Below are 210,056 nucleotides of genomic sequence, written 5' to 3'. Positions count from 1 at the left end.
ATATGTAGAAATTAAATATTATTTCCACTATTTAGCATTAATTTTAAAAAATATCTGAGATACTATACAATCTTTTCATCATCCATATTGTTAAGTAATTAAGCACTCATTTATTAACGTATGTTATTGTGTTTATCTATACTCTCAATATTATTTTGTCAAATACAAATTTCAAATATATATAAAACTAATACTATTTGTTACCAAAAACATTTTTTTTCCTAAAACTATTTCACCACATATATTTTTATTAAAAAATGTTACTATAAAATACAAATAAACACAACATCAGCTAAATTATCTCGATACAATGAAATTTAAATTCGTACAATAAACAATTTTTTTTTTATATTTTATTTTAAAAAACTCTCATAATAATTTCCAAATAGGAATGAAGCTCCTCAATGGTAACAACAAATATCATTTAGAGAGAGAGAGAGAGAGAGAGTTAGTATGTCTTAAATATTCCCAATTAGCATTAATTAATGAAATATTCCCAACCCAATGCTTTCCAAAATTGCCCTTTTCCCACAAATCTCAAAAAGGATTTAAATCAATCAATTAATTAATTAATTTAAAGGACCCCCTCCCCAATATACAATTGCAGCAAAATAGAGGGACTAGATTGTAAATAAATAAACCCAACCATGGTTAGGCATTGAGGTGACAGGTAACTTCTTCTTCATTTTCCCATTTGTTGGCACCTCAACTCAACTCAACACAATCCTTCCCTTTTTCTTACAGACCCATTCTCTCCCTCTCTCTCTAACCTTCTTTCTCCTTTCTTTCTTATCTGACCAAAAAGGTGGAACTGGCAACTCTGAAAACCCTACACTCCAACGTCAAATTACAAGGCGAGCAGCGGAGGAAACTGTAAGTTAATTTGTTTTTGGTCGATTCCAAATCGTCTGTTCTCTGTGATTTCCATTTCATATTTCTAATTTGTTTCTGACTCGTCGGACAATTCAAATTAATGGCAACTGTGCGTGATTTTATCATCTCCTCTCTCTGTATTTTGTTTTGTTTCTGAATCAATCCAATCCATTCCTTTTTAATTTGCTTTATTATGAGCTTACAAGAAAAAAATTAATCTCAACCCTCTTTTTGTTCCTTGGTTTTTTTTTTTTTTTCCCAAAGGTTTATTGTGATCGTCTCTCTCTCTGTCTCGCTCTCTCTCTCTCTATATATATATATATAGACAGAGAGAGTTTTAAACCTAAATCATCTTTGCTTCTCCAAGGATTTAGATCGATGGTTCTGTTAGGGTTTCTATTTTTACTGTTTTAGATCTGCTGTAAGTACCTACTCTCTCTCTCTCTCTATATATATATATGTATGTATATATCTTTTCCACCGATTTCTGATTTTCGATCCCAATTGATTTTTGTTAATTTATTTTAGGGTTGAAAAAAAGAAAATTGCAGATAGATAGATATAAATGGATGAATTATTTGGTGAGTGATGATGTATTTCTCAGATTCAGATCTCTTGGCTTTAGAGGATCATCATCATCATCGATAAGCTTATTATCCACCTGAGAATAAAATGGGCATCTTTGAGGAGATTGGCTTTTCAGACAATCTTGATTTCCTATCCTGCCCCTCCGGCAAGGCGGCCGATGCCGCCGCCGATCCCCCGCCGGCCGGGCAGGTCGACGAGGATTACAGCGACGACGAGGAGATGGACGAGGACGAGCTCGAACGCCGAATGTGGCGCGACCGGATGCTCCTCCGTCGACTCAAGGAGAAGAAGAAGTCCAAGGAGGGCGGCGGCAGCGCGGCGTCGACGGAGGACACCGCGAAGCAAGAGCAAGCTCGCCGGAAAAAGATGTCGCGGGCGCAAGACGGGATTTTGAAGTACATGTTGAAGATGATGGAGGTCTGTAAAGCTCAAGGCTTCGTCTACGGGATCATACCGGAGAAGGGGAAGCCGGTGACCGGAGCCTCCGACAATCTCCGCGCGTGGTGGAAGGAGAAAGTGAGGTTCGATCGCAACGGCCCCGCCGCGATCGCCAAGTACCAAACTGAGCATTCCGTACCCGGGAAACCCGAGCAGACGAACAACGATGTCTCGACACCTCACACACTCCAAGAGCTTCAGGACACGACGCTCGGGTCGTTGCTCTCGGCGCTTATGCAGCACTGCGACCCGCCGCAGCGGCGGTTCCCGTTGGAGAAGGGCGTCCCGCCGCCGTGGTGGCCGACGGGGGCGGAGGAGTGGTGGGATCAGCTCGGGCTGCCAAAGGGCCAAGGCCCGCCGCCATACAAGAAGCCTCATGATCTAAAGAAGGCGTGGAAGGTCGGCGTTTTGACGGCGGTGATTAAACATATGTTACCCGATATTGCGAAGATCCGGAAGCTCGTCCGCCAGTCGAAGTGCCTGCAGGATAAGATGACGGCGAAGGAGAGCGCGACTTGGCTATCGGTTATTAATCAAGAGGAGGCTTTGTCGAGAAAGCTTTTTCCCGATAGCTTCCTGCCGACGACCTTCGGGGGCGGATCGGATTTTCTTAGCGACACAAACGACTATGACGTCGAAGGAGCCGAAGACAATGGGATTACTGATTCGGACTTTAAGCCTGCCGGTAAAAATCTTTTCAGCTTCGGGATTTCTGCAGGTAAAGATAAGCCGGTAATTCGTCCGGTTAAGGGAGAGGTCTTCGATTTGGATCCGGACTTTGGTACGCCGAAGAGGAAATCAGCCTCGCCTGAGGCGGAGAAAAAACTGTACACTTGCGAGTTTCCTCAATGCCCTCATAGCGACTGTGCCATGGGATTCACCGATCGATCCTGGAGAAATAATCATCAGAATAACTGTCAGTTCCGGCCAGTATGTCTAGTCGAGAACAACATTGTGAAACAAGCTGTCAAGCCGGCGACTCTGATGCCTTTGAACGATGCTCCAATCGATGTGTCTGAACTTGGAATCCCGGAGGATGGTCAGAGAATGATCAACGAGCTTATGGCTTTCTACGACAACAATGTTCAGGACAACAATGCCGTGAATTTCGACAGTCTTGTCGGTCAGAACCCGACAATGCAGCTTCAACAAGACAACTTCTTGGCTACTGCTCCCAACACATTTCAAGAAAACAGAATTCCTATGAGCAGCAACAACTCCGCATTCCCGGTGGCTGATTTCCAGTACGATCAGTGCAACAACGGCGACAGCATTGCCGACTTCAGATTCAACTCACCATTCAATTTCACACCAATGGACGACTACTCATCTTTCGATCCCCTGCACAAGCAAGAAGTCCCTCTGTGGTACATGTGATGATCCCGACCTCATAGGTTTCTTCTCACTGTATAAGGCTGTAGTAAGCCATGGAAGCGTCCCGAGCTTCCGACATCTCTCTAGCTACACACTTTCTTAATATATATATATATATATATACATATAAACATATAAGTAAGCATTGTGCATAAGTGTAGATAGGTATTTGTGTGGTTGTGTGTGCTTATGAACCCTTTATGAGTGCTATATATTATGTGATACCCTAAGCATATTTGGTTAGATGATGAAGATACAATCTTCTACTACTACTTTTGCTACTTCTACTACATGTTTGTGATATGCACATCTAAACTTTGAACTAGTAAAGTTTGTTTATGTAAGCTTTCTTGTCTTGTCCAAATTTCTTGGTGTGCTGAATATCTAAGGTTCCCATCACTTTCTTGATGCATATCATAGAAACATATTTGGTGAGTAGGATTTTAAGTAAGCAAAGAAAGATATTTGTTTCTAGGTAGGTAAAAGGGCAATCATGATATGGATAACAATTTGCTAATAAGGCCTAATTACTTGCCCCCATAGAACAAATCAAGTCTATCCCTAAATTAGAGCCTGGAATAAAACAAAAGAGTAGTTCAAATTTGGTAGAGCTGTAAGTGAGAGCAATCAAGAATGGGATTAAAGAAGATTAATTCTGGTTTTGCCAAATTTGTGTCCAAAACCATGCATCATTTCATGAAAGCAAATCTTGCTGTCTCCTCCAATTTAGGTTTCAAAGAATCAGAGGCCACATGAATTTCTTGGAGCAATCTCGACGCTTGGTAGATATAAATTGATCTATTTCAGTCAGAATTAAAGATAGTCCATAGAGCTAAATGCCGAATTTCCATTTGAGGATTTGATAGCATAAATATTTAGGAATATCATGAATGTCCCCAAACATATACATGATTCTATTTTACCAGAAAGAAAGAAAGAAAAAACAACAATGTAAGCAGTTTACATTCTACTATCCATTTCAATCAATCTAGGATGCAGTTTTCAGTCATTTTGCAGGTCGTTGAAAACACAGAAAAGGGTTAACAGAGTGAAGAATGTTCGGGCAACTTATACCGAGTCTGAGAAAAACCGTGATCAATTAGAGATATGCGTAAATTCTACAGTTAATGACATTTAGTGAAAAAGAGCAATCTTTCATTGCTTATACAGAAATCTGGATATCCATCCATCAAAGAAGTTCTGGGAAGAACTGAACAATCAATTTGTTACTACTACAGTAAACAGCTGCAACCAAACAATATCGAACAATAGTAATACAGACGAGCTGACAAACCTTGGATACCGGCAGAGATACAGGAAAATGATCATGGCTCAGAAATCTCGTGTCATTTGATAGTTTTGGTTGCTTAGAATACTCTGTCGCTGTGGAACAAATTCTAAAACAACTGGCATTGAGTTACCTCTAGCTTGCTGGCTGTTCTCAATAAATGGTTTTATCAACTTCTGTCAATATTGTAGCTTTTCACATGTCGAGAATGGGAAGTAATCAGGGAGATAAGTTTTGCATAACTTTTGGAATGGGTAAACCGGAAAAGAAAGTATAACTGGGAAAGGACAAAAAAAACATAATGCAAACTAGGGAAAGATAAGTACTCATCAGTGCGTGAAAAATGCATATTACAATGATATATAATTATGGTACTAAGAGGATTTTTAACATATTTTTGAATTGATGACTTTCATGTCACACACACACACATATATACATATATGATGATGATCAACGAATGAAGGTTTGGGATGCCAAAGCAGAATTAAGAAAATGCGGCACAGTGTAAATATGGAATCAAATTTCGTTGCCATTCCATTATCTAAACCAACAGCTAAAGATGGAAAATGAAAAAAAGGGATACAAAAGTGAACATTCAAAGTTAACTTTACCTAAATAAAGCCAGATGGAAACTCCCCAACAATCCCATCTATTAGGTTTTCTAAATTTTCTGAACCAAAGAACATTAAGCCGAAAAATACAGTTGACAAGTTCACTCAGTAATTTTACCAATGCACATTGCTTTTCACAGTTGCACAACTTTCTAACTTTGGATGGTCGATAGCCATTATTTCCACATACTTTTGGACTAAATTCAGTGCACCCCGATAAATGGCTTGCCAAATAGGAGTATAAGACAACTAGCAAGCAAATTAGATTGTGCCAAAAAAGTAAGATAACAACCTTACACAATAAATAAATTATAACAAAGCCAAAACAAAATAAGAATGAAAAAAAAAAAAAAAAAAGAAGTTAACTCACGTGTCATAGTTGCTCCCTAATATAAGCCATCGATCTCAACATTGAACCCAAAGTATCTCTTGAAACTTGGAATTTCACCTCTGCTTCTCCACTTGTAGTTTTAGGGTCCTGGAGCTGCAGACCGAAACAGTGTTTCATTTCAATAAGAATAATTGTAGGTCTAGCAGTATTGAGTTAAAAGCAACACAAAAAATAGATAGGAAACATTTGTATTACTTTCTTTGGTCATGAAAATTTTGAGCACAATCAAAGTAGCACACAGATTGTGATGTCCTATTAACTAAGAAACACAAAGAGATATACTGCTTTTCCAACTGGAATTTCCTATCACTTGCTACCAAGTCATATTAGTATTATACCCTCCAGCTTTCACATGCTTCTCTCTCCATGCATGCCAAATGTCAAACTTGGGGCCAACATGATCAAATAAAGAGCAGCCCCTATATAGTTTTGGATGAATGATAGTCCCAAAACTCTTAGATATAAAATATATATATATATAACGTGGCTACAAAATCAGATATAACACCTTTAGATTGATAACAGCAACTCTGTTAGCCGGAATTGAGAGCTGCTGACTTATATAAGCCATGGATTTCAACATTGGCTCCAGTGTGGCTCGTGTAACTCTAAACTGCACCTCGGATTCTCCTGAAGGAGTCTTGCCATAATCTTGGAGCTGCCTTGGGCAAAGGATACTGTAAAATTAGTGGAGTAGCAGAAGAGAACACATACACAGGCGCGCCAGTCTTGCAATTTCCAAAGTTATTATAACAAAAAGAAGACATCATTCCATATTTTCAGAAAAGCAAATGTTGGTTATATAGCAAAATGCATACCTTCAAATTGATAACAGCCACTTCACTTGGCCAATTTTTATTTTCTATAACCCATGTCATGGATTTAAAACATGTGAGCACAACCTACAAGAGGAAAACGAGCATTTAAAGAACAATGGATTTAAAAGTTACTGCCACCTGAACCATACTTTTCATTGCAATCATTTGACATAGTGCTATAGCTAGATGTTACAATATATACCGTATTATCAGCCAAGGAACCATCACGGTTTATGGCTATTGGCGCCATAGTTGGATGGCTTGAATCAGAAACTGGGTTTCCTGCATCATTGAGATTGAAACAATTTGATGCAGCTTCTTGACAAGGCCACAAGGATGGTGCTGTATCAGGAAATGACAAAGAAGCTTTCTTGCTACTCTGGTCCGGAAAACTTCCACTTCCCTGAGAACTAGAGGGTTTAATTGTGGCTACGTTTTTCTTAACCATAGAAATCTTCCTTGCACCATCACGTAGAGTTTCCATGGCTACCTGATATGTCTCATTAGAAATAGCTCCTTCATCTGCAAACTTTATAGCTTCCCAACAAAGACTGTTGAAACGTACAATCAGAGATTCCACAGATGCCATATGCATCTCCTGCTCATCTGGAAGGCCACCTCTTGCATTCCGAGTCCACCTCTTTAGTATATAATGTGATGGAATGGTCAATACATTTGTCACAGTAAATACTGTCAATATATGTCTGCACAGAACACCCGAGTACTCAAACATCTGGCAACTACAACGAGCATTCATCTCAGAAAAATCCAATGTGACAATGTATGCCTTGTGATCGTGTTCATATTTTGCAACCCTAAATTTATTAGCGCTACCACTGCCATCTATCTTATTGGCCGTGTAAACAAAAGTTTCAACCAATTCTTCCTGAAACTTCATAAAAACCTTCTTTGTATATAAATTAGCTGCCTGCTGTTCCATTGGTGATGGTGTCTTCAGTACTGGCGTGGTACTTAATGTATCGTAATCTGCATCTACCTCTCTTTCTACAGATTTCTCCAATGCCCGTTCATACTGCTTAAAGAACATAGGTAGTGTTGTCTGCTGGTTCACATACCCATCCAAGAAGGAGCATACTCCGTAGTTGGATGAAAGAGCTGCAAAAAAAGTGTCACGAAAATAAACAGGAGCCCACTGCCTCCTGGCATTGTATACAGCTTGCAGCCACTCATTTTTCCACAGATCATATTTATCATTTATAGACCTCCATGATGATTCAAAATCTTCAATTGTCTCAGAGAAGTTGATGCAGCCATAAAGCTCTCCATACAAAGTTGAGTGAACATTATAAATGTGAGAAAGCCTTTCATGACCTTCCCTTAATATGTGCCATTTACAAATGCAGTGGCGAGTTTCTGGGAGCACCCGATGGACAGCTGCTTTGATGGCCCTATCTTGGTCGGTGGTGATGGAAACAGGAGGTCGGTTATTCATAGCAGAGAGCCAAGTTGTGAAGACCCAAGTGAAGGAAGCCTCTGACTCATCAAAAAGCAGTGCACAGCCAAATAAAACCATTTGACCATGATTATTAACCCCAGTAAAGGGTGCGAATGGAACCTGAAACTGATTGGGTCTATACATGGTGTCAAAAGTTACTGCATCACCAAAATGGCTATAAGCAATCCTTGATCTTGCATCAGCCCAGAAAACATTGTTTATGTGATTGTCATCGCCAAGCTGTATGGCATAAAAGAAACCAGGGTTTTCAGCTTGCATCTTCTGAAAATAGGTCAGAAGATTCTGTGCATCTTTTCCAAGAGATCCTCTTCGGCTAGAAGGCTGAAGAAAATGAAGTGGCATCACAGGGGCAGTGTTCACAGTTGCACGATTTGCCTCTGCAGATGATAAATTCCTAACAACAGGAATCTTTTCTGCAGGAGAGACATTTCTTAGTGTACAATTTGCCTCTTTAAGAGAAGTGTTACCAACAAGGGGATTTGGATCATACAATACATTGTTCCCTTCCACAGAAACCATAATATCATTTTGATTATCAACTATCTGTTGAGCACTCTTTGTAGCTCCAGCAAAATGCCTACGGGTTCGGAGGTAATGCACCTTGCTCGGGTTCATAATAGAGTGATTATGATCCTCAACAAACTTTGTGACAACCCATCTGTCTGGATCCTTTCTCTCAATATGTAGCATAGCACTGCAGCTTTCAATATTCTTCCTCTTGAAAACCTCTCTGGAACACGCAAACTCCCAAGAAACGATTGGACCGTCAGGATTGGTGCGACTGTATTGACCAGCATGAATGCTGAAACCCACTCGCCGTCCATATGCATCATAAAATTTCTTGGCAGATTCTTCAGATTCAAACTCCATACCAACATAAGGTTTCTCATTCCCATCATCAGCTTGATTGTTTTCTCCTTCAACAGGATTGCCACTTTGATTTTCATTCCCATCCTCACTACGTTGTGTACAAGAAACCCCATCTCTTTGCCTTTTCTCTATTTCTACCTTAATCACTTCAGTGTCCATCTTGTCTGGTAAAATGATTTCAAGACCAGAATTTCTCTTAAAACTCCACACGCAAAAGTAGATAAGAACCACGAGCTTGCATTAGAGGCTCAATTCTGCAACAAACGGCATAAAACATAATAACGCATCAATAATTCCATTGCTCGGGATCAACACCAATGAACATGTCCCTAAAAATAAGCAAACACCACTATGATTAAATCCTGAGCTGCAATAACAACCTCATGTATTGTTTCCATAAATGCCATCGAACGTGCAAGTTCGAGTCATCAATTAATGTAAGTAAAAGTAAACTATACACATAATAATGCACCATCGAATCTATTGCACGGGAGAAACAAGAAATCTCTCATGGCTCAAAAGAGGATTCAGAACTCATCGTTAAAGCAAACTGAAGATACACTTTCATCAAATTATGAGCTGGAAACTAAACAACCTTGTGTGAATTGTGATTGTTTCCTTAAAAGCCATCAGTTCAATAAATGAAACCAAAACTAAACAATTCAACATGTGGCATATTTCCTGCAAGAAATCAAAAGCCCACAAAAAACATCCATACTGAATATTTCAATCACCGTAGATAAAACCCTTCATTCAATTAGTAAATTCTTAAGCATAATTTTGGCCCTTAATCCACAGAATGTTGTCTACACCATTCACATTCATTTACCAAACTATTCACCCAATACCAAAACCACTCTCAAGTCTCACCTAACAGGCTAACACCCAACGAATTAAATAAAAATAAAATAAAACAATAGTAATATTTTGCAATTTCTCTATACAAATCCTAAGATCACACGCAGTACAGAAATTAACATGAACCGTAACCTCCAATAATCGTCGAAACCTACAAATTTATCAAACGACAGCGTAATCAACGGTAAATAAGAAACACCTTTTGGTTTCATTTTTCATAATGTAGAATACATAAAAATTCTCGCCTCTGATAATAGCATCACTGCAATTCCAGCAGGGCAGTGGCCCAGATTGGTGTCAGTCACTGAATTAGGTGGATTTAGTGCGTGATTTTGGAGGGAGCAGCGTCGTCTCGTCCCGGACCAGTTCAACGGAGTGAGGAGACTGACTGGCCAAGGCTTTGGCTCCTCCTTCCATTTTACTCTCGAGCTTTGTATTGTTGTGTTGTGTATTTAAGCCTTTGTGATTTAATAATAGTACAATTATTGATATGAATTTAGACGCAGTGATTTATATTTTCAATTAATTTTTTTTTTATTTTCTAATTTATGGTATTTTTTATTAAATATATTTTTTTCTTACCAATTATCAAATTAAAGTAATAAAAATTAAACTCCAATCATAAATCAAACAAAATATAAAATCATGTGTACTCTAATTTAGAATTTATTTATTTATTTATTTATGAATGTGACGGCTGGTGTTACTTGAGTTGAATTATAAAATGTAACAATACAAAATATAAAAATAAATAAAACATAAAGACATTATATCAATATTAATATAATATAATTTTAATAAGGGTGTGATTTCCTAAAAAAAATAAAAACAAATAAATAAAATTATATATACTTTTAAAATTTAAAATATTATATATTTTTATTACTTTTATATTTTTTAAAATAATTTTTTATATTTTACATAAAAATAAAATTATTTTTTAAATTATATAGATTTTAGGCGGTGTAAAAAAAATTGGGCTTGGACCTTAATGTAGACTCCACCCAAACTCATTAATTAAATATTGGTCCAAGAAAATAATATTTTTATAATAAAAAAAAAATTATTTTATAAATTCATATTTTTCATTACTAATAATATTATTGACAAAATTTATTAAATTTTATTTTTAATTTTTACGTAGCTAACGATCATATGTCTTTAATTTTCGCTATAAATATATATTTTTTTTTTAATATATGATATAATTTAATACTTGTGTGTTCAATCAATTATGGTACAATGATATGATTAGTTATTTGTAATTATTGAATATAATGTTCTATTGGGTGAATAAGGCAGCAAAATCAAATATTTTTACTATATTTTTGTTTTGTCTAGATTTAAGAGAAAAATACAATAAATTAGTAGAATGTATATTACTCAATTTTTTTTATTTTTTTATTTTTTTTAAAAAAAGGTGAATAATCCATATAAATTTCAAATATTTGATATTCTAATTGAACTAAACTATTCCAATATTTGAATTGAAAATTTTAATTTACACATAATATTTAACTATTTTCAGAATCAAATTAAATCCAAAGAAAATACATTAAAAAAAAATAAAAAATAAAACCGAGCATTTTATATAATTTTTAAAATGGATAACCAAGAAAAAAAAATAAAAATGGAATAAATCAAACTAAGCAAATATCAAATAGTACATAAAATAAGAATAATTTGTTTGGAGATTTGGATTTTAAATATACTGTTCATTTCATTTTTTTTCAAAAATATTAAATCAAACATTTATTTTTCGTTTTTTATATTATACTAAAAAAATAATTTTACATTCAAACCGTCGTACAACTACTCAAATTCAAAAGTTTTTACTATTCAAATCCCCGTTTTCTGAAAAATATAATTACAAATAATAATAAGTATTTAATTTAATCTATGTAACTTTCTAATTGTAAACAATTTATGATTTATCTAAGCATTTCCAAACATGCACAAATCAATAATCATACTACCAAAAACTAAAAATAAATAAAACCATGCCCAAATTTTGCAATTGCAAAGTCTAAATTCAAGTTTTCTTTAAAAATAAAAAATAAAAAATCTAAAAACCAAATAAAAACCTAAAAAAACTCCATAGTCATAGCCAAACATGGTTCGTCTAGTTTTAAGGAGAGTTTAAACTTACTACTCAATGCCTTCTACTTCCTTCACATGTTGCTGCCTGTCGACGCCGCCGTCGACGTCGACGCCGACGCCGGAGATGACAAAGACGGCGAAGACGAAGCATCCGCAGCGGCAACGGGGGCAACGGCATTGGCCTCGCCGTCGCCGTTAAAGAACATCTCGGTATCATTCATCGACCCATCGAACATGAAATCGATGTTATCATCGAACCCCTTGTAGTCGAACACACCGCCGGACCCATTTCCCATAGAAATGTCCGGAATCGTAAAGTTGTTGAACCCGACGTCTAGGCAGATATCGTCCCACGGCGCGGCAACTTGCGCTTCGACGGGGCCCGTTGTGGCTTGCACGTTCGTCGGATCGACCGCTACAATGGGTTGCGTATCGATCGAATCGATTGTGTCGTTCATTGCTTCCGGGTTAATGAGATCTTCCATCGCGACGACAATTGCAGAGTCCTCTGGAACTGATGATTCTAAAATGGCAGCGTCCGGATTTTCGAATTCTTGACAGACGGGTAATACATTCCCCGGGGGCATCGACTCGGTTTCCGGTGCGTCGACTTCTTGTCTTTCCTCATTTGGCGCGAAAGTATTCGCCGTTTGGGTGTACCTATTGATGTCGAAGTTTGTTATCGCATTCGGGCCTCGGAATTCCAATGCCGCTCGATCGTACGCTTCCGCGGCCTCCTCTTGCGTACCTACGGAACAATATATATAAATCGACAGACTGTTTACTTGTGTTTTCAACTTTGTTTTCGATAATTCGATCTCTAAGAAACATCGCACTCATTATTTACTAAAATATATCTAAGTGTGACCATAATTATTTCAAAAAAAGATATATGAATATTATATTATTCTAAATAAAATACATACCCTTTATGGTAAAAATTGGGTCAAAATTCAAAGGAGTAGTAGTCATGTGTGTTTAGGGAATATTTTACATTTTTATAAAGTTTACTTTTTACTAGAGATGCAGAGATTGTCTTAAATATTAAAATAATGTCACAACACAGTCAGCAATGTGCCACGTCATTTTTTTGTTTATTTATTTTGATTATTTAATTATTTCCTAAATAAACTATTTGGGCTAGATTTCAAACACACCCCAGATCTCCACACCCAATTAGGTGAGCTTTATTTTATTTATATATTATATTTACAAGGATATAATTAATTAATAATGCCATGATTTTCAATAATAATAATGATAAAAAATGTAATTTTGAATTATACTATCAAAATATTATCTTAAAATATTAAATTTCAATTCAAGAAAATTAAAAAATTGAATTGTAACGGATGTATGTAAATGGAGTACGTAGTGTATGTGTTTAAGTATAAGTAGTTATTCCATAAATGTAATTTTGAATTATACTACAAAAATATTTTCTATAAGAAAATATTAATTTTTAATTCAAAAAAAATTAAAAAAAATGAGTTGTAACGGATGTATATATAAACATGAAAGTAAATCGAGAATACGTACTGTATGTGCCTAAATATAAGTATTTATTTCCGTGGATGCGCCCAATCCGCGCCTCCCACCGCCCGTTATGATGGTGCCTGTCAAAATTCAACCAAGTAATTATTGTTATAGGTTCGTCGTAATTATTTTTTCAGTTCGAAAGAAAACGACAAATTATATTTATAAAAAGATGCTCGGTTTGGTCGTCGATACGTTACACTTTCTTATTTAATAAAAATTTAAATTTTGTCAGAGCCCCACAGAAAAAAAAATGGACCCACCCGGATTTTCCGCGAAAAAGTGTAAATAGGACTCACGTGACAGACTTCGAATCAAATTTATACATCGAAAGTTGAAACAACAACAGTAAACTATCGCCGTTTCTGTTCGCCGGAGACGGCCATCAGTCGGAAAATTTTATTACCTTGCCACGCCGCGATACTTAGAAACCCCTCTCGAAAATCCACTGCTCCTTCTTCGCAGAAAAGCCAGATACTCTTCATTAGACATTTTTTTCATTTCTTCGAGCTCTTTAACATATCTTCCGACCTAAATTTATCAGAATATCATCAATGCATTCAATTAATTAAAAATAAACAATCTAAATCGACGAATAATAAGTGACAAATTTAAAATTCGACTACCTACGCTACACAATAAATTTTCAAGCAATTAATCAACACACATTGCACATTTGAAACAAATATATCTAAAATTACGATACATTTTATAGAATTTCATAATTGTATATTCTATTAATAAGAAATACCGGAAAATTGAGCGAAGCGTCGCGACCCCAATGCTTAAGCGCAGCCAAATCATATGTGCGCGCGGCGTCGTCTTCGGTGTCGTAAGCTCCTATTAATAAACAAGTAATAACACAAAATAATCATATTGTTCGACAAAAATTTCATTCAAAATAATAAAAATAAAAATTGCAATAATCACATAAAAATACCTAAATAGACTGATGATGTGTGTAGAAGCAATGCGTCGTTCCCGACCGTTGGATCATATCAAATCGGCAAAGCAAAAAAAACAGGGGTCAGAAAATAAAAAAATATATATATAAAAATTAACAGCTCCGCAAATATTCATTAGTTTATGCTCCCACTGCAGATCTGAATTTTAATAAATAATTTTCAATAAATAAATAAATTAAGGAAAAAAAAAAAAGAAATAGAAAAATGACTTTGTTTTCCTCGCTTGCTATTAACAGAATTCCAGGAATTTTTGTCCCAGAGATGTGCCTCGAACCGGCCGGTCCACCTGTGCCTGCAGGACGCCATTGATGAACCTTCAATTCTTCTCAATTTATTAATTATCGAATAATCAGAATTACAATAATTATTGACAATAATAAAAATAAAAATAATCTGTGCATGCAATGCTACGACGGCGATGAAGAAGACGAAGATGGAGTGTATTTTAATTTGTAAATTACTTTTTGGAATTTAGAAATTAGAAATGATTTATTTATTTATTTATTTATTAATTAATATATGTGTGTGTATACCTTGTGACGCCTCTGAACATGGAGCTTCGGGATTTGGCAGGGAGGGCGACGGGGAGAGGATCTTTGGTCCGGGACTTCCTGGCCATTGGAGGGGCGGATTCGATGCAGGAAGAAGCTGAGGGAGGAGAAGGAGAAGAAGAAGGAGGTCTCTTCTTATTCCTCGTCTTCGTTGTTGCTAATTGCTTTTTGTCCTTTTCCATGATTGAACTCAGACACTGAGATTTATGTGTACATATATATATATATATAGATATATATATAGAGAGAGAGAGAGAGAGGAGAGAGAAAGAGAAGTATTGAATGTGGGTGGGTTGGTGAGGAATCGAAAAAAACAGAAGAGGGAAGAAGAAGCTAAAGCTGTATTTGCTTTGCTGGTGAACTGAATTAAAGTGGTTTACCAAAATATTTAAGAGAGAGAGAGAGAGAGAGAGAGAGGAAGAAGACGATATATAGAGGGAGACGCCATTAACAGGCGCAGGGAAAGCTTGGAATGGGGTGAATTTATAAATAAGAGGGACTTTAGGGACTTATGAATAAATAAGGGGATAGAAGTAGTGATATTTTGACATTAAATATATATATATATTGAGAAAATTTTATTATATAATTCACGAGTTAAATATATATGAATATAGATATAGATATGAATTCGGTTTTAATTATATATATATATTATGGGAGAGTTCGATAATTTTGTAATGAAATTTATTTAGAGGAATTTTTATTGTTATTTATCAAAAAAATATTATAGGAATATTCGTTGTCGCGATTGTAATATATGAAATTTATTTATTTGAATGTTTTGATATATATTATTTAAATTTTTATTTTTAAAAAAAATTTCACATCTAATACTATTTATTCTCTTTCAAAATCGTTCAATCGGAGCAATTGTTAATTTTATTGAAAATTTTATATTATTTAATCTTTTAAAAATATCACAATTGAATTTATAAATAAGAGAACTTTTAGGGACTTTGAATAAAAATGGGATATAAATAGTGATATTTTGGCATTAAATAAATATATATAAATAAATTTTATGGTATAATCCACCGGTTAAATATATACAAGTATATATGTATGAGTTGATTCAATTTCTTTTTATATTATCGGAGGATTTTTAAAAATCAATTTTTTTATTATTATTTATTGAAAATTATTATAGAGATATTCGATGTCGTGATTGTAATATTTGGAGTTTATTTTCAATGTATATTATTTAACTTTTTATTTAGCAAAAAAAATAAAAAAATATCACATCTAATATTTATTTTCATTCAAAATTATTTTATTTTATTTTTCTAAACTTTTATATTATTTAATCTTTTAAAAAATATTTCAGTTGAATTTATAAATACGAGGATTTTAAGAGACTTCTGAATAAAAAAGAGATAGTGATATTTTGACAATAAATATATATGTAGGTAAATTTTATTACATAATTCACCGGTTACACATACCCGAATATAAATATAGATGAGTCGGTTTTAATTTTTTTTTATATTATGGGAAAGTTCGGCAATCTTGTAATAAAATTTATTTAAAGAAATTTTTTATCTTTATCTATCGAAAAATATTACAAGGATATTGATTCTTGTGACCGTAATATATGGAATTTGAATGTTTATATTCATTGTATAATTTTTATTTTTATTTTTAAAATATCACACTAATACTGTTTATTCATGTTACATTTATGTGAATATAGATATAGATATGCGTTGGTTTAAAACTTTTTTATATTATGGGATAGTTAGGCGATTTTGTAATAAAATTTATTTAGAGAATTTTATTTTTTTGTTATTTATCGAAAAATATTATGGGAATATTCGTTCTCGTGACTGTAATATGTGGAATCTGTTTTCTGAACATTTTGATGTACTGCTTCTGTCAGGCTCTGAGGATCTTATTCATTTTTGCGTATTGATCTTTGAATATTAATTATTATATGAAAACGTAGTACAAATTAAGAGAAAATGACAAAAATATTTCTACTAGTGTCTTATAATACTATTATAATGACATTTGTGCCAAAAATTATATAAATATAAAGATATTTATAATGTTATAATGACGCAAAAGGTAAATGGAACTTTTAGAATCGGACGGAGGGAGTATATTGTTTGGTTATTTTTATTTTATAAAAATATCACATTAGATACTATTTATTTCCGTTTGAAATCTTTCCATGTGGAAATTGTTTATTTTATTTTATTTTATTTTTTCTAAACTTTTATATTATTTAATCTCTTAAAAAACATCACAATTGAATTTATAAATAAAAGGGTCTTTTAGGAGCTAATGATAAAAATAGAAAAAAAAGGAAAAAAAAAATGAAAAAGAAAATATTATGAAAAAGTTCGGCAATTTCATAATAAAATCAATTGATTAAGGGTGTGTTTGTTTGGGAGTTTGGATTTTGAGTTGGGATTCGAATAGTAAAAGTTTTAAATTTGAATAGTTGTATGATGTGATAAAAATATGTGTTGATGTGATGTTTTGAATGTAAATTAATTTTTAGTATAATATAAAAAATGAAAAATAGGTATTTAATTTGACGTTTTTGGGAGAAAAAAAAATTGGATAAATAGTGTAAATCCAATCTAATCCCCCAAACAAACACACCCTAAGATTATTTTATCATTATCTATAGGAAAAATATTACAGGAATATTGGTTCTCGTGATTGTAAAATACGAAGTTTGTTTGTTTGAATGTTTCGAAGTTTAGTGATTTTTTTTTTATTCTGTTATTCAACTATGTACTTAAATATTTGGATATTAATTTTAATAAAAATGTATAATAATTATTTATTTTTGCTCATTATATTAAAAAAATGCTATAAATTTATGTAATTTTTATTGAAAATAGAAATGTGAATATTTTTTATATCAATAAAAAAAATAATATAAATTTAAATGACGGAAGTCTATTTATTAATATTCAAAATAGGTCCATCAACATCAACAATTGTTGTTTTTTTATATTTTTTATATACTTCGGATTTTAGTAAAATGTTTTAATTGAAGTAGTTATTTAATATGATATAAATAAATATTTATGTGATATATTTTAATTGAAATTAATATTTTAATATAATGTAAAATAAAAACTAAAATATTTAATTTAATATTTTAAAAAAAAAATCCTTATAAATAGTAAATACTTGTAAAATCCTTATATTTCGAGTATGCTTTGAGTAAATTTTCGATCGAATATAATAATTTGCAAAGTAAGTCTGACAAGATAAATCATACTAGACGAACTACGTGTGTGACATATAATATACATCGAGAATTTGATTATTTATTTAAATAGTGAATTAGATATGATATAAAAATATATTTCTACTTAAAAGCATCAAGTATGTAATAAGAAGAAAAATAAAAAAAAAAAAAAGAAATCATAGAATTATTTTTTTCTTTAAAAGAATCTATTGCATCTAAAAATCACTTCTAATATATAAAATAAACAATTAAGTTGAATAACTATTTTACTTTAAAATAATACTCCCTCCGTCCAGATGCAAGATTGTCGTTTATTTTTTGCATATAAATTTTTTAATATTAGTATTCTAATGGGTTATAATGAAAAGGACGAAAATGCTAATATTAGTATTGTGTAATATAAAAGTAATGACATTTGTGTAATATAAAAATAATGACATTTGTGTAATATAGTGTAAGTTGAAAAGATATTTATTATGTTAGGTAGGCAGTACAATTACTAAATTAGAAAATTGTAACCTTATGTTACGACGGACGAAAATGAAAAATGACAACCTTCCAACGAGACGGAAATAGTACTAAAAATTAAAATTAGGAACTTCAAACCAAACACAACCCTAGTAATTTCATAGAAAAATACTTACATTTTATTTTCATTCAAAATATAATATAATAATATATATATATTCTTTTTAATATTTTTACAATTATGCCTTACATATGAAAAAATAAATAAATAAAAAATAACTCAAAATATCAAAATATAAACACACTCATAATAATTATATATTTATTAAGATTAAAATAACATGTATAATAATACAGTACTCCCTCAATTTGCTTCTTAACGTTCTTATTTACCTTTTTCATCATTGTATTTAATATTAAAAATATTATTATATTTGTATAATTTTTTTTGTACAAATGTCATTTTATTAGTATTATATATGGAAACATTTTTGCAATTTTTTTTTAAAAAGTTGTACTAAATTTTGATATAATAATTAATATTTAAAGATTAAATGAGATCTTTAGAACCGAACGAAAGTAATATAATATTTCAGATATATTATAAAATATTCAACAAATTATTACAATCAGAAATACGACTTGAAATTTAGGAAAGTATGCTAAGAGGGGAATGATTCTATATATAGTGTCTGAATATATATGCACACACATGTGTTTCATGCTAATTGTTTCAATTCAATTTATTTAAAAATATTTAACAAAAATGAAAAATAAAATGAAGTTTTCGATTATTTTATTTATTTTGTAAAATTTTATATAATTCTAATGAAACATAGTTTGTGTTCATTAGGTGTTTTTGGTTTACATAAATTTTTTTATAAATATTATTTTAAAAAAATACAATATATACATTAATACAGTATATAATACTCTTTCGATCCTAAAATAGATAATCTATTTGTTATGGTTACGATTATTTATGTAGTGGAAGTTAACAAGGTAATAATACTAAGTTATAATATTATTTTTATAAAAGTGATATTGTTGGTATATTTATAATATGAATTAAATTAAAATATGTATTTAAATATTTTTAACATTATATTTAAATATATTGTTGATAATATGAAATTTATTTTAAATAAAATATTAATTTGAATTTTGATTGAAATAGTATTTTGATGTGATATTTTATAAAATAAAATATTACATATTTTTATCAAAAATTGCAATATTAATTTCAATGTAAAATCACAAAAGAACGAATCTAAATATACATTTATTTTAAGGATATCATATTTGAAATTTATTTTGTTATTAATTTTTAAAAATTGAAAGTATTAAAAAAAATATATTTTAAAAAATAAATAAATTTGGTTCATTGGATTCAATAAAATTTTGCATGCAACACCTGGCCTCTGCCTCCTGCCATCTCTACCAAATGGCACATTCATTCTTTCTCTATCTCTATATGTATAAATTGAGAGAGAAGGTAAAAAAACACAAATGTCATTTTGTATTTGTAGTAGTAAATTATTGAATAAATAATCAATTCTTAGTGATGTTTTAGATTAAATACTTTAAATTCAAAGTAACTTTAGTACTCATTCAAAAATAATAATAATTCAACATAACATATTTACCATTCAAAAAAAAAAAAAATGTAATATTTACTTCAATTTATATATTGTATTACTTCAGTTCATTAGTATATTCGGTTAACTACACAAAATTTCCTCCATATATAAAATATAAATAATAGAATATTTTATATGAAATCGTGAAAAAATATGTAACAAATAAATCAAAAATCTTGAGGTGTGTTTCTTTTGTAAAAATTTTAAAAAAAATTTAGGAAAAAAAAAAAAAAACCACTAATAAAGCTTTACTTTTGGCTAATGAGTAACACAACACTAAAAAACAATTACATTAAATATTATACCTGTATGCATATACACCTTCTTCAACTTCAATTTTTCTGACCAACAAACAAACAGACAAATACATACAGCATTTTTCAAGAGAGAGAAGACAATCCACTCACTGTCATCTCTCCATGCAACTTTCACAATCATAATTCATAACAAACATGTTTTTGTGTGTGTGTGTGTTATAAATTCAAAAAAATCTTTGCTTACCATTGCACAGCTCAAGAGAGAGAAACTAACCATAAACAGGTTCTTGATCTTGAAGCTTACTGTCGTTCCAATTTCTACAGCAGTGCTGAAGAAGCAAAAGGGAGCAACAATGGGCTGCAGAGAAGCAAGCTGCCCGATCGAATTCTGCTGCTGTTGACTACCCGCTCGATGTGGATGTTTTCCATGTGCTGGTATGCCTTGTACTCTCCTGCGTCGTAGTGGGATGGCACGGCTTTGGAGCTGCTGTCTTTGCAAGATCCTCTCTCGAAGATCTTGATGCAACTCTTGATATCTAGTTGAGGACCGGAGCTTTCTGGGCGTGAAGTGGGAGCGAATGAGAATTGGGACGGCTCGCTGAATCCTTGAATGGAGCTAGCACCGTTGGAAGTCTGTCCAGAATCATAGAACCCGCATGGCTGTAGTCGAACAACAAACAACAAATCAACATTTATGGAGATATCAACAGTGGAGAAATGGGGTCAGATATATATATCATCAGGTTTTTCAATATACGCCGAAAATGGTATATTTTGTCTCTCAGATGATTCCATTTCAATATTAGCTCTGCTAATACAGAGGCACACAAACATGTATGTATATATATATATATATAGGTACAAAAACAGCAAATTTGAGACCAGATTAATCAGGACAGTAAAGAATGTCAGAAGATTTCTCTATGGAATTTCATACTACTTATTTAACATACGGTGAGGTCTGATGGCAGATATATTTCATGGGAGGATAATAGCCACAAATTTGACCTCAGATCAAAATTTCTACAAAAAAAAAATAGGATCAGGATTTTTATTTAGTGGATAAATTGGGACAACTATGTTATCTTGCCTCAATGTGCCTCATAACCATCAAGCTTTCATAGTTTGGCGTCGTATGATAGCGTATGATAGCATAGAGCTTCATAGGGTTCAATTCCAATAGTACGTCAGATCATCATTAATAGAAAAAGTACACATAAAATAAGGAAGTTTAAGGAAATGAACCTGATCCAGATGAGGGCCGGTACCATGCTCATAACTACACGAGGTACTTGGGCTTTCTTTAACTAGAGACGAAGCCCCCAATGGTAAGGTGCCTGCAGCTGAAGTGCAGAGTGGGTCTTCTGGTGCAGAGAAGTCGGAACTATCAAAGGTTGACAAGGACACACACTCATCAAAATATGCCATGGCTTCTTCACTGAGACATTTCGACATCCGCTTTCTCTCATTGCTTGTCTATCAAAAATATCGTTAAAAGATATCTTCAGGTTGAGTTCCAGTAAAGGAGCAGTAATATGCATAACCAAGAATGTCCACCCGAGTCTACTTCCATAAAATGTTTTGTACATTAAACAGGAATAAAGGCCAAATTACTTGAGAAGCAATTTTTGCTTTTTTTTTTCAAGAATTTGAATTATACTTAACTGGCAAGGGATACCCGCCCTTTTGATGTAGAAATAAATTTTTCTCGACACAAGATGCCATGGGGATTGGATTCTTTAGTATCCATAATCTTCTTTCAGTATGATAAAATTTCACGCATTTATAAACTTAGCTCTCCTCTTCTGTGGACTATCCTTCCATTTAACATGGTGATATTTTCATTCCATGTCATGACCTTGAGAAGAGTTTTAGAATCTGCTTCTCAAACTTCCAATACACTAATTTTCGAGATTTTTAATTTAGAGTGGCAGTAAATCCACAGAATGGTAGCCAAGCAAGAATGTATAACACCATAAATATCGTGCAAAGCCCTGGCAAACTGCTCTGTTCCACAACCAGAAATGGCACATTTACGATCTTAGCAGCTAGTAACAAAGTTATTGTAGCAATCTATCTGAAACCTTGTAACTACGAAGTCATCATGTATAATATTTCAGATAATATATATCCAAAGGCACAATAAATAACGAATGAGATATCTTACCCTTCTCCCTCGACGTGACCTCTGCATACCAGATGAGTTGGGATGGGGAACTATCTCCTTGAGCATTCTACCCAACTCCTGCCCACGATGCTCTTCAACGGCAAGATCTGCTCTAAGTTTTCTTGCACGCTCTTCAGACTTCACCAATATAATTTAATAAATTGTATGATCTACTAAAAGAGTTATAGTGAGACTTGATGATATAAGAAATTGGAGGTCTCCAAATATTCACCTCTTCTAGTTTCATGGCATACTCCCTCCTGATGTCCGTGACAAAATCAACAGCCTCAGAATCCACAAAACCTGAAAGCATATTGGCAACATTTGTAGCTGAAACTGTGCTGCCATTATTTCTTTGAAAAGCCTGAATTGAAGTAGTTGCAGGAAGCAGTCAAAGATATATAAACAGAAGTATTATACTCCATCAATCTTAGCATGGTAGCTGTCATATTGAAGCACATTGCAGAACTGTATAATGATTAAAACATATTTGAATCACAATTCCTTAAAAAATTAAGGCATAAATATTAACTTGAAAGACTCTATGAGAGGAACCCAGCCTAGTGAGAAGGGTTTAATTTATAACTGTGAGTAAAGAGGTTTCCATTCCTAACATATATCTTTATTCCCTTAGGGTAGTCACCGATCATCAAATGTTAGCAAAATTTTACTATTGTCAAGGCAATCAAAAGGAATAGAGATCACCCACATGATATCCGTTGTTTGCCTACATAAGTGCACCATTAAGGAATCATTATGTACTAATTTGATACAGTAATTATTATAACGGAATGAACTCACGATTTCGGATTGCGTCAATGCTTAATGACAGACACAAGAAGCTCAAGAAAACCTTTGTGGAATCACAATGTAACTAATTTCCACCAAAACAATGTTTTGTTTCACAAGTGAACAAAACGAAGCTGTGTAGCATTTTAGAATAGGGCTCACAAGTTAAATTTTGAGACAGCATGAGCATTCATATTCTTTCAGGCTTGGAATGATTAACAGTATAATAATGACTAGAAAGAACATGAACACTTACCCTCTCAAGATCATTTTGTATATCTGTTATAGCTCGTCTCACTTCAGATTGAACAGTTTCATATATTTGATTGGGTGGTACACCTCCAACCCATTTCTCCCCCATTGACTGTGTAAGAACCAAAAAATATATATATTCAACCAAACAAAATGAGTAGGATAAAAGTAAAGTAAAAAAGTCAGGTTGGCATAAATCTAATGATTCAGCAGACTGTTGCTAAGTAACCGTGCAAATTTTTTAACTACAAATTCAGTGCTTACATTGAAATCTTCGGGTACAGGTTTAATAGTTTTCTCTTCATCTTCTGATAATGAACTTACTGAAACCCCGTCCTCCAAATTTGGAATTTGCCAACAACACTGCAAAAATATACACACCTTTGTGTGAAATTAAAGTCATGGGCATGGCGACAAGTAGTTGAATGCATAAAAACCAGAGGAAGCATACTCACACTAGAACCATCTTCCGAACCCACAAATGCTTCAGCATTTTGTGAATTAGTTCTGATTATCCCATTACTATTCTTCTTTATTGTGTTTCTGCTTGTATGCATGGTGGATGTGAGAATATCCTGCTCTTTTTTGTTCTGCCATGAAAGAAAATACCAAAGAACTTGGGGTGTGTTTGGTACAGATAAATTGGGTTTGTTTTCATTTCTCTACCGTACAAAGAAATGAAAGATGAGAATTCGACATAGTGTTTATTTAACGTTTTTTTTTTTCTACTATTCAATTGTTGGTTATTATCTATAAAAATATAATATTTCCTCTCACAAAACATAACATTCAAAAAATTGTTAAAAGTAAAAATAAAAATCACAAACTAAACAAATCAATAATATTTCTCAAGAGATTTTCACTCCAATGAAATCCTTTTTTAGTTAATTCATTGTTTCCTTATACTCAATTCACCCTCTCTTTTTTCACTCATCTAAAACATAATACAGCATCTTGAACGTTTTCCAAATTGTATTAGTACATTTCTTCGTTGAATTTTATATTTTACTAAATAAAAAAATCAATTCTCATTCTCTATCTCTGCCATCATATTCTCAATTATTATTTCTATGCAATTACATTCTTTGTACCAATGCAGTTCATTAAAGGATTTTGATATGTTTTTGAATCTAGTTTGTCACTTAGCTGAGGTTTTACTCGGTATATGCAGTATTGGGCTTTGGATTTCATATTGGGTTGAGCCCGCCTATTATCTTAGTTTATTTGAATAGACGTAGATATATACAATCTAGGTTAAACCGTAACTCTTGTAATATGTAACTTAGCCGCCTTAATCCGTGTGGGTGAACCATGCAAATGTCTGTTTATTATTCGAGCATTAGTCCTAATTATCAATCCTAATCATTAATATTAATCCGTTACATCAGGATTACGACTTTTTCTACTGTAATACATGAAAAAATAACATGACCAAATCTACCAGCTCACCATCTTTATTTTTCCTAATTTGTTCGTTCAAATTGCATCAATAAAATCCGTATTCAGAATTCAAATGTATCTGGCCATACAAACATATATATATATATATACATATTATTGATGAATTGAGATTTGATCTGAATTCTGAAATTTAAACTTCCCTGACACACAATTGTGATAAGACTGGAACTAAGGGATAATCATCAGATTAAGGAGAATGGAACGGTACCTCGAGAGCTCTTGTACAAGGATCTCTAGACACGGACCGCCCTCGAACTCTCGAGAGGCTGCGGCCGATCCCGTTCGTGTTATTGCCACTCCGCGTGATCGAACGACCTCGCCGTTCTCTATCGGAGTTGCTACTTCCATTGGCGATTCTGGTAGCTCTATCCGCCAATTGCTTGGCATTACTGGAAAGAGCTTGGCCTGTCCTCCCCCCATCTTCACCGCCCGTCGGCGAATGAGATGGAACCCAAAAAAGGGGGTTATCTCTGCTGTTGGAAAATTCGGTGGAACTCAGAGTGTCGGTATCAAGTTGAGCGTGAGTTTTCCGAGAAACAGCGCTGACACTGTGGGAGCGCCGCCGCGGATGCGGTTTGGGGTCGGCGGCGGCGGCGGCTCTCCTTGAGGTGGACCTGAAGGCGGATGTAGCCATGGATGGAAATCTTTGGACTGACAGTAAATCCATATATATTTATTATCACTTTACCTTATTGTCAATATTATATTAACAATAATAAAAGAATTTTTTTCTGGATCAGTATAAAAAAGGATAATTATGTGATAAAAATAAAAAAAAAATATGAATAATTTTTTACAGTCATATGATTATTTATAAAATTAAAATTATTATCGATCAACTTGCAAAAACTAAAAAGCAGCACCGGAACGGAGGGAGTACTATTTTTATTATACTGTCTTCTTGTTTTTATGGCGCGGAAACTACCGGAGAGTACCAACGGGCTACGCGTCCGGCCGAGTGAAATACCATGCAAATTAAGTTCGACGAAACATCAGATATTTAAACTCATTACTTCACCATTATAAGTTTAACACCTATGTCACCCTGTCATTCATTACTGAACATGTATTGTCTCTTCGTTTATACAAAATGTCATTTACTTCGTCTCATTAATATAATATTCCCTCCGTCCCATGTAATCTGGATATATTACCGTAAATACGAGAATTTAGGTAAAGTATAATTAGTAAGTAATTAAGAAGTGTATTAGTAAAAATAATTATTATTTAGTAAAAATAATTATAGATTAAGAGTAAATAGTTTAATTAAAATTAAGAAAATTATAAATTTTAAATTTTAAAATGCGATTAATGCATAATTATATTTCCAAAAATAGAAAGGACAAGTTATGTGGGACGGACGGAAATAAAAAATAGAGACAAATTATGTGGAACGGAGGGAGTATTGATAATTTGTTCCATTGTTTTTACTTTTTTTACTTTTTTTTATTTTTAATTTTGGTTTAACTTTGAATAAAAATTTATCATACCTTATTGGAAGACTCGTAGGTGATTCGGCGCCCTAAACAATCAACACGGCCGTGTTGAATACAAAGTTGTAAAAATGGTCTGGAACATGACTATGTTTAGAGTATAAATATGGTCATGTTTAATGCAGATAATCAATATAGCCACGTAATTTACTCCTTAAGCTACCGTAAATAATTTGATAATTTAAAAAATAAAAATAAATTTAAGCTTTGATATGTTTTCGGTGGTTTGTTTGAAGAGTTAAAATTTAAATTGTAAAAAAATTGAATGATAATAGTTGTATGATATATTATAAATAAATATTGATGCTATGTTTTAAATGTAAATTTAAGTTTTAATACTTCATCCGTCTCATATATATGTTCCGCTTGTTTTTTTTAAAAAGTTTTAGAAATATTAATATTATATTGAAATACAGTAAAAATAAATAATGATATTTGTGTAAAAAAAAAATAAAAATATTTTATTATGAAATTGACCGAAATGAAAAAATGGATAGGACATTGTAATTTAAATAATATATTTTTATTAATTTTTTTAATTTATTCATAATTTTATAAAGTATATTTAAGGGAGTGTTTGACAAATAACTTTTTGAAGAGCTCTTTTATTGAACAACTTTTAGCTATTTGACCAGTTAAAAAACTAATGTGTTTGAAATAGCTTTTTGACAAAAAAAAAAAAACTAATTTATGAAAAGCTAATTTACCCAGCGAAATAGTTTTTTCTGTAATTTTTTTTATTCCTTGTATGTCCTTAAAAATTTATTATACATTTTACGCAACTAAATATATTTTGATTACTTATTAATTATATTAAAACATTTTATTATATTATAGTTTTACTTTTATAAATTTAAAATATTTTTTTTTATATAAATTTGTTTTTAATTGTAAAATATATAAATTTATTAAAATCAACATAAAATAAAAAATAAAAATATTAATAATTTATTTTTTTTTATTAAAATTACATTATATAAATTTTATACTAAAAATAAATTAAATAAATTAAATTTATTGAAAATTATAAATATAATAAACTAATCGATAGTTAACATAATAAATATATACACGAAAAATTTATTATTTTATATTTTACATCATTTTCAATAAAAAAAATTATTTATATATTTTAATAAAAATATATTATTTTTTAAATCTAACTGTAATAAAAATAAATACTTTTATAACACTTTTACAATTTTCAATAACTAATAACAAAAAAAATTAAACATTCTAGATTAAAAAAAAAACATAATTGAATATATTAGAAATAAGAATAAAATAGAAATGTCCTCAATACGTATAAACAGCTAATATCAAACAGTTGTTTTACCAAATATTTTAATACAAATAACTAATCGAATCAGCTAGTCAAACTAGCTAACTGAATCAGTTCACTGCTAATTGAATCAGCTATAAGCTAATTGCAATTTTAAATTATCTAAACTAATTTTAGATATATTTATTAAATTTTATGTATAATTATATTTGTATTTTTTTAGAAAAATTAAATTAAATTTAAATGTAGTAATACTATTTTACAAATTATTTTTATTAAAAAAATATATTTAAAAAATTAAATATCTACTATATAATTAAAATTTATATTTTTAAAATATGATATTTTCAATTATAAATTTTAAATTTAATTAAAATAAAAATATAAAGTAATAATTAAAATACAATTATATTTAACTTTCATATAAATAAATTATATATATTTTATTTTATCTTATTTATTTAATTTATTATTATTATAACTAAAATTATAATTTAAATAGTAAAATATGTTTTGCCTTTTTTCGCACCCTGAAATAAATACTCCCTCCTTTTCATAAGAATCGAACCATTTGATAATTTTGAATATATATAAAAAATATTTATTTTTTTAAAGAAATAGATAATTTTAATTTATATTTATTAAATATATTTTAATTTAATAATTTTTATAAAAATAAAAAAATATCAATCATAATGGAATGGAGAAAATATATTTTTTTTTAAAAAGCAAAAGCGAAAGAGAACTTTATGAAAAAATCAATCTAAACGACTTACAATTGTACACCGTCAACATTAGAGAATGCGCACGTGGAAATCACGTGCGGACAAGTCGAGGGATTGGCGCGCAAGAACCCCTCGAAATAAGCGACATTTCCGATTTTAGGGTTTTTCATTTTCACTCTCAGAGTATTTATCGAAATCTCCCAAAACCCTTCCATGGCGTCCAAGTAGAGTAGAACAACATTTCTCCCCACGTTCACCCACTATGGCTTTCGCCGCCGGACTCCGCTTGCTCCGTTTCCACCCTCATTCCCTCTCATTCTCCCTCACCCCACCGGCCCGCGTACTGCTTGCCAGGCGCGTTTCGGAGCTCCGGTTTCTGTCCTCCGCGGCTTCTAGCGGGCGTGGGAAGCTCTCTGCGGTCCGAGCTTCTGCAAAGCGCGGTGAGGAACTGGAGGAGAATGGAAGTGCGGCTTCTGTAAAGGATGGAGGGGGAAATGGCGCGGTAGGCGGGGACGGTAGGGTAGTCGTCTCTGAGCTGCACAAGGAGGCCACCGAGGCTTACATGGCGTACGCGATGTCCGTGCTTATGGGTCGAGCTTTGCCTGATGTCAGGGATGGGCTCAAGCCAGTCCACCGCAGGATTCTGTGAGCTGTTTTGTTATTTATTTGTTTTGGTGTAATGTTGGAATTCAATTTGCTAAAACGTGTCGGGATTTCAGATTTTGAGATGGGATAGGATCAAGTTAAAGGTTCTTTTGTGGTGTTTATCATGTGTTTAGGTTTCTGCACGAGGTTAGTGCGTTAAAGTTGGACATGGCCCTGTTCTTGAGAACACAACTTTTCTGTTTACGGACATATATTTAGTGTTTTGAGAGTGTTTTTGATGATTTGAATAGAATATGTAAATATGAAAAGATGTGAGGTGTTACTAATGATTAGGTCGCCTGATTGAACATGGGATTAATTGTTAGTTTTAGGTGTAGGCCACAGGGTAAAGTCGGCATGAAAAGAAATTGAATTTAAATTATGAATTTTCATATTTACATTAATCTATATATATATTTATATATTAGGTGTTTTAAGATGTGTTTTGAGTGAGTAAAAAGAAAAGGAAATGCAGCTGAAATTTCAATTGAATAGATTGTGTTGTTGATGTTATAAGAATGGATTCAAACATAGGTTCTGGCTCGAGAATTATAGTAAATTTCCATCTTTTTGGAGAGATGTGATAGATATTTCACATGCTTTTATCGGTTTAAGAACAAATTAATTATGATACTATATTTCTTGTTCAAACTTAGATGACCTGGCAGAGAACATGATTGTTTTTTCAAACGCCCGAAGTTTCTATATTTCCACCATGTGACTTATGTGTTCATTAAGGGTGTGTTTGTTTGAAGGATTTTGTTGGATTTCTACTATTCATTCCATTTTTCCCCCCAAAAACATCAAATCAAACACCTATTTTTCATTTTTTATATTATACTAAAAATCAATTCTACATTCAAAATATCACATCAACCCCTATTTATATCACATCATACAACTATTCAAATTCAAAATTTTTACTATTCAAATCCCAACTCAAAATTCAAACCCTCAAACAAACACACCCTAAATGTGCTCCGGGTTATTCTTATGTACAAAATTATGTTGCTGCTAGTTTGCTGATACTATTATTTTCTATTGATGTCAAATAGATATGCAATGCATGAGTTAGGCCTGTCATCAAAGAAACCTTACAAGAAATGTGCACGAGTAGTTGGTGAGGTTGTCTCTTATTCATATTAAATACTTGCTTGTGCTTTTGTCTCTCTGATTTTATGAATTGCATCTTTGACTCTTTGTTACATACTGTAACTTGATCATTATACATGGGTTATACTAAGTGAAATTTCTTTCTTTTTTTTTTTTCATTTGATTAAATGCAGGTACTTGGTAAGTTCCATCCACATGGAGACAATGCTGTCTATGATTCATTGGTTCGAATGGCTCAGGTACTCTCTGTTCTATAATCATTTCAATCGCAAGATTCAACCGAGAATCATCTATCAGATGTTTTGGCATGGCCTTTCACCAAATTTAAAACTAACTTTCATTGCTAATCAATCAGTACAATTTTATGGTAACTGATAATTTTGTATTGTGGAAAGTATAACATAGAACTTCCTAATGATAGAATCATTATTATTCTGAGGTAACTGCTGCCTTGCTTCTTGTATTCAGCAACTGGGTTTGGTCAAGCTAATGGTGACTGTTTAGCTAACCTGGAAATTAAACTTGCCTTATTTCTCAATTCTTTCAGATTTCAAAACACGATCTTCTAGCCTACCTCAATGAACAAGAATTGAAACTAATTATAATATTAAGGAACACATTTGGCATCTAGGCATAGAGGTTATACCTTTTTTTGGAGAAAAATCTTTCTTTGATTTGTATTTAATGTTTCTAGGATTTCTCCTTGCGTGCACCCCTAATTCGAGGCCATGGAAATTTTGGCTCCATGGATGCGGATCCTCCTGCAGCAATGCGTTACACAGAGTGTAGGCTGGAGGTATGACAATTTTATTTCATGGCTTTTCTGATCTTCATTGCTAAGCTACATTAATATGTTACTGGATTCATGTTGTCTTCTTGTTTATTCAGGGGCTCACAGAGGCAATGTTATTGGCAGATCTAGAACAAGATACTGTGAGCGGCCCTCCTTCTTTTTCAGACACCTTTTTAATATCGTTGTTTGGAAATGTCAAATAAGAAAGTTGCATATTGCAGGTTGACTTTGCTCCTAACTTTGACAACTCACAAAAAGAACCATCTTTACTCCCTGCTCGCATCCCAAACTTGCTGTTGAATGGTTCTTCAGGGATTGCAGTGTGTATCCCATCTTTAGCATGCTTGAAATACTAATTCTGATTCCTCAACATTTATTGCATGATTTTTTTTTTACCATCTATGCATACATTATATGTTTGTGTTTGGAACTACAGGTTGGAATGGCCACTAATATTCCTCCACATAATCTAGGAGAGTTGGTAGATGCTCTCTCTGTGTTGATTCACAATCCTGAAGCAACGGTATCACTTTTACTAGTCGAGTATACTTCTTTAATACTTTACTACTACTTATGAATGAACTATAAACTAATTCTTGAACTACTTGTATGAGTTTCCTCCTAAGTCCTTAGAACTTTGTTTCGTCCACTTCTGCAATTTCTTCTTTATTATTTTGTCTGTGTAATAGCATTTTCTGCATGCCTTTTATCCACTGTGTCTGTTATCCTTTTAATGTCCAGAAACAGCTTTAACATCATCATGCTCTTTGCTATATTTGATATTGGCACAAAGTAGTGCATTCTTAATTTCTTACTATCCTTAGGTAAAGTAACCTGCATAATGTTTTTTTGGGTGAATCTTTAACTAATTTAGCTAACAGCTAGGATGGTTTTTCATCCTTGGTAAACCAAAAGATAAGGAACTGGGAAAAAAATGTAAAAATAAAAAAATCTCTGCATGAACCTAACAGGTCCAAAGAAATGAGCTTTGCATTGGTAGACTTCCTAAAGGGTATACATGAGCAGGTTCCCTTTCCCTATTAAAGTTTTAAACTTTCTAAATGAGTGGGCAGTGCAAAGAGATCATTTAATACTACTTTCTGTAGGTTGACTGTAAAATTAAGAAATTCTAAATTAAGAAGGCAAACATCTCTACTTTTATTTCCAATATACTGGCTTTAGTTAAACTTATTAAAACTGCTCCACTTTTGGTATGAAGCTGTCTGTTTTAAGCATAATATTTTTTTCTATATGGATTTTATCAAGTTATTTTGTGCTGTAGGAGTCCGTGCATGCAATAAATTGATTAAGAAATGTATGGCTTGATTTTTGTGGTTGAAGTTATTATTATTAAAACTTGTTTTGTGATCTAAATATTCAAAGTAAGCTAGATTGCAGCCTTTATGAGAGCATGGATATCTTACACATATCTTATCCTGTACATAATGTATTTTCTCAGCTGCAAGAACTGCTAGAGTACATGCCTGGACCTGACTTTCCAACTGGAGGCATTGTGATGGGCAATGTTGGGTAAGTTGTTATTCATTCCCACTGTTTTTCAAGGAATCAACTGCTTGACAAGCATTAAAAATATTGGCATGTATTTTATTCATTGCAAGATGAGTTTACTATATGATCAACCATTATTGGATGCATTTTTCTTGTTAATTACTTCAAAGCTAAAGTAAGAATCAATGATTAAGTTTGTCAAGTAGAAAGTAAAAACTGTCAACTATTGAAAATGTCAAACCATTGGTTTTGTAAGAAGGATATGCCAGTTTAATGGATGGTTCTATGGTTTGAAACCGCATGTATTTAGAACATGCCTGTCCTAAAGAAATTTGATCTCTGCTGAATTTTCTTTCCCTAAGTTCAAGTTCTTATACATGATGATTGTGGGTGGACTGGTGGAGTAGCCATCATAACGAATTTTCAGTTTAAAGAGCTGTCAATTACATTTTGTCTTGCCAATTGTTGTCAATAACCCTGCCTTCATATTTTTCTCTACCCATGCTACTGAATTTCAGTATCTTTGCTAATAATCTAGCATCATGTTAGCATGTTAGCACACTTGCCCATTTAGGCTCTTCTTTTCAGGAACTGCATGTATTTCGTATTCAAGATATTTAAAATAAATGCTGGTCTAAATGAATCAAGTGCTTGACAAGCATTAAAAATATTGGCATGTATATTATTCATTGCAAGATGAGTTTACTATAGAATCTTTGTTTTGAAGTTGAGGCAACTGGTGCTGTAGGTGCTGTAGAGCTCAGCCAGCTCCTCAACCACCGGTTGTGTATACTTGCTTGGGGTGAAGTGGTGGCTCTCTTTGGGCTAGTAAATCCATTGAGTTTGCATTTTAGTGCATAAGCTCTTGTTATTATTGTAGGTGTCCTTAGGTTATTACGGGAGCCTGCATTTCGGAAGGGGCATCCAGAAACTTATTACCTTTTTGGCCTTTGACATGAACAATATTTCTTGGATTCAATTATTTGTCACTTAATATTTTATCACTCACTTCGTCATCCAATTGTGTGCTCAAATGTTTGGGCACGAGTTTTAATAAAAGTGTTTAATGATTGTTACTTTTTGCTATTTATAGTAAAAAATACGAAAAACTTATGGACTTTTTTGCTGAAACGGGAAACAAAAATATTTTTTCGATGACAACTCAAATAGATTTGGATGACGGAAGGAGTATTTTCTATGATTATTATTGGCCGGAATCTTCTGGAAAAGTCCTCTTCATTTAGGTTGACCATTCGAACCTTCTATTTGACGCTGCTTGCTCTTTAAATAAAATTATTGCAGAAAGTTTAAATCATACGCAATGACATCTTAAACTGAGCACAACCTGCTCATTTTCACAATTTGAATTGCCTTGTGATGTGAAATGTTCTAAACATCCTTTGCCTTGTTCAAGCATTTTAGAGGCATATCGAACTGGACGGGGACGGGTAGTGATAAGAGGGAAAACTGATATCGAGTTACTTGATTCCAAAAGCAAGCGCTCAGCAATTATCATCAAAGAGGTTTCACCTTTAACTTTTGACTATTCAATTATAAACAACTCTCTTTGTCTTTCCTATTGAGTCAGGATTAGCACAATCATTTACTTTTAAGCCTGAATTTATTTTGCAATGTAACAGATTCCATATCAGACTAATAAAGCATCCCTTGTTGAGAAAATTGCTGAACTGGTTGAGAATAAGGTATCTTCTCAAGGGCATGTCAAAATTGTCTTTTATTAAGCTTTAAGTCATACATACAAAATATTATACTCCGTTTCTGTTTGAGTTTACTCCAGAGTTTGGAAGGAATTAGTGACATACGCGATGAAAGTGACAGATCTGGAATGCGGATAGTCATTGAGGTAATTTTGTCCTAAAATTTTCTTGAATTTTGTTTCCATTGCTAAACAAATCAAGTCTGACTTAAATTGCTGGTTCTAAATTATATTTTTGGCTTTTGTATATTTTGGGTTGATTACTTCTCCATATTTCCTTGCTGTAAGTTTTTCTTATATTTTCCAGCTTAAAAGGGGATCGGATCCATCCATTGTCTTGAATAATCTATATCGGCTAACAGCACTTCAGTCTACATTTAGCTGCAATATGGTGGGGTAAGTGATTTCAAACTACATATATATAACAATTTGTGAAAAATAGGAATTTTTCTTTCTTTTTTAATTTGAAAGTTAATATTAATGTTATAATTCGTATATGTTTAGTGTTTTCAATTTATCATATATGATCTTTTATTTAATTATGGGTTGACTATGAATTTTTTATGATGCAATTTTTTTGACTAATTAATAGCTTTCCTAGGATTTGAACAATACTTTGGGGTGTTTGGACTTGTGGGTACTTATTGTTTTGTATTTAATGGTGGTACAATAAATCAGCTTTCTGCTTTCACAGTTCAAGTGTTATTTTCGAGAACTCATTATGTGTTAGATTTTGGGTATATATATATATTCTCTGAAACATCCCAGTTTAGGCTAAAAATGAAGGGTTTAATCAGTTATCAGTGGAGACCAATGTTGGATTGGGAACAAACAATTCTATTTTGTGGTTTTTGACGCAATGTATGCTTGAGAATATCTGAAGTTATATAGTCTGGTACTATAGAATATTCATATAAATTACATGTCCTATTCAAAGATGTATGCCAAAGTTTTGAATTGCATTGATGGAAACACGCTTCTTCTTTTTGTCTGTTGCTGTTGATGGTTGATGTTTTCAATTGCAACCAATCAGCCCTTTGTAAGGAGTAGGAGATTTTTCCATTTCATCATTCCTTGACTCTTTTCTCCCTTCTAGGATTCTTAATGGCCAACCAAAGCTAATGGGATTAAAAGAATTGCTTCAGGTGATAATATCATCCCATCCCTGCTGATATCTATAATTGGATATATAATTGATTGCTTTGTTATTATAAATTGAGTTCTTAGATAAACATGGTATGTGTTCTTTACTGCTGAACCACAATTAAATGCCATGTGGTTCAGCAATTGGACCATTGATTTCACGCATTGAGTTGGTGATGAGATATGTGAGAGTTAGGGTTTGTTTGATTGTAGTTTGAAATTTATTTGAAATGTAGTGTTGATTTGAATTTTGGTTTAAATAGTATATTGATGTGATATTTTGTTCGATGAAATTGTATATTTTTAGGGTGTGTTTGTTTGGGGGTTTGGATTTTGAGTTGAGATTTGAATAGTAAAAATTTTGAATTTGAATAGTTGTACGATATAATATAAATAGGTGTTGATGTGATGTTTTGAATGTAAAATTGATTTTTAGTATAATATAAAAAATGAAAAATAGGTGTTTGATTTGATGATTTTGGGGGGAAAAAATGGAATGAATAGTGTATTTAAAATCCAATCCCCAAACAAACACACCCTTAATGGAAAACGTGTAGGATGTATAGTATTGATTTGGATTTGAAGCGGTAAAAAGAACACTCTTAGAAATTATATAATTTTTATAAGAATATATATATATATGTTCATAACCTTTGGCAGTACTATCAACAGAAATATTGTTGTAAACTACTAGGTTGAAATTTTATTTGTGTCAATAACAAATTTCCCTTTGTTCATACCTTCTCATTTTGCAGGCATTTTTGGACTTCAGATGCTCTGTGGTTGAAAGGCGTGCAAAATTTAAACTTTCACAAGCACAGGACCGCTATCATATTGTTGAGGTAGCCACATTACTCAAAAGTCATTGTGTTCCATGATCTATCTTATATTTTTAAAGTTAAAAGTCATCCATTTTGATTTTTTTTTTCTCTTTTGATTCATTTTCTTATGTAAGTGCGTTCACCTTTGAATACTAATTTGATATATAATTAATTAACATAATCGTCAAAAGTGTAGTATTTTATATATTATTAAATTTAATGATACTATATATGTACTACACATTTCGATGGTGAAGGGTGGCAATTGGACATAAAATGAGTTTATTCATAAGGCCATACAAACAGTCAAACATGATACACCAACCAATGAAGGATTACTAGTGTTGTCCCAACCTGAATTTTTTAGTTTGGCATTTCGCCCATTGAAACAATCTGAATTTTAGGGTTTGTTCATTTGGAATCCCCACCTCTATTTATTATTTCAAGAATGTCTGCCTACTTTTGATTGAAAACTGACTTGTTTTCTTTATTTTCTTCTTTTGCACTATGGGGCCAAAGGGTATAATAACAGGACTTGATAATCTAGACAGAGTTATTGACATAATCAGAAAAGCTCCTAGTCATGTGTCAGCAAATGCTAATCTCCGAAAAGGTAAGAGTTAATTTTAAATATTATTTCCTTTTATGGAATACAATTAGCCCACATCTGTGCCTAGGATTTGAAATTAATCTGTTAGGAATGAGGTGTTGAGCATCAATCGTTGAATACTTCAATGGACTTTATGATTCTGTAGAGCTCAACTTCTCAACAATAAGACAATGAATATAACAAAAGCTAGTGGCTATTCCTGCACTTGGCTATGAATTATCCCTAATAAATTTCTCATGTATTAAAGTTTATTCTCTGTTATAGAGTTCAACCTTTCTGACAAGCAATCAGAAGCTATCCTGGATATAAGTCTTAGGAAGCTAACATCACTTGAGGTATTTCATTATTTTTTGGGCATCCATATGTACTTCATGTTTCAGGGTTTTCCTGTCGTACTGACTAGTCTTTATTTGTCAGAAAAACAAGTTTGTTAGTGAAGGAAAATCTTTGTCGGAACAAATTTCCAAGCTTCGGCAGCTCCTTGCAAGTAAACAGCTAATTCTTGAGGTAGTTTTGTTGTGGAGCTTCATTTACATCTCAATTAGGCACCTGTTTCAATAGTGTTCTCTTTCATTGTAATATTGATTACATTCACAATAGTAATTAAAAATTTTCAAGTACAAACTTTTTGGCTCATCTTTTCTTTATACAGCTGCTTGCATTTGTTAGATATTTCCTATAGTGGAAAGCAATATAGCTTATTTTTCTTATATTTTTGGTTTTGGAAGTTAACTTTGAGTGATTCCGTCAAGGCCAAGTCACATGCTTTCACGTTCCCTGTCTTTTCCAGTGTTTCATTTTTAGTCTTTCTGTAATTTAATCTTATTTAATTTTCTTGTTTTCATTGTCGCACTTGGTCATTGTGCTTGGCATCTAACCAAATAGCTCATGCCATTTGAAGCAATGTTTACTGTCTTTATCGGTATTTATCGTTTTCTTATTTGTGATGTAATACGTAGTTGATAGAAGAAGAAGCATTTGAAATAAAAAACAAGTTTTCCACTCCAAGGCGATCAATGCTGGAGGAAACTGATAATGGCCAAGTTGAAGACATAGATGTTATCCCCAATGAAGAGATGCTGTTGGTATGCGATTTGTTATTTATTAATTCCCAGAAGCGAAAAAGTATCTGACTATCTGCAGTATTGTTGCTAATGTATGTTAAACTTTCAGGCAGTTAGTGAAAAAGGCTATCTAAAAAGAATGAGACCAGATACATTCAATATTCAACACCGTGGAACCATTGGAAAATCAGTGGGAAAATTGAGAGTCAATGACACAATGTCTGATTTCATTGTATGCCGTACGCACGATCATGTCTTGTACTTCAGGTATTCAATTGCTCTTTCAGCTAATTTGATCTACTTCGTAAACAATTGGCAACGAATGTCAATGTGTACACTGTCCTGCTTTTATTTTACAAAATTCAGCACTTAAAAGAAGACAGAAAGCAGGGATTTTATTGTTGTGGCATAAACTCAGCCATTTGCATAGCCTCGTCTACTTTTATGCAAAAGATATATGCTTTTAGTCTGTTTCATAATTGGGCATTATAGAAGAATACAAGCAATTTCTGAATTATGAGGAACATCCGGGAAAAAATACTTCTTGTTATCCTTGGGAGTTATGTAATTCCTTCATTTAATTTAATAGCTTGGAAGTATTCCTGAATTGTAAGTTTAAGGATTGCTTTTGGTTTTGAGAGGGTGCAAGAAATGCATTTGATTAGATGGCTAGAGGCAAAAGATAATCGGGATTTTACTGGAAGGGGAATTCTTTTTCGATATTAGTTCCTATTTTAGTTTGAGCTTGATGTCAATGTGGGGGACATGGGTGCAAAATCATATATCCAATCAGATGATTTTATTTTATTTTATTTTAAAATAATTTTTGCACAATAGAATATTTGCATTCATGAGATATTAACTTGTTACTCTTCTTGTATTTCTGTTTCAGTGACAAGGGAGCAGTCTACTCAGCTCGCGCTTTTAAAATTCCTGAATGCAGCAGGAGTGCTGCTGGCACACCTTTAGTCCAAGTACTGACACACCTTTGACCAAAGTTCTTAGCATGTAATCTTCTGAGATTATTTATTGAATTTAATGACTATTGAATTTTTCTTGGATCCAGATTTTGTCTCTATCTGATGGCGAGAGAATTACTTCAATTATTCCAGTTAGTGAATTTGAAGAAGACCAGTACCTAATAATGCTAACAGTGAAGGGATATATCAAGAAAGTATCTTTGAACTTTTTCTCTTCAATTAGATCAACTGGAAAAATAGCAATTCAACTGGTCTGTCCATTCCCTTTGTTCCTTAAGACATTATATGATGCATATAAATAGCCTAATCAATATATTCAATTGACAGGTTCCAGGTGATGAGCTGAAATGGGTGAGGTGTTGTACAAATGATGAATATATAGCCATGGCCTCACAGAAGGGGATGGTTATTTTGTCACCTTGCGAGAATGTAAGTTAGTCTTTTCACCATTGCTTCTCTTCTTCCCGACAATGAATTTGCATGGGTTTAATGCTTGTTCTAGGCGTTATTGTTGGGCGCAAGAGTTAGAAACTGCCTCCAAAAAGTTTCATACAATCTATCCATTGGTTCCAAAATTGGATATGGCGTATTGTTCACCTGGGCACTAAATGTGTTTCAGACCATAGAGTGGAATTTTTTCATTTACTGAAATAATCTCTCCGTTGCTGCTTTCTTGTTTGTTTAGATTAGAGCACTTGGAAGGAGTGCCAGAGGTAGAATCGCCATGAATCTAAAAGAAGGGGTTAAAATGGCAAGCATGGACATAATACCTGCATCTTTTGGCAAAAAGTTGGAGAAAAGCTCGGACGAACAGCAGGCTAAGTAAATTTTGAAGAATTATAATACTTTAACATATTGTATGGTGCTTAGGCATCCAATAATTTTTGCTGGTTTGCTTTGTGCAGTGGCAGGGGCAGCACTGGACCTTGTCTCCTTTTCATAACCGAGAACGGCTATGGCAAGCGAGTTCCTCTTGATAGCTTCCGGATGTCAGTGCTAAATAGAGTTGGCCTGATAGGTTGCAAGGTTGGTGCTATTGATCATAACTAGGAAACAAACACTGAGAATCGGTTGATGGGTTCACATTTGATTATAGAACTATATTGTAGAGTATTTTCGTCTACTTCATGAAAATCATTTTCGGTGATGCAGTTTTCGCCAGAGGATCGTCTGGCAGCTGTGTTTGTGGTTGGTTTTTCTGTAGGAGGTACTGTTTCCTCTAACTTTAGGCTATTTTTTTAATTATTATAGCAACTAAATTGTTGTAATTAACATTAACCATCTGTCTAAACAGAAGATGGCGAAAGTGACGAGCAAGTTGTGCTTGTCAGCCAAAGTGGAACAGTGAATAGGATTAAAGTACGGGACATCTCCATTCAATCGCGCTATGCAAGGTATTATTCTATCGCGATGAGAATACATGTTCTCTGCATTATTATATTCAGTTTACCATCTAAGGATTGATTCACCCCTTATATGACAATTGTTTTTTAATACGCATCGCATCCATGTCACTATTTGTTTGCGCGACAAGTACAATTCTAGCTAAGGTTGGGAACCTCTTCATTTTTGCTGAAAAGGAATTGCCTAATTTGCAGAGGTGTGATACTGATGCGCCTCGATCACGCTGGGAAAATCCAATCGGCTTCCTTGATATCAGCAACCGAGAAGGAACTCGAGGAGCTTCAGGAGGCTGCAGCATAGCCAAGCCAAGGAAAGGACTGAAACTCGAATACCTTCCTTAAATTTATTGTAAGATCCAAAACCCCTTTCACAATTTGCAGTAGTTTCTAGTAGTCAGTCAGTCAGTCGGATAACCTTAACCTTTTGCACATACGACGAGGAATCGGGTGGGCGGATAGGCCATTTTTATTTTATTTTTCTGTAATCTCTCTTCTTGTGATGGCTTTTTGCTGCAAATGTATTTTTTGTAGAGAATTGAACTATACGTACGGTGACATTTTCGTTTTTTTCTATGTTTTATTTTTTAAGACCAAAATGTTCACCATCCATGGATGTGACATTTAATATATATATTGAACTTAAAAATAGATTTAAGTAAAATATAGGAGTTACTTGAACGTAAACAACAATCCCTCATAACTTGTATACCAAGCAACTTCAAGATATGGTACAATTGGGAGACAACACAATAAACCTCAGTTGGTCGATCTTCAATCTTGATGATGTCCTGAACAAAAAGACCGGAATATACACCTGTTTGGCGATAGAAGAGACGAATACATTGCATGACTAGAAGCATACTTCACAACTACTTACAAGGAAAAAATAGTTTGCCCTCAACTGAACCAGCAACAAAGCTAAGCATGTTCTTCGAGGAAATTAACTTCAAAAAATTCACCTTACAAAACTGTTAGTGACACAGCAGCCGAGCGCAGCTGCACGCCGTCGTGCTCCCATTTATTCTGGGGTGCTGAAGCTCCAGCAACAATTGCCTACCCAAATATCAAATTTTATTTAATAAAGGGGCTCAAGAAGGCATGCATTCGTATAAATAAATCTATCACCTTTCCACTATTCACAGCTGCTACGAGGGCCACATGCTGTTCGTCTCGACCAAATTCGTAGTAATAATAATTCCTGAAATTTAAAATGAATCACAACAAAAAAAAAGAAGCAACATTTAGGTACATTGGACACGATAGGATAATCTCCAACTTTAGATAAATATCAGGCTTAGTTTTGAAATTTCCACATCAGACATGATCTAAGGGAGTGCAAAGATGAAAATTCCAAACCAGGAAGAACATTTTCGCACGATTGGTTATATCATAAACTTTCCATGTGATAATAATAACAATACCTATAACCTTCTTCTTCCTTAACTTTGATATTGCGGGCAGAATACAAGGTTGCTCCGCCTGAATACATGATTTTAATATATAAATTATAAGTTCGTGCACAATAAACAAACCACTGCTGGAAGCATTTTTCTACGAGAATGAAATAATAAAATACCTGGAACAAATATTTTTGTTGCTTCTTTGAGTGAACCCAAGTCAGCAATATCTTTGGCCTGCACGAATCATAACACGTGCTTTCTTAAGATCTCAATCACTTGCTGTTTGGCCTCACAAGATTGTATTGAGAACATCGATATATTTTGCTTTTTAGAAGGACTCATCCACTATAGGCAATTAGTTGCTAGTTAGTGATGCAATATGAGATTGTGTGCTGCATTATCATCCAAGAAGGTAACTTTCTACACGATTCTAATCAGCTAGGCATGTACAGGGTGAAAGGGGAATATTCAAAATGTTACAAAAGTGGTTTTGACATGCTGTGTTGGAAATAAATGTAATTATTGTTTCAAGACTGAAAGAAGAAGAAAAAAAATATTCAAATGAACTCAATTCATATTAATCAGCAGCAACAACAACACTTTAGATAACCAACTGAATTTTTATAAAACAAACAGATTAAACTATGACAGGAACCCTAAGTGGATTACATTGTCAAACCTCTAAGAAGGTGATCTTAAGCTGGTTAGTGGGCCGAACGATAACACTTACAACTTCAGACCTGTAAGTCATTGCAACCATGCAACATCAGGAAGTCAAGTCTTGAAGAATGTACAAATACAAAGTAATGTTGAAATTTGCTCGAAACCTTGTAGCAAACTACGAAATGCTCTTGCTAGACAAATCACGAACTCAAAATATTCTAAGTCCGCTGGAAGATTTGGTGATTTACCGAAAACAATAGAAACAGCCTTTCATAATGGCATGAAATGGCTAAAATTCCATAACTCCTAATACATAAATGTTCGACTCTAATTTCTACTCTACAATGGATACTGTTCTTCAGAGTTCAGTCAATAAAAGCCCAGCATTTTTGTTAGCATAGAGTTTCAAAATTATTAAATGTGGTTTACATTTTTGTTTCTCCTGTTTTTCCTAAAGTAGCTGTAAATTTGCATACACCACACCCTTCACTAACTAATTAAAAATACATTAGACAAAAGGGACACTAGAAGATCAATTTGCGGGAGTATTGAAATTCATACCCATCTGGAGATGCAAATCGAGCCGCGTAAGTCTTTGGCTTAACTTTATCTCCATATAGAGACAAACCAGCATTAAAGTCCTACAAATACAAGCATTACTAGTATACCTTTTCGACAAACATAAGTTCAAATACTGAACTGGTCACAGCTTTAATAGATCTGAGACATGATTCCAATAATGATTAAAATGATGAATATAGACATACTGAATAATGGGGTTCAACATATTTTCTTTGTAGTTCAGCTGATCTTTTTTATTTTTTATGTCACTTCAACTGATTTTCGGCCAATTTTTATTTTCAACAAATTTAAGCTATCGTTTTCATAGTTTTTTGCGCTTCAATATATGGTACAAACACATTAACTTGATACAATATTCTAACTTTTAAAAGCTCTTGCATATCGATCACCATAAAATTAAAAACACTATGGCAACATATAAGGATTGATTAGGCCCTAGTACTCCATCTCTATGTTAGCTCAACTATTGGATTCGAACATCATGCAGCCGCCGTTAATCAAACACTTCGATTATACGGCGTGGTAATGATAATTCAAACTAGTTGAAATTATCCCCGTGCTTGTGAGCATTCAACATGTCTCAAACACTGATTTTGGCTGATATATTACAGTACTTTTATGTCAGAAGAGTACACTCCTTCCACATGATGAAACACATGAGCAAAGACCAAATGGAACTAACTAACTGCAAATCAAATTCACAATTTGATTTATAGAAACATAGAATGAAACAGAAACCGCAGGCTCTCCACGATATCAAATAATAAAATGAAACCGACGCAAACACGCGGAAATGAGCAACAACAACGAACATTTTAAGAACAAATACGTACCTCAGGCTCCATGATATCTTCAAAATTGGGCGGAACACGAATTGCGAAGCCGTTGCCGTAGTACTGAAACCAAGACTTGGTATTAGCGATGCTCGAAAGAAAAGAGTTCGACGATGCTGGTGGTGCAGCAGCTGCTTCTGCTAGCGCGGCTGCTGATGAAGACATTACAAGCGGGGAAGTGGTAGAGATTGTCAAAATTAAACTTCTCCTCGACACGAGAATCCTAGCGGGGTCTAAAATTGAATCAAAAAACACCGGAAAGATATTGTTCCGGCGAGTCTCAATGATCGCCGGCGGCGGCACAGGCGAAAGAGAGAGTAGGGTTCCGGACATGGCCACCGCGATTAGTTAAAAATAAATGTGCGGTGGCGCGTGGCCGTGGCGGTTATTTAATTAAGTGGCTGAAAAGCCCACACTCAATCTGTTTATTTATTTATTTATTTACTTTCGTCGTTTATTTAAATTTTTTTTCTTTTATTTTAAATAATTTTTTTATATTTTAAAAATATTATATATTTTAATTATATTATATTATATTAACAAATATTTTTATTAATATATTTTTTAATTATATTAATCTTATATTTTCAGTCTTATATAACATAAGATATTATTTTACGAGACAAAACGAATATATAATTAGATCAATATATTTATTTATCTATAATAAATATTTTTTAATTTATATTATTTAATGTTATATTATTTCCTTCCTTTTTTATTATTAATTATTATATCACTACTATTATAATAATATTTATAAAAAAAATTATATAGATATAAAAATATTTTTTTAATGTTAAATAAAACTTTAACGTCACAAGGGAGTATGTACTTATAAAAATATAATAATTATTTATATATTTAATATAATACTCCAGCTTTTTTTAATTAATTCATTTCTATAATATAATCATTAAATTTTGGATTTCGTTTAAATAGAATTATATAATTTTGAAATGTAATTAAAAAAAATAATAAAATGCAAAACATTTGTAAAAAAACTAAAATTTGATATTATATTCTAAAGTTTTTAAAAATTTAAAATAATGAAAAAAAAAACATAATTTAATATAATATTTTTAAAAAAATTATATTTAATATATATTATTGAATAATACAAAAAAAAAAAAAAAAAAATCAAAACTATATGTATATCTAAGCCCCGATGGACATATGCTTACTCCTTTTAACAGTAATATTTTTTCAATAAACCCCTTTTGACCAAATCTTTCTCAATATACTTTTTTCCAATTACTTTTCATTTTAAATTTCTTCTTCATTCCTAGTCTCAAATATAATTGAAAATAACCATTAAAAATTACAATTATATTTTTGTATTCATAAAACAAAAATCATACAAAATAACACTCACTTCATTTTAAATTTCCTCTTTATATATATATATATATATATTTTATTTTTTTTTTTGTACTAAAAATTGTATATTAATTGTAAGTTCCATATTCCAATAATACTTTTTGTGATTTTATTTACCCTAAGCCCATCGGCCCAACATGTGAAAGGAAGTTACCATTTTGTCCCTACAGTTATTCAAATGCTACCAATGGCAATTTCGGCAAACAGTATCTCAACGGCTCTTTCCAGCTATGTAGCCGTTACGTGTTCCGAAAAGGAAACAAATCCGCACGCAAATCGTCTCCAAAACCCTAATCGCTGCGCATATAAACCTTACCGATTCGCCCAAATTGTCATCAGTCTGCAACGATCTCTCTATTCTCCTCTATTCCGGGCTTTCCAAGAATCTCCGCTCGGAAATTTGTTGTTCTCGTTGAATATTGCAGTTTCAATTATTGGTTTGATTAGTTCGATTTGATTTCATCTTGTTCTTCTTTTTTGCAGGTTTTAGCTTCGATTGTTTGCTCGATCTGTCTAACGTTTGTTGTTTTTGCAGTGAATTCGTGCATATTTTGATAATCGGTTTGATTTGTAGATATTTGTTAGGGTTTATTATACGCTTTCCTGCTTTTCTGTTTCTTTTTGTGTTTCTTTTTCTGTGGTAACGTAATGGACAGGGGAATGATTAATTCGTCAGCCTCTTCACGAAAGCCTCGATCACCGCTTCAGGAACAGATCCTGCGTAGAAAAAGTTCACGAGAAAATGTAAGTCTATCTGTTATTGCAAATTGATTTTATTAGAGATTTGGTGTTCTATTGACTATATAGAGATCTCTTCTGAGTTTGGAGTTATCAATGACATCTTGTTTGTACAAATCCTCTGTAAAATGATGCATTTGTCATGTATTTCATAAGAACAGAACAAGGAAAATGGTAAAAGATGTTTGTATGATAAATTAATTCAAATTTAACCATGAATTCATATGCAAAGAGATGTTAATTATAATAGAGACTTTCATATTTAGTATGTTGCATAATTCCAACACTCTTTTCCTCAATTTTATTACCGATTCTTGTTTCTTACATTTAATTGCATTGATTCGTCTGCAGTTGGATCGGTTCATCCCAAACAGGTCGGCCATGGATTTCGATTACGCACATTACATGCTTACGGAAGGCAATAAAGGTAAGGAAAATCCATCTACAATGCCATCATCTCCGTCGAGCCAGGCGTACAGGAAGCTGCTCGCCGAAACCCTCAACATGAACCGAACAAGGATTCTGGCTTTCAAGAACAAGCCACCAACCCCAATCGATCCCATCCCGACCGAGATTTTGTACCCTTCTGAGCAAAACGCTAAACCTGCCAAAGCTCGTCGGCACATCCCACAGGTTGGTTCAAGCAACTTAATTACTATCTTTCGAAACAATGACTTTAAAAGGTTTTAAAATGTTGCTGAATATGTTGTGTCGTTTATGCAGACCTCAGAGAGGACATTAGATGCCCCCGACCTCGTCGACGACTACTATTTGAATTTATTAGATTGGGGCAGTAGCAATGTTCTCTCCATTGCTCTTGGAGGGACTGTGTATTTGTGGGATGCTACCGACGGGAACACATCCGAACTCACGACAGTCGACGAAGAAAATGGCCCGGTGACAAGCGTTCGATGGGCTCCCGACGGCAGGCACATAGCCGTGGGCCTCAACAATTCAGAAATCCAGCTATGGGACTCCACCAGCAACCGGCTGCTCCGAACATTGCGAGGCTGCCACACGGCGCGAGTCGGCGCATTGGACTGGAACAACCACGTACTCACCACCGGAGGAATGGACGGCCTGATCGTGAACAACGACGTAAGAATAAGGGACCATGTTGTCGAAACGTACAGAGGCCATCAGCAAGAAGTGTGCGGGATCAAATGGTCGGCGTCGGGGCGGCAATTGGCGAGCGGCGGCAACGACAATGTGCTGCATATTTGGGACAAATCAATGGCGGGCAACGGCGGGCAGTGGTTGCACAGGCTGGAGGATCATAGAGCGGCGGTAAAGGCGCTGGCTTGGTGTCCTTTTCAGGCGAATGTGCTGGCCTCCGGCGGCGGCGGCGGCGATCGGTGTATAAAGTTCTGGAATAGCATCACGGGGGCTTGCTTGAACTCTGTGGACACAGGGTCGCAGGTGTGTGCACTGGTGTGGAATAAGAATGAGAGGGAGATATTGAGCTCTCATGGATTTACTCAGAATCAGTTGACGCTGTGGAAGTATCCATCCATGGTGAAAATGGCGGAGCTCACGGGGCATACTTCTAGGGTTCTTTTCATGGCCCAGGTAAGTTAAAAATTGAATTTTTGATTAATTAATCACAAGAAGAGGGATTGGATTGGACTAATTGATTTGGATTGGATTTTTGCAGAGCCCGGATGGGTGTACTGTTGCATCTGCTGCAGGGGATGAAACATTGAGGTTTTGGAATGTGTTTGGGGCACCAAATGAAGTGGCGAACAAGACGAAAACAGCAGCAGCAGCAGCAGCAGTTTCTTCAGAGCCTTTTGCTAATGTGAATCGTATCAGATGATGGATTGACTGACTGAGAGAGAGAGAGAAGTGGCGATTGTTCATTCATTCATTCTTCTTCCTATCGAAGAAGAAAGAAGACAGACGACAAGCCCAGGTAAGCAGCATCCATCATCAATGGCGAATTTGGGATAAAATGGGTGGTGTGGTGTGATTATTTGTTGTTTCTTGGATGGGTTTTTCAGGTTCTTTGCTCTTGTTTGATCTTGTTCTTGTGGCTATGGTAAATGCTGATCATATTGAATCAATCAATCCATGGCGATTCGATGATGGAACAGAATAGAATAGAATAGAATAGGAGATGCAGTGACTACTGATTGGTTGATGGGAGAGAATCACTCACTGGCTGATTGATGACTGTGGTTGGAATTTGAAATATAATATATATATATATATATGTCTCTCAATCTGTCTATTATCTATTTAAAATTTTGTATTCAACATTTATGTTAATACTGTTATTCCAAATTATCAAAATATTTTTAAAAATAATGAATTGGTGGGTTTGGTAGATATATTACGTCAATTGCATACATAAGCAATAGTTAAAGTTATTTGTTTGTGTATTATTATACATATAAATGAAACAACTGTTGAATTATTAAATCGTCTTATACATACATATACGAAAAAATAAAGAAAGAATTCTCAGTATATTTCAAATAAAAATAAATTATTTTTCTCATAAAATAGAATATTTTAAATCACTTCCAAATATAAAAATTAAATAATAAAAATTATCAACCTAACGCACGTAGAGGCTCATTATAAATATAAATTTTTCTAATTTTAAAAAATTTGAAAAATAAAAAATTGATATTTAAAAAGATATTTTTGTAAAAAAAATAAATAATCGTTGACTTTTAATTCATAAAATTAATTGAAAAATAAGTCGTGGAAAATTGGGGGGAGAAGGCCCCCCGTCCTACCCCAAACCTACTCCACTCCTATTCCTTGAAATTATTTTGATAGTGAATAAAATGTACTGATAAAAAATATTTTTGTCTTTGTGATAATTATATAATAATAATGAAAGCGGAAAAATAGTTATAGATATAATTTATGAAAATAAAACTATTATTTTGACATAAATAAAAATAGTAAACAAGATTATATTGGGACGGATAGAGTATATATATATTATTTTCGTTTAATTGTTTTAAAATACTCCATTCTAAAATTGTTGACCCCATAATTAGTAAATATGATTATATCTTTTATGGAGGTTTATTGACATTGATTATATTCTTGTATAAATATAATAATTATTTTTTTTAAAAAAAAAATATAACAACCCGTTATTTTAATCACTTGATAAGTACTACTTCATATATATATTTAATTTTTTGGAATAAATATTATTTTACTCACATGATATGTAAAATTATTGTAAGGATGTTAATCTAAATAAAATATAAATATGAGCATATTTATAATATATAATGGGATACTATATAATAAATATTTTGTATTTGAAAAATAATTATAATAAAATATATACTAACTAAATAGATTGACAAAGAATTATGTATATATGAGAGTTTTGTGTAAGGAATATAAGCATGTATTATTATTATTTTATCGGAATATTATTATTATTATTATCATTTTGATAGCATTTAAAGGTAGTGTCTGATTAATTTTTATAAATCTATAATACTCCCTCCGTCCACAAAATAAGTATACAATGTGATGTAAAATAGGGGTATTTGCGGAAAAAATTGGGTATTTAATGAGATGGTTACTTTGTAATTGGACGTCCCAAAATAGAAACATGTATACTTTCTAACTGGACGGGGGAATATATTTTTATCATGAAATATAAAAAAAATATTATAGCTAATGATAATTTTGTTGATTCTTATGTATTTTTATTAATTTTGTTACATATATTGTATATTATATATTTTATTTCTGGAGATGTATTTTTATCAATTTTATTACATATATATTTTGAATTTTACATTATTTTATTTGGAAATAAAGTATGTATGGTGGATTTTGAATGTTATTTAAAATAATATAGATAAATATTAATTTGATATTTTAATTATAAAATTATATTTCATATAATATGAAAATATATATGTTTAATCTAATCAAACTTAATAGTAAAAATGTTAGGACACAATTCAAGTAAATATATACTTCATTCGTCCAACCTAATTTGTCCTATTTGGTTTAGATATAAAATTTTAGGTTATGTATAATTTGTGAGCGATTTAAAAAAATAAATATGATTTAATAAAAATAATTTAAAATTAAAATTAAAATAACTAAATAATTTAATTAAAATTATAAATTATTAATTTTAAAATATGATTAAAATATATAATTATATTTTCAAAAAATAAAAAATTATATAAAAAGAATAAAAATAAAAATAATAGACAAATTAAATTGGATAAAATAATATTTCATAAAACTTTTCGAAATGGTGAATTATGTAAGTAGAGAGCATTAAATTTATATTATCTTCAGATATAGATACAAATACATCCATAAATATTTTGGTATATATTATTATTTCAAAATATTATAGCAGATGTGAGTTATTAATTACACAACGCTGCGGGTAATAAAAGCCCTGTTCAGAAGTCAAATCCCAACCACAAAACGCCACGTGCCCCAATCCCAGCCGTCCATCTCCGCTCACTTCTAGAACACTCCACGCACGAAATTCAAACCCCTACAGCTACGACTTCCAACACAAATGAGCTTTCCCATTCGACAAATGCCAAAATAATACAACACCCACACCCACACGTACACAGCCAAAAACAATCGACGATCCAATTCGATCAAATTTTCGATTGAATTTTACCGCGGGGATTCGATCTCACACAATTTCTACCTCTAAATTCCATCTCGAGATCATTACATCAGGATCGGGATTTCATGCCGATCCGAAAAGATCCCATTCCTGTTTTTTAATGTTCTTCTGGGTTGTCGCCATCCCTCTCGACTCCTTCTGCTCGTCCTTTTTCTTTCTCTCCAAACTCCATTGCAATCTTCGCCCCGTTTCTGTATTTATTTACATACATATATATATATATATATAATAATATGTCTTTGACCTTTGAATTTTCTCCGCATTTCGCAATGCCGAATGGGCATCCTTTTTCAATCGAATCAGACCCAACTACTCGCCGGCTCGAAGAAACTTTGCAGCTCCCTGTTCTTCGGATTCGTCTCCTCTGCTCGAAAACTTCCTCTGTACAGTAAGTTCTTCACCATCAGCTTAAATCCGAGCTGCTGTAAGCCTTTCGATCGAGATCCTTAATTTCGTGTATTTATTGCGGAAATTTTAGCTGTAGAGATTTTCGGTAGCTGAGGTAATTGGATTTTGTGAAGCAATTTGGTGCTGGCTGTGAGTCCGGGGTGTGGATTTAGCTTTGGTGTAGTTTCTAGGGTTTGGAATTTGGGGATAATTGAAAATTTGGGGGTTTTTTATTTTTCCTGATCGAAGGTTCGCTTGTGAATTTGATGAATTGTTTCTAACTGGGAGATGGTGGAGCTGATTTGATTGATCGGAGGATATTTGATCTTCATCATCAGCTCATGAACTTTTGAGATTTGATTGATTCCCTGATTTTTAACATACATCGCTGTTCATCTGCAATTCAAACCTCCCCGGCGATGGATCCCAATTCCCTGATTGAAATCAGTGAAACTTCCCACCAATTTTCCGGCCGGAATTCGTCAGCACAGCGGACGGCATCGTCGTCGTACTACACGGTGCATTCAAGGACTTCGAGCACTCACTCCATCGGCTTAAGTGAGCAAGGTTCGATCCATGTCCGGCACGGATCGAGGGGTGCGGATTTCATTGACCAGGGCTCGCGGCGGGTGCGCCATGGCTCGAGAGGTGCTGATCAGGAAGGGCTCAGCACCTCCTACAAAGAGATCAGCGACGACGATGCCAGGCTGATATATGTGAACGATCCCGACCGGACTAATGAGAAGTTTGAATTCGCCGGAAATTCGATCAGGACCGGAAAGTATTCAATTCTTACATTCCTGCCGCGGAATCTTTACGAGCAGTTCCATCGAGTCGCATACATATACTTTCTCGTGATCGCGATCCTCAATCAGCTCCCTCAGCTGGCTGTGTTCGGTCGGGGAGCCTCGATTCTGCCGTTGGCATTCGTGTTGTTGGTCACTGCCGTTAAGGATGCGTTCGAGGATTATCGGCGTCAGCGAGCAGACAAGATCGAGAACAACCGATTGGCTTGGGTTTTGGTGAACGATCGCTTTCGAGAAATGAAATGGAAGGATATACGCGTCGGCGAGATCATTAAAGTCTCTGCGACGGAATCGATTCCTTGCGACATGGTGCTTCTCTCGACGAGCGACGCCACCGGAGTTGCTTACGTACAGACGACAAATTTGGACGGAGAATCGAATTTGAAGACGCGTTATGCTAAACAAGAGACGCAAATTAAGGATCCGGCGAACGAGAGGATCACCGGAGTGATCAAGTGCGAGAGGCCCAACCGGAACATTTATGGCTTCCACGCGAATATGGATGTCGACGGGAAGCGTATATCGCTCGGTCCATCGAACATAATTCTACGCGGCTGTGAGCTGAAGAACACCGATTGGGCGATCGGTATTGCGGTCTATGCCGGGAGAGAAACGAAAGCGATGCTCAACAACTCGGGAGCTCCGTCGAAAAGGAGTCGTCTCGAGACGCGGATGAATCGGGAGATCATCTTCCTTTCGGTGTTCCTTGTTGTGCTGTGTACGATCGTGTCGATATGCCATGGTATTTGGCTGAGGAACCACGACAACGAGTTGGATCTGATGCAGTTTTACCGGAAGAAGGATTATTCGAAGGACGAAGACGAAGATTATAACTATTACGGATGGGGCATGGAGATATTCCTCGTGTTTCTCATGTCCGTCATCGTCTTCCAAATTATGATTCCAATATCGTTGTACATTTCGATGGAGCTCGTTCGTGTAGGTCAAGCTTTTTTCATGATTCGGGATACTCGGTTATACGATGAGTCGTCGAACTCGAGGTTTCAGTGTCGAGCACTGAACATAAACGAAGATTTGGGGCAGATTAAGTATGTGTTCTCCGATAAAACCGGGACACTCACCGAGAACAAGATGGAGTTTCAATGTGCTAGCATCGGTGGTGTCGATTACAGCAACAGCGAGGATTTAGGCGACGATGGACGGACCGGATGCTCGGTTCAAGGTACTGCAGTTGCAATCTCTTACCGAATCCTATGTTGTGTCGATCTTTTATTTATACGTCGTATTTCTTGTTAGGCGAAGGGTGCGTTCTGAAGCCGAAAACGAAGGTGAAAGTTGACCGTAATCTTCTCGGCATATTGAAAAGAAATGACACTGTTAAAGATCGTCATGCTCGTGATTTCTTCATCGCACTTGCAGCTTGCAACACTATCGTGCCGATAAATGTGGAGACTTCTGACCCTTCTGTTAAGTTGATCGATTATCAAGGGGAATCTCCCGACGAACAAGCTTTAGTTTATGCAGCTGCAGCTTACGGGTTTATGCTCGTCGAAAGAACTTCAGGTCACATAGTCATCGATGTCCATGGGGAACGACAAAGGTAAATTGTTATTGTTGCTTTCTCGAGCTCGTTATTTTGTTCGATGTTGTAATCGACCGTTGTCGTCGTAATCTTGTGAACTCCAGCGATTATTAAGGCTGTTTGAAATACCGACTGGACAGTGCAGGTTCAGCGTCTTGGGACTGCACGAGTTCGACAGTGATCGGAAGAGGATGTCGGTAATATTAGGATGCCCCGACAAGACGGTGAAGGTTTACGTGAAAGGTGCAGATACGACCATGTTTAGCGTCGTCGATAGTTCGCTGAATCCGAGCATGGTCGAAGCGACTGAATCTCATCTCCAGGCATACTCGTCGAAGGGCTTGAGAACGCTCGTTGTCGGGATGCGGGATCTGACCGCGTCCGAATTCGAGCAGTGGCAATCTGCTTATGAGACTGCAAGCAATGCTCTGATGGGGCGGGCAGGATTGCTCCGAAAAGTCGCAATCAACGTCGAGCATAGTCTCGGCTTGTTGGGTGCGTCGGGGATCGAGGACAAGTTGCAGCAGGGCGTTCCCGAGGCGATTGAGTCATTACGGACTGCGGGTATCAAGGTGTGGGTTTTGACCGGGGACAAACAGGAGACGGCAATCTCAATCGGGTACTCGTCGAGGCTGCTGACGAGCGGCATGACGCAAATAGTAGTGAACAACAACTCGAAGGAGACGTGTAGAAAGAGCTTGCAAGATAATATCGGAATGTGTAAAAAGCTCATCTGCGATGCTCGTGGCGTTGCCATGGCTGAAATCGCGTTGATCATCGACGGAACGAGCCTCGTTCATATACTGGACACTGAACTTGAAGAAGAGGTGATTCTTCTTTAATCGCTTTTGTCGAAAGTATCGTATCTTATCTTATCGATGAATTCATGCTCGTCTGTTTGCAGCTTTTCGAACTGGCGAGCAAATGCACAGTGGTGTTGTGTTGTCGAGTAGCTCCCTTGCAGAAGGCCGGAATCGTCGCCTTGATTAAGAGCAGAACAGACGTGATGACTCTCGCAATTGGCGATGGTACGACGAATCGAGAACCCTTTTCTTGGTTAAAACTGTCGATGAATTTTCGAACCTTTCATTGTCCGATTTGCAGGTGCGAACGATGTTTCGATGATCCAAATGGCTGATGTCGGCATCGGAATCAGCGGGCAAGAAGGTCGACAAGCTGTGATGGCATCCGATTTCGCGATGGGCCAGTTTCGATTCTTAGTCCCGTTGCTATTAGTTCACGGCCATTGGAATTACCAGCGAATGAGCTACATGATCTTGTACAACTTCTATCGAAACGCCGTGTTTGTTCTCATCTTGTTCTGGTAAGATTTTTACTTTGTCGTCGTACCGTTTATCGATGTTGAATTAACGTCGCTGCTGTTCTCAGGTACGTGCTCTACACGAGTTTTACGTTGACGACTGCGATCACCGACTGGAGCAGCGTACTCTACTCCGTAATCTACACCTCTGTTCCGACGATAGCTATCGGGATTCTCGACAAGGATTTGAGTCGAACGTTTCTGATGAATCGCCCTCAGCTCTACCGAGCGGGGCAACGGGACGAAAGCTACAACGGGAAGCTTTTCTGGGTGACGATGCTGGACACGTTGTGGCAAAGCGTTGCCGCCTTCTTCGGCCCGCTGCTCGCCTATTGGGGAAGCGACGTCGGCGGATCGAGCCTCGGCGACCTGTGGACACTCGCGGCCGTGTTGATGGTCAACGTGCATCTCGCGATGGACGTGAATCGATGGTACTGGGTAACCCACGCCGCCGTTTGGGGATCGATAATCGCTACGTTCGTCTGCATCATGGCCATCGACGCTCTTCCTTTCCTTCCCGGTTTCTGGTACAAACTGCTTAACCTTACCGTTACCCTTTCGATGAAAAACGAAACATTGAAATCGACGACTGATGTTCGACTGTTCGATTCGTTCGTCGTCGCTGCAGGGCATTCTTTCATGTAGCTGATACTGCCCTGTTCTGGATTTGCCTGCTCGGCGTCGTCGTCGGGGCGCTCGTTCCTCGTTTCGTTGTCAAGGTTTTCGGGCAGTGGCTGCGACCCAACGATATCCAGCTCGCCCGGGAGATGGAGAAGTTTAAAAATTCGTCGTCGGATTCGGATTCGGGACAGCAGCAAGTAGAGATGAGCAGGATCTTTGATCGTCGATGGAGCTGAGGAAACAGAAAATGGTGAAGATGACGATGGCTGTTCGATCTAATCTGATGATATTTTTTTCGATTTGGATTTTGGATTTGAATTTTTGTGTAGCTTTCTGGGGAGTGTTGTTTTTGTTTGTTAACTCTGCAGAAGGGCTTTAGTTAGTTAGTTCAGTCAGTTATAGGTTCTGCAATTTTTCCACACACAACTATATGTAATTGTACATTATTATAATCATTTATGACCCAAAAAAAAATGAGAAAACTCTGAATTTCGCTTTTTGTTATAGTCAATTTTAATTTATACTCCATCTCTATTCTATCCGGTTAGAAAGTATACGGTATTTCTATTTTGGACGTCCAGTTACAAACTAAAAAAGTAAGGGCAAAAATATCGATCCCAGAAAGACTAAAAGAAAATCATGTAGTATTTATTTATATCAGAATTATTATAATGAATTAAAATATAATACTCTCTCTATTCTACTTAATTGGGTTTCATATTTTTCAATATTTTTTTTAAAAAAATATAATTATATATTTAATTACATTTTAAAATTTATAATTTATAATTTTTTTATTTTAATTAAATTATTTCAGTATATTAATATTAATTTATAATTATTTTTATTTAATGTGCGTACCTAAGCTAAACAGGACCATTTAGGTTGGGCGGAAAAAAATAAGTATACAAAAATTATTTATCAGTTATCATTTGAATATAATATTTTTTAAATTTTATATCATTTCGAAGATACTTTCTTTTTTTTTTTCTTCTAACTATTTTTATTACTTTTGTCTATATATTTAAAAGTATTTGTTTTATAAAAACAATTACACTAATATTTATCTACTTTTAATTTTTATATAAATTATAAATATAATATTTATTTATTTATATATATATATAATAAAAATATTAATTTTTGTATTCATTTTTATTAACTAATAAAATATATTTGTTTTTTAATATGCCTTAAACAATTTAAAAAAATTACTTTAAGTATTATACTTAATAAAAATTTAATGTTAGAAACAAGATAAAATTTCGAATAAGCAAATTAAATAGACACAAACAACCACAGACAAATATATATTAAAAGAATATATTGTTTAACATAATATATATTTTATATTTTTAATGATTTTTTTTTAAAAAAAATAAAATAAAAAAAATACTACTGCTATTTTTAATGAATTACTGTATATGTCAATGGTTCGATTCTGGTGATTCACAGGACAAAGTGATATTTGCGTTCTCACATTCTCTCTCCCACTCGACACTCCGCCGCCGCTCTGTCGTCTCCATTCCTTATCAACAGCAACGACGATCCTGCGATAGGTACGATCCGAATCTAACTAGTTAGTTCCATTTTTAGATTTGATTGTACACTCTATTGTTTTGATTGTGTATATGTAATTCGAATTCGTCAATCAATTGTGTTCAAGGTTTTGGTATTGATGGACTGTAGACTTCTTTCCTTCAGTGGCAGCAGTAGGTTGTTTGCTGCCGCAAAAATTACTCGCCCACGGCTGTCCTCTTACCCACAGAAAAGTGAGTTCCGAAATATATGCTGATGATTTTCCCATGACACCTCGCATTTTGACTTTCATTATCGTTTCTGAAAGATTTGATTCGATTTTCTGTGATGGGGTCTCTGTAGAGGTGTATTAGGCGGCTTTTGGTTGAAATGAATTCGAGCTGTTTGTTTTCTGAACTTGCGTCTACTACCGACTAGGGAAAACAAAAAAGTTAAATACGAGTGATTCCAAATGCTATAGGATCGTGTATATTTGATTTTCTAATATATTTTTTGTAGAATAATGAACAATGCACGTTATGAGCTTTTGTTGACTGAATATTTAAATACCGATTCCCACAGCAGGAAAATTGGTTGTATATTGAGATGCTTATCAATTTTGTATGCTTAAGTGTTTTGCTGATTTGATTTAGGGTATAGTGAAATAACACCCTTTTATATTTGATGAATTTGTTAAATTTTTGTTTCCGGATCCTCATTTCATTGTTATGCAATTTATTTTTTTGTAGGATCATTTTGTTGTCCAGCAAGTTGTTCAATGAAATCCTATAAGTTGTCAGATCTTAGTGCTACTGAGGTTGATAGCCTAAAAGCTCGGCCTCGAATTGATTTTTCTTCTATTTTTGGTGTGGTGAGTTTTTATCCACTTGCGGTTTAATAGTGCAAAATACGAGCGTTTTGATACCTTGACTCATGAAGTGAATTAAGTATCATCATAGGAAGCTTTTCAGTTGTTGAGCACTTAATTTTTAAACAACTCTCAGGTTCAACCTATTGTTGATGACATAAGGAGCAGAGGCGATGCTGCTGTCAAGGAGTATGTTTGTCTTTGACCTAAACTTCCTGTTCTGCATCATATTGTAATTAGTTTTAGAAAGAGGAAAGTGTTTAAGCTTTCAAGTGGTTAAGTGAATTAGATGAACACTGTCTGATTATGGAGTCTGAAGCTGATGAGGATCTTTGAAGTATGATGGCTTGAGTTGTCAAAACTGGGAACAATTTATTACTTGTTTATGAATTTGCGTTAGGAACAGGATACATTGAATTGTTGAAATTCCCACACTTCACTTTTGGATGTATTGTTGCGCGCTGTCGATCGAGCTCCCTTACACTTACATATCTTATTTGGTTAATAGCTATTTCAATAAAGTTAGCCATTTTGAATAATTTCTTGATTATACTTGGTGTACAACCAAAATTGTCTTTTAACTAGGATGATTTATTTCTTTAATTCTTGACTTCCTTTTTAGGTATCATGATTTCTACAATAGAATCCGCTGACTATATTGGTCTTGAATGATGTTCAATTGCTCCTCAATTTGTACATTCATTAATTATTTTTTCTTGTTTTCTTTCATTGAAACAGCTACACATTTCGGTTTGACAAAGTGAAACTAGACAACGTAGTTGAGAATGTTGATGATCTTCCTGATCCAGTGGTATATTCTTGTACAAAATGTACTAAGTTGTTGTCATAGGATTGTGTTGATTTACAATTTTGTGGAAAGTTTACTTAATAATTGACTTCTCGTCTCGCAACTTCTATCTAATTGGTGTTGAATGATTAGCTTGATCCAGCTGTTCAAAAAGCATTTGATGTGGCTTATGGAAACATATTTGCTTTTCATGCTGCTCAAAAGCCAGTTGAGAAAATTGTTGAGAACATGGAAGTAAGCAGTAACATTGTGTGTTGTAGTTTCAATAGCTGGATGCTTGGTTCATTTGTACTGACTCCCATTTTGATTCTCAGGGTGTCAGGTGTAAAAGAGTGGCACGAAGTATCGCATCAGTGGGTCTGTATGTTCCTGGAGGCACTGCTGTTTTACCATCAACTGCGCTGATGCTTTCAGTTGTATGTTCACTTTATCAATTGCATCAGATGTTTTCGTGGGTTATTATACTTCCATTTCAATTTATTCATACTTAACTGATTTATGTTATTCTTAATCAGCCTGCCCAGATTGCTGGGTGCAAAACAATTGTACTTGCAACACCCCCTGGTCCGGATGGCAGCATCTGCAAGGTACTTGATCCTGTCTTGAGTCTTGATATAGTATATAGACTGATTTTCATTGTATGGTTATAGGAAGTTCTTTATTGCGCAAAGAAAGCTGGTGTTACTCATATTCTTAAAGTAGGCGGTGCACAGGTCAGAACACTGTATACTATCAGTACTTTGATGTGAGGATACTCATTCCAGTGCCACTAAAAGTTGACGTGCCATGTGTAGGCTATTGCAGCTATGGCCTGGGGAACTGAGTCTTGCCCGAAGGTACACAGTCGTGCATAATTTGCCCTCTTGCGCTGTCTCTACCTAACTTTTTGTTTCTGGTACTACAGGTTGAAAAGATATATGGACCTGGAAATCAGTATGTCACTGCTGCAAAAATGATTCTCCAGGTTTTTATATATCACTGTAAATTCTTAGTTTAAAAAGTTTTTCTTGTAAGCCTTAGAATTTAATACTATATTCTGCTTGTTCTCAATAGAACAGCGAAGCTATGATTTCAATAGACATGCCAGCTGGACCATCAGAAGTGCTTGTCATTGCCGATAAATATGCAAGTCCTGTTCACATAGCAGCAGATTTGCTTTCGCAGGTTTGTTTTTGGGGGGATTCTTGCTTCTTGTTTACAAGTTAACTTCATAAGGTGCCTTATTTGAAAGTATTACATAAGTCAACTGAAGCATAAGATTATGGGGGTGGCAAGCTGTTACATATATAACCCCTTGGCTCTTGTTTGGATGTAAAAGAAGAGTTACGAAGTTCAAAATTTACGCTCTATATCAACAATATCTGTTTTAAATTTATGAAATTAGCAAAAGCTTGCTTTTTCTTCAATCTGTTGTTTGGTTATCTTGTCTCCTTGTGAAAAACATTTGTTTCCCAATTTCAGGCTGAGCATGGCCCTGATAGCCAAGTTGTTCTTGTGGTTGCTGGAGAGGGAGTGAATGTTAATGCAATTGAGGATGAAATTAACAAGCAGTGCAACAGCCTTCCTCGAGGAACCTTCGCTTCAAAAGCACTAAGTCACAGCTTTATTGTTTATGCCCATGATATGCTTGAGGTTTGCATGTTCTTTGAATTTCCATTTTATGAAGGAAATTTACTAAAATGTTTTTTCAAAAGTGAAAATTGCGCACTGGCTTTTTTCTCGTGGCTTTTAGCTTTATTGTTGGGTACAGTTTGCTGTTACAGAAAGGCAACAAGTTCACTCATGACTCATTATGTGTTATGAGAACCAGCGATATACAAGTGTCAAGGACTGGGGCTGTCATAGTCTTGTCTATCAGCATTTTCAACTATGTTATTTCTCACCCCTGTATGGGCCTATTGGGTTATAGCGGCTATCACATGAAGCCTCAACAATTTGTTTTGTAACATGAAAAGTCGTGTTTTTTGCATTTGCCTGTTGTCCTAATACTGTTATCGCCTGACTTGCAATTCTCAGGCTATAAAGTTTTCCAACCTGTATGCACCTGAGCATTTAATCGTTAATGTGAAAGATGCTGAGAAGTGGGAGAGCCTCATTGAAAATGCCGGTAAAAACAGAGATTTATGTAAAATACATGTTCTATCTGGACACCGTAAATATAGTTGATCTTTTACTTTTGGAAGACTGTTTTCTGCATTTTGAAAATTTCTTTTTCTGTTATCTATAAGTGCTTTGATATGAATTATGAAACAGAGCAGGATGTACATCTATGATGGAATCACCAGCCTGCAAAACAATAATCTACTTATAATTCACTCACCAAGTTTCTAGCACAATATTAAATTTGACCTAAATTCATGCAGGTTCTGTATTTTTGGGTCCATGGACTCCTGAAAGTGTTGGAGATTATGCCAGTGGCACCAATCATGTTCTTCCAACCTATGGTTTTGCCCGGATGTATAGTGGAGTGTCTCTCGATTCGTTCCTGAAATTCATCACAGTCCAGTCATTGACGGAAGAGGGGTTAAGGAATCTTGGCCCGTACGTTGCTACTATGGCTGACGTTGAGGGTCTTGATGCCCACAAGAGAGCAGTAACTCTCAGGCTGCAGGACATTGAAGCTCGACTGGCATCTAACCCAAGATAAGTGCATTTTATTCAGGATGTCTTAACCTATAACTATTTCAAAAGTGGCTGTAGTTGTACACATTTGTTTTTGGAGATTGAATTGTGATTCCATGTTATATTTTTATTTACATTTCAATAATAGAAGTGAATTCTCTGGACAAATTTCTTTTGATATCACCTTATCTTTGGATCTGCAATAGTAGCATGGGATTCATTATCGCCTACAATTCTAATCCCATTCTTACACAGCTATAACTTACAAAACCTAAGCTAAGACTGACATGAGACAATTCATGTCCTATCCAAAACATTACATACTGCTGCTGCAAATTATATGCACAGCAGAACTCTACTTATGGTGTTGAATGCAGTGGGGACTCTTGAACGCTGCTAGTTGAATGTAGTGGGGAATCTCGGATCCACGTATCCTGAACCTGAGCTGCAAACTGCAAGTTCCACAATATATCCTCCACGGAAGGCCTCTCCGATGGCTGCTTTGATAGACACCGTATACAGAGCTCAATGAGAGTCTTGACTGAGTCATCCGAGCACTCTTTGTGTACAGATGGATCAACTATGCTCCTCCTGGCTATGGCATCTGCTGTAAGGCTCACTGCTAGCTGTGGGATGAACAAAGCAGTCGTATCAATAGAAGATGATATAACTGTAGTGTTGCATGTTTTGGGAATACACTTACTATGTCCTTTGAGATATGGACATCATTGGAAGAGATTATCGCCCTTCCTACAATCATTTCAAGTAGAATTACTCCGAAGTCATAGATGTCATTTTTCTCCTCGCAGCTCAACCTGTGGATTGAAGACAGTACGGCCCTCTCATGAGTTATTGGCAAATGAAAATGAAACTGATAGAGAAGAAAACACTTACATGGAATGAAAATTGTCCTTTGATCCATGGGAGGAACCTTCAACTTCATCCTAAGGAATGTATATAGAACAGGAGAGGTGAGGAATCTTCTTTGCCGATGGATGGTGTTGAAAGAAACAATGTAGCAAGTATATGTAACTGAACAAGGTAAAGGACTTCTGTTCTTACCCATCTCCTATTTTCTGTTAGCAGAGTTAAATTGTATTTGCTGATCTTCACATACAGATCGTTGTCCAGCAGGATGTCTGTTATCTTCAGACAGTTCGAGTATACACCGGGTACTATTCCCGTATGAAGAAACTGGATCCCTCGCGCAACTCCAATGCCTGCTGCTATTCTTTGTGTCCAGGTAAACTTATGTCCTGATTGTCCATCTGTTGAACTATATATTGATCAAAATCAAGTTTTTAACAGAAAACTAACGGCACCCTCATACAAGTTACTATATTACTCGGTGTGCCTCAGATGTATGCTAGTGTGTCTTCAGTCTTACCTGATATGTATCTTCTGAGTGTCCCATTCGGCACATACTCAAACACAAGATAAATCCTGTTGATAGAGTCGTCTTGACAGAACTCAATGCAATGGCCAATTACACCAACCAAGTGGCAATGTCTGAGTTTTGCAACCAGCTCAAGTTGGGGTGTGCAGGTATGAATACCTTGTCTTTTCTTAAGTTTCAAGCATCTTATGGCAACGATAGTTCCATCAGTGAGCAATCCTTTGTACACCTGATTCGATAGACAATGGATGACTTGATGATGGATTGAAATAATTTGTTTGGACTAAGCTCAAGCTGATACAAAGAGAGATCTCTTGTGGTGAGCTGAACATACCTGTCCATAAGACCCTTCCCCAATAAAGTTTGATGAGCTGAAGTTACTGGTGGCCTCCTTGAGCTCTTCCTGAACAAACGTTCTGTATGGTGGCATCCCAAGTGCTCCCAACTTCTTCACTTCAGAAATGTACCCTGTTCATGCTCGGAAGTGAAACATTCAAGAATGAGTCCAAGATTGCAATTCCACTACAAAGTGACTGTGGATTGAACTATACTACTTGTTATGCAAGCTCTAGTTACAAAAAGGTTTGCTCAAAACCTCATTTAGATTGAGGGAGCATGACATGCATTCTCCACTCTCCATCTTAAATGGTTTTGGTTTTGAAAATGTAGTAGAACTTCGCTCAAGCAGATTTTGAATAAAGTGCAGCACAAAGATGAAGATGAAGAACAGACAATGCATGCATACTTACTTGCATCCTTGAGCAGCTGAAGTGTGTATGCTGGGGAGACCTTATCCACTGTCAATCTTGTGTGAGGTACTTCGTTTACATTCTGATATTTTTTGTCAAGTTCCTTCTTCACAAACAGGAATGCAAGGCCAAACAGCACAGCTACCCCGGCTAAGCTTCCGACAATACTCGATGCCAGAACTGTTCTGCCGTATGGCTTTCTCTCATGCTGCTTGTGAGGTGTGATTCCCACAGCCAGAGCCTCATTATGACAAAATGGCAAAGGATGCTGATGCGGGTACCGGTAACTGCCGGATAAACAGTTCCCATCATACATAACAATCTTATCTTTTGCATTGTGATGCAGGCAATCAGGCAAATCTCCTGTGAGCCTGTTTTCGGATAGGTTTGCGAATGTGAGGCGTGCATTGCAGGACATGTTCTGCAGGAGCTTTCCTGTGAATTTATTCCCACTGATGTCCAGATAAGTGAGTGAGGGCAGTGTAAGAAAGGATGGTGGCAATGGCCCAACAAGTTGGTTCTGGGAAATATCCAGCCGCTGAAGCTGATAACACAGGTTCAATTCATCAGACACTCCCGAGTGGAACCTGTTCTTCCTTAGGGTTAATGAAAGCAACTTTGTAGGCAGTCTGGGGAATTGGGCTCCAAGATTGTTGTTGCCCAGATCAAGAACTTGCAGGTTTGTCAAGTTCTGCAATCCAGGGAGCTGTCCTGATAAATTGTTTCCAGACAGGACCAGGGCCCTGAGGGTCTCCATTCTAGACAATGCTTTTGGGAATGAACCAGTGAAGGAGTTGTTCTTGAGGCTAAGAACCCTAAGTTCAGGGAAGAACCCTATCCACTCAGGTAGACTACCAGCGAAGCCATTGTAATCCAAAATCAGGGTCTGTAGATTTCTCATGTTTGAAATTTCTCTGGGGATTGGACCATTGAAGGAGTTTGAACTGAGGTTGAGTATTTCCAGGGAAGATAAGCCCCCAATTTCCCGGGGCAAAGGTCCCTTCAGGCCCATGGATACCAAAGACAGCACTTTTAAGTTGGGCAAAGCAGCAAGATTTGAAAAGAGGGCAGAAGTGGAAAAATCTTGTGGCAAATGAGGAAACCATTGGTTACCAGTGAGATGAAGCTGAGTGATGGCATCTTCATAGCAGGCTAGAGTGAGAATTTGTGTGGGCTCAGAGTTGCAAAAGTCTTGATTCTCACTCCACCTGCTCTGGTTCTCAGGGTACTCCAGCTGCTGCTTGATTCTCACCAAGGTTTGGGATTGTGAAAACTCCAGCTGGTTTGAGCCATGGGGCAGCAGAAAAAGGAGTAGCATGAGCAAGAAGGGGAGGGATGGGATTCTTGGATCAGCCATTGATGAATGATGATGATCTTCAATGAAGCTTGAAACTGAATCTATATCAATTTCATCATATCAAGGTAAATGACTGTATACCATTACTTCCCTGTGGTTTTGGGTTGGCTTGGGGATGGTAACCCCCCTGCCACCTGCCAAGTATTTGTCTTGTTTTGGTGTACTGCGTAACAGTCTAGTCTAGTCTTGTGAAGATATGCCTGTCTGTCTCGGTGTCTCTGTGTGTGTCTTTGATGCCATTAAGGTAGAAAGAAATAAGGAAATAAGGACAAGACAAAGTGAAGGGCATCCAAAGAATCAATGAAATAGGCATATGATTGACATTAATGAAGTGAAGTTATTAGCGATTTAGGACTTGGGACTCTTGTTGATTATTATTATTATTATTAGTATTAGAAATTAGGAATTTTGCAATTTAGGTTATGAGTTATGAAAGAAACCACCTGTAAGAGAGTAAGTCAATCAGTTAGTCTTGATTGGTGGAGTAAGTGCAAATAAGGATTTGGGTGGCAAACTTCTATGCTGAATTTTAGGGTTTATAACATTTTTGTATATTATAATGTTTTCCGAGAATTTTTGTTTATAAGAAAGTTGTACAAAAATATGGTTGAAAATACTATTTTGTAAATCAAATAGTAAGATTTAGTAATTAGTAATCCTAGTGTGTCTATCAGCTCCTGTCCTGCTTAGATTACATGGTGAATTAGAATGAGAGGGGAATAATAAGCTAACTGGCAAAAACCAAATTAATGAAAAAGAAACAACTATTACAATAGCAATAGCAATAGCAAAGAAGCATACATTCCATTCCTTTCAAGAAAAAATACGACAAACTGTGGGGCCACAAAATCTGATGTTTTTTTATTTGTATTGTTGTTGTATAAATGAATGATAATACTAATAATGATTGATTGGGGAATGGGGAGGGTTAGGTTAGGGGAAGAATGTGTCCAAAACAATAATGGGTTCACGTGATTTCATTATGGTTAGAAAAGCCAATCTGTGAGTCAGCACTAAAAGTTGGAAACTGCACAAGTCATAAATAAATGACTGCACTTGTCAGCGTCACACGGTCACGGATGTGCCTAACAAATTGGCCTGCTCTGCGCCTCGCATTTGGCCGGTGACCTTAAGGTTACATCACTCTCACTCTCACTCTCACTCTGTTTATGATCACTTCTTGGATTTAAAAAATAAATAAATTAATAGGTAAGTAAATTCAAGACTCTCCCTCCCCTCCCCCTTTCAAATGACAAACATAACTCTCTACTCTTCCCATCCACCCTGAAAAGGGCCATCCAATTAAAATGTTTTAGACACTTAGTTTAGACTAGTTTTTAAATTTTGGAAAAAGTAATTAGATGGCAACCAAACACACCCTTTGAGTGCTGAGTTTTCAATGTAGCAAAAGTAAGAGTAAGTCTCAACGCCAATACATATACATATATACAGATACTACTCTTCAAGAACATGCCTGTTTCTCCGGGCGCCAAAAGCAATTCTCTGTACAACAATGGCGAAGAAGAAGGAAATGGATTAGAAACAGAAGGTAGTAGAAACAACAACGACCGAAAGCTTAATTTCTTAACTGAGAATATCTTAGAATAAGCTTTCAGTCCTGTAAGGAATCGAATGTACGTCGGCCTCGTCGATCCGTTCGTCGGAATCGACCTTATCTGTGGGACGAGATACTCAGCCACCTGAATGTCATGACAACATTACTTAAGGAGAGACTTGATCACATCATACATCGACTGCGGTTATCATAAAAGAAGATCGACGCACCACATCAGCTGGCTCGGCCAGAACATTAATGAAAAACTTCGCCTGCAACCGGAATAAATGGCTTTATAATGTGCATGTTTTCGACAGCTTGGAGAAACTGAGCATGTAGAAGATGGGAAGAAAATGGTACCTGTTTTGTGCTTGCGCCGGACATGAGAAGATCCGTTGTGACCATTCCCGGCTGCCGTAGAATGAGAAACACAATATATTAATCAGAAGGAAGCATTTGATTTCTTTCGATGCCATATGTGCAGAGATATGAATTTACGGCGTGATTGATGAGATTTCAAACATTGTCGTGGATTTAAGATGCGTACCGAAAGATTGTGCACGACGACATTGTTGACATCCTGCATCTTCAATTCTGCCTGTCGAGAGAAACAAAGTCACACAAATGGAAAAAATTCGACCCCAATCCATCAAATTGTTTCGATACTTTCAGCCCGAACAATCGATTTACGAGACACTGCATTCAAGGGATCATCCACCCGACGATCTAAAAAGAAACACAGCTAGACTATATATGGTAGAGAAATGATTTGGATAGCAATCTTACAAAGAGATTTTCAAAAAAAATTCACCTGCAATGACTTGGTTAGATGCACGACGCTACGTTTGGTTGCTCCATAAGCAGCGAACCTGCGGAGAAGATAGATGCGCACAATTTATCAATCAATATAGCTATAAAGAAGATAATAGACGAAGAATAACACCTTGGGGTAGGTCTTCCATCCGAGCCAGCACCATCGATGTTGAAAATATGTCCGCCTCGAGGTTGCGACTGCATCATCTTTATGGCCTGAAACAATCTTGCATTAGTCTGCCAATGTTTCGCTCGATCCACAAGAAACAACCCTCAGAACTTGCCTTACCTCTCGACAGCATATCATCAAACCAATCGTGTTCGTAGAGACAACTTCGCTGCTTAGAAAACCGAGTGCGCTCACTAACTGTATCATCGTTTAGAGGAAACAAAGAGGGAAGATATATCGAGAGCTCACATTAAATCTTCGTCGGATGCATCCATTAATGGTCTGTAACTATAGGCATTAGATCCTGCATTGTTTATCTGCATCATTCTGAAGGTGGAGTAAGAGAGACCAGAAATCGGAATACTAACTACCAATCTTCTAACTCGAGCTAACAAATTAATGTTGGGTCAAGTTTCAGGTTAACTCGAAGATAATCTGCACAAGCATAAGAAAGAGAAGTACCCATATATCTACGTATTTAAGATTTTCCTGCGCAAACGCGACTAATTTCTTAACATCTTCCCCTTCTCTCACATCACATTTAGTACCCTGCATTAGGAAGAACTGTCGTATAAGTACATGAATGACATAAAAACACATCCAATCATATGCAGCTCAGCGAAATAACCATATCGAAAAATCAGAGCCATGTTCACGAGAAGAACAAAAATACAAATACGTACGATGGGAAGAATGCACAATCCAAGAATCAGAGGTTTTCGAATCGAATGTGTTGTCAAGTGCAGAGCATATCAATTACTAGCCATGTTTGTCAATGGGATGAAATCATCCATAGGATAAATTATCGAAAATTCAATCCAATTCCACCGTTCTATGTAACCATGTACTAAGTAGACCACAAAACTTCAAGCTACTGAGGTGATTACCTAAAATGGTGCTAAAAATCCAGCTATATCGACAAGTGTGGTATACAAGGCCATAACCAACTAAACAAGTTCAAATCGAATAGAGATCAAACCATCAAAATGTTTCTTTCGATTCCCCATCCAAACTTATAATTCTATTACAAGTAAAAGGAACTTTAAGAAGCAAAAATGCGATGATAATACGTAAAACATGCTAAAGTTTCAAGGGAGGTACCCACACATGCTGCTTCCCCGACTCCTTTTTCAAATTTTCAAGTGCCGAGTTCACTCGTTCTTCTGTAAATCAGCAGTATACCAAATTAGCCATTGCAAAAGCTCAGCAATCATATAAAATGAGCCGATTATTCAACAAAGAACAATCCATATAAACTCTTTACCCGAACGGGAGCATATAATGACATTATCTCCAGCCTTCAGAAACTCCTTTGCAAGTGCATAACCAATACCTGCGAAGAATCGGTGCAGCCTGAGTTCGAATGACTGCGAAACTAGCTACTGGATCACATTTTCGACTAACAATTCAGATGAACAGTAAAGAAAAGAACTATGAATCTATTGTTGCAGAGTTTTCTTCTCAAGTTTTATCATCATCCTATCAGCAGAGAGGTATCTTTCTTCAAATTTCATTATCCAAATCATGAAGATTGAAATAGCAATCGGTATTAGGTTGTGTCCGTGCGATAAACGAAAGAATTCTAAACGGAAGCTTCTGGTTAGAATCTTAATCAGAACAGAGTCTTCATGTTCAACAGCGAATGCTTCGAAACCAGAATCAAGGATAAAATTCCAAATGGCACTTCTTCCCGTCGCATCCGTTCGACACTTTAATGCCACGAATTCGTCGAGCATCAAGTAAAATGGAACTGTTCGCCATTGAAATAAAAATGAAAGCGAACAACAGCTGCAGTTTGAACCCCAAAATTAAAATAAACCTAACCTTTCGTAGAACCAGTAATCAAAACGTTATATGGGGGAACCATTGGCTCCGATCTGTGGACCTCCGAGGACGAAGAAGAAGAAGATTCGGAAGAAGCAGCTCTTGTTCGCAAAAGGAACTCCTGAGCGCCAAATTTACATCTTAAGGATGTCTTGCACTTTACGAAACAACTGGCCGAGTATCCTTCGAAGCGCAGTCTCCGTACTGGATAGGCGGCGCGAAACGAGAAAATAGGCGCGCAGGATACCGAATTCGCCATTACCATTCCAGACGAGAAATCCAGAGACGAATGGACGCAGAAATTTTTGGATTTAGGATTATGACATGAATAATTATTGAAATAGAATTTTAAATATAATATTTATTCCATTCGAATAATTTATTTTAATCTAAAAATAAATTGGTACTTAGAAAATAAATAATACTGTATGATAACATTATGAAACATTTATTAAAGAAGAAAAAAATATCCGACCGAGAAGGAGTGGTGTAAAACAATGAAAATTAAAAATTAAATTTAATACTCTTTTTTTTTTGCTTAAATTTATTTTTACTAATTTTTTTAATTATCATCTAAATTTATTGTAAATATTTATTTATTTTTTTAAAATTTGTATTCGATCAAAATGAGTACTTGAATGAATGATCGATGGAGTATTTTTTCTAAAAAAAATAAATAATAAAAAATATTGAAAAATCGACAAATAAACAAGCAGACAATTTTATTTCTCGAATTACAGCCACATGAAAACATTGCGAAACTACTCGAAGAAATCAGCGCCGGCGGAGACCATAATCGGACTTCTCACACTGTATTTCCCCGTCCGATCGATCCACGTCACCGATCCAGGCCTGTGTTGCTCATCAAGGCTCGCCACAAATCTCACACTCAAACTATACTTCACCTTCTCGTACTTCCGCCGGAAAACCAGCGTCGCCGGCCGGACACTTACGGTGGTGTTCGCCGGCGCCTCTACGCGTACACTGTAAGTAGCGGCGCCGGCGCCGACGTTCGTTACCGTCCTCTGAAACCTCCTAGTCAGCGTCCGCCCCTCCTCCGGCGGCTGAAACACGGCGACGAACGACGGGTAATTGAGATCCGACGACGGAGTCGAGCAATTGTAATTCGATCTTAGGATCGTCCGAGTCTGATTCGCCGTGAAATTCATCGCGCAGACGAGGTCGACGAAGTCCTTCGGCGTGTTGTCGTACACCAGACCCGGATCCATCGCCCGATTCGGATCCACCTGACCCGACCCGATTCCTAGAGGAGAGGCGTACAGAGGCGAACCGTCCTCCTCCCTGATTGGGTGCCCGGCGTTGTCCAACTGCCCGGCGGTGGTCATCATCGCCGATTGGATCGCCGACGGGCTCCAGTCGGGGTGCGCCGCCTTCAGAAGGGCGGCGACGCCGGAAACGTGCGGACAGGCCATGGAAGTCCCCCACAGGAGCGTGTAGTTACTAAACAGGCTCGTTTCATTAATGGCCGCCGCCGCCACTCCCGGGCTGTTTCCGGCGAGGATCAGCACTCCCGGCGCCGTCACGTCGGGCTTCAGGATCCCTTCATAGCTCCTGGCAGGTCCCCTGGATGAAAACTCCGCCAGGGCCGGAGCCGGCTTCCGGCCAGGACCGACGATCGTCTGCCGGAATTCGATCGTTGCCGTCGGCGACGAACCCTTCGTCGCGTAATCGATCACCTCCTGGCCCTCCGACAGGCTGACGACGGTCGCCGGATGCGGAAACATCGTCGTCCTGAAAATCTTCGGATCCTCGCCGATGACGATCGCCGCCTTGGCTTTCGAACGCGCCACGTTTAACAACGTGCTGTCGAGAAACACCGATCCGGGCTCGGTTTTGCACACGATGATCGCTTCCTCGGTGAGCTCCGACAATGTCGAATCGCATGCGGACAATGTCTCGTTGTAGACAACCGGCAAGTTCTTAATCGAAGCTTGCCGGGGAAAAAGAGTCCATCCGGTAAAGGATTTTCCGTTTCCGAGAGTTAATTTCCCGGCGAACCACCGGTCGATTGTTCCGGCGGCGACGATTACCGCCCACGGGATCCCCTTGTCCCGGATAGTCCGGGTTCCGGGGCCCCGATTACCTGCTGAAAAGCAAACGATGATACCTCTCTGTCGAGCGCCGAAACTGGCGATCGACAGGGAGTTCTGATAAAGATTGAAATCGTCGAATCCAGCGCCGATGGAGATCGACAAAATGTCGACTCCGTCGGCGACGGCCTGATCGATTCCGGCGAGGGTATCAGCGGCTCCGCTGCCGCCGACGCTCCACAAGACCTTATACACGGCCAGCCTGGCGCGTGGTGCGACGCCTCTCGCCGTGCCTCCGGCGTAACCGAAGTACGACACGCCGGAGACGAAGTTTCCGGCGGCGGTGGAGGCGACGTGAGTGCCGTGGCCGTCGATATCTCTGGCGGAGTTCATCGGAATCGTAATATTCGGATCCGCCGCCAGAATCCCCTGGTTGAAGTACCTAGCTCCGATCAATTTCCGGTTGCAGTGCGACGAATTGAATTGTTCTCCGGCCTGGCAGATCCCCTTCCACCGGGCGGGGACTTTTCCGATCCCGTCGTCGCGGAAGCTCAGGCTCTCCGGCCAAATTCCGGAATCAACGACGCCGATGATGACGTCCTTGCCGTACTTCGACGCCGGCCATATTCCGGCGGCGGTGCTGAGGGAGAGGAAATCGACGGAGCGGGTAGTTTCGGTCGACACGGGCGTGTTCTTGTAAGCAGAGATGAAGCCTGGGGCCGTGTTGAGCGCTTCCAGTTCGTGTTCTGAGAGTAAGGCGCTGAAGCCATGGAAGGCGTTCTGGTAGACGTAGATAAGCTTTTGTTTGAGAGTGTGGTCGGAGTCCGATGATGTCTGGGCAGAGAGGAGGAGGGAAGAGTACCAGTGACGGTGGGAGGAGAAGACCATGGGCATTAGGGATCTGTCCATGTGGACAATGTACACTGATCTCTCTGCGCAGACCAGTTGAAGACGATGATCGGACAAGATGAGAAATCCCCATAGCGGCAGTAGAATCATCCTGGGAAAAATTTTCATCTTTGAATTGAACCTGATTCTTCAATGATCAGATTGTGTGTCGGTTTGGGGGATTTTTGTAGTGATTAGAATGGTCAAGATTGGTGGATTGGGAAAATTTATGCAATTATTGCAAAAAACTGCTTTTTTTTTTTTAAAGCTGTCGGAGTCGGGCCACTGCATGAACGCCGCCGCCATCCACTCTAGTGGAAAGCATTAGCACCGTTGTTCGATTTGACTCTAATGAAAATTTTAAATTAAAATAGCATTTAATTTGAAAAAATAAATAAATATTTGATTAGATATTTTTTAAAAATAAATAAATAAATAATTTTTTGGCTTCGTTTGTATTGATATCGAGCTGCAACTTCACGTCAATATTTATGTAAAATTCTATTATTTATTAAATTTTATTTTCCAATCAACATCAAATCAAATTTATTTTTTTTTTTTCTACTTTTTATTTTATATTAAAAATAATTATACAATGTACTACATGTTATCATTTACATCTACCACTCTCCACTCTCATAAATATTGCATTGATTTCCTACATTTTTTGTGTCTTTTCTGCTTCATTTTTTTTTTTTTTTTTTTCTTTCTTTCAAAAGTCTTATGTTTTAATTTTTGTTGTCAAATAAATTAATTAGAATGGCTCACCTAAAAACACTAGGCGAAAAAAATCTGTGTTAACGAACTCTTAATCATTTACTAGATCGGATGGACTTATGATCTGCACAATTATTAAATATGATCAAGAATGCTTGTTTATGCATGGTACGGTCTATTTAGAAGATAGGCCAGGCAAGCCCCAAGGTTGCTATGCAATTAATGATCAATTCTTATATATAAAAATAAATAAATATTTCCTCAGACCCACCAAGTTTGACTACTCCAAGTCCAAGATCAACAGACACTAGACTCAACTGCACAAGATATTGGGTAAATAATTGGAATACCACAAAGCACAGCACACAGCTTGTCCGAAATCACCAAACCCCTATGAAGTTTTCCCATTCGAAACCTCTCATTCTGATTCTGCCATGGTTTCTTCTACTTCGTGTTCATGTTCATGTTCTTGCTGCTACTGCAGAGGTAGAGGGAGAGAGGTCAGTGTACATTGTCCACATGGACAAGTCCCACATGCCCATGGTCTTCTCCACGCGCCGCCACTGGTACAACTCATTGATGGCCTCTCACGCGCCGCCGCAACGCAACCCCATCTACGTCTACGACAACGCCTTCCACGGCTTCAGCGCCCTGCTATCGGAAAACCAGCTCCGATCCATGTCCGCCACGCCGGGATTCGTCTCAGCCTATCGAGACACCGTCAGAATATCCGCTGACACCACGCGCTCCGTCGACTTCCTCTCCCTCAGCACCGCCGCCGGAATATGGCCAGCGTCGCAGTACGGCGAGGACGTCATCATCGGCGTCATCGACTCCGGAATTTGGCCGGAGAGCCCGAGCTTCCGCGACGACGGGATCGGAAAAATCCCCGCCCGGTGGAAGGGGATCTGCCAGGCCGGAGAGCAATTCAATTCGTCGCACTGCAACCGGAAATTGATCGGAGCTAGGTACTTCAACCAGGGGATTCTGGCGGCGGATCCGAATATTACGATTCCGATGAACTCCGCCAGAGATATCGACGGCCACGGCACTCACGTCGCCTCCACCGCCGCCGGGAGCTTCGTCTCCGGCGTGTCGTACTTCGGCTACGCCGGAGGCACGGCGAGAGGAGTTGCGCCGCGTGCCAGGATTGCAGTGTATAAGGTTTTATGGAGTGTCGGCGGCGGCGGCGGATCGGATCTTCTCGCCGGAATCGACCAAGCCGTCGCCGACGGAGTCGACATCCTTTCGATTTCCCTGACGACAGGCCCCGACAACATTAACCTTTACGAGAATCACCTTTCGATCGCCAGTTTCGGTGCCCGGGAGAAAGGCGTCGTTGTGTGCTTCTCTGCCGGGAACCGTGGGCCGAGCTCCGGAACAATCCGGGAGAAGGGAATCCCGTGGGCGATGATCGTGGCCGCATCGACCATCGACCGTTGGTTCGCCGGAATCTTGACTCTCGGCAACGGAAAATCCATCACCGGTTGGACTCTTTATCCAGGAAAAGTTTCAGTTCAAAAACTACCGATTGTTTACAATAAGACATTATCCGTTTGCGATTCGATCCTGTCGGAATTGACCTCCGACGTAATAATCGTATGCAATCTTACCCTCAACCCGTTCCTCAACAGCATACTATTCAATCTCCCGCTCTCCCGAGCTCGGGCGGCAATCATCATCGGCGAAGACGCCACCGTTTTTGAATCCACGTCGTTCCCATTCCCGGGGACGGTTATCACCCCAGCCGAGGGGCAGGAGTTGCTCGATTACGTATCAAGCACCGCTGCCCCCCGTGCTAGTATTAGTTTCAAGCAAACAATTCTCGGTCCAAAGCCGAGGCCGGCTCCGGCCTTGGCACAATTCTCGTCCCGGGGCCCAGCCCGGAGCTACGAAGGGATATTAAAGCCCGACATTACGGCGCCGGGGGTGCTGATCCTCGCGGCATTCAGCCCCGTCGTGTCCGGGCCGAGTTTCGGCAACAACACTCGACTATTTAGTAACTACACTCTCTTGTGGGGGACTTCCATGGCCTGTCCCCATATATCGGGTGTCGCCGCCCTTTTAAAGGCGGCGCATCCCGACTGGACCCCGTCGGCGATCCAATCTGCGATAATGACGACTGCCAATCCTCTCAACAACGTAAAACAACTGATCAGGGAGACCGATGGCATGCTCGCCTCGCCCCTCGCCATCGGATCAGGCCAAGTCGATCCGAACCGCGCGCTAAATCCGGGCCTTGTTTACGACAACTCGCCGCAGGACTTCGTGAACCTCGTTTGCGCATTGAACTTCACGGCGAACCAAACCCGGACGCTCATCCGGTCGAACTACAATTGCTCGACGCCGTCGCACGACCTTAATTATCCGTCATTCGTTGCCCTGTTCCAGCCGCCAGACAGGGGGCGGACGGTGACGAGAAGATTCGAGAGGGTCGTTACGAATGTCGGGGACGGCGCCGCCACTTATACGGTGAGCGTGGAGGCGCCGGCGAACACGACGGTGAGGATCAGTCCGGCGAGGTTAGTTTTCCGGCGGAAGTACGAGACGGTGAAGTATAGGTTGAGTGTGAGGTTTGTGGCGAGTCTCGATGAGCAAAATAGGCCTGGATGGGTGACGTGGAATGATGAGACAGGGAAATATAGTGTCAGAAGCCCTCTTATGGTCTCCGCCGGCGCTGATTTCTTTGAGTAGTTTTAAATTCCGGCGTGGAATTGTAATGCCGGTTGTCGGTGGTGAAGTATCAGGCGCGGCTTAAGGAAACGGGAAATAAATTAGTGCCTGATCATGTTGTAATTTACTTACAAATGATTAACATTATGAATCTGGTTAATAGTCAATTATAATCATAAACGAAGAAAATCATTAAAAAAATTGTAAATTAAAAGAAATAACTTTAGTATGAGAAACTTGGTTATAGCAGGGTTGAAGCGAACATATTGCTCCATACCTCATGTCACGGGTTAATATTTTTGTCAAGTTCTTTGCCATAATTCGTCTCAGGGTGCACGAGCTCCTATTTTGTATGACTGATTGATGGGATATGTCATGGTGGAAATATGTGTTTCGCATACTTCTCATATACTGTATGAGATGATTTGGGTTTCAACGCAGGCGTAACCTAGCCGTCGGATATATCAGCTTCCAGGCACGTTACATATAGTATCAGAGTGGACCTCTATGTTGGTGACGAACAAAGCGAACAAATGAGACATTGTTCGGGTGAGGAGCATGTATGTGACACGTTAAGGATAAGCATGTTCTAACTGAGTTAGACATTCCAAATGGGAGTACTTCTAGAGTGGGGGAGTACGCTTGAAGTTGTTGATGAGCCAAGGTGGCTGAGCTTTGTTCGTAAGGGAAAAACCACATTAAAGATCTTCGAGCGAAATATGCACATGCTGCAACAAAGAATGTCCCGGATGATGTGCGGAGACGAGAGGCAGAATGTGAGTTGCATGTGGCTTGGTTATGGTAAACCTCGTTGGTTGTTGGCGAGCACAAAGAATGTAGATTTGCAGGAAAGGGTCGACAGACTGACGTCTGGAGGCATGCTGACAGGTGCAAGAAACAACATCGGTGTACTTGAGTAGCGTCGCATGAGGACGTTTGCAACTTGAAGTGGGGGAGTATTGTTACAGGTTCACATTTTTGCCCCAGGTTCTCGGTGATAATCCGTCCCTTGTGATTGATGACATTTGTCTCGGTGCATATTCCGCATACTTTTTCCATATTGTATAGTATATTCCGGGCATGTTGCGCACATGAGATAACTACTCTGGGCCTCAGCGCGGGCGTGGCCTAGGCGCCGAGTATGTTAGCTTTCGGGCATGTTACACTCATCTAAAAATGTTGGCTTAAATTTTTGGTACGAATTTAATACTCTTTTCGCCATACTTCAAATGAGTTATGTGCAGTTTTGTAGTATATTAAAACCTAAAATTATTTTATTAATTAGTGAAAATGTGAAAAATATTTTGAAAATTTTGAAGTAATTGCATGTATAATATAATATTTGCAATTTAAGTAAAAAAAGTTAAAAAATATCGTAATTACTTTTATTAAAATAGAAAAAAAAAATAGTTTGAAGATAAACATGGTAAAAGTATAGGTTTAATACAAAGGAAGTATGAATCTATTTTATTATATTTTACATTCTTTGTACATGAATTCAATTTTTTTTATTTTTTTTTATAATATAAGAATTAGCTGGTGTTACTTACCTATGAGTTCGGATTCATTTTGGATAAACGTCTAATCAAATTTAATAGAATGCAAATTAGATCTGATAGCATTCTTTCCACTTTGTTTCATCAGGATGATATCAGAGCACTTTATAGTTGATCTTCAAATCAATTTGGATTCCAAGATGGATTTTTTTTTTTGTAAAATTGATTGATATTATTAATTTTTAATTTTTTATGACAAAAAAATACAAAAAATTATCCAACTTTTTACTAAATATAATAACAGAAAAACAAAATAAAAAAATACTTTGTATAATAAAATAGCATCAAAGAATATAAAGCACAAATACACACATATATATATATATACTCTTCGTTAAAATTACAACATAATCAGGCACTTATTTATCTTCCCTTTCTTAAGCCGCGCCCGATACTTTTTCCGACAAGACAGCCGGCGTTACATTACAATTCCCCATCGGAATCCTAAACTACTCAAAGAATTCAGCGCCGGCGGAGACCATAAGAGGACTTCTTACACTGTACTTCCCTGTCTGATCAGTCCACGTCACCGATCCAGGCCTGTGTTGCTCATCAAGACTCGCCACAAATCTCACACTCAAACTATACTTCACCTTCTCATACTTCCGCCGGAAAATTAACCTCGCCGGACTGATCCTCACTGTCGTATTCCCCGGCGCCTCCACGCTCGCTGTATAAGTGGCGGCGCCGTCCCCGACATTCGTCACAATCCTCTCAAATCGCCTCGTCACCGTCCGCCCCTCGTCGGGAGGCCGGAAAACCGCGACGAACGACGGGTAGTTGAGGTCAGGCGACGGTGCCGAGCAATTGTAGCTCGACCGGATGAGTGTCCGGGTTTGGTTCGCCGTGAAGTTCAATGCGCAAACGAGGTTCACGAAGTCCTGCGGCGTGTTGTCGTAAACAAGGCCCGGACTTAGCGCGCGGTTCGGATCAACTAATCCCGATCCGATGGCAAGCGGCGAGGCAAGCGTGCCGTCGGTCTCCCTGATCGGTTGCTTTACGTTGTTGAGAGGATCGGCGGTCGTCATTATCGCGGATTGGATCGCCGATGGGGTCCAGTCGGGATGCGCCGCCTTTAAAAGGGCAGCGACACCCGATATATGGGGACAGGCCATGGAAGTCCCCCACAAGAGAGTGTAGTTACTAAATAGTCGAGTGTTGTTGCCGATACTCGGCCCGGACACAACAGGGCTGAATGCCGCGAGGATCAGCACCCCTGGCGCCGTAATGTCGGGCTTTAATATCCCTTCGTAGCTCCGGGCCGGGCCCCGGGACGAGAATTGCGCCAAGGCCGGAGCCGGCCTCGGCTTTGGACCGAGAATTGTTTGCTTGAAACTAATACTCCCCCGGGGGGCAGCGGTGCTCGATATATAGTCGAGCACCTCCTGTCCCTCGGCTGGGGTGATTACCGTTCCCGGGAAAGGGAACGACGTGGATTCGAAAACGGTGGCGTCTTCGCCGACAATGATCGCCGCCCGGGCGCGGGAGAGCGGGAGATTGAATAGTATGCTGTCGATGAACGGGTTGAGGGTCAGATTGCATACGATTATTACGTCGGAGGTTAGCTCCGACAGGATCGAATTGCAAACGGATAATGTCTCGTTGTAGACAATTGGCAGTTTTTGAACCGAAACTTTTCCTGGATAAAGAGTCCACCCAGTGATGGATTTTCCGTTGCCGAGAGTCAAGATTCCGGCAAACCAACGATCGATGGTCGATGCGGCCACGATTATCGCCCACGGGATTCCCTTCTCCCGGATTGTCCTAACGCTCGGCCCCCGATTCCCACCGGAAAAGCACACGACGACGCCTTTCTCCCGGGCGCCGAAGCTGGCGATCGAAAGAGGATTCTCGTAAAGGTTAATGTTGCTGGGGCCTGTCGTCAGGGAAATCGAAAGAATGTCGACGCCATCGGTGACGGCCTGGTCGATTCCGGCTAGAAGATCAGCCACGCCGCCATTGCCGACATTCCACAAGACCTTATACACTGCCAGTCTGGCGCGCGGCGCGACGCCTCTCGCTACGCCTCCGGCGTAGCCGAAGTACGAAACGCCGGAGACAAAGCTCCCGGCGGCGGTGGAGGCGACGTGAGTGCCGTGGCCGTCGATATCCCTGGCGGAGTTCATCGGAATCGTAATATTTGGATCCGCCGCCAGAACTCCTCGGTTGAAGTACCTAGCTCCGATCAATTTCCGGTTGCAGTGCGACGAATTGAATTGTTCTCCGGCCTGGCAGATCCCCTTCCACCGGGCGGGGACTTTTCCGATCCTGTCGTCGCGGAAGCTCGGGCTCTCCGGCCAAATTCCGGTGTCGATGACGCCGATGATGACGTCCTCGCCGTACTGCGACGCCGGCCATATTCCGGCGGCGGTGCTGAGGGAGAGGAAGTCGACGGAGCGCGTGGTGTCAGCGGAGATTCTGACGGTATCTCGATAGGCGGAGACGAATCCCGGCGTGGCGGACATGGATTGGAGCTGGTTTTCCGACAGCAGGGCACTGAAGCCGTGGAAGGCATTGTCGTAGACGTAGATGGGGTTGCGTTGCGGCGGCGCGTGAGAGGCCATCAATGAGTTGTACCAGTGGCGGCGCGTGGAGAAAACCATGGGCATGTGGGACTTGTCCATGTGGACAATGTACACTGATTTCTCTGTCTCTGCACATATCAACCGATGATTGGACAGTGAAAGAAGAAGAAGAAGAAGATACATGGCGGGTGCTGGAATCTTGAAAAACTCCATTAATCTACCATGAATGTAATCAGTGATTATTGTGAATGAATCCTGAATATTATTGGATTTCATATATAGATTTGGGGTATTGATTTGGATGGATGGATGGATGGATGGATAAGAGAATGGTCAAAATTGGTGGACTCTTGCAGAGACAGAGTGAGAGAGATGGAGAGAGAGAGAGAGAGAGAGAGACAGAGACAGAGACAGATATTGGTTTTCCACGTTGTCATGGTGCCTGCATTATTGCATTTGTATGTATGTATTCAAGCGGCGTTCGGATCGGTCTAAATTTACTCAGTTTAACCGATTTATCCAATCAAAATTAAATACATATGTATTTATTTGTTTATATTTTTTATTTTGTTAAAAATCCAATTTTAATTAATTTACCAAATATTTGCACAATAGTCTTTATCATTTCCCTCCAAATTCTTTCATTCATTTTTCTATGTTTTGCAAATCGATTTTACCCTCAAACCCCAATCTTTCTCTATTTTGCGTTCTCCAAATCGACTCACCTTCTGACCTAGTCCTTCCTTCCGCCGCCAAGAGAACTACAACAGGTAATTTTTTTTTTATATTTTGTTTTTCTTTTTCACTTTTCTCGTTTTTTCTTCCCACTCTCGGGTTTTTTTATCTTTTTATTTTTATTACACTGTATCTATACACCTTAACACAACACAATTATTTTATTTAATTTGCATACAATCTCTTCAGATGGGATAGAAAAATAATCAATAATAATTTTTAAAATTTGTGAAATATTTTAGTAAGTGTTCGATGAATGTCCGCAGAGGATTTGAAATGTAGGTCTTGTATTTGATTTTTAATAAAGTCTATATAATTTTGAAGTTAAGACTTTACTTTTCTCTAAATTTCTATAGTAGTATTATTTCAGTCGAATTTGTTCACCCATCTACTCTATGGATTATTATTGATTTATATTGGCATTTTGTGCCAAAGTGGATAAGTTGATTTTTTTAGTTTTTTATTATGATAAATTATTAGTCTTTTTAAATGATGTTCGCTGAATTTTTAAATGATGTTTGTTTGAATTTTTAAATTACAGATAATGGAGATTGATAAGTCAGACATGAATAAATCTTCTTCTCTTCACGTAGATTGAACTTTACGAATATAAAAAATGATGATCAACCATATAATCATCATATTTCTATTGAAGAAAAACCTCAAATTGGAAAAGAATTTGACAATGAAGAAGACGTTTAGTTTTACTTAGCATATGCCAGGAGATAGGTTTTTGGCATAAAAAGACATAAAATGCATAGAGATCGAACAAGAAGGATAAAATTTAGAATGTTTTCTTGCAGTGCCGAAAGTACAAGGGGGAAGATAAAAGAAATAATAATATAAGAGCTCCTCGGGCAATAACAAGATTCGGGTGTAAGGAAATGATGAGAATTCAATTGAAAGATAATGAGAAATACGAAGTGTTTGAGTTTATTTCTCAATACACTTATCAGCTCACTAGTCCTCAGAAGACTCATTTTTTCATGTCGCATAGGAGGATAGACGAGGTCCATGCTGCGCAATTTGAAATAGCCCAACATGTGGGACTTGCTCCAAAACTATCACATGATTTAATGGTTAAGGAAGCCGGTAGTCGGGATAACTTGGGATTTACAAGGCAAGACATTAAAAATTACTTGCGATCGAAGATGACAAAGTACATGGAGGTGGGAGATATTGGAGGGGTGTTAGAACATTTGCAAGGAATGCAAAGTAGAGACTCAAATTTCTCGTATTCTATTCAAGTGGATGAAGATGGTATGATTACAAACATATTTTGGGCTGACGGGAGAATGCGAGCAGATTATATTGATTTTGGAGATGTAGTTTCTTTCGACACTACATATAGAAATATTAGGGAAAATCGTCCGTTGGCCTTATTTGTTGGTGTTAATCACCACAAACAAACAGTGGTTTTTTACGCAGCACTTTTATACGACGAGACTATTCCCTCATTTCAGTGGTTATTTGACGCATTCGCCAGCACTATGTACTAAAATTACAATTGTGTATAAACAACCACAAAAAGAAAGAAAGGAAGACGACGCGCATACATATTGCATTTGTAGATAGGAAGAAATCATATATATATATATATATCTAAACCTTGTAAAATTAAATTCCAGTTGCAAAAGAGCAGCGTTAAATTTCTTCACAGAAAACAGAGAAAGAAAAGAAAATTACCTTTTCGTCAAGAACAACAATGTTATGGCGAACATACTTATAAAATTGGTGGCAGACGGCGACGCGGGCGAGCTTCTCGGTGCTAATGTTGGCTGCTGGCACCAACGAGAGTTTGCCGGGGTCGGCATCGGGGTACTGCAGGAAAACAAGATTGGATATAGCCAAACCTAGAGCGGCATCACCTACAAATTCGAGTCGCTGATAGGATGAAGAGTCTGTATAGGATGGATGCATCAAGGCATCTTCGAGACGCCTCATGTCACGAAATTGGTATTTGATTAATCTCTCCACCGCCGCCACGGACGCCTCGAAATTCTGAACATCATCCGGCTCCCCAGACGGAAGCGCAGAAAACCCTACCGGCGCTGCGTCCATGGAATGCAAGCAAGATGCCGGTGATCGATCGGCGATGTGAACACGAAAGCAACAATTCAATCTCAGGGTTAGGGCCTCAAGACACGTAACACTACACAAGAGTCAAAGACAACACAAGTCTAGTTCGAGTAAACACGGCTTGGGATCATCGGTCCAAATTTACCCAGTTTTCTTGAGGCGGAAGGACTGGGTCGAAAGGTGAAGTCGATTTGAAGAATGCAGAATAGAGAAAGATTGAAGTCTTATGGTAAAATTAATTTGCAGAACAGAGAAAAATGAATGAAAGAATTGAAAGGAAAATTATAGGGACTATTATGCAAATATTTGATAAATTAATTAGATTTTGATTTTTAACAAAATAAAAAAATATAAACAAATAAATACACCCGTATTTAATTTTGATCGGGTGAACCGGTTAAACTGGATAAATTTAGACGGATGAACCCAACCCTTAAGGGGGGGTTAACTAGGACATGTAATCAACACCCTACACAACATAAAATCAAAGTTATTTATCTATTATTTGAGATTTATTCATAAGGATTCGAAAAGTAACAATGGCACATTTTTTTTAAAAAAAAGAAAAAAAAAAAAAAACACATAATATTGATGGTGCTTATCAAGTGGGATCCACCATGCGAGCTGCCAACGAAACGTCGATTTGCGTCGGCATAGATTAAATCTTGAAAAATTTTGTACTTTAATAATTAAAAATAGAGTTTATTAAAACTTGATTGGAAAAAAGTTTTGAGTTATTTTAAAAATATATATATTCATATTACTACCTCTCTGTCTAATTTCTATTGTCTTGATGTATATTGGTACGATTTTTTTAGATAATTATCTTTTTTTTATGAATGATAGAGATTAAAAATATTAAATAAATTAAAGATAAAAAAATAAAATTTGTGTTTAAAAAAAATAATAGGATCTAGTTATTGTACCTTGTAGTTTGTAGAATATTAGTTTGTAAATTAATGGAGTATTATTATTCAACAAAAAAATAAAATAAATAAGAGTGTATTTATTTTGACTTTGGTTTGATTTTCTTTTTTTAGGTAAAATATAAAATAATATACAAATAATAAATATATATTAAATATTTTTTTTAAAAGAGACAAACTCTAATTTTTCTTAAGAAAATGATATTCCTGTTGATCTTGTAATTTTAGTCTTGCCTCTACTTTTTAATTTTTTAATTTTCGTCTGTCATTTTAGTTTAATATTTTCTTTTTTAAAAAATATTATATATTTTAATTTTAATTTCATTTTTTAATTAATTTTATTTTTTAATTATCTTTATTTTAAATTCAATTTCTATGGTAAAAAAATAGTACTCCTTCCGTCCCAAACACCATGCAAATTAATTATATTTTAATCTTTGTCTACACTTTATCACATCACATCACCCAAATAAAAAAATAAAATATATGAAATAGAAGAAATATTTTATACTATTATATTTATTGTTTTAGAAAAGTATTTAAATTTATTAATTATTTTAATACAAATATATAATTATTTATATTATATTATAATTATTTTTATTAATATATTTTTAATTTAATATATTTATTAATTATTTTATTTTTAAAATATTGTACTTATTTACAAATGTGAAACTAAGAGAGAGAATATTAAAAATTATTTAAAAATTATTTGCGGGTTGGTTGGAGATGTCCTAAACCCCAAACCCCAGCACTAAACTGAGTCTCGTCGAAGCAAAACGGAATCTCCAATCCTTAAACCCTAGCGCAACCTCTTGCACATCTCCATGGCGAAGGCTCTTACAAAGGTGATCCATCACTCTTCTACGCACTCTTTCTGTCGTTATTCCATTGTAATTATTTTTTTATTTATTTTTGATCCAGTCTGCGCGCCGGGTTCTTCCGTATCTGACGCATTCCTGCCGATGGATTGAGCCGAACTTGGAGCATTCACCTTGCCTGATGAAATCGGTAAATTCTAACCTTTTAATTTGATCAAAATGGAGATCGAATATTGGTGCATTGCTTAGTTCGCTGTAGGAGCTTTTATGTGTGTTGTATGGAAATTTAGGAAAGAGGCGAACAAGTGATCATCCTTGCAGCTCTATACAATCTAAAGCGTCTTTGTGTCTGTCAGTTACCATGTCAATGATATTCCTGATTCTGTCACAAGTATGAAAATTGCATATCAGTGCAGGGAAGTTCTCTTATGTCTACTTAGGAAGATTTATTGATTGCCTCATTGTTTTCTAGGGATACTGATGCTAATGAGTTCATGTGGTGTAGGTGGGAGTGTAGTGATTTATGTGCTATTTTTGTTTTTATTGATTGTTCTTCCAAAATGTGTATATATACCAATTTAAGGTGAAACTGTTGAATATTTATCAATTCATGATCATTGTTTTTTTTTTGGTTTTCAATGGCTAATTATATGTCAAAACTGGTTTCCTTTATTTTCACTTCATACTTATTGCCTTGTAGGACGTCAGCTCACCAAACATCAACTACGTCAGGTTATTTAGTGTACAAAAGAACCCTCCTGCTCGAGCCCAACAAATGGTGCGCTATTGTTCTGCAAGTCTTGGTTTTATTTTGACTCTGCTTTTCTATAATCTGCATTGTGACTGTGGTTCTTTAAAGTTCAACGTCATATGACACAGGAAACATACATGTTTGTTGTCAGATATACTGCATGCAGTATAGTTGTCTGTATTCTGTCTATTCAGTACTGTCATATCTTCCAATTCAGCTAGCCTGCACTACATCTTATGCTATCACACGGACGTATCCTTAAACTTCTATGTATGCAGGGGGCACTGAAAGTAGCAAGGACGAGCCCTGGGTTTGTGTATGAGCCATATATTCCCCGCGAAAAAATCCCTTTCTGGCGTAGGTGAGCAGTGACATTTATGTTGTGTGTGTGTTATTTATTTCAATAGTGTCGCATGTTGGACCGTGTTGAAGCTCGTACTGTCTTGATATTTCGAAATTTGCATATTGACAAATTATCTTTGATGGTTCATTAAAGAAAACATACAAGTTACTCTGACTTTGTTTGATTGTAGCTGCTGCATTGTAATGATTTGTTGCCTTTTAAAAAATGTTTGTGGTGAATAGAGGTTAGGCATCCACCTATCCCAATATATTAATTTAACACAACCTGCATCCATCAATAGAATTTGCTGTTACGATGGGGATAAAAGCAGGTTTAATCCACCGAAATCTTCACTGGCATGTTTTAATGTTGTCTCTATGAGTTATCCTAAGAAACATGCAAGAGATACAATCCTTAATGCAAGTTTTCTCTTTTGTATTGGTTGTAGTGCATTAATTCAATTTTGCATGGCAGGCAATTGAAGTTGAGGACAATATGACTTGTCAATTATATAAGTCAGCTTTAGGTTGGATGAAAATTCTCGAATTCTCGAAAATATTTGATATGTAAATGATGATGTTCACTGTAGGCAGGTAAAACTGTGGAAGTAGGAAATGAACCTCCAACATATAGTCAGAAGTTGCACCGCCCTTTAGAGCTGATACCAATTATCCTAAGTAGGTAGTTTTATTGATGCTTTTGTTCTAGGGTCAAGATCTCGAGATAATATATATTATCTTATGTTCTTCAGGTTCATGATTTTGTTAGAGACAACATACTCATGTGAAAGTATGTCAATCATCTTATGCAAATGTTTTTCTGGAAACCTTGGCTAACTTATTATGTTGGTATCAGATGGTTTACTAGATCTGGTTGGAAAAGAACAAAAGAAGATATCTTTCTAGAGGTACTTAATTTATGATTAAGATAAAACTTGAAACTAATTCAGATGTGGTGTTTTTGTTTTGGTTTATGCTCTGCTGTTTGATTGTTGGAAGGTGATTGATCATGAAAGCCCATTGAGTATTTCATCTACTGCTGTTAAGCATTGGCTATAACCACTTTCTTTTCTATTTATGCGTCACCTGAAACATAAGGGGACTTCTGATTGCATTCTGGAATATATATATATATATATATATTTGTTTCATCACAACTACCAAACAAATTTAGTTGAATATTCATCTCCATGAATGTTCCAAGATATTTGCATTTCTTTTCATTTGTTGTTTTCTTTTTGTTCTCCAGATAAAGACTTAACAAGTGTTTTTTAAATTGTGTTTCTTTGGCACGATCTTATTTGCAGCTAAAGAGTGCTTATGCTATTGCAAAATTGAGAAAATCTGGGTACTCGAAACAAAAGTTCTATCAAGAAGCTGCTAATCTATACAAAGAGGTCTTCTTTTGCTAGTATGAATTATGTTAGATTCTTGTCTTGTGTACCTTGAACTTGAATTTTAATTTCTGATTTTTCCCCTTGTCCAATCATTCAGATAAACACCCTAATGGCAAATGGAGACATAAGATTGTTGAGGAAACACACAACAGAGTTGATGTGTTCTGTACGTTTCACTGGCACAAGCATTTGATATAGCGTCATGTTTGCTTGAACATTGTTTTAAGAAGTCACCATCTTGCTGCTTGCAAATTACTTTGCACGTGGCTGTTGGTTGCTTGCATAAGTAAATCTCATTGATCACATTTTTATTAATCCAATTTTCAAAACAGGCTTTGAAGAATGAAATCAAGAATCGAGAGAAAGTCTGGAGTCATGTTTACTGGGAACTAATTATGCCGCTTGTTAAAATACGCACTCTGCGGGCACGACTGGCAAGTACCTATATAAGATAAATAGAAGTACTTTGGCCTGTTTTTATTGTGTATTTAGAAGCAATCATTTTCGTAGAAAAGAAAATCTTTATTAAAAGTGAGGGCCAGATATTACATAGAGAATTGATCAAGTTCGATCCTCCAAGATTGGTATGTACTAGGAATGAATCTTCAAAATAGATTGTATCATTATATGTATCAATTCTTGGGTTTGCTGAACTTGACGGTGAGTTCATAGAATAATCAAGTCTTCATTATTCATGACTGTTTCGGAATCCATGTCTTTTGCAGATTGGTGTAGATAAAAAGGACCTCAATAAAGTGTTTGTTCAACTTACTATGGAGTTTGTTAGCAATCAGGTAATGTATTTTGAGAAATTTCTTGCAATTACAGGTGTTCCTGTCTGTAATTGGCACCCAAATGCCCGTTGCATAGCGTTTTTTTTTACTCAATCATTTTTACAAGGTTAACCACTTTGAGGATGTAGTAGCTGTAATAAAAACCAGTTAGTACTGAATAATAATATTTAAAATGGAATGTTGATCAATGAATATTGAAGCTTTCATTGATAGGATATGTAAAAGCTTTTCATGTATACGTTATGTTCTTGCAGAAGTTCGAAGCATATGACTCAAATGGAGCTGTTGTTTCCGGTGACAAAAACAAGGAGGTAGGCTGTATTTCTGCAATCCCTACTGATGTTATTCCTCATTGGCCTATCGAAATTCATTTGACTAGTTTAAGGCACATATCGTTTTTGAATAAGCTTCTCAATACGGCTTTGGTAAGCCTACCCTAGTCCCTAGATACCTGATATGCATTTCCAATAAATGTGACCTTGTAAATCATGTAAATCATATGCTATATAATGGCATACATTCACCTGTTCTCCCTTATGAACCATATAGAAACCTGCAACAACAAATTTACCGGTCAAAATTTTACTGTCCTTTTCTGGCATCTGAAAATTGTCAGAGTTATTAGGTTCTACACAACAAACATCATCAAATTAGGCTCTGTCCAACTTATATATATATATATATATATTGATAAAGATGTTTTGTTGTTCTCCAATATATATTTATGACACTAGAGCTGTTATTACCAGGTGCTCGTTCGCGATATATGGGTTTTTGAGAAATCTCTATTCCACCAAGATGCATATTGGCGTCTGTGTGGAAGAATCAAAGTGTAACTCGCAGGACTCCGTTTTGTGAGGTTCTTTTTGATATTTTTTATCAATAAAAATACGCCGCATTTTGTAGGGAACAAGTGTTGGAGGGTGGAATGGAAGGGGGAAGTTTTGCCGCGAAATTCATTTAGTTTCTTCATAATGTGGCGATCGATCTAAGCGCCACTCGGACACATTTGTAGGACAATCCAATGTAAGTAATGGATTTGGCTTGAATCTCATTCATCCATTTCTGTTTTCCTTCTTACTTTCCACATTGGTTTTTCTTCATATTATTTGGAGACATTTACATGCACTTTTTATACCTAACTTTTGAAATTTTTGAATTGAAGTTTTCAAAATTTAGATATATGATAAGGCATATTGAGGCATGAATTTGTTGCTGAATGCTGAAAATCATTTTGTTTTTTTACATACATTAAACAATGTATTGATTTATATTCCCATTGTAGACTGCCTTAATATCTTTGAGTTTATATATATATATATTTATTTTCGTCCGACTCTAAGGATTCTATTTACGTTTTAAGTGTTATTTTTTAATATTATTTATTATATAAAAATATAGTACATGACATATATTTTTTATATTAAGTACAATAACAAAAGGTAAATGAGAGCCGGACGGAGGGTGTATAATTTATATGTTCTATGGTGTGTTTGTTTGGGGGATTGGATTTTTTAAATACACTATTCATCCCATTTTTTTCCTCCAAAAAATATCAAATCAAACACTTATTTTTTTTTTATATTATACTAAAAAATCAATTTTACATTCAAAACATCACATCAATACCTATTTATATCACATCATACAATTATTCAAATTTAAAATTTTTACTATCTAAATTTTAACTCAAAATTCAAACTCCCAAACAAATAGAGTCTTAAACAGAATATATACATATGCATGTATATTTCTTCTATTTTTTTAACAAATGTTAAAATCCCTTTTCACCTTGAACAATATTACATACTGAAGTATATTTATTTAAGATATTTTGTCAAACAATATTTTTATTAAAGATGTTCTAAAATTCAACAAGCTAAAACAAGTTCAGTTGCATTTTTACACTATTCATTACAAATTAAATAAACAAAGAGAAAAAGTTATACATGGTTTTAATTTTTAAAAATATAATATTTTAAATAAAAATGTTAATATTCAACTATTATGTTATAAGCAAGAATAATTAAGTATTCATTTAATCGTTAAAATAAGTTAATTATATTTGATTCTGAAAGCCATACGTCTCAATTTATATTAAAATGAACAAGCAATAGTAGACCGTTACTTTTAAGGTGTGTTTGTTTGGGGTTTGGATTTTGAGTTGGGATGTCAATGTAAAAATTGATGTGATATTTTGAATGTAAAATTAATTTTTAGTATAATATAAAAAATAAAAAATAGGTGTTTAATTTGATGTTTTTGAAAAAAAAAAAATTAGATGAATAGGGTAAATTCATTCTAATTCCCCAAACAAACTTTGTTTTTAATTTTAAATACAAATGGATACTCTCTCAGTCTCATATATTGTGTCACTATTAATATAAATATCAGAATTTATGAAGAATAAAATTAGTAAATAATTTAAAAGTATATTAGTAAAATTAAATACAATATAATATAAATACTATAAATTAATATTAAGATAATCAATTAATTTAATAAAAATTATAAATTATAAAATTTAAAATATAATTAAAATATATAATATTGTTTATTTTGAAAAAAAGTAAGTATGAAACGGATAAAAATAAAAAATATGATATTATATGTGGGACGAAATAAATATTATTCAACTTCAATAATATACTTACATTTACATTGACAATTGATTTTTTTTTATTTTTTTAATCTTACAGCACCCGACTACGCTTTGGGTTCGATTTGTGTCCAGTTCTGGTTTGAACCGTAACAGTCGGTTCGAAGACCGGAAAACCGGCGGTTCCAAACCGAATGGGCAAGTCTAACTGGGGATCGGAACAAGTCGAATTACAATTTTACCCTCGTAACATTCCAAGGCTAGTCAGTCTGCTCACTTCCCCTTCTTTCCCGCTACGCTGAAACCCTAATCTCCCGTAATTCCCCGCACATTCATCTTACGGCAATCATCGTTACCTCTCTTGCTTCGTTTATGCAAACCCCCGAATTTTGTTGAGATGAAACCCACATTTCTTTGAAGAAATCCGCTATTTCGACTCAGTAATTTTGATCTATATGTCCGTTTCCGCTTCCATTTTTGTGTGATTAGATTATCTGCAAGAAGCTTGAATCGATTTCTGAGACACGGTGATCGATGAACACCCCTATAATTGGTGAGCCTTCTTCTTCATTTTTTCGGTATGTATGGTAATATTATCGCAGCGTTTCTTCCTTCTTGGGATGTTAATTGTTCTTCGAGTTACGACTCCGTGGAAGTTCCATTTATCGGCTATGTATGGATTTTGTGTAGACCCACTGCAGGGAGATTTCCCAGAGGTGATAGAGGAGTACTTGGAGTATGGAGTAATGAAGTGCATAGCCTTCAATCGCCGCGGAACCCTTGTTGCTGGTACGATTTTGTGTTGACTCCATATTTTACTTAATAATCTTGCCCGGATTGAATCTGTAATTGGCCCAAGTTTATGTGATGGAATAAAGAATGTTTGCAAGACTTTACATATTTTGTTTTTCCAACATGTCTTTACGAACAAAGTGAATCCTGAGTATTCCCACTTCCCTTGAGCCGGCAATGGTGGTGGAGGAGTTGGAAGTTTCTAAAAAAACAACTTGAATTAGCATTATAATGAAGTGACAATGAATTCACTTGCAAACTATATATGTTGTGCAGAGTACCTGGCAGTATGTCCTTCATATACAATGAAATTACTTGCTAATATTTTTGGGGGTAGTGATATGTTTGATCATGCTAACCTGGTTCGACTTACATGTAATGTAACATTGTTGTGATAATTTAAATTTGTTTAATATATTAATACCTGGCCAGCGGGGTGCTCTGATGGAAGCTGTGTAATATGGGATTTTGAGACCAGAGGCATCTCCAAAGAACTGAGGGATAAGGACTGTATTGCTGCCATTACCAGTGTCTGTTGGTCAAAGTATGGGCATCGAATACTTGTTTCTGCTGCAGATAAATCGCTGACACTCTGGGATGTTGCCAAAGGGGAAAAAATAGCAAGATTAACTCTGCAACAAACACCATTGCAAGCTCGTCTGCATCCTGGTTCTGCAACTCCATCTATTTGCTTAGCTTGTCCACTGTCATCTGCACCTATGATTGTGGACCTGAATACTGCAAGCACAACAGTTCTTCCTGTGTCACCGACTGATAATGGAAATGGTGCTGGCCCTCCACCATCACGTAACAAATTTTCAGATGGATCTGCTCCTTTCACACCTACAGCTGCATGCTTCAACAAGTGTGGAGATTTGGTGTATGTTGGAAATTCTAAAGGGGAAATTCTTATTATTGATCATAATAGTGTCAAAGTACGTGCTATTTTTTCTATTCCCGGTAATGCTGTGATTAAGAACATTGTATTCAGCAGGAATGGGCAATATCTTCTCACAAATTCAAATGATAGGATTATCCGAATCTATGAAAATCTTCTGCCATTGAAAAATGTGCTTAATGCCCTCGATAATTTAAACCAAGAAGAAGATGAGAAGGATGAGATTGAAAAGTTAAAGGCTATTGGATCAAAGAGTTTAGCTCTATTTCGGGAGTTTCAGGACTCAATTACAAAAGTTCACTGGAAAGCACCTTGTTTTAGTGGTGATGGTGAGTGGGTTGTTGGAGGTTCTGCAAGCAAAGGAGAGCATAAGATCTATATTTGGGATAAGGCTGGTCATCTTGTGAAAATACTTGAAGGCCCAAAAGAGGCATTAATGGATCTAGCATGGCACCCTGTTCGTCCCATAGTACTATCTGTATCCTTGACTGGCTTGGTTTACATTTGGGCAAAAGATTATACTGAGAATTGGAGTGCATTTGCGCCAGACTTTAAGGAGCTGGAGGAAAACGAAGAGTATGTTGAACGGGAAGATGAATTCGATTTAATGCCTGAAACTGAAAAGGTGAATAACAGGATTGTTGCACATATTTTTATTTTCTTTCCTGTCCTTTTTCCTTTTAATGTGTGATATGTTTATGTCGTCTCAGGTGAAGGATTCACTTATCAATGAAGATGAGGAAGTTGATATTACAGATGTGGAGAAAGATTCGGCTTTCAGTGATTCAGACTCGTCACATGGTGAATTACGCTTCTTGCCTGCTGATCCTCTTCCAGATGCACCTGAGCAGGAGGATGACCGACATGTAATTGTTTCACGGCAGGGGTATGGAAGCCAGTCTGAGTCGCCTCTTTCAGAGGAGGCAGGGCAGAATGGTCATCTAAATAACCATGAATCCAGTCCTGCTGAAGGTATACCAAAATCCAAACTTGGCTGCATGGTTCGAAATTATGTGTTACCCAAATTTTAAGTTTGTGCCCATAATTATGTCAAAGTTTTCTGCTTTGGCTGCATGGTTCAAAATATAAAATTTTATTTTTACCTTACTGAAGCAATTGCAACTTTGCTGCAGAAGATACAGGGGTTGTGACTGTGAAAAGAAAGAGGAAGCCTTCAGAGAAGGTACTCAACACTCAGGCATCCAAGGCTCTGAAGTCATCAACAGTGATGGAAAACAATTAATCATTGCTAGGAACTAAAAGATAATCCATTGTTCCCCAAGTAGATGAATTATTGTTTTATTTGAAATTTATGTGCTGTGGGAGAAAAATTGCTTGCGTTGCATCTTGGATGTGACTCATTGCCTTTAACAGCAGGTGTAACCGTAGAAATTCTGGGATTTTTTTTTCCCTATAATTCATGTCATCAGTTGCTAATCAATGAAGTAAGTTTGTTAGGAAATAAAAAAATTGTATGAAGTATTGAAGTTTTTCTAGAGATTCTTTCTGCATAATTATTCTATCGTATCACTTTCGGAAAGGGAGGTCAAGCTATATTATAAATAATGGAGCCTAACATTTTATTCGTGAGATCATAGGAGTTTGCTATACTATTGTTGCCCTTGGTTATTTTAGGGGTGGCCTGCAAAAGTTGGCACGGAAAATGGGAATAACATTACAGAGGAATAAAGGTGGCGTGACCTAACTCTTTATTAATGGGGCACTTAAATGTGTCTGTTCGTTTCTTTCCTTTCATTTAAGTTAACCTCACACACAACAGATTATCGATCTCTGACTTTACATGTTTTTCATGTAGGAAAAGCAAGTTGAGCAGGTGTCATCCAAGAGCACAGAGGGGCAGCTTGATGGGGTATGGATTCTGCACACTGTAATATATGTAATACAACTTTAACTTATACCACAGACTCTTCGTCATATCTAAATTTGAATGTGTTGTGGTTATGTAAATTATTTTACGATTATCTGATACTGAGTGATATTGCATGCAAGATTTAATTTAGCATCGATGCTTCGTTGGGGGGGAATCGTGGCCTGAGTCGGTTGGGTGTCACACAAGTCATCAATATATTCGGAACCATGAGCATTGTTCTTATCTTCTAATTAATACTTAATTTATGGTTACATCTTCTAATATATCGGATCAGGAAACTACCAGTTATGGCTGTATTATGATGCTTTACTGCAGCTTCCACTTTTGATCGGCTGCGTTGAGGATGTAATTGTTTGGCGACCGAACCTGTTGAAGTTATATGTACATCAGCGATAGTTAAGGAAACCTTAGATTTTATGTTTCCCTGATGTAAACTGGTATGTGGTGTAAGCAGTGAGCGCAATAATAACAAGCACTGCAGCTCCCATATTCACGACCGATTTCCTTTCATTTAACATGTTAAGTCCATTTACTGCTTTCTTTCCTTTCTTCATTGCTGAAGCTCCATCTGTATGGGCTTTACGCTTCCCATTTGATTCTGTGTGTTTTACTTCTTTCGCAGATGGTGCACCATCCTTCAACTCGGCTTTCTCTGTAGTTCCTTCCTCTGGTAACTCTTCACTTCTCTTCGAAGTCTTCTCTATTTCATCCTTTTTTATTGCCTCACGAATTTCATAATCTCGTGGAAGTACTCGCCCGGCATCTCTAAACGGAGTACCTCTTCTTCCATCTCGCGGGTCACCAGGCTGATCCCTTTTTATCCCATCCTCACCTGCGGCGTGTTCAAAGTTTTTCTCATCATTAAGCTGGCTTGCTTCAACTGCTGGAGGTGGAGGCTGATTGTGTTCGTCTCTGTCTCTGTCTCTGTCTTCGACTTCGTCTTTGTCCTTCCCCTGTGGAGCTAAGGGCTGCTTAGGAACTTCAGCCGGAGTAGCTATTGCAGGCGAAGGTGCATCCTTAGGTTTGTCAACGATCTTTTTCCCGATTGTTATAATCAGGCTCTCTCCTTGGAAGTTGGCACGAATTTTTCTCATGTCGCAGTTTGCAGGAACTGGATAATCCTCCTGGAAGCGGATTCTCCGGGCTCTAGTCACCGGGCGTTCACCTTGAACCTTGACAAAATTATTGCCTTCTGTGGAGACCTTCAGTTGCTCCTTAACAAAACCTGCCCAGAAAACCGAAAAACAGCACAGCGAATATCATCCAAAGCTCATTCTCACATCCAAGGTTCGATGATTTAACTTACCGGGAAGATCAATGGTGAGGATATGGCTTTCGGCGTCTTCTCGCCACTTTCCTGTGGGCTTGATATCTTCGTACACCAGACGCACTGCAGCGCGTCTGGGAGTGGCTCCACCGCCGCCGCCGTGTTGCCGCCGAGCTGCCATTCTAATTCTTGGACTTGATCAAGATATGTCTGTGTAGATATGGTATGGTATGGCCACATTTTATTCACACCACAATTCATTTGTATGTGCATTTTTGTGTGTTTCTTATGAGTGAGTCTATCCCAAGATGGTTGCTTGGAGGATTTGTGTTTTGCCTTTAGCCTCATTGCCTTCATGGGTAACCTTTGTAAAGTTCTTTGTTTGCCTTACACATTAAATGAATGAAAAAACAGTTTAAATAAAAAATAAAAATGCAATCTTGGCGGTAATACAGTGGATGAATTACTGTAAAATACTAAAAAGTTAAATCCACTGTAAATTAAAAATAAAAGTGAAAAATATAATATGGGTGAGGAGGGAGAAAGAAAAAAGTAGCATTTAATGGAGGAGTGAGAAGATGATCATCCAACCACGTTCGCACCGAATCTCCATCCGCATTTTCTACTGCTGCACTCACTCTGCAACTGTAACTTTACTTGCTTTATTGTCGTCGTTATATTCCCACCGAATTTTTGCTATATTGAGCAGCTGTGTGTTGACAGGTTGCCACAGCCTTGCTGAAAAATGAGGTGGCTGTGGGTTATGGGTGTGGCGGTGCTCTGGAGTTGCGGGGCAGCTCTTGGGGGAGACGAGTACGTGAAGTACAAGGACCCGAAGCTGCCGGTTAGCGCGAGAGTGAAGGATCTCCTTGGACGAATGTCGCTGGAGGAGAAGATTGGGCAGATGGTGCAGATTGATAGGCTTGCTGCTACGCCTGATATCATGAGGGATCACTTCATTGGTAATGATTTGAGTTCATGGCGGTTGTTTTTGGTTTTGCTACTGAGGTTGGAGTCCTAGGGTTATATGGACGCACCTTTTTGTGGATTTTGCGTCTGTGTTTTATTTGCGATTGTGAGTTGGAATTGGAATTGGTTCCTTTGTGAATTTAACATTACTTATTGCGCTTTGCTGTTGAGGATCTTAGTTTGAGGATGAAACTGCAAGATATCTTTTTAGCATTGTGAAAATGATGCTTTTTTTTTTGGAAAATGCATGTTCCTTTTATTTATCTATGTGTTTTCTTTTCATTTTTCTGGTTTAATGAGCAGACAATGTGAAATACAAAGAACCTGATTCGAGTCTAGGATAAACTAATGAAATCTATGGTTCTGTGCTGAAGGTTGGTTTGAAGTTTAGAAAAATATTAGGATGCAAAGGGTAATGGTAGTACTGCTTTACCTTGTGAGTTCTCATAGCCTGCTCTTCGTTAGTGTTTCGAATTCTCGTGTCGACACATAAACATTCATTTTACAAAGTTCTGGAAATGTGGTGCTAAGTAGATGGTGTTTACTGCTGGGTGCAAGTAAGTGAAGCATCTGCTTTTTTCCTGATGCAGGGAGTTTATTGAGCGGTGGTGGAAGTACGCCGCGGCCACAAGCTACTGCTTCTGATTGGGTTAACATGGTGAATGAGTTCCAGAAGGGGTCCCTGTCAACACGTCTAGGGATCCCCATGATCTATGGCATTGATGCTGTTCATGGACACAATAATGTGTATAATGCCACAGTATTCCCCCACAACATTGGCTTAGGTGCTACTAGGTACATTTCTTGATTTTTTATTTTTGTCTTTTACCTGAAAACATAATGATTTGTTGGGGGAATCAATTAAACACTTCTTCTGTTATGTAATTTGCATGCCGGTGCTTTTTTATGTTAAACTTGTATTCTTATGAAGAACTAATTATTTTCATTTGATTTTATGTTGCTTGATAGATTCTCTATTCAACTATGCCAAGTTTTATAGCTCTTAGAGCAAATTTCTAAAGCTTCTTTGTATGTGTCCCCCATACTCTGGGTTCTTTATAATCCACTTCATCAAAAAAAAGTTTTCATTTTAGTTAAAAATCATATTATTTTTTTTGAACATTTTTTACTATGAAAAACAAACAGTATGCACTCACATTACCAAAAGTTTGAGCACTGGTTTATATGACGGAGGGATTATTATTATTTTAAGTGTTTTACTGTGAAAAATTGCCCCATAGAATGAGTAGTATAATACTTCACAAAACTATGTTTGTAAGGTCACAGTATTTTTGGAATTATTAGTGTTTTTCATATCCTGTGCGACAGAGATCCCGAACTGTTGCAAAGGATAGGCGATGCAACTGCTATTGAAGTCAGAGCTACAGGAATTCCCTATGTATTTGCTCCTTGCATTGCAGTATGTCACTACTAGATCCTCCCTACTGATTTACATTTCAAAATTGTTCTGAATTTTAGATGTTACTCCCTCAGCACTCATGTATCTGCATTTAGTTAGTTGGGTACATTCTGTTGTTGATATGCATATAGGTATGCCGAGATCCAAGATGGGGTAGATGCTATGAAAGTTACAGTGAGGATCCCAAGGTCGTTGAAGAGATGACGGACATTATATATGGGTTGCAAGGTGAAATTCCAAATGGTTCGCGGAAAGGTGTTCCTTATGCTATTGGCAAGTATGTATGCAGCATGTTATTTCATATAAATGCCGAATTAGAGAATATGTTTCAAATTTGTAATTGACTGCTGTCTATTTGACATGAAGCTATGAGCCAAAGACATTTGATTCTGACTATTAAATTAATCAAACCATTGTTTTTAAATGCTTGTCCTGTGATGAGATCTGTAAAATCTGCAAGCCATAACAAGAAGAAGATGCATGATTGTTCAAATTATAGTTGGAGATTCGTCGGGAATAATTTCTCCCTGTGAATTCCAAACTTTATTTAATATAATGATTCCACGGAAACTTTTCATAAACTTGCTGGAGCTTTCTGAGCGTAAGATGCATTGTTGCTGATAACTTCTTTACCCTTTTTCTCAGGAATAAGGTAGCAGCTTGTGCGAAACACTTTGTTGGTGATGGGGGGACGACAAAGGGCATTAATGAAAACAACACCGTGACTGACATGCACGGCTTGCTTAGCATTCACATGCCAGCTTATTATGACTCTATCATTAAGGGTGTGTCAACAATCATGGTTTCTTATTCCAGCTGGAATGGAAAAAAGATGCATGCCAACCATGATTTGATCACTGGATTTCTGAAAGAAAGGCTCAAGTTCAAGGTATGGCTGGAAATGATATCGTTTCACTTAGTTGTTATGCTTGTTCAACCCATATGCCATTCGTAATTCTTTAGGATGTAATATTTTATCTTTGCTAGTAAGTATACAGTTTAGCATGAAAACTTGTAATAAGCTTTGTGTAATTTCTAATATTTGTGATCAACAAACAGGGTTTTGTAATCTCAGACTGGCAAGGAATCGACAGGATCACATCTCCACCACATTCCAACTATACTTACTCTGTTCAAGCCAGTGTTCTAGCTGGAGTTGACATGGTGTTGTATACCTTTTGAGAGATAGAAACCCCTTCCGATAAAATTCAATTGGTTTGGCAACTTTCATCAAATTGAATCTGATCACTCGTGAACCACATTTTGTTTTGCAACAGGTTATGTTACCATTCAACTTCACTGAGTTCATAAATGCACTCACTTTCCTGGTAGACAATGAAGTCATTCCTGTGACCCGTGTTAATGATGCTGTCGAAAGAATTTTGCTGGTCAAGTTCAACTTGGGTCTCTTCGAACATCCTCTTGCAGATCTTAGTCTTGTCAATGAGGTTGGAAGCCAGGTAGGTCCGACATTTCCCTGTTCTGAATCAAGTAATTTGATCGCTTTGTTCAGCTATATCATGTTTAATCGACAACACTATACGAACTTCTTTAAGATCTTGGTATGTTGACAGGAACACAGAAATTTGGCTAGGGAAGCCGTGAGAAAATCCCTCGTTCTGTTAAAAAATGGAAAAAATTCAAGCGATCCACTGCTTCCCTTGCCCAAAAAAGCATCGAAAATTCTAGTTGCTGGTACACACGCGGATAACTTGGGTTATCAGTGTGGCGGATGGACGATAACATGGCAGGGATTCAGTGGAAACAACGATACAAGAGGTGAGTTATATACTTCCTGTTGTGTGTCGACCTCCGAGCATTGATTGATGATACTATTGTTATCAATTTACTTACGAAATGCCCGGTGTTGTTATTTACTGAGTGAGCTTGCTGTTCGTTGCAGGAACAACCATCCTCGATGCTATTAAATCGACAGTTGATAAGGACACAGAAGTTGTCTACCGCGACATTCCCGACAGCGAATTCGTCAAATCCAGCCACTTCGATTACGCCATTGTTGTTATCGGTGAGTTTCCGTACACGGAAACTGCAGGGGACAGCCAAACTCTCACAATGGCTGATCCAGGGCCCGACATCATCAACAGCGTCTGCGGAGCCATCAAATGCGTCGTCGTCATTGTTTCTGGCAGACCGATCGTGATCGAACCATATGTGTCAAGAATCGATGCTCTTGTGGCTGCCTGGTTACCAGGCAGCGAAGGCCTCGGCGTGGCAGACGTGCTGTTCGGTGACTACGGCTTCAGCGGCAAACTTCCAAGGACTTGGTTCAAAACGGTGGATCAACTCCCGATGAACGTTGGCGATTCGCATTACGATCCACTCTTCCCATTCGGATTCGGACTCACTACCAAGTCCACAGTAGCAAGGTAAATCCACAGGTCGACATTTCTTTAGAAGCACCATCGACAATCGATTGCCTAGTTTTTAACTTTTCTGGACGGCGTTGCTGTTTCTTCCTGCAGATCGGTATCGAATGGTGTCCAAAGGATGCCGTGCTTATCCATCGCTATGATCCTTGTTCTACTCGCGGGCTTGTTTTTTCAAGGTAATAAATTGATCGATGATTTGGAGTTGTAGATGGATAGATGAATTGATGAAATTTCGAGAGAAGAGAAGAGAAGATGATCGTATTTTTGGAAACGCATGCAAAAGATAGCGAGCGATGGTGTATGTAGTTGTAGTAGTAGTAGTAGTATTCGTCGTCGCTCAATCTCCTTAATTGCGCCATTGTAATGTCGAGTTTACCGTTGACACAACGGTCGAATATTTGGATGCTACGGACTACAAGTTACCCGATACAATAGCAATGGCACGGCTCTTGCTGGTTAAAGGTTTGTTTCGTTCTATCGATCTTTTTTTAATATAAATGCACAAAATATTTCGTATATTTTAGGTTATAATTCTATTATATGTATATATGCAACGTATTTTTATGTATTTAAATTCAAATATATATGTATACACCTTGTTGTAACTCATTGATTTTTTATTTGGGAGGCCTACAACCACTGTACTTTATTCAATTCTTAAGAAAAAAGATTTATCGAATTTTACTTGTGTTATTAAATGGTTTTCAATTTTTTTTTTTGCATTATTTATATATATAAAAAAATCTTTAAATTATCATAATTTAAAATATATATTTTTATTTAAAATATCACTATCATATATTTATTTGTTACTTAAAATAAGATAAAATTATGCTAATTGCGAACTTCAACACAAACTAGTCACTTGTGTGTTATGGGTAAAACTATACTAATGCCCCAAGCGATACAATTCTAAAAAAAATAGTACAACTATATAAATAATAATATATATTTTTTTTATCGTTATAATTCTAAACAATTTACACATCGGTCATCGTTTTTATGCTATGCTAAAATAAATAAGTTATAATGATAATAATAACGATTTGTATTTATTTATATATATTTTCTTTTTTTTAAAAAAGGGGCAAACCGAAAGTCTATTGGTAAAATTGAGATTATGTAACTTATAGAGGGTCTCTGCGTAAATTTGCGGAGAAATGGACAAGTCTCACCTTCTTATTGGTAGGATATATTTACATTTTCATCTAAAAGAAAAATTAAAAATTAAAAAATTGGAAATTACGAGAGATTCCTCCTCCCCACAAAATAATTTAAACCTCCCCAAAACCTAAGTGTGAAATTCGTTAAGAACCCTACATTTCTTTTCCCCCTTCTGTCGCCATAAAATCTTTGCAGCACAGGACAGCACAGCACGGCTCGCTCTGTGACTCCGCCTGTGTCTCCGTCGGTATCTCTCCATTATCCTCGCAGGTGATGCGTTCTGTTTTATTTTGCCCTCTTTTGCGTTTTAATTTGATTTAAATTTCGCCACACCTGAATCTTGTCCGAAATTCGTAATTTTTGTGTTTTAATTGCTGGTTATTAGGTTCTCTGTGTGGAATATGTGGTGTTCGTTTTTGTTTGCTTCACATATTGGGCGTTTTGTTTATCTAGGTTTTAACGGGATGTCCAATTCAGATTCAATTGATTTGCGGTTTAAGTTTTTCTTTTATGTAATGGGTTTTGGTTTGTTGGCCGAGCTGACCATGGAAACTTAAAAAGTTGTTTCATGGAGCTGCAATCTTAGAAGATGGGAGTGAGTAAGTTTGTGAGCTGTTGGTTACTTCTCGCTTTGTCGTGGTTCTGTAGGTTTTACAAGGTTTATGCACGTCGCTTATTGTTAGGTTTGTGGAATATAGGTGAAATGCTTGACTTTTGATAATTCTGTGCTTTGAGCTTTTTAAGCATAGTCATGATAAGAGTTCTCCTTCAACCAGCATGATGTTAAGTCATTGTATGGGGTGGTAGATGTTTGCTGATTCGTCGAATGTCTCTCCGTTCTAATGGTATATATCTAAACATGATGGTATATATTTTCAGGTGTTAATAACCCTTGGCAATCTAAGTTGTAGGTTTTCATCTGGGAGTGAATGCTTTTCTGTATGCATCATATCATAGAGCTTTATAGGAAACCCTTTAGAATTCACTTTATAAATGTAATTACAGCTTGGTAGATTCAGTTATTTAAAGGCTCTTGATTGTCACAGCTGGATTTTCCTGATTTCATTATTAGTTGGGCGTTTCTTGAGATTGTATAGCATATAGAGGTTATCTTCGTGAAGGTAATCTTTTGAGCCTACCTGTTTCTGCTTTTTGTTTGCCTTCCAATCGTCTCCATCTAATGAAGACTGATACAGAAGTACATATATGTGCTTGTGTGTGTGGTGTAAGTTTTTTGCGCCAATATTTGAACTATTTGTATCATATTGTGTGAAGGAAAGAACATGATGGTTGAATGTTAACTTGCACTGTTTGAAACTTTGGATTTTATCGTTATATAGTTCATGTTTATTCAATTTCATTATGTGCATGCGAGTTCATGATTTTTCAGTTTGTACTGGTGCAGATTTCATGGCTGAACTTAATCAGAACTATGAACTTGAACAAGCTCAAGAACATGAATATCAACCTGAACAAGAAGCTCATGAACATGAATATCAGCCTGAACATGAACAAGCTCATGAACTTGAATACCAACCTGAAAATGAACATGACGATGAGCATGAGCAAGAACTTGTGCAAGAACAGAAACATGAAAATGAAAACGAAAATGAAAATGAACATGAACATGTAAATGAACATGAGGAACACAGTGAACCAAAAGATGGAATACTGGAGAACTCACACCCTGATGAAAAACAGGACCATGCAGATGAGCCAGTTTCCGGAGGAGGTGAGAAATGGCCAGGGTGGCCTGGAGAGAGTGTTTTCAGGATGTTGGTGCCTGCAACAAAAGTTGGTAGCATAATTGGGCGTAAAGGAGAGTATATCAAGAAAACATGTGAAGAGACAAGAGCACGGATTAAGATTCTTGATGGACCTCCTGGAACAAGAGAAAGGGCTGTAAGTAAAATCTGTGATTTGTTGAACATCCTGGCATTGCTGGTTATTGGAAAGCTATTTATACTTTCATTTATACACCAATTTTCGATATTCCCTGGGAAAAACAGCAAAGTTTTTTCTGCTGCTTCACATTTTTGTCATAATGTAGTTTTGTTATAAATTCATTAGTACCTTAAAATGATAGAATTTTTTGTTTGCCCATCAGAAGCACACTTTCAGGTCATTTACTTCTCCAGTTGCACACAGAATTTTATTTTTTTATAATGATTGGTTGCAAGCATACTATATGTTAATATATTGTCAATCAAATATCATAATGTGAATCCTAGATTATTGTGCAGCCTATATTTAGAGCACATTTTGCAAAAGCATGCTTTGTCTAGTGCCACATGCTTTATGAAGTTAGTTTCTGATGATATACTTCTCCAAAATAGGTTATGGTGTCTGCCAAGGAAGATCCTGATGCTTCTCTTCCTCCTGCTGTTGACGGTCTTCTAAGAGTTCACAGACGTGTTGTGGATGGACTCGAGAATGACTCATCTCATCCTCCGCCTGCAGGGGGAAAAGTCTCCACAAGATTGCTTGTCCCAGCTGCTCAAGCAGGAAGTTTGATTGGGAAGCAAGGGGCAACTGTCAAATCCATTCAAGAAGAGTCTAATTGCATTGTCAGAGTTCTTGGATCAGGTTCTTCCTTTAAACTCATAGAAATATGGCCATTAAAGCTCGGTTATGTCTCAGGCTCAGCATGAGATATTTCTGATGATATCTATTTCAGAAATATTATATGTTACTGAGCCTGGGTTACAAAGTTATTTAGTAATATGTTTAGATATAGATATTGTGTTCTTATCTGATTGAATCTTCATGAATATGGAAAAATTCTGATCTGCTTGCATTTCATCTTTCTTAATTGGTTGAACGCAACAGCACACTGTTTTATTTAAACATTTAAGTAAAGGTTCTTTCATTTGAATGTGGTAAGAATTGATTACTGATTATACTTTTCTCTATATTTTCAATGTAAAATATTACATGCAGTGTTAGTTTGTACTATACAGACTGTCTCTTAGTTCATAAAAAATATATATATTAGAATGTCCATGTTCTGAATTCATGTGGCCAAATGTAGTTAGAATTGCTGGTTTGTCTGTTCTTCTGAATGTTTTTGCCGCATATCATATAATGCAAACTAGCAGATGAGAATCTTTAACCAAAATGCTGTGAGTTTTGGGAGGTAATGATAATTAAAAAAAAAAACTGTAATATGAGATTAAAAAAAAAAAGCATAGGACTTGTTTGTCTCCAATGTCTTGTTTCACAGTGTTCAGATCTTGTAACTAATTTTTCATTCGAGTCAAAGTAGATGGTGGGTTACTTGTAAAATGATAACTAAGTACTAACTACTGGCCATCTATTAATTGCGCAAGGACTAAAGTGAAGCTTTTAAATGGACAGAGGCAACTTGTGGAGTGTTTATTTTCCCAATCACAAACTAAAGTGAACCTTGCATGTGTGGTAGGATTACTAGTATTTAAAGTTTTGCTACACAGGCTTGGTAAACATATGCTGGTTAACCTAGTATTGGCAGTAGCTGCCTTAATTAGGTTGAAGAGTATAAAGGATCTCTTAAAACTAAGAAAAAGATGCATACTTGGATTCTGGGATGAAGCCTGTATTTTTGCCTGGATGTCTTTACAATGGGGCATTTCCTTGTAATTACTTCCCTTATCCATTGAAAATTGATGAAGCAAGCTTTGCTCATGTTTGATATAGCCTATGAGTTTTGCTTTGTAGCTTAATTTTGTTTGTCCTTTTCGTTAGCGCTGTGTTTGTATTTTCTGCTCATCGTATCTCTTGGTTTATATCTTCCATCTTAGCTTTTGTTAACAAGATAGAAATCGTAAATTAGCATGCATCTGAACAGTTTTATTAGTCCAGTCAGTCATCTTGGGTTAACTTTTTCTGCTGAAATCACAAACTAGCATGCATCTGAACTATTTTATATGTCATTTGGCCCTATTTGGTGTAAGCTGTAGCAAGTCATACCATGGGATTACATTTTATTTATCACCTTTCATAATTTTTAAGGAGCATTAGGTAAGTGTATCATTGCCCTGGTCATGGTACTCGTTAGATTATCAGATTGTATCTTTGCAAAAATATGTCGTAGATATATACAAATGCTTGTAAATGCTACTTAACTTTATTAATTTTTATCACATGTCCAATTGTTGGCAAAATTACTGCAGAGGAGCTACCAGTTTTTGCCCTTCATGATGATAGAGTTGTAGAGGTAGTTGGGGAACCTACAGGCATACTTAAAGCTATTGAATTGATTGCTTCCCATCTGAGAAAATTTTTGGTCGATCGAAGCATAATATCAGTAATTGAAATGCAAGTAAGCCTCCTGTTCATGGGATTCATTTGGAGTTGAAATCCATTATTTAATCATAGATCTTACGATTTAGGAGCTTATATCTTATGTTGTTGTCAGATGCAAATGCCAAATCAGCAGATGGAACACATGCCTCCATCCCAGCACTGGGGCCCTCCACCTCCTCAGCCTTACCCGCAAAGTGCACATGGAGGTCCCGGATATGGAGCTAGCCCTCACTTCATGCCTCCTCCTAGGCAGTTCGACAATTATTATCCTCCTGCTGACATGCCACATCCGCCCGAAAAACCACCTCATCAAGGGATATCTGCCTATGGGAGAGAAGCAGCAATGCCGGTGCATTCATCGACCAGCCAAGCAGCAACTTCAGTGATCACTCAGGTTCATCATTCCCGGTCAATTTTATTTTATTTATTTATCGATTATTGTGTTAATGGAAGTGCCGTTCAACATCAGCTCCATAAAAAATTAAGTTATATTGAAATAAGGTGATGGTAAGATTTTAAGATTTCAAGCCATCATGATTTCACAAAGTGTTACAATCAGAAACATATTTGCATGAAATCATTACAAGAAAAAGCTCTGCCAGTACATGTAATTGGAGCTCAACTAATTTCAGGTCACCCAGCAAATGCAAATTCCACTCTCGTATGCTGATGCTGTGATTGGCACACAAGGTGCTAGTATTAGTTATATTCGACGAGTCAGTGGCGCCACTGTTACCATTCAAGAAACAAGGGGGGTTCCTGGAGAGATGACTGTCGAGATCAGTGGAACTGCTTCTCAAGTCCAAACTGCCCAACAACTGATTCAGGTACCCTTTTAAATCCCCCATTTACGACTATCTAATTCTTGCAGTGCACACATTTATATGCCCATTTTCCTATTGTAAGTCACCTCATAGAATTTGTATTTCTGCTTCTTTGGATGCATAGCAATGTTCACATGGATTAAAGGGACTTCATTTTGCTAATTGATATCCTCAGATCTTTTCTTTTCTGGGATTGAATGTTAGATAGAGCTCATGATAGTTGAAATTGATTTACTCCCTATATATTGTATTACGATAGAAATTCGATGGTTTGTTTATTGCAATGATTCTTTTCGGTTGGCAGAATTTCATGGCTGAAGCAGCAGGCACAGCTCAGGCACCCCACGCCCCACCAGCAGATCCGGCATACAATTCCTATGGAGGTCATGGTTCGGTATACACATCTACCCCTTCAAATCCTAACCAGGCAGGCGGTTATGGCTCTGTTTATGGCACCAACTATGGTTACTAAATCAGGTGCTCTTTTTTTTTGTTTAATTTTGTTAAGACTTGCTTGTTGTCTTGAGAATACCCCGCTAATAACGTACTTGCTATGTTTCTATTTTTGGGAAATTTGAAAGACAAATTGGAGAAGGATAGGTATGTTATAGGCAGAGCAGGTAGATGTGATGTGAAAACAGCAAGTCAAGTCAAGAAGCATATGTTGTTACTGTTTCTTGTTCTTGTTCTTGTTCTTTTATTTCTTTCTTTGTTCTCTTCCCCATTTTAGAGATATCTACACACACTTTGGATTTAAATTTGGATTCATCAGTGTTTCCTGTATTACTTACTGTATTTTGCTGCTTTTGTTAAAGTAAATGACCATGGCCATGACCCCACCTTGTTCTTCCCTTACTCTACTTATTATTGTGCTAATGTTGTATATAATATATATATATATATATATATAAAGTATTGCCATCATTTATTGCTTAGATTTGTAAAGGAAAACCTTTTAACAAATTTGTTCTTATAGGTGATCTTTTTTTATTGAAAACTAGTTACAGTTCTCAATGTAAAACAATTTTTATTTATTTTGATTATATAAGATGTATATGTATATATAGTAGTAAAGGAAAAACTTTCTAACAAAATTGTTTTCATAGGTGATCTTTTTATTGAAAATTAGTTACACCATTGTGTTATGAATGTAAGATTTCTCAGTTAGTTCCACATATTTGAAGCAGAAAAACAATATAAATTTGTACTGATTCAACTATAGACTCTATTGTTTTCAGTATCACATTAATCATTGCCATATATAATTGTAAACACCAAGTAAAGATTGTGTAATCTTCCATTCCATACATTTCTCAAGCATTCCTAAATGAGTTACCCAATATACACTAACTTAAACGGAAGAGGGTTATTATGCAGTTTGGGATCAAATCGCTATGGTGCTGATTTTCACGGACTAAGCACGGCAAATGAAAAATGATGTTTTAGCACTATTTATCGAGCGTTTATAATAGTCTTTGTAGTTATATAGTTCTATGCGTTGAGTTCATAATAGTCTTTATGTGTTGTGTTGATAATAGTCTTTGTAGTTATATAATCAGTAACCGAAGCACTGCAAAATCAAGCCAAAATACATCTCCAGATATCTAAGACGAGTGTGTACTAGAGCTGCAAATAACACATCCCCCTTCGACCATGACCATCCCGTCTCACGACTCGTGTTACCTGCAGCTAAACAGCTCGCTCAAATAGATCATCGATAGCACCGCAACTTGACAAGAATCCCAAATCAATATGATACAATGCCATTCATTCAGCCCGGCTGCCAATCGATCCACACTCCGTGTCCCAACACTCGCAACAAGTCGGTCAAAAATAAAACAATCTGGCATAATTATTTCAAGAGATGGTTCCTTCATTACACCGCATAAAAATCTGAGAGCTGAATAAGACGAACGGATGGACAGACGGATATTAGACAAATGCATGCGAAACTTAAATTATCGATCGAATAGAACAACACTCACATCAACAAACTCAAGTAACCATGTATTCTTTCAACAACAAACACCTCTAAGAAATATCTGCACAAGAAAGGGAAGGCTTAGCTTAATTTTCGTCGAGTCGAGACTAACCAGAACCGAGCATTCATATCGGCGCTGCACATGTTGTCCTAAAGTGGCCCGTCTGATTGCAACGGCTACAATGTACAACTCTCTTCACCCGTCCCCGATCTTCCGCTCGAACGCGCTTCTTCCTCGGCCGCCCTGGGGGGCGTAGTGATTTCGGAGGATTGATGATCATTTCGATAGCTTTTCCGGCATCGGGATCTCCTTCCGACAGTTCTTTCCACAGTGTCTTGTCCGGAATAGGATGTATCGTCTGCGAGTACGTCTTTCGATAAGTGGCGACGGTAAAACAGCTCTCGGTGAATCGATGAACGTTCTGCCTGCAAGAGAGCAGCGCGGCGACGGCGTGCGCACACGGCAAACCGTACAGCTGCCATCCCCGACAGAGGCAGCACCGGTTCCTGATGTCGACGATATTTGTCCCTTCGTGGGATATCACCTCGAACTCGGCCTCATTGGCGCGTAGAACCTGGTACGTACGTGCCCGCTCAAGAGCCTCGGCGACTCGTCGCTCGGCGGACGGGACGAGAATGGACGTCCACTGCATGCTCGTCTCCCGGCGCTCGTTGAACCAAGTCATCAGCTGCCTTCGAATGCATTCCATCATCTGGATTATCGGGAGACCCGAGGCTTCCAAAATCCAAGTGTTGAGCGACTCAACAATGTTGGCCGTCAAATGCCCGAACCTCGTCCCTTCGAAATAAGCCGTTGCCCATAAACGCGGCGGAACGCGCCGAATCCAGTACGCCGCATCTTGAGATATCTCTTCGATCTCCAGGATTTTGGCTTCAAATTCTATGACGGTGAGGGCATGAGCGGCATCCCACAAAAGGTTAACGAGCATCGCGTTGCTAAACTCTTTGCGAAAGCTTTCGCTCAAATGCCGCATGCAGAAACCATGGAAGGCTGTGGGGAAATTGGCATCGACGCCATCGACGATGCCTTTCTGCCTATCCGACAATATGGTGAGCCTCGGCATGTTCTCCGTATTCACCTCTAAAAGGTTATGAAGCTCCGAGAGGAACCACATCCAGTTATCGTCGTTTTCCTCATCAACGACGCCAAAGGCCAAAGGGAAAAGCCCGCCATCTGCATCGAACCCCGTGGCTAGAAGCAACGTGCCGAGGTATTTACTCTTCAAAAACGTTCGGTCCAGCCCGAGAAGAGGGCGGCAAGCATTTAGAAACCCGTAAATGCTCGCCTGGAACGAAATGAATAGCCGTTGGAAGCAGTGGTCGGCAGGGTTTCCGTAAACCGACGCAATACTTCCGGGGTTAGTCCGTTGTACTTGCTCGCAGTATTGCGGGAGAAGACGATAGCCTTCTTCGAATGATCCGCGCATTGCAGCCATAATTCTTTCCTTTCCACGCCAGGCTTGTTTGTACGAAAGGGTGATGCCATGAACTCTGTGAATTTCTTCTAAAATCTCCTTCGGCTTGTAATTGGGATTCTCCCGGAGGCGCTGCTCGACAGAATTGGCGACCCATTGAACAGAGGCCTGCTGATGCCCAAGATGCGAGATCCCGCCGCAGGTATGGCTGTCGTTGATCGTCCTGATTGTGAAAAGAGGGCTACCGGGAAGCTTTGCAGCGTGGATGCGCCAGGGGCATCCTTCACTTGCGCACTTGGCAGTAAACCGAGTTTTATCCGATTTTATAGTCTGCATTTCAAAGTGGAGAGCAATAGCCGTATCTCTCAGAGCCCTCCGGCAGGCTTTCACGTCCGGGAATTCTTGGCCGACGTGAAGCTCGTAGTTGGAGCTCGCTGCAAGAGTGCGCTGTTGAATAACCGGAGAAGTCACCACCAAAGCCTGGTGAAGATTCATATCGTGCATAGAGTCCATAGTCATATCCTCGTGCTGGATCACTGCCAATTCCATATTCTCGTCGAGTTCGTGTGAATCAGTCAGCTCATTGTGATCGGACATCTCTAAGCCGCTGCTGCCTCCATGTAAATGCACGTCTTGGACTTCATGCTCGGGCTTTTCCTCAATTGATAAGCCATTCTCTTGCTCATATTCATTCCCATCATCCTCATGCTCGTCGTGAATCTGACCCATCCTGGCTTCCTGATCGTGCGCCGGTCCCATACCTAGACCGTGGTTTTGACCCATAGCCATGCTCTGATTGTGGTTTAGCACCACCGGCTGGTTATGACCAAGCGATCCGCCGCCAGCGCTGCCGCTGCCGCCATTGTTCTGTCCTCCGAGCATCACCTCGTGGTTTGCCATTCTTTACACTACTAAACCTGCAACAATCAGGACAAGTCTATAATGAATGAATTCAACTCCCAACACAATTACACAAAGAACACATCAAGTCCAACAACACACAATGAATGAATTCAATCCCAACACAAGCTTAATTAATACACACACACACAAAGTAACAACAACAACAAAATCTCAATTCAGAATCACAACCAAAATCAAAATCATTCACAGCTCATAAATCAGTAAGCACTACACCACACACAAAGAACAGATACATCCCTAATCATCAACACAAAACCAAGAATTACACAAGGAAGCAGAAACCACACAATTAAATGAAATCAAATCAGATCAAATTAAATTAAAATCCAATCCGATCAATCACAAAATAAAAAAGAACAGTAAACCCCAACAATACCCGCAGAGTGCAGGAAAACCAATCAAATCTTCTTCTGGTTCTCACATCAAGATTGATTTTGTCGAAATCGATCCAGCCCCGGAGATGGACGATAACCGGAAAAGGTTGGGGTTCCAGGGAATGGAACGGGGGACAAGAACAAGACGCAGAATAGAATTTGAAAATGGCGGGGAAAGGGCAGGGGGGAGATGGAGGAGAGAATTGGGAAATCGGAGAAAGAATGGAAGGAGAAGGAAGGGCAGAAAAGGGTTGTGGAGAGGGTCGAGAGGCGCAACCAATGGTGTGGGAGATGGGTATTTAGGTCAACTCCAGCCCTTCTTTTTCCCTGCCCATTTTGGACTTTACCCTATTACCCCTTTTTTCCTATTTCTATTTATTTATTTATTTATTTTCTTGTTTATAAATATATATATATATATATATTTTTATTATTTTTTTTTGTTAATGAAAGAGTTTATGATTATATTTATATTTTTATTATATATATATTTTTTTTCTAGAAGGTTCTGTAGATATTAATGTATAATGATACATAATTATATACTCATTGCATAATTTTATTTATTATTGTTAGACAAAATATGGGTAACAGTTTTCATTTTAAATTTTGTGTTTGAATATATTTATTATTTTTTTATATATATAATGTATGATCGGATAAACTTTTGTCGAACATAATACGCTACAGATTAGGCTTAATTAAAACTATAGAATTAAGTTTTTAATAAAAATATTTTATTTATATGATTTTTGAATAAAATATAGATATTGAGTGTAATATACTTTTAAAAAAAATTATTATAAATTATGGAAAAAGTATTAAAAATACAAAGAAATGCGCCCTAAGTTCGACTAAATCCCCGTTGTAGTTGTAACAATTTATTGGATTTATATATATATGAGATTATTCTAAACAAAATATTACTTTTTTTTTTTAATAAAAATATAGTAAAACTTCCTGCATAATATTTAAAAAACCAATAATAAAGATTACTTTACTCAAACAATATCATAGTAGCCAAAAATAAATTTTTAATTTTTAATAATTAACAACAAAATTTACATTATTCCTAAAAAAAAAAAAAAAAAAAAAAAAAACACTAGCAGTTACTCAAAATTCATTGGTAATAAATATGCCAATGGATCATAAAACATGATTTAACATATAACCTTGCTTAAAATTTTACAATACTTAGATTTAATATGATCAATCTAACATATGAATATTGATTTGGAACTGAAATAAATTGTTTAGATTTAGATTTAAATTGTATATAGGTATATATCTTTTTTCCATTTAGAGTGAGTAACATAATGTTAACTTTATATATAATCCATTATTTGAATAATTAAAAATAATTTAAGTAGAGGATGGTTCAAAACCAAACTCAATACCACCATTGTCATCCTTAATGTACAATCACTCAAATTAGTATGGCTGATTTCAGAATTATCCAACAACATGTAATATTTATTTGTAAAATTTTCAAAACCCGACACCTGAGGGGTGAACTTGTTTTCTTAATATTAGAAGTTTAAATCCAATATTTTTACATTTTGTCCGTCACTCTGTACTTATGATTTTATTTATTGATATAGTTTACAGATTATTACATTTGACTTAATTAAACATTTACAATTATAAATTCAACTAAATATTGTACCAATTTATAGTGATAAAATATTTATCAGGTATTAGTACTTTATATTTTAATTGAATATTTTAAATCATTGCAAGATATAATAATTTGATAATAATAAACTAATGTTCCTATAAAAAGTTAAAAATTATATAATTAAATTTGTGTTCATGTAAATATTTTATGGAAAGGAATAATAACTTTTGAATATACTTATATAAAATGGTGAAATAAAGCACATAAAATATTGAATTTTATAAGGTTTGAATTTGATTTTGGAAAAACAAAAAAAATTAGTCTTGTAATAATTAAATAAAAATATGTTTTTATTTGATAGTTTTAGTAGATTTCCTTTTTTACAAATCCAAACTTTAATTAAATCGAGGAATTTGCTCTGAACATGTATATGAATTCAGGTCTCATTACGTTTGATCGCCTTGAATTTCTCCAAGAAAGAATCCCACAGGCGACAAGATATGAAAATTTCACCAGTCACATTATATGAAAATCGATTTCAGAATCGAACTTTTTTCTCATCTTTTTTGTTCCTTTGTTTTTTAATTTCAGACTTTAACATCAGAAGAATAAGAATTGCAATGGACAACATTGGATGATCATTGGAAGAAGAGATAATCGATCGATCACAGCTGCTGCTGCTTCTTTTCGCCTTTGTTGTTCATTAGCGAGTTGAAGTTTTCCGACTTCTCCAGCACAATCTCGATCTGATCAAAGAAAACAAGAATCAAATACATTCTGCAGATGTCCATGCAAGCTAGGACCATTTATTGGAATAGTGTACTCACCCGGGCTTTTTGAATAATGCGACCCTTGGTCTCGTCCTTCATGCCAACCGTTGAGGTCAAGATGCCTGTTTGAATTTTAATGGCGAGAACATTAATAATCTATCGAGTAAATTAGATTGAAGTGCATTTTCCGAAGGATAATTATATATATATGTGTGTGTGTGTGTCTGTGTAATGTTCTTAAATCTTACTCTTCTCGCTGACAAATCCATTGTTCTTCAAGATCTCAGCTATCGTGACCACTGTTGTGATGGCTGCAAAAAATGAATGTTTGTCTTAATTAGTGTAAGGGACCAAACTAGAAAGACAATGGTTAAGATGCTACACATAAACACACAAATATATATATATATATAGATGTGTATGTGTTTATGTATGAGTACCCATGCCCAAGGCTGAAAGCTGAATCTCTTTGTGCTGTTGCAAGTATCTCTGCACACACACACATATATATATACATACAATCAACCAAAAGGCCGAGCGTTAGACATACAATAATGGGCATATATATATAGAAGGGCGAATCTGATGCTGATTAAATTCAATATTTTATCAATGTGTTGCTGATAAAAACTGTATAAGCACCGGATCCACTGCCACATATATAAATATACATATATATACATATATATATATAGAGAGAGAGAGAGAGAGAGGATAATGGCATGAAAGTGTAACCTTGGCAAGATTGACATAGAAGAAGAGGGGCTTCTTGGTGTTGGACACTTGGATTCTGTTCTTCTTCTGAGCATCATCTCCATTTGATTGTTTATCCACTGCTGCTGCTGCTGCTGCTGTTGTTGTAATCTGATCGACAGCCACAGCCGATGCTGTCTCTGCTGCTGCCATTGCTGCACCACAAAAAAGAATACACGCACACACAGTATTTTTTTTTCTAGTGAAGTTTGTATACTATGTATAGAGCAGAGATTGGATTGAATAAATGGTGCAGCTGCTATGTAGCAGCATCTTTTGACACAATCAAATAAACATTTTTTCTAGGTAAAATTGTCATTTTCTCACCAAAGAACAAATGAGAACAATGTGTGGTCAAGAAAAAATCTTTTAAATCAATTCCAACCAAGATTTGTCATTGGCGCACAATAGACACATAAAAATGGCCATACCAATGATTAACAAACACTCGCAGCTGTTAATAGCCATTACTATCAATGCTAATAATAAGCTTGACATTTCTCAACATCTTACTGTTTCTTTCCTAGGCATTTGTAGAATCAAAGTGGGTCGGGGAGGATACTGCAAGCAAACAGATATGGTCGAACTATGCCTGCAGCATATAATATTAGCTGCTTCAAAGTAGGATTAGGAAAGGGCTTTAATTCTTCCACACCTGCTCAGTGTTCCGAGCTAGATGCATTCGGTTGTTGATCCTGAGGAGTGGTTTCTATGTTTTCATCGTTTAGATCGTCCACATACGCCTGAGAGCTGACCACCTGTCCCGTTAAGTCCTTGTGCTTTAAATTGCCTGCCCGAAATGCCAAAGACCATGAGCAAATTTGATAGCAAGAGGTAAAATTAAATGATCCAAGTTCCAATTACAGGCTAGAAGCATTTTTTTTGTCGGAACAGGCTAGAAGCTTTCTTTTAGTAAGAGGAAATTGGAGTGTAAGATCCTTGGCTCATAAAAGGCTTAATTACCCATCCAGAATGAGAATCCACTTGGTGCTGTGCAGAGCAGAGCCTTGACATGAAACAGAAATCGTTCCAGAGATCGTTTTGTGGAGGGAATTTTTCCAGTTATAACAGTTTTCTTTGAGCCCTAAAATGAAACAATGATTTTATTATCTGAGGTCCATGTTACCATCAAGCTGAAAAGCATATCCAGTTTTTAATATGATTCTTGACTCAAGGAGATCACCTTTGCTTCAGAACAGAGTGTCTGTATGGTTCTTGTCGCTTTTTGCAGCTCCTTAATCTGAGCGATCCCACAAAAGGCGCATTAGAACAAAATTTCCGTCACTGTTATGTGGAACTATTCAGAGATTCTCACCAGGTGAAGTATCAGGTCTTTGTGCATAGGAAACTCAGCCTGTAAGAAATCAAAGACTGTGGAGAAAGAACTTGTGTTAATGGAATGATCAAGCATCAATTTTTCTGATGGCTAATACTGTTTGTCAGATTATTCATTTACGAAGAATGTTAAAATAAATTAACTAATATATATATAGTAACATCTCAAACTTGATCTGAAATTTGACAGTTTCAGGCAGGTGGAAATCAACATCCAAGCTGAACAACCATTTTAGTCTCGAAGATGAATCAGTTCTGTGCTCGTATTCATCCATGTATATGCATAATGGTACCTGTTGTCCAAGTATTTAACCTCACCTGTGATCTATAAACTCACATTTTCAATCTGAATATATACCATGTCCACATCATGCAAGTTCACAGAATAAGAAATAAGTGGTGTAGGTTAACAAAGGCTTTACAAGTAATCATATTAAGTGGAGAGAATGAATAATTATGCAGTCTACAAGTCAAGATTGTTTTTGAGGTCATCTTTCAAAATATTCGTTGCAGAGAATCATTATGGGCCTGCAGGTCCCCGTTAATTTTCAGTCATCCAGTTCATGCACAAAGTTAATTTTTACCTTTAAGGAAGCAGTCAATGTACTTTCCACCATACTTGACAGCCATTGCATGAACACTCACCTAATTACCAATCTAACATGTCAACATGTATTTACCTTAGGCTTAAATTAGTATTCGAAGTGATTAAAATATCACCTTGTCATTGTTCCGACACATGTTAACCAGGGTAACGACCACACTCACTGACTGCAGTAATTTGTTGAGGAGCTTCTGCACATTTTCCACTTTAGCACCGCCTCTTGGCTTCTCTACAAGAGCAATTTCCCTAACCTGACCAGAAACATACGCAATTATGAGTATTTTCTGAATTCTAGAAGAAATAACTATTCAATGCAGAACACAGCATTACCAGCAACTTACCAAATTATTGAGTGTTGAAATGTTTTCTTCATGCTGCATGGAAAATGTTGAAGTTCGTTATTTAAGCTACCGTACAAAATATCAAACAAGAACATTACATTCTAGGGAAGATATTTCAAACATTTGACTATAACTTGTTGTATATTTTAGCATATAAAAAGATAATTTAGATGTCTGCAGTTCATTATCATATTTTTCTCTTAAACAAATAAACAGAAAATAATGTACTATCACAATATCCATTGCATCACATAAGTCTCGCATCAAAAAATGAACAAGCTGCTAACTTACCAAAACTCGATACCAGACAGTCATTGTCGCGGAGCTGAGGATAGGAAATGTCTGATTATCATTGTCTGATGATATTTCGGATGAAGATACCTAAAGCATAGGAAAGGGATTCACCAGATAAAACAATGTCAGATACAAAATGAACTGGTAAAAACTTGTGAAGCTGATTATATCAAAACATAGTTTTACATCTATATATCTACAATGTAAAAAAAGTACAGATGAATTGTAGAAATTCTAACCAGTGCTTAGAAAATGATATTATATGAAATTAAATAAATAAATAAATAAAAATCAAGCTTCTAGGTTAAATATTTTCAACTGCTAAACAGTCTGAGAAATCACATACGTGGAAACTTATGCAAGTCTCTCCACCAGCTATAGTATTCCATAAGGTCAATTTAGCACATTTAAATAGCACTGTTTGCATATTATGAGACCTCATTTCCTACTGGGGAAGTTGTCTTGGAATCTCCTAGAATTACATTTACAGTCATCAAAGAGAATAGTCTTATGTTCTTGAGGGCTACGAACTTTCCCCTTCAATGTTGTCCATTCACATCATTATATGCACAATTAAACTCCCATCCTCAACATTTTGTTGACATTAATTGTAAATGCATATTGATGCAACATGATTTTAAGAAATTGTGCAGCAGAAAAGGCATCAATGTACCGTAACAAAAAAGAGAGATTTTTTAATAAGCATTTAAGGAGGAGCATTCACATAATACTTTGGTACTTTCTACAGAAGCTGCACACCTGAGATAAAATAGAGCAAGCAAGCTCATTTAGCAAGTCAGGGGATGCCTTGAAATTTCCCAAGTAAATGCGGAGTATCTTCTGGATCATTTCACCCTGCAGTGGCCAGTAATATAGGTGCTGTTCTATCAATCATTTAACATAAATATCTCAAATTTCAGTAGAATCCACTATTTTTGAGACACAAGAATGAAACTCACGTTGGCTTTCAGACTACTTCCACAATCATCTCTATTGCATTTGGTCATCAAAAGTTTCCTAGCACAGTTTCCCAGTTTGTTGCAAAGAAAGGGAACAATTTCCTTGCAAAACCCAGTGGAAGTATCCACTCCATTTTCATATGATGTCATGCTGAGGAGAGTGGAAATAGATGTAATCAAGAACTCCAAAGCTAGCAAGACTTCTGATGCCAGCATGAATGAGAACTTTATAACTGCCAAAAGGAACAGTCAAGCATATAAACTCAATCTCATTCTTTAGGTTTTTATATCTTTTGGTTGAGTTTTCAATAACAAACAAGAAATTGGACGCATACCAACATCAAAGACTCCTCCTAGAAACATATAAGCACCAGCATACAAATAGTCTATATTTCCTGGTGAAGGAATTAGTTGCATTCCTTCAAAAAAGTTCTCAACCATTTCTATTGGTTGGAAAGCCTGGAGAACATCCAATAAGATGGACTTTTCCTTCAAAAGATCAGGCATAGTTAGCATCTGCAAATACAAAAAAAAAAAAAAAAAGGGGAGACCGTAATTGTCAGTTTTTTAACATAGAACAAATTGATCTTTAACAAAATGTGAAAAGTAGCTTCTAAATGTAGTTTAGTAGCAAAAACTGAGGGAAAATTTATAATAGAACCTTGCCAAAGCAGAGAATTGATTCCTTGAAAACAGAAATACAAGTCAAAGTTGGCGATGCAACAATATTCATGTTGATTATCTCAGGGTTTGCAGCCAAACGAGAATGAGTTATCCAGTGCTCTTGACAAGGTTCAGCACCTGCAGTTAAGTTTTTTAAGAGGAAATAACTGAAACTCACCAACTTTGAGTCTTAGGCAACAAAAAGTGTAGTCACTAACCTTCTCTGAGTGTTAATGCAGCCCGTTCAAAGCTTTGCCTAAGATACGGTAACAAAGGCCTCATCTTGCTTAAAAACCTGTTTACTTTCATCTGCTTGCATCCAGCAGGAACATTCAACCGCCTTCCAAAATTTTGTTTTCTTGTGGGACTGATGTTGTCCAGCTTTTTGTGAAGGTCACGAAGGATATATAGATGAAGAGGTAACTAGGGGAAAAATAGTAAAATGAAGATCAGTATAGAGGGGGGAAAGTTCAAAAATAAAAATAAAAATATCCAAGGCACAAGTTATAGTTTCAACCATTTACAAACACTTAAGTTTTAGATTAGATAGATAATCTCTTAGAATCTTCAACGAAAATCCGTGTGATGTCATTTCACAATTAATCTTAGAAATTCAAGCACCTCAGCATACCTTTTGGTTAGCCTTTTTTCAAAATAAGAGTAAAGTAATTTTTATTGATAATAAAGTAAGCATCGATACGAAGGAACCCTAGCCTATTTGCATAAAGAAAATTAGTTATTAGACTATTGATAAGAAATAGCAAATTAATATAGAGGTAGCTTTCAAGAACTTGTAATGCGAATTCAATGGATGCAGCAAATATACATGTACAAAAAATTCGCGGTTGGCTCAGACTGATTACCACTTTCACTATAATTCAAAACATGGAGGGTCAAAGTCATTTCCCCCACAAACATGCAGTAAATAACTAGAAAAAACAAGTGCTCACAATAAAAACTACATAAGAGGTGTGAGTAGGATAATATAGGTATCCTTACATGCTTAAATTTTCCAGTTAAATGTAACATTTACTCTACACAAATTGTTTCCTAGTAAAGTAGTATGTGACTGTTGTCAATCTAAGCATTTATGCATGGATATGTACTTCTAAGTAGAGAACGAGAACAAAAGGTAGTAAGTTACCTCAGCAGATGGATCAGAACAGCAAGAACATTGATTCTTCTGAATACAAGACAGAACAAAAGAATCATGAGAAGTGATCCTAATAACAATTGGTTCACACCAAGAACAAAAATACATTTGAATACATTCTCCAAACATATTTTCTCATTTAAACTCAATATTAAGAATAGGTAAACAATCCAAAAAATAGTTGTCTCGGCTTACTATCTTTGCCAAGTTACCAGTTCCCAAGAACATTTCAAATAAAACCACAACAGGGAAACGTTGATTCTCTTCACAAAAAAGTAGGGCCCTAATGATGTAATTTAGGACTAAACAAACTACAACAATGGAAACTCGAACTTAAGAAGTCCCTGAGTTAGGACAACAAACTTCACTTTTTTTTGATAACTTCACTAAACTTCACTTTTGAGAATATGGTTATGGCACTTGTTAGTTTCAATTGGTTAGGATGATCAATTGACTGAATCAAATCAACAATAGAGCAAATTAAAACAAAAACATACATGAGATCTTTAACACATTTCATAGCAATCATAGCTCTCCAAATGGTCAACAACTCAGTCATGCCTCACCAAATAATTTTTCTCCTCACAATATTTTCTGCACCCTGTAATGACAACTCTCCAAAACTACTTCAATTGAATAACTTGTTAGGACTTCTTGAGTCAATAAGGATCGAAAGTTTCTCCCAATTGTGTCCCTTAAACACCAAAACTCTAGACAACCAGACCTCCTAATGTAAACTTCACAGATTACATGCAGCAGAATCCTATTAATGATTGTCATTACACTAGCTCGAAGTTAAGTATAGAAAAACCATTTACAACCAATTTTCGGTAGATCCCATTGTTGAAATAATGAAATCTGTTTACTTACCAACTAAGAAATTTCTAATCGAAGAAAACTAAAAACCATATGGCCCTTACTACACTATGAAACTTTTGTATGATGCTATCTGAATACAATACATCAGTGATGCTTACAGATTAATAGTATAATAGTGCGTACCTCTGGAACTGCGAGTAGGGATAAGCAATCAAGTGAAAGAGGCCTGAATTTGTACTTTTGTGCTTCCAAACACTTTGTAAGAGCAGATATTTCAACATCATGCACCAGGCAAGAGTTATCAACATGATTTCCTGCTGATTCAGAGTGTGTTGTATTTGAGGACATTACACACAAATCTTCTTTGTGAGCATCTTGGCTGGAAATAGCACCTGCTTTCCTCCAAATGTCAACCAGCGTTGGCTGCCTGAGTTTTTCACCAATATCTTCATTGGATGATGGTGTTAAGGACTTCTTGTTAGTTTTCTTCTTTCTTGGGAAGACACTTCCACCCCCTTTAAGATGCTGATTCATCTTTTCCAAGTTCCCCATATGATCAAGATCAATTACTGTTGAAGGCTCCAAATGAGGATAGAGCTCCGGGAGAAGCACTTGGTGCAGTTTCAGACAATTGTCTAATAAACTCTCAAGAAATCTACATTATCAAATCTTAGTTAAGGCCGTATACATGTTTCAAGTTTTAATTGCATACTTTCAAAAGGTAATAACTAGTTGCGGTACATATATGTCCAGAAAATGACATTATAATAGATATCAAAATAAGCTTCAACTTCCAAGAAGTAATTGTAGATATAGCGAGATAGTCAAATGAGGTGGCTGATTTTTTTCAGAAACTTATCTATCTGGCTTTAATTTGTCACTCTTTCCAACTGTTTTTTCTAAGATCCATCTATCTATTGTTTCTATCTATCAATCGAAATATATCTACTTTCCAGAAAAAAATGCAAGATAATCAAATAAACAATTACAAGAATAGATCAAATAAGAAAATTTTCAAACAATCTAAATAAATATCCTTATGGTGATTGTATAGGGAGTTTTTGGTTATTACTCATAATAGAGTTTTAGGGATAAAGTTTTGGAATAACATACACAAGGTTTCTCAGTCTCTTTATTAGTTTCAGAATTACTTCTTTCCTTGTCGATTGACTGATGGCATCACATTCCTCAAATACTTGAGTGGCGAAGGCATTTAACTGCAAGCCATGGAATTAGTAAGGAAACGAAGTCCAAGAAAAACAGGTATTATTTGTATCAGACGTAAGATACCAGCTCCCTGATCCAATTGGCAGCATAATAAAGAGAAAGGATGAGAATCTGTTTTTGCTTTGCTGTCAATGACTGCCACAATGGTTCAGAGAATAGCTGGCATGACAAGATAGATCAAAAGTCAGGATAATATTGCAGGCAAAGGCTGGACCATGTTTTCTACACCAAATGCAAGGCAAAAGGTAGCAAAAAGAAATAAATTAACATGAAGCCCATGTTTGATTTTCCTATTAGATAGTAACACAAACTTTTGAATTCAGAGGTAGGTTCTTAAAACCCACATACTTAACTTCAAGATAATGCGTACAGAAGTTGGCATAATTAAGAACATTATAGAACTTAAATCATAAAAAGCAAGACCATTTAAGCTGGTTTCGTTAGAAGAGAACAATATGACTTAAGCTGGTTTGAAGGAAAGCAATATTTTCTAAGAAAACTGCCAGCATTAGCTAATAACCAACCTTGGAAGAAGGAAGGTGAAAGGGGCAACCAAGAAGGGCATCAATGCCTTCAAGAGATCCTTGGTTGGCTGCTCTCTCAACCTGACAAACATTAGCTTGAAACAGTAATAATTGTCCATCAAAATAAAATTTATTTTTATACCAGAAGGTGCACTTACAACAGAGAGTAAAAGAAACTTTGACGGAAGAACTTGCAGTGACGAAGTTGATCTGCAAAAAAAATGTATTTGATAGGGTACAAAGGCTTGAAATCTGATGAAATCTATATGAATCACATTACCATGACCTTCAGTTCATATCTTGTGCTAAAACGTGGAATAAAACATTGTTTTTGAATGTATGATGAGAAATCTAGAAGCTATGCATAAATGCAAGGGTATTAAAGAAAATTCTAAACTAAATGCATGTGTAAATAATTTCAAGATCAAATAAATGTTGGAGCTCATGTGATCATGTATAGACGCCATTCAATAATTCAAACCTAAATTTAATGTTAATGGGAGAGGACTTCGAAAGCACAAACCCAACTGATTTGGCTAGATTGGGCTCTTGTTGAGATATATAATTGATATATAGTTCTCCCAAAAATGTAAAATGATATCAGAGTTAAATTCTCTATGGGTACATTCTTGTAAGATGGAGATCCCCTACAACGCCACCTAGTACCATTACCAATGGCATGCTGTGCGCCACCACTCTAACCTCCATCGATGTCATCAGAACTATTTTAGTGACAGCCTCTGGGAGCATTTTATTTTCAAATTTGGTAAAGTTTTTTGTTTGGCCTTCAATCATCCATCCAGGTATTCAACTCTCATCGAGTTGCCTCTAAATATTTATCATGGAGATGGAATGTTGTTACTGTCATGGTCAAGGTCATATTATTCAGAATTGTCCTATTCGATCATCTAGTTGCCTCTAAATATTTATCATGGAGATTGTTACTGTCATGGCCAAGGTCATATTATTCAGAATTGTCCTATTCAAGTAGGGCGTCAGAGCTCCTGCTTGTTTCCGGTCTTTCTTGGTAAACTCAAGTTGGCTTCTACATCACCACCTTGAGTTTAGGGGATGTTGGAGAGATATATATATATATATATAAATATATATTCCATAACTATTCAATGTTTTTATATACCATATTAGGTGGGTATTATTGTTGTTATATATTAGATTAGGTGGTAATTATTTGCATATATCCATTTTTTACCTTGCTAATAAACCAAACACAAAAACTCACCAATTCCATGATTTAGGATAGTGTTTGGCATATAAAATATCTCTAATTATATTGGCAACTTAGACCAGGAGAAACTCGATTTTCCAAAGTTGATTCCCATTTTCAAGTCAGTGGATAGCTCCTTGGATCAGTTGAATTCCCCTAAAACCAAAGAATATGAATATCAAAATGGAAGAGATAGCAAGTAGATAAGTTGCTACCTACGGCATGAGGAACATTGGTATTAGCTTCCACCATGAAAAAGAAAATAAAAACTATATTGAATGAGGAATGCAATTTGTGGAGTTGGCTCCTCTATTGTGTGGGTACCGGTCGAGGATTAATGGGAATCGATCTCTCGATGAGTTTAGATTTAACCCAATGTAGAGGTAAAATGAAAAGGAAGTCGCAAGGTGCAATGGAAGGAGGAAAATAGGAAATAAAAGTGAAAGAAAAACTAGACTTACCCAGATGAAGGGAGAACAAGTGGTAAAATGTTTAAACATATAGGAGATATGTCTCCATCAAGGTTCATCCACAACTCTCCTGCATCAAGAATATGATGCATCAGATACATTTAGCTAATGAAGTATATAATATGCAAAGCCCATACTTCATGTATTTTCTACCTTCCAGGCCAAATGACAAATCTTGGCCAACTAAATTTCCATTATCAAGGTCAGATAAGTATACAGGCTCAAATTCTCCCAATTGTTTGCCAACCCTATAAGGCAAAAATCCATTGAAAATATGACTAACAAGATCTATGGAACAATGCCATATGATAGCATAACAGAACTTAACGTCCATGCTCAAGCTTTTAGACAATTGAACTCTAATACTTACGCAAAACACAAAAAGAATATGTAAGAGAAAATGGAATCATATACACCAAATGCAGAAAACAAACATCTAATAATTAAGTTAAATGAAAAAGGACGTGCAACTAAAAATATTAAAAGCTAATCCTCAAGTTGGGTATAATATTAATCAGATTGAAAGATTACCTGTTAATACCCTTATTTTTATGGCAAAACATGACAATTGCGGGGAAAAAAAATAAAGATGGCAAAATGATAAACAGTGTCTTGATTATATTGAAAGAAGTTTAGTGAACATAGTAATAATAATATCTAACATGGCATCTATATGTCTAAATAGAGCGAGTATATGAGTGTGTGAAATTATTTGCTCCAATGAGATAAAGAAGTGGAAACTTTTGCTTACAAACTGCACAACTACTGTTGCCTTCCTAAACTACATAATTTTGATTTTATTAATAGGGTAAACCTATGTTGCATATGAGGATGGTATTGGAGTTGCAGAAAATGGAATAAAAATGAAATTTTCGCTTAACACTGTATAGGACGTAATAAAAGATATATGTTTAAGTAGAATATAGAAACATAACATTGGTGATGTGACATACCAGGCCATAATAATTGGATGAAGTGTCACTCGTTGCAATGCTGAAACAAGCTCTTCATAAAACAGCATTAAAGGTAAAGGTTGTCTGCAAGAGTTAAAGGATAATTCCAAGAGCTCCATAGCTTCCTCATAATTTGACCTCTGCAAAGAATTCATCGTATAAGTGTAGGGGCGATCAATTTTACATAACTTCCTTTCAAAATTTTCAATAAGAAATCATAAAGACAAGAAAGAAATGCATATCTTCAAGATAAATCTCCTTTTTCATTCAATAAAAAATAAGAAGACAATCAAAAACCTTGTTGGAAGAGTGTCACTTTTTGGAGAAGTGTTGTTTGTGGTAACTGGTAAGGATGGTATCAACTATCAAGTATCAACCATTGGTTTATTTGGCATTCTATCCTTCATGTAGCATTTCATTTGGCATTTGGGCTTCAATGCGTAAATCTCAACTTCAGTCTCAAGGGAAAACTTTCGTGTTGGGTCTCTGTAACTACTTTTGATTGCCTGCTCTAAGTCTGGATTTATCGAAGATTTTGAGCACTGGAAAGAGAACACTTGAATTTGGGATATCAAACTTTGTTGCCAACTTTTCAATCGAGAAAATGATTTGTGGAGAGATTTTGAGTAACTAATTTTGATCTTCATTTTGTTAGAACATTCCCAGATAAACTGATCTAGAAGCCAAAGTTTGTTCTCCTGCCAAACCTACCGATGGGTTAGGGGACTCTAGAAGTCTTCCTCCATGAGTCTCTAGTCAATTCGTTCGAAAGAAAAATGCTCCTCATAGAGTCAACACTTCATTTAGAAGTTTGTTAGAGGTGACCTCCCTGTTAGAAAGTTCTAGCATCCCATGGCTGCCTAGCCAATAACATTCTTTGGCCTCTCTGCCATTTCGATACTGAATGCTCCCCTCTTCTTGCATTGCTCGTTAGTCATTAGTGCCTACCATTTCAACATATTTCGTACGCATCTAAGGAATCTTGTATGTCTTGCCTATTTCAGTTTTGGACCTTATTAATTATTGAAGGTCACTAGCTAATCAAAAAAACTACAAGATCTTCAGGAGATTCCCATGTCCACAACGGCTCGTAGGGTTACATAAGGTCCGTTTGGTTGTCGTGTTAGATGGCGGTTGGAAGTTCGATTTTACTATTTGGATTGAGATGTTTGGTTAATGTTTAGGTTATAACGTAATACATATATATATATATATACTTGATAACAATATATTTGATGCTTTAGAACTAAAAAATTATTATTGAAATAAAAAAGAAGCAGAAGAAAGAAAGAAATTAGCTTCAATATAATGAAAACTAAGTTAACATATACTGTAGGAGGTAAACAATCTAAGACCAATTCTTGTTGTAACATTAGCTGAATCGGTTATGTGATTTTAATTACGAATGTATCGCTAGCAAGATATAGGAAGCACAAGAGCAATGAGATGAAAGAGGTGGGTATGGTTTATTTTTCATTCATGTAGACTTGCTGCACTCCAAAACCAGAAAACCAATAGCATAAATGAGACAAACACATCATACACCAAATAACAAATTCTTCAAGCTCAGTAAGGAGATCAGAGGCATGCTACCTGTGACAGTGAAGGAAGAGTATCATTATTTGTATCTGCAATGTAGGAAACTATCTTAAGCGTCCCAATCACACCAATCATCTTGTACATAAGATCTGAGTTGTTGATCTGAAATATAATGAAAGCATATAGATGATTAGCACAAAACCACTAGAACTAGTCATGACAATAAATGTAAGAATAGATTAGACGATCAAAACAGAGATTTAAATTTTGCCTGCTTCCTCAATATCATTAGGAGTTCATTTGCTATGGAACATCCATAAGGCTGTGAGCTAGACTGAGCAGAAACTGCAACGCGAATGAAAACATCATACACCTACAAAATGCAAGTTGTTAGAGAAGTTGGGTCCTGCAGTCAGAAGTGGCATTAGAGAATGTTGATAAGGACCTTGTGAAGACTGTCAACCCCAAAACCCTCTAAGTAATCCAAGATGCCTGTAAAAAGATAAAGGAAAAGCAATATATATATAAACAGCTTGTTAAAATTTATAGAAGTTTAATATAACGGAGGAAAACTATGAGGTATGCCAACCTATTATGTGAGAGGAGAATGAACTCAACTCCGAGGATTTCTTGGTGGCAAGATTAACCATGGCATCCAATGCAGCACTTACTTCGCAGCTCATGCCAGATCCCACATGAGTTATTAGTGCCCCTAGAACCTTCAAAAAATAACCAAAGTCATGACATAAGGCATGAAGACTGAGTATCTACACATATAGAGAAAATAAATACTCCAGTGAACTCACTTCTTGTCTTGAGTAAGCATCACAAAATTCTTCAAACAGATGTGTATACATGTGTATTCCAAATTCTTGAGCTCTTTGTTGTTTGCAACACAACAAGGATGAAGATAATGAAAGAAATGCAGCAAGATAATCCTAGTTTATGGCCACATATAAATATAGTGATACACAGACACAGAGAAAGAGAGCAGGAGTGAGCGTTTAAGTTTCCAATAAAAAAAGGTTGGCTTCAAAGTGTTTCAATACCTTTGAAAAATCCCTAATTCCATGAATGCACTGATCAAACATTTGCTCATGAAAACATCCTTCAATAATTTTTTTCTTGAATACCATTTGAACGCTCTTTTGCAAAGGCTCGCTGCTCATAGATATGAGTATAAGCAACCATATGTCAATAGCTTTATGATCGCGAGCTTCCTTCAAGCTTTTCAATTCTTTAAGGAACTCTAGGCAAAGCATCTACAAGACATCGAAGAAAATAAGATGAATGTGTGTTTTGGCATATATGTTTATATAGAGAGAGAGAAAATTGCACAAGTACTTCAACTTTAAACTAACACTTTTGAAACGCAGACCAGATCTCAGGGCATCAAGTATTGAAGCCTCTGTATTATCTAAAACCGATTTTCCTTTAAGTTTACTGAGCTGTGAAGCTCGAGTGTTAGATCCTCCAAGAAATTTCAGTTGATCTCGAATTTTAGAAATTAGCAGCCGGGCATTTGATGGCTTTGCAGAGATCAGCAAGAATCTAAGTAGGTATGGCATGTGTTGAACATCAATTGTCCGGATACAGGATAAAGCTATCAAGATCACCTGTATACATAAAAGCAATGGACTAACTATGAAAATGAAGGAAAATGATGCTTTGGCAAGGTTCAGATAGTTTGTGTGTGCTTGTGTGATTGAATGAATACATGAGCAGTTAAATATATATATATATATATATATACTCAAAGCAAAGAAGAATAGCACAAACATGTAACCATGTCAACTACTATAGCAACCTGATCTTGCAACAGATCATCCAAATTGAGGTTGGAAAACGCATCAAGTACAGGAACAATAAGGGACGAGTCCTCCTGAAGCATCTCTTGAAGGGAACTAACAACGGTCTTGTTATTCTGATCGCCTATGATCTCAGGCAATGATCCTATCATCTCTTTTTTCAAAGTATGTGGGCAAATATATATGACCTGTAGCAGTTTCTCCACAAAATTATTGGAATTGACAAGGAAGTCAAGCCACCGGAATTGGTTCAGAATCAATCTTGCTACATCATCTTCGAATCGCAATGTAGATGAGAAACCATGACCACCAACAGAAGGATCCGTGTCAAAATACTCAGGAAGCTTCTCCAGCAACATTTCTATAAGTTCTTGCTGAATGCATTTAACCAATAACAGTAGTCGAACCAGACTTTCGTTGCTTCTTACAGAGCTAAATCCATCTCGTTGACAGGGTAACAAAACCCTATATTCACCAGAGGAAATCAATACAAAATGCTAGCATGATTAGCATCCATACACATTGTAGATATATAATGTATATATATATTTATATTTATGTACATAGCCCCCATATCCCAATGTGTATATGTATGACGATGTAATCTAATTATTTTGAGAAATTCAGCTTATTCCGATTATCCTAACATGGTATCAGAGCCTTAGGTTTCGAGTTCGAATCCCACCGTCTCCATTTGCGGCATATGCATGTAAGTTTCGCATACCTCTACTTAAACTTGAGGGGCGTGCAGGGACCTCCCCTCTGCTGATAAATTAGTTAATGATGCTTTCCCCTGAGGTTGAGGTTGTGTTCTTTTGGGTGTTTTATCATAAGTTGTAATATTCCTATTATTTTCTCTCTAAAATATTATATCAAACAATTACTTTTCTTTCTTTATATTATACTACATATATATTTTACATTCAAATCACAACATCAACCTCTATTGTCAGACGACTATTCAAATTAACCTTTTACTATTAAAAATACAAACCCAAAAAATAAAACCCGCATCCAACATGGTATGTGTATATAGATATATGACGATATAACTCTAATTATTTTGATAAATTCGGTTTATTCCTATTATCCTTAACACACATTAAACTACAAACAGCTCCTACCGTCGCTTAATGTATATCAGTATCGATCCAAACAAAATTCCTAGCTCTTTTGAGCACTTCATTATAAAATTGCAAAACAGTAACTAACCGGCGCATATTGCTGGTGGACGATATGTATTCCGAGAACCCCTTGAGAAACAGCAGTCGGAGGGAAGAATCGCCGGAGAGTACTCCATCAAGACGTTGCCGGAACTTGTAGAGATTCGAGGGGAGACACGGCGTTCCGGCGGAGTTGACCAGCAAACAGCCTGCGTCAGCCAACACAGACACCATTTTGCTCACTGGACTCCAACTTTGAAGCAACCGCGCATCTCCAAGCTCTTCAGAAGCCGTAGACGAAACCGCTTCATCTGGAGCGTCGAAAACAACATCGGCGGCGCCGGTGTTTGATTTGAGAAGCTTTTCCGGCGGTGGCCGGGCGAACGGCGGAACGAAGGGCTTGTTGGCCTTGGAAGGCCGTTTGCCGGAAAGCATGATTGTGTCGGAGCAATCCAGAGAGGCGCCAAAAATTCACAAATAGCAGTACCTCTGTAAATTTACAATTTTACCCTTGTTCTATTTCTTAAGGCCCAAGCCCAAACTACAAAAATAGCATCAATTGCCAAAGATTTCTTGGGTTTGTTTGGGTGTGGTGGTTTATTTTTAGTTTGAAATTTTGTTTTTATATAAAATACGAAAAATTATATTAATTAAATAAAAATAATACTTCCTCCGCGAATGTATTAGTGAAAATAATTATCTTATAATATAAATAATTATAAATTAAGATTAAGGTAACTAATTAGCTATAATTAAAATTTAAAAAAAATATTAAAAAATTTTAAATGAAATTAAAATATGTAATCATTTTTTTAAAAAACGGAAAGTAAGATGGTACGTGGAGCGGACAGAAACGGTAACGTGGACATGTTACGTGGGACGGATGGAGTAATATGTTGAATTTAAATGCCCGATCCTTTAAAGCGGAAGCGTACCTGATGAAGCCATATACAAATCTTGGGTGATTAAAGGTTTGGTCTTCCAAGATCAGAGAGCCGGCTTCTTTTCTGTCCTTGACGGGTGAGGAGCAGAAACTGCAGGGAGAATTAGATCTCTTTTACGGCGTGCTGATCATGGGGACCTAACCCTAGCCTATTTATAATAGGGCAAACATAATTGCAATTACAATTATGCCCTTAATTAATATTATTAATTTGTCACGTCACCAAAATAATAATATTATACGGGTAGCTGCACTTTCATTCCATAACAATCAAACCTATCAGTCAATAATTAATTATATTAATTAGATCACTTAAATAATAAGACTGAATAAAATAATGACTTTAACAACATATTCGATACACATATTTGATCCCAAATCCAACAATCTCCCACTGGATCTAGTATGTGTCTGAATGAACATATTGTTCCTTATGAGCTCAATTTTCAGTCATTATAAAACAAGGCTTGCAACAATCTGATCCATCAATCACAGCAATATAGGACTAAAGAAGCATTCGCCGTATCAACAGCTAAACTCACAGTAATCACAAATATCAGTGTAATCAAATGACATAGATCAATCATGGAACGTGCAGAGAGAAAATTACATAAGTGTGATCTAAATATGTCAATTTTCTACTGGTCCAAACTGAATGAGATCGTAAATTACTTAATCATAATGTCCAAAACATCATAACCGAAATAATGATCAAAAGAGTATAAAACAAATATCAAGTGAAGGACAAAAGAATGTAAATGCATACTCCCACTACAGTGAAGCTTCCTTAAATTGTAACACACCCATATGAGCAGTATGCTCATGGAAGACCTTAGGCGTTACACCTTTAGTTAGGGGGTCTGCTAACATAGATTTCGTCCCTAAGTGCTCGATCGAGATATGATGATCTTTCACTCTCTCCTTCACAACTAGGAACTTAATGTCAATATGTTTTGACCTGGATGAACTCCTATTGTTGTTGGAGTATTCAACGGCTGAATTGTTGTCACAGAAAATCTTGATGGGTTTTTCAACCATCGGAATGATTCGCAGCCCAGCGACAAAGTTCTTTAGCCAAATCGCTTGTTGTGATGCCTCAAAACACGCCACGAACTCAGCTTCCATCGTGGAACTGGTAACGAGTGTCTGTTTGGCACTGCGCCAAGCGATGGCCCCACCAGCCAACATATAAACATAGCCAGATGTAGATTTCCTACTATCTTGGCATCCTGCAAAGTCGGAGTCAGAGTATCCAACGATCTCCAATTGGTCTGACCTCCTATATGTGAGCATGTGATTACTGGTTCTCTTCAGGTATCTCATCACCCTCTTGGCTGCCTTCCAGTGATCCAATCCAGGATTACTAAGGTATCTGCCTAACACACCGACTATGTACGCAATATCTGGACGCGTACATACTTGTGCATACATGAGGCTCCCAACTGCCGAGGCATAGGGGATTTTTTCCATCTCCTCAATTTCCAGATTTGCTTTAGGGCATTGGCTGAGACTTAATTTCTCTCCTTTAGCTATAGGGGTATCTCCCGGCTTGCATTTCTGCATGCTGAATCGCTCGAGTATTTTATCAATATAGCTCTTTTGAGATAATCCGAGAATACACCGAGATCTATCACGATATATTTGGATCCCTAATACAAAAGATGCTTCACCAAGATCTTTCATTTCAAAGTTACTCGAGAGAAATTTCTTAGTTTCGTGCAACATGCTCACATTATTTGTGGCAAGCAAAATGTCATCCACATACAAAACCAAGAAAATAAACTTGCTCCCACTGAACTTATGATAAACACAATCATCAACCACATTCATCTCAAAACCATATGAGAGAATTACTTGATGAAACTTGTGATACCACTGTCGAGACGCTTGTTTGAGCCCATAGATGGATTTTCTTAATTTACAAACCATTTGCTTTGGGTCACCGACCTCAAAAGTTTCTGGTTGTACCATATAGATCGTTTCATTAATGTCACCATTCAGAAACGCCGTCTTAACATCCATTTGATGGAGCTCTAAATCAAAGTATGCCACAAGAGCCATGATTGTCCTAAAAGAGTCCTTCGAAGAAACCGGAGAGAAAGTCTCTTTATAATCAATCCCCTTTTTCTGAGTATAGCCTTTAGCTACAAGACGTGCCTTATACCTCTCCACATTACCATTTGCATCCCGTTTGGTTTTAAAAATCCATTTGCAACCTACGGGTTTTGCACCTTCTGGCAATGGGACAAGTTCCCAAACTTTATTGTCTTGCATTGACTTGTACTCATCACGCATCGCATCAATCCATTTATCTGAATAAGGACCCTTCATGGCATGATAAATATTAATTGGATCATCCTCAGTCATGCCATCATTATCCTCACTTTCTTGAAGAAATGTCACATAATCATCCGGAATGGCATTTCTCCGTTCTCTAGTGGATCTACGCAATTGCGTTGGCTCTTGAACTGTATGTTCTTGAGTTTGTTGAGTTTGTTCCATAGGTATAGGTTCCTGTTCTATGCGAACGGGTTCCTCAGTCGCACTTTGAAACTCTATGGGAGCTGGAATGACTGTTAACTCATGAGGTGTTTTATCAATCACATCAGTGATTTCTTGATCCTCAAAGGTAAAGTCTAAAACTGTATTTCTCCCCCTAAACTCAACATCCTCAAAGAACTTGGCAGTAGCCGTCTCAAAAATAGTTCTTAATGTGGGATCATAAAATTTATACCCCCTTGACCGTTCCGAGTAGCCAATAAAATAACTGCTTACTGTACGAGGTGCTAGCTTTGGTTCATTTGGTCTATAGGCCTTCGCCTCAGCTGGACAACCCCACACCCTAAGATGATTTAAGCTAGGCTTGCGCCCAATCCAGAGTTCATAGGGTGTTTTGGCAGTCGCCTTAGTTGGCACTCGATTAAGGATGTAGACTGCTGTCTTTAATGCTTCTCCCCATAATGATGGTGGCAAAGTAGATTGACTAATCATACTTCGAACCATATCCTTCAATGTGCGGTTTCGTCTCTCAGCAACACCGTTCATGCTAGGTGAACCGGGCATGGTGTATTGAGGGACGATTCCACACTCCTTAAGGAAGTCAGCAAAAGGACCTGGACGTTGTTCACCCGAGCCATCATTTCTGCCGTAATATTCTCCTCCACGGTCAGATCTGACAGTCTTAATGCGTTTGCTTAGTTGATTTTCAACTTCAGCCTTAAATGCTTTGAACATGTCCAGTGCCTCAGATTTTTCCTTAATAAGGTACAGATGACCATATCGAGAATAATCGTCTATGAATGACACAAAATATTGTTGACCGTTCCACGAAGGAGTGGGAAAAGGCCCACAAATGTCTGTATGTATCAATTCTAAGACATCCGTAGCTCGATAAGCACCTATCCTTTTAACCTTGGTTTGTTTACCTTTAATGCAATCGACACAAACGTCAAAGTCTGAAAAATTTATGGAATTAAGGATTCCATCCTTAATGAGTCTTTCAACTCTGTTTCTTGAAATATGACCTAAACGTTTGTGCCACAATAAACTAGAGTCATGAAATTTTCGCTTAGTACCTTTTGATTCCATATTAAGTGCCTCATTATAGGAAACCAAAATATCGAGCATATATAAACTGTCATTCACCATAAAAGTACCAAAACCAACCAAACATGAATTAAAAGACAACTCAACTTTATTGTTTCCAAAAGAACAATGATAACCGAATTTGTCCAAATAAGAAACAGAAACCAAATTCCGTCTAAATGACGGTATAATAAAAGTGTCTTGCAATTCAAGAAAATGTCCAGTACTCAATAACAGCTTGAAAATGCCCACGGCTTCCACCTCTACTGAGTCCCCATTTCCAAAGTAAATGCGTCTTTCAGCATCAGTTGGGTTTCGGTAGCTCAGGCAACCCTGCATTGAAACACTGATGTTAGTAGTTGATCCAGAGTCTAACCACCAAGTATTTCGAGGTACTGAAGCTAAATTAACCTCAGAACAAACCAAAGTAAGAAACGTACCCTTCTTCACGCGCCAATCGTGAAACTTAGTACAATTCTTCTTCTCATGTCCAGGTTTCTTGCAAAAGAAGCAAGTCTTTTCAGGACGAGCCCGAGGAGCTGGAGCTGGAACATGAGCCTTAGCAGTCTCAACCTTAACGGCCTTATATTTTCTCTTCTTGCCGCCTGCATCCCTTGAGGTATCCACCATATGTACCTCTTCAGTCTTATTACGCTTCATTCTTTCTTCTTCCTCAACACAGTGAGAGATGAGCTCATTAAGAGTCCACTTCTCCTTTTGACAGTTGTAACTGACTTTAAACTGATCGTATTGAGTAGGAAGTGAGAGCAAAACCAATAGGACTAACATGTCCTCTGAAAGGTCTAACTTAAGTGCTCTCAACTTAGAAGCAGTATTAGACATGTTCAGGATGTATTCCCTTATATTTCCTTTGCCGTTATACTTCATGGTAATGAGACTCTTGAGAAGAGTACTCATTTCCGCCTTATCGCTTTTGGTAAAGCGTTTCTCAATTTCGACAAGGAAATCATTGGCAGTAATGATATCATCAGATATCGTGCCCCTAAAGATTTCTGGAATGCTTTTCTTTATGATCATTAGACTAAGGCGATTAGACCTATCCCACTTCTCAAACAACTGCTTTTCATCTGCAGTGCTTTCTTCCGTAGGAGAAGGGGGTTGGTCTATCCTTAATGCCAAGTCTAGATCCATACAGCCCAAATGAATCAATATTGATTCTTTCCAGTGCTGATAGTTGTCCCCAGACAGTATTGGGACTGAATAGTTAGAAGATACCAAAAGATTCGATCCTGAAGATAACAAGGAATTAATATACACATAAGTACTCAAGTAGCATAATGAAACTCAAAATAAAATAATGCAATCCCATCTCAAGACACTAAACGCAACATTAATGTTTAATCTTTGGATCAATGCCATTAACTGCAAGCAGTCATCTTGTTGCAATAATCATATACGGACAATAAGGTAATGTCAAACAGTAACCAATCTTTGGACTGATTTACTATTCACATAAGTTAAATCTATATAATTGTCCCATACATATTATCGCAGATGTATATTTCATTCTGTCAATTATCGACTGCCTTTGGGCCGAAGAATAATCACATGAATTAAAATAAACATATAAACACTTACGTTATCAAGAAAAAATTTCATATAAGAGAGGTTACTTTGGCAACTTCAAATACTAGATTTTCACCGTCAAAACGCAGCAAACATTATTAATGAGTTTCCAATTCTGATGGTTGAAATATTTGCAATATAGGCAAAAATTAATTTCTGAAGATGCATACATCAATTTCATAAACAATATATTTCAAAATATTCATGATAAATTAACAAACACACAAACATGAATATGCGTGTATTTAATACATAAATTAATCAATATAATAAATGAATGAATATATAAATTTCCATGCTATACTTAAATTTTGTATCATGAATCTTTATCTATATATTAGAATATATTTGCCAATAATAATAGATACAAATAAATTAAATAAAAATAAAATAAAATATATTGGCACGGAAATCAAATCAACCAATTATGTATATATATGTACAGATTTCTAACGAAGATTACTAATATGTACACGGATTCCAAGGCATTCAATTATGTACACGGATTCCAAGATCAAGACACAATAATGTCACTGGGTGTGTATCTTAATTTGCATATTTGTGCAAATAGAGGAAATAGGTGAACAAATAATCAAATAGATGCCCAGATATGCTTGAAGATTTCACACAAAATCATTCGAATCAATTATTGTCGGACGGCGTCATCGAAAGCAACGAATTATTTCAGGAATGAATTTATTCTGATAGTTTCGAAAAAGAAATTCAAGTTTTCCCAAAATCGGAGTTGAATTATTTTGGGGATCAAATGCGATCCGATTAAACATGGATTAATTCAAGAAAACATCCAAATAGTTCAACTTGGCTCTGATACCAATTGTTGAATTTAAATGCCCGATCCTTTAAAGCGGAAGCGTACCTGATGAAGCCATATACAAATCTTGGGTGATTAAAGGTTTGGTCTTCCAAGATCAGAGAGCCGGCTTCTTTTCTGTCCTTGACGGGTGAGGAGCAGAAACTGCAGGGAGAATTAGATCTCTTTTACGGCGTGCTGATCATGGGGACCTAACCCTAGCCTATTTATAATAGGGCAAACATAATTGCAATTACAATTATGCCCTTAATTAATATTATTAATTTGTCACGTCACCAAAATAATAATATTATACGGGTAGCTGCACTTTCATTCCATAACAATCAAACCTATCAGTCAATAATTAATTATATTAATTAGATCACTTAAATAATAAGACTGAATAAAATAATGACTTTAACAACATATTCGATACACATATTTGATCCCAAATCCAACATAATATTTATATTGAATATTAATATTAATATTGATATTTTTAAGATATATATTTGAATATATTATAATAATGTATGATGAGATTGAAGTATAATTTAGTTTTTTTTTTCAAAAAAAAAAATGGCTATAAATAGGTCCAATAATTTTTTTTTTTTTCCTTTGATTGTCACAACCAAGTAATTTTCATTTCATTTTTTTCTTGCTCATAAAGAACTAGTCTGACCTTTTAATTTTATAATTTGGCCACGTTACTTGACTACATATTTTTCATGATTATAGTAATTATGATATAAAAATAAAATATATACATAATGCGATGATAGAGATACTGAAAAGGGGCGTTGCGTGAATTATAAGAAGGAATTTTGGAATGGTCCCCCAAACCTCAAATTTAAATTACTTTTGTTTCAATTCCTCTAAAGATATTTATATTTGAATTATGTACTATTTTATTTCAGTATGTATGTAACAATCGAATTGGGTTGACGTGGCACGTCGGCACCGTCCCAAGAGATACCTCATACGGAATTCGGAAGGCGGACAAACTTTAGAATTAAAGTTATGTGCATGCTTGCTACATTTTAGCAAATTTTATGCTATTTTCAGTTGTATTTTTAGGCTTTTTAAATATCAATTTTTTAAATAATAAATAAATTTATTATTACATATTTTATCTGTTTCAAACAAACATGATGAAACATAGATGGTTAGTATTAAATAAAATAATTTGAAAATTAAGTAGTATAATGAAAGAAAAAATATATATTTGTTTAAGTAATGTGATAAGATAAATTGTCACAGAGATTATGTATATTAATTGTTTTTTATTTTATAAATATTGCAGAGTGTTTAATATATATAAAAAAAATACTGTAAAGTATTTGAGGCTGATAGAGTATATATATTTTTTCCTATCCATACGATCTAGTTACTTCTCGAAACGAATTCATTGACATAAGGAGATATATATCTCTTTATTACACGGTTTTCTCCCAACTCCATCCATAATAAATATATGACTTTTTATCAATATAATATTTTGAATATAAAATAATTTTTGATATGTAATATAAATTTATCATTTGATTTATTTAACATAAATAATAATAATAATAATAATAATAATAAATGACTAGGATATTTTGAGTTGAAACATCACAAACATAGAGAGCTAATGCCCCTCTACATTAGTGGTTTTAATCAAAAATCAAAGTGAATAATATTTGGTCGACTAATAAAAATATATCATTCGTTTTATTTTTTAATATTTATATTATTTATCCAATATTTAAAATATCATTAGAATTTGCAATATATTGCACATGTATTACTTTTATTTAATCAATCTAAAAATTGATACTCAGTGTTTTTAGGAATATAAATATTATTTTACTTTTTTCTTACCATATATATAATAGTAATATTAAAAAATTAATATTAAAAAATTATACATATCAAACTCTCAACACCTTCAAGTATTGTCTGTAATATCCAGTGTGACTTGCTTTGCTAACTTTAGTTTGACTCAATTGTAAATTTACTCAAAATATATTTGAATTACAATAGTGAATTTTCAGATCATATTATACACAAAAATGAATAGATATTTTATTGTGCGATGATAAAAATATTATATAAAAAAAAATATCCCAATTAAAAACCAATCAAATCCTTTTATCCAAAATTATAATATGGGTGTGTATTTTTTCAAAAATTTATCATTTATTCTTTCTGTTCTTTAACAATTTTTTTTTTTTTTGTTTCATTCATTACTTTTATCTTATATAATATTAATAGGATAGTTTAATCTTTTTACTTTTATTTATATTAAATTATTTTTTTATTTTAAAAATATTAAATTAAACACCTATTTTTAGTTTTTACATTATACTAAAAATTATTTATTATTAAAATAATTATTTTAATTCAAAATTTTATTATTTAAATTTTAAAAAAACCCACCCTTTAAACATATATTTCAGCTCTATCTCATTTTTTAAAAAACCTGACATATCGCGTTAGACGATTTATGGGACATGATGTGGGGGTGGGGCCCACGTGCATATCACGTGTGGACCCCACGAATCCAACCGTGGAGTGGGACCCGCTGTCTGGTCTTTGGAAGTCCCAGGACTTGCCAAACACGAGACGACCCACAATGGATTTTCATTCGAAAAAAACCCTCAACACAATTGAAACGCCAATTTCGCATTTACTACCGCGAAAACACTTCTCAATTTAATCCCTATACTTTGAAAATATTATATATGTGTACTCCCTTAATTTTAATTGATTTGATATTTTATATTTATATACACAATATTTTTTAAGGTAAATTATAAAGTTTAATAATAAAAAATAAATATATTTAAGAAAAAAGAAAAAAAAAAAAAAAAACTTTAGAGAGCAAATCCACAGACATATTTTAGTAGATGGAATGGCCACGTCAACAGTATCTCGTTCCTGTCCACACATATATTTTAGTGAAGTGACGGATTATAATTATGATTATGGATTATGGATTATTATTATTAATTGGTTGCTGATAATTGCAAACCTTACGCGTGCACTTAATATTTTTAAATTATTATTATTATTATTATTATTATAAAATTTTGTTATTGACTTCTTCAATTTTTAATTTTTATGTAGGAGTACATGATAAGATAGGAATTTATTAGATTGGGTAGTTAGGTTGTATTATGAAAATATTCTGTGGAATTGAATATTTATTTTGATGTATACATTTTAAAATATTATTATATTCAATATTTATGTATTAATTTTTAGTATCAAATAAGTTAGATTTTTATATTTTAAAACTTATTAAAAAAGTGTTATATTAATTTTTAAAATGAAAAGCTCGTGGGCGTTAAAAAAAGAAAAAAGAAAAAAGGAGCGTAAATAGACATTTATTAATTTATATAATATATAATTAATAAGTACAAATTAATAAAAAAATAAAAATATTTGAGCATATGTAAATATATTTATTTATTAAAAAACAAAAAAAAAATACTTCTATAAATAATGTTACTTTCAGTAAGTCGCACTTGACTGTAAAATATTGTGTTGAAATTTGAATAATAAAAATTTTGAATTTGAATAATTAAATGATGTGATATAAATAGGTGTTGACGTGATATTTTAAATGTAAAATTGATTTTTAGTATAATATAAAAAATAAAAAATAGGCGTTTGATTTGATATTTTTAGGGAAAAAATTGAAATGAACAGTATATTTAAAATTCAATCCCCAAACAAACACGTTTTCATTTAGATTTTTATTTTATTTTTTACAATGAAGTATAAGAAATTGTGTAAATAATACTCCATCAATTTCACATGCCATGTCCACGTTGCCGTTTCTGTCCGTCCCACATTCCATGTCACTTTTATTTTTTTTAGAAAATTATTACACACTTTAATCTCATTTTAATATTTTATAGTAGAATATTAATTTTTGTGAAATGATAAAATAAATAAATTGAGAATCATATCAAAAATAAAATTTTTAAATAACAAATTCATTATCCTCCTGTTCTTCAAATTTATTTTTATTCTTTTTTTTCGTTTAAACTTACACCACTATTAATTTTATTTTTCGTATTCAATCTTTATTTATAATAAATATCATTATTATTATATATTATTTACATTTAATTTTTAAATTTTAAATTTTCAAAAATACCTCAAATTTATATATCTTTTAATAAAATATTTATATTTTTAAATCTCCGTATCATAAAAAAAATGAGTTAAAATTGTCGACCAATAAAATATATATTATAAAAAGCTGAAAATTTAATGTCAATTTAAACTGATCAAGCATCAAAACACAAGGTGTGTTTAGCAAATAGTTTTTTAAGAACTTTTAGCTTATGACCAGTCAAAAAGCTAATTTAGGTGTTTGGTAAATTAGTTTTTTGGAATAATTTTTTGGATCCAAAAAGCTAATTTCTGAAAAGCTAACTTACCCAACGTTTTGAAATAGTTTTTTCTGCAATTTCTTTTTTATTTCTTATATGCCCTTAAAAATTTATTATACATTTTACACAAATAAATATATTTTGATTATTTATTAATTATATTAGAATATTTTATTATATTATAGTTTTACTTTCATAAATTTAAAATAATTAATTTTTATATAAAAATTATTTTAATTGTAAAATATATAAATGTATTAAAATCAGCATAAAATAAAAAATATAAATATTAATAATTTATTTTTTTTATTAAAATTACATCATATAAATTTTATACTAAAAATAAATTAATTAAATTAAATTTATTGAAAATTATAAATATAACGAACTAATCGATAACTAGCATAATAAATATATATACACGAAAAATTTATTATTTTATATTTTACATTATTTTCAATAAAAAAAAAACTATTTATATATTTTAATAAAAATATATTATTTTTAAAATTTAACTTTAATAAAAATAAATACTTTTATAACACTTTTACAATTTTCAATAAAACTAATAACAAACAATTTTAAACATTCTAAATTCAAAAGAACATAATTGAATATATTAGAAACAAAATAAAATAGAAATGTCCTCAATTGTTATTTTACGTATAAACAGCTAAGATCAAACAGTTACCAAACATTTTAATACAAACAGTTAATCGAATCAGCTAGTCAACTCAGCTATCAGCTAATTGCCAAACACGCCCTGATCTATAATCAGTAATTTTTTAACAAAAAGATTAAATTGAATATTTATTTTATATAATAACATACCACTTATGTTTTTTTTTTTTTTCATATATTTTTTAAAATTACAAAACTAAATGAAAATTTGTCCAAACAACCTATACATTTCAAATCGCATTAAGGGCCATACTTTTAATTAAAAGGCGAGTCATTTATTATATATTGATTGCAGGAATAAAACGTAATTAATTTTTATATCACAATAATTCCATGACCGACGGTTAATTTAATTCCACATATAACTACACATCAAAATGTTATCTTCTCCCACTAATGAATACCTATAGTTGAATTATTCCAAAATAACAATGGGTACATTTATTTACATTTTTGTATTATTTTTAATAATTTAAAATAATTTTGGCTTTGTTTGGATAGAGGGTTTTGGAGATTTTAAAAATTTTGGAAGTTTGAAAAAAATAAAAATTTAGTATTTAATTTGATATTTTGTAAAAAAAAATGTATTTAATGTGATATTTTATAAAAATTAAATAGTATCAAATGAGTAAAACTGTGTTAAGAAAAAAAAAAAAAGCTTTTATTTTAGATAATATTCCATATAAAAAGGTAAAATAATAAAAAAATAAAATAAATACGCCACCAGCACGAAGTAAAAGAAATAATTATTGCGGGCCCCACAAGGCGTGAAATTTGGAGGGACTGAATTGACTTTTCGTCCGTCACTTCAAATATTTCAATTTCAAACCAACCAAACGTGGAATTACCACTGGCGCACACATAAATTCCTCTAACATAATTACACTCCCGGACTTCCCACACCAGATTCCATCTCTGCCATTACCAGATAAATCTGACGGTTCATATTGATTCGCGAGCAAAACCCCCAGGACCTGCAAAAATAACTCCCCGGATTCCATTCCTCCAGCTTTTTTGACTTTCTTTTATTAAATTACAATATTTCACTCACGACCGTTACTTAACGCCGTCAATATCACGCCATCCGTATTTCCTTCCTTACATTTTTTTTTTTTTTTTTCTCAATTCGACCTCGCAATTAATTTTCACCAAAGGGAATTCATTTTTTTTACCTAATATATGTAATTTTTAAAATTTCAGAGCTAACATATAATAATAATAATATTTTTACCTAATTTTATTATTTATTTATATCGAACCAACAAATCCAATTTGGTACAGAAGATTGGGTAAAATCAAATGATTATAATTATCAATTAGGCCTCCAATCATAATTAGTTTGATTTTATAAGCTTCCAGAATTAAATTCCACTATAAATTATGTGTTTATTGAATTACTCTTTTCACGTATTTTGGTAAGTAATTCTCAATGTTTCAACATATTTATCCAAGGTATAAATAGTTAATACTCCCTCCGTCGCCCGAGGGATGAACATTTTTATTAGGGACACAATTTTTTAGCCAGGGTAAATTAGTAAGTTATTAATAATAAGTTATGATATTAGTTTATTATTTTTTATATGAATAATATTATTAGTATTTTAAAATTTTTTAAGATTATATTTCGAAAAAATAAAAAGTTTTAAATATAGATAAAAAATTATGTTAATTGAAGAGATAGATAGAAATAAATGAGTTTTGAATTGATTGTAAGATGTTAGAATTTTAATTAAATCGTTTTATATTTGTTAAGTATGTTTAAAATTGATAAAATTACAAAAATGGAAATGAGTCATTTTTTGTATGACTTACAAAAAAGAAAAAGGATCATTTGTGGCTGGACTTACTAAGTACTATTATGTCCACTTGTAAGTATACGCAATATATTTTAAATTGTCTAATTATAAATAATTTCTATTTATTTAATAATTATATATATGTATTTTTAAAAACTTCTATTTTATCATCGCATCAGCAAAATTATTTTTATATTATTTTTAATTATTTATTGTAATTAAAATAATAATATTATTATTTTTATTAAAGACATTAGTTTAAAGTTGAATTATACTACTATTATGCAATCATATATACATTTTTAGTATATATTTATTAATATTAAATTTTAAAATATGATTAATTAACTATTGATTCATATTTTGAAGTAAAATTATTTATATAATATATTTTAAATAAAAAATAAATTAATATTAAAAAACAATTAAAAGACACAAAAATAACACAAAATTCAGAATGACTCTTTTCACCTATACATTTTTAAAACTTTTAATTAATATAATATCAAAAATTCAAATATTTATATCTTCAATTTTTCAACATTTTAAATTTTTCAAAATTTTAACCTGTAACAAAAATCCATATTATTATCATTACAATAGACAAAATTTTCGGAGCAACTTACCGTTTAAAAAATAAAAAAAAGGACAAATTTATATTTTATAAATATATAAATTTTTTATTACAAAAAATAGAATCCATAAATAAATGAGAAGTAGGCCGACATTAACGTCTTCGAGATTCGAGACTAACCAGAGGACCAAAACGAGCAAAGAAATCGGAATTCCGCAAGGGGAAAGAAAGGGGAAAAAGGAGAGGAAGAAATTTGTGGTGTGAGAGGGTAAAAAGGATTTTCGAAAACCCATTGGTAGGAGGGAGGGAGAGGGAAGTTGAGCGCACGTTTTTGGTTGCTGTAGGTGGAGGTGGAGGTACTAATTTATGCTCGGATCGGGAGCGGAGCCGACGAAGACGACGGAAGAACTTGTTGGTGAGGACTTTTGTGTTTGTATGTCTGCGATTTTTTGGTTTCTCGTTTCGTTGATTGTGGTTCAGTTCGTGGCGGTTTTTGATTTCTGACGAAATTTCGCGTAGTTCGCTTCGATCTGCATGTTGTTGCTGTGAGTGATTTGGAGTTTGGGAGATGCTGTTGTGTTGGATGTTGTTTTCCGACGATTTATTTGGTTTTTTGGAGCTTGGCGTCGGTGTTGCTGAATTCTTTGGACGGAGTTTTCGATCTGTGATTATTTTATTTTTTTGAAAAATGTTTGTGTTGGCTACTGTTGGTGAGCTTCTTGTTTATTTATTTTTGGTTATTTTTACTCTAGGTTTGTGTGTTTTTAGATATGGTCCATGTTTTGTTTGAATCTGTGGATAATGTTTCTTCAACAATGGTATTTTTTTATGGGTATTTGTTTCTTGTGGTTTGGTGTTATCTGATGATGGATTGAAGAGAAGGAATATTGTCAACAAATTAGGTTAAATTGTAAGGACTTGGTTCTGATTTAGGTCAAATTATGTTTTACAGATTTCATTTCTTTGAGAACTTTTGAGTTAATTGTAAGTTTTGGGAGAGAAATGTATGGGTTGTTATGAAAAAGGCTAACATCAGTCTTGAACTGTAAATTTTGCTTCTGGTCTTGATGTGGTGTGATATTTGTCTTTTGATTTACATTGAATTCTTCTTTTGGATTTTTGGTTTCTGGTGTTCTACAAGGGGGACAGTAATTACAACTTGAAGCATCACTGGATTTTAGTTTGTTTTGGTTTTATGAACGTGGCTGGTTTCGGCAATGATCTGGATGTGACATAGGATTCTTTTGTGATGTGGATGGTTTCATTAAGATAGATAAAAGAGTATGGCTGTCTATAATTAGTATCTTACCAAACTTTCGAGATGATTGTGTAGTTGTTTTCAACATCTAACACATTGCTATAAGTTTGTACTTTAAATTTCGTCATTTTAAAAATTAGTTACAAACTATCTACTTATATCTTAAGAAACCTTTATGACATTTGACATCTTGTTGTCGACTGTATATGATTTTTTTTTTTCCATGTTGCGGTAGTTACACACTATCTTATGATCTCTAAGCTATGTTTAGGCTGTTGCAAGTGTGGTTATGATCTTTCCTAAAAGATATCTTAATATTGTCGGATTGGGAGAACAAATTTGAACATTTTTTATACTTATAGTCGTGCCACATGAAATTTCAAGTATCTGAAAACTAAATGATTTATTAGTGGTTTTTATTCTAATCTCGTGAAGGGGAATGGGGAGGGACATTGCAGGATTACGTATTGACAAGAAGTCCGGCATGGTCAATGTGAAGTCAAATGGCACTAATCATGATGCTGTTCTTGTTTCTCCGAAAGCTGCGCCAGATATAGATGAAACAACAGATCAAGGATCGGCTGCTCCAGCTGTCAATGGGGGACTTCCTGACCAAATAAACCGTGATCAAGATGTGGTAGGTCTGAGAAGCACCAACCGCGAGCCTGAGGAGAAAATCATCCAGGCTGAGGATCAGAGGACACCTGACAAAAAGTTGAGCCCATCGGTTAAGCCTGCATTGGGATCTGCTGTTAATGGATTAAATGAGGCAAATTCTCCGGAGCCTGTGACACCGGTTGTTGGGGATGGGAAAGAATCCCATACAGGCTATACTAACGGGACTGAAACCAATGCCTCCAGTGGAAAATTTTCATCACAGGATGATCATGATGCGCATACCCCAAAGAGAACTTATAGATCACAGGTAAATACTTCTTTAATCACTATGTCGTTTTTTCAATTTTTCCGTCTGCTCTTTTTCCAGTTGCATTAACTCATCTTTGACGGAGATGAGATCAAATTTAATATTTCACTATTTGTCATCAGATCAAGCTACCGAGAGTACAACTTATTGAGGTGCCAAGTGGCACCCTCTTATTTACTATGATGGTTGAATGTGCAATTACATTTTATTTTTCTTGATCTGGGATATTGTTTTTATTTTATTCTTTAAAAAATATGAAGCCAAGAGATTAGTCGATCAAGTTAACTTTTAAGTTGATGTGACAATAGCCGTAAGAATTTTTATTTTTTTTACTTATTGAATATGATGTTTGGCCAATTGAATATATGTTCTTTGTGTTGGCCATTAGCTTATTCGAGCTTGAGATTAGTCAGATGCTTTGATTTGGCGAAACTTACTTGTGTGCTTATATTGGCAATTTTCCTGTATTGCAGCCTCGGTCTCCTTCCATGTCAGCAAAGCTGCATTCTCAGTATAACAAGTTTTATGATGAAGATGATGCGTCTTCGTTGGCTTCCTCGTATCCTTAGTCAGCTTTCCTCGTTTGTGTATTTTATCTACTTTATTACCAATGACGTATCTGTCTTTTATCTAACATCTCACAATCAATATCAACATTAAATTCTTAACGCTATTAGTACTGCAACCTCTGTGCGGACTAATAAGTCCAGAGTTACAGTCCCAGTTGCTCCAAAATTTACTGTTATTGACCGTTTAGAGAGACGCAAGGAGGTAGCTTTTTTTTTTTTTTTTTTGAACTGCTAGGGGCGGCATTTTATACTTCACAATCGCAATATTTTCTTCTTTCCATCAATGCTCTTTTTTGTATTGTTATTGTTAGTATTACTCTAAGTTAGAGGAAAAACACAAAGCCTTGCAGAAGGAGAAGCTAGATTATGAAGCTAGAATCAAGGTATACATATCGTTTTGTGATTCCGGCTACCACCCTTCCTGTTTGAATTTGCGTGTGAATTTGAAACTATATATGCATCATTGTTTGCTAATCTGTAGGAAGAGGAAGCAGCTGCCATAAAGCAACTGAGGAAAAACATGGTGGTTAAAGCAAATCCCGTTCCTAATTTTTATCGCGAAGGTCCTCCACCCAAACCTGAACTTAAGAAGGTAATAACAACTTTGCTTCTCAATGCGTAAATTCCTAAAAAGTTGCATTTACACACTATTTAGCTCTATCTGAATATTCCCTACTCAGTGCTTTCTTTTTCTTCCCAAGTGTGTCACATTTTAATAAGATTTTCTTAAAAACCACACCGATTTCTTACATATGCATATATTTTGGGTAATAGTTTTAATAGAACAAGTTCTGTTTGGATGCAGCTACCGCTTACCCGTCCTAAATCACCAAATCTCACTCGAAGTTCTCCCAGAAGGAAGAGCTGCGGTGATGCCACCCGAGCTTCTTTAGAGGACAAGGGACTCAATGGGCGTGTCACCCGTCACAGTGTTGGGGTTCTCAGAGACAGTAAATACTCCCCTGGCACTCCCAAAGGTAAGGATCGATCCGGTCCACGAAAATCAATTGAAACTAGCAAACTCAAGAATCGCCCAAAAGTACCCACCGGAAGTCCCAAACCCAAAGAGATCAGGGACGCTGACAATGCTGTCGAGTCATGAAGCATTTGTCTCCTTGACTCTTTAGGAATGAACCTTTAACTATTAGATTGAACGAAGGGAAAAACAAAACAAAAAAAAAAAAAAAAGGGAAAAAACATTAAAAAAAAAGAGATCTAAAATTTCCTTGTGATTGATCTGAATTGTTTTTTTCTCTCGAAACATGTCAGAAAGTGGGAATGTTTTAAATTTTTGAGTTTGTATATCTGTGTTGTGTAATTTATGTTATGTGTCGTGCACTAAAGTAAGGGGTTTGCTGAGCATGCCTTCCTTTGATCCTACTGTTTTTACAGCTTCATGTGATTTGGTATTATTGCATGTGTGGGATTATATGTATTTTTGACTGGTGTTGATGTAGAAGCTTTCTGCCTGCCTAATGGGAATAGTGTTTTTTGGGTAGTATATTATGACTTAGTTATTCGATTTCTTGCCAGATGCTTTTGATTTGATTCGATGAAATAACATTAATGTGTATGCATATGTATATGTAGTTACTGGTTTACTTACAGCATGTGTCAGATGTTTCTGGAGTTGTTGGTGCACTTGTGGTAAATTTTTGTGCTTGTAATATAGGTTTGGAATTTTGGTATAAATTTGTTGTGACAAAGGGGTGAAGTTCTTGAGAATATATGGCCTTCTTGACGAGGAAATGTCACCTTTTTTCGGTGAAAAATACCTCTACTTATTAGGTGACTTTGAATTTTTTGTTTTGGTATTTAATTTTGTTTTGAATTCAATATCTTTTAGTGGGAAGTTTTTGTTAGAATTTTAGAGTTTGGTTTAATTTTATTTGTTTGAATGTAAAAATTTTGTAGGAATAGATTATATTTTTATAATTAACTCGAAAGGAAGCCCTTGTGTTTTTAATTGTGATCAATTTTGATGGTGTTCCTTTTAATGTTTTAGAAGAAAGATATTATGTATGGGATGTGATTTAACATGTGAAGATATTTTTGATATTGTAGATTATATGGTGAAAAGATTGAAGACAAGTAGTAATGAATAATACAGCCTTGTTGTTTAAGCTCAATATTATGCACCATTCATTTGGAAGATTGGAAATTTAGGTGTTGGAGTGTAAAGTAAGATTTTAGCTGTGCCTGTGTTTGTTCTTTTTTTTTTGGATAATGTGGGAACTTGCAATCGTTACTTGAAAGTGCACACTGGGTAAACTTCCAGTTGAACCTAATACCCTGCAAACCAGGCCCGACGGAAAAATCACACTAAGCGAATCATACGTGTTAGGTGATGAGGCGTTTGAACCTAGTATGTTTGTTCTTAATTTTTTGTAGTATTTCCAAACAAGTTACAGGCCATGTTGTTTTTTCAAGTAAATTACCAATTTGAGGTGTGTTGATGTCTTCGATTTGGTACCTAAATGAAATTGCATAGATATATGATACCAAGGAATGGAATTGTACATGATACTAAAGAATGGAAATTGCATTGCAGAGAAGAGAAAGAGCATTAAATGATCAAAATTAATTATTATTTTTTTTTAAAAAAATAGATACCCCCTTCTCACATAATTTGTCCATATTTTTTATTTTCGTCCGTTTCACATAATTTGTTCATTCTTTTTTTTAAAATATAATTATACACTTTAATTTTATAATTTTTTTAATCTTAATTAAATTATTTAGTTATCTTAATTTTAATTCATAATTATTTTTATTATACGATGATTATTTTTCCTAATACACTTTTTAGTTATTTACTAATCATATTTTACCTAAATTTTCGTATCTACAGTAATAAACCCATAATACATGGGACGGAAGGAGTAATTTATTTGAGAAATGTAAAAATATTTAGTAATTCGGATGAATTGGGTGTGTTTGTTTGGAGGATTGGATTTAAATCTAATTATTCATCCAATTTTTTTCCACAAAAAAAATATCAAATCAAACACCTATTTTTTATTTTTTATATTATATTAAAAGTCAATTTTACATTCAAAACATCAAATTAACACCTATTTATATCACATCATATAACTATTCAAATTCAAAATTTTTACTATTCAAAATCCAAACCCCCAAACAAACAATTTTAGTGAGTGAGAAATATATAAACAAAATATTGTTTATAAATTTTTTGTTTGAACAAAAATTTAAATATGATATTTTTTAAGATCATATATAATTTAAAAAACATAAAAATTAAATAAAACAAAGTAACAATAATGAAAAAGATAAATACAGGTTTCTAAACAAATGCTCTAAAAAATGTATTTATTTATTTATTTCCAATAATTTCATTACGTAATGTTATGATTTTTTATTATAATAGAAATCGATCTTGATCAATTATTTTGTATTCTTAATTTAATTTACATAAATTCTGCTTACTTTCACAAAGAAATATATTTTTAAATATTCTTTTTTTGAGTTTATAAAATATTTATTATATTAAAATACGAATTTATATTAATTTTTTAATATTAATTATTATATTAAAATATTGTAAAAATTTAAAAAAAAATTATAAAAATTTTGTAGTTAGCATATATTTTTAATGTTAAACAGAAGGATGGTTCGACCTTAGACTCTAAACAAACGGACTGAGACAGAGTATAATAATTTTTCAAATAATAACTTTAAATATAAAAAGACAGGAGGAGACAGTATAATAATTTTTCAAATAATAACTTTAAATCTAAATAATTTCATGCTATAAAAATAAAATAAAACAAATTAATGGAAATGAGAATGCATACGAGTAGCGGAGGCGTATATGATGAATTCCGCGTTCATCTTTAGATACGCACCTTTGTATATATACGCACCAAACGATGCAGAATAGTTCCACTCACCCTATACAAAAAAATTTTGCTCCTCTCTCTCTCTTCTTCTTCTTCAAGTTGCTCTGGTTCTGCAATTCCAGAGCAATACCACTCGCTAAATCACATCAATTTGCAATCGAAGTCCTAGCCTCAATCGAGATGAGGATTCGCGGAAGGAATCTACCGGCAGTAGATCGCCATGTTTCTTCAGTGTCTTCACCCCCATCGCCGTCGTCCTCCTCGTCGTCATCGATCACCGCGGCGCAGACTTCCTTAGCTTCATCGCAGGATTCCTCGAATTCATTCGCGTTCTCGCTACTCGATTCGACTACGCATCGCTGCCGCGGCCTCGATCTGCTGGTGAAAGCCATTCACCAGGTGACTGCTGGATCGGTCATCGGCGTGCCCTACATTCAGCGCCGCGTGACGATCAGGAGGAGGAGGAGAAGGCGGGGGTTCCAGTTCGACGAGTTCGTCTTGACCGAGATGTTCGGGCAGAGCAAAGGGCAGCAGAGTGGGAAGAAATTGAAGAACAAGCAGAGAAAGGGGAAGAATTCCGGTCGGCAGAGGAGAGCAGTCGGATATCCCTTCTAGATTCAGGATTCGGAAGAGATCTATGGGTGCTGATGAAATCAGATTGTGAGTTTTATGTTTAAACGTTTGATGTTGGGGGAGATGAAGTTTTTGGATCTTAGATGATCTTTTACAAATCCTTAACTACTAGATTTTAGTCCGAAATTGGTTTTGAGAGCTTCGATTCTCCGGATCAAAGAATCTGCTCTTGATTTACTCCAACTTATCAAAGGGAAAACGGAAATTCTCCGATGCAGTTTTTCCCAGACTCATCCTTTGATTTGTGCTGTTATGTATTTATCCTCAGAGCTTGAATGGAAATGGAATTAGGAAATCCGCAGTTCTATTATAAAATGATTTTTCTCAGAGTTCCGCGCCTTTCAGTTGTAGATTCATTCTTCTTTCAATTCTTCCCGTTCCGAGTTTTTGTTTTTTCAGATCTTCGAGAATTGACGATCTACAAACGATCTGTCACGAAATCCTCACATATTCTACCAGGTTACTCGAAAACTAACCGAATTTTCATGTAGAGGAGGCTCAAATCAATCTGTACTGCTAAGCACCTGAGGTGAGTCATTCTTCTAACGTAACGCTTTCAGAGATCAAATTCGCAGCAGGAACAGGAACAGGAACAGCCTGAGTGCACTGACCTGAAATGGCTACATCCAAGAGAGTTTTCAGCAGCGAAATTAAGGCAAGATGTTTCCTCTTCCGAAAGGTGAGTAGTAATCAATTTCTGGCTGGTTTATATTCATCTTCATCTATTGGCGAACGCATACCTGATTATTATCATGAGCTGCTTCCTCTTGCTGTTGTGTTTTGGCACTGCCTTGAAATTTTGTGTTTGATGCGTTTCTTAGGTTTTAATGCATGCTGCAAATGCTCTTTCTCCCTGCTTCACTTTTCTTTGGAATGATTTTCCAACAAAAACATATCTCTGCGTGTAGATCGAACTGAGTATGTGTAAATTTTTGTACGACTGGAGTTTTGGTTGGAACCATTGGTATGGAAAGTGTTTTTCAATTGAACTCTTCGGGGAAAGGGAAACTGACTACGCCGCACACAGCATATTGTGCTCAACTGTGATTGATTGGATTGGTTTGGATACACCATAAATATTGTTTGGTTTTGATTTTGATTTATATATTAATTTGATATAATATTTAGAGAGTATTGTATTTTTAGTGGGAACCGATTTGATTGTGTTAGAAGTCCAAACCAAACACACCCGTGATGTTTAATTGTTGTTTCGATTGTTTTAGATGATTTTTAATTTGTTTTTTTGCTTGTTTGTTTGTTTGGTTTGCTATTGTGATTTGATTTTTAGTTTAACTAATATTTTGCGCTTAGGGGTGATTTATGTTTAAAATTCAAATTTTGTATGCTGTAAATACTAGCTTTGAATGAAAAATATACCATTTTCCAGAAATAACTTCATTTTAGGTTTGTGTGCAGTTAACATTCAAGGGAGCGTGCTAACTCTTTGGCTTCGAATCATCCCGTGAGGAATTATGTACTAGTATTAATTTAGAGAGAGAGAGAGAGAGAAAAAATCTTTTATGAATAATACAGAATATCAATACGTAATTTGATATAATATATTTCAAATGGGAAGTTATGATTGATAGATATGTTTTTACATAAAGCCACAATTAAAAACAAACATTAATAATCAAATTTGGGCCCTATTGGGTTTGTTTGGGCGGAGGTTTGAGCTTGTCCTTGAAAACAGTAAAGTTCATACATATGTATAATATAATATACATGCGTAAACCTTCTTATCAGGACTTAGTAGTAAATATTACACGAGTGTCGTATAGTTTTCTTGTGCAAACGCAGCCAATTTCACTCATCATCAACCATTGTGAACATTCTCCAAATGAACAAAATACACATCAGACGCAGAACCGTAGACTTCTTTCTAGTTGAACAAATCTACACTAGTCATATCAAACATTATTATTATTATTATTATTATTCAATACTTAATCATTTTAACATATTTACAAAAGCTTTGTGAGTTTATGATCATTTGTTATGGAAATGGAATGGTTAGGGTGATGTGTAGGTTATTAGCCTATGTTGCTATGTTATAAAATATAGTATTCTATAGATTATTGTCACATGTCTTTATATTTTTAGCACAACAATACAGACTAATTATAGTTAGTTAGCACTGCCTATTATCTGTAATCGTTATGGAACATACCATATTTTTATATGGACACAACAAAGACAAAACCCAAACAACCAACAGAGAGAGAGAGAGAGAAGTTATGCACTCGAGCATTAATGCTGCAAACATAGAGCAATGCGTGCTCCAGTTTAACCACATCAAGTCATCAAGCGCTAGTAGTGTTCATTTCAGTTTTGATCGACCGTCTCTTAATTGCAGGAACAGTAGTTTAGAGAGAGCTAAACCACATAGATCTAGATCAGAGCAGAGGAAATATTCGAGAGAAAACGCACACCTTAAACATCACTAGTGCTGAGCTTTAACATCCAGATTCAGTCGTCGCCTGAAGAGCATGATGTGTGGCTCCGGGCGGTGGATTGCATAGTGCACCCAACCTCGGCTCTGCTGAACCCCAATTGCGCGCCATTCTTCCTAGCAGACAATGTAACAAAGAAAAATGTTCTTGGAGCCCAATGGTGATTTGTGCAACCAAATAATCAAAATGCACCTATTAATACTCCAACTATACCATACCATTAATATTTAACCAATCAAAACACAAATGATAAAGATGATCGACCACCCCCTAAAGGGTGGTAGAAAAGATCGACCAAAGACACAATTTATTAGCATTTTATTCAAATATAATGCTAATTAGATAATCAATAACCTTAACCAGCTCAAATTAACCAAGTCACAAATTGAACTGACATTCATATTCAAGAAAATAAATAAAGTGATAAATATGATGCCAGTTAAGAATTGATAAAAGTTTAATATTGTGTACTCGAGTACCCATTGACTGAATCAGTTGAGTCACCTGTAAATGCATCCAACCTGAAGAGATCATAGACTCACAACACGCTCTAGTTTACCTCTGATCTTTTGACAATCAATTGACGATGTCGGTAAAATCCAAGTGTTGCGATTTACTTTTTTAATCATCGATGCATGTTCAGTAGATGAAGACAAATAGGGTTAAAGATAAATGCAGCAACCTCTAAGTAACATGAAATATGAGGTATCCATAGGTGAATATGAATCAATGCAACAAGAAGCAACTCACAACTATGAGGTAAAGTGTAAAGAAGAAGGAATGCAAATAAGGATGAAGCTTGAGGTGTCATAGCCACTGAACCATCCCAAACCAGGTGGTTTGATGGGCATTTCTCCTCAACTCAATAATAAGATCAAAACTCGACATTTGGTCACCAATGGCTGTAGCTAACCATATTCAAACCTTGATTCAGTCACATAACTCAAAGTGAGCAAATGATGGACATCATTATTCAGCTTCATCAAAAACTCAACTACATCGAAACATGAAGAGGTAATTGTCTACAGGTAATTTGTGTATCACTGAACAGGAATTTATTGCCAATAAGCTCTTATCATCCAAGTGAAAGTTAAACCCTAACAAACACCTACCAACATTACCCAAATATTCATTGGCAGACTGAGAAACCACCATTTTTTGTCATATATTAGTTTTACTTTGCTTATACTGCTTATGTTTATAAATCATTGTTGATACAGGTAAGTGAAAATCTGCTTCAGTTCACCAACACATCCAACACAGAAAGTTCGAATTAACCAAAATTCAATTTACCAATGGATTTAAAGACCACGCTGCCATTAGAAACAGTACAACCCTAACAGACTCCAACCTATGCACCTTAGCAACCGACAACGAATCGAAATGTTACTAATTGCATTTCAAAGCTTACTTCATCGAGAAGGCGATTCTTCGGAAGCAGTTTGGCTATCTCAGCCGGAAGAACCACGTGTCTGCACAAATATGAAAGTATCAAACGACGATACACTCCAAAACTTGCAACAAACGGAAAAATATATCAAAAAACTCATATAACATATTGAAGTAGACAGCGCCACACCTGTACTCGTAGGTATCATCAGAATACTTCTCCGAGTACTGGATTTGACCCATTCTCGATATACTCCAAACACACACTCGCAAGCTCTTCGCACAGAATTACTTAACAACCGCCGATCGGATTGCTGAGGGCTGCAGTAAACCAGATGAACAACTCGGAAATTCAATGAAAACGACCGAGTTTCAAACGAGAATCGCCATATTTGATCAAACCTTAGGGAAGAGAATGGCCGGGAAAAGGTGCGCAATAGAACCACCGGAAAATATCTTCGAATATGTTTTTGGTTTGATCGGTGTGTACTTGAAATGGTTTTGATAAAGTAAAATTAGTACGGTGAGTTTGTTTGAAGTTTTGAATTTTAAATTTTAAATTTTGACTTGAAATATGATTGAATATAGTATTTTATTTATTAAATATATAAAGTGAAAATTGAAAAAATAAAAATAAAAATATCTTTTCCAATCTCTGTTTTTTTATGTCATATGTCGAGTTAATAAAGTACTCGTATAGAATTACATGAAATAAATAATAATATTATTTTAATATAAAATAAAAAATATTATAAATTTTTTATTAAAAATTGATAAAAAAAAATTAAATAAGTAGAAAAACAGTAATAAATTTGTTATTATTTATTAAAATAACATTAATAGAATTATGAATGAATAAAATTATCTTATCAACAGATAGCTAAAAAATATATACCCATTTCTTCTAATATACTATATTATATTTTTTATTTTTGTTGGTTTCATATATTACGTTTTAAATTAATTAGTTATTTTAATTTTAATTTATAATTATTTATATTATATTATAATTAATTTTATTGATATATTTTAAATTATTTTTACTCATCTTCACAAATTCAAAACTCCTCAACTTTTTTGAATATTTGATGTCGTAGATATATTTGTTATGATATATTTTTAAATAAATTATTGTGGCGTTAACAAAAATCCAAAGGTATATGTATAAATAGAACCTAAAATTCCATGAAACCGAAAATTTTTATCTACCTATCGAAGCAATTATTTCCATATATAGATATATGCACAGCATTGCGGGTAAGTAACGAGGTTATCATATCCTATTATCTTACATGCACAATTTTTACAAATCACACAGTAATATGCAGCGTAATCCAACATTAGTTACTACAAAGTTAATTACAAAATTACGACGACACAGATAATCTACATTATCTTATCTTATCTACAAACATATGCAACCAAAGCATGCTCAAATTATTTGCTCGAGACCATACAAATACCAAAAAAACAAAAAAGCTTTTACAAGTATCTTCGAAGTACCTTGTATCCGATTTCTTTCTTTCTTTCTTTATGTCTTCGAGCAAACAATCACTGGCAATCCGGGCATTGTTTCCACCAAAAACAAGAACTAAAGAGGAAACATCTCCAAATCGAATAAATCCTCTATCATCACCAAACGCTATGCATCGAAAGAACTCTCTTGTCCATGGTTGATGGCCAACCGATCATCTAGCAATGGCCGAATATACATACATACATATATATATATATATATCTACACATGTATAATAGGTAGGGTTGTAGGACATTCTCCCGACCATTTTAAGATATTCACCCGACTTTTGGTAACATCCATCCTCGAGATCTTATGTAAGAACGCAGAAAAAGGCAAATCTTATCCGTTGGTCCAATAATTAATTAGCTCTCCTTAACTCATTGTAAAATCGGGGAGAAGGGACGCCCTTTCAATCCATACGTAGATAGCCTTCGAGATTTGGTTTACCTAGAGCTGTAGGGAAACATATGTTTCTGTAAGTTTTCGGTTCTTTAACCTGAATTTCCTAAGACTCTTGTGTCAATCGCCTTTTTATCATCGCACCTCCCCACCCTCTTCACTTTCCTCGACTCTGTCTCCCACACCCCCTCCTCTCGCGCTATGTAATTTATATATATATATCTTCGTGCGACAAAGCACAAGAGCATGTGTGCATTATCTATCTCTCTTTCTCGGCGTAATCCATCTCCCCGCCCCTCAAAGGAGACTGCAACACAGAACAGGCCACTGCTTGTGCCCAATGCCTCAACCTCGTCTTCACTTGCTGCGGATCGTCGCCTACGACGTAGAAAAACTCCCAACATTTCATTGCCAATTAAGCCATAGGTGTAATGCATGATTAGGATCTTGTTCAGTTGGCAACAAGCTAATTCTTGGGGGTGCAGGGGATTTTTTTCTATCTTAGTTTCTTGTAATGTAGCAGAAGGATTTGACATAAATTAACCACATATGCAATGAAATCTATAATCTAAGCATAGAAATCACGAGATGATAATGAGGCAAATTGAAGGAATGCACAATTAGATATGATTTGGGGATTTAGGGTTACCTGGATTGAAGATCTTCAAACTTGATTCGGAGTCGCTCATGGGGCTTCCGGAGGAGGAATTGGAGCCGGCGGAGGAGGATCGGCAGACGGAGCAGGCGGAGTTGCCGCCGCCGCTGCTGCTGGAAGGGCTATTGAGTGGGCTGCCGGTCCAGACCTGTCGATTCACCGCGAAGTAGAGGTCGAGGGCGGGAATGGTAGGGCACAGCTGCTGTCCGCTCTCCTCCTTGAATCCGAATCCCAACTCTATGCATCCTTTGAGCTCCTTCAGATCGTCGTCGGTCAAGTTATCGTCGCCGGCGGGGGTGTTCTTCGGATTCCGCTCCTGGTCGAGAATCCGGCGGCGCCTCCTCTCCCACGCACGGTACCGAGGAGCCTCGTGCATCGACAGCTGCTTCGACAATCGCTTCCTGGACTTAGTTTCCGTCCAGAATGGCGCCGCGTGCTCCAGACGCTCCAACTCTTCTGTCTCCTCGAGGTTTGGTGGTTGGTCAAATGCGTTGTGCGGATCTCCCATCAAATTGAAGGAATACTGCTCGATCGATTGGAGAGGGGGTACAGAAAAGCCTTCTGAGTAGTGAATAATACAGCGGTGAGCGGCAGGTCGCGGAAGAGGGCTGAGAGCCGCCGCGACCGCCACGGAATGGATTGAAATCGCTCGGTTGTGATCTGGCGTGGGTGGTGGTGGGGAATGTTGTGGGGGATTGGAGTGGGGGCAATGCAATGCAATGCAATGAAAGTGAGTATATGCGGCGGCGGCGAGCGGAGGATTGAATGGTCGCTTTGAAGGAAGAGAGGGAAGGGAGGGGAAGCCATGGATTCCGGAGCTTCTCCACAGCACCCTCCGTTTCTAACTGTCGTTAGGTTTCTTTTGGCGGATATTTCATTCTTTTCTCTTTATTTATTTCGTTTATTACTTTAAATGATAATTTAATAATTAATTAATTTATTCATATATTATTTGATTTGATTTGATTTGATTTTTTTTTTTTAAAGACAATATTTATCTAAAGATCTGATAGAGAACAGAGAAAGCCACAATTTGCATTACGGGAGTGATTCTATTATAATTTATTAATACATAAAGTCCACACCAGGGAAAGCCCACATGTTTAGCGACAGTGCATTGTGACGAAGATGATGATAGACAAAGACGTGGCTGAACAGCGGCGGCCTGAGTTGCGATTTCGGCGGGAAAGCGGAAGAGCAGAGCTAGTGGCTGTGTGAAAAGACAGTGGTGAAGGGGTCGTCGATCAGGCAGATGAAGCAGCAAGTCAGTACAAAGTAGGTTAAGGGTGAAATTGTCATTTTCGAGATGAGAGGCAAGATAGACTTTTCAAGTGCAAATTCGTACAATATCGTATTTTCAAGCCAGTAAAAAGGTAGGTTAAGGGCTAAATTGTCATTTTAGAAATGAATGGCACGATAGACTTTTCAAGTGGCAGATCCGTACATTCTCATTTTTTGCGCTCAGGTCGCTTGGTCAGGTCGGTTGGTGTGGTCGGTTGGTCCTCGGTCGGATGGTTAGCGGTAGGACAGACGTGTCTGATGGTCAGCAGGTCGGACAGACAGGTCTGATGGTCTACGGTCGGATAAAGTAGGTCGACTGGTCTGCGGTCGGATAGGCAAGTCAGTCGGTCCGCAGGCAGATAGACAGGTCGCTTGGTGGGTACGCCCAAGGAGTCTTTTGGTCTAGCGATTGGTCTGTGGATTAGTCGGTTAGGCTATTTGAGTTCTGGAATTGGTGGAGACGTTTGGCGAGACGGTTGATGTACCGACCAGACGACGTTTCAAAACATTTCGTCTTGGGCGGTTGAGGGCGGTTGTTGGCGATGATTCCAAAACATCATTTCAAGCAAGGTATGTTAAGGGCTAAATTGTTGTTTTCGAAATGATGAGCATGATAGACTTTTCAAGTGGCAGATCCGTACAAACTCGTCTTTTCAAACCAGTAAAAAGGTAGGTTAAGGGCTAAATTGTCATTTTCGAAATGAGGGGCAAGATAGACTTTTCAAGTGGCAGATTCGTACAATCTCGTGTTTATATGATATAATATATATATATATGTATTTGTGTGAATTTTAGAAATATTATTATTATATTGGACTATAGTAAAATAAAAATGATTAAAATTTTATTACTATTGTGTGATATAAAGTTAATGAGATTTGTGTAATATATTATAAATTGTAAAGATATTTGTAATATTATTTAGATAGTATAATTACTAAATTAAGGAAATTGATACAGTGTTATGACAGACAAAAATGAAAAAATTGATAGTTTGTCAAAGGGATGGAGTAGTATTTTATTAGCTATTAGAAGTGCGTAAGAGATTTTGACTTTTTTACTGACTTTACTAAAAAGTAATTATATATGTAATGATATATTTATAATTTAAATAAAAGTTAAGAGTATTTTGATATTGGTGTATGATTACTTTTACTAATATATAAAATAAATACTTTTGGCTGAGACAGACAAAAAATAATAAAAAGAGTAATTTAAATTAAGACGAATAAAATATTACATTAATAAAAAAAAATCACATCAACAATCATCTTAGGATGTGTTTGTTTGGGGTTTGGATTTTGAGTTGGGATTTGAATAGTAAAATTTTTTAATTTGAATATTTGTATGATGTGATATAAATATGTGTTGATGTTTTGAATGTAAACTTGATTTTTAGTATAATATAAAAAATAAAAAATAGGTGTTTGATTTGATGTTTTTGGACGGAAAAAATGGAATAAATAATATATTTAAAATCCAATACCCAAAACAAACACACCCTTAGTAATAATTGCAATTTCAATTATCTATTAAACATATCTAACACGTTCAAAATCTAAAACAATTACAAAAATGATTTCTCCAACATTTTCAAATTTTAAATATTCTTCAAAAATATATATGTGAAGGAGCCATATTATTTGAACAGTTTGGATGTAGGTTGAGAAGTAGATTTGAAGTTGGAATTAGTAAAATATTATTTCCACAATAATTTTGAAAAATCATTCTTAAAAATATATATATATATATATATGTGTGTGAATGAGCCATAATTGTCGTCGAAATTATTTCGACAATAATTTTGAAAAATTATTTTATATTTGATGTTGTGACATTGACTTTTTTAGTTGGACTTTTTATATTTTATTATAGGTGGTTTTCTATTTGGATTTTTTTTTTTTTAATGCTTCAATTACTTGTGTTAAAATGTATATAATTATTTGAGATACAAATCAAAGATTAAACATATATTAACCAAACTTATAAGCAAATAATAGTATTGTTATATTTTGCAAAGATTTTTATGCCTAATTTATGTTAGGAAACAAAAAGTTCAATTTTAATTTTATTGAAAATTTATATTCAATTTTAATATCATTGAAACTATAATTAATAAATTTGGTCTGAACAAGGTTTGTATTGGTCGTATTGAATGATTTAAAAAATTATTAAATTTTATAAATAATTAATGTGATCGTATTGAGTTTAACAAGAATATATATATATATATTTAAACACTTATATATAAGAGGTGTTAAATCCAAAAGCTAACAATATTCAAATATGATCTTATCGTTATCATTCAAAATAACAATAATAATAATAATTAATATATATTTAAAATATTCTGTTATTTGAGTGATTCAATATCGGAATAGAATTGATTAATTTTAATTTGAATAAAATTCATAAAGTTTTTCAATATAACCAAAAATAAATTATATATATTTATTAAAAGTCCTTTGTAAATTGAAGGACCAAACCGAAATATGAGATTAGTATGAGGATTATATTTGAATGATAACATAATATAAATAATAGTATAAAATCTGAAGTACAGGCGAGAATTTCCAACTTGTCATAAACCCCTTCGGCCGCCGTTCCGCACGTCTTCCCAAACTCAACTCGCCTCAATCTCTGCCTATTTTATCGCAGTCTCCACCGAATATTGCAAACCAGCCATGGCTACTGATGCTTCTGAAGCTCTTGCAGGTTTATTCTTCGTCCTCCATGTTTGATTATTCTTCCAATTATTTGTAATTTTACTGGAGAATGAATGTGTGGGAGCGGTAGCGCACTCACGTAGCTTACTCGTTTTCCTGATGCGTTTTTGTTTATTTCAGTAAGGGAGAAAGTTCAGAATTTCTTAAACGCAGCGCGGACTGGCAATTTAGACCTACTGAAAAGTGAGTACCATGTTCGATTTCGTTTTCCATTGATCGAGGTTTGTTCCATTTTTCCTTGGTTTTGTCATAATACCGGACCAATTTTTTTTCTATGAATTGCTCCAGAATTGGCGAATCAACTTGATCACGGGAAAGGTTTGGCCCAAACGGTAGCAGATGTTAAGGATGCGAACAAGAGAGGGGCCCTGCATTTTGCTGCAAGGGAGGGTCAGACTGAGGTTTGTAGGTACTTGCTGGAGGATTTGAAGATGGATGTGGACACCAAGGATGAAGATGGTATTGAAATGCAATTCAATTAGATGGAAGCTAATAACTATATATATATATACACACACACACAAACTCACATTTGCAGCTGTCGAAAAATTTGTTATGATACAGGGGATACTCCACTCACACATGCTGCTCGGCAAGGACACATTGCCACTGCCAAATACCTTGTGGAACGTGGAGCTGATCCTTCTATAGCTAGTGAATTAGGGGCCACGGCACTGCATCAGGCAGCGGGAATAGGTATGTTGCTATTCTCTTCGCCCTTTTTTGAAGCTACATTGAATCCTATGCTCTCCTGTTGACTGATCAGTGCAACATATGCCTCTTTATTATATCTCTACTTTTACTCACAAATAACTAACCTTAGCACAATAAGACTCATTGTGTCATTTGAGATCATGCCTTCTTGTTACATTCGTGTGTGCATGGTTGTAAATGGCACACATTGCGGCACGTGGCACGCACTATAACTCTTAATAAGTTAATATATATTATTAGTATACGTAATGCACATATACATGCAATTAATATCACACTTCCTACAAACAAAATACTCATCCAAGCTTCTTTATAAGAAAATATGTAAAATCATGGAACTATTATGAATATAAACCTTAATATAGTTATAGAGAAAAACAATCAGAAAAAAGAAAGGAAATGGTGGCTGTTACCAACATAACTGGACAAGTATGACATTGAACAAAATTGAACTTCAATAACACATTATTAAATATAAATACATCTAAACTAAAAATAACAGAACATTTTATATGAATTTTTTTAACTGTGATTCTGTGGGAGATGGAAAGAAGTGTTAGGAAAAAAAGGAAATACAAAAAACGGAGGGAAGTGGGCAGTGGCAATGAGCTGTGGAAACTTAGGAAGAAAGATAAAATAAAACTTTCCATATCCTTATTTAAATAAAAAGATAAAGTAAGCCCCAATTAACTAGGCAAGCCTACTAAATAACAATAACAACAACCAAAGTATATCAAAGCGACACGATTTGCCATAGAAAATGGCGTGGAGGCTGCACCAGGGTGTGCCATTTACACCTGTGTGTGTGACTAGTGTTATTATTGAAGAAAGAGAAAATATAAAAGGAAAAAGTGTCAGAATTCAATTGAAAGCTCTTTTATCCTAAATTCTGGCTTTTGGGTACCTTGAAAATTTGGTTGCTTTTCTGTTTCAGGTGATACCGATCTGTTGAAATTCTTTCTTACCAAGGGCGTAAATGTTGATTTGCAAAGTGATGCTGGTACCCCACTTATATGGGCTGCAGGTCATGCACAGCCGGAGGCCGTCAAAGTGCTACTAGAAAACAATGCCAATGTAAGTTAAATGCTCTATTAATGTGAAAGTGGAAACTTGCCGAGGCAGTGTGTAATATATATATATTTTTGATCCTAAAGTGTGTATTATTTTTCTTCCTTTCCAATAATGTGGGTGTAGACAAGTTTGATGATGGTCCATTTTTAATTTTATATCCTCAACTGATGATGCAATGCATAGTATTGAACATTATGTTTATTAGATACTCACATAGATTTTATTTTTTATTTATATTTTTTTAAAATCTCCTTTCAAAGTTTATTTTATGCAATCATATGGACAATTGTTACGCTTTTCCTTCAATGGTTGAATTGGTTCAATTTCAGTTAGAGATCTTATCTGTCTCATAAAAACAAAAGGCTGGATGTTCTGTTGCCGTTGCTAGGTTTTGAAATTGATTATTATTGGGTGTGGTTGTACTGCAGCCAAGTGCTAACACAGAAGATGATATTACTCCTCTACTATCAGCCGTTGCAGCTGGTTCATTGGCATGCTTAGAGTTGCTAATTAAGGTATATGTATTTCTTCAGCTGGTTTTAGTTGTTTTTTATGGCCTTTTGCGCCAATATTGGGAAAGACCGAAATAGCTATTTATGGTTTTTTGTTACAGCTATCACTTGGTAGTATTAATACAGTCCATTCTTTGTTTGATTGTAATTACTATTTGACTAAAAATACCTTGTGTGTTTCATATGGAAGGTAAAACTTTTATCTTGACTTTTCGGTCATGAATTCTTACCTGAAAGTTATGCATTCGGGTTTTCTGTAGGCCGGTGCATCAGTAAATACTAGTGCAGGGGGAGCAACACCTTTGCACATTGCTGCTGATGGTGGAAGCTCAGACATCATAAACTGCTTATTACAAGCTGGAGCTAATCCTGATGCTGCTGATGAGGTAAGGCTGGCATATTTATTAACCGAAAGCTTTTCATTTGATTACTGTTGATGTAGAAGTCGGTTATATAGAAATACCTATTCTCTTCTTAACTAGGGATACAAGGTTGAGATCAAAGATATTTAATCAACTCTGACAAAAATTGAAAATATCTGTTCCCTTTTTGACTAGAGATTCAAGGTGTACTGTCTGTCAACTATGAAATGCATTGATGTAATCTTGTTATATTTGGTCTATGCATTTCATCCATACTATGAATTTAAGTAATGAATCAAATACTATTAATAATTATTTTATATTTAACCCCTTGTTGACATCTTCAAATATGGAATACTTTGATTATAGTAAAACATGAATTATCATTGTTATGCATACATATATCGATTTAATATCTTTCGTAAGATTGGATTGTTTGTCCGTTTTTACATTTTGTTTGCATTTCATATTAAGTAAAAGCTTGTTAAAAAAGCAAATCAAATACTTAGGTTTTCGTCAAACCATTACAAAACCTTAATATTGAAATTGTTTCATGCTGCAGGATGGTTTAAAGCCGATACAGGTGGCAGCAGCAAGAGGCAATCGCAGCGCAGTTGAGATTCTTTTCCCTGTAACATCTCGACTTGCCAATGTTACAGAATGGAGTGTTGATGGAATTATTCAATCCTTGCAACATGAAACCCAAAAGAAAGAGGTATGCCATTCGTTGTTGTTTCCCTTGTTGAATCTAAAGTTGGTAGTGATGGCTGGCTAGCTTGTATGATACTCCTTCCGTCCATTAAAATTAGCTCAATTGGGTTCGGTACCGAGATTAAGAAAAATAAATATTTTATTGAAAAAGTGATAGGTAGTTGGGGGTAGTTTTGAAATTTTAGTTGGAAATTAAAGTAAATGAAAAGAAAATGTAATTTAGTATTATTTATTGTAAATAAGTGTTGAATGGAGATTAATAATTAAATGTTGATTTATTGACTTTATCAAAATTAGTAATGGGATAAATTTAACGGACGGACTAGAAAAAGAAAAGTGAGAATAAGTTTGGCGGGCAGAAGAAGTACTAATTAACCACCTCACAAAAATTTTTATCCTTGAATCTATCGCCCTATTTCCATTAAGATTTAATACCTCAAAATGCTTCTATGATGTGCACCTATATGAGCCTTGCACAGGAAACCCTTACCATAAATAGGGACAAAGGAGATTTAAATACAGCACCTTCTGCTTTGATACCACATTGGGAACTACCTTGCCTGTAATATATTTGTATATAATGTCTCTACTAGAGTTACCAATTTTTTAAAAAGGGAATATATCAATATGCTTGTTTCCAATTTTGTCCTTGCTCTGTGTAACACTTTTAACAGATGGGGACCGTTGTAGTCATTGAAGAAACTGTAAATGTGATATGTGTGTGTGTGTGTTTGTGTGCATTGATATATATGTCAAATCCAAAACAAATGCAGGGGGGAAATGAAGTATCAAAGGAATCCGACAAGTTGAAGGATGCTACCCCTCCGAAGAAAGTTGTTCCCGAGGTTTTGCCAAATACTCTCAGAACCTTTTATTAATCAGATGTTTGCGTGTATTTCTAATATTCATCCTTGTTTAATTTTTAGTTGCAATTCATTGCTTATTCTTTTGATATGCTTAGGTGTCAGCTGAGGCGAAGAAGAAAGCAGCAGAAGCAAAGGCAAGGGGAGACGAGGCATTTCGGAGGAAAGAATTTATGTCTGCAGTTGATAATTATACGCAGGTTTGCATTACATTCACCTTGCAGAGTTTTAAAATTTTACTATTAGTACAGTAATTTTATATTTATCCTTCACATGAACTCCATAAAGACACCTGACCTACTCTATTTATGATATAAATTTTGCAGGCCATTGATTTCAACGCGAGTGATGCTACTCTGTTCTCTAACAGGAGTCTCTGCTGGATACGTCTGGGACAAGCTGATCGTGCTTTGTCTGACGCAAAGGAATGCAAAGCTCTTTCGCCAGATTGGCCAAAGTCTTACTATCGTGAAGGTGCCGCTTATCGTCTAATGCAGGTGAAGCTCATCCTTAAAAGCTATAACACACACACGCACACCACATACATACATATATTTATGTGATCCTATACTTAATATTCTTTCTCAGTTTGAGATTTTGACCAAAATAAGTGCATTTGTGCTGCAGAAATTTGAGGAGGCAGCGAATTCTTTCTACGAGGGAGTCAGGCTAAGTCCCGAGAACATGGAGCTTGTAACTGCCTTCAGGTTTATATGGCATATTCTTCTTAACCCCGTGTGTGCGTGTGTGCATATTAAACATGTATATTTGTTATCCTTCTGAAGCTTGTTAAGAGTGGCGAGCGTGTGCTTTTGGAACAGCCTGTTTGGTTACAATTACCCTTGGGATTAATGCAGGGAAGCTGTTGAAGCTGGTAGAAAGTATCGTGGTGTGGAACAGCCAAAATCGTCTTCTTGATTATATTGCATCGGCAGTTTGTGCTACAGTTAATCGGAACTCAGGTCCTTCTCTAAACTTTAGTTCTTCCCCTCCTTTAAAAGTTTTGAAGCTAGAGAATTAGAATGGTATCGATTGCATACAGCTAATAGAAATTGATCTTACAGCTTTATGTGTCTAATTTATTGAAGGTCAGTTTATGAGATTTCCAATTTTTTTATTCCAACTATATATATATGGACGTTGAAGCATATATTATGTTCAATGAGGACTCGGATTGGGAACAGTTTGAATTTCTCTTCTTTTAAGTAACCAAGATGATGTGTTTGTTATTTATGTACTTTGAATTTAACAATTTTGAATGGAAAATGCATTTGAATTTAATGTTTTCAGTAGAAAATGTGTGTTGTTTTTGTTTTGGTGTTTATTTATTTTTCATTTTGAACGATGACTTGGATTGAGAATCGTCAGAATATATGCTTATCCTTTTAGGTAACAGCAATGGTGGATTGTTTGTGTTTAAAGTCTTTTCAATTTGAACCTTTTTAATAGAAAATGTGTTTCTTGATGTGGAATTTCCGGTGCTGAAGTGGACACATCGTAGTTGAGGTCAATGCTGAGTAGTATTTTTTCGGCAATGCCACTCAGCGTCCACCTCGGTGCCGGCAATGCTACATAGGATACGTGACCTACATGTGACTTTTTCCACTGTTGGTGGAAAAAGGGCCTACAGTCGAGATATTATCCTAAGATTCGAAAAAAGCGAAATTTGTAATTTTCTCTAAATTCAAGTTTCTTATTTGGATTCATGCGTAGCGGTATTTGAAGTTTAACTTTCAAATGCATTCAATTGTTTGGATCATGTGATATTTGTAGAAAATAATTGAAATATGTGTTTTACTAACGCTAATAGAAACTACAAAAATGACCGCATATATAATAGATTTGAAATAAAATAGAAATAGATTTTCATATACCTTGTGGATTTTAAATCCACCCTTATCCAAACAATGTATTAAAAATTTAATCGTTGAATTTGAAACACCTCAAATCAAACAAGCCCTTGTAGAATACAGGAGCAGAAAACGATTATTGACTGCACTTTATTTGTCTCATCTGAAACAAAACTAAATTCATGAATGCAACTCAAAACTTGTGAGTTCTATTCATCTACATAACAATCTTCCTATTTGTCTTAGTTTTGATGCAACGGAATGTTGCCAAAATAATTTTAAAACTTTACCTCGTCGACACACTGTTGGGAAGAGGTTATAATACTGGCCAGAGAGGAACTGGTCATTTGACTTCTGAGTCGAGTGTTCAGCAGCTTGACTCTCCTCTACTTAGCGACAAGTCTATGTTGTTTATGCATTGCAAGCGATTCTCTACCTGCAAATTTCATGCGATAAAAATAGATTTAATATTTGCTCGCTCTTGAGAAGAAACATAATTTTATCTGCTAAAAACAGTAGTTGTGAGAGTATCTGTTAGTTTTCTTTAGTCGAATGCTATATAGCTTTGCTAATATCCGTAAACTTATACCAGCTCCATCGTATACCGATCTTTAGGGTCTTTTTTGAGACAATTTTCAGCAACAAGCACCATCCAGAATAGCTGGTGGACATCGTAGGAATCTAGAATCCTTTTGTCGATTATGCGTGGGTAGTTCTTCATTTCCAGAAGAGGTTTTGCCTGTTTGAAAAAACAAAACACCACCATTAATGTTCTATTTCTTAGCTGTAGTTAGTAAATGATATACATACATATATACGTATATATATATATATATGGGGAACTAACCCATCCAACGAGACTTTTCCCTCCCGGGATCTCGTCTGTTGTCCTCAATCCGGTGATAAGCTGGAGCAGAACCACCCCGAATGAATAGACATCCGTCTTTGTAGACATTTTCCCACGTTCTGCATATTCCGGCGCCATATATCCGAGTGTCCCGACCACTCCATTTTCAGATGAGCGACTACCCTCTTGTTGTGCTGCTCTAGCCAGGCCGAAATCTCCTAACTGGGATTAAAAGAAATTACCGGCGTAGTTTTGCTTTCCATAGGTAAATAAGGTAAAAACATATTACTGTAAGCGATCACATGGTGTGAGTTTTTACCAGGGATTCATAGTCGTGTGTGATGAGAATGTTGCCCGGCCTCATGTCCCTGTGGATGATGTTTCGGGCATGGAGATATGCCAGCCCTTTGGCAGCTCCGTACGCTATTTTTATTCGTTGCTCCCAAGTGAGAGGTTGCGACGATCTTTTGCCTGTAGAATTATATAGCAAATTGAACTCATTTTTCAAACTGCTGAGTCAAAAGTAGATTAAGTGCAAACAATACCTGATAAGTGTTCTTCGAGGGAGCCATTGCAGATGTATTCGTACACCAGCAACCGGCGGTTCCCTTCAGCACATGAGCCCAAGAGTGTGACGAGATTCTGGTGTCTAACTCGGCTGAGCACACGAACTTCAGCTTTGAATTCCTTCTCGCCTTGTAGACTAGCTGCTTTGAGGCGTTTAACGGCTACTGTCACCCCTTTTTTTAGCTCTCCTTTGTAAACGGATCCGAACCCGCCTTCGGATAGGAAATTTTGCCTTGAAAACTTGTTTGTAGCCTCGCGAAGCTCGGAATAAGTGAAGTCTTTCTGGGAATCGAATTTAAGTCGTCTGTTGTGGCAGATGGAACAAATGGAATTGTTTGAGTCTGTACTCTGTTGTGTATTTGCTTCGGGTCTTTCACCTCCTTCGCTGGGCGATTTGTCTGCAGTTGCTAGCACTGCGTTTGTATCATTCCTCCCTATTTCTTGTCTGGGAACAACGCTTTGGGATTTACATGATAATGGCTTGCTGGAACGGTAATGCTCTCTTTCTTTGCTTCTGGCTGCTGTTTGATGATCTCTTGGAGATTCTGCAGAAGGTAGATTCTGTTATATACACATATATATATATATATATATTCAAATAGTGTGTTATTAATATAAAGAATGTAGGGGGTGTGTTTGATCACGAGTGTAGTCCCACATTTCTTACATGATTATTTTTTTTAAAAAAATATTTGAATAATAAATTGAATGCATTATTTTGGATAATCAAAATAGTATTTTTTTTTAAAACAAAAAATCGTGAAAATTATTTTGACAAATAAACACCATGCATATTTTTCAATTTTTATTTCTTTCTATTTCTTCGTACTTACAAAAAATATATAATAAAAAATTATTTAAGGGTGTATTTGTTTTGTGTATTTGTTTTGTGAAAGATTTGAAGGGATATTTTATTAATTGAAGTATATAAAATTGTGGGGAGTATAAAAATTATTAAATATATTTTAATATTAATTTATTTGGGTAACGTGCTTTGATTTTTTTTATTTTTTAACAAAAAGAAGCATCCTAAATGAAAAGGAGAATGATTAATTTTATTTATTTCTATTTGTTAATAAGCTGCACGTAGAGGAGAAACATATAGTGAAAAATTACTCAAATGAAACAGATAATGAGAAATCACTTACCAAACACAAACAAATAATTTGAATTAAGAAATTTGGACATGGCGGTGCTTACCTGAAGGAGGTGAGTACGACGGTATCATCTCATCATAAGATACATGTTCGTCGGCTGGATCTCGAATTTTTCTGATCGTGTTGTTGCTCTTCATGCTTGATATACCACAAGTAAGCCGATCCATGAAGTACTGCTTGTCTTTCTTCATCTCCCTGTCCAAAAATCGAAACAAACCCTATTATGAGATTTTGTAGCAGTTGTACTTGTAGCAGCAGCAGAGATGGAGTAGGAACAATTTGGAACCCTAGACTAAACCGTGGATCGCTGATTGCAACAACTGATTTCGGAGTCTACTATAGAGAGTCATCGATTTATGGAGGTCATGAAATCAAATTGAGTACCACTGACCTGTCGAGGACGATCCATGTGGCGCCCAACCTTTTGGCAGCCCTGACGGCGGCAGCTTTCCGAGACGAACCTGCTTCCACTTCCGCACTTGCTTTAATCTGAATGATCAACAGCAACGCTCAACCGAATCAGCGCCTTTTCATTTCCATTTCCCCCCGCCGCCGGCGAGGTCCGATCTGACTCGCTGCCGCGCAATCAGGCGTGGAAAAAACATACGGTACAGAGTCTAAAAAACTATCGTACTTTTGGTATAACGTAGTTTTTGATACGATAACAGTTACTAGATTTTCAATAGGGTAAAAATATGAAATAACCGCTATATACAGCTACGATCTACAGTTACATATAAACCAACCGAATATATAAACCAACTTTCGGTATATATATACCAAATAAAATAAAATTATTAAATATAAAATTTAAATAAGTTCATTTACTTATTTTAATAATATAGAGTAATATATTTTTAATTATGATAATTTTCATATTTTATATATATATATATTATGTAAAAATTTTATTTCATAATTTTCTGTATAACAAAGTCGGTCTTCCGAATGGTTTGGTAGAATGGCATGAAATTTTCAGTTCGAATAGAATGGAGAAATTGAATCGACCACGTTGCTCTCGCATATACACACAAGTCACACTAACCTTGTGAATTTCACAGAACCTGTGAAACTGAACGAAGGCGGCATTGCTACGGTACTCTTCCTTCTTCCTCCTCACCTCCTCCACGATCGAATTCGGATCCTCTTTACCTTTGTATCCCACTGATTTCGCCATATACCGAAAATGATTAAACGTTATTCAAAGGATCTCGTTCCTGCAGTGTATACGCAAAATCGAAGAAACGGAAAAGAAGGATGAATGAATACATACAGATTTTGGCAGCGGCAGAGAAGGAGAAAGCGGGAGGAGAGTTGATGAGGTGTAGAAAGGAGAGGAGCACGAGTTCGTCTCCAGGAGAGAGAGACAGCGACATCACCAGCCATTGGAGCTCGCTTACATCCATGGCGATGCTCGCCGTCTGAATCACCAACACTTTCTGCAGGTTTTCGCCATCACCTCTTCCTGCCGTTGACATCGTCAGTTTCTGCACACATACACGTGAAAAATTTGAATTCTCATCATTGATCACATCACATACATATACATATATATATATATTTGCTCACCATTGTCAATCAATCAAATCATCAGAACCTAGGGCAGGGAAGGAGGAAGTATCTTCCCGAAGCTCTGGAATGGATGGCGATCTATCTGTCTACAACTTCATTTGCTAATGAATCAAGGAATTATGCTCCGGCCGCTGCGAATGAGCTATAGAGGTTTTAAGGGGGACGGCTGAGCCTTTAACCATCTCTTTCATTCCAAAACAGCACCAACACAGCCAATTATGTGAATTCAATAATCAGGCCTTTTATGGAGAAACCTATGCAACTTTTGTCGTTCTTTTCCGGACTTCCGCTCCAGATTCTAAAAATTTTTTGCCACTATTTTGTCTTTTGTGGAAAAACAAGAAAAAAAGGTTTATTTTACAAAATAACATTCCTATTGAATATAGCAAAATACTATAAAAATTTTAAAATATTCAAACTTTATTTATTATATATGTTACATCATATCTTATAATATAACCAAGCATCTTATTATTCAATTATAAAATTGAATAAATTTTTTAAATAGTATTGGAATCCTAACTTGATCCATTTGTTCTGTATGAATATTGGAATCAACAAAAATTAAACCAACATGAAGATTCCAACACAATTTGGAGGCAATAAATAAACACATTTTTTTTTCTTTTTTTAACATAGAAATCCGCAGACTTGGTAGGTAAACCTGGCCAAAACTATAGCCTCTTATATTGGAAGTAATGTTAAAACTCTCTTACTTCTATTTTATACCAATTAACTTTAAGTTGAAATTCAAATCCCTTCTTAGCACATATAATTTTTTTTTGTTTTTTTCATCTCAATTTTAAAAAACTAGAACAAAATCGAAACACATCTGGGCACATGTAAATGTAAATGTAAATGTTTCGAAACATTTAAAATAATATGCAAATATATGATGAGCAGATCAGACTTGATACAAGAAAGTGTTTATATAGACCCCTTACCTTCTTCTAACTTTTCGAGCAAGTGATTCAAGGAACCTAAAACAAATTTAATGGCCACAACAAATTATATAACAACAATAACAGTCAAGAGGTGTGCATTTTTGACAAACAACATCATAAAGCGCATGCAAGACGTTCGAAAAATACTTTACACAACCTGGGGTGTATCGAATAGAGAGACATCCAGATGTGCAGATAATCGACTCTATTTTAGGGGAAGCAGATCCATCCAATCATGCCGGAGCCATGCAATTCTCCCAAGTTCCGTATTTGGAACTGAAGCTTCCCCCGCCACTTTGTTCGACATACTCTAGAATCACTGCCCGAGCACATTGATCCCAAGTCCTCGCTATTTCCCCAATGGACATTGGTTGGGCGAGGGTTCTGAGGGAGATGCTGAATCTTGATTTCACCTTCATTGAGAGATCTTCGTATTCTTTGCTGTTGATACAGATCACGACACAGGAAGTGCTCATGAGTGATTGATGATTTCGCTAACAATTAGTGGAGAGAAATGGTGTGCGTATAAACCAACAAAAATGCAGATTATGGAGGTCGTAGTCAGAATGAAAATCTGCCTTCTAAATTGTTCTACTTCTACGATTATCTCAAATTCATTAACTTAATGTAGTGTTCGTCACCTAATACTCTGTTAAGACGGAAATAAAAATTAAAAATCACTGAGTTATGCGATTTCCATAGTGGACAAATAAAATCTGTTTGTAGTTCACCATTTGATTGTACTTCTGGCTACTATCAATCCCAAACAGAAATAGCAAATTCCAGACGACGAATGTAAAAGCTATCCTAACACATGCAGGCATTTTCATATAAAGATTTCAAGTTATTCGGACAACTGTAACAATCTAGCCTTGTAGATCTATTGTTTCCATTCACAGGTCTTTCTATCAGCATGAATGCAACGCATTAATGATTATAATCGAAAGATATGCGCACCTGACTTCCACAGGGAACTTGTCCAAAAGTACTGGGGAGCAATTTGGATAATCCTTGGGAATGAGCAGTCTCAGAGGTTGAATAGGGGACTGCATTTTATGTGATAATCAAGACTCGTACCTACTGGAAAAGAACTGGGCCAGGGAAAATTAGAACGATCAAAACCGTACCATTTGTGCTGAAGCATATTGTGACTTTAGATTTGGACTAAGTGCTACGGCAGTAAAAGAGCACTTCACGATGATTCCTTCTCCACCTTCAGCAGCGGCACCTACTGCAGTTGGATCAACATCATCTTCACTTATAGATACAACAGAGTCGATGAGTCTTTGATTTATTTCCCTCAGCTCTTCTTCAAGTGCATGGTTAGCCTGAAAACAACAAAAAAAATTTCTTCTAAATAAGGTACCTACATGCATTCTACAATAAAGCAAATAAAGCTATTCCTTAACCGTTCACTAAATTAAACACATCAGATACATTCACCAGCTCATTCATATTAAAATCCAAACAAAGGCAAACAGATTGTCCTACCTAATAAAAAATGGTCTTTATTATGCCTTACAACTTGAAGATGTATAACAAGGAAAAGTTACCCCAGAAAGCAGCCTGATTTCTTTGGATGTAATAAAAGGTAATAAAATCATGTCTTCATAATTCCTTTCTTATTCTAACCGCCAAACTATTTACTTTGAAGAAACCAGCTTTGCATCATGATATTATCCCGCTTTGGTGTGCTGTTTGGCACCATGCTGCTTTTGCAGCTTATATAACCTATTATAATTTCTAACGTGTGTATTCTGTATACTCGTGAAGCTCATATACAAATGTATTTATCATGATCCATAGGATCTTAACCATGCTTGTAAGAATTATGCAGCTAACCTAATCCTATTTCAGTTGCTTCATTATGGCTTGAATAGAGTATTAATATATCTGAGTTAGAACAGCTGTCAGAAGTACCTCAATACGTGGCCTTTTAACGCTTGATGCACCAGTTGACTCCCCATCAGATTCATTACCATTTAAATGCCTGCGGCTATCATTCACACTGCCTGTAGATGAAACCACATTAGATGGCATTGCACTTGTATAACGTCTCATTTTCTTGGAAACACTGGGCCCATCCTGTGTGAAGAAGTTTCGAGCCTGAAGGCGACACTTAGTCATAGCAACTAAATCTTCACCCACTGCAGCCCTCGAACCATTTCCAGGAGCAGATCCTGCAATTCTATCAACCATACTGACAACTGAGCCAATATCGCTGACAGCAGCGCCTAAAGCTTTAGAAGACATAGATTTCACCTGTTCAAAAGAAATAGCATAAAAAGGATCCAAGTCAAAGCACGATGAAGTAATAATATCCCACAAACGAGAGAGAACATCCATCTTACCACTTTTGTTAATCGTTCAAGTGGCTGTTCCACCACATTAGTGCTGCCAGGAACAATGGTAGATGCGAAGGCATGAGTGCCATCAGGACTGGTAAACTCTGCAAGTAATGGTGAGGCTGATATTCCCGGAGTCCCAATTGCAAGGGACTGGTTTGGTATTGATGCTGCAGCAGTTGAAGGATGTACAACATTTGCCAGCGATGAAACACCATAACTAGTTTTCTCATCACTGGGCATAGGTGACGGTGCCATTGAAGTTGAAGGAGACGGAACAACAAACGGGGAGCTGACAGACTGCAAAGGAGTTCCAGATTTGGGATGGGATGTCAGAAGATTCTGCTGATCAACCTGTGGGGATGCATGATGACCAATCTGAGGGGATGCTGCCTGAAGACCTTGCTGTGAAGAAATAGAGAACGCAGCTCCAGGTTTAAGTTGTTGGTGATGATATGATGGTCGTTGGCTGGAGGAATTGTGCTGCTGAAGAACTCCTTGTTTGACAACCATCTGATGCCTCTTCATATCATTAGTGTCCATCTGATTAAGCTGCTGCATCATCTGCTGTGAGGGCAACTGAGCTGGCTGCTGCTGACCAGTTTGCTGCTGTTGCTGGATCATCTGTTGTTTATGCAGATATTGTTGGTGCAACTGTCGCTGCTGCTGGTACTGCTGTTTCATTTGTTGGGTTGAAAACATCTGTTGCTCCTGTTTTATTTGCTGGGGTTGAAGTATATTTGAATTTGCCTGTAGGGGGTTAACATTTGTCGGTAGTGATGTCAACCCGCTTTGTGATGATACTGGGTTAATATTCGTCTGTTGTGGACTACTCACAGGATTTTGCTGTAGAGAACTCATAGACACTTGGTGCATGGCATTGCCCTGTCCAGTTTCAATGTTTGAACCAGGCTGCAGTCCATCCATCATATTCGCACGAGAATTTGAAGCACCAGAAGACACTGAACTGTACTGCACATTACTCATACTATTCTGCTGTGTAGACACCCCAGAACCCTGCACATTCGCTGGTTGCATCTGGGAATTCATTTGCCCATCATTTGTGTGCATTTGAGGAGGTTGTTGCAGCTGAGACTGTTGCATAGTATGCAAGTTAGCCTGTGAAATCTGTCCTTGCTGCATTCCAGGAACATGCTTCCTTGGTCTGTTTGAACTGAGAATATTGACAATCTGCTTATGAACTCCAGGAATCTTATCCTTGTGACTTGGCTGAACATCACTCTTGCTGGTTTGCAGAAACATTATAAGACGCTCCAACATAACCCTAAAAAATCTTAGTTTTTCAAGTTGCTCATTCTTAGGTTGTTGAGGAAGAGAATCATGCTGCAACACAGTAGAACAAAATGATTAGACAGAATCCAAACCAGATATTGTTGATCACACTAGTCTCATAACAATGTTATGTAGGATCTTGCTTTGCATTAGGAAAACGGGCAGACCAAGCAGCAGCTTGAGTACTGTTCAAATTCATCCTTTAGATTAGTGTTTCTCGGAAGTTGATGGGTAGCTAATGTTCCGTATTTCCTATACATTTAAGTCGGTTTCAAGCTAACTAACACGTAAAACTCTGACATACAATACTTACCTGTTGCAACTTAGCAGCCATCCTTTGGTGCATTTCATTCAATTCCTGATAGTACAGCTCATTCATGGATTTTATCTGCAAGAAAACACTTACAGTTAATTGAGAGCACCATACATTCTCAAAAAGAAAACAATCAACAGAGGAAGGAAGACAGCTTCAAATTGAGAACTATACAAAACCTTTTGTGCAATAAGCCAATAACAAAATGAAGGAATGACTCAGCGAATACCTTCTGATATATCTCCTCTTGCCAGTCTGAACCATTCACATTTCCTGTTTGTGCCGAAGAATCCAAAGATGCTGTAATTATATAAACTAGTTAACTGACAGAAATATCACAAAGGAACATACAGAAATTGCAACAACTATAGGGAAGGATAATTATGTTGTTGTCTCTATATGTAGGAAAGGGTATAGTTTCATCTCAATGAGTATAAATTTTGGGGCTCCCCGGCTGACTGCAAGTGCCTCGGGAAATGATAACTAGAGAGCATATAATCTGACAATACTTGGATATATCATTACAAAAATTCAAAGCAACAGAGACACACGATAAACAGACAAGATCAAGGTCTCGTGCTATGTTTGCTCAATGATGCGGGGATGGGCATCAAAATTAGCTTTTCTAAACCTTAAGCAGAGATACAATTCTTCTTTTTGAAAATCATCCATAACCAAAGATACCCATAGTTTCAAGGAAAAACAAGAAGTGTGGGACTACAAGGACATTCTTCTAACATTTAAAGAACTCGTAATTTTTACAATCTCAAAAGCTCACTTAAAGTAAGTTTCGAAGCTCAAATCGCAATAAATCTATACATACACTTCTATCTAGTTCAAATTAAATTACGCACATGATTTCATTCACTCTAATCCGAACCTAGTTCTGATCAAAATGTAGTAAGTAATCTAAAGAACAATACAATGGAATGAATAAAATATGAACATAAACTCTGGAAATCACTGCAACATTATATGTTCTATTCACAGGGAACATGAACTTTTGCAAGAGCTACCAGCTAACACACATTGCATTGAAAACTGAAAGAGAACAAATTATCCAAAAACATAGCAGTTGCATGACTACGTCTCAAGTATAATTGATACATTGACAAGTCATGGATCAAGTAAGAAAACGCAACCAAATAATAATAATAAAACAATTGAATAGTTTCTTCCAGGTAAATTTTCTTTATAAGTCATTCTATATATGCCTTGCACAAACTGGAAAACAAGTAACATTGGTGTATGACTAGAAAATCTGAATTGCACTTTTGTTAGAAGCAGGTAGGCCAGGAAAAATAATATGATATGCATGGGCATGCCAAAAAAAAAAAAAAAAGACACTTACTCTGAGGCCCCTCTGCAGCACCACCTCTTTCAGATTGCAACTGTTTCTGTTGATCAAGTGCAGTTTGTTGTTGAAGCAAAGGAGCAGGTGTCTGAATCCTTTGCTGCATGTCTCTTGATAATGTAGACCCCTTCTGTTGCATCCCCAATTGTTGTTGCAGCTGCCCAGAAGATTGAATCTGTGACATCATCTGTTGTTGCATTGGCTGTGACTGTGGTTGTTGAACTTGGTTAGGTAACATATTTGCCATACTCTGTTGCATTTGCTGCTGCGCCGCAACCTTAGATTGAGGCATCATATGGACAGACTGCTGATTAGTTTGCAAGCCTGAGTTACCATGTTGCATAACCATTTGCTGCTGCTGAAAATTCGAAAGATTGTTTTGAGAGCCTAATTGCTGAGGATGCATATTTGAGATGTTCTGCTGACCAGTGGACTGCTGTTGATGCATGCTTGAAAGGCTGCCTTGTTGACTAATCGTCTGCTGCTGCTGCTGCATGCTGGATATATTGTTCTGCTGAGCAATCATCCTCTGCTGTTGATGTTGATGCTGATGTTGTTGTGCATCAAGAGTAGTATTTTGTTGACTCATTAACTGGTTCTGTTGCATGTTTGCAGGGTTTGTCTGCTGCCCACTAATTTGTTGTTGTTGTTGCTGCTGCTGCTGCTGCTGCTGGGGCTGCTGACCAGACATCATTGGATGCTGAGGCATCGAGGATTGTGGCTGATGCATGACAGATTGCTGCTGTTGTTGCTGTTGCTGCGGCTGCCTGAGGACTGATTGTGGCTGCTGCTGAAGCATAGATTGATTTGGCTGCTGAAGAGATGATTGCTGATTTTGAAGAGTAGATGAAGCAGATGGTTGCCTTAGAGCAGATTGCATAGCACCCTGCTGAGAAGATTGAAGCTGATTTTGTGGCAATAGGTTCTGTTGCTGCTGCATCATGGACTGGGTGACACCTCCCTGCTGTAACTTTTGCTTTAAAAGGTGCTGATGTAGCTGCTGGTTATAGAGATATTGTGAATTCTGAGACTGTTGCGGCTGCTCAGGATTCACCACCTGCTGTTGCCTACCCTGCATCTGTCTCTGATTATTGCCATAGATATTAGATGGCACACCTTGCCCCATGGAATTTCCCACAGCACTGGGAGTAATATTGGACATGTTCTGCATGTTAGGATTCTGAACAGGAACATTGGGCATGGTACCCTGAGACATGGACGGAACAGCAGGCAATACAGACGCCAAGCCAGCAGAACTTGGCACCCCAGCTGATGGATTATTATTCTGAATGTTCTGAGATAACAGTGGTTGCCTCACTTGAGATCCCACAGGCATTTGGAGTTGCTGAGGTTGATTTGGCATTTGAGACTGCATGCTTTGAGATGATCCTGCATGTGTATATATGTTATTGGTAATAAATGCGAAGAGCAAAGGGAACAGAAGGATGGTATATTTAAGCAAATGGACAGAAAACACCAATTGATAAACTGCCCTTGATCAGAAGATCATTCACCGATTCAAGGGTGATGCAAACAGAAGATCGATTTTTAATGTGATATAACAGCAAGAACACAGAGAGATTTAGAGTAAACAAAGGAGGGATTGCAAGGGAACAACATCGCAGAAAGAGTCCCGAAAACATGTATCAAAGGCAGTGTAAATGACAACTAGAAACAACCTGCATCTCGAAAAATTCAAACTTACAGCCTCTTACCCCAGTTGAGTTTAAAACAACCAACACCAACTAAGTGGCAATTGCTGGGGTTTAAAGTAGAAAAGATCAGAATTAAAGAATATTTTAGATAATGATCTTAAACAATGGCTATGTATTTCAAACAGTGAAGATAGGGTTTGCTTAACAAGTTTCAGGATATCTTCAATCCCTTTCTACTGATTGTAAGCATACCAACCGAAACTGGATGTTATTGTATGTTTGGAATATGAAAGCACTAAACCAAGGGGTGTAATAACCACGCAATACAATAAAATAATATATCAAAACACATACATTCCAAAAAAAATGCTGGTCCTCCTGCTCGAACAATAAGTTAACAAAGAACGTGTAGATGATGAATGAGAGAATTCCCTCTATTTTGCTTGCGAGGTAAATGTTTATTTGAATTGCTACTTTTAAATTCCTCCACCGTATCATTGAATATACTGCCATTTCATGCTTGAACTGACTTCTTAATTATTCATACAGAGATGAGAGCGCGAAATATTGATCCAATGTCATGTACTCAATGTAGATGTGTGGATAGTCGTTGAATCACTGTAGCTAGAATATTGAGAATTTGATATGCATGACACTTTAAGAATCTCAAATTTGAATGGAGTATAAATTGAATTAATGAAAGTTCAGTAAGGGCATAAAAAAACTCAAATGAAGCAAAAACATTTAAATACCTGAATGAACTGCCAAGAAAGTTTGATTACAAACACAAAAATCACAAGCTTAGAGCTAAATCGGCAATCACATAAATCAGTATCAACAAGGATAAAACTTCAATCAAATTTGAAAGATGAAATACATCACATTGTCATGCATAGTTGTGAAGAAAGAGATTAAGCACATTAACACATATCTTCTATACCTGTATCCTGGGGATTTTTGCTGCTACTTGTAACATTAGGAGGAAGATTAGTGCCCATAGGGTTCTGAGATTTTGTCTCCATCGTCAACATTTTCAGTGATATTTTTCTTAAGTAGTCAGACTGCAAGAGCAAGTTATAAAGGAAAAAGTAAAAAAGCTGCACAATTGTTGATGACAATGCATGTCATACAGACTCATACTATAAAATAAAAGCTCTGAGCATGGAATGACAAGCACTTTATTCAATTGAAAAACAAAGTTGGCTGGATAGCCAACTTATGTGTAGAGTTATATAAAAATACATGCAATCACAGATCAGAACCAAAAAGAAGTATAATGAAGAACAAAAAATTGGATTAGAAGCAAACACTATTTCTTCCAGTTCCATAAAATAAGAAAAATAATCAAGATAAAATACTATCTGCAGTACACCCTGGCAACCAAGTGCAGTTCAAAAATAACACTGCCTATGAAATAACAAATTTCTAGTTTATAAGAGATAAAATAATTACAGATGAAATACCAGATTTAACCTGAATACAGCGAGTGTCGATAGAAACAGTACAGTAAATGTACCTGATTTGTTGCTGCAGTAAATATCTTTTCCTCAAACCTGATGGCTATTTTTTTAAGTTCCTGGAGTCCTTCTTGTCCAGAAAAAGGTAGGTGCCTCTTCAAAGTTTCCATTCTACAGAATTCAAAGGGCGATGGACATAAACAGTATGTCAGGGTGAATGTATGTTAGAACAAGATAAAAATAATAAGAAAATCAAAAGATATCAACCATTTACCCAAAGAACAATCAAACGGAATCAACCATTTGCCCAAAAGCCACCAAGCTCTTTCATTTCCAATATCAAGAATAATGTTCTCCAAACCCTAATAATCTCTTTAAATACTTATACTAAACTCTACTTACTAAAAATAAAATAAACCCACATAATAACTAAGGGACAAGCTCAAATCAAAATATAATATCTTAATAAAAAAGCAAATAAATAAAGTCTAAACCCGAGAATAGCAAGCCTAAGCCCATCTCCGTCGTCGATATACGAGCAACGGCCTAAACTCCACTTTCTCCTTATTTTTAACTTAATGTTCTTATCAATCTTGCTCTCTATCAGTGTAAGATCTTCAAAAGCATAAACAAAACTAATGTTTCAATTTAGAGAAGACCAGTGGATGGTTTCATTGGCCAAGATCAAATAATCTATACTTGACCCAGGGTTATGGGACCATTCCTTATTGGCCTTCTATATTTCTTTTTTCTTTCTCATTTTCTTCTAGGGTACATTCCTATGTACAAACCTAGTTCACACGTTTTACAACCAATTATACATAATCTATACAATTTGAAGAAAAAGAGGAGATGAGGCCATCACTGTAGGTCATAATAGAAGTTCTTACAGGTACCTGCTACAGATAGAACCAAGCCAGAGAGGTATGCCTTCTTCAAACAACAGGAATCAAAAGTCATTAGATAGTAAAACTTTTTTGGATGCAGGATTCTGTCAAGTCGTTTTCTATGTACAACACAAAGTGGCATGTCTAAATTTCACAGTATTCTTATCTTCAATGAGCTTATCAATATAAAATCCAATATAGAAACCTAGGGCAATATTCTTTCTATGAACTAGGTATGGTATCTAATACTATCACATTCACAGAAAATTTGCTTATTATGAGATGCTATTAAACAATCAGGGGGGCACGTTAAGACTAAATTATTGACTCTCCTATAACTGCAAAATCACGTAAAATATCTGACCAGTTAGTGTGAAATTTGTGAATTTGAACTATTTTAAATGATACTTTTTTATTTCATTAACACGCACTCGCTTTTATAAATTGGTGACTATATGCAAATTGGTTTTCACAAAATTGTTTTTTCTATGTGATATTATGATCACGTAGGATAATCATACATTTGCTATTTCTTAGGAGCATAATTCACCTTCTAGATAGTAGATATGTTGTTGTCAAAGTAAAAGAAACACACTCGCCATCTGGCCAATAACTTATAGGTGATTGGTTGAACATGCAAATTAGTTTTTCTCTGTTAATTTTACAAGAAGGAAGAACACATCACAACACATTTCCCTAATTTATTTCAACTTTATCTAATGGATATCTATCAAAAATATTTTCTAATACTTCTATGAGACAAATTTTGAGCCTTCTGATTCGCCAATTTGCGACTATGATCAAACCCAGAGGTACACCCCCACCACTCATTTATTCGTTATTGTTGTCGATTATATTGCATATTATAATGGTTACAACATTGCAGGTATCTTAATACTGACTTGGACTTCACCTGCTGCAAACCTACTCAACCATGGAAATGTAGCAATTAAGTTCAACTGTCAGAACCACATAGGTTTCCTATGAACAATCAATGTTGTATACATATGTATAACTGGGACATGGCAAAGAATGAACAATCTTAATCTTAACACCACTCTCTGAGAGCTTAAAAATTAAAGAAAATTAAAGAAATGAAACTTACATCTTGTTCACAATCCTCTGCCTGGAATCGGGTTGAAGTTGAGACCTCCAATCGCCGCCGCCTTCCATGCCGGTGGCCGCCACAGCGTCGCCGCCCATAATCTGACCGTGCATCTGAACCTGCCCCGGGGTCGGTCGCCAATTGTTGCCATCCATTTTCAACTTAGTCTCGATTGCCGTAATCTGAAAACCACAAACAACCAGACCAAGTTATCGCAATCTTCTATCAAAGTGGATCCAAAATCAAGCAATCTAGCAATCGATTGCTACGCAGTAAGCAAAATTTAAGTAAACGCACGTTATGAGAGCCCTCCCGATAAGGGAGGAGAATAAATATACCAGAAAATCCGAAGTAACCCACTTAATCAGCCTCTCGTCATCCAAAATCGGAACCCTGCCAGGAGAATTTTGACTTTCGAATGACTGACCTCAGGCGATTGAGATAAGATGCGCGGCTGCTTCCTCGCCCCCTCTGTTCTCTAGCCGATACCTGCGAATATTTGCTTTCGTGCACAGAACTCAATCTGCGATAAACCGCCGTAAATCGATGGATTGATTAATGATGGGATAGTTTCCTGTGTGGATTGAAGAAAGAATCTACAGATTAAAATAGGGGACCGCTCGATATGCCAAATCTCTAGGGTGCCAAGTCGTCCTTTGGAGGCGCAGACAAGTCCGCCATGGAAGTCTTGTTGAAGCTACTGCTGGGTCAAAATAAAGTAATATTTACTGCGCCAATTTCGAGCGTGTTTATTCGTAAAATTTTGATTTTGTATTTTGATTGTAAATATTAAAATTTTGAATTAAAATGATGATGTGACATAAATATATATAATATGATATTTTGAATGTAAAATTTAATTTGAGTATAATACTCCATTTGTCCGCAAATTAATGTTCTACTTACATTTTACATCTAACAACTATGGCACTATTTTTTTTAAATACAAATTTTATATTTTTATCATTCCTTCGTTTATTACTTTTAATCCCTATTGTACAGTTAAGAACAAATTTGTCAATTAGTAAAAAAATAATCACCTGAAAAATCGTACAAATATACTTTAGGGGAGGCAGATCCGGTGCTAATCCAATCTGAACCGTTCATCATAATTAGATTATCATGAACGGTTTAGATTACGCAGGGGTAATATAGTAATTTTATTTTAAAGACTTATAGGTGTATATGAACCCTTCGTCTTTATAGGTGTATATGAACCATTCGTCTTCAAATCGTTAATCTTCCCCCTTCAAATCGTTTTTTTAACAAAAATCCTCCATCGCGCTAGCTTATTCTATATTCCGTCATCAAATCGCCTTCTTCAACGGAAATCCTCCATCACGTTCGTTTGTTCTCCATTCCGTCTTTAAATCGCCTTCTTCAACGAAACCCTTCCCTCGCGCGTCGTCTCTAATTGGTCTTCTTCAACTCTCTGTACCGTCCTTCAAATCGACGACACTAGGCGCGTCCATGGAGGCGATTTTTTGTAAGTACTGTTTTTTCCATTGTGCAGTTTAGGATAAATGTTCATCTTCTTCCATGTTACTTATTTTGAGTTTTGTTTTTCCCATTGTGCAGTTTAAGGTAAATATTTAGGGCGAGGACGAGGTCGTGGACAAGACAAAAATTAAGTGTGATAACTGATTTGTTGATTTTGATGAATTGAATTTGAAGAGATTGTTGGTATTGATCGATCGATTTAACTTGAATAGATTGTTGGTGTTGATCGATGGATTGAATTTTAATTGGTGATTGATCTGTTGACTGTATTTTCGCAACAATTACTGCTTAATACTCATAATTTTTGTTAAAACACAAGATGCTGACCGTTACATAGTAAAATGCTTGACTTAGTATATATAAATGCTGACAGGTTTAGAATGAATGCTACATGTTTATAGCGGAAACAAGGTCTGTTTCCGCGAGCTAGCAGAAACAGACCTTGTTTTCGCTAGAAACAGTTTTTTTTGTAAAAGTTGGCTACTCTCCGCGGAAACAAGCTTGGTTTACATGAGCTCGCAGAAACAAGTTAATTTTTTTTAAAAAAAAAAAAAATTGCATGATTTCAAGAATAATTTTTAAAGTTGACAATTAATTTTGCAGCATTTTCTCGAATAACATTCATATAATTTGATAGTTCATTGACATCCTAAACACACTTGTAGAAAATGCTTATTGATACTCAATAAGATGTTCATTGGTATTCGACAAAATGTTTGGTCTTATATATATAAGTGCTTAATATCAATTATTCACAATACTTTGCAGCTAAATCATATATGAACTGACAAAAAATCATTTTTTTCTTGGATTTATCCTGCTGGTTATCTTTCTTATTCATCATTTGATGTTTCTTTTGTCTCTTAGAGTTGCTGATTAACATATTTCTTTTAATTTTTCCTTTTGGATTGTCTTTTGGCTTCAATATGAAATGATCTGCAGTGGTTATATTTTGTACTTCTCATGTAGCATGAAGAATCGATTAATTTAATATCATATATATTTCAATGAATATAAAATATATACAAAACGTAACTGTTATTTTCATCCGTCGGCATTCCTCCATACAGTTTGGTCATGTAACTATGTTGTAAAGCAATTCATTGAATTTATGTAAAAATGAACTGTAATCCTTTGGCTCAGATGCTATTAACGTTGCAGAATTCTTGAAAAAGTGGCACAATGATATGTATCTTCCTGAAAAATCTATTAACGTTGCAGAATTCATGAAAAAGTGGCACAATGATATGTATCTTCCTGAAAAATCTATTTCCTCTCGACTAGATGTTGAGCTTGTGTGGTGCTACTATAACATCTTCCTAGCATCTTTCTCCATCGATTCAATATGTATTTGTTTGGGATGTTTTTGAACTGTGCACAACCTATTTCTACTAATACATCCATCGTGCGTATTGAATGACAGCACAACATTCTAGAGTTTTTATATATATTACACGTGCACTCAATTGAAGATTCTTGAATATTTACGCGCACAAGATGTTGATCGCATGTCTTCTCCATGTTATATATAAGATATGTTGTCTTTTCATCTAAGTATTATGTTATGAATTCAAAGGATCTTTGGTGTTGCTCCTGAAACCATTGAAAGACATTCGGTGTGTAGAATATAACTGCATATTTCGTCAATGAGTTGAACATATGATTTGCAACCAGCCTTCTATCTCGTGCGAAAAAATCTTGTTGTTCCTTTTTTTTCTCTATGATTTTCCACCACTCTTTGAAATTGATAAAAATAAAAATAAAAATAAAATTGAAGCAATATTACTGTCTAGTTGTAAAAACTGCTCAGCATATTCAGAAACTGATAAAGAAATTGAACAATATTACTGTCTGACTGTAAAAACCTACTCAGCATATTCACGTTCATTCAACATCATATATGAAGAATACACTCAGCATACTAATTTATTAATTTGAGCAGACGAGCCAAGTAAATAAGCATATTCACATTTTTCTTTCCTCCGATAACTATTTTCACAAATCATACGATGATCTGATTGGTAGTCCGACTTCTTGATTTGTATTCGCAATTATTAAATGTGATGTATTAATCCTACGATTGAATACAAACATGTGCTTGTGTTTTGTAGGATGTAGATCATGATTATGGTTGTCTTTAAAGTATGTCACTTGTACTTTGCATTCTTATTGTCAAATTGAAGTTGTATCTTTGAATTACAGTATGTTCCCGTTTCATGACTATAATGCATGGTTTTGATCCTTCTTAACTCGCTACATTGTTTTGGATGAATCTCAAAATTGTTTAGTTTCACATTGATACTCTCTTTGAACTCTGCTTTGTTGCAACAATACTCCATGTATTGTATCTGGTGCGATCTTTTCTGAAATTTTTCTGAATTTTTATCTTCACTGAAAAATCTCTATTGTGTGCATATTCAAAATTGAAATTGTATACATCATCCGGTTTTGTAAATTCCATTGCATGTCAATCTATGGACTCTGCACACATGGAATGCTAAATTCTGTTAATCAAAATGTTGATCACCATATTTCAATATGCTTTCAGATAAATGGCAAAATGTTGATATCTGTATCAAATACAATAACATATCATGCTGGTAACTAACGCTCTCATTAAATTGCGAATGCTAAAGTATATTTACGAAATTCCAATCCGCTGAACAGAATAACATAATTTCAATGAAATTGATCACAGAAGGTACAATGTTCACGATTTCAAGTAAATTTTCGATGCGTAACTTATGCGATTGAGCGATTTCAAGTTCCAACGCGTCTGGTACTGGCGAAGGTGCTGGATCATCCGAAATTGCAATCTCTTCGATGTTTCCATTCCTTGTTGAGCGGTTGAATGAGGTTGGAATAATGGATAATTGATTATGCTCACCTTCGTTGATATCAACCATTGAAGAATGAAGGAGAGTGAAGAATGAATGGTGACGTTTCTCCCCACCGATTGCTGCGTGAAAGAATGAAGGAGAGTGATATTTGATGTAGTTACATAAATTAGGGTTATTAAAATTACAATTACACCCTTAATCTAATATTAGCCATTGTATTAAAAAATTAATCCAATGGCTAATATGCAATCAGCATAATGCTGATGTTTAATCTTCAGCATGCAATCCCACCCCCGAATTCAGGTTATGCATTTACTTTCCTTCTCTCTATCTCTCTTCTCTTCCTTTTTTTTTTTTTTTTTTTTCTCTTTCCACATTCTTACTGGATTGGATTTTAATCTCACTATGCATCATATTTTTTTCCTTGAAAAACATCAAATCAAACACATATTTTTCATTTTTTATATTATACTAAAAATCAATTTTACATTCAAAACATCACATCAACACCTATTTATATCACATCATACAACTATTTAAATTCAAAACTTTTACTATTCAAATTCCAACTCAAAATCCAAACCTCCAAACAAACTCACCCCTAAGTGAACTTCACTACTACGAGTTAAGTTCAAACGTTGAACTGACCTAATCCCAAAACAAATATAATTTTTTTTATCTACATTTTTTTCAGCTTAATTTAAATAAAATATAATTAAAAATATATAAATAAAATAATTATAAATTATAAATTTTAAAATAATTTCATATTAAGAATAAAAATAATACCGAAAAAGGGTGTGAGGATAAAAAATATTTACATAAACAAACCCTTATTTTAGGCCTTAGGGTTGAGTTCAAAATTTAGCACAGAGTAAGGTGCCCTGTGAAATTGACGGAATCGCCCGCCCTAAAACCTTCTTCTCCGTCCCTTCAGCGAGCACCGTACTGCGTTTCTCTTTCGTTCACAAAATGCAGCAGGTGAGTGAGATTCCGATGTTTGTCCGCAATGAATCGAACCTCACGACATGCAGTAGTTCCAATTTATGCAATTTATTTTATTTTGATTACTAAATTAGGCGGGATCTTCGGGATCGGAAGCTGAAGTGACGTGGGAAGATCAACAGAACATCAATAGTTTTGGCAGATTGAACAACCGTCTTCACGAATTAGATGATGAAATCAAGACTGCTAAGGTATCCATTCCCTTGTTGGTGCCTGTCGCTTTTTGTTCCACTTTCTGCAATTCGGTGCCTTCCGAATCTACACTCTGTTCGCATATTTAATACAGCGTTCTTATCATGAAATTAGATTCTACCCTCTCTGTTATGCACTCGGATTGCGTGTATCAAACAGCTAGTTGATTATGACTTGGTAATTATTTTAGGGTTCAGGATATAATCTCGTATAGAGATTGCACTGAAGTTTACAATGATTTGCGAAATTATATTATCATATTCCGTTTCATTTAGGATATATGTGAATTTGTGTTACACGCTAGAAAATCAAAATATGCTCAACCGAGTCTGGTTTCACGAGTTCAGAAAATGATACTTCATAGGTATATGCTTTTGAAGATGTATTGGTAGCTACAACAAATGGTGGAGTATTGTAGTTTTCCCAATAGGAGCAACATTAAAAAGTGTTGGCTTTTAACTTTTTCCTGCAAGTTTTGAAGGGAGTAGACAGATTTTTTGTTATAAGTCTTTGGTTATACGATTGTGTATGGTTCAACCCGAATATAGCCTCTGTTGACGTTTGGGTGACCAAAATTTTGTTCGCTTGCCGGTGAGTTCTATTACTGGCCAGTAGTCTTGTGAGTGAGTCTTGGTTCAGCAAGTTTAAGTGTCGTGGAGCTGGGTTGTTTTTGACTTTCGAGTGGCCCGGGTGAAACTAAAATGAGGCTCTTTAAATATATACAATAATATTTTTTTACTTTTGCAATCACAATGAAACAATTGTCCCATTTTTGTTTTTCTTACATGGTGTAGATTAAGAAATATGGATTTTTTGTTTCAATTAAATTATATATCACATGTAGACAATTATGCATGTATAGAGAAAAAAGATAGGCCATTTTTCTGTACTGGGCCCTGGGCGGGGCACTCCTTTCGCCCTTGCCCACGGTTGGCCTTACCCGCTAATTATTCTTATCTTTAATTGAAGAACTCCACAACTCTGAAATTGTCCAGTTTTTTATTCAAATAATTTTTTTTTATAGTGACATATATAACCCATTTCCTATTTTACTAAAAATATTTCAATGTCACTAATTATTCTCTGTTTTTACCTTATGGGATGAGACAAGGAGTGAGTTTTCCCAATGTTTTTAGCAACACTGCAGATTCAGCTTTCAATTGTCTACTAATTTGGCTGCATCTGTTATTTTAAATGTCTAGTTCAAAACATTTTGAAATACTCGGTTGAAAAGTTCTCTTTGTTTTTCCCTTCTCAAATAGACTGTTTGCGCACCGATTGCTTCATTTTTGTTTTCTCCTTAGTCCTTTCATAGATTTATTCACCTTTGTCTACACACTTAATCTTCATTACTAGTATGTCATCAAATTGAGATTCTAAGCATCACACATGTAATATTATGGAGCTGCTATAGCTACTGCCTCGAGAGGCACCACAAGTAACCATTGATGTCATTCCAACCATGCTCATCTATACACATAGCAGGTAGCAAGGGCCTGCACACTTTCGTCTTGGGGTTGCCTTAACCTTGACCTATATGAGGTGCATATGTCTTATCTCATCTGGGCTCTAGGCTATTTCGTGTTTCACCCCAGGGTTTTACCAGGGGAGCCTAGGTTCACAAGCGTCATTCAGAGTGTTACCTTTTAATTTTGGATTCCTTCGGTTTGAAACATGGTGGCTTAGCTCCATAGTTATGTTATTCATTCTTCAGTCGCTCTTTAAGTTCAGTCACGTAATAGTATAACAATTTATATATTTTTTTCCAGGAACACTAATCTATTGAAATGTATATATATGTTGTCAGGAAACAAATGAAAATCTAGAGGATGCGAGCAATGAGTTGATCCTTACTGATGAAGAGATCGTGCGTTTCCAGATAGGGGAGGTATTCACTCACGTGCCCAAAGACGAGGTTGAGAGCAGGATCGAAGAGATGAAAGAGGTGACAAGCAAGAACTTGGAGAAACTCGAGGAGGAGAGGGAAACAATAGTTGCCCAAATGGCAGAGTTGAAGAAAATACTTTATGGTAAGTTCAAGGATTCGATCAATCTTGAGGAGGAGTAGATATATGTATACCTATATATATATATATATATATATATAGCTAATCTATATATCGGTTCTGGTGTCCGATCGAGTGTTTTGCGATTGCTTATTGTGGGTTTTATTTATGCTGCTGACTTGTAGTTCCCTTGCCCTTTATATGCTCGCTCATCTTGCAGTAAAACTGTGAAATTACTTTCGGTGTAACGGTTGACTTATTCAATCATACACAGGGAATCATTTGAATTCACTGGTTTTGATGAATTTATTATTTATGTGCTGCTGCTTATGTTAGTAGCAGTTCTGTTGTTTATATATATATATATATATATATTATTTTCTATTTATTTAAAGATAATTTATAAAAGTTATCTGACATAAAGTAGAAGTAAAAATAAAATAAAATATATACTCCTATTTTTTTTCAAAAAATTGCATCAAAAGTAAAACTAACAATTTATATGAGTGTGTTTAGTGTGTTAGTTTGGGTGAACAAAATTTATATATATATCTGTGTAAATTATAAAATTATAATGTACTACAATTATAGCATATGTTCTTTCAATATATGTATTTATTATAGTACATATTTTATTATCTTTAAAATACTATATATGTAATATTAATTTTTTAACAATTATTTTGACGGTTTAACTCATAACACCTTCGTAAAGTATCCCAAAAGAAATTCAAGGCAACTAGGCAAGCAGTACGATGCAATGCATGAAGTGGGGCCGCGCCGCGCCGTCTATATATATATATTGTGAGAAAGACACAGAAGAAGAGATATATGTTTGTTTACAGACAAGCCAATCCGAAGGTCTTCCAATGGCAGCGGTTTCATCTGCGCTGGCTACAGCTGCGTCGCCCCGTCCAAATATACCAACTAGACTCGCTCCTCTTTCTTCCTCGAATTCAATTTTCTTCAGTTACAATGTCTGTTCCCGGGCTCGGCTCGGGATTTCGGTGTCTCGGCATCGAGCAGCGAAGAAAAGGGGGATGTCCTGCAACTGTTTGTTTGGTCTTGGAGTCCCGGAGCTCGCGGTTATTGCGGGCGTAGCGGTGCTCCTATTCGGTCCGAAGAAATTGCCTGAAGTTGGCCGCAGCATTGGCAAGACTGTCAAGGGCTTTCAGCAGGTCCTAATTTCAGATTTTACTCTTTTGTTGGACATAATTAGGATTTTTCTCAGGTTTTGTTGTTATTATATTTTGAGCTTTTGGTTGATTCCGAGCTAATACGCATATGGAATTCCCTTTCTTTTTTAAGCTGTTGGTAATATGTCAATTGATTTAGGGTTTATGTTCTTATATTAGGGTATATGGTAGATGTTCGTATGTGATTGGGGGCTATGCGGTTTTGGCCAATTGATTTGATGAAATGAATGCCTCAGCCAAGTATTGCTGCCAATTTGATTCGTTATGTTAGCACTACCTACATGTAATGGCTGATTCTTGTAATTTTGTTTTGGTTGAAAGATTAGGGCATTAAGTTAGTTCATTGAAGGGTAGAAAAGATATATCTTCTAATGCTTTCATTTTAAGAGATGAACATTGTCTCATGCCTCTACTTTCCCTGCACAAATACTAGAGATTTAGCTTTACTGGAAATAAGAATGATCCGAATTTCTTCTGTGCTAAACTTGATGTTACACCCAATGATCATTTTCTAAGTGCTTGTACCCCCAAATTGTGTACGGCTAACTAGTTTTCTGTATCCTCGGCATGATCATCTTGTAGCTGCATCATATTGTTTAAATGGTTTACCGGTTAACCCTTTTTTCTGGAAGAGCTGTATAGTGGTTGTGATTGCTAATACTCAGCAACTTGGTCGAAGACCCTGTAGAATAGTCTTGGCTGCTAACAACTTCCTACCTGGGATATTGGGCGAAATAATTTTGTTCCCATTTTGGGAATGTTTGATGGTGATGCAAGAATATAATATGATTGTTAGGATTGAAAATTGCTTAGTTAATGTAAGGTTGCCCACCTTGGTCTGGTCTAGTAGGCATGAGATGGAATTGTTCTGATCGTGAACACAGCATGCGTTTTTGGAAAATAATCTACATATGGTGTCTAATCCTTTGGAACATATATACTCGACTGAAGAATAAATTTTTCTGGACTTTTTTAAGCCTTACCACCAATCAATTATAGTATAATTACAGTTGGTATAACTGGTAGTTTATTATATTAGAGAATGCAAGAAATCTGACAGTTACTGTGTAGATCATATTCATTTAATTAAATGTGAAGCTTGGGTTTCTTAAGAAGAAAAAGATTGTTTTCCCTGATATTAAATGAAAATATGCTGTAGTCGATTCTTGGTTGGTTTATATAAATGGTAATTCAATAATCAATGATTGTGAGCTTTGTAATGCCAAATTTTTGGCGTCAAGAGCCTATTGTAACAATAGTAAACTCATCCAACCTATGATCATCACACAAGTAATGATGCAATTTATTTATTCTTACCTCAAATCTGGCTGGCGTTTCGAGTCCTTTGTAAAGCAATTGCACTTCAACGAAAGAATAAAGCTCATTCATACATTTCAACTGCAGGCAGCGAAAGAATTCGAGTCAGAGCTGAAGAAGGAGGATGAAACTTCTGCGGAGCAATCTAGTGAGAAAGTTACAACAGTGAGTGAAGAGGAGCGAGATGATAAAGTTGGAAGCACAAAAGAGACTTCTTAGAATGATGACACTTTTGCTTTTGAACTTTATTGATTCTGAAGTGAACAAGATGCTTGCAGGCAGGCGCCTTCATGTGTAAGACAACTACTTATTGAGATACGATCGACTGTATTATCTGTGTGTCATCAATGGATAATATCTTTGTCAAAGAGCAGATGATGAGAAAGATGCTTAGTTAAATTTAATTTTGGAGTGGTAGTAAGTAAATCTTCGAGCCCTTCTTGTGTTGTACGTACCTTGATTGTATTTGAGTTCAGTAATGCTCCCACCCCGACTATGCTTTGTAGCGACAGGAGATGGGAAGGATACAGATATCGAAAATATCTTGATGACATTCTTGTGTGAAGTTGAAGCGAACGCCAATGCTGATATCCATCCATCCATCCATCCAAGTGGTGAAGCGAATCTCCATTGTTATTTGGTAAGTATGCCAATGAATTAGACTTTTTATAATGCAATCGATGCTCGGGAGACTCGTTTTGTTTTGTTTTGTTTATAGCCAGTCCTCCTTTTGTTTGTATGTGTGTCTTTTTATAACAAAATCTAACTTGCTTTTATTGTTGTAGTGGAGATTATTATTGTTATTATCAGGCATTCATTCATTCATTCCTATAAGAGAAGAAAGTGGGGGAGATGGAGATCAGATGTTAATGGAGAAACAAGTATGTATCTATAAATGGAGCTTGACTTTCGGATTCCAAACCTTCTCTCCTTTTGCGGACTAAATAAGGTATTCATTCTTGTTCTTCGTCTTCCTGTTCTATGTTCGTATTAGCTATGTGCGTAATAGTCTTGTCTATAAACTAGGTCAGAAAGGTTGGACCAAGAGGCATTAGGGTTTGTACATCGTCGTATTCTTCTCTCTCTCTCTCTCTCTATATATATACATATATATTATGCAGTATAAATATAAATATATATAATGATCCTTTATTGTTATTTATTTTGAGGCCCAGTTGACACTCTGAGATGGTAATTCCTTTTCAGGCTGATCTTTTATCATTTCATGGAGCAGTACGACAAGTTTCGCTTGGGCCGCACAAAATATATGGACTGACGGTTATGAAAATAATATTTTATTAATTGAGCAATTAAAGTTGGACACGTGGAAGGCCCCCCCCCTGTGCATTAAACCGATTTGGGGTAAGGCTTGATTATAGGTCCATTGAAACTGGCAATTATGTTATAAATTCAAATCCATGTAGGGCCTAATATCGGACGTATTATTAGGGCCGGCCAAAAGAAAATATTGGGCCTCGTATAGGCCCAAATTAGTATAGCCGACCCAATCAACGCCCAAATAATCGGGCCTGTTCTGGGATCTACTTGTCCCAGCCCAATTAATGTAGGCCAGTACTACGAAGGCCTACTATAACCAATTATGGTTAGCCTGGCCCAATTAATTTTGGTCCAATGTACTTATTGGGCCTATTATTGCCTCAGACTAGGCCCAGGCCACCTTGTTTGGGCTTTAAGCAAGCTCAGTATCATTCAGATCGGCCCAACCTATGTGGCCCGTGTTAGTGCTTGGGTCTGTTACCGATCCAGTGTGATTGGCTCCGGTCAAATCACTTTGGTCCAAAACATATCGGATCTAATTTTGGCCCACTATTATTAGGATCGGACCAAACCATTGGGCCTTATTCCGGTCCAACATTGGGCCTGTCTGGGATATACTTCTCCTGGCCCAATCACTTTAGTCCAATACTATGTGGGCCTACTGCCGACCAATTATGGTTGGCCCGGCCCAATTACTTCGGCACCTAATGCTGTTTGGGCCTTAGACCGGCCCTGTACGATTCATATCGGCCCAATCTTGTGGCCCGTATTACTGATAGGATTGGCTACTGGTCCAGTGTGATTAACCTGGTCCAGTAACTGCGGCCCATGTTTGTGATTTGCCTTGATACTGGCCCAGTATGATTAGGCTCATAACAATGCCCGCTATTACTGGTTGGGCCTATTAACCACTTCAGTATTAATAGGCCCGGCGCATATATACAGTTATTTAGGTCATTTTGGAGGCCCATCAAAAAGGCCCAATAGGGCTCATTTAACCTAACAATTCCGAATTAGAGAACTGCAAAGTTAACAAAAAAATGAAAAAGTCCTTCAAGAAAAAAAATTCTATTTTGATAATAATTACAGAACGATGAAACGCCTAAATTGTAGTTTGAATTATACAACAGAATCACCATCAAGAAGCACAACCCCACAGCCACCAGTATAGTACATTATACCATACCATACCACACCATACAAGAAAACACCTAACTTCACTTCATCACCATCAGTCAAAATTCCAAACAAACAAGAAACCAACCAACCAACCACACCTTTTGTTGCCCTGAAAAACACCAACCAACAAGAAACTCCAACACTACCAAGCTCGGCATGGCCCAGCCCGGCCCGCCGAGCTCACTTTCGGCGTTGTCATTTTCATCCATCCATCTCTCTGTGTCGCAATGTGGTGCCATCTCCTATGTGTCTCTCAGCCCTTGAAGGCACGCGTGCAGAGCTCTCTGCACGCTATCGGCAACCACCCGCAGCCTACCCTGGGTGGGGTCCCCGCCAGAAGATCCGGTCATCTCGACAGTCCGGGCAATCCTCTGCTTACACTTATCCCACTCGTCGACATGGAGCCAGCAAGCGCGCCCTCCATGGCTGCCCTCCATCGCAAGGAATGTCACAGTAGGGTTATCGGCAAATGAGTATCTCAATCTGATGGAGACACAGTACGGCAACCAAGCCGCACCACCGGCAGCATTTATGTGAGGTATGTAGGCAGGATCGAGAACCACCGTCAGCGCAAAATCGACGGCATTGTGGGCCCTGTCATAGTGAATGTTGCTTTTCGATACAGACGAGGAGTTGCCGCCGTCTCTGCTCGGCGCCATATGATTCTCGAGGCATAATTCGATCCGAGATTTCTGAGCAGGGGCCGCATCAGCCCCTTGCCCTTGAGACAACCCTTTCTTCCATGCGATGAGTTTCAGAAACTCTCTCAGGACCGAAATCGGTAGCGTCAAGAGGGTAATGAATGAAGCAACCCGAGATGCGTCGTAAGGCTCGGACGCAACACGACGGCTGAAGTAGTCGCATATCTCGGCTATTTCGGACGAAGTTAACTCCTCCTGGGAAGCGGCCGGGTTTTGCTGCTGCTGTTGCGAATGATGGAATCTTTTCACGCTGAGGACTTGGAGAAGAAGTTGAACTCTGTGAACGCTTACGGCGAACACATAACCCCTGCAAAAGTAGTTCGTAAGGCCAAGAAATGAGAACCCAATTTCCGAGCACAAAACAAAACAACTAAGCAAATAAAAGAACACCAGTAAATAGGGACAGTTAGCAAAAACTTTAGATCCCGACGTAAACAGGAAATGCAAACTTTACCCGACAAAGAAGCGCAAGGCCGGCTGTTCTTGATCCAAATTCAATAATGCACCTTCATTGTCCTTCAGAATCGATCCGAGGATTTCTTTTAAAAGGTCCGGTAATTGTGCGAAGAGCCAGAGCACTCCAAGATACTTAAGAATACCTCTAAGGACCTTTTTAAGCGCCACAAGTGGGACCCATCCACCGCCATAGCCTCCATCATCCCCAAGGCCAATTATTGCAGTATTCAGCTCTCCTCGAACATGAGCAGGTACGCCAGACCCGGGTGACCGGCGTAGTTGATTAACCATTGGCAAGTTCGGCGCTCCTGGAAGAGCATTTCCCATTCGCAGATTAGCCATTGCGTTTCCTGGTCGAGAGAGTGCAGGAGCATTGCCAAGGTTAGTTCTGTTGCCAGGGGTAGCCGGTAGCTGCGGAGCCGAATTAGGATTAGGATGATTTGAGTTAGACATTCCAAGAGCCTGTTGAGAGCCGGTGAAATTTGAATCTATGCCATTCAGTTCCTGAGCGACATGTTCCATGATAAAAGGTCGGAACTGCGGGCATGGGAGCGATCCTCCAATGGGTTGGCCGACTTTTGGTGGGGTAGCTGGTTGCAGCCAGACCTGATCTCCGGCAAAACACCGCATGTCCACCGCAAAATTTTTGCGATATATAATCCTAATCCAATATGGGCCTCTTAGTACCACAGAAACATCAATAGGCAACAATGAACTGGGAACAATTCCTGGACCACCCCTTCCAGCAGCAGCTGCTGCTGCTGCGGCCGCTGCCGCCGTCAACACTGCTGCTGTAGGGCTGTTATGAGTTGCAGTAGGGCCTGGTGGTGAAGTTACGCCGGGATTAATTCCTGGACCGGATGTGGCTTGACTGGTGTTTGTGTTAGAATTGCTGGGCAAAGCCTGAGATGGTGTATATCCCGCCTGCTTCATACTAGAAGATATTGATGCAGAAATGCCAGGAGCCCCTGACACAGGAGCAGCTCGGGCAGGTCTAGTAGCAGCAGCAAGAGCGTGTAACGGTCCAGCAGTCAGTCGGATGCAATCCAAAAGGGATGCAACTTCACCTCCATTGATGAAATCTTCTAGAAACTGTCGATAAAATCAGCAAAACACAATTTTTTTAGAAGCAAATATGAAGAACAATACTCTGCAAGCATATATTGCAAAAGGCAAGATAGCAAGCACAGTGCAAAGCTTATCATTACGTAAACAGTAACAAGTCTAATCAACTAATATATTTGAAACAAGCAAATCCAAGTCAATGTTGGGTAAAAATACAGCCATGTATTACGAGAGAATATGTGGGTCAAGCATCTATGATCTATGATATGGAATGGCATTGAGATAAGAGAACTGATCTTGATATTTAAATAAAAATGAAAAGTGAAAAAACAATGTGATATATAATCTGTACTTAGGGAACTCACATAAGTTAAACAGTTCTCTTACAACTGTTGGAGATTTCACCACTCAAATATGACAAATTTATATGTTATTGTCCAAGTAAGATTAATCACTAACATCAATATACGAATTTTGGATGCTCCATGGTAAAGAAGCACATTTCATGGTTTACTTTGTATCACAGCCGACTCCTTAGTTGTTAGGTTTATTAATAACAAATCGTTGGTGTTGCACACATAAAATTTTGCGCACATGTAACTTGATTGGGGTCAAACCACAATAACTTTCCTGTCTTATAGAAAGACTGCTAAATAAACTCAACCTAAGCACATGAAAACACAACCTTCCAAAAAAAGGATTCAGATTGACAATAAAATAAGGGGATGGTTTAAGAATGAAACTGTACCTAGAAATTATAATTGAATCTAAAAGATTATTATTCAATCATCTATCCTAATTTGTTATCAAGAAAGTTGATGTCCTATGCCTCCCTATTTATTTCATCCCAATGAGCAGTGGAAAAATCAAATGTTGCAGCCAGAGTAGGAGCTCATAATTTCAGAAAAATCAAAGTTACGAGAAAACACAAGAACATCAAGCATAACAGTTGAATAAGTGAACTTTCATAATATTATAAAGGACTCCGGTAGAAAGCTTGCCCACTAACCCTGACTACTCACTCAACTAGAATTCAATTTATATATGGCTCTTCCACCTGACCCTTATCCATATATTTAGTATCACATTAACAATAAACTCTTTCCACTTTCCAGTTGTTAAAGAAAAGAAAAGGCACAATTCAGAGAAGCTGCAGCATACTTCATCGAGCATACGATAATGAAGAAACAAAAATTGTAGATCATCTGTAGAAAAATGAAAAACAAAAAATAACCTTGGTATGGGGCCAAAGTTGATCAGGAGAAACATGCATTCTGCAGCCTTCTTTACCAGATTCCCACTCAACAACAAAGCGTGCCAGAACCCCTGAACCAAAGCTAAACCACAAGCTCATCAACCCAACAGCTTCAATTCTAAATGCTCGTCTCATCTGTTCAGTAAACTTTTCAGAGCCCTCTGTCACAGCTTTCAACCCAGCTGAAGCTTTGCCATCTAAAGTTACTACACTATCATCTACTTTTTCATCAGTCCTTGCACCAAGGAGTTTACGTATCCCAAGGGAAAAACTCCGAGCATTTGAAAGTCTTTGAATATCAGCAACTAGCTTCTTAATGCTATCAGCCTCCACCGAACTGTAGCTCAATATAACCCCTTCAGAATCGCATCGAATATGTGAATCTACATTAGATGTATTAGCTATGCGAATCCCAGATCCCCATGGTGTGGTATTGCTCCCTTTCTGAAGCTCCCACAAATCTTTATAGTGGGGATCGATAATTTTGACATCCCACTGCAAGCTACCAGGTCTACCCAGCCTCAGGCATATACAGTGCCAGGTATTAATTCCAGAGAAAGGAAGACGAAACCACAAGTTTGATGATGCACTTCTTAGACCAACTTCTTCAACATAAGGGATGTCAAGTGCATCCATCTGGCTAGTCAGCTGCGCATGTTTGACACACAAGGAGCAATGCCTAACTATGTGAAGTAGCGCTGATACATAAATGCACGGAGAAGCTTTTCCCATGTTTGCATCAGCTATGAAATTTGCCAAAACGTACCCCTCTGCTTTACCAGTATGACTGCGTGAAACAAGCAACTGTCCAGAAGGATTATGAGACTGTGACACTCCTAATGCTCTCCTTTTATTAGATTGTTCTTTGATTTCTACACTAAGTGATGGAAAGGAATTTAACATATCAGACAGGGATCGCTTTCTTGATGTTCTGTTGTGTTGAAGACCAGTTTCTTGCTTTGAGTTCTCAAGACCAGAATAATCAAGTGTGGAAGCTGAGAGCGAAAACATGATCAAATGTAAATGAACATGTCACTGCAATTTTAAAAGACAAACGTAAACTCAAAAACAATAAAGACAGCATCTTACATACGGGAGAAGCAATCCATGAGTTAGACCCAGAATCAAAGCTCCGTGATGCTATACCAACAGGCAGGCTCTTAGGTTCATTAGATTTCGCACTGGCTGCTAAACCAGTGCTCTGGGATGGGGATAAAATATGAGCTGGGGGGAGTCCAGCTGCTGTCATCCGATTATCATCCATTGCACCACTAGAACCAAACCCCCCAGCCTGTAGAGATCTCATAGAAGTTAAATCTTGATCTGACTTCGAAGCATTCATTTTTTTCACAGCCATCCCTCTGACAAAATTAGGGGCAAGAGAATCGCTGGAGCTGGATTGCATTGATCTCTTCAAATTCCCCAAAGCAGTTTGTGATGATTGTGCTCCTTCCCAGCTAGGAGGTGATGCTGAAGATTTTATGACATTCATAGAGCTCATACCAAAATTGGATGTGGAAGACAGACCAAATGTAGAAGATGTATTCTGTACACTTGATCTTTTCTCAAGCTCAAACACTTCCTCAACAATGGAGGAGAAACTTATCGGAATGTTGGATTGACTGCCTTCCAAGTTGGAGTTGGAAGAAAGACTATGTGCAGGAATCTCTTTAGAATTACCATCATTAAGCATTGGCAATGCCTTACGGCAAATAAGGCTCAAACTGAGTTCATCTTCACAGATACGTATCCGGCTAATATCCACAGATTTTATTCGAACAGCTTTGGCCTTGTCACTAACTGGCTCAGCATTCCCTGAGGAGCCTACCTGAGCTTCTATTAATTTGGGACACGGCTTGAAGTCTTTGTCAAGTTGCATCAATAAGAAATAAGATCCCCCACATTCTGGGAATCCCATAAACAATGAGTTTGGATCATCTGAAATGCTCAAAGGTAACTTTCCTGCTGTAAAACCACGTTCAAACACCTGCAGAAAGAACAAAAGCACCTATTCAATTGCCTCAAATAATACATTCACTTAGAACATATATTCATGATGGGTGTGTGTTTAATAAGTTTCATCTAGCAATTGTTTTTCGGTGTGTGCGTGTAAACTAGGAACTGTATTTTTGCCACCAACACATAGCGATTAGCATTAGTCAGGAGTAGATAGAGCAGTATTTCAATGGTAGCTTTCCACCACTTTGTACACTAACAATACAACATAATCCAAGAATATAAATATGTTTGCATTGACTTTGTTTATTAATTTCCTTGATTAGAAACATAATAAGTTAGAACCATGAAATGTGATATTGAAGTTGTTTTAAGTTTAACAAGCCCAGTCTCACTCCCTTCAAGGCGGCAGTGGATTTATTATCGAGTTACTCACTCCCTGCAACAATTTGTTAATGAGTGACAATGGAATTTGAGTTCAAGGCATCTAGTTGATCACATCACCAGAAGCAATACCATCTTGAATTATTAGAGGTGACTATATAATATTCAATTACTTATCAGAAAGGGATTAATGCCTTTAAGACAGCTGTGCAAACCTTTCTGTGTGCGTTGAAAATTTTGCAAGGTATGACAAAAAACTAAACATTGAAGAGCATCCACCTTGATTATAATCTATTCAAGAAATCAATGGACATTTGCCACATAGAACTTCAACAACTTCCTTCAGGTAGATATTAAAGGTCTAGACTCTAGATTGCAATTTCATCATAGTAAAGAGAAATAATCATAAGATTTTGCATACCTCAAGACCCAGAAACCTTCCAATGCATGCAAATAAATGTAAAATACTACTGCTCCTCAAGTTGATAAAAGCCTTGGCTGCAGTAACACTTCCTTGGTTCAGTGCTTCTTCACACTCTGTCAAAGCCTTTGTTGATATAATATTTTTTGGTGAACGGAGACGAAAACGGCCATTCCTGCAAATTAGAAGGAATGATGTACATTGTGCTTGGTTGTTTTTTCATTATTCCAACTCTCAATCACACAGAAGTGCTACTAGCATGCTGGTTTGTAAAATAAAATAAAAGAGCAATTACTTATTGTTAAGAACACACATAGGGCCACACATGCAAAGAGTCTTAGTATTCACTATTCAGTTATGGTGAGCGAAGAATTCTCTTAGACTGCAACTGTTACATCATATATCAAATATTGTATAGATCAAGTTCTTCCCAGCTTTATCCACTATGGTCACTGTAGATACATTTGGAGTTCCTTTGCATTTGAAAGCATTACAAGAAAAACTGACAAATTAAACAAGTTAAAATTCCATTGTGTCGCAGTTATTATAGGTGTGTTTGTTTGATTTGGATTGCTTGTGGATGTTTTGGACTTGAAATCTTTCTAATGAAACATAGTTACATAGGTTTTTTATGTAATATTTTAAATAAAAAAAAAGGTATTAGATGTAATTTTTGAGTGGAAATTTTTTTTCTGATGTGATGTTTGAATGAAAAATAGGTGTTGGATGTAAAATTTTCTAGGAGGGAAAATGTTCTATTGTATATTGTGCATAGTGCCAAAAAAAAAAATCAAATAACACCACACCCTGTGTTGTACTACAGATACAGTAGTAGTCAAACTCAACATGGAAATTACCATTCACACTAATAATTTCCTTGTAACTCTGGTTAAATTCTATCAGAAACTTTCAAGCTGTTAACTGGCAATTATTTTGTGTTGGCCTTCCTCAATTAAAGTAAGCACGAATGTAATGACGGTAACTTATCATTTTCCTTGACTTCGTGCACAACTTATCCCGACATTCAAAAAACACTCAATAGAATATTTTTGGACAGATGAACTTGTTAGAAAAGGTGCCTGAAACATGTGAGTTGATGTAGTTCGATAGCCAAGCTATAGCTACTGTGTATTTTAATGTAGGTAAATAGTACTAACTTCTAACAGAGTATGTGTATGGCATGGCATCCCCCCCAAAAAAACCTACAAGTAAATAATATAAAATTAATAAGATTGGTTTGTTTCTGTTTAGCATTTTCTTCAAATTAAGACTCCAAAACCTGGTTTCTTTGCCATATTCAATAGTAACATTGTCAAGAATACTTGACATTATTAATATGAGATACACTGATACTTGAATCAATTAAAATCCATTAACAATTACACTGCAGGTTTCAACAGTGTGAACAACTATGTGTCAACCACAGGGTAAAGTTTTCCATTTAGCCATCAAACCATCTCAGCATAACTTAGTTGTTGCATTTTATCCCATTCAAAGAGAAGGTCCTTCATCAAAACTCAAATTTGTGGCATGATGTGGAACACTAATAACATACTGTTTGAGCATACCATAAAATTCGTCTGAGAATCGTCATAGCTATGTGGTCCAGGACATGAAAATATCATCCATTAATCAAAATCTAAAACTTGCCGAGCAAAAAATATTTATCGAAAAGGCCATTATTGAACAATCAATCATAGATGACAAAAATTAAACATAAAAGTATAAAGTCGTAAGCTATTGTAGAAACCTCTCATAAGCAAATCAGCACAGCAGTAGAAAACCTCAGAAGAATATCCAACACGTAGTTACAAAAGAAAACAGGTAAGAGAAGAGCTAACCTTATGGTTATTCCAAGAGTGAAAAATGAAGAACCATAGGCACGGACGTGCAGAGCAACCTCACCATCATGCTTTTGCATATCAAATGTGTCATCTCCCTATTTGAAAAAACACAAGTAATCCATGAGTTGCATTCAACCATTTTAAAGTCTTCAAGAGGAACCTTCATTTTAGAGCAGGGATTTATCTAGAGTGGGGAACGTTATGCTATTTGGTTTCAAATTAGTTATGTAGTTTCAATTTATTCATATTTTTACATTCCCGCCCTAAAGTAGTGTCCATACAAAACTACAACCCTAAGCTAATTTCAGAACTCAGGTTCTTCAAGATGTTTAAAAGTTGAATATAAAAATAAAAAACCAGGCAACTAAACCATTTGTTCACATTTTGCTGTGGCCAGTAATGCATCAGTAGAATTGGATGTTTTTGAGCCATCAATGAGTGTGAATTCAGGTTGTGCATATCATAATAACTGTGATTCTCAACAATGGATGCGTATGTCACATACATTCATAGATGTGTTATTTTCTATGGCTCACTGAATCAACTACTGCTGTCATTCCCCATGAACTAACTATCATAAATAAGATGTCTTATCTTTCGAAAAAAAAGGGCATCTAAGCATGAAAGTGATGTCTCTCTACAAGCGACGGTTCCCTGTCTCTCTTTAACATTTATGTCCAAAATAAACAAATAAGTAGTACTTTTTTTCTTTATTGAAAGTAAAATAAATTTATTGATAGCAAAGCATAGATATAATACGAAGGAATCGGAAAGAAAGCCAAAATCTGAAGTGAAACAGATAATCAACATTTCCTTTGGCGCTCCACTGAGCAAAATGGTCTACGGAGTGCTTAAGTTCAACTTGAGTAGCAGTTATCAGAAGTCTGATGTAATAGGAGGATCTCTTCTAAGGGTCGTTTTTTTATTTAAAATAGGTTTTTATCTAATGTAGGATCGTGTTGTTTGTAATGCGAAAATTCAATCAATCGGATGGAAACAAACTGAGAAGCGATGGCACGACACTATTTACTGTGATTGGTTAAATTTTAAAAATACAGTTCCTGATGAATACCGTTGATTAGAGCTAATACTCTTTAAATGATTTAAAAGCAAGAAGATTTGAGTTCTCAGTGAGCATAGTTCAATATTTCTTAATAGAAGCTTTATATTATGTCTAATAATTCAAACAAACCTTAAACAGCATAATATAGTAAAATGTGTTATACCCAAAGTAGAAATATAAAATAAAATAACATACTATTGATTGGTTATTTTAAAAGTATTCTCGAATCACAGCTTGGTCAAAAACAGACAATAGATGAAATATTTCTCCTTGTCTCTAAAAATTCAAAGCTACAGGTTTTATTATCTTCTCCAACAACAGTGGGAAAATGTTTTAGAATTTTAAGAAGTTAAAGCAGTACATAAATAAAATAAAATTAAGAAAAAAGATGATTGAAGGAATCAATAGACACTCCTTTGGAATGCTCCTGTGTACTACCTTGTAAAGCTAAGATCATAGTAATCAAGTCACCTTAGATGCACCAATATAAACTTGTTTGCATGAAATGGTTATAATGAACTCGACTGTCGAAAGCGTATAATTCAACTTTATAACCAATGTAACAAGGCCTACATCCAGGCCCACCATCATAAATATTCAGAATAGCCCAAAAAACTCACTAACAGAGACAATTTTGATTTTATAGTGCTACAGTAATTAGTTATGAATTTATGAATACATAGGTATCTCATGCTTAGCTGCCATCTACATCCTACAACCAAAAACAACTATATAAATGGAAGTCATTGAATGCATCCGAAATTAAACCGATTTTTATTTTCATAAATATGGAATCTCGCTTATTTACAGTGGATGGATCTTACGCACTAAATGACCTTCAATGTTGGTCCCGCAGCAGCACCAGTCAAATGATTAGGGACAACAACACATTTCAAAAATCTGGAATTGAATATCTCAGTATCTGGACACTCCCCAACATTGAATACCCTATATTAGGTTGGTAGCTGAATCGGTACTTTAATGCCACAATATCTGTACTCAATATCCAATAAAACATACATACCACTAAAACATATCTTTACTCCCCATCAATATATGCACTGCTTACATCATGTGCATGCCTCCACTACAACCAGCTCTAAGGTAGTTTATTTATGATCAATTTTTAAATTGGGCATGCCTCTACTATTAAATTATACAGCCATGCTAAGAAGGTGCAGAAATTTCTGAGTCATTGCTAATAACTTGCGTACAAGGGCATTGGAAGCTATAAGAAACTGTTATGATTATAGAAAAGACAAATTTTTTAGAAAAATATAAATGTAAATGATACCTTTCCAGATTCTCTATCACAGTCATCTGAATGATACTGAAGATGGACATCACCAGGAGTTCTATTGATCTGTCCATTCTTCTCTAATTCTTTGTATATCTCAAGTAGCCGAGTATATCTATTACTACCAATAGCTTTGAGCAGTAGCATCTCAATATCAATGCAACTTTGATTGAGCGTAAAATCTGCTTCCTTGCCAGTTAGAGGATCGATCACAAATGTGCTATGCAAACACTTAAACTGCAAATCAGGACCAGGTTCAACTTTTAGGAATGGAGCCCCTGCTTCAGTTATGCCACTGCTTTTGTCAAGGTCTAACCAGTATATGATTTTCAATCCTGGGGTTCGTAACCCAGAAGAATCAGCATCCCCATCTTGAGTACCATGAATGGTGGAAGAACTTCCCCCATGCCCACTGCTACCATCAGATATGAGTTCGAAACGAATTGCATCTTTCCATCTGCCCTGCCGCAGTCCTTGCACCTGCCTTATAACAGTGTCCATAACAAGAGCAACACAGAGCTCATGAAGAATAGAATACATTGTGGCAAAAGGGTTTTCCGATGCAGCCATTCTGCGTTCCAAATCATCTCCAAGAGCATGGCGCCGCGATTCTTCCATTTTAATGAGCCCGCCCTTCTCACCAACAAGCAACTCCAAGTGTAATATTCTCCACATGGACAAATGCCCTCTATAACCAAGTGTGACAAGAATTTTAAATTCGCCATCAACACGGAGCAGCACAACACCATCAGAAACTTTGACTTCTGTAATTTCCTTGGGAAGTGAAACTTCAAGTAACTTTGACCTGACAAGTGTGTCCAGTTTCTTTATCGCTGGACCTTGTTGCTCCTCATTTAATGTGCCCTGTGTACCAACATCTTCTATGCTTTTAGGCAGGCGCTGATAGGTTCCAGTTAGAAGAACCTCAATTGTGGATGGAACATCATAAATAGGAGCTCGAGCTTGCTGTAGACCCTCGTGCATAAAAAACATCGAGTCTGCTGCTTGTGTGAAGCAAGTATCATGACTTGACAGAGTTGATGCAAGTTGCTGACAGTATTGTATCAGGGGAACCTGCAACTCCAGTAGCACAGATGAAAAATTGTAGATGTTTTTTCCAATTTAGAAAACTAATTAAATGGGTAAAAAGACAACTAACAAAATTAGATAACACCACCTTTGATTTACCTAACTAAACGCCAGCAAGGGATTCTTGTCTACTCAAAAAATTTACAAGATAAGGGGTGAGTAATGGTTTGACAGACACACAGACTAGCGCAACCAATTGTGATGAGATTAGAGAATGCTGAGTAATCCAATGGGGAGACTTCCTTAGAAAACCAGATTTCAAACGAAGTGCAGGCTGGGGAAGTGTACTTTACAATCACTCTTGCATATTCATTTTATCACACAACATAACAAATACCCTTTCCCCACAATTCTGGGTAATAAATACTATATATTCCTTAACTCCGTGTCCATTCCAAGGCAAGAACAATCAACACTCCATTCACGGCACCATGGGAAAGCAGCCATATAACATATAAAACAAAAAGAACCGAAAAGAACAATAAAATTGAAAAAAATGGTAAAATAAACACCTGCTGGCACCACTTAGCAAGGACATTGAGTCGGAGCATCCTCTGTTGCGTCTTCACAATGTACTTCAATATCATAATCTTCTTATCGGAATCCGACATCGCATCCGACGATTTGGATTTCTCGACCAGCTCCTTCAGTGAGCCGTACGATTCCTCGGCGGCGCGGCCCACCAGGGCAGCGAAATCCACGGTCTCTTGCCCCACCTCCGACATGATTTCACCTCTTCGTCCAACTGTAAACCGACCGAATCAGTGGCGGATTGCAGGAATCGGAAAAACCATTGGAGCACGAGGAGACCGCTCTCTCTCTCTCTAGGGTTTTCAGGTCGTGAAGGATTTGGGGATGGAGGGACTGGGAGGGAGGGCCTTTGCTTTATATTTAATTCAACACGTTTGACTTCAACAAATTTTGGGTATGTTCTAGCTCCGTTTTTACATTCACCTCTTTCACCATAAATAAATAAAAATAAAATATATTTTGTGTTTTTTTGTTTACATTAAAAAATATATATATATATATAATATAAAAATTTATATATGTAATATAAATATAATAAATAGTATAATATTTTTAAACAGTTGAAATAATTTTTCAAATTAAAATATTAAACAAACAAATTCTATGGAGTTAGCTGTTAACCTATTACAAAATTACCCCACCTATCAATGCTACACTGAAATCATAAAAAGTAACAAAATATATATACAATACAATGTAAATATTCTCAATAAAATCAATGTAATCATATTCATGCTATCTTTAACAGGATTCTTGTTTTCAACGTGCCTAATCGAAGTCTTGATGTAACATGAAATATAGATGCGTGATAATAAAACACGAGAATAATTATTAATCAATTTATTGTAGAATACTGAATGAATCTCCATCAAATTATGAAAATAAATAATAAATAAATTAAATAAAAGTTAAATAATATTTTGATTTTTGAGGAGAAAACTTGTGTTTGGATAGAAAATCATGTGTCAAAGGTGTAAAGGTCAGCTTATTTATATAATTTTTTCACTCACCAACAGATTGGATGCTTCTTTAAATAAGTTTCTAATAAAAGAAAATAATTGTGCTTAAAAAATTCACTATAATTCAATAAGATGAGTCTGATATTAGTATAATTATTATATTAAAATATTAAATTTATTTGCCCTATATTTTTTTAATATATATTTTTTTATCTTCTCACATGAGTAAATATTTATTTAAATACAAACCAAAATCAAACAAACACAAATAATTAAAAACGTACATACAAATCCGTGGCAGTTGTCGTGGATAATTACAAAACTGGGCCCACTAATTAACAGTCTACCATTTTGACACCATCTTTTCCTTATTCTTAAGGACATTTTTTTTCTCAACTAAAACGATTATTTTTATCATTCGTTTGTGTTTTTATACCCGAACCTAATAGTTTGACCAAGAGCTATCCGTGTTTAAACCCATAGCCACCTAGTCACGAATTTATCCCCAGGTCATATTTACTGGACCCATTTTAGTTCGTCTTATTTTATAGTAAAAATAATTGTGCTTTAATATCAAAATATTTTAAATTTTTTACATATATTATAAATATACAATTATTCATCAAATTAATTTATACACAAAGTAAAAAACAAAAAAAATATTAAAATTATTTTATATTTTTTATGAACTAATAAAATATTACTCCCTCCGTCCCATAACAAAATATCAATTTTTCCATTTTACTCCGTCTCATAATAAAGTATTCATTTTTTTTAGTAACTGTACTATCTACCTAACATTACAAATACCCTTACAATTTACAATATATTACACAAATGTGATTACATTTATATCATACGTACTAATAAGGTTATTTTAGTCATTTCTATTTTATTTCTACTATATCCCAATATAATACTAATATTTCTAAAACTACGTGCAAAAAATAAATAAATATTTGCTTATGGAACAGAGGGAGTATTATTTTTTAATATACTACAAAATCTCAAATCACTTATTTATATTGAGAGAGAGGAATTAATATATATATATATATATATATTGGATCACATAGAGTCCATAAATGAAGTATGTTACTGTGATGATTCTGATAGCTAAGTAACATATATTTCATATGTCATTTTTAGTGTATATATACACTAATTGTGACAACTAATACGGTATTAATAAATCATCAAAACTATAAATATATTTCTAATTTATATATGTATTTCGTTTGTATTTAAAATAAAAATAGTACATTGTTTAATCTTTTAATAAAAATATATTCAATTGTTTATTTATAATTTTATGTTGGCATAATTTTTAATAAGATATTCATAAAAAGTACTTCAATATATACATATTTATACTATATAAATAATATATATACTAAATATTTTCACTAAAAGTGAACGGTTCAATAAAATATTATTACTTCGTTCTCTCGTAACAAAAAAATTATTTTTATATTTTAATCCGTCCCATAAAAAGTATTAATTTTCTTTTGCAGTAACTGTACTATCTACCTAACATTACAAATACCCTTACAACTTACAATATATTATACAAATGTCATTACCTTTATATCACAAATATTAATAAAGTTATTTTAGTCATTTTTACTTTATTCTTACTATATCCCAATATAATATTAATATTTTTAAAATTACGTGTAAAAAGCAAATGGATACTTATTTTTGGGACGGAAGGAATATTATTTTTTATATTGAATATGTATTTGGTCGGGGATTTGGAATTTCAATGGTAAAAATTTGAATTTGAATAGTTGTATTATATGATATAAATAATTGTTAATATGACATTTTCAATATAATTCTTTTTATTTTTCAAAACATCAAATTAAAAATTTATTTTTATTTTTTATATTCTATTTATTTTTGTCAATTCAAAAAATATACATGTCACTGGATTGTACAAAATAACAATTCAAAAATATCCTACTCCTTCCTCCAAACAAATACTATTATGTTATCACTAATTTTATACAAAAATCAAAGGCAATAATATTATCTTATCACTAATTTTAACTACATATTATAATTAAAATAGTACTATTTTTTTATAATTAAAATATTTCTATATTTTTAAAATTTTATATGGAAAGTAAATATATATTTATTTAGCTAAATTGAATAAATATTAAAAATTATTTTATATTTAAAATACCATAAAAATAAATATTTATATATATTATACAAATATTTCAGTTCATTTTTTTTTAATTCAAATTTAAAAATAAATAAAAATCATACCCCGAACAAAACGAATGATGGTGTGTTTGTTTGAGAGTTAGTATTTTGAGCTGGAAT

The 210,056-nt window shown here is 35.8% G+C and overlaps 31 protein-coding genes and 1 long non-coding RNA gene across 65 annotated transcripts; 15 read left to right on the top strand and 17 right to left on the bottom strand.

Moving 5' to 3' along the window:
• The first annotated feature begins 702 nt into the window (after window positions 1–702).
• Window positions 703–3,516, top strand: LOC127254469 (ETHYLENE INSENSITIVE 3-like 1 protein). Of its 3 annotated transcripts, none has more exons than XM_051279778.1 (2): window positions 703–873; window positions 1,402–3,516. In XM_051279778.1, the coding sequence occupies exon 2, from the start codon at window positions 1,546–1,548 to the stop codon at window positions 3,274–3,276; it is 1,731 nt and encodes a 576-aa protein (XP_051135735.1). In that variant the 5' UTR covers window positions 703–873; window positions 1,402–1,545; the 3' UTR covers window positions 3,277–3,516. The 3 variants fall into 3 exon arrangements, with proteins under 3 accessions (XP_051135735.1, XP_051135651.1, XP_051135568.1); XM_051279694.1 differs by having other exon boundaries at window positions 704–873; window positions 1,484–3,516; XM_051279611.1 differs by having other exon boundaries at window positions 704–873; window positions 1,478–3,516.
• Window positions 3,517–3,754: 238 nt separating this feature from the next.
• LOC127253965 (protein FAR1-RELATED SEQUENCE 3-like) lies at window positions 3,755–10,032 on the bottom strand. 11 transcript variants are annotated; one of them, XM_051279043.1, is made up of 6 exons: window positions 9,789–10,032; window positions 6,587–9,060; window positions 6,385–6,468; window positions 6,075–6,224; window positions 5,546–5,659; window positions 3,755–4,752 (listed from the first exon to the last, which is right to left on the bottom strand). In XM_051279043.1, exons 2-5 carry the CDS (start codon window positions 8,888–8,890, stop codon window positions 5,549–5,551), a joined length of 2,649 nt encoding a protein of 882 aa, XP_051135000.1. In that variant the 5' UTR covers window positions 8,891–9,060; window positions 9,789–10,032; the 3' UTR covers window positions 3,755–4,752; window positions 5,546–5,548. The 11 variants fall into 11 exon arrangements, 9 of the variants coding, with proteins under 9 accessions (XP_051135000.1, XP_051134924.1, XP_051135076.1 ...); XM_051278967.1 differs by having other exon boundaries at window positions 6,587–8,985; XM_051279119.1 differs by having other exon boundaries at window positions 3,755–4,838; window positions 6,587–8,985; window positions 9,835–10,032.
• A 1,615-nt stretch (window positions 10,033–11,647) lies between these two features.
• On the bottom strand, window positions 11,648–14,223 carry LOC127246635 (ethylene-responsive transcription factor WRI1-like; the record flags this gene model as incomplete). The annotated part of the gene is made up of 5 exons (XM_051268114.1): window positions 11,648–12,437; window positions 13,229–13,305; window positions 13,632–13,756; window positions 13,977–14,065; window positions 14,166–14,223. Coding segments are annotated over 5 exons (1,026 nt in total), but the record flags the coding sequence as incomplete, so codon positions are not given.
• Window positions 14,224–20,326: 6,103 nt separating this feature from the next.
• On the bottom strand, window positions 20,327–25,646 carry LOC127244608 (uncharacterized). The gene is made up of 8 exons (XM_051265161.1): window positions 25,195–25,646; window positions 23,981–24,115; window positions 23,790–23,888; window positions 23,530–23,637; window positions 22,717–22,848; window positions 22,485–22,622; window positions 21,563–21,793; window positions 20,327–20,977 (listed from the first exon to the last, which is right to left on the bottom strand). Exons 1-8 carry the CDS (start codon window positions 25,618–25,620, stop codon window positions 20,636–20,638), a joined length of 1,611 nt encoding a protein of 536 aa, XP_051121118.1. The 5' UTR covers window positions 25,621–25,646; the 3' UTR covers window positions 20,327–20,635.
• Window positions 25,647–28,646: 3,000 nt separating this feature from the next.
• On the top strand, window positions 28,647–40,857 carry LOC127244551 (DNA gyrase subunit A, chloroplastic/mitochondrial). Of its 4 annotated transcripts, none has more exons than XM_051265137.1 (27): window positions 28,647–29,131; window positions 30,187–30,256; window positions 30,418–30,483; window positions 30,939–31,040; window positions 31,133–31,177; window positions 31,259–31,357; window positions 31,474–31,560; window positions 32,497–32,567; window positions 33,961–34,069; window positions 34,187–34,249; window positions 34,345–34,410; window positions 34,571–34,659; window positions 35,360–35,408; window positions 36,162–36,248; window positions 36,747–36,840; window positions 37,102–37,172; window positions 37,255–37,344; window positions 37,797–37,922; window positions 38,011–38,168; window positions 38,794–38,875; window positions 38,968–39,132; window positions 39,209–39,310; window positions 39,567–39,703; window positions 39,787–39,907; window positions 40,034–40,088; window positions 40,179–40,275; window positions 40,480–40,857. In XM_051265137.1, exons 1-27 carry the CDS (start codon window positions 28,749–28,751, stop codon window positions 40,583–40,585), a joined length of 2,790 nt encoding a protein of 929 aa, XP_051121094.1. In that variant the 5' UTR covers window positions 28,647–28,748; the 3' UTR covers window positions 40,586–40,857. The 4 variants fall into 4 exon arrangements, with proteins under 4 accessions (XP_051121094.1, XP_051121086.1, XP_051121100.1 ...); XM_051265129.1 differs by having other exon boundaries at window positions 40,176–40,275; XM_051265145.1 differs by having other exon boundaries at window positions 29,091–29,131; window positions 30,187–30,251; window positions 40,176–40,275.
• Window positions 40,858–40,957: 100 nt separating this feature from the next.
• On the bottom strand, window positions 40,958–44,147 carry LOC127244578 (uncharacterized). 3 transcript variants are annotated; one of them, XM_051265152.1, is made up of 8 exons: window positions 43,763–44,147; window positions 42,909–42,988; window positions 42,364–42,424; window positions 41,861–41,918; window positions 41,706–41,763; window positions 41,410–41,482; window positions 41,244–41,337; window positions 40,958–41,098 (listed from the first exon to the last, which is right to left on the bottom strand). In XM_051265152.1, the coding sequence occupies exons 1-7, from the start codon at window positions 44,093–44,095 to the stop codon at window positions 41,245–41,247; spliced, it is 756 nt and encodes a 251-aa protein (XP_051121109.1). In that variant the 5' UTR covers window positions 44,096–44,147; the 3' UTR covers window positions 40,958–41,098; window position 41,244. The 3 variants fall into 3 exon arrangements, with proteins under 3 accessions (XP_051121109.1, XP_051121115.1, XP_051121117.1); XM_051265158.1 differs by having other exon boundaries at window positions 40,958–41,072; XM_051265160.1 differs by lacking the exons at window positions 42,364–42,424; window positions 42,909–42,988 and having other exon boundaries at window positions 40,958–41,337.
• A 1,278-nt stretch (window positions 44,148–45,425) lies between these two features.
• LOC127244543 (cell division cycle 20.2, cofactor of APC complex-like) lies at window positions 45,426–48,147 on the top strand. 2 transcript variants are annotated; one of them, XR_007837231.1, is made up of 5 exons: window positions 45,426–45,886; window positions 46,232–46,513; window positions 46,604–47,449; window positions 47,535–47,792; window positions 47,881–48,144. XR_007837231.1 is itself a non-coding variant. In XM_051265118.1 (4 exons), the coding sequence occupies exons 1-4, from the start codon at window positions 45,791–45,793 to the stop codon at window positions 47,694–47,696; spliced, it is 1,386 nt and encodes a 461-aa protein (XP_051121075.1). In that variant the 5' UTR covers window positions 45,426–45,790; the 3' UTR covers window positions 47,697–48,147. The 2 variants fall into 2 exon arrangements, 1 of the variants encoding a protein (XP_051121075.1); XM_051265118.1 differs by having other exon boundaries at window positions 47,535–48,147.
• Window positions 48,148–50,407: 2,260 nt separating this feature from the next.
• LOC127244534 (phospholipid-transporting ATPase 1-like) lies at window positions 50,408–55,703 on the top strand. The gene is made up of 7 exons (XM_051265101.1): window positions 50,408–52,904; window positions 52,979–53,282; window positions 53,410–54,091; window positions 54,169–54,292; window positions 54,369–54,588; window positions 54,654–55,112; window positions 55,214–55,703. Exons 1-7 carry the CDS (start codon window positions 51,335–51,337, stop codon window positions 55,440–55,442), a joined length of 3,588 nt encoding a protein of 1,195 aa, XP_051121058.1. The 5' UTR covers window positions 50,408–51,334; the 3' UTR covers window positions 55,443–55,703.
• Window positions 55,704–56,649: 946 nt separating this feature from the next.
• LOC127244822 (histidinol dehydrogenase, chloroplastic) lies at window positions 56,650–61,152 on the top strand. 3 transcript variants are annotated; one of them, XM_051265354.1, is made up of 15 exons: window positions 56,650–56,765; window positions 56,911–56,978; window positions 57,474–57,595; window positions 57,729–57,781; window positions 58,331–58,403; window positions 58,533–58,634; window positions 58,715–58,816; window positions 58,916–58,987; window positions 59,051–59,113; window positions 59,195–59,236; window positions 59,305–59,364; window positions 59,454–59,564; window positions 59,862–60,032; window positions 60,417–60,507; window positions 60,764–61,152. In XM_051265354.1, the coding sequence occupies exons 3-15, from the start codon at window positions 57,503–57,505 to the stop codon at window positions 61,045–61,047; spliced, it is 1,317 nt and encodes a 438-aa protein (XP_051121311.1). In that variant the 5' UTR covers window positions 56,650–56,765; window positions 56,911–56,978; window positions 57,474–57,502; the 3' UTR covers window positions 61,048–61,152. The 3 variants fall into 3 exon arrangements, with proteins under 3 accessions (XP_051121311.1, XP_051121297.1, XP_051121302.1); XM_051265340.1 differs by having other exon boundaries at window positions 56,873–56,978; XM_051265345.1 differs by lacking the exon at window positions 56,911–56,978 and having other exon boundaries at window positions 56,657–56,765.
• A 175-nt stretch (window positions 61,153–61,327) lies between these two features.
• On the bottom strand, window positions 61,328–64,688 carry LOC127244798 (probable inactive leucine-rich repeat receptor-like protein kinase At3g03770). The gene is made up of 7 exons (XM_051265304.1): window positions 63,168–64,688; window positions 62,753–62,886; window positions 62,410–62,647; window positions 62,085–62,290; window positions 61,917–61,966; window positions 61,726–61,837; window positions 61,328–61,648 (listed from the first exon to the last, which is right to left on the bottom strand). The coding sequence occupies exons 1-7, from the start codon at window positions 64,522–64,524 to the stop codon at window positions 61,382–61,384; spliced, it is 2,364 nt and encodes a 787-aa protein (XP_051121261.1). The 5' UTR covers window positions 64,525–64,688; the 3' UTR covers window positions 61,328–61,381.
• A 1,160-nt stretch (window positions 64,689–65,848) lies between these two features.
• Window positions 65,849–69,222, bottom strand: LOC127244838 (chlorophyll(ide) b reductase NOL, chloroplastic). Its single transcript, XM_051265366.1, has 13 exons — window positions 68,886–69,222; window positions 68,326–68,394; window positions 68,163–68,224; window positions 67,524–67,610; window positions 67,311–67,378; window positions 67,182–67,230; window positions 67,023–67,108; window positions 66,891–66,948; window positions 66,627–66,677; window positions 66,440–66,490; window positions 66,310–66,351; window positions 66,114–66,224; window positions 65,849–66,027 (listed from the first exon to the last, which is right to left on the bottom strand). Exons 1-13 carry the CDS (start codon window positions 69,148–69,150, stop codon window positions 65,980–65,982), a joined length of 1,047 nt encoding a protein of 348 aa, XP_051121323.1. The 5' UTR covers window positions 69,151–69,222; the 3' UTR covers window positions 65,849–65,979.
• A 368-nt stretch (window positions 69,223–69,590) lies between these two features.
• Window positions 69,591–72,122, bottom strand: LOC127244806 (subtilisin-like protease SBT3). The gene has a single exon (XM_051265315.1). It carries the CDS (start codon window positions 71,951–71,953, stop codon window positions 69,647–69,649), a length of 2,307 nt encoding a protein of 768 aa, XP_051121272.1. The 5' UTR covers window positions 71,954–72,122; the 3' UTR covers window positions 69,591–69,646.
• A 739-nt stretch (window positions 72,123–72,861) lies between these two features.
• LOC127244815 (subtilisin-like protease SBT3) lies at window positions 72,862–75,361 on the top strand. The gene has a single exon (XM_051265328.1). It carries the CDS (start codon window positions 72,935–72,937, stop codon window positions 75,233–75,235), a length of 2,301 nt encoding a protein of 766 aa, XP_051121285.1. The 5' UTR covers window positions 72,862–72,934; the 3' UTR covers window positions 75,236–75,361.
• Window positions 75,362–77,064: 1,703 nt separating this feature from the next.
• LOC127245077 (subtilisin-like protease SBT3) lies at window positions 77,065–79,613 on the bottom strand. Its single transcript, XM_051265719.1, has one exon. It carries the CDS (start codon window positions 79,569–79,571, stop codon window positions 77,220–77,222), a length of 2,352 nt encoding a protein of 783 aa, XP_051121676.1. The 5' UTR covers window positions 79,572–79,613; the 3' UTR covers window positions 77,065–77,219.
• Window positions 79,614–83,741: 4,128 nt separating this feature from the next.
• Window positions 83,742–89,980, top strand: LOC127247193 (uncharacterized). 2 transcript variants are annotated; one of them, XR_007837873.1, is made up of 13 exons: window positions 83,742–83,886; window positions 83,963–84,049; window positions 84,560–84,637; window positions 84,889–84,971; window positions 85,809–85,860; window positions 86,260–86,349; window positions 86,447–86,515; window positions 86,682–86,783; window positions 87,075–87,143; window positions 87,398–87,454; window positions 87,893–87,975; window positions 88,050–88,169; window positions 89,843–89,980. XR_007837873.1 is itself a non-coding variant. In XM_051268972.1 (12 exons), the coding sequence occupies exons 1-12, from the start codon at window positions 83,866–83,868 to the stop codon at window positions 88,105–88,107; spliced, it is 849 nt and encodes a 282-aa protein (XP_051124929.1). In that variant the 5' UTR covers window positions 83,742–83,865; the 3' UTR covers window positions 88,108–88,265. The 2 variants fall into 2 exon arrangements, 1 of the variants encoding a protein (XP_051124929.1); XM_051268972.1 differs by lacking the exon at window positions 89,843–89,980 and having other exon boundaries at window positions 88,050–88,265.
• Window positions 89,981–90,031: 51 nt separating this feature from the next.
• On the top strand, window positions 90,032–92,946 carry LOC127246925 (protein RBL). 3 transcript variants are annotated; one of them, XM_051268695.1, is made up of 5 exons: window positions 90,032–90,295; window positions 90,433–90,531; window positions 90,967–92,057; window positions 92,143–92,404; window positions 92,569–92,946. In XM_051268695.1, exons 1-5 carry the CDS (start codon window positions 90,277–90,279, stop codon window positions 92,673–92,675), a joined length of 1,578 nt encoding a protein of 525 aa, XP_051124652.1. In that variant the 5' UTR covers window positions 90,032–90,276; the 3' UTR covers window positions 92,676–92,946. The 3 variants fall into 3 exon arrangements, with proteins under 3 accessions (XP_051124652.1, XP_051124576.1, XP_051124716.1); XM_051268619.1 differs by having other exon boundaries at window positions 90,034–90,295; window positions 92,566–92,946; XM_051268759.1 differs by having other exon boundaries at window positions 90,034–90,320; window positions 92,566–92,946.
• Window positions 92,947–93,730: 784 nt separating this feature from the next.
• Window positions 93,731–94,771, bottom strand: LOC127247117 (inactive protein RESTRICTED TEV MOVEMENT 2-like). Its single transcript, XM_051268874.1, has 2 exons — window positions 94,630–94,771; window positions 93,731–94,548 (listed from the first exon to the last, which is right to left on the bottom strand). The coding sequence occupies exons 1-2, from the start codon at window positions 94,769–94,771 to the stop codon at window positions 93,731–93,733; spliced, it is 960 nt and encodes a 319-aa protein (XP_051124831.1).
• LOC127246750 (uncharacterized) lies at window positions 94,696–99,830 on the top strand. Of its 3 annotated transcripts, none has more exons than XM_051268410.1 (11): window positions 94,696–94,818; window positions 95,314–95,552; window positions 96,150–96,354; window positions 96,889–96,979; window positions 97,111–97,256; window positions 97,625–97,868; window positions 98,039–98,143; window positions 98,257–98,439; window positions 98,554–98,758; window positions 98,883–99,366; window positions 99,463–99,830. In XM_051268410.1, the coding sequence occupies exons 2-11, from the start codon at window positions 95,336–95,338 to the stop codon at window positions 99,575–99,577; spliced, it is 1,995 nt and encodes a 664-aa protein (XP_051124367.1). In that variant the 5' UTR covers window positions 94,696–94,818; window positions 95,314–95,335; the 3' UTR covers window positions 99,578–99,830. The 3 variants fall into 3 exon arrangements, with proteins under 3 accessions (XP_051124367.1, XP_051124451.1, XP_051124283.1); XM_051268494.1 differs by having other exon boundaries at window positions 94,700–94,813; XM_051268326.1 differs by lacking the exon at window positions 94,696–94,818 and adding an exon at window positions 94,946–95,237.
• Window positions 99,831–100,634: 804 nt separating this feature from the next.
• On the top strand, window positions 100,635–106,475 carry LOC127241739 (flowering locus K homology domain). 3 transcript variants are annotated; one of them, XM_051261036.1, is made up of 8 exons: window positions 100,636–100,803; window positions 101,939–102,435; window positions 102,870–103,119; window positions 104,685–104,833; window positions 104,930–105,211; window positions 105,450–105,644; window positions 105,946–106,118; window positions 106,223–106,475. In XM_051261036.1, the coding sequence occupies exons 2-7, from the start codon at window positions 101,944–101,946 to the stop codon at window positions 106,111–106,113; spliced, it is 1,536 nt and encodes a 511-aa protein (XP_051116993.1). In that variant the 5' UTR covers window positions 100,636–100,803; window positions 101,939–101,943; the 3' UTR covers window positions 106,114–106,118; window positions 106,223–106,475. The 3 variants fall into 3 exon arrangements, with proteins under 3 accessions (XP_051117059.1, XP_051116993.1, XP_051116917.1); XM_051261102.1 differs by having other exon boundaries at window positions 100,635–100,799; window positions 105,946–106,475; XM_051260960.1 differs by having other exon boundaries at window positions 105,946–106,475.
• Window positions 106,476–107,475: 1,000 nt separating this feature from the next.
• LOC127245332 (uncharacterized) lies at window positions 107,476–110,648 on the bottom strand. The gene is made up of 2 exons (XM_051266167.1): window positions 110,359–110,648; window positions 107,476–109,975 (listed from the first exon to the last, which is right to left on the bottom strand). Exon 2 carries the CDS (start codon window positions 109,956–109,958, stop codon window positions 107,748–107,750), a length of 2,211 nt encoding a protein of 736 aa, XP_051122124.1. The 5' UTR covers window positions 109,959–109,975; window positions 110,359–110,648; the 3' UTR covers window positions 107,476–107,747.
• A 1,748-nt stretch (window positions 110,649–112,396) lies between these two features.
• Window positions 112,397–113,650, bottom strand: LOC127245564 (uncharacterized protein At2g34160-like). Its single transcript, XM_051266545.1, has 5 exons — window positions 113,480–113,650; window positions 113,185–113,233; window positions 112,993–113,055; window positions 112,802–112,866; window positions 112,397–112,720 (listed from the first exon to the last, which is right to left on the bottom strand). Exons 1-5 carry the CDS (start codon window positions 113,648–113,650, stop codon window positions 112,640–112,642), a joined length of 429 nt encoding a protein of 142 aa, XP_051122502.1. The 3' UTR covers window positions 112,397–112,639.
• LOC127245545 (uncharacterized) lies at window positions 113,546–129,066 on the bottom strand. Of its 3 annotated transcripts, none has more exons than XM_051266525.1 (32): window positions 128,624–129,065; window positions 127,411–127,876; window positions 126,965–127,219; window positions 126,653–126,865; window positions 126,410–126,541; window positions 126,193–126,322; window positions 126,049–126,095; window positions 125,875–125,976; window positions 125,658–125,765; window positions 124,065–124,204; window positions 123,265–123,359; window positions 123,103–123,181; window positions 121,575–121,626; window positions 121,417–121,497; window positions 120,956–121,051; window positions 120,779–120,882; window positions 119,849–120,320; window positions 118,838–118,876; window positions 117,912–118,116; window positions 117,692–117,831; window positions 117,366–117,546; window positions 117,031–117,263; window positions 116,831–116,926; window positions 116,069–116,158; window positions 115,778–115,810; window positions 115,553–115,687; window positions 115,417–115,477; window positions 114,813–114,868; window positions 114,681–114,737; window positions 114,461–114,581; window positions 114,153–114,287; window positions 113,546–113,652 (listed from the first exon to the last, which is right to left on the bottom strand). In XM_051266525.1, the coding sequence occupies exons 1-31, from the start codon at window positions 129,007–129,009 to the stop codon at window positions 114,157–114,159; spliced, it is 4,536 nt and encodes a 1,511-aa protein (XP_051122482.1). In that variant the 5' UTR covers window positions 129,010–129,065; the 3' UTR covers window positions 113,546–113,652; window positions 114,153–114,156. The 3 variants fall into 3 exon arrangements, with proteins under 3 accessions (XP_051122482.1, XP_051122474.1, XP_051122489.1); XM_051266517.1 differs by lacking the exon at window positions 113,546–113,652 and adding an exon at window positions 114,011–114,089; XM_051266532.1 differs by lacking the exons at window positions 113,546–113,652; window positions 114,153–114,287; window positions 114,461–114,581; window positions 114,681–114,737; window positions 114,813–114,868 and adding an exon at window positions 115,017–115,125 and having other exon boundaries at window positions 128,624–129,066.
• Window positions 129,067–143,086: 14,020 nt separating this feature from the next.
• LOC127244978 (protein WVD2-like 2) lies at window positions 143,087–147,192 on the top strand. Of its 2 annotated transcripts, none has more exons than XM_051265618.1 (7): window positions 143,087–143,354; window positions 144,633–145,122; window positions 145,596–145,681; window positions 145,800–145,893; window positions 146,003–146,074; window positions 146,173–146,283; window positions 146,497–147,192. In XM_051265618.1, exons 2-7 carry the CDS (start codon window positions 144,637–144,639, stop codon window positions 146,791–146,793), a joined length of 1,146 nt encoding a protein of 381 aa, XP_051121575.1. In that variant the 5' UTR covers window positions 143,087–143,354; window positions 144,633–144,636; the 3' UTR covers window positions 146,794–147,192. The 2 variants fall into 2 exon arrangements, with proteins under 2 accessions (XP_051121575.1, XP_051121566.1); XM_051265609.1 differs by having other exon boundaries at window positions 143,088–143,354; window positions 144,656–145,122.
• A 5,220-nt stretch (window positions 147,193–152,412) lies between these two features.
• Window positions 152,413–154,566, bottom strand: LOC127245082 (cyclin-dependent kinases regulatory subunit 1-like). Its single transcript, XM_051265730.1, has 4 exons — window positions 154,432–154,566; window positions 154,220–154,350; window positions 154,052–154,112; window positions 152,413–152,756 (listed from the first exon to the last, which is right to left on the bottom strand). Exons 2-4 carry the CDS (start codon window positions 154,270–154,272, stop codon window positions 152,631–152,633), a joined length of 240 nt encoding a protein of 79 aa, XP_051121687.1. The 5' UTR covers window positions 154,273–154,350; window positions 154,432–154,566; the 3' UTR covers window positions 152,413–152,630.
• Window positions 154,567–155,288: 722 nt separating this feature from the next.
• Window positions 155,289–157,452, bottom strand: LOC127247695 (uncharacterized). Its single transcript, XM_051269701.1, has 2 exons — window positions 156,597–157,452; window positions 155,289–156,325 (listed from the first exon to the last, which is right to left on the bottom strand). Exons 1-2 carry the CDS (start codon window positions 157,108–157,110, stop codon window positions 156,207–156,209), a joined length of 633 nt encoding a protein of 210 aa, XP_051125658.1. The 5' UTR covers window positions 157,111–157,452; the 3' UTR covers window positions 155,289–156,206.
• Window positions 157,453–160,455: 3,003 nt separating this feature from the next.
• On the top strand, window positions 160,456–166,025 carry LOC127245757 (uncharacterized). The gene is made up of 13 exons (XM_051266782.1): window positions 160,456–160,598; window positions 160,730–160,792; window positions 160,898–161,068; window positions 161,174–161,305; window positions 162,258–162,397; window positions 162,823–162,909; window positions 163,167–163,292; window positions 163,831–163,983; window positions 164,753–164,824; window positions 164,941–165,042; window positions 165,169–165,339; window positions 165,470–165,549; window positions 165,700–166,025. Exons 1-13 carry the CDS (start codon window positions 160,568–160,570, stop codon window positions 165,758–165,760), a joined length of 1,389 nt encoding a protein of 462 aa, XP_051122739.1. The 5' UTR covers window positions 160,456–160,567; the 3' UTR covers window positions 165,761–166,025.
• Window positions 166,026–166,696: 671 nt separating this feature from the next.
• Window positions 166,697–170,956, bottom strand: LOC127245755 (probable serine/threonine-protein kinase PBL7). 2 transcript variants are annotated; one of them, XR_007837480.1, is made up of 11 exons: window positions 170,833–170,956; window positions 170,537–170,750; window positions 170,309–170,427; window positions 169,655–169,752; window positions 169,307–169,458; window positions 168,085–168,651; window positions 167,859–168,010; window positions 167,540–167,761; window positions 167,282–167,431; window positions 166,983–167,128; window positions 166,697–166,855 (listed from the first exon to the last, which is right to left on the bottom strand). XR_007837480.1 is itself a non-coding variant. In XM_051266778.1 (10 exons), exons 1-10 carry the CDS (start codon window positions 170,833–170,835, stop codon window positions 167,060–167,062), a joined length of 1,746 nt encoding a protein of 581 aa, XP_051122735.1. In that variant the 5' UTR covers window positions 170,836–170,956; the 3' UTR covers window positions 166,697–167,059. The 2 variants fall into 2 exon arrangements, 1 of the variants encoding a protein (XP_051122735.1); XM_051266778.1 differs by having other exon boundaries at window positions 166,697–167,128.
• On the top strand, window positions 169,724–170,995 carry LOC127245765 (uncharacterized). Its single transcript, XR_007837481.1, has 4 exons — window positions 169,724–169,871; window positions 170,325–170,359; window positions 170,487–170,708; window positions 170,858–170,995. It is a non-coding gene; the product is annotated as an uncharacterized LOC127245765 (long non-coding RNA).
• A 689-nt stretch (window positions 170,996–171,684) lies between these two features.
• LOC127245742 (mediator of RNA polymerase II transcription subunit 15a) lies at window positions 171,685–182,890 on the bottom strand. Of its 2 annotated transcripts, none has more exons than XM_051266771.1 (12): window positions 182,486–182,890; window positions 182,189–182,370; window positions 180,256–180,367; window positions 179,680–179,800; window positions 177,082–178,473; window positions 175,960–176,030; window positions 175,731–175,805; window positions 174,131–175,468; window positions 173,700–174,041; window positions 172,907–173,107; window positions 172,737–172,825; window positions 171,685–172,220 (listed from the first exon to the last, which is right to left on the bottom strand). In XM_051266771.1, the coding sequence occupies exons 2-12, from the start codon at window positions 182,341–182,343 to the stop codon at window positions 172,013–172,015; spliced, it is 4,104 nt and encodes a 1,367-aa protein (XP_051122728.1). In that variant the 5' UTR covers window positions 182,344–182,370; window positions 182,486–182,890; the 3' UTR covers window positions 171,685–172,012. The 2 variants fall into 2 exon arrangements, with proteins under 2 accessions (XP_051122728.1, XP_051122727.1); XM_051266770.1 differs by having other exon boundaries at window positions 182,527–182,890.
• Window positions 182,891–187,367: 4,477 nt separating this feature from the next.
• On the top strand, window positions 187,368–190,022 carry LOC127246667 (prefoldin subunit 4). The gene is made up of 3 exons (XM_051268208.1): window positions 187,368–187,509; window positions 187,608–187,724; window positions 189,533–190,022. The coding sequence occupies exons 1-3, from the start codon at window positions 187,501–187,503 to the stop codon at window positions 189,791–189,793; spliced, it is 387 nt and encodes a 128-aa protein (XP_051124165.1). The 5' UTR covers window positions 187,368–187,500; the 3' UTR covers window positions 189,794–190,022.
• A 524-nt stretch (window positions 190,023–190,546) lies between these two features.
• On the top strand, window positions 190,547–193,567 carry LOC127246362 (sec-independent protein translocase protein TATA, chloroplastic). 2 transcript variants are annotated; one of them, XR_007837720.1, is made up of 5 exons: window positions 190,547–190,909; window positions 192,332–192,661; window positions 192,751–192,884; window positions 193,030–193,193; window positions 193,451–193,567. XR_007837720.1 is itself a non-coding variant. In XM_051267681.1 (2 exons), exons 1-2 carry the CDS (start codon window positions 190,601–190,603, stop codon window positions 192,461–192,463), a joined length of 441 nt encoding a protein of 146 aa, XP_051123638.1. In that variant the 5' UTR covers window positions 190,547–190,600; the 3' UTR covers window positions 192,464–192,680. The 2 variants fall into 2 exon arrangements, 1 of the variants encoding a protein (XP_051123638.1); XM_051267681.1 differs by lacking the exons at window positions 192,751–192,884; window positions 193,030–193,193; window positions 193,451–193,567 and having other exon boundaries at window positions 192,332–192,680.
• Window positions 193,568–194,574: 1,007 nt separating this feature from the next.
• Window positions 194,575–207,103, bottom strand: LOC127246353 (mediator of RNA polymerase II transcription subunit 14). The gene is made up of 8 exons (XM_051267668.1): window positions 206,745–207,103; window positions 205,141–206,217; window positions 202,781–202,878; window positions 200,940–201,114; window positions 199,268–200,165; window positions 198,158–199,173; window positions 195,857–196,950; window positions 194,575–195,709 (listed from the first exon to the last, which is right to left on the bottom strand). The coding sequence occupies exons 1-8, from the start codon at window positions 206,955–206,957 to the stop codon at window positions 194,944–194,946; spliced, it is 5,337 nt and encodes a 1,778-aa protein (XP_051123625.1). The 5' UTR covers window positions 206,958–207,103; the 3' UTR covers window positions 194,575–194,943.
• Window positions 207,104–210,056: the final 2,953 nt, after the last annotated feature.

Source organism: Andrographis paniculata, unplaced genomic scaffold (genome assembly GCF_009805555.1).
Source record: "Andrographis paniculata isolate CXL003 unplaced genomic scaffold, ASM980555v1 Contig10END, whole genome shotgun sequence".
NCBI lineage: Eukaryota > Viridiplantae > Streptophyta > Magnoliopsida > Lamiales > Acanthaceae > Andrographis > Andrographis paniculata.
The sequence above is the reverse complement of the archived record's forward strand: the minus strand, read 5'-3'. Positions and strand labels throughout refer to the sequence as shown.

Bases quoted from the DNA above. Each gene is read 5' to 3' on its own strand.
- LOC127244534 (XM_051265101.1), top strand. From the start codon at position 51,335: ATGGATCCCAATTCCCTGATTGAAATCAGTGAAACTTCCCACCAATTT. The intron at 53,283-53,409 runs GTAAATTGTTAT...TGGACAGTGCAG, and splicing joins GTCCATGGGGAACGACAAAG to GTTCAGCGTCTTGGGACTGC. The intron at 55,113-55,213 runs GTACAAACTGCT...TCGTCGCTGCAG, and splicing joins CCTTTCCTTCCCGGTTTCTG to GGCATTCTTTCATGTAGCTG.
- LOC127244578 (XM_051265152.1), bottom strand. From the start codon at position 44,095: ATGTCCGGAACCCTACTCTCTCTTTCGCCTGTGCCGCCGCCGGCGATC. The intron at 42,989-43,762 runs GTACGTATTTGT...TTGTATTTGTAG, and splicing joins AAGATATCATGGAGCCTGAG to GACTTTAATGCTGGTTTGTC. The intron at 41,764-41,860 runs GTATTTTATTAT...TCATGTATTCAG, and splicing joins AACAAAAATATTTGTTCCAG to GCGGAGCAACCTTGTATTCT.
- LOC127245742 (XM_051266771.1), bottom strand. From the start codon at position 182,343: ATGGATGGCAACAATTGGCGACCGACCCCGGGGCAGGTTCAGATGCAC. The intron at 179,801-180,255 runs GTACATTTACTG...TTGCTCTTGCAG, and splicing joins TTACTGCAGCAACAAATCAG to TCTGACTACTTAAGAAAAAT. The intron at 176,031-177,081 runs GTAAGTGTCTTT...ATATAATTACAG, and splicing joins TGCTGCAGAGGGGCCTCAGA to CATCTTTGGATTCTTCGGCA.
- LOC127245564 (XM_051266545.1), bottom strand. From the start codon at position 113,650: ATGGCAGCAGCAGAGACAGCATCGGCTGTGGCTGTCGATCAGATTACA. The intron at 113,234-113,479 runs GTTACACTTTCA...GTGTGTGTGCAG, and splicing joins TCTATGTCAATCTTGCCAAG to AGATACTTGCAACAGCACAA. The intron at 112,867-112,992 runs GTAAGATTTAAG...AAATTCAAACAG, and splicing joins TGGATTTGTCAGCGAGAAGA to GCATCTTGACCTCAACGGTT.
- LOC127244543 (XM_051265118.1), top strand. From the start codon at position 45,791: ATGGACAGGGGAATGATTAATTCGTCAGCCTCTTCACGAAAGCCTCGA. The intron at 45,887-46,231 runs GTAAGTCTATCT...ATTCGTCTGCAG, and splicing joins GAAAAAGTTCACGAGAAAAT to TTGGATCGGTTCATCCCAAA. The intron at 46,514-46,603 runs GTTGGTTCAAGC...TCGTTTATGCAG, and splicing joins CTCGTCGGCACATCCCACAG to ACCTCAGAGAGGACATTAGA.
- LOC127245077 (XM_051265719.1), bottom strand. From the start codon at position 79,571: ATGAAATCCAATAATATTCAGGATTCATTCACAATAATCACTGATTAC.
- LOC127245545 (XM_051266525.1), bottom strand. From the start codon at position 129,009: ATGCTTTCCGGCAAACGGCCTTCCAAGGCCAACAAGCCCTTCGTTCCG. The intron at 123,360-124,064 runs GTATGTCACATC...TTTGCCTTATAG, and splicing joins CATCCAATTATTATGGCCTG to GGTTGGCAAACAATTGGGAG. The intron at 118,117-118,837 runs GTAACTTACTAC...TTTTTCCCCTAG, and splicing joins GTTCTGATCCATCTGCTGAG to TTACCTCTTCATCTATATAT.
- LOC127244806 (XM_051265315.1), bottom strand. From the start codon at position 71,953: ATGAAAATTTTTCCCAGGATGATTCTACTGCCGCTATGGGGATTTCTC.
- LOC127244798 (XM_051265304.1), bottom strand. From the start codon at position 64,524: ATGGCTGATCCAAGAATCCCATCCCTCCCCTTCTTGCTCATGCTACTC. The intron at 62,291-62,409 runs GTAAGACTGAAG...ATAGTTCAACAG, and splicing joins ACTCAGAAGATACATATCAG to ATGGACAATCAGGACATAAG. The intron at 61,649-61,725 runs GTAAGTGTATTC...TTCATCCCACAG, and splicing joins TCCATATCTCAAAGGACATA to CTAGCAGTGAGCCTTACAGC.
- LOC127246362 (XM_051267681.1), top strand. From the start codon at position 190,601: ATGGCAGCGGTTTCATCTGCGCTGGCTACAGCTGCGTCGCCCCGTCCA. The intron at 190,910-192,331 runs GTCCTAATTTCA...TTTCAACTGCAG, and splicing joins CTGTCAAGGGCTTTCAGCAG to GCAGCGAAAGAATTCGAGTC.
- LOC127246667 (XM_051268208.1), top strand. The intron at 187,725-189,532 runs GTATCCATTCCC...ATATGTTGTCAG, and splicing joins ATGAAATCAAGACTGCTAAG to GAAACAAATGAAAATCTAGA.
- LOC127241739 (XM_051261102.1), top strand. From the start codon at position 101,944: ATGGCTGAACTTAATCAGAACTATGAACTTGAACAAGCTCAAGAACAT. The intron at 102,436-102,869 runs GTAAGTAAAATC...TCTCCAAAATAG, and splicing joins CTGGAACAAGAGAAAGGGCT to GTTATGGTGTCTGCCAAGGA. The intron at 105,645-105,945 runs GTACCCTTTTAA...TTCGGTTGGCAG, and splicing joins CTGCCCAACAACTGATTCAG to AATTTCATGGCTGAAGCAGC.
- LOC127246353 (XM_051267668.1), bottom strand. From the start codon at position 206,957: ATGTCGGAGGTGGGGCAAGAGACCGTGGATTTCGCTGCCCTGGTGGGC. The intron at 202,879-205,140 runs GTATCATTTACA...TTTTTCAAATAG, and splicing joins GTGATAGAGAATCTGGAAAG to GGAGATGACACATTTGATAT. The intron at 200,166-200,939 runs GTATGCAAAATC...TTCTTTCTGCAG, and splicing joins GAAGGTTTCTGGGTCTTGAG to GTGTTTGAACGTGGTTTTAC.
- LOC127245757 (XM_051266782.1), top strand. From the start codon at position 160,568: ATGGCTACTGATGCTTCTGAAGCTCTTGCAG. The intron at 160,793-160,897 runs GTGAGTACCATG...GAATTGCTCCAG, and splicing joins CAATTTAGACCTACTGAAAA to AATTGGCGAATCAACTTGAT. The intron at 163,293-163,830 runs GTAAGGCTGGCA...TTCATGCTGCAG, and splicing joins ATCCTGATGCTGCTGATGAG to GATGGTTTAAAGCCGATACA.
- LOC127247117 (XM_051268874.1), bottom strand. From the start codon at position 94,771: ATGGCAGCTCGGCGGCAACACGGCGGCGGCGGTGGAGCCACTCCCAGA. The intron at 94,549-94,629 runs GTAAGTTAAATC...TTTTCTGGGCAG, and splicing joins CCTCACCATTGATCTTCCCG to GTTTTGTTAAGGAGCAACTG.
- LOC127244815 (XM_051265328.1), top strand. From the start codon at position 72,935: ATGAAGTTTTCCCATTCGAAACCTCTCATTCTGATTCTGCCATGGTTT.
- LOC127254469 (XM_051279778.1), top strand. From the start codon at position 1,546: ATGGGCATCTTTGAGGAGATTGGCTTTTCAGACAATCTTGATTTCCTA.
- LOC127244608 (XM_051265161.1), bottom strand. From the start codon at position 25,620: ATGGCTACATCCGCCTTCAGGTCCACCTCAAGGAGAGCCGCCGCCGCC. The intron at 24,116-25,194 runs GTACCGTTCCAT...CTTTCATGGCAG, and splicing joins CTTGTACAAGAGCTCTCGAG to AACAAAAAAGAGCAGGATAT. The intron at 21,794-22,484 runs GTAAGATATCTC...TATTTTTGATAG, and splicing joins GGTCACGTCGAGGGAGAAGG to ACAAGCAATGAGAGAAAGCG.
- LOC127245755 (XM_051266778.1), bottom strand. The intron at 168,652-169,306 runs GTAAGCACCGCC...TACCTTCTGCAG, and splicing joins GTCGTACTCACCTCCTTCAG to AATCTCCAAGAGATCATCAA. The intron at 168,011-168,084 runs GTATTGTTTGCA...ATAATTCTACAG, and splicing joins CCTCGAAGAACACTTATCAG to GCAAAAGATCGTCGCAACCT.
- LOC127253965 (XM_051279043.1), bottom strand. From the start codon at position 8,890: ATGGACACTGAAGTGATTAAGGTAGAAATAGAGAAAAGGCAAAGAGAT. The intron at 6,225-6,384 runs GTATGCATTTTG...TGCCCAAGGCAG, and splicing joins TGGCTGTTATCAATTTGAAG to CTCCAAGATTATGGCAAGAC. The intron at 5,660-6,074 runs GTGTTATATCTG...TTCGGTCTGCAG, and splicing joins TTGCTGTTATCAATCTAAAG to CTCCAGGACCCTAAAACTAC.
- LOC127244978 (XM_051265609.1), top strand. From the start codon at position 143,306: ATGCTCGGATCGGGAGCGGAGCCGACGAAGACGACGGAAGAACTTGTT. The intron at 143,355-144,655 runs GTGAGGACTTTT...GGGACATTGCAG, and splicing joins GACGACGGAAGAACTTGTTG to GATTACGTATTGACAAGAAG. The intron at 145,682-145,799 runs GTATCCTTAGTC...TAACGCTATTAG, and splicing joins GCGTCTTCGTTGGCTTCCTC to TACTGCAACCTCTGTGCGGA.
- LOC127245332 (XM_051266167.1), bottom strand. From the start codon at position 109,958: ATGGCAAACCACGAGGTGATGCTCGGAGGACAGAACAATGGCGGCAGC.
- LOC127247695 (XM_051269701.1), bottom strand. From the start codon at position 157,110: ATGGGAGATCCGCACAACGCATTTGACCAACCACCAAACCTCGAGGAG. The intron at 156,326-156,596 runs GTAACCCTAAAT...TCTACGTCGTAG, and splicing joins TTTGAAGATCTTCAATCCAG to GCGACGATCCGCAGCAAGTG.
- LOC127244822 (XM_051265340.1), top strand. From the start codon at position 56,885: ATGGACTGTAGACTTCTTTCCTTCAGTGGCAGCAGTAGGTTGTTTGCT. The intron at 56,979-57,473 runs GTGAGTTCCGAA...ATTTTTTTGTAG, and splicing joins GTCCTCTTACCCACAGAAAA to GATCATTTTGTTGTCCAGCA. The intron at 58,404-58,532 runs GTATATTCTTGT...TTGAATGATTAG, and splicing joins ATGATCTTCCTGATCCAGTG to CTTGATCCAGCTGTTCAAAA.
- LOC127244551 (XM_051265129.1), top strand. From the start codon at position 28,749: ATGGCTTTCGCCGCCGGACTCCGCTTGCTCCGTTTCCACCCTCATTCC. The intron at 38,876-38,967 runs GTACTGACACAC...TCTTGGATCCAG, and splicing joins CTGGCACACCTTTAGTCCAA to ATTTTGTCTCTATCTGATGG. The intron at 40,276-40,479 runs GTATTATTCTAT...CCTAATTTGCAG, and splicing joins ATTCAATCGCGCTATGCAAG to AGGTGTGATACTGATGCGCC.
- LOC127246925 (XM_051268619.1), top strand. The intron at 90,532-90,966 runs GTACGATTTTGT...ATACCTGGCCAG, and splicing joins CCGCGGAACCCTTGTTGCTG to CGGGGTGCTCTGATGGAAGC. The intron at 92,058-92,142 runs GTGAATAACAGG...ATGTCGTCTCAG, and splicing joins TAATGCCTGAAACTGAAAAG to GTGAAGGATTCACTTATCAA.
- LOC127246750 (XM_051268410.1), top strand. From the start codon at position 95,336: ATGAGGTGGCTGTGGGTTATGGGTGTGGCGGTGCTCTGGAGTTGCGGG. The intron at 97,257-97,624 runs GTATGTATGCAG...CCTTTTTCTCAG, and splicing joins GTTCCTTATGCTATTGGCAA to GAATAAGGTAGCAGCTTGTG. The intron at 98,144-98,256 runs GTGTTGTATACC...GTTTTGCAACAG, and splicing joins TTCTAGCTGGAGTTGACATG to GTTATGTTACCATTCAACTT.
- LOC127245082 (XM_051265730.1), bottom strand. From the start codon at position 154,272: ATGGGTCAAATCCAGTACTCGGAGAAGTATTCTGATGATACCTACGAG. The intron at 154,113-154,219 runs GTGTGGCGCTGT...ATATTTGTGCAG, and splicing joins GATGATACCTACGAGTACAG to ACACGTGGTTCTTCCGGCTG. The intron at 152,757-154,051 runs GTAAGCTTTGAA...ATTGTCTGCTAG, and splicing joins AGAATCGCCTTCTCGATGAA to GAAGAATGGCGCGCAATTGG.
- LOC127244838 (XM_051265366.1), bottom strand. From the start codon at position 69,150: ATGGTAATGGCGAATTCGGTATCCTGCGCGCCTATTTTCTCGTTTCGC. The intron at 67,611-68,162 runs GTACCTCCCTTG...TTCCTAATGCAG, and splicing joins CGGGGAAGCAGCATGTGTGG to GGTACTAAATGTGATGTGAG. The intron at 66,949-67,022 runs GTGTTATTCTTC...TCTTCTCCGCAG, and splicing joins GATGGAAGACCTACCCCAAG to GTTCGCTGCTTATGGAGCAA.
- LOC127247193 (XM_051268972.1), top strand. From the start codon at position 83,866: ATGGCGAAGGCTCTTACAAAG. The intron at 84,638-84,888 runs GTGCGCTATTGT...CTATGTATGCAG, and splicing joins CTGCTCGAGCCCAACAAATG to GGGGCACTGAAAGTAGCAAG. The intron at 87,976-88,049 runs GTAACTCGCAGG...CGCATTTTGTAG, and splicing joins CTGTGTGGAAGAATCAAAGT to GGAACAAGTGTTGGAGGGTG.